The following is a 288,358-nucleotide window of genomic DNA, read 5'->3' as shown; positions in this document are numbered from 1 at the left end:
ACCTAAGGCATGAGCCTATAACAAAATCTCAGTAGTCCCTCTCCTAGATTGAATAGCAAGTGAGACTGTGGGTTGGTTTGTTTGAGGCTACAAAAGGATAACATCTCCATCCTCAAGGTAGGGAGACAGTCACAGTTCATGAGCTTAGTTAGGGACCAGGTTACTGTTTACAATCCAACATCATAAAGTTCTGGTGTGTGATTACATATTAGTTCCTATGAAAATATATCTATTTGTTCTTTCAAACCTAGTTTATTTTTTTCTTTTCTGTTTGCATGTCTTTGTATTACCCAGTACAAGTGTAGATAAATTTGATCTTTCAGTCTGTTTTCCCCTATCATATGGAGAATTTCTTTTAAAAAAGTCTCCATATGCTCAGTTTGTTGAGCGGTGAGGGTATGCAAGAAGTGTCTACAGTAACTGCCTTCAAAGTGTGCTAGCCCGTATTATATGGGGATCTAGGGAGATACCATTAATCTTGGAAAATGTAACAGCTTAAAAATAAGGGTTAAGTTGGCAGGAGTTACATTCCAATTTATTTTATCCTGCACTAAATTTCATTGTGCAGCTGGCTGATTAGCTGTGGCCAAATTGTGCCTGAAAGGCACAGTACTACACAGTGGGCCGTATTTCCATCTTTTCTGTGCTTCTGCTATCCCCCTTTGGGGTGGCTTGCACTCCAAGGAGCACTGAAAGAGGGATCAGTCTTTGTATTCTGGAGAATGTGCACTCCTTTCACTTTTGTTACAGGGGCCAGGCACCATCTGGCCCTTAGGAATCAGAGGATCTAACATGCAATGTTGCTGATAAATCCTTAGATCATCCTAATTAGTCATGTCCTAAGTGTGAGATAATCAACCCCGGGCTCTTGCCCACCTCCAGAGAGGGGGCAGGTATAGGAGATGCTTCTTTGCCACTTCATTATCACTACCGCAGTTGTTAGGAAGACTCTGTGGATGTCTCCCAGTTGCTATAGAAACACTGTTCTTGCTTATCTTCGTTTCTCTGGTAACAATCCCCTACTTTCTGACTGCAGTCATGCTCTCTGTTGCCGTAATAGTCCCTAGTGTGGCTTAAGTTGTATGTTAATCACTTATATTGGGTCATCCCATAGATTCATGCTCGTAGCTTCTTCCTTGTACTGTGGATTATGGGGCAGCTTGTTTGGTGTTATTTCAGAAGCTACTGAGACAATAATAGGAAAAGTTACCTTGCTACAGTTTACAGAGGAGTCTGGCAGTAAAGCTATTAAAAGCTAGAATTTCACAATTTCTTGTGGTACGTGGGTCTAGGATTCATTTAGGAGAGTAGCGTGACTTGGGGCCAGAGAGCCTGGAAGCCTTTAAGGGAGTATTATGCTTGAGTTCTGGTTATTTGGGATTTCATGAGGAGAACATCCAGACTTTTGTCCTGAGGTCCTGTGAGTCCTTGAGAAGAGCAGCCAAAATTGAGGCCTTAGGGCTTGGGATTCTGTGAAAGGTGTTTCAAATACACTTGCTGGATTTAATTGAATGTGAGGATAATGGGATTATTGCTGGAAATAGGGATTGTTGTACATGTTTGTAGATGGTTACATGGCTAGTTTTTCATAGCGCTTTCCATGGTGCTGGATTTTCAATTCACTGAAATGCTTCGACATGCTTCATTGTTAGAAACAATAGACCAGATTCTCAAGTGTTTGTGGTGTCTCTTCACATTAGTGCCACTAGCAGAATCTGGCTCTCCAGCTGTTCTAAGGAGCCAGATTCTGCTAGTGGCACTAAGGGGCCACAAGAGGGTTACCCTACTCAAGGGAGATACTCTGGTGGCAAAAAGTCAGTGTACAGATGCCTATCTCACCCACCTCTGAGACTGGTATAAGAGGCGTGTGTGGGGATTCCTTACATTCCCTCCCCACAGTCCTTAGCTGCCTATGGCAGATGATGTAACACTGGGGGAAAAGCCTTGCAAAAAAGCCAGGATGAATGAAAAAGTGAGCACTGTGTACTCCTTCCCCCATCCTTTGCTGTGTACACCTCAGCTGTAGGTGAGGATCTGGTGCAAGGGGTTTAAAAGGAGAAGGAAAGTGATCTTTTGATTATGATTAGAGTTAATGTGGGCCTAAACTCTTCAAGACAAACTGAAAATTGATCAGTCTATAGTATTCTCATGAGTTTTAGATAAGGAATTCATTAATGAGTTGTTATGAATAATTTGGTAGTTTAAGAGGATCTGGAGATTTTTTTGCTGTCTTTAGTTAGCAGACATTTTAGTGCCCTTACAACATCTCTTACTTGGGTTACCTTTTATGGAGCTCATAATTAGGTGACCATTGTTAATGTTTATGGGATTCATTTGTATTAATCTCAGTGTTCCATTCACTGAATTTACCATACTATCCTGAAAGTAAATACAATTTACTCTTCATGTACCTATAGAGAAAGGCATGTTTACCTTCATGTAATTCATTGAAATGTTAACCTTTGGAGAGATTAAACCACTATTTTTAATGTTTATGTGTAGTTTCTCTATTAGCCCTTTTGGAATTTATGGGTGGATAGATACTGAATATTTATATATTACTGCCTCATAGCTCAAACAGTTTATCATTTAACCCTTTTATGTGAATTAAGAGTAATATGCTTCCTCTAATATCAAATCAAACTTGGTATCCACTGTATATGTAATATAATTGTATTAAGATAAATTTGGATGAGTTTGTGAATTAATTTCTTCCATTTTCACAAACTACTTTATCTTCTCCATTATCACTGTTGTCTATGCTGCTGTATTGGGTCTGTGTCCGGTACAATTATGTAGACTGAATGGGAAAAAAGGTAAGAAATGAACTAATAGAGTAGTTAAATTTGTTGTTCAAATAGATAGATGCTTGCCACCAGTATATTCATTCGATGCTACAGGACCATTGAAAACAAGTCATGTAGGACAATTTGGCTAGACTTACAGCATTGAAGCTGGTGGCACTGTTTGGAGAAGTGAGGATTGCTTACATACGTTTTGCAGAATTGTGTTGCTTTTTGGTTTTATATATATTGGTTTAGGAGAACAGAAAATAGAAGAGATCAGCATATTTGCAGATTTGTAATACTAAATCAGATTTATTCCGTTATAAATGAAAACATTCTTCTGTCATTCTGTCAGGCATTCTCTTCTTATTTTCCATGACACACAGTACAGTATTTACCTGCTGCTGTGAACTACCTTTGAGCATATCTTTTTGTGTCATCTTTGCCTATCTACTTTCCCATGTCACCAGTCTCAAGTGACATTGATTCATTAAGTAGCAAATCCTGGGAGGATGTTCTGTCAGCATGTCGGGCCCAAAAGTATCTCAAACGATATGTTGGCACTTCAGTGGGCAAAAGCAGCAGAGATCTTGTGAAGGTCCCTGGGTGCTGCAGGTGAGATCTTCATGATGCAGGGTGGAGGTGGAGTATGGGCTGGCCAGGTGCATGTGCACTTTGCAGATCTACTGGGCCATATCCATTATTTTCCCCACTACAAGCTCATGGTAACTGCAGCCCTTCTGAATGGACTTTCTGGCTAGCTGGAGCTGAGGATTCCATTTCTCAGGCCTGAGATTCTTTTACACTGAGAAAAGCCCTTATACTGAGGTTTGTTTCCGTTATACAAGATCTGCCTTACATGCAGATGAATTTAAGTTACTCTTTAAACACGAGCAGCCAAAGATGCAATAGCTGATAATGCTGTAGTGTCATCAAGATGACATTTTACAGCCATTGTATATTTTAGAGCACACACAAATCACCCTATTCATATTGCCACAACTTCAGTCTTTAGTAAAAGCAAGATCAGAGCATAGCTACTGAATGAGACATGAGAGTCACAAAATGCCGCTCCCATGATTTGAAATAGTAGGACAATTAAATTTAGCCCTCTCCCCCAGGAATATGTTTGCCTGTCCAATCCAAGTATCTTAAACATGCCCAGGAGTATGGTTTCTGAGCACAGACCATGTAAAATGGCAATGTTTAAAAAAAGACACTTGTTTAATATTATGTATTGTAAGGGACTCTTAGAAAAAGGTGCAGTTGTCACAGTGGTTCATATGAATTTTGCAAGATTTTGGAGAAAGACGCCTAGCAGTTTATGAAATACTTTTTTTTTTAAAGTAACAGGGTCAGGATTTCACTCTGTGTCTTACTGGGAGCATCTGCAATGATTTTGCCTTATCTCCATTCTTCATCAATGTGATTTTTTTTCCTTTGACAAAATGTTTTGTTTACTTGCAGAGATCAAAAAATACATAGGCCTGATTCTTCTTAACACTAAGGCTCCTTTACACTGCTCTAGCCATGTACAGAGACCTTACAATGGGTGCAGATCTAACTTGTGACCACTTTAAAGTCCCCAGACACAGCCAGAGGGTATAATGGATCCTTAATGCAATGAGATTAAGGTTTATGTATCTTTTTCTGATCCTTATGGAGCAGGTTGTTCTAGGCTCCCTGTTGAGTGTTCTCTTCTATATAATGAACTGTAGAATACCTACCAAGATTCACTTGGCAGATATCCCAAATTTCATATTTCACAAATGTCAAATCTGTCCCTATACTTAACAAGTTTTCACTGTATCCTCTGATAGGTTCCAAGCTTACATATACCAATTGCAATCTCTATTGAAATCTCATTGGGTTTTTAGGCTTGTTTCAATTATGCTAGTGTTGTTTCTAACATACTCTCCTTGGTCCTTGCTGTCTACAGTCACAAGTCCCAGTTTACAAAGAATAATGGTTTTATCCGCTGGAAATGTTTGTGCTGAGTGCAGCAACAATTTTTCCCCCCCTTGCCCGTATAGGTTTTAAAGCCAGGTGACACAAGTCACTTCTAATCTTAGTCGTGTGATTTTTGCAGACTATCTTTCTTCAGAAGGGGCATCAAGCAGGAGTGTGCAAGCAAACTGTTGGGCATGGTACTCTGTATACAAGTCATATAAACAAATGTTATGTGTGGGATTGCCATGAAAAGTATTTACTGACCTTATGGATGGTATTTCTCACCTAATTTTTTTTTTAATGCTAGAAATTCAAAGCACTATGTAATATTGAGTTGTCACATGTACCAATCACCCACTTCCTTTTCACTGATGCTTTGGGTTGGAAAAATCCTTTTTTAATATGGATAGTCATCAGAAAAAATCAGAAAACCACAGGGCTCAACTCTCAGCCCTGCTCTGGTCCATTTGCACGACTCCTAGAGCACAAAGAGGCCAGAAAGTATTTGGATCAGGCCAGTGGGGAATTCCTAAACCAGTATGTCTGTTTACTGTTAATTTTACTGCTCTGATGGTCCACAAATCATTTATGGTAACTAACTTCACTTCTGATGATGATAGCTCACTAAATAATATTGCTCTTTTTATCTCACAAAGTCCCTTATGATGGTTTCCATTGTGTAAATTAGTGGTTCTCAACCAGGAGTACACATACCCTGGGGGTACACACAGGTCTTCCGGGGGTAAATCAATTCATCTAGATATTTGTGTGATTTTACAACAGGCAATGTAAAATGCACTAGTGACGTCAGTACAAACTAAAATTTCATACAGACGATTACTTGTTTGTACTGCTCTATATACTATACACTGAAATGTAAGTACAATATTTATATTCCAGTTGATTTATTTTATAATTATATGTTAAAAATGAGAAAGTAAGCAATTTTTCAGTAGTAGAGTACTGTGACACTTTTGTATTTTTATGTCTGATTTTGTAAGCAAGTAGTTTTTAAGTGAGGTGAAACTTTGGGGTACGTAAGACAAATCAGACTCCTGAAAGGGGTACGGTAGTCTGGAAAGGTTGAGAGCCACGGGAATAAGTCATCCAACAGAGCTGTGATTTCCCTTACAGAAGAATCCTACAGAATTTAATAGTGATTAAATCAAAAGGATTCTATAGAAATTAATTGTAAATTTGTAGAAATCACTCTAAAACTGATAGAATGGCATCCTTTCTATAAAATGTATATCAGGGTATAAATTTATAGAGAATTATACCTCTGCAATACAATCTATAGATATTAAATTCAGTAGGATTTTTCTAGAAGGGTTTACTTTCTATTGCATATTGTTTCTAATCCCTTTCATTGTCACTTGGTGTCTTCAGGGTACAGAACAGCTCACTTTGTTAATCAACACTGGGAAAAAAAGACTCCTGTGTTCCACACATTAAGGTTCAGGAGTATATGTCATCTTCTCTCATTTTAAAACCATGTTTAGGCAAGAGGCATCAAAATAATCTTTAAAGCAAGTTAAATTCCTAGACATAGAAGGCATATTTCTGTAACAAGTAGCAAACTGAAAGCATAAGTCATTACCAAGGACAGACTGTCAGTCGCTTAGGTCAACAGTACTTGTAATATATGACCAGTACTGACATTATTGCAGATTGGAGTCTGAAATTGATTTTTTTTTTTAAATCCAGGATTTCTTATGATGGAACAAGTCTATAGTGAGGCACTTGATTTATTGCAAAAATTGTACTGGATAATAAAAATGGAAGGGCTTTTTTTTTTTTTAAGAGCGATATATACTAATTGAAGTATTTCTCCAGAGAGATTTATTAACTGTCTTTTTAACTTTTTATTATTAAGATGCTGATTCTGCAACTTGATCCACATGGGTGGATGCCATGGGTGGACACCTCTTCAGGTGCAGAGCACCATATACTTCAGTGAGAATCTGTGTAGGGGATGAGGGGCTCATCTGCATGGATTGGATTGCAGGGTCAGCTGACTAATGAGGCTGAAACACATTGGAGGAAGGTGGCTTATAGAAGCCAATGGGCATCTGACAATGACATGAGTGAGATACAAATGTATTAATGATATTACCTGGAGCTTGTTTGTAATTACTTTTCAACATAGAGTTGGAGATTTTTCAAGGGCACTCAGTGTTCATCTAACTCTGCTCTCATTGAAGTTGAAGAGTTTTACCATTGACATCAGTGGCAGCAGTTAAACAAATGCTTTTTGAAAATTATGAAACTATATGTTCTGTGTAAATGCCACAACCTTTAGAAATGATCAGGAGTGTGAATCAAAAGGGGAAAACCAAAGAGAAACTTTAAATATCAACTCATCTGTTTGCTAAGCATGTATGTTAGTGCAGGTCCTTATAGGGAATTATTTTGAATTTCAGTTAAGATCTATTCATTTGGCATTTTCATTAGGTTTCTTTGATAGACAATCTGCAGAAATTCAATCTAACTTGAGACCTCCATCTGTGATTCATTTGATTTAATGTTTTGAAAGAGACTTATTATTTTGACTGGAATGATTTTAAAATCCAAATAAGAGCAATTGAATGAGTCAAGTTTGGGTCTCAATCATTTCAAACAGCCAACCATAGCATTCAAACACCTGAAGTAGCATTACTTGATGTGCTGTTTTTGGCAATTTAATTCTGATATCAGCTGAGTTTAATGCTGGTCTTTCAATACATTTTTGTCTTGCTTTTTAGAGGAAAAATATTAAACCAGGGAAATAACATTAAAAGTGAGCAAATATCCCTATATGTTTACTAAGGATGTATCTAATCTCACTAACTGTACTTCTCTAATTCCATCAAAGGTAGCCTACTGTAAAGTGTTCCTATTAAACATCACCCCAACTACAGTATATAGTCATAAAGTTTAAGGCTGGAAGGGCCACCAGATCATCTAATGTGATATCCTGTATATCACAGGCCAGCAGCACCACCCAGCACCCGGATCCCAACAACTAAAATATTACCGCCCACAAGAGACTAAACTATTATGTGCCACAAGCAGAGAGCAGGCAGGACCAACATGCAGCAGTGCCTGAAGCCTCTGAAATGGCTGGTAATTAAGTGAGATATACCCAGATAATCCTGACAAGTGACCCACATTCTGTGCTGCAGAGGAAGATGGAAAAAGTCTCAAGATCACTGCCAGTCTGACCTGGGGGAAAAGTCCTTCCCAGCCCCACATATGGCAATCAGATCCTGAGTATCTATGCAAGAGCCAGTCAGCTGAGCACATGAGAGACAGAGAGAATGCTCAGTGTAATTTTGAGCACTGGCCCAGCCCATCCAACGTCTCATGTCCAGCTGTGGCTATCTCTGATGCTTCAGAGGAAAGAGACTCAACTCCCCCCGAATACATTGGGTGGGGTTAGCTTGCAGTAACTTTACGCAGCCTGAGGATCACGTAGTGTTCCAAGTTGGGACACAAACTCTCTAAAACTCAATGAAAATAGTCATTTCCCCCCCCCCAACCCACAGTTTCCACACCCACCTTATATCAGGCCCTAGGATCCTCTGACCTACTTACGTCTTTTGGAGGGAAGTGATTGCCTGCAATCCCCTTCCCCTATGATGTATTCAGAGATCTGCTACCTCACTTCCTTCCTCCATCAGATTTATAAGAAAACAGACAACATAGGGATTGGGACATGATCTTCTAGTAGCTGCTGCTGTTCTAAAGCTTATTACCTATTTACATGTCAGGGAAACAATTGTGGGCATGGAGGATGAGACGACAGCAGTACAATTAAAATGTAGCTGTGAACGTTCTTGTCATAAATATAAAGGGAAGGGTAACCACCTTTCTGTATACAGAACTATAAAATCACTCCTGACCAGAGGCAAAACCCTTTCACCTGTAAAAGGTTAAGAAGCTAAGAAAACCTTGCTGGCACCTGACCAAAATGACCAATGAGGAGACAAGATACTTTCAAAGCTGGAAGGGGGGCGGGGACAAAGGGTCTGTCTATCTGTGAGATGCTTTTGCTGGGACCAGGTCAGGAATGCTCTTCAGAACTTCTGTTAAGTTAGTAAGTAATCTAGCTAGAAATGCGTTAGATTTCCTTTTGTTAAATGGTTGGTAAAATAGGTTGTGCTGAATGGAATGTATATTCCTGTTTTTGTGTCTTTTTGTAACTTAAGGTTTTACCTAAAGGGATTCTCTATGTTTTGAATCTGATTACCCTATAAGGTATTTACCATCCTGATTTTACAGAGGTGATTCTTTTACTCTTTCTTTAATTAAAATTCTTCTTTTAAGAACTTGGCTGCTTTTTCATTGTTCTTAAGATCCAAGGGTTTGGGACTGTGTTCACCCATGGAAATTGCTGAGGATTTTTATCAAGCCTTCCCCAGGAAAGGGGGTGTAGGACTTGGGGGGATATTTTGGGGGAAGACGTCTCCAAGTGGGCTCTTTCACTGTTCTTTGTTTAACATGCTTGGTGGTGGCAGCATAGGGTTCAAGGACAAGGCAAAGTTTGTACCTTGAGGAAGTTTTTAACCTAAGCTGGTAAGAATAAGCTTAGGGGGTCTTTCATGCAGGTCCCCACATCTGTACCCTAGAGTTCAGAGTGGGGAAGGAACCTTGACAGTTCCCATGATAGATTTTGTAATGAAAAACTTCTTTATTGTGGGAAGATAATCTGCATGCATATAGATTCATTTTATCCGAAAATAAATGACCACAGTGCTCCACAGATACATTGTGTCCCAACAGTACAAACTTCATAGTGTGCTAATTCTACCACCTTTTACCCAGTAAACTTATTTCTTCGCTGTTGGTCCGCAACATTTATTTTGTCTGCAGTATTCTCCTGTCAACTTTTTATCAGATTCTTTCCAGTCCCCATTACCTGTAGATAATATTCTCTATAGTGTATTACATGTTACAGTGATGTTTAGGTAGATTCATTTGTGGATTGTCTGCCTTTCTAAAGGATTATTGTAACCTACTTTTTTAGATAATATTTTTTTATTATAAATAGTGTTTGACAAAGTTGATAGTAGTCTCTGGTGATTCCTTGTAGTGGCAGCCATATGGAACTCTAATTTCAAAATCCCACAGATCTCATTTAGTTTTATATTGTGTCGGATTACATGTCAAAGTTGTTTTTGTGCCATCTGTAAGATTTCTTACACTCTGAATGGCATTACTATAGATTCTGTTATCTGGAGATTCATTCTTTACATCAGTTACCAAAATTAGATTTCTTGTGAAAAGATACTGTGCAGCTTAATTTATTCCCCTATCTCTAGTCCTGCAGACTGGGTTCTGGAATTTATGTGAAAATCAGAGTGACTCCAGAGATGAGTTAACAATCAAGTAAGTGAATTTGGTAAAAAGCAGCAATTTAGTCATTTTAACACCAGAACATGTGGGCGGGTGGGAAGGGAGGAAATGTCATTTTGGCGTGCTACAGTGCAGCAGTATAGTAGAAGTTCACTTCCCCTTAATGCGTAATTGCTTGGCTTTCTCCATCTGTGGCAGTTCAGTCTCAATGGGACAGAGCTAAAAATAACATCACTGTGCCCATACTGAAACAGAAGAAACGCTTTCTGGTGGAAAAAGAAGATTAATTAAATGATCTAAAAAAAACCCCAACCAATTGCTTTACACTTTGCCTTTAGGAAGTGAGTGTTTGTCAAAGCCAAGTGGGTCACAGCTAATTTTTTGTTTGTAACCTTCAGTTTTGTCTAATTAATCTATCTTTTCTCTTAGTGCTAGTGCCCACAGGGTCAGCCATTGGGATGACTCAATAGCACTTGAAGCCTGTTCCTGCAGGCTCTGCTAGGCAAAATCCCCATGGCAGTCAGTGAGATTTTTGCCCAGATAAGGACTTCAGGACTGGGCCTGGCATGTGGGAATGCCATGGTGTTTTGTAAATGTTTAGAAAGTTTTGGAGGAAGGAAAAATACCTCTGGGTGTTTAGCAAACTTTCAGGACAGTGTTTCTTTTTTACAATGGCTTGTGAAGAGTTCTGGAATGAAAGGTCCAGAGCCTGTCTTCCTCTATATGTTCTCAGAACAGGTACAGTTCAGGCAGTGGCAATACATCTGCTATAAATATCCAATTCAATGCATCTTAACTCTCCTGGGGTGAAAACATAGTTTAGCATCTGGTTCCATGCAAATTAAATCCCTGGCCTTTCTGCTGAGACACCAGAAAGGGGGCCATTTGTCACAGTAGGTTTTGTAATATGTATGCCTGTGCAGGTGTGAGACCACAAGCTCATTTAATGTGAGCCAATGAATAGCTACCAGCTGGGAAAGATTTTTTTTTTATCTCTGTCAACCCTATTTTTATGTGAAGTGCTAATCTACAAGTTACCACCTATCCCATAAACCATACACTGCACTGGAAGAGTACGAGTGTCTGATAGAAAATTACTCAGGATGCAATAAAGATCCCCCCCCCCCAAAAAAAACCCTTTAAAACTCCTTCAAGATTTCACAAAACAATTGTAGCAGGCCCATAGGCACTAACAGTTGCCAGCACATGCTCATATCATTAGGGTTAGAAACTCAGATTTTTGGCTTAATAAAATCAGGCTTGTAGTTTGCCTTATGGATAAGGAGAGGCGGGCTTGGTTACAGTGAATGCAAATGGATTACTTTATTGGACGTGCACAGTTTTTGGCTCTCCAGTTCTTCCTGTCTGTCTAACTAAACACATCCTGTATCCTTAGTATCACATAGTGTATCCCTAACAGAGGCGGTGCCAGCCCATTGGGGACCCTAAGCAGGAATATTTTTGCCCCCCCAACAATAAAAAGCAAATGGGGGCCTCTTGGAGCTGCTCAGGGCCCTGAGCAATTGCTTAGTCTGCTTATGCCTAGTGCCGGTTCTGCTCCCTGAATCCTAGCCTGGGCCATGCAGTCATGAAAGGGGCGCTTCCTTATAGTACAGGCCTCTGTTGTTGTTTTGTTTTTATTTAAGGACAATGTACTTGGAACTGAACTGGACACAAAATGAGACCGTTTCTCTCCAAGTAACTTACAATCTGAAAACTTGAGTTAGGGCTTGTCTACACTGGCACTTTACAGCACTGCAACTTTCTCGCTCAGGGGTATGAAAAAACACCCCCTGAGCGCAGCAAGTTTCAGCACTGTAAAGAGCCAGTGTAGCTAGTGCACCAGCGCTGGGGGCTATTCCCCTTGTGGAGGTGGGTTTTTTTTAGAGCGCTGGGAGAACTCTCTCCCAGCACTGTGCTGCGACTACACAAGCCAAGTTAAAGCGCTGCTGCGGCAGCACTTTAACGTTGCCAGTGAAGACGTGCCCTTAGTTAACAGAGAAACTACATTAGTTATCAGCACAGTAGAGCCCACTTCTTTTATGGGCCAGCCTCTAGAGAATGACATGAGCCAGTACATGACAATCTCTGCAGAGAGACTGTGCATTGTCATGGGAATATCCACACAGACTTTGAAGTTCCTTTGCACGATTCTGTTGGGAAAATTCGATTTTATCTGCATTAATCAGAACCTAGTTTTCATTGTCTGTGTTGTGAATAATCCATTTTTTTAAAAAGGAAGATTATAGCTTTGATGGTTGAATGAATCTTACTGGGTTAGTCTCTGATCTTGGCCTTCTGTTTTGCTAGTTGCATCTCTTCTTTTCAGTACTCAGAGGTTCATAGGAACCTTTCTGTGGTCTTGATTCATCGAAGTTGTCACCCTCTCAGTTTTGCTTTGAGTTTGGTGTTCAGACAGTTTCCAAAACTTCAAATGTGACCTGGTCTATACGGATGAACTTTTTTGACACAAACCTAATAATCAGCTTTGATTCATAAACCTGTCAGTGCACCTGTGCTGAAGTTTTTCCAGTTTGTAACAAAATCCAATACCAAAATATCTGCATATTGAACTTTGCCAGGGAGAGTTCTTTCCCTGCCCCTAACCTCAGGCTCAATGAGGCCTCTCTGTTTCTTAAGTAGTTTTATGTGGTGTCCATAGTATCCATACTCCTTACAAACTTTTATATATTTATCTGTACAATGTGCTGTGAGGTAGGGCAGTGCTATTATCTACAGTTTAGAGAGGGGGTCCAGAGGCACAGAGAGGCTAAGTGACTTGCACAAGGTTATACAGGAAATCTGTGGCACAGCAAGGACTTGGACCCAGGTACCAGGATAGTTCCCTAACCACTGGATCATCCTTCCTCTCCCCCAGCCATGTGAGCTTGGGGAAGAAAGAAACTCCTGGGAGTTGACACTCAGACAGCAAAAGCAGACACAAGCAGCTGCAGTGGGGACCTTCAGATGCTGATGCCTGTGCTGATTGGCTGTTTGCCCCAGTCTCCCTCCCACATCATCCTTGCAGACTGTTCAACTCCCTCCATACTTCCCACCTACCAATACTCAACTCCCCTGTTGCTAATTCCCCCTCCTCAAAATCTTTTCTCCCTTCCTTTGCCTTTGTTTCACTACCTCCTCTCAGCAATACCCCACGTCTCAAAAATTAAAACCAACCAGCAAGCCACTCAGACAAAAAATGATGGCACTAACATGACTGTTGCAGATCATCACACTGTTCCTTCTGCTTATATTATATCCTCTCCCTCCCACCCTGTGTCTATTTTCTCTGTTTAGATTGTGAGCACTTTGGGGCAGGGAATGTCTTACTCTATGCTTGTATGGTACTGTAATGCTGCTGGCAGTGACTCTAGAGTATGAGTACCAACCTCAGGGCAAACTGTGAGGAACCAGGGTACAAACCCCAAATTGGTTGTGAGTTCTATACTTAGGTTTCCCCAACTAATTATGAAGTGTAAACTCCTCAGGCACTATAACAGCCTTACATGAAGTCACAGAGAGTCCCCTTGGGTATGCCGATCTATCTTGCCACCCAGGTGAGCATATCTTTGTGATAGATGGTTCCTTACAACAAGAATCACAGCAATGCATCCGATGAAGTGAGCTGTAGCTCACGAAAACTTATGCTCAAATAAATTAGTTAGTCTCTAAGGTGCCACACGTACTCCTTTTCTTTTAGCAATATCCAGGTTACTCCCAGTTTTTATCCCCCTCCTGCCAAGTGCTTTTAGCTGCAAGCTCAGCTGATGGGAGGAGTCCACTTGCATGACTCATCTTCACAAGAAAGAGGGCAGAACAACAAAAGTATTTTGTCCTCTTGTTGATGGTATGAAGGGAAATTCCAGTTGCAATGTTCCCATTCCCCCCTCCCCCCCTTTTGGGAAAGGTCCAACACCTTCTGTTGAAGGTTAGCCCTTCATACTAAATAATGTCTCTCTCCTGTCTGGTGATTCTCATAGTCACAGAGGCACAACCGCGCAAATATTATCTTACAATAGGGGATACAGATATTATAAGTGAGATTAATGCATGCAGCAGCTCACAAGCATTCAATAAAATCTAAGCACATTCTTATACTTCTAATACCTATTTTAACAATACTAACACACAAGTGAGCCAGTCTGATTCCACCTATGTATTTCTCAGTGTATGTTTGAGACATGGGAACCTTGGCATGAGTGGGCACTTGATCTGCCAGCGTCACTGGTATCTAGCACTGTGGGACCCTGATCTCAGTTAAGGCCCTGAAGCGCTACCATAATACAAATGAATAATAGTATTTGGCCCATATACAATTGTTGCCTTTCTTTTTTGACTAAGATTCTGGTGCGATGATTTGAAAAACACAGCCCAAGTCATATCACAGTATTCATTGTAAAGTAAACTTCAATGGTATTTTTAGTCACATCACCCCCATGGAGACTTCTTACTCATTAAGATTTTAAATGACTTTTCACTTCTGCATATTGTGCTCCTGCCTCCATCTTTACTTGGTATTACTTCTGCTACTCTCAAATCCCAATATTCTTTTAAAATACTTGAGAGCTTTTTCATGCTTGTCTGGTACAGTTTTAAATTGTTCAAAACCATATCTATCAGATAAGCAGCAATTTATTCTATGGGCTAGCTTTTTGTTCTTCTGTGAGGTTACTCTATGCTGGCTGTTTCACAGGAGTCCATTCAGGACCTATTACTACTAAATATTTACAGTTTACGCTGGCTTTGAGACAGGCTATTCACAGGCACAACGTTTGGTTGCAATGTTGTGTACTGATATGGATGAGAAATAGATTCATTGGTCTGTAAATCAGCTAAACAAAATCATGCTGTGATTACCATAATAAGTGATCAGCTGGCTGCTACCAAAGTATGGATGACCACCAGTATAGGTTATAAACAATAAAAAGTTGGGATAGTAGAAACTTGGTCAGTGCTAGAGCCTTTGTTTTGGGTTTTGATTGATATACACGATCTCCAAAAATAACAGCCTGGAACGCTGATGCTTTGTTCTGGAATTGAAGTGTTCTTCTAGAATTGGGTGAAATATGGTCTTGTGGTTAAAAAGTAGGCCTGGAAATCAGATCAAGTGATGTTCCCAACAATAACATAGACCTCCTGTGTGACTTTGGGCATGGAACCAAGTGATTCAGTTTGACAAACTACACTGCACTCTGTGACAACTAGGGGGATATGTGTGTGTCAACTTAGGAATTCCATTCTGGTTTTGTGAATGACATGTTATACTTCACCATCCATTTTGTATGACTTTAGCATTCAGTAGTAACTTTTGGTGTGACTTGTAGCATTTATTTTGTAGCAGGAACTTGACACCCAACGGAAAGACTATATCGAGGAAGCTGTGACAGAACAATCAGGGGCCTCTGATGTTGAAATGGCTCTACCCTAACAAAACAATGGGCTTGTTACCAGCTGATTCATTGATTTTGAACAACTCTGTTCCCAGAAGCCGACATGCAGGCAGGGAGGATGTTGGAGTCTGGAAATTCGCCAGAGAAAGTTCATGGGTAGAAAAGGTGGCAGAGGAATGCTCTCTAATCAAGGAAAATGAAGGAAGCCAGGCCAAGAAGGTTAGAAGAGTTGCTTGGCCTAAAGGAGTCTGACCACATCCTGGTCTCATAGGGTTGGTGAGGGGACAGAGGGGTGAATTCATTGTTTTCTGTAGATCTGTAACTGTCTTGTCCTTTTGAGAAGTAAAGTGTATGTGTTTAAGAAATTCCTTTACTAAGTCTATGTTCTTTGCTTTTATGCCATGTTGTCCATGAAGGGTATAACTAGGGAACTAGACTTCACCAAGTCAGGCAGACTGTGGGGGGAATGGTGGCTCAGGAGGGCTGTTCCAGAGTCTAGGCAGTTAGATTGCAGGGTACCACTGCCCAAGAAGGATGTCAGATATGGGGTCAGCACCTGGGAGTGCTCTTAAGAGACCCAGAGCTAGAAATAGTGACTAGTCTCTACCCAGATCCAGGGGACTTAGAAACATGTAAGATTCAGTGGTTGGATCCAATCATAACACACTGGTGTCCATGAAGAGAGCAGGACTGGAACCAGCTGTGACGCATTCAACAGTGATTAGGTAGTTGGTGTACTGTAACCACGGCCAATTATGCTAACCATTATTGTTTCATCGTTGCCATGTGCTTTCTTCTATCTGTTATAGCCATCTGTTGTTTCATCTGTTATATGTGGCTTGTAAGTTCTTTGGGGCAGGGACTGTCTTTCTGTTCTGTGTCTACAGCACCTAGCACAATGGGGACTGGTCCATGGCCCTACCGCAACACAAATGAATAAATAACACCAAATTTGTAATTAGTAGAAGTATTATCAATCAAGCACTTCTATATTACTGTGTATCGAAAAGCATTTTACAAATGTTAATGAACTTAGTCTTAACATATCTGCTGCCAGAAATAAAATGCATTTCCATGGCTATCTCCCTTAAATGGCACATTGCCTTTGAAGTGGCAATTTCCAAGTAGAGAGCCCATTCTTAAAAGGAAGATGCTGAATGTGCCACCCAGGGTTAGTACTAACATTAGCAATGAAGAGGCTAAACCATCTCATCATGCCAGCATGGTGTTCATTTTCTGCATTGCCACAGAGGAGACTCTGGTTTGATTTTTCCAGTCTCCTGCCTTGCAGTCGGAGAGTGCTTTGGAAACCCTATTTAACTCAGGAGTGTTATCTCCTGCCAGTTAAGGAATGTCATTAAGGAACTCATTAGGATTGGGATCATGAGGCAGGGTCCAAGATGGGGAGGATATTCAGGTATGAGAGAATTTCAGTGGGATGCATGGACCCTTTGTAAGAGAAATTAGCCCTTTCCCCAGCACTTGAAAGATGTGGCTGTTCTTCAATTGTATATATTTGTTTCAGATATTTTGGAGAAGCTTATTCATGCCTTTATCTCCCCTAGATTAAATTACTGCAAATGCTCTGCTTGCTTGTATACTAAGTAGCTTGATGATTAATATTCTGCTTGTGCAAAATTCTACTGCCAGTGTAGTATTTCATGCAAGAAAGCACAGGCATATTTTTCCAGTCTCTGTGCTTGCTGCCTATAAAACAAAGGATTGATGTTAAAATCCTTTTATGAACCTCAATCTCATCACAGCCTGAGCCTTGACTTTCAATACATTGTGTATGTAATTATAAGAGAGGCCCATTCTAAGTCCCCGTGGTCTGCAGCTTCCCAATTATTTCAAATTACAGTTACTTGGCAATGAACGTAGGATGTCGGGGCTTTCTGCCATCTGCCCCACAACTGTGAAACAAGGGGTACATCTGAGGGCTGATAGCTCCATGCCTGCTCATGAATGTAATTTGAAGATATTTCTTTATTAGTATGACTGAGCCTAGTACCCTTCAGGTTGTTCAGCCCTGTTTCCACAAAGGTCCTCGCTAGCCTTGCTGCAGCACTAGTCAGGGAGGAAGACTTCATCTTGAGTTCTTAAGTGGGGGAAGGGTCTTGGTTAGAACGAGTGGGTGTCTGTTAGGGATCTGTGAACTGAATAATAAGTCTGATGAATAGCACAAACATTGGTGCTCTTCAACAAGTTCAGTATTGCCCTGATATCGAACTTCTGGCCATACTTGGTATGAGAACCTTTGTCTGAGGAGTGGGTATGCTGCTGTCCTAGAAAGCATCAGATTAAGGGTTGGTCAGTGAACATCCGGCTCAATGGATCTAGCAAAGGAGGGCAAGCACAATTCAGCTCCAGAACTGACAACCAACCTCAATGTCCCCCTCTCCATCCTGAACTTTCAGGGAGGAGAAAACCCACCTGCCTGTTATCCATCCTTGTATGGAAGGATAGTAAAGCTTCCAGCACTGTTGCTGGCCTTATCTAGAGGAGGGTAAGCAGAGCTATTATGATGGCCACCATCTTGACTGAAATACTTGGGATTGAAGAGGGGCCTTCAGAATTAAATATACTAGTGTCTACTGCTTGAGCTATACAGTCCGGGCTTTTTAGCTGGGGCTGTAATACATTCCTATCCTCTGTGGATTGATAGAGCCCAATGGGAAGTGGGGTAAAGGTCCTGTGGATCTGCGGGTGTGAATGGCACCTGAATATTGGAATCCCTTAATATGAATCTTCTCCCAACCTGACTAAAAGATGATCTGCTCATCCTACTATGTAAATGGGAGAGAGAGAACCAGAAAGACTTCCTCCTACCATTTTAAAGTAGCTTGTTAATGTTTCCTTTCTTATGGTCTTTGATTGGATAGTTATCTCTTAAATATCTCTAAACTATGGGTAAAAATACCTACATGTATGTCATCCATATGTGCACCTGGAGCTAAATGCATTATGAATTCATAGCTGTTGTCCTTGCTCACAGTCATTTGCTCCTGCGATATAGAAAGTACCTGTGCCTGTGTTGTAATGTGTGACTTGTGGGGTCCCTTACCTTTTTCATCATTATATGTGTTTGTTGTTTTGATCCTTATATAACTTCTGTATGCTCTTACAATTATATGCACAATGTCTTTAAATTCTGTTTTGTCGCCTTTTAGAGGGACACCATAAAGGTTGCTGGGTCTGAAACTTTACCTGGTGCAGGATTTTTACATTCTGTTTTCAATGTCCATATATGTCTTCACGTATTTTCCCCTTTAGACAGACACTGCCACGCTCATTGCAGAGCCATAGAACTATCATATTTTGTAACAGTTTGAAAAAGCAAACTCTTGAGTCAGTATGTTAATATCTTTCATGAGCTTGAAAGCAGATTTCACTGAGGTATTTGGAGTGACTGCAGATTCAGATTTTTTTAATGACTAAAGCCACTGAGAAATTTGGGGGAACATCAATTAAGTTTTTATTGTAATGAATAGGACTTATTTTAAAGTAGAACTTTGAAGTAGTAGGGTTTGCAAGATTATTTATGCATTGTGTATCTCTCTCTACTCTCATGCTACTTGCTGAGTGACCTCTAGACCCTGCTACTCCCTCCCACTGCTTCTCTTCTTTTCCCTTCCTCCATTTCATGTTCCAGCATGCCCCACTAGCTGTCTGTGTGCTAAAGCTGAGGAGGTAGCTGAAATGGTTGGTAGGGTAAAAGAAGGGCTGGGGAAAGTACTGTGTGTGTTTGCACCTCTCCGAAATATATGAATTTCTGCACGCAGCAACTCCCACTGTCTTGGATGGTAGCTGCTGAAACCCGAGCTCTTTTGAACATCTAACCCTATATATGGAACATTGTCTTGAATGTGGATGTGTCTGTTGTAAGAAACACTGAACTGAAAACAAAAGGCTTTTGGTGGGGGCGAGGGGAGACATTCACTTTCTGAAAGTGAGTCCTTTCTTTTGGAATATGTGAATATTTGTGAAAAACTGGCAAATGACAGAGGAAAGCCCATATTCCCCATTCTCTGCATCCAAACACACATTTAACACAAGAATTTCATAAGAAAACGAGATATAAATAAACCAAAAGTATCAGGGTCAAATGCTGCCCCCTCCCCACTCAGCAGGCATAAAAGGCACTAAATGTGGCTCAAGCAGCACTGTTTCTCCATGTATAGATCCAGGTTGTGGGAACGGTTTACCCCTGCCTTTAAGCTAAGGAGCACTACTCTGCATCAACTCTTCTGCTCCAGTATGTGTGAAGAGGGTTTAGGCCCTGGATTAACCCATACCAGATGAAGGGCATGGCCTTGGCCTGTTCATCCACCAGAATTAGCATGTACTGGCCAAAACCCTTATACACAGGGAGGATAAAGAAAGCACTGTGAATAGTCCATGGGTTAGTGTAGCAGCTGTGACGTGACTTCGGGTATGTCCTCGTTGCAAGGTGAAGGTGTGATTGTAGCATGGTAAAAATAGCAGTGTAGACATGTTGCTTGGCAGCTAACATGTGCTGAAGCCCAAGAATACATACTCAGGGTCCCTGGAGAACTGGGATACCACATCTACACCGGTATTGTTAGCTTTAATCTAGCTGGTATAGGTAACATTGGTATGCCTACCAGTGCCACAATCACACCCTTACTTTGCAGTGTTGACATACCCTAAACGGGTGCTCGGCAGCCTGAGGGGGGGACAGGTGAGTTCTAGGATAATCCTCTCTGCAGAACCTATTGGTGAGAAACAGGATTTTGCCTTTAATTTTAATGGCAGCTTCCTGACTATGAGCACTTTTTTTTTATGTATTAGCTTTCTTACCAATAAACCAGAACTGCATGTAAACAATAAAACTGCCCCACCAACTCCTTTGAAACCAGCTGTCTTCATGATTTTAAGATTTCTAGGGTCACTCTGTTATAGTAGTTCAGACACAGTCTTTGTTCTCAGCTTTTTTTTCCCTTCAAAAGAATCATCACTCTTTAGTATTCTAAGGCTGGCCCTTGTGAATCTTCCCCACAAAAAGTCTCCCTTTAAGATCCTGTAAACTATTTTCTTCTGATCCCAAACATACTGATAGTGTAAATCTCACAGTCTTTCATACAGATTGTACTTTGTGCTCAAAGACCATGTATTTGTGGATTAAGGCCATATATCCTCTTTTATCTGGAAAGAGTTGGAAGTTGGAAGGTGTACAGTAAATTAAGCAGGGAACTGCAGGAAGAGGAAGGAGGGTCTCATGGGGCAGTTGGATACTGCCCTGAAGAGCTGGATTCTATCCCTGCATCTGCCACAGAGTTCCTACATAATGCTAGGCATGTCATTTAAACCAAACTTTTCACAGGTGGCCACTAAGATGTGTTTCTCATTTTCTTGGTGTGTGACTTGAGGCCCAGGTGTCTAATTTGCAGAAGTGCTGAGTGCTCACAGCTGCAGCTGAAGTCAATGGGAACTGTGCTTTGATTATATAAAGTCTATATAATACTAAGTACTCTGATGAATCAGGTCCTAGACATCTCAGATTGGGCACTCAGAAATGGTGGATTCTTTTGACCTTAATCTCTTAATCTCTCAGTGCCTAAATTGCCCATCTGTAAAATTAGGATAATGCCACCCCCCTCACTTCATAGGGGTGTTACAAAAAATTAATTAATGTTTGTGAAGAACTTGAATACTGCTGTGAGGAACACCATAGAAAAGCACAGAAAGAAATTAATAACTATGTCCTCTGTAGCAGGATTTTGACTAGTGTGCAATGACTAAAGTGTGAGGCCATAAATGTGCAGAAAACAAAATATTAAGTAAGCACAATCCATCCTGTGCACTGAATGAGGCAGGGGTACGGTAGAAAAAATGGTATGTGATCATGTAATTAAAGATTGTATCATGATGCATATGAACAAGTGCATGGAACTGAGGTTGCACAGGGAACTTTACATCTGGCTTTTCCTGACTTTTGAGTATCTGACTTTGTAACCATAATAATATTCTTTTAATGTAGGTTTTTAGTGTAATAATTATATATGATGGGTGAAATTCACACTGGTTTGCAAGGTTTTTTACAACACTTGAGCCCCACACAGCCAGCTGAGCAGCCACACAGGCAGCTACATAGCCCTTCTTTGTCCTGCACCTGTCTCTGTTGACCTGGTGTGAAAGGTCATTTTGGGAATGGGTCACAGCGGGTTCAGGGGCAAGCAAGAAGAAGAGATGAAGATCTGCATTCATGCAGATCCATAGACCCCTGAAATATAGTCAGCCAGCATGGAGTTCGGCCACTATCCAAGCCCCACAGGCTGAGGGAGCAGCTGCAGTGAGAGCTGCAATGGCAGCCGTCCACCTGGCACTGATTTGCAAAATGACTCTCGTCTCCCCAAACTCTCCAGAGATTATAGGCATAGAGCTAGAGCATTCTGGTTTTATCCACATAGAGCGAAATTCGCTCTTACCGATATTCATAGTATAATGTTTCTCCTTCTTCTGTCATCAATCTCCCATTCTGGCACCAGTGTCAACCCTTTGCTGAGTGATAGTAGTTGTCTATGGCCTGGCAGGTCAACTTCTGAGTGGAGGAGAAATCAATGATGTGGTATCTGGATATATTCTAAATGTACCTTGTTTTATTTACACATGCATGCCAGTCCTGGGACAATGGTGGTCAAACAGCATGCAGAGCAATCTCTTCTTGAAGAAATCTCAGCCCAGTACCACCGTCCAGTTCCCATAGCCTCACTGATACCAATCAAACTCTCCTGTTACACTCACAGCTTCCCTCTCTCTAAGGACCACTAACTCTACACCGACCCTTGCATAACCAAAATAACAACGCAGCTTATTTTTTCAAGACTGAACATCTGCTTGCATGTTGAGACAAAGAATATAGAAGACTGTTAAGTGTCAACTGGTGGTGCCTGTCGTCATAGCAATATTATGGGCCGTTGTATATAATGGCCCATAATATATATGTATACACACACAAATACTAGCCATAAAACACTTGTTGAAAATATAACGTGAATGATTACAGACAGCTATGGAATATTGTTGTTTATTGGAAATCATAATGCAAGAAGTTCTGTATTGTTCAAGGCTGCAGCCTCTGGTACACAGTCCTTCACATGTCCACAGATTGAGGGGAAAATTTTCCACGTGAAGAGAAGTGGGGGGAAAGTGTCAGAACAGTCAATGTGATTGCACAGTGATTCATAGCACTAAATCATAATATAACTACATCTGTTACCCAGTGACAGGAGTCACTGCTCAGTCAGGTCAATGCATCCTTACAATATGAACACCCAATTTTCAAGTGTTAATGTGTCTCAAACTAAATGCTTCAGAGACCTGTAAATTAACATTCTTGGCTGAGGTGAATCTGATTCTACATGATTAATGCAATTAATGGCATCACTGGGCTACCCACTGGGTAATGCAGGCTTCTTATTTTATTTATTTATGTATGTATTTCTACATTTACATTAGTTGGTAACTGTTTTAAATAAAAAGGCTTTTTTACCAGGATTGTTTTGTTCCTTAGTGCTTGCTATGCCAGATAATGTTACTAATTCTATTTCTCCTGTAAAATGTAACAAAAATCAGGAATAACTTCTGATTGCCGTGTTGTCCTTTTCACCCTTAGGGAAAAATCAAGGCTTAAGAAATTCCAAAATGGAAAAAAGTTAACCCATGAATTTGTTATGAGACAAGTGCAGAAAAGGGTGGGTAATAAAATAGCTGTTATCATCTTTGCAGGTATCTGTCCCTCATTTCTACACTCCAATCGATCACACTGATATTTCATTTGAAGGCAGGACTGCCAGAATGGAAACAGTTCTGTACAACAAAAGGGAACAGAGTCACCCTTCCAAGTAAGCAATGGAGTGGTAAGGCTAGCATTCCATTGTACACAGAAAGTGGCTGGAGTTTTCAGGTTTGCAGGTCACAAAATGGTTGTTAGTACTTCTAGAGTGTAACAGTGAAGCAATCCTCTGTTGTGTGCTGTATGCATAGAAAGTGCATGAACATCACTAAAAATATTTATTCAAGAGAGACTGGAAGTGAATCAGATATGAAGTTTATTGTAAAGCACCTACCTATACCTGCCCCCTCAATTACCTGATGAACTGGCAAAAAAAAATTATTGGCTCACCATAGAGAGGCTCTTCTCTTGTATCAAGCAGAGCATGAAGTAGAGATACTGCCTATGGTCTGAGAGTCCCCTTTTGAGTCTTACCTGCTTTTATTTACATATGCTTATATAGTGTATCAAGTCAGTTCTGCACAGCATTGGTAGGAGAGTGAGGAATAATGATGTGAAAAGGATGCAGAGAAATACTATACATGCAAAAAGAACTAGGAGTATTTGTGGCACCTTAGAAACTAACTTATGTATTTGAGCATAAGCTTTTATGGGCTAAAACCCACTTCATCGGATGCATGCAGTGGAAAATGCAGTAGGAAGATTATCTCTCTCTCTCTCTATCTATATATCTCACACACACACACACACAGAACATGAAAAAATGGGTGTTACCCACTATAACGAGAGTGATCAGTTATGACAAGGTGAGCTATTAGCAGGAGGGAAAAAAAACCAAACAAAACCCAACCTTTTGTAGTGATAATCAGGATGATCCATTTCCAACAGTTGCCAAGAAGGTGTGAGTAACAGTAGGGGGAAAAATAAGCATGGGGAAATAGTTTTACTTTGTGTAATGACCCATCCATTACATTACATCATTACACAAAGTAAAACTATTTCCCCATGCTTATTTTTCCCCCTACTGTTACTCACACCTTCTTGTCAACTGTTGGAAATGGGCCATCCTGATTATCACTAGAGAAGGTTGCGGGTTTTTTTGTTTTTTTTTTCCCCTCCTGCTGATAATAGCTCACCTTAACTGATCACTCTTGTTATAGTGGGTATGGCAACACCCATTTTTTCATATTCTTTGTGTGTGTATATCTATATCTTCCTACTGTATTTTCCACTGCATGCATCCGATGAAGTGGGTTTTAGCCCACAAAAGCTTATGCTCAAATAAATTTGTTAGTCTCTAAGGTGCCACACGTACTTCTCATTCTTTTTGCTGATACCTACTAACACGGCTACCACTCTGAAAACTATACATGCAGTTACAGCATTAGATCAAAACATTAATGTTTCAGTTTTGTCATGTTACTTAGCAAATTCCACAGCCTGTAGGCAACTTTGTGGTGTTGGGGTAGAAGGTGGCACCATCTTGTCCAGTAAAGAATCAAGATGGCGGTAGCATCCAGTGTCTGCAAGATCACTTATACTGATAGTAAGGTTATTTCAAGATGCTCCTCAATTGTCCTCCACCTACTGTCCCTCTTCTGCTTGAAGTGGGTCAGAAAGTTCCAATAGGGCCACCTTCCTTCAACCAAGAAGAGATCTGAATTGCAGATTGTAACATCACCCTGAGTTGATGAAGACAGGTGAGAGAGTGTTGTACTATGGCTGCATAGGCTCTTCCAAGCCATCTGGCACACTAATAATATTATCCCCAATGATAGGAAGAAGGGTGCTGTTCTGCCACTGTTCAAAAAGGACAATAAAGCCAAATTTTATTGAGGTATTATGCTGTTGTCTGCCCCAGGGAGAGTCTTTGCTTTTGGGTTAATGTCTCAAATCAATGACTTGCTTCATAGCAAATGTTAGGATACTAAGTGCAGCTTTAGACCTGTTCATTTCACTGTCAACCAGATCTTTACCTTGAGACAGCTTTTGGAGAAGATGGCTGAATTTAATAAGCCCTGCACACAGCAATTTCTATAGACTTTTTTGTTAGGCCTTTTATACAATGCTTTGAGAAAGTTTGTGGGATCTGATAAGGCAACTCAGCAGATAGCTGTCGGTTCCATTGTGCAGCTCTTCTATCAATGACACTATTTTCTAGCTAATGGTAGATACACAGAATGGTTTCCTATTTTTACAGGAGTTAGGCAAGGCTGTGTATTGTCAAAATTATTGTTCAATAGAGACATTGATTGGTTGATGGATACACTTGAAGAGGCAGCTGTTGGTGGCATCAAGCTGAACCCCATTTTGCTGTGAGATCTCAAACACACTGATGCTGTTGCCTTATTGTCTCAGTCTGGTAAGTTGCTGCAGCAGATGGCCAATTTGGTCAGACAAGAAGCAGCATGTATTGATCTGGTTATTAATCCAGATAAAACTAAGTCCGCGGCCATTACTATCAAGAAGCCCCCTACTCTAGATTACAAACTGATTAGTATTAACCTGTCTGGATGGATATTTAGTAGGCATCAACTGTCAAATACTTGGGAAGCATCATAGACAGTGCTGGAGGATGTTTGAAATATGTGGATGCTCCTAGAGCAGCCGCCACTGCCATGTTCCCGGCCCTTCAGTAGCCTCTGTGAATACATGGTGACAGGTTTCAGAGTGGTAGCTGTGATAGTCTGTATCAGCAAAAACGACGGGGAGTCCTTGTGGCACCTTCAAGACTAACAAATTTATTTGGGCATAAGCTTTCGTGGGCTAGAACCCACTTTATCAGATGCATGGAGTGGAAAATACAGGAGCAGGTATAAATACATGAAAAGATGTGATTTATCTTACCAAGTGTGAGGTTAGTCTAACAAGGTAATTCAATTGAGAGCAGGATACCAAAGGAGGAAAATAACTTTTGAAGTGGTAATGAGAGTGGCCCATTTCACACAGTTGACAAGAAGGTGTGAGTAACAGTAGGTGGAAATTAGTATTGGGGAAATTAGGTTTAGGTTTTGTAATGACCCATCCACTCTCAGTCTTTATTCAGACCTAATCTGATGGTGTCCAGTTTGCAAATTAATTCCAGTTCTGCAGTTTCACGTTGGAGTCTGTTTTTGAAGTTTTTTTGTTGAAGAATTGCCACTTTCAGGTCTGTTATTGAGTGACCAGGGAGATTGAAGTGTTCTCTTATTGGTTTTTGAATGTTATGATTCCTGGTGTCAGATTTGTGTCCATTTATTCTTTTGCGCAGAGACTGCTCAGTTTGGCCAATGTGCATGGCAGAGGGGCATTGCTGGCACATGATGGCATATATCACATGGTAGATGTGCAGGTGAACAAGCCCCTGATGGTGTGGCTGATGTGGTTAAAGCCTATGAATAAAGACTGGGAGTGGTTGTGAAAACATTGTGACATCAAGCTTAGTGTGAAGCTGCAGCTCTGTGGGTCTACAGTTTATACCTACTCTCTCCTGTACAGCTGAAGCGCATCAGATTGACATTTTTGATTCCTCTTGTCTTTGTCAGATGCTCCATAATAAGTAGCAGGATAAGATCAGCAATAAGCATATTTGAAGCCAAACCCACCAACCTCCTCTATCAGTACTGGTTTCGTTTTGGTGACTTCCTTGGTACAGACATATTTTTGGGGACCAATAAATTGCACAATGTGTTCACCAAGGAATGCCTCGAAGTCGTCCGTGATCATATGATGATCACTGTCTGTCATTGGCAACCTTAAGAACCTAGCTAGAGATCGATTTGGATGGCGCTCAGTCTTCCAGGAGGTTACATGCCTTTTGAGATTTGCCATGATGATGTTGATGAGTCGCTACAGTTGTATGTCCCCAAATGTGTTAATGCCAGTAAGGGGGAATGTGTCTTTTGCCTGAAATCAGGGTAATTCTTTCAAGCTTGTGTTCTCTTTGTAGAGCTGGGATTTATTTTGACTGTATCCTCCTACAGAGCAGCACTCCCCCTATCGGACAAGGACAGAAATACACTGGGTTGACTGTGACTGTATGAATCCTTCCTACAATCACAGATTTGGTGCCACATCTCCTTTTTAGTTCCAATGGGAGCTGCACTGCTTGAAAGGAGAAGGGAATTTGGCCATTCATCTACTTCTTGAAGTTCAGATGACTAGTTTTCTCCCAGACTATCATTCCCTGCTTTTAAAAAAAAAAACATAGTTCCTGCCATGTCTTTCTGTGCAAAATGTTCCCTCTGGTTGAGTGTACAGACTGTAACTACCTTCTTGGATTTGCATCAAAGCAAATGAGCTGTGATGCTGCTTGCCTGTTTTAAATAAGTTAAGCGTTGTTTCTCTAATGAAATGCTAAAGAATGCTGTGCCCATGGGAAATATTCAGGCTTTTCATGGAAGGATAGCTAAAAAGAAGAATATTTTAAAATAAATATGATGTCCAAAACGTAGTGAAAGTTGGTGTAGGCACGCATGGTTTAGCTTTGGCAAAGCCTAAGTAACTGTTTTGGTTAGAGCTGACAGAGGTCACAGCTTCTCATAATCAAGTCCTAGCTGTCTCCAATGCGATACTCACAATTAAGGGACATCGCTGAAAATGTTGGCCTTAATCTCACTGCCTTAGTTCTCCCATTTGTGAAATGGGGAAAATAGCTCTAACATAACTCGCATGGGGTGTCGCTGGGTGAGGATTACTAGGTTAATGTTTGTATGGAGCTTTGAATATCAGCACAGTTTTAGTAAATATTTTTAGGGTCTATTTAAATGTCATTTTAATCAAATGAATTGAAAATTCGTTTTATTGTGTAAGCTCTGGCTGCTGACTTTTAGTTGTTTAATGCTGGTGCTAGTGTCCTGATGCTTCTATATTCTCCTCTGAACTAGAGTCTCATTTTTAGACCACTTGAGAGGTTTGCTTTATTCCTCTACATGTGTTTGGAAACTGCTCATTCTGGTTTTACATTTCTCATTCATCTTTCTACATTATTTGGAGGTCTCCTGATAATCTGCCGTAGAGTATCAGCTTGTTTTTCTGCATGAATACAGAATACGATGTAGGCCTGGTGTCTCATTAGCAGGGATGAAGCAATATTTTAGGACTGTAATTGATACAGCTGACTCCCATAATATGCAGGTGATTAGTGTGTAATGGCATCTTGGAGGTTACTCTCTGCAAAGCGATGTGGCCATATTAATTCTCATGGAATGTGTCTTTGCACTTTTGGATGTACGTCTTGTCTTATGTTTCTTCTGCTCCTGGTGATATTGCCTAGAGCAAGTGATATTCTGCCCCAATAAGGAAGAGGGATGCAAATAATTAATTCTGTGCCAGTAAGCGTTCTTAAAGTTAACTTTGTCATGGGGTGAGAAATGGCCTAGTTAAGAATATAGAAAGTGTAGGAACCTATCTATTCATTTCTGAATATTTTGACTTTGTATGTGTACTTTTCAGAGAGATCTGCAGACAGAAAGCACCAGTAATACAAATTCTCTTCTATCCACAAATTAATTAAGCCTCACACTAGTCCTTTGTGGGAGGGCCCCACTTTATATGTGGGTTAACTGAGGCACAGAAAAGTGAGGTGCCTTGCTGAATGTGGCACAACAAATTGGTGCCAGAGTTGGGAATAGAAACAAAAGGCCTTGCTCCCAAAACCCTACAGTAAGCAAAACACTACACTGCTGTAAAATATCACTTTCGAAAAAGATAAAAAGGCAGGAATGAATGATGTGGGAGGGTAGAAGCGTAACAGGATTTGGGAATCCAGCATCTTTCATGGATGAGTCAGATGAGTAACTTTGAGAAAACGTAAGAGATTATGACATCACTACATCATAGCATGACATAAGAAGTGGGAAGATACCTCAGGCAGCCCATATAAAGTCTGTGGGATTAACAAGGTAAATTTTGTGTCTAATCAGTTAAAACTTTTTTTTAATTGGTTGTAAGAGGGTTGGAGATTGAATGTAAGAGAAAGGGCTGTAACCATGCCCCCTTTGCCTCACCTGTAAAGGGGAGTGTGGCATAAGCACTGATAGACACAGACCCTAGGAACTGATGAAGTCAACAACAACAACTGGAAGAGGACACAGAGAGGCTACTGTGACCTACCCTACTTGAGCTCAAGCTCCCTGGAGAGACCCTTCCAAATAGCATTAGGCTCCCCTTTAGGTGGAAGTAAATTCGATTGAACTATGAGGAATATGATAGCAATTCTGATCAATTCCAAAAAGGAATTTTGTCTTTTACATGTGTTGTATAGTCAGGGACTGATTTGTAAAATTGTGAGTGCGCAAGTGAGCATGAAAAAAGTGCATGGGTAACTGCACACCTAATTTGCATTTCTTTTTGCCACAAGTATATGCACTCAGTGGATAACGGCATAAGTGACCATTTATGTGCAGAATTATAGAATTTTTTGCATACCCAGTTGTTAATTGTTCATGGAAAACTAGGGGTGAACTTTTGCCTGTGCATATTTAAAAATCAATCCCATGGTGCGTAATGGGCTTCTTAGAGTATATGTGCCATTGCTCCTGCAAGTCAGGGCTGAGGTACATAGGCAAAGCAATGTACAATAGGGATGGAGTAATGGAATAATAGTGAGGGTGTTGCAGGTTACACTCTTCATTTCATTAGCACCTTTCATTCAAGCACCTCAAAGCACTTTACAAACATTAATTCACACAATATCACTGTGAGGTGGAAGAGCAGTGTTATCATTTGCATTTTACAGAAGGAGAAACCAGAGAAGAGAGAGGTTAATCACATCACACAGCAAGTAAGGGACCAAGCTGTGAATAATTCAAAATTCCTGATTCCTAGTCCCATTCTGTAGTGTGATACAAGAGGGCCAGGGAGCAGTGGTAGAGTGGTCCTTTTGAGCGCCAGGACGTGGGAGAGTGCCCACTGCTAAAAGCCCCTCCCCCAGCTTAGGGAGGGGCTACTAAATCCAGAACCCAACTGAGTTTGGGGGAAAACAAATGCAATAACGGGAACAGGTGTGGGGGTCAAAGGGCCAAAACTAGGGAACCAGAAGGGGACAACGAGCAGAGAAACCCGGACAGCACCCACTGCTCCTCAAAAGCATCGAGAGAGCCGACAGACGCTGCCCAGAGGAACTCTGCCTGGATATGTGAATGGATAAAGGAACGAAAAACAGCCCCACAGTCGCAGCCACCCTCCTCTCCCCCGCCAGCCTCCTCTCCCTGGTGTTACGAATGGCCACCATGGCCAGGCGGAGGTTGACGAGGTGGTCCCGCGACTTTGTGGGGCCTCGAATCAGGTGTGCATAAATAAACAAGTGCGGGGAAAAGTGTAGCCAGAACCTCAATAAGAGGTTCTGGAGGAGCCAGTAGAGGGGCTGCAGCCTGGTGCACTGAAGATACGCATGTGCCACGGTCTCCCTCACACCACAAAAGGGACAGGCTTCAGGGACAGAGGTGAACCACACCGAGTACACGCCCATGCTCACGGCTCCATGGAAGAGCCGCCAGCTGATATCCCCGGCAGGCCGTGGGACTAAGATGGAATATAAACTGGCCCACTGGGTTTCCCCACTCTCCACTGCTGGTAAAAGGTCCCGCCACTTTGTGTCAGAGCGGGACACAAGGGTGGGGTAATGGAGCGTGTGCAGCATGGGCACGTATAGGTGGTCCCTTAGCGCAGTGTGGAAACGAACCGGCTGCATAGCATGCAGCTGGCTTGAGGTATGAGGAAGGAGAGGCTGGGAAGGCTCATGGAGCAGGGGGCCGACGGAAAGATCTGGAGGGCCTGGAGTGAGGGGCGGGCAGGGTGCACCCTCTCGCAGGAACCGCTTGAGGAAAAACCGAGCGTGGGAGGCAGGGCTGCCTCCACCTCCTGGAGTACACGCCAGTGGAGAGGGTGGAGAGCCCCAGGCGCCAATTGAGCACCTGGGGATCCACCCAACGCCCCCCAGTCGTAGTCCAGGAGGTCTCCGATCTTAGTGACTCCTGCCATTGGTAGAGTGGTAGAGGGGAAATATATAAGCCCTAGGCTAATTAAGGCATGGTTCTCTGTAGATTAGGGAGGGTTGCTACAGGTTAATTGGAGCACCTGTAGTCAATTAAGGCCCTGTCAGGAACCTAATAAAACCCCGTGCTTCAGGGAGGAGGAGGAAGGAAAGAGGACGGGAGCTTGGAGGTGTGTAGTGAGATTTGAAAGATCAGAGAACCGAAGTAAGGGAGACCCTGCCCTGCCAGGGCAGGGAGACTCCCTCCCCCAGCGTCTAAGGACCAGGCGTAACCCCACCCAAAGGGGAAGGTGGTAAGAAACCTGCAGGGGTTGAGAGGGGCTGGGACTCACAGTGAGGAGCAAACCCAGATCCCTCCTCGGCTTCCCTCCTCTATCACCTTCCCGGGCCACTAGCGGGGCCCTCGGCACCCAAGAGCAGGGGTAAGGGGTGGCGTCTTAGGCCCCTGCAGCAAGAAAAGTGCAGGACCCAGCATACAAACATTGGCCATCTTGTCACAGTAGCTACTCTCCTGAGATACATTGGTAGAGCTAATTTGTGGGGATGAGAATAGGGACTTGGGAAAGCAATGGGTCCTGTGAGAGAAAGGGTGGTGCACTGGGAAGTCTGAGAGGGTGTGTGAATTACAGGTGCTGCTGTCAGGCAGGACTGAGATGCATTGGAAGAGCTGAATTTTCCTTTTTTTTAAGAGGTGGGCATCCATAACTAGACCATTAGGGGATGCTGCAAGTCAGAGTTTGCTTTAGAGTTCTGACATATTTACAGGGTTTTACCTCTGACATTCCCTTGACAAACCTCCAGCCTTGGATGACACTTTGATATAAATAATCCAGCTGTCAGACACTAAACTGGAAAACTGAGGGAGTGGGGGAGAGGGAGGAGAGAGAGCAAAATTGTGGTCTCACATAAGGCTCCTTATAGGAATTCCCTTCTTTCCCCCAGTCTTGGGAATAAGTCAGCTCCTCTGACCATGTGCTAGAAGGTGGGGGGGAGTGGAGAGTGCAATTGGTGGGTGTCTACCTTTTTAAAAAATATGGTAATTAAAAAAATGTCCTCTGCTGGGATGAAGACTAAAATCGCTTGCTTGTAGAGTGATCAGAGATATAGATGGGACACAGTAGCAGGACACATGTAAAGGAGAGTTTTGAGATGCCTTTAAGAGGGATATAAATGGATATTACAGATAATATTGAGAGAGCAAGAGTCCACAGGTAGAATTATGGTTTGTCACAGAAATAATGAAACTCATTCAAAGTGGATAAATGAAAAAAGAAGGGATGTCCATTAAAAGAGCATTGGTTCTTGGGGAGCCTGCTAGTTGGAAGAAACTTTTCTCTCCTTCTTGATGTTACTCTCTAATAAAATAAGGAAATTAATACTAGAAGGAACCGAGCGTATGATTCTATGGTGACTTGATTGTAATATCTTTTGTTTTCTTTGTCTACTTTCATCTTCCTTGACAGTAGAAATGGTTGGGAAAGATCAAAATAGGAAGATTGGAGCAAGTCTCCTTGCCAGTGTGCTTTTCTGACATCTGGCATGGAAATAGGAGGTCACGTCTTGACAGCCACTGTGTTTGAACACTGGGAGGGAGTAAAAGGTTGATCTAAAATGACACCACTTGTTCCTGTGAATGTTACAACAGAAGTATCCCCTGTCAAAGAAAGAACTAGAATATAAAAAAATTGTTTGCTCTGATGAGCCCCTTGACACAGATCTGACTTCTGAATACTCCTAGCAGGTAAAATTATCAGAAAGGGGAGAAAATTATGCTGTTTTTTAAACTCTCATTTTCTGAGAGATCTTCTGCCTCACCCCCTAATTTGCAGAATGCCATTGTTTTCACTGGCATTAAACCAGCACAGAAGAATGCCCTTTAGCTGTGGTATTCTTGACTGTTGAGTGGGTAACTGATTTAAATTATACATTAAGATTAAGCACTTATTTCGTATTTTGCATTTAATTTCCTAGATGTTTTTAAAAGGGGAAGCAGGAAGTTCATAAGCATAAACATTCATGTGTAGACTATAATGAGAATTTTTACAAAACATTACTAGTATACAATTTTTCATAACTTTATTAAATTAAAACTTTTTTTTACTTAAACCATAAACTCATGCCACGTATCACTTTTCAGCTGGGTTGGTTTTGTTTTTTTTTTTTTGGAGGGGGAGCCATAGCCCAATCCAAAACCGGGTCGTTAGAATTTTTCTACAGTGGAAAAAAAATACTTCCCCTCCACTCTTTCATTGCGGAAAAATGGATGAAGGGACTTCGCTCACAGTTCCCCAAAATAATAACCTTTGGGAAAAGATCAAGTTTGCAGAATTTCATCCATAAAAGTAAATTATTTGGGGACATATAAATGCATGGAAAAACAAGGGATTTGTACCGAAAAGTCTTGCAACCTTAAATGTAGCAGATGCTGTTGGCACCCATCCTAATAATGCTTTTATATAGTGTGATAAAGTTCCTCCTCTGCCTTGGTGGGTCCTACGCTTACTGGCAGATTTGCTCGCCTCAGAGGTTCACGGTAGCCCTCAGTTTGGCTACATTCATGGCTCAAATCTGCTGTTCGCTCAGTTAGCCTCATCACTGGCCAGCATGGGGAAAAGGAAGAAGAACAATCTGTGCAGTCTCTGCTGATCCACCTAGTGGATTGGGGAACAGGCCAGAGACCTTCCCCTCTGGTGGAACTCACAGTCCAGGTCAACTCCTCTGGTAACAAGTAGGGAGTTGGAGGGATGGGGGGAACCCGGGCACACCCTCTACTCCGGGTTCCAGCCCAGGGCCCTGTGGATTGCAGCTGTCTACAGTGGCTCCTGTAACAGCTGTGTGACAGCTACAACTCCCTGGGCCACTTTCTCACAGCCTCCTCCCAACACCTTCTTTATTCTCACCACAGGACCTTCCTCATGATGTCTGATAATGCTTGTACTTCTCAGTCTTCCAGTAGTATGCCTTCCCACTCTCAGCTTCTTGCGCCTCTTGCTCCCAGCTCCTCGCACACACACCACAAACTGAAGTGAGCTCCTTTTTAAACACAGGTGCCCTGATTAGCCTGCCTGTCTTAATTGATTCTAGCAGCTTCTTGATTGGCTGCAGGTGTTCTAATCAGCCTGTCTGCCTAAATTGTTCCCAGAAAGTTCCTGATTGTTCTGGAACCTTCCCTGTTACCTTACCCAGGGAAAAGGGACCTACTTAACCTGGGGCTAATATATCTGCCTTCTATCACTCTCCTGTAGCGTCGCGGGAACTCCTGGTCAACCTCCTCCTGGCCCTGGTTAAAATGGCCAACTATAAAACCAGGGTGAGGAGCTTTGCTGATGGAGTCTCCTGTGACTGTGGGGCCTATTTCCGATCCTTCGTCCATTCACGTATCTGGGCAGAGTTCCTCTGGGCGGCGTCCACCGACTCCCTTGAAGCCTTCGAGGAGCGGTGGGCGCTGTCTGGGGTTCTCTGCTCGGTGACCCCGTCCGGTTCCCTCCGTCTGACCCTCTGATTGAGGGAAAGAGCGAGAGCCGCCAGTCACAGCCGTTAGTTGCTGTGAATACCATCATTACTGTCTTCTAGGAGGGGTCCTATAATACATGGGTGTACCCCCCTCCCTCCCAACCACCCACCCCGCAGCCGTGCCCATCTTGTCGGGCACTCTCAGGAGAGGGAGGGTCGGTGACCCTGGGCGCGGCACTAGGTAACTCGAGAGGGTGGAAGACCACGAGTGTCGAGGAAGCCCCCCCGCTCTAGGCCACCAGGTAACTCAGGAGGGTGGAAGACCACGAGTGTCGAGGAAGCCCCCCCGCTCTGGGCCTGGGCTAACCTGAACACCTCTCCCTCCTGAAAGCTGTTGTGTTATACCTTTTGATTGCGTTGTTTTGTCGCTAAGTTTTTTTTTTATCCTTTTGTATTCTTTGTAACTGTTACAAATAAATTTCCTTTCTGTTTCAAAAAAAACCTTCCCTGTTACCTTACCCAGGGAAAAGTGACCTACTTAACCTGGGGCTAATATATCTGCCTTCTATCACTCTCCTGTAGCGTCGCGGGAACTCCTGGTCAACCTCCTCCTGGCCCTGGTTAAAATGGCCAACTATAAAACCAGGGTGAGGAGCTTTGCTGATGGAGTCTCCTGTGACTGTGGGGCCTATTTCCGATCCTTCGTCCATTCACGTATCTGGGCAGAGTTCCTCTGGGCAGCGTCCACTGACTCCCTTGACACCTTTGAGGAGCAATGGGCGCTGTCCGGGGTTCTCTGCTCGGTGTCCCGGTCTGGTTCCCTTCATTTGACCCTTTGACCACACTCCTATCCCTGTTATTTCATTAGTTGTCCCCCCGTACTTATTTGGTTTCCAGGTCCTGTGGATCCCCCTCTTAGGCTGGGGGGGGATCCTTTAGCAGTGGATCCACTTCCCAGATCCCACTTCCCAGATCTCCTGTAGCCATCTGGCCTGACCCTGTCACAATAGAGAAAAACAGATCATGTTCCTGCAGTCACTCATATGTTGAATGTCATTTTCAGTAGGCAAGACTATTATTATTCTTTTTTGTTTTAATTTTTTTTGAAGTATTAAAGAAACTTTGGCTATAATCCAATGAGAGAGGCCAAAAGTCTGGCGTGGAAGAATTTGATGGTATTCAGAGAGATTAAGGGTAAACATGTTGTTTAACCATATCAACTACATTTTATGCTGCTACTTTGTTGTTTTGATACAGCAGATTTTGGGACATAAAGAGGAATGCTGCATAAACTATAATGGGATAAAGCAATGTGGGTTGAAGGGGGAACAGATAGGAAATGGAAACTGCTCAGTGAGAAATTGTATTCCCAAGGGTTATGAATAGCAGACTGCAATACATCCAGCAGGATCAGCAAAGGTCAACGTGAATGAACAAGGACCAGAAAAAGTAATCAAAGATAAGAAAATGGCATATGAGAGGTTAGATATAGAACATCAGGCATAAAGAAAAACGGGGAAATGTACAGAACCAAGCTAAGAGAGTGTAAAATGTGATAAGCAAGTTTAAAGTAGATAATGTAATGAAGATTGCACAAAAAGTAATAAGAATGTTGAAATACATTAAGAATAAGAGATTTGTAAAATTAAAACAATTAAACAAGTCTGTTGGGCTTCTAAGAGATAATTTTAGAAGGGCTAATTTGGTGACAAGGCAGGCATGGCAGCAAATGTAAAATAATTCTTTGTCTCTATGTTCACCAGGGAGAGTGAGAGACTGGTGCCAGAAAATGAATTAGATTTTCACAGTAGGAAAGAGAATTGGTGAAGGAATTTAGGGGTCACATCTGAACATGTGATTCAGAAACCAGACCTAGTGGAGATTAATGCATTGGGGTCAGAGAGAGGGTCTCTCAGAATTCTGAAATTGGTGCTTAAGGGTATTTTATGATCAGATATTTGAAACCTCTTAAGAAATGGGGTGACCTAAAGGATAGGAGAGAAGCTAATAGTCTTCTTTAAGGTAAGGATAAAGAGTGAGGAAATGGAACCTGTAATTCTCACTTCAGCAAAAAGCAAATGCTAGAGATCCTGCTAAGGCCTCGTCTGCACTAGGAGGGTTTTGCTGGTATAGTTATACCAGAGTGGTTTAACCAGCAAAAACTTCTAATACGGCTGCAGTTATAACCACTTTTAGATCAATACACCAGTATAGTTTATGCCAGTTCAGGGAACCAGCATAAGCAGTTATACCAATATAACTGCATCTACGCTAGGGCTTTCCCCAGCATAGCTATGTCTGTAAAAAAATCACATCCCTAACTAACACAGCTGTGCTGGTAAAACTTGTAAGTGTAGATAGACTGTGTCTTAGATAAAGGACAGAGCAGTAGAAACTTCCCTGCATTTTGCTTCAAAGCTCACTTGAAGGGAGCACTTCCAGGAAGAATTTTCTAGTGGCATTGCTAAAACCTTGTCTACACGCTGTTCTTGTACCAGTATAATTATTTCACTTAAGGGGTGTGGTGGTTTGTTTTTTTTTGGTAACCAATATATTTACAGTTGTTAGTGTGGATACAGTTACGCTGGTATGAAAGTGCCTTATACTAGCATACCTTGTTCCTCTGCCTATATGGGAATAATATTGTTATAACCATGAGGGTAGGTTGCCATTTTAACTATACCAGCATTGTCAAAGTGCTGCAATTTTTGTGTGTTGATAGGGTACTAATTGTGGTTAGAACTGAGCACCCTATTCAGTATGAATAACTTCCTTCACAAGTGTTGCCTTTTTCTCTGTTTGAAGAATTGCAAGTAGGTTGTGTTGTGTTTTTATCAAATTTATTTGGCACATTTTCTTGCAAATTTTTTCTTGTCTATGGATTGGTCGAATACAGTTGTTTGATACTCCATATAACAGCTGTGATGTCTAGCTGTGATATGTTACATAAATTGTATGTAATTCTTTCTGTTTCCTTACTGGATGAACGTAACTTTTATAACCTGGTTCTCATTTGAATATTTTGACATGCAAGCTTCAAAATTGCTTTCTGTAGCTGTTCATGTGTGAGAGCTTAAAATTCACGTTCTGTGAGTACTTGTGTGAGTAAAATCATTCAAACAAATGTGAATATACAGAAAACGCAGAAGAGTCAGAACACAGTGGAACTGAGTCTGTTTAAATTCACATGAAAATTCACAAAATATTTGTGTTTTCCCATCTTTATAGTCCTGAGGAAATTCTGTGCCACTGTGCACATGCCGAATTCATGTGCCCCGCAGATTTTTTTTCTCTGCAGAAAATACATTCCGCCAGAGAGACGCTGCTGTTACGCCTTTTTTCCAGTGGGGCTGCTGAGGCTCCAGAATAGAGGGCAGCCAGCTGTAGCAGTTGCGTTCCTCACAGTGCCCTGCCCGCAGAGCCAGGTGAGAAGGCACAGGATATGGAGAGGGACACAGACAGAGCAGGGTACTTGGGGCTACTGGTTATATAGACTGGGGTTCAGAAGGGCTAGTAGGGGGATAGACTGGGGTGGGGGATGAATTGGGGTGGGGTCGCAGGGACACATGGAAATGGGTGGGTGCAGGGACACATGGGGACAGGAGCAGATATGCCTGACTGAATGGGAGAGGCTAGGGGTCAGCCAGGGTATGCATGGGGGAGGCTCCCCAACTTCCTAACAATCCCCACCCCCCAAAAAAACTCTGTTCCATACTTCTCCCACCCACACCCGACAACCCTCCAGGTTCACTCCTGGCTCTTTCCGAGCAATTACTTCCCTATCCTTCAGCTCCTCTGTTACCCCTAACTCCTCCAAGCCTTTGCACTGCTTCTGAGGGGTATAGGAAATACATTTCTGTATTGTGGTTTAAGTGAATTATTACTCAGTTATGTATTAATATGCCTAGTAAGGAATCTGTCAAAAAAACCATTTCCTGAATCTTTTCTGTTGTTTGTATTGTTACAGACAGACTTGTTGGCCCTGCTTTTAGCAGGGGGTTTGACTAGATGACTGCCTGAGGTCTCTTCCAATCCTAATCTTCTATGATTCTATGATAGGTATTATGAAATAAATTACCAAAATAATTGAAACTGGTGTGATTATATTGTCTTATTTTGATAAATAAAACATGCTGAATTTTGCAGAATTTTTAATTTTTTGGCACAGAATTCCCCAGGAGTTATCTTTACTTGTGATGTACACACTTGCTTACTAGGAACAGGAATGACACCACCAATGTATCTCACAAAAGGCTTCAAATAACCATTGGAAGATATTTGGCTATTACTGAATGGATTTGAATTGATGACTTAGGGACTGATTCAAAGTCAGTAGGAATCTTTTCCTTGACTACAGTGGGTTTTGGATTAGACCTGAGATAAAATGTTTCATAGCTCATTACCAACCTTCTGAGCTTTCAGTTCTCCATAAATCCTTTTCATAAAGTACCTGCCTCTGTGTATTCTTGTAGCATGTATTCAGTATCTCTGCTCCTGCATCACAAGTATTCTTAAATGTTCTCTTCATCTTTGTAAGTAAATTATTTAATCTGCAGTCTTATAGTTTATGGAATGCATTAGTGTATGACATGTATTATTCTGTGATTAATAAAGCATATAGGGTGAAAAAAGGATAGAAGGAATTCCTTTGATATAGTTTTATCCAATGCTGTCAGCATGGATACACAGAAAGAAGATCAGATCTAATATAGAATTTATTCATGGAGATAATTTACCTGGGTCTTGAGCAAGTTTGTTACATTAGTATACAAAAGATGACTGTATGCAATGAGCAGTATGGTAGAAGGTCTCAGCTACATGAGTGCTGAAGGAGCCAGTTGAAGACTAAGAATTAAGGCCTTTGTGAGTGGGAAAGAGGTAATGCGGGGAGCCTTTTAAGTAAGTATTTAAGAGCAGCTTTGTTCACTGTCTATATTAAAAGATCCGGTGGAGGAAAATCTGGATCCCACACAAAGACCAAGTAGCTTGGTTGGTCAATGGTGAGATGCATGGTGACAGACGGAGAGGGGGAATCTTACCTCTAGGTCATAGGGCAGTAATGATGCTGCGTTCAGCTGCTGACAGGCCTTCCACATTAAGCTGAAGAATTTGAAGCGCCAGTCCAGTGGCTTAAAAATCGAATGATGGTGATTGGGGCCAATGCCTACAGTGTGATCGAAACCCAGTTTACTTTGGTGTGACATTGGATAGGTCAGTAACATACTGCAGTCACTTGAGGAAGACAGCAACCAAAGTCAGCACTCAGAACAACCTGCTCAGAAAATTGGCCGGTTTAACCTGGGGTGTGAGTGCCCAGACACTTAGAACATTGGCCCTTGCCCTCTGCTGTTCAACAGCAGAGTACTGTGCTCCTGTCTGATGTCTCTTGTCTCACACAAGGCTGGTCGAAGTCGAGCTTAACAAAGCTATGTGTATTGTTACTGGGACTTTACATGCAACTCTGTTGCCATGGCTGCCGATACTTCGTAATATAGCACTGCCCATACTCTACGGTGAGAAGGCCTCTGTCATGCTTCTGGCCAAGATCCTTTGTACGCAGACATCTTCAACCAACTGCCAGCTCTCCTGTCTTCTAGATGCCCTTTATGGTCATTTATGCCGCCGCAGGACAGGACAGTGGAATCTGCTTGGCGTAATAAGTGGTCAGTGACAACCATCATTAATCATCTCGTCACTGAAACTATTTGTCCACCAGGTTTTGATTGGCCAAAGTATTTGTGGTCCTCTCTGAACCTGTTTTGAACAGGACAGGGCAACTGTGCAGCCAGTCTCTTTAAATGGGGTTTTTCTAATGAACTGCAATGCAGCTGCGGTCAACTTCACACTATGTCACATACCTGTGCCCACTGACTTATTTAGATGATGGGCAACTGGCTCTTCACCTGGCTGATGATGATGCCATCAAATGGCTGAGCACATTGCACATACACTGACAACAGAGCAGTTCTGCAGCCACTCCATAAAGGCTGAATAGGAATTGCCAGACTGGATCAAACCAGTGGTCCATCTAATCCAGTATCCTGATACCAATCGTGGCAGGTACCAAATACTTCAGAGGAAGGTGCAAACAATCCTGCAATAGGCAGTTATGAGCTAAGTTAGCCCCAGAGAAAGATGCCTCTTAACTCCCAATAGTTAGTTTTTGGCTCATATTCTGAAGTAGGAGGGTTTGTATCCCTACTGACATTCTTCTTTCATTTTTATTTCATTCCAGCTGCTGAGGTACTCTACACATGGCAGTCCCACAGTCTTGCTCCCAACTGGCTCATATCCCTGCTTGTCTCCCCCAACATACTGATGCCTTAAGGAAGCTTTCATGGTGCAGTTCTCTGTGCCACGAAGGGGTGTGTGTGGCTCTTCTGCCTTCATGCAGTGGAACCCCACTGATTCTGCTATACAGGCACCCTCTGGCCACGGTGAAAGAGAGGCAGCTAAAGCAGTCTAATCTATAAATGCCACAAAACCAAGGATAGAGGCAGTTATTACAGAGTTACAGCCCTGATCCAGCAAAGCATTAAGCACATGCTTTACTTTACACACAAGTAGTTCTGTTGAAATCAATGTTCTGTGTTGTACAGCGCCATGTACAGTGAGGTCCTGGTCCATGATTGGAGCTCCTTGGTGCTAGGGTAAAACAAATAATTAATTATAAAAATAATGGTAAAACTCCATGTTAAGTCCTGATCCGGCAAAGCAGTTAGGAAAGCCACCAGATTCAAGAATGTCCAGGCAAAGTACACACTGGCATTTTTGTTGAAGAATTTTGGGAATTCAGCTCAAAGGTATAACTTTTCTAAACAGACCTTATTTTTATGTATAAATTAGTTTTACTTGATTGGTTCTCATTAAATTATAATAAGAATACTTGTATGCAGTGGTGTAGCTGCATTGATCCTAGGATATTAGAGAGAGAAGGTGAGTGAAGTAATATATTTTACTGTATTTATGATGTATTTAATTTATTTTATTGAAGTTGGTCCAATAAAAGATGTTATGTCACCCACCTTGTGTCTCTAATAAGAATACTTAGGGTTTATACCATGATTAGGGGCCTGACTCAAAGCCTATGGAAGTCAATGGGCTGGATGAGGCCCTTCGAGATGGAAGGTGGTACTGTAATAAAGGCACTGGACTAGCACAGTCTGGGTCCTCCCACAGGCTTCCTGTGTCAGCTTGAGTCCCCACTTAATCTCTCAATAGTTCAGTCACCCATCTGTAAAATGGGGTAATACCTCCATTCTCCCACCTTTTGTCTGTCTTGTCTATTTAGAATATAAGTTCATTGAGTCATGGACTGCCTCTTATTGTGTATATGTACAATGCCTAGCAAAATAGGGAGCCAGGTTTGGTTTTGGCCTCTAAACACTACTTCCACACAACTAATACTAATCCTCAAAGTACTTTCCATAGTGTGAGCTGGATTATGCAAGGTGCTGAGCACCTCCTTAGAGGTTCTGGGCAATTACAAGAACTATTCAAAAGTGTAGGGGTGAAAAAATGTATAAAGAACTAGATATTATGATAAATTTTACCTTCAGTTTTTACGGTTTCTAAAGAAAAAAATGCAGAATTCAAAAGAGAATGTTTAAAGAAAAACAAAGGAATTTTGAACTATATTTTCATAGAAAACTATTTGCCATTCCTTTTAGTTCTGGTGACTGGTAACTGCAATGTTGGAAATGAGAAGTTTAAGAATAAAAACAAGTTTTAAAAAGAACGTACTTAACCTCATGTAGGGTCACAGGAAAATTGATGGAATAAATAATTGCCACAGAATAATTGCTATAGTTAATCTAGTCAGATTAAATTTTAGAACGTTGTTTTGTTTGCCCATCAATTAATTTATTGGCAGACATAGTCACCAACAACTTTGTAACAGGCAGAGGCTAATTACCAATGGGCATTATGCTTAAAATCTGGCCAACTCAGTGATAAGAAAGAATGTTCATAGAAATAATTAGCAAGTGCGTGCATTCATGTGCACAATAACAAATCTCAATGTTTGGGCTCCTGATGCACTAACCAAATTATTACTTATCTATGGATCTGTCAACATGGAAACTTTGTGAGCAGCAAGCCAAGATGTAAAGCAACAGAGCGCTAGCTTATTGCACGCTAATTGGTTGTGTGGACCTTGCTACTGCATACTAAATGTTCTCTAGTGTGTATTGATGTACTGCTGTGTATGTCAAAGCACACTACAAAACTTCTAGTGCACGGTAGCAAGGCCCACGTGATGACTTAGAGTGCTGTACATTTGCACCCTGGCTTGCTGCGCATTAAGTCTTTGTGTAGACAAGCCCTGAGTAAGTTTTACCCTTCATTTATATAAGGAAGCACTAGTAAGTACTTTTCAAGTAGAGCTGGTCTGAAAAATTCCAAGAAAACTTTCTGTCAGAATTTGCTAATTCATCTAAATCAAAACATTTAGTGAAAAGTGATTAGGAGTGAAACAGCCTAAGGCCTTGTGTACTCGTGGGGTTATTGCTGTTTAACTCTTCCTGATTAACTCCATGTGCAGACACTCTCATTCTGGAATAAGAATGCCTCGTTCCCATTTATCTTAACCCACTGGTGGGCCATTTCCCCCCTCCCATTCTTTTCAAATGCACCCAGTGTAAACCTGTATTTTCATTTTTCAATGTACTTATTTTTATTTAAACAACTCAAGTTTTAAATGTCTCAAATAGGCCTTCTACCACATCCTTGAGAGACTAGATGGCATACATGTCTACTTTACAAGCTCTACAGCACTGGAGCTATGCCACTGTAGAGCTTGTAGCGTTGACATTTGGTAAAGAGAAGGAAGGGGTTTTTCTGTCGCTGTAGTAAATCCATCCCACTCAACCTTAGAGTGGTAGCTAAGTTCATTAAGGAATTATTCTGTTGATGTAGTGGTGTGCATAATGGGGCTTAAGTTGGCTTTACTATATTTCTCAGAAGTTTGAATTTTCACACTCGTGAGTGATGTAGCTAGGTCTTCCTAAATTTTAGGTGTAGACCAGGCCACAGTATAAAAGATAATCCTTAGTAAACTTATACTGGTATTCATTTTAAATTGCCTTTTCACTTCATCCCATTACTCCTAATTACACATCTGAAATATTTGTGATCTATTTAGTTTAACCCAGTAGGGACATAACCTAAGAGTGCCTAGTTTCTTCTGGAATAAGTGTGTCCACACAAGGATTTAGTCAGGAATAATTGTATAGACAAGCAAGAGGTGGGGTTTTCAGCAGTGCTTAGCATTGACTTATCTCTGTTCTCTCATTGAAATCAGTGGGAGTTTCATCATTGACTTCAGTAAGAGTAGAGTTAGGCCAATGCTGAGCATTTTTGAAAACTCCACCCTAAATTATTGTGGCTGCAGCAATCCTGTGGGGCTCACTGCACCAGCCAGAGATCAGATGGCCATGCTATATGCCTTCTCCTATTCTCTCCCTTTGCTCAACTCTCACCAGCGTGCAGGACTGGAGAGCTATGCAATAGGACTCTGCCACATTCTTCCAACTGGGTCCAAATGTAATTGCTAGTCTCCTATGAAGCTATAGACAGCTTCATAGGACAGCAGTTTTGCTTTCAGAATTTACACAGTGTGCCTTTTGACATTCATTTGGGGCTTATCTTTCTCCTGTTAATGTTCCTTGATCCTGAAACTCCTCGCTAATATAGAGGAGGCACTGTCAGAACACATTTTTATGCACCACATAAGAATTTCGTCTTTGCTGTCACCTTCACTTTGTTTAGTGTTTCATTAACTTCATTTTCATTTACATGGAACACACTATGCTCTCTGAATACTAAAGCAAACATACATAGATTTGTTCACCATTCATTGCATTTAGAAGTCCTAGTTATTGATAAATCAGCAGAAATTTGTGTGTCTTTTAGACCCAGGCTTTTGTTCAGAAGGGTGGCTTTAATGATGTGTTTTTAAACTTCACAGTGTATTGTGCAAAATGTTACCCCTGAAATTTACCAGTAATCCAGTCTGAAGGATATTATTCTCCAGTGAATAAGATAAAATGCAAATACTCTTGGTATTGCATAAATTTTCATTATTGGCTGCATTCAGAATATGGCAGGTGGCTGATAAAGCACTTACTGGAATTTTCCATCTTTTTGTTATTTGCGGAGTGTACAGTTTTTTCTCTTTGAACAGTATGTTTTATGTCAAAGGAATTTATGTACTGTTCAGACTTCTATTTAATCTCATCTACTCTTACATGTGAAAATGCAGCTTTTGAGTCTTTACCATTTTATGCATTCACTGGTTATACAGTAAAATGCTCTGTCCAGCTTGAGCCCATTTTCTAGAGCTATAACAGAATTTCACTCTCAAATGCCTTACTTTATGTATTTCTTCACCCAAAAAATGCAAAGTAAGGTAAGAATTTTTGTTAAAGTTCATTTAATGTCATTTTTCAGTGTCCATCTGACTGAATTAAAAATACATATGTTTAATATAAGCATCATGAATAAAATTGATAACGAAATAACAAAATGACAAATAATTTATAGCTGAAATACAGTCTTTGTTCCAAGAGCTTTTGAATTTATAACAAATTTTCTTCCACTGAAATGCACTGTGAGTCACTTCCATTAATGATGATGTGAGCTAGGATTGTAAATGGAAAAACCCCAAGAGATCAAAAATATTTTCAAAGATAATGGCCTAATTCTCAAAACTGCAGTTTTGCATATCCTTAATAGTCAAAAGTAAAAGGATTTTATTGCACATTAAAAGCCACAGTCTGCCCTCAGATATGTATATAACTTTCATTTATTTAACTGGAGTTGTGTGAACATGAGAGAGAAGGATTTATCCCTAAACATATAGTATTGAAAGAGGAAGAAGAGCTCTACAGCTTTCTATTTTGACTAGCTATACCTAAATGTACGCATGATATTTTCATTTCCCCCTCCTGAAGCAACAAAAATAATAAACCTGAAGAATGGCCTTTTGTTAAGGCACTGAGCTGAGACTCGGGACATCTGGGGCCTGATTCTCCATTGCCCTGCACTTTGTGTAATCATACAGAGAAGTGCAAAATGGATGTAAAATCCTAACAGTCAGAATAATAGCATTTCACACCCACTTTTCACTGGAGTAAATGACTTTATAGTGTGCAGAGCAATAAAGAGGCCTCTAAATCCTATTCCCTACTGTACTGCCAACTTCTTGTGTGGCCTTAGGCAAATACCTTCACCGCTCAGTGCCTCCATTTCCCCCATGTGAATGATAACACTTCCCTATCTCCTGAGGCATTGTGCCTTTTCGTCTAATGTTGGTGAGGTAATCAGGTGCTACAGTAATGCGTGCTATAGATAAATAAATTGTTGTTGGGGTTTTGGTTGGTTTGCTTTTTTTTGTTTTGTTGGGGTTTTTTTAAAGTATTTTGCCAAGGTTTATATGTTGCAGGGCCAAATTCTGCTCTTGGTTACACTGTGATTAACAGACTTGCATGCATGTAACTAAGAGCAGAATTAAGCCCTCAGGACATAGCCACAAATTGCAAACATTGGTTTTGGAGTCTTGTTTTATATCATACAGTAGCTTCATTCAAGCAGTAATCAATTGAAAAAATATGGGCCAAAGTCCTCTGCTCTCAATTACTTAAGAGTTACGTTAGTGTAAGAGAGAACAGAATTGATCTCATAGACTCCTTTACTGGGGAGTGCATAGGAATTAAGCAGTTTTGCATTACACTGAAAGTGTTGTACTTGTTATGATTCTCACACTGCTAAAATTCTGCTGGTATCAAAGTCTCTGCCTTCACATTATCTACTGTTCATGTCATTGGACATTTCTGCATGATAGATCAAGAGGCACATATGATGGATTTTCACATGCCATAGTAAGGAAAATCCATTTTGTTTCCCAAAAGATGAATTTACTGGTGCTGAGTTTCACTCACTGTAGCTTATTGCTTTATGGTGATGGAGTTTTCAAAGTGAATTCAACTAAATTGATAGAGGCGAGGAAGCAGTTCCTGGATATAATTCATATTGTATTTTATCACAGAAGGGAACTCAGATAGAAATGGAGGCTAGGATTTTAATTCCTTTTGCTCATTCATAAATGTGTTTGGTTCAAGGAAATAGTTGCAACATAAAAACATGCACGATCCATGCCAAATGATGAGGGAAATTCTGATTCAATGGAGAATGGAATATGAAAAGATTATCTCCCTAATACTGGGAAGATTGTCTCCATTGAGTGTTTATTATTGGTCAGACAAGTGTTGGTTACAAGAATTAAAGAAGAATCTAACTTTTAGAAACTATTCTGAACACAGCTGTAGGAACTCTTGTAACAGTTTTCTTGGCTTTGATTTAGTTACAAACCTGGAACTTGGAACATGTTTGCTGCAGTGTTCGCCAAGTTCTATTAACCTTTTGATGAGTCTAGGGCCCTGGGGCAAGTTTTGGTTAAACTTAAACTGAGTTTTAGGGGTGGGAAGAGATTTGTGAGTTCAGAAGGAAACTTGGGGCTGTGGAATGCCAGTTAAAGGGTGGGGTCAGTGAGGGTGTGTGTGTGAAGTCCTGCCCCCAAGGATGGGGAAGAAGACAGGAGGGGAGATTGAGGATGAGGAAATGTGAGATAAACTAAAAGTGATTGAGAGGAGAAGGTAGAGAGATCAAAAGGATATGGGGGAAGGAGGGAAAACACTAAGCAGGCAAAGTAGGAGGAAAGGAACTGAGGTAGATGGAGGGAGAGTGAAGAAAGAGAAAATAATAGACATTGAAGAACATGAAGAAATCCAAGAGAAGGAAAGGAAAAGTAGGATGAAAGAGGAGCAAGAGCAGCATTGCATGCAGTATAGCAGCTTAGCATTTCACAAAAATCATTCAATCAAAGGTGGAATGTCAAACATTTCAATAAAATAAATATAGGGGATGTCAGGCAAATTCTCCATTGTTGTCCAGCCAGAAGTTTTAGGAAAAAACAATTCAGTAAAAGTATTTCTGTATTAAGTAACATATTCCCAAATTCTGACCTTACTAGCTAGAATTCCTAAGAGAAAATTAGAAATGTCAGTTTTGTAGTATGACTGCTTTTGCAGCCAGTCAGTAATGCTTATGTCCTGTATTTTCCACAAGCATTTGCTTCAGCAACATCATCAGTTGATGGAAGAAATTTGTCTTAATTTAAGGAGGGCAGCTAATTTAATTTGATAGAAGAATGGCTGCATTAGATAGTTTAGACTTTTCCCTGAGCTGAAAGCCATATTTATCTTATTTTCAGTTAATGCACATTTCTGCAATTAAATATTATCTGATAGTACTGTATTAGTAAAATCTATAGTTAAATTAGTGCAAGAGTTAAGGCAACAATTTAGCTGCAAATCTGACAGTACAACTAAAAGGTTGTGAATTCCTCAAACAGATCTAATTTTTTATTGTAGCCATAAATCAAAATCAATATGATAATCTAGTTGTATTCTAGTGTTTTTGACATGCCAGCTGGTAAAGTGAAAATAACTGCATCCTTCCAGAAAATGTACAGTGCCATAATCAGCCAATAAACTGTTTAATTTATAAATGTAAGGATTCAAAACTTGATTGCCTTACATAGACTTCAAGATTGTATTTAGTAAGGGAGTCAGTCATTTTGTGAATGTCAGTGTATGTTTCACACTGGTGGGTCAAAGGCACAGTGACACAGATAATGCCTTTGATTAGTATGCAGGTGTGTGCTCTGAGCATTCATTGCATCCCACAGTGAATATTTATAAAACCAGCGATGAGTCTACACTGTTTTTTCTATACTTCAGTCTTTTAAAAAATAATAGACACGCACCCTACCCCCATTCACAGGTAGGGAAATGGGTACACATTTAAGTTTCAGTGGAAAAGCAATCCCATTGAATGGCCATTTTAATTGACCAAATGTATGTCTGTTATCTTTGGATTTCCCAGGATAAAACTACTTTCTTTATTTCTATCTAGCAGGTGGCAATAAAAATTATTTTGAATATTAATTTCCCTTCTCCATTCAGATTTTTTTATTGGTTATTTTTTTCAGTACAGCAACTTTTGACCATATTTGGACGGATCAGAGGGAAAATTACAACATTTAGGAGAATCATCGTAGCAAAAGCTTTTAAAAGCCTAAGTCAGTTTGCACTCAGATATCCTGGTGTTGCGTGTGTCAAGAGACGGGTTCCTCCTCTCTTTCTTCTCTCTAACAGTTGTTTAAATTTAAATTTAATTTTTTTTAAATGAATGCAGAGCTTCTGAAAAAATGCCATGTGTAACAATGTGGGAACTCCACAAAATATGCACAGCATGACCTTTGGGAGTGATGCCTTCCCAAGTGACACAATACAGTTTCCTCAACCTGGTTAGAGCAAAGGTTGGCCTTTCAGCTTACCCAGTTCAAGGGCTCAGTCCCATATGCTTTGCAGTAAAGTCAGTGGGAGTCTAGGGTAGATGTGGAATGCGGGAACAGTCCCTTAGTCTCTAAATGTAATTACTGGAATATTGATGCTTATGAGTTTTGTTGTCCACTAAGAGCTAGAAGAAAATCACCAATTCTATTCACGTACCTCAGGACACTGAACAATCAGAATTTGATTACCACTCAATCACCAGCACCAACAGGCTGTTTTGGAACCAGAGACTTAAAAGTTACACTGAGGAAGGCACCATGTCTGACTACCAATGGCTTTTCCAAAAATTTAGTGGTAAATAAAATGGTTAGTTTAATAATTTGGATCTTTCATTTGTATCGCTACCTGCTTGTTACGTTGGTAAACTGTTTTGAGATCTGCTGTCTCTTCCTAATGATGTTCTGAGCTGTGTAACCTTTTTGTTACTTTGAAAAATTATTTAGATTTGTTTGTGCCATTACCTCTTATAATTAATTAATGCATAATCTTAATGAAACAGTAATTGGCCAGGAACTGCTCTATTATGGCTCAGAATACTATTACAATTACCTATTCATATAAGATTTAAAAAAAAAGGAAAGAAAGAAAGAAAGAAAGATGTACAATTTCCTGGATCTCCATCTTGAATGTAAATTCTATCATTTTCATTAACCTTCATCATGACCCTCCTTTGCAGTGGATATTTAAAAACATCTGTTAATGATTTCATTATTTTCTTTCCTCTCGTATTTCAGAATACAGGAATGAATTGCATCTGGACCTGAGATTGTCAGACTGTAGGATCTTGTTTCTTGTTCTGTCAGGATTGTGATTTTTTCCACCTCCCTCTCTTTTTCCTCCCATGGGAAATATATCTGTTTCCAGCATATATCTACCCTTCTATGTGAACACAGAGCTAAAGAATCCATTTAATTTCAAGCAGTATGCAGGGACATAGCAAGAATTCATTGCAGTTGGGCACACAATCCAATCCGAGATTTGCTTTATAAATAAACTTGTATTCCACTTTACTCTGCACAGGTTTTCAGGAAATTCATTTAAAGAGAACCTTTGCTTTCCACCTATTAACTCTGAATATTTAAATGTGAATAATTTAATTAAAAGGAGGCATTTCCCTCTGTAAACTACAATTCCTCATAAAATCCTTCCTGTCCACACAGCTCTTCTCACCCTTTCTCTCTACATACCTTATAGTCTGTGGTTTTTTTCATGGCAATATTAGAATATGACCTCCTCAGAGCCCGGACCATTTTCTTTCTGTTCCATGTACATTCAGTGAGGATTATATTGTGACTGGCCCTTATGTGGGGTACAAGTGGGAAGGTTTTAATAAGCCCATAGCTCAAGGGCCAGTCAAAAATCATTTTCTCTCCCCTCGCTGTGGATAGCAGAGGACATTGCACCACTAGTACAGTGTCTGCATTCCCCTTTGGGTGGGTTGATTCTGCCTTACTCTGGGCCAAGTCTCCAATGTATAAACTGAGCCATAGACACTTAATTATAATTTCTGACTCAACTGCTGATAGTCATAATTTTACTGCAGTGGTCTGATTAGCGGCAGAAACAGTATTGGATCCTAGCATAGAACAGATTCTCTTCTGTCTTAACAGTCCTTTAGTGAGCAGATGAGCAATTTTATCCTTAAAAACTAAATGTTGCTTAATATTGCAGAATAACACATCCTAGTGATTGTTAAATCAAAGTCTGTTAATAGCAGACTGGATGCCATCTGATGCTAGGCCCTTTGCATTTGACAAGTGTTACTTGACTCCCTCTGTTTCTTTTGGCCCACAAACAATTGTAGTTCCCTTAGGGCTAAATTCCTTCCTTGGAGGTATGTGTATGGTACCCAGTGCAGCTTATATTCTTTCAGTGGAATATAGAAATTGAACATGGAGGCACTTAATTCTCTGCTGTGGCTCAGGAGTGCTCATGTCAAATGACGAAATGGGATGTGGCTTTAAATGTGCTTTACTGATCCCGGGACGCTTCTTTACACCAAGTTGCTGAGGGATGCTCTGACTTGTATTGAGTGTCTCGATATGTCTACAATGCAGCTACGAGCATGCTTCCCAGCCTGGATAGACAGATGCACACTAGCTCCGCTGAAGCTAACATGCCAAAAATATAAGCATGGATGTGGAAGCAAGTGCCATCAGACTACAGACCCCGAGTATTGGATGGGCTTGTACTCGGTGGCTGGCCAGTGCCACTGCCTATGTACAGTGTTCACACTTTTGTTTTTAGCACACTAGCTCAAGCAAAGCTAGCATGTCTGTCTACCCAGGCTGGGAGGCATGCTCCCAGCTGTAGCGTAGACACTCTCAGTGGTCCCAGTTGGCTGTTGTGGAAGCTAGAGTTCCCAAGGACCCGAGAATGATCCAACTGTATTCTTATGCTGACTGCTGGGGGAGCATGGGAGCTATTACAATGGCTCTTCACCAATCACAAAAACCTCTGTGCTGTGGAGGTGCATCCTTCCGTGGCTGCCCAAGTTACCCTGGAAAATTAGTTTCTCTTTGTAATGCTAGCAACAATATTGTCTCCACTGATTGTAAACTCAGAAAGGAGTTTGAGGACATATCTACAATAGAAGAGCTACATCAATGCAGCTGCACTGATGCAGCTGTGCCGCTGTAGCGCATCTGGTGAAGATGCTCTGTGCTGACGAGAGAGTGCTCTCCTATTGGCATAATTACTCCACCTCTGTGAGAGATGGAAGCTATGTCAGTGGGAGAGCATCTTTCGCTGACATGGTACCAGTGTGGACAGTGCTTAGGTTACTGTAACTTGTCACTCGGGGATGAGGGGAAAAGCGGTGGCTTTTTCACATTCCTGAGCGATATAAGTTACATCAACTCAAGCGACAGTGTAGACCTTCCCCCAGTATTTTGAACATATGTTACTGTACAACTTTCTGGCTTTCAGAGAATGTTTTTTTTCCCCCGAAGCACATGAAAATAATTTTGGCTATAAAACATTTTAAAAGAAAAGCAAATGGAAATATAAGTATTTTTCTTCCTTTAGCTCTAACAAAAGAAATTTCTTTGTCCCTCAAAGGGAAACAGAAATACCCATTCAGCAATGGTTATGTAATCTCTGTGTATGTCCATATTTGGTGGTCAAAAGGCTAATGTGTTTGAGGAAAAAATAATCAGTGCTGAAGATTCAGTTGAGAAAAATGCATTTTATAGGCAGAAAGCTTTAGGGTACTTGACAGAATTTTCACAGAGTGGAAAAATGAGTTTGACAGTATGTGTTCTAACTGAAGAAGCTTACAGCTTTTGAAAAGTCAATCATTTCTAGCTTTAGAGGAGACTGTTTCTTCATTCTTTCTGCATGTTAAACCCTAAGTGCTCTATTCTGTTTTGTTGTACTACTTATGCATACATATAGTTTTTCTCCCACAAATTTCTTAGGAAGATTTACAAGTGGGAATGCTGTTTGGTATTCTGCGTATCAGCCACTGAAAATGCACAGGCATGAAAGTGCGCAGGCAACATTTGTACATAGATAAGGCTAAGATTTTATTGTGGATATTTTAAGTAAAAGTTATGGGCAATAAAGAAAAATTCATGGAAGCCCTTGACCTGGCCCTGACTTTTACTAAAAATATCCATGATAAAATGGGAAGAGGCTGGCCAGCTGCAGGATGGCTGGGAGCTGTGAGGATCCCCCCCTCCTGTCCCAGCAGCCAGGGAGCTGTGGAGATCCCCTGCTGCCCACGGCGGCTTGGAGCTTGGTGGCCCGCTGCCTGAGGCGGTGGGCATACCTCACAGGTCCCTACCACTGTGGGAGGCAGTGGGATACTGCAGCTCCCAGCCCCTGGGGCTGAAGTCACTGAGGTCTTTGAAAGTCATGTGTTCTGTGACTTCCATGACCTGCGTGACAAAATCATAGCCTTATACATGGACAGAATGAACTGTGAATATAGTCAGAGGAATTCTTTGGATCTTAACCATGTTTAAGGGGGGGAAAGGAGATACTTGAAGGCAGGGATGCAAATTTTATGTATCATGGACTTGCTGTAGCTTTGGAATAGTCACTTAACCACTCCCTGTCTCACTTTCCTCATTTGCAATAGTTTAGCTCCTTTGGGGGTATTTCGAGGATTCATTAGAGTGAATGCTGAGGTAATATAAAGAGGAATGGGTACATAGGATCCCAGATATTAACCTTGGACTCCACTCTCCTCCCCCGTGTCCCTTCCACTAGCAATGTCCTGTTGCCACGTCACTTTTCCAAATCATAGGGAACCCTATTGTATAAATTATTCCAAACATGGGAACGTAGGAAAGTACCTAATTTGGATGTGTTTTGAGATGTTTCTCCTCCACTCAGCCTGCTCCCTTTGTCTACAACCTTGGAGTTATCCTTCACCCTGAACTCTCCATTGTCCCTCATGTGTTCTATATCTGTAAATCTTTCTATCACGGCCTCCACACATTGTTCTTGTAAACCACTGTCTTGAAAACAGGTCCCTCTGCTAAACATCATCCTTGCCTTTCATTCTTCTAACCTTGACTATGGCAATACTGTCCATTATGGCTTCTCCAAATTGCAGTTCTTCAGACTCCACACCACTCCACATGCAGGGTGCTTTCTAACTTCTTGCCTGCACCGTATTACTCTCATCCTCAGACACTGCCACTGGTTCCCCATTTGAGGATGTAGTTCAAAACAATTCTTCTTGTTTCTGGAACTCTCCATGGACTTGGTGTACCTAAGTGACAGATTCTGTCCCTGTCTCTCTCTTTCTATACTCCTTTCCACATTCCCTCTCCTCATCTATTGCCTGAATCCTCTCTGTCAATTCTTACTATCTCTCCACCTTTGTTACAAGAGCCCGCTTCTCTGCAGCTTCTGCTGTTTGGAACAGCATTTGTGTATCTCTATACTCATCAGTTTCCCATTGCTAAAGATCTAATCTGGAAAAAAGTGTTTACTTCTGGGTCTAAGGTCAGGACTGGAAGCCAGTAGTTCCTAAGCATTTAAATCTCTGTTTGGACACTGGTTCCATCTGTGGCCTTGGACAACAGCTCTGCTTCTCTGTAAAATCTGTAATAATAATTATCTAACTCAGAGGGATATGGTGAGGGTTATTGTTTATAAAGATTAAAAGCTAAAGAATGCCTAATTATTAAGGGTTGTATAAGCCACCCATATCCTTACTATGCAGGTAGTCTCACTGACAGCAATGAAACCACTCACATAGACAGGTATTACTCAACTGAGTAAGGGAGGCAGAATCAGGCTCAGAATGAAGAGCGCAATGGACAGTAGCTTGTTTGTACATGATAGAAAATGTTCTGAGGATAGATGCAAACATCAAAATGTCATTAGAACCTTTAAAGTTTAAATAAAATGTACATAAATGGTTTTATTTCTGATTATGGGTTTGCTGAATTTCACACAAAAATGTGAGTGAGCGGTATGAAATTTCTGTTACTAGTGCTGACTGATGAGAAAATTCTGGAGGAATTTGGATTTGCTTGGTGTGATTAAAAACACTATCCAACCAATTCCTTTGGCAACAGCAGTGTGGGACACATATTTTAAAACTATCCTCAGGCTCTTTCTTATTACATTTTTCAAAAGAAAAAGGGAGATTAGGAGGAGCAGCTTTCTGTAAATTGCATGTGTTTTTATGTAGATCTTCCAAAGAATCCACTGGCTACTGCCTCCAGCCAGGCATCTCCCTGAGATGTGCACTGACTTGATGGAGGTCAATATAATTTAGAAGGTTAAAAAAAATTTAAATAAATCATATGCTGCAAAGCAGATCTCAAGTTACACCAAAATCTGAGATACTCCGTGCATAAGAACTGGCCCTTCATATCAGAAGTGAACAGCATCAGGGGCTTGGCAGGAACATTTTATTTGCGTTGTCCCATCACACCATTAATTCATTTGGAATTCACTTTGCTTCACTGTGATAAGACTGTTCATAATAAATTCATTTTGTATTAATGTAGTGGGTTCATAGCTTTCCAATTCATCCCCTACAATATTGATTAAGTACTTGTAGAGATCGTATCTCCTCAACAAAAGTACAACTGTGGTTGACCATCTGAATTTATATAAATATGCTTTCACCTATGGGCCTTAAACATAGGAGATGGTTCATGTCCTTTTTATATACCTCTTGCATACTTTGCAAGATAAAAGTATAGAACACCTTCCTTCTCCTAAAACACATCTGTCTAATCTTCAATCCCTTTTCTCCTTCAGAAAATATAATTGGAAACCTCTTTTTCATGCTTCCAGGAATTATATTATTACTTATCTAGCACTGGCAAAGAAGGCAGGGAGAAAGGGCATCACATTTTGTGTATTTAAAATTAAGGCCTCAGTCCCAAGGATTTTCCAGTCTAATTTATACAACTAGCATAAGAGTAAAAGCATCAGATCAAAAGAGTTGATAATGAAGGGGATAACTAAAGTTGTGGAATTTCTGAATTTTCAAAGATTTTTTTATCTTATCAAATAATATGACTTTGCATTTCTATAGCACCTTTTATCTGAAGATCTCAAAGCATTTTACACAGTTATGTGATTCGGATTACTTCCATTTTACAAATGAATGTCCTTAGCTAAGTCACTTAATCAGTGGCAGAGATGTGAATAAATAGCAGGTGTCTTCTGTTTCTCTGTCTCCTTTTTGGGAGAAAATTGGGAAAAAATTAGGAGGGAGGGTGAAAATCTTGGATTGTAACTGACAATGGTGGGTAATTTGTAATGGGGATCCCAAGACTGTTTTTTTTTTTTAATTTGGATCTGCTTTTTGAAAGCTCTCCCCAGAATTACCCAGGAGGCTCATTTTTCATCATAAACTCACCATCAGGACCAAGCCAAAAATAAATAAATATAAAAGCTCTCGCGACTGAGCTAAATAGATAAATGGAGGTATTTTTGGCGGTCGGAGACATGGCGGGGAGGGCAATGAGGCTGTTGAGATGGATGATTTCACTCAGGATGAAATCTCTTTGTTGTGTGAATGTGCTTTTTATTGGTTTGTGCAGGGTGAGCCTGGGACTAGATGAAAGGTTCTGTCAGAGATTGTGACAAAAATATTTATGACACAGGAGGGAAAGGGAGGAAAGGTGGATTAAACTACACTTAAGCCAAATACCTGAGATGAGGTCTGGAGAGTGCACACAATGTGAGGAGCATTCTTTAAAGAGCTTTTGTTCTAGCATATGGGAGACAGAGAGATGCAATAAGGGCTGAATCTCAAAACACATGTTTTTTGTTTGTTTGTTTGTTTTTCAGTGGGACATCCAGGACAATGAGGATGTTTCGCAGTAGAACTTTTACATGCTTCTTTTTTTTTTTAAACTTGCTGTCAAATGTGGATGAGAACACAACACATCCCTTCTGAGCACTATTTTGGATAGTGAAGTATAGAAGCTTGGATAGGAAGAGCCAAGGGAGCCCCAAAACAGCACCTTTCCAAGAGCTTTCCTTCCCAAATGGTCTGCAGCCCAGCTGAGGGACTTGCCACTTCAGCATAACGAATGGGGAAAATAAAGTAATAGAGCTGTCCACAGCCATATGGCTCCTGCTCCCACAGACTCTGTAACCTCAATCAAACCTGAGTTAGAGGGACAGGTTAAATCTCTGCTGCATGTCAGACTGCTGTTCAGATGCTACTGTGTACAAGGCAGATCTAGAAGCCTGAAGCAAAACAGCAGCATAATAACATTGCTTCTGAAAAGTCATTTGCTGCCTCAGTTGCATAAAGTCCTACACCAAATATTAGGTGTATTAGATGTGTCTTGCTGCATCATTGACTGGAGAGGCCACATGTGAGTTCAGAGAAGATAAAGCTAATGGGACAATTGAAAAACAAATATGGAACGACAAATTACCTTGGCGAGGAAAAGTGTGGAGTGTGTGTGGTCTAGATCCTGCCCTGTGGTAGGGCAGGCTTGTGTTGCTCTGGTGGTACAAAGGGGTTTTAACGATGGTTTAGTCGGCCATTGGAAAATTTTCCCAGTGTTGAGTAGTACGGAGCCCCCATAATGGCCCCTGTGCGGGCTCTCCTTCCAATTGCTGCTGCAGGGGTGTGATCAGAAAAAAATGGCATGTGGCCATGGTCTCTTCATCCTTGAAACCCTTTAGCTGCAAGAACAACTCCATAGAGGCCATAGGCAGCCAGTGCAATTTATAGTGGCCTTCAGATTTGGTCTAGCTTGCCCCAGGGATTGGTACTGTGATGCTCCATGATCAGAGGAGGGGGAGGGTACAAAGATGGCTTGAAGCCAGCTTTCACACTGGCTCTCCTGGCCTGCACTGAGGGCTTCTTGGCTGTCAGTCAAGATCTGCGTCTGTGTGAATGAGTACATATGCATACATCAGTTACCCAAATGGAATTATGTGGGCTGAAGCTCTGTTCAGAAAGGAATCAAGAAGTGGTTTCCACGTCCAGTTTATATTAATCAAACTTTTCTGGGTTCCCTTAGAAATACACTGAAAAAAGCACTCACTGTATTTCACAGGAGATCTGAGTATGGTTAGTTTTGAACATGTCAAACACTTTAAAAGCTTAAAATACATAACTCATACAAAACCTGAAATGCCATAGATTTAAAACCACTCTTGTGCAGTAGAAGGCATCTTATTCCAAGGACTCTATTGTGAATTTTTTTTTTGTGCCTAAGTTTATGTTTTACTTTTGCTTTGAGGCTGTAGGCAGGTGTCCTGGATGCACCATTTTCTAACCTTAAAGCACACATTTGACGTGATCTCATCACATTATATGATCATATTCTGCTGAAAGATGAAATTCCCTGTCTATGCGTTGTTTCTCATTGCATATAGAGCATTGTTATAGGAAATGCTAGTAGGTCATCTTTTTAACAACACTTTCAACTGATGCATGAATTTTCTTTGAGGATGTTCTTCACAATGCACGAGATGAGGTGGTGTGTGAGTCCAGTCAGTAGTAGCCGCTGCAGAAGCAGCAACTGCTTTGATAAGCTGAGGGAGTTGGTGAGAGGTGGTAAAATGAGGTACACCACTCCCAGCAGACCCTGGCCCCAGAAATGTGAAGGGGACTGGCTTCACATCAGGTGACCTTGGGGAAAAACTGCTGAGGGGAGCCAGCCAGAGATGCCAGCTGGTAAGAACAGAAGAAGCCAGAGCTGAATGTTCCTTTGGACATTCAGAGGACTTTCCACTGGACTTTGACTGGACTTTTTTTCCCCTGTGCTAGCTGATTGTTTGTGCCAACTCTCTTCTCCCTCTGAGTCTTTAAACCTCAGCTTCTCTACACACCTTATCCGCTTCTCCACTTCCCTGTCTCCTTTACCCCCTTCCCTTCAGTGTCCCATCTACCTTCACTTTTATTTCCATTTGCCTTATTCCTCCTCAATAACCCTCCACTCCACCCCACAAGAAATCTTGGAATGAACATGATGTAGGTACTACTGTAATAAGCATGATTAATCATATTCACTAAAGCTGATTGAATGCTCCTGGTTACTGTTCCTACAGAGAAAAATTAAGCTGTGTTCTCATCTAATATTCCTGCTGTTGCTGCTGCTTCTACTTCTTCCTGATGGTTGGCTGGTTACAATCACTTTGACATCTGCGGATGATGAACCTGCCATGAAATCCTAAAATAAACTAGTGACATGCACAAGCTCTTCTATAGCCAAGAGGATGAAACACAATTTCACTTGTCAAGAATCTGAAAACTCCTGGTGTGGAAGATATCTGGAGCAGCAAAGAGGGATTGTGCCAAGAAGACATGGAGGACCTGGATCTTACCTGTCACACTATTCTCGTCTGTCTTTAAAGAAAGACGACAACATGGAACACAAGTTGAGGCAGTGTAATCCAGTGGATAGGGACTGGGACTCAGAAGACCTGCTTTTATCTATTCCTAGCTATGCTGTTGACCTGCCGTGTGACTTTGGACTGGTCACTTTACACCTGCATGCTGCTTTCCTCTCCCACTCTTTATCTGTCTTACCCGTTTAGACAGTAAACTCTCTGGGGGCAGCGACTGTCTTTTACTACATATATGTGCGGTCCCTAGCACAATGGGACCCCAATCAAGATCTAGGTGCTACTGTAATATGCAAAATAGTAATAAATAGAAAGATTTCCAAAAACTACTTCAGATAAAGATGAGCCTGAGCTGCCAAGTTCAGATCTGAATCCAGATTTCACAGTGTGTTTGAATTTGTGGGTTTTGTGCAGTCCATTATAGTAAACTAGTGACGTGCTGTGAAATTCTAATTTATATCTAGGTTCAGATTTCATACTGTCCAACACCAGAACCAAACTTTGGGGTAAACTTCTGGCCAATCTCTAATTACAAGGAAAATGGTAGAACACACTGCTCTAAAATCATCTGGAAGAGTCTCCCAAATGCGGAGGGGCCGGGGAAGGGGACAGAGATCTATTACATGGTCAATTTCTTGCAAATAAAACAGTTTTGGGGCTTCTTGGCTCTTCACAGCTGAGTCCCCATGCTAAACTCTCCTTGCATAGGTTTATTTTAGGGTGACCAGATGTCCTGATTTTATCGGGACAGTCCCGATTTTTGGGTCTTTTTCTTATATAGGCTCCTATTACCCCCACCCACCCACCAACTCACCGCGTCCCGATTTTTCACATTTGCTGTCTGGTCACCCTAGTTCATTTATAAAAAGTATTTATACTAATGGAGGCTTATCTGCATTTGCAACTGGGTTGATAGAAATAGTAGGTGCTTTTTCTCACAAGTGCCAGCTTCTAGGGCTTGATTTTCAAACTTACATGCACCAGTGGAAAAAAGTGTGTCTAATTGTCTGATGTATGGTTTGGCTATACAGGTTTGTGTGAGGGGCAAGCATGTGAGATTCCGCTTCAAATGAGAGAGTTTCTTCTGACGTGTCAATACTGTATATGGAAAACAGAGAGGAATTTGCTCTGGCTCCTTAGAATTGTACATTAATATTTCCCAAATAGTGTTAACCTTAGAGAGCAACCATAGGGTAACCTATTCTCTTTGGCAGGGTTCTCCTATGTTTAGATTTTTGTGCCTTTTTTAGTTAGATGCCCTGCTCCCTTTGTTTAAGCAAGAGCATGTATCCACAGATATGCACCAGATTCTCAGATCGGGGATTCAGAATTCTGTGACTGCATAAAGAAAGGGCTGGAGCCATATTACAGAACTTTCATTTAATATATGTGAAAATTGGAACTAGCGGGAGATGAGCAATAACAATAGGTCACTTACTTTAATTCTCTGTCCCACTAAGAAAACAGTGTCTTTGAAAATGTTGTTTGTTTTTCAGTCTCAATTAACATCAATTGCATGCTAATTTCTATTATTTTGTAAACTGAAAAGTTTAAACATGAGGGTATTCAACATATTTTATAGTGTGATGGAAGCTGAATAAACAAGCAAGTATTAGAGCTTAAGAGCCGAATCAGCTTCAATGACATCAGCCTTAGCCTGTCAAACAACATCTGTCACATTGCGCACTAAGCAGAGCCTGATGGAAACCACCTGCCATTCCAGAGCTGGATAAATTGTAAAGAGAGAGACCATATAGTTAAAAGGGGATGGAGGGAGGAGTAGGGAAAAAACACTGAACTACACAGTTATTTATGTCATAAAATAATCATTGATTTTATTTATTTAATAATAGCTCTGAATTTTCAGTTTTCCTCTAACCACAGCAGCACCCAGTGGCTGAAAAATTAAAAACTCCCTGAAAGCAGAGCCCTGATCTTTGGTGTGGTATGTTAGTTTCTGATCATGCATGTAATAATTCAGTAGCATTAACAGTAGGATTATTATGGATGAGTGAAGTGTCAAGGTCATTTACATACTTTAAGAGAAAATAAAGTATCTTAAATGTATGTGTTTGCAAACACTAGAGCAGTCATTTAGAACTCTCAACTCAAAGCCTGTATTGGGACAAATCCAGAGAGATGCTAAGCACCGGCTGAGCACTTTCAGTAGAAATTGCAGATGCTCAATATCCCTCAGCACTTAGTCCATTCAGTGTAAAAGTGTAAACCTGAAAGAGCTGAAGAGTGATTCAGTACTAAGTAAAAAGAAAAGGAGTACTTGTGGCACCTTAGAGACTAACCAATTTATTTGAGCATGAGCTTTCGTGAGCTACAGCTCACTTCATCACTTCATCTGATGAAGTGAGCTGTAGCTCACGAAAGCTCATGCTCAAATAAATTGGTTAGTCTCTAAGGTGCCACAAGTACTCCTTTTCTTTTTGCGAATACAGACTAACACGGCTGTTACTCTGAAACCTGTCAGTACTAAGTATTATTTAAAGGCCACATGCTGCCCAGGACCTCTGGTGAAGGCAGCTGCGTGCATATTTAGTCAGAGCAGCATTCAGCTCTAATTGTAGAATTCATTCCTTTTCAAGTTCAATTTTATTGGTGAGAGAGTCACGTTAATATTTAATTCCTTTCCTGTTTAAAATGGGGATTTTGTTTCTTTGCAATAAGAGGAAATCTTTTGCAAATGACTTGGGAGTAGTTCTGCACTCAGGTACAAGTTTGCACCTCCTACCAACTCCAGTCACGTTTGGAGCTCTTGAATCCCAGTACAGAATAGGAACCCAAGTGTCATCCTTACTGGCTTCTTCTTGTATTCACTGGGCCTGATCCTGTAAAGCTTCATTCCTTTAAGTTGCCTCTACATGCAGTTAGCCACCCTGACTCAGTGAGGCTACTCACACAAGTCAGGGCTCTGCAGAATCAGGATTGCTGTAGGTAACATTTTCCATTTGCGTTTACCTTTTGAAAATTCAAGCATTTCATCAGGGTGGAGATGTAGGGCCAGATTTTCAAAAGAGCTCAGTGCTTCATAGCGCATCTTTTGAAAGCTGGCTGTGTCGCAATAGGAGCTGCTGGCTACTTTCAAAATCTGACTTTATTTAGGTACCTAAATGAAAACTGAGCTCTTTTGAAAATCTGGCTCCAATTTTGGGTGCTAAGCACTTGAAAATCTGGGCTGAGTTTTTGTTTGTTTTAAGTGAATGATTAGAATCAGATCTGCTTCTCCTTTGTAGCTCTCATACAATGCCCTGGGTTCTATTAGAAATGAATTTGCTAATCAGATATAGTCTAACAAACTGACTATTAATGGGGGAAGACTGAGTGTGCCCATGTGTATTTTTTTCTTCAGCCTAATTTTGATTTGTTAAGGACACTGGCCTTTTGATTCCAAAGGTTTACCAAATTATCTTTCTGCACAGTGTGAAGTGGTAACCTGTTATTTAGAATTCCTTTTGAGGGAAATTTACATTTTGAGTAATGGAACTGTAACTCTTGATGCACACTTAATTGACACTGAAAATGTTCAAGTTTATTCAAATATATCTAAACACTGAGATGTATAATTGTAATGCCAATTAGTCTGCTCAAGTGAGGTTACTTAATGAAAGACTGTATTTAAGCAATGAAAGAATTTGCTGTGGAAAAAAGAAGCCCCATATCTTGCAGCCCATTAAATCATTGTAGGACATACAGTGTAATTCCCCAGATATTTATTACAAAAATGAGAAGATTCTAAACAGCAGTAAAGTGCTACAACTATAAAAGCTTGGGCAAAACATTAATAAGATAAGAAGCAAATGTTCTAAATCTTTGAATGAATGGAGGTAAGAGAGTAATCTTCATTTTCTCTTTTAGGGATGTTAGGGTTAAGGAGTGTTCTTCTGAGATACACTCCATTTTTATTCTTTTATTTATTCTCCTTTAAAAGCCAGGGTCCAGTTTGCTCTCTCTCTCCAGCTGAGGAAAGTTGTCAGATGGAACTGCCTTCAGGTTTTTTGTTTGCCTCTTCTAGGTCAAGCTGGAAGGAACTGTGTCAGAGCAAAATAAGACTCTCCCTTCCTCAAAGTTCAGCTTGGTCCTTCACAATCCTTGCAGACACATGGGAATCAGGAGATTAAGGGACCAAATACTCCTCTGAAGTACAGTCTGATGCATTGCTTGTCTTTCACTGCATTTTAGAGATGAATAATAATTGATCAGAACTGTACTGCTGGTTAAATTGTGGATGCCTGGTGCAGAGCATTAGCAAGTATAATTACCAGTTGTCCAGTGCAAAATAATCAGTCTAATCATCACCATTTTATAAGTCAGTAAACAGATCTATGTGTATGTACATCCCCAGACCCATAAATGACAAAGATTTACGCACGCACTGATTAGGATACTTTGTTTTTAGCTGGATTAATCTGTGCAAAGGGGCGGGCTGTGTGTGGGCCAGCCATATTATGTGCACACAGTAACAAATTTGCATCATTCATGTGAACCCTTTATTAGGCTACCTGGTGTAATGACACAATTTGGCCCTAAAATGTGTAGAACTCTTTTTTTCTGTGGAGTTGGAATTTTCCAGCCCAGAACCCATTGCTGTTAATGGGTCAGCAAAGTGAGTTATTTCTGGCTCCCACGAGATAATTTATTAATTACTACAAGTGGGTAATGGATTTTATAAAAATGATTAACAGTCAAAGAAATGGGATGCAATGTTGCCAAAGTAAAGGGATTATAAAAGGTGACCCTTGGGATTTTCTATACCTTCAGATGTGTTTATCTGCATTATCCATATCCTTACAGCATTCCCAATAGTGGACCTGGAAAGGGGTATAATTTATCCAAAAAGGGATGCTTTGCAAAACATTCCCCACATTCATCTTCTAGCATCTGAGAATTGCTTCAGTGAAGTCTGTTTCACACACCCAAATTATTTCAAATCTTAGATGGAGTAGCGTAAAAGAAAGTACAGGTCACTTGCTGCTATATGGAGTAGCATCCTATTGTCCCCTGCCCCATTTGTACCTAAAAGAGGAAGCCATGCCAAGTCAGGCAGCACAGGGGTAGTGGTAGCAGAACTGCAATATTAAATGCTGCAGGGGCTTTTAAATTCTTTGAGCTGGACTAAGCAGCTGCAGGTGCCCTGCTACTTAGTGGAATTCACAACCCAAGACATTGCTGAGGGGAGTTAGGTGCCTAAGGATGAGTTTCACAAAAGTGAGCAAGCTGAGTGGGCAGGTGCCTAAGCTATCCACCGGCAGGAGCCAATGAAAGGGGTATCCTGTATCTTGGATGAGTACTCCAACAACTTTATAATGGGGGGGAGTGCTACCTCCTCTGGCATCTGTGGTCTGGATTTAGGTGTGCTCTGAACATGTCCCGAAGGCAAGATAGTTGGGGGAAGGCCTATTTTGAGAATCTCTCCAAGATTTGGGGGTGAGTTTGTTGCTGAGCTGCTGAGTGTCAGGAAAGAGGTGGCTATATTCATGCCCAGCCACCAAAATGTAGACACCTCAGGGGCTTTAACAGTGGAAATTTAGGCAGCAGTTGAACAGTGGTTTTGTGGATGCAGCGGTACCTACATGTTTGACTTAGGCACCTACTGACCCTTTGGGTACCTAAGTCCCTTTGTGAATCTGGGCCAGAACCTTAAAATGGGTCTGGGCTAGTGCTGTAAGAGGATGAAACAAGGGTGAAAGAAGTCAGAACAAGAGTCCTAATAATTGCTCTGTTTATGTGGAGTTTACAGACTATTAAACTGCATTCAGGCGTTGCTGGTTTGTGTAAGTTTGGATGAACAAAATCACAGTAAATAAATTTGAAAGTCCAGAGACAGTTTTAGTTAAATCTGGCTCTCCTGTGATCTTTCTTGCTAACTGCTCTAACCTTGATCATTACTATCTGATGTGGAGCTGATAGGGAACTGGCTGGCAATGTATGTTTCTGTATGTATCTGTTGCTATAAAGGAAACAATGCAAATGTTAGCATTAAAAAGTGTTAAGTAGATTTGAAACAATCAGAGTGAAATATGGTTTGATGAAACAATTGTTGTATTTAGACAGTTTCTGACATATAATTCTGATCCTGCATGATTCATGCTGCTGAGAGGCAAACACTATACACACGTTTAAGATTAGCCCTGTAAAACTTCAAAAGTTCAGTAGTAGATAGCAGTATGAATGAACTGTGAAATATATATAAATATTAATTTGGCATCTGTGATGAAGCTTCAGACATTTGGGATGACCAAATGGAAATACAGTACAGACACGTTTATGCGCAGATGTTGGGAGTCAAGGTGTCACGACCGCATGTTAATGGACCGCGGGTTAAGAGGGCCATGCTGAAAAAAGTGTCTATGATTCACTTAGAAAAAAGTGCTGTTATTTTCTGCTCTTTCTGTCTCACATTTTTTTTCTTTCTTATGAAGTCTGTCATTCGCCGCAGATGAATGATTTCAATATTTTCCGCATTTTGCTCCTCCATAAATCTTACAACAGTTTCTACAGCACTAAGGGCTTCTCTGGGCGAAATTTTGACCTTTTCAACAACATCCTCGCCATCACTTTCGTGGTCCGACGTAGCCTCGCAGCCCATTAATATTTCAGCCTTTCCTGAGCAAACCATGTGCGCATGGCTTTGTCTATTGTGGGTTTTGCTGAATAGCACACACGTTTTTGCTTAAGCCCCGCGGCAGAATTGATATTTTGTACAAAGCCATTCAGTTTAGATTCATTTTTTAGCCATCCTCGAAGAGTAGATTTGGCAATCCCAGTATCTTTGGAAACTTTGGCCTGGGTTTCTCCACTATTTACTCGATCTATTGCAGCTAGCTTTTCTTCTACAGTGTAGGAACGCTGATGCTTGCCCTCTGCCATTATAGGCCTATGGTTAAAATTTTCTAATGTAGTATATATATTACTATATAACTACTATATATTATATATCTCTCTAACATGACAATGACTGAGCGTGCATGATACGTCTCTACCAATATCGATAAAGACGTACAACACGTTTCTGCTCCGCACTTCCTGTCGATTTCTATGTCAGTGAGTTAGTGAGCAAATTTGTAGCGCTACATAGCAAGTTCCTATACCGCGTGTTAACAAGTCTCGCGTGTTAAATAGGTAGCAGTGGGAGGCATGGCGCTACCGTGCATTATACGGATTCGCGCTGCAATACAGGAGGTCCTGGTAGAGTGGTAGAGGGGAAATATATAAGCCCTAGGCTAATTAAGGTGTGGTTCCCTATAGACTAGGGAGGGTTGCTATAGGTTAATTGGACTACCTGTAGTCAATTAAACCCTGTCAGGAACCTAATAAAACCCCCTGCTTCAGGCACTCGGGGGAGGAGGAGGAAGGAGAGAGGACTGTAAGATTTGTGTGTTGTAAGATTTTAAAAACCAGAGAACCGAAGTAAGGGAGACCCAGCCCCAGCAAGGGAGGGAGATTTCCTCCCCCAACATCTAAGGACCGAAGGTTCCCCACCCACGGGGGAAGAGGGTAAGAACCCGCAGGGGTTGAGAGGGGCTGGGGCTCAGAGTGAGGAGCAAATCCAGACCCCTCCCCGGCTTCGCTCCACTACCGCCTTCCTGTGCCACTATCGGGGACCTCAGCATCCCAAGAGCAGGGATCAGGGGTGGCGTCTTAGCCCCCTGCCAAGAAAAGCACAGGATCCACCATACTAACATCAGCCATCTTGCCACAGTGCGTAAATGGGTCTGTACTGTAGTTTTTTAAACTATTTTACAACACAATGGATAATGAGTTACAAGAAGATCAAAAGGATTTATACAAAGTATGCATGGGATTGGCAGATTTTTGTGGCAGGTGGCATGCATGTCACTCTTTGGGGCACTTGCTGTCTTTTTTTTTTTTTTACTGTGTCTGTCCAGTGCCTGGTTTAGTGGGGCCCCAACCTGGTAAAAGCAGGTAGGCACTACATATGCAAACTCTAGATTTAAGTGCTGTAGGCTGAAGTCCTTAGGGAAGGAACTCTCTGCTCTCATCTGTTGGTGAACAAGTGGAAATATGGCTACAGAGAGAGTATCTGCAATAAGTTTTCCACCTAGTACTCTTCCAGTTAGACTTTGTGTGCCTCCATAACTGTACAGAAGCTCAGAATTGGTTGGATAGTGGAACTGAACTGAGATGAGAATAGAACTCTGATCTCCCAGCAAGCAGTGCATCCTCTGTGATAAGGACTCTCCTCAAGGGTCCTGTATGCTACTGGTTCCATTCCACTGAAGATTCTGTAGTGCAATCTCTTTTATCGTGAAAGTGCAATTTACAAATGTAGGATTGTTGGGTTTTTTGTTTTTTTGGTTTTTTTACATAACTGCACTCAAAAACAAAACAATGTAAAACTTTAGAGCCTACAAGTCGAAGGATAAAAGGGCATATGAATGTATAGACTATCTGGCACATAAATATCTTGCAATGCTGGCTACAACAGTGCCATGCGAATGCCTGTTCTCACTTTCAGGTGACATTGTAAATAAGAAGTGGCGGCATTATCTCCCATAAGTGTAAATAAACTTGTTCGTCTTAGCAATTGGCTGAATAAGAAATAGGAGTGAGTGGATTTGTATGATGTGAATTGAAAAATACTATTTCTTTTGTTTATCTTTTTTACAGTGCAAATATTTTAATCAATAATAATATAGTGAGCACTGTAAACTTTGTATTTTGTGTTGTAATTGAAATCAATATTTGAAAATGTAGAAAAACATCCACAAATATTTATAATGAATTTAAATTGGTATTCTATTATTATTTAATAGTATGATTAAAACTGCAATTAATCGTCACTATTTTTTTGATCTAGTTAATTTGTTTGCATTAATCTCTTGCATTAACTGTGATTAATTGACAGCCCTAATTTTATTGTTTCCTACATAGTCTCTGTGTTGGTGAGTGTAGAAGTATTACCTACTAAGGCGCCCAACCTGGGAAAGTACTTAGTAATACCAGAAATTTGTGGGTAGGGGCTTGAACTGGTGGTGTGTTAGTCTTAAGAGGAACCTTTTGCTATTTGGACCCAGACCTTGTTAATGTGGACAGCACCTTCCAGTAGAATTACACAAATTATGTCAGTGTGGTGAAATGCATGGCTCACATACTAAGCTGTATCTTGCCATCGAGTGCTACAACCCCAAAATTATTTTGGAACCTAAATAAGAGTGGATGGAAGATCTGGCACAGAGGAACACAAGTCTTGTTGGTATTTGCACACTATTGAAATGGGTACAGAATAAGAGTCTAGGTAGAGTGGAACAGAGAGATCTGACATTGCTGTGCTATTACTTTTTGGGGATATATTTTCCTTGATGTAACCTGTTGTGGAATACTCTCTTGTATTTCTGTATCTGTATGGACAATAACCTTCTATCACCAATAAATACAAGGGGGCTTCAGCTATTTTAAGAGTAAATAAAGTTTCATTTCAGGAAAAAATCCCTCGATCGTGATTCGTAGCTCTCTCTGCCCATGAAATCCAATAATATGCTCCCTCCTCTATTCAGTCAATCCCCCAACATGCTGCTGCCTTCCCTACCTTTTAAAATCTTGTGCAGGAATCAAGTGTTTCTCTTTTGGACTGAGCACAATTAATTAAAACCTCTTTAGCTCTGACTGAAACATTGTAGTCTGGGGAGGATTTAGCTCTCATGAGAGTTACAAATTATATATATTTAGATTATATGTGTGTATTATTTGTGACTGCTATTTAAATAGGGCACTACCCTGAACTGATGACTGTTTAAAATGGAAAAGCCACTTCCTGCTTTGATTATATTAAAATAATGTGAACAATATAATTTCTACTTTAAACATACCTGAGTTAAGAACAAGTGACTTGCCAAAGATCACAGAGTGATTCACGAGCAGAGCCAAGAACAGAGCCCAGAAGTTCTCGCATTTTAACTGCCAGACTATGCTTCCTGTTCCCTTGTTTCTAGTACTGCTTGACTTAGCATTAGAAAAACTGCTGAATCACATTTAATGTGGGTCTTGCCAATTTTCTTAGATAAAATGCTCATCTACCATGGTGAAGGGCAGCTTCAAAACACCTAAATATAATAGAATAAATCCAGGATAATCAGTTAGCTTTGTGGGAGATTTTATAAACTACTTCTGTTAATCAGCTGATTGACAGTAAAAAGGGCTTCTTTTCATGAACACTGCAAATTTGTAAAAATGTCCCTGCTATTTTTATTTAAAGCTTGCCATTTCATTTAGGCTATTACTTATATTTTTATCTAGAATCGGAGGCAAAAAGTCATTTTAAAATACGATATTTTAGAGAAGACAATGGATAAGATAAAGCGGTGTTGAAGTGTGTAGAAGGCTGGTTTGACAAGATATAGTGAATTTAAAGTACAGAACAAACAGACTGTGAGAACTTTGTCAGTGACTTAGATTCTCTTATAATTTTTACTGACAAGTTTCCTTGATTTATCTTTTTTTAATGCCTTCTTCCTTTTAATATCCCCCATATACCCTTGCAAGATTAATATGGGCTAAGTCTATAGGTTCCAGAACAGCAAATCCATTTTTCTTCTTTTCATACAAAAGGCAAACACTGTTTCCAGTCACTGAGAAGTATTGTTTTCTTTTTTTGCTCAGAGTAATTAAGATGTGAAAATATGCTGCCTCTAGGTGATATTCAAACTAAGATTATGATGCAGAATGTCAGTGTAGTCTTTGGAGCTTCTGTATCATTACAACTGCGTGATTAGCTTTTGTATAAGAGCATGCCATTATATGATCAACATGAAGATCTTATAAAATTGTTTAACAATTTTATTTAATATAGTTTATTTTCCTTTGGGGTGAGCATTTGCACATTAAACCCCTTCTCTTTCAGAAAATCTCTAATATTTGGCGTCGACTTTTATAGCAGGACATAATTGGAGGCACAGTTTTGAAGACTAATGTAATTGTGGGCTTATTTTATCACAGTGATGTCTATCTACCTGACAGCATTTGCAACTCAGGTAATTGGACAACTAAGCGCTGTAAAGTAAAGCTGCAGTTATTTGCAGGCAGAAAAATGAAGGTGCAAAGTTGAGGCCAACTTTGAGGTCTCTTTGAAATTTAGAGACAAAATCTAAAATATTGCCATCAGATTTGTATGTGCATTGGTGAAAAATGCCTAAAACAGAATCTCAGGAAGCCCTGTAGCATGTGGAAACATTTTGCTTTACTCTAAGTCAAAAAATACAATAAAGCCTGATATCCATTGGTTAGGGATCTAGATTAGGGCAAGAGATTAATTCACTGTTTCATTTCTGAAGATTTGGATTCAAATGGAACATAGTAACCATCACATCAGATCAGTGGTCCATCTAATCTAGTATACCACCTTTGACAGTGGCCAATAGCAGATACTCCAGAGAAAAGTACAAGAAACCTTGTATTTGGACAGTTATGGAATCATTTACCATAGTCTTATTTCCTAACCTTGTCAAACAAAGTGAAGATTACTTAACAACTTGTAGGATCAAGCCTTTTTAAGCCATAGCACAGATTTTTCCCATACTGCAGTATGCAATTACTTCCAATAAAGTCACAAACAAGTCACCACATTTCTTGTATATTTTGTGCTGTATCATGTCTAATGAGTCATAAATTTTAATAATGAATGTGCTAGAACAGTCCCTTCCAGAGAATCCTCTAATTCAGCTGTGTTACAAAGATGTTACTGACAAGATTACGTCTCCATGAGTATGGACACTAAATTCATTATTCCTGAAAATGGTAAGCCCTTGTCACAACTTGCTGTGAATTTGCTCTCCTTCTATATTGCAATTATTGTTGCTATCACATAGCAAGGAAGGGGAAAAAATAGAGCTAAATGTTTAGCATGTGCTTGTGTGTAAACTGCCCTATTTTTCATTCTGATCAAGGACTTGGAGGGTGGACCATTAGGTATCTGCTCCAGGGACCATCACTTCCCAGTGCCCACACCGTTTAAAAAGCAAAATACACGTCGTGTTTATACTCCGTTCTTTCATTTTAATATTTTTCTTCTGTTGTCCTCATTGTCACTTATCTCCACAGACCTTTGAAATCACTGCCATATTCCTGTATTTCAGTGCTAGCCAACAGTGCAGCTTCCCTCCAATCAGCATCTCACAATTATTTTTCATACATCTCTCTCCCTGCCATTACCCTAGGTACCAGTCCATGGTTTTCTGTTTCCATTACTAGGCTGAAACTGTAAGGTTGTTTTAATTTTTTGTTTTCTTTGGGCTGCCTTATGCTGTTGTGGGATCAGGTGGGACAGAGGACCCTGGAAACTACAAAGTTCACAGAGCTTCAGATTAATCTTCTGCTAGGTGGTAAAGATGATATATACGCCTGACTCATAGTACCTGGGATCCATGGATACCAGGCCCAGATATCCAGAGACATTTGAAAGCAGGGTTGGCATGTTCCATGCTGCTTACTTTAATAAAATATTTCCTTCTGCTGTTTACCCTACTGCTCCCACTTTTCCTTAGTGCTCTTATTTATGTACAAAACATACACTGACCCAAGGAGAAAGGCCTTACAGCTCATTTTGATGACGGCCACAGAGGAACTCTGAAAAGGAAGTGTCATTGTCAAGGTTCCTCCCCCACTCTGAACTCTAGGGTACAGATGTGGGGACCTGCATGAAAACCTCCTAAGCTTACTTTTACCAGCTTAGGTTAAAACTTCCCCAAGGTGCAAATTAATTTTATCCTTTGTCCTTGGAATATCCACTGCCACCACCAAACTCTAACTGGGTTTACTGGGAAACTTAGATTGGACACGTCTTTCCCCCCAGAATCCTCCCAACCCTTGCACCTCACTTCCTGGGAAGGGTTTGGTAAAAATCCCAATTTGCATAGGTGACCACAGACCCAAACCCTTGGATCTGAGAACAATGAAAAAGCTTTCAGTTTTCTTACAAGAAGACTTTTAATAGAAATAGAAGTAAATAGAAATAAAGGAATCACCCCTGTAAAATCAGGATGGTAGATACCTTACAGGGTAATTAGATTCAAAACATAGAGTATCCCTCTAGGCAAAACCTTAAGTTACAAAAAAGACACACAGACAGAAATAGTCATTCTATTCAGCACAGTTCTTTTCTCAGCCATTTAAAGAAATCATAATCTAACACATACCTAGCTAGATTACTTACTAAAAGTTCTAAGACTCCATTCCTGTTCTATCCTCGGCAAAAGCAGCATACCGACAGACACAGACCCTTTATTCCTCTCCCTCCTCCCAGCTTTTGAAAGTATCTTGTCTCCTCATTGGTCATTTTGGTCAGGTGCCAGCGAGGTTACCTTTAGCTTCTTAACACTTTACAGGTGAGAGGATTTTTCCTCTGGCCAGGAGGGATTTTAAAGGGGTTTACCCTTCCCTTTATATTTATGACAGTCATAGACAAGATTCCTAAACCTACAAGACCGTCCCTTGACCTGATTGGAAAGGAGCCTCAGATGGAAATCAAAGACAAAGCCATCCAAACTCATTTGCATTACAGGTACTTTAGTTCTTGTCCCTCCCCTTATTTTCCTTCAAGACAAATGAGGTAAGGGACAAGTATTAAAGTACTTGAGGCCTGGATAATTAAGGGCTATATGTACCATAACCAAAATCTTATACTGAGCACATTGGTTAGTTACAACCAATGCAGATCACAAAGAGAAGGCATTAACCATACACATGCTTATATAACAAATAAAAAGGTAGCTGTGTGTGCTGTATGGCTCTTAGATTTTGGATTAATTTGAAGGGAAGGACTTGTAGGAACAATTTAGGATGATTTAAGATGGAGTTGAAGAATTATTAAGGGCTGAACCGTGACATCTTTCAGAGGGTCTGAAACCCAGTGGAATCCACCAACTTCCTACGGTGGAAAAGTAAGACCCCAATTCAGTGAGGGGTATGTAAGCATATTGTTGTTTGTATTGTGGTAGCACCTACCAGCCCTAGTCATGGACTAGGGTCCCATTGTACTAGGTGCTGTACGAACACTGAACAAAAAATACAGGCCATGCCCCAAAGACTTTATGCCTAATTTTAAACATTCATGTAGTCCCATTATGCCATTAGAATTATCAATGTTTTGGGAAATGAAAGATAAAAACATTAGATTACCCCAATATTTTCATTGTATTGTGGACTGGATTATAATGCCCTTACTCATACTGAATGGTTCCTCAATGCACAAATATCCACATTGACTTCAGTGGGACTACTTGTGGTATAAGGTACTATTTATCATAAGTTACAGCATCACAATCTCACCCCATATTTCTCCATATTATTTTGTGGTGTATCATAGGCACTGACTCATGGGTACTCTGGGGCTGGAGCACCCAGGAGGAAAAAATGGGGGGTGCTGAGTATCCACTGGCAGCCCCCCTATCATTAGCTCCTCTCCACCCCCTCAGTGGGTCTTGCCTGCCGGCAGGCACTGCAAATCACTGCCTCCCCCTCCCTTCCTGCGCTGCCCACCACAGACAGCTGTTTCACGGTATGCAGGAGGCTGTGGGGGAGGAATAGGGTGAGAAGAGGCAGAGTAGGGATGGGAAGAGGCAGAGTGGGGTGGGGCCTTGGGGGAAGGGGTGGAGTGGGGGCAAGGCCTGGAGTGGGGGCAAGGCCTGGGTCAGAGCCAGGGGTCGAGCACCCTCTGGCACTTTGGAAAGTCGGCTCCTGTGTGTTGTATGTTATTCATAAGTCCCTTAGGATACATCTCCATGAGGATAAAAGCCGCAGCTGGCCCAGGTCAGCTGATTCAGGCTCACAGAGCTAAAAATTGCTGTGTAGATGCTTGGGCTGGGGTCTGAGCTCTGGGACCCTACACCCTCATGGGATCTCAGAGCTCGGGCTCCAGCCCGAGCCTGAACATCTACTCAGCAATTTTTGAGTCTGCAAGCCTGAAAAGGCTGACTTGAGCCACCCGCAGGTTTTTATCCCTGTGTAGACATGCCTTTAGAATGGAAGTGACTTCATGGCATGGGATTTTCTTTTGTGGGGTGCATTCTGCATATTGTGAAATATCAGTCACTTTAGGCACTGCTTAAGTAGCAAGGAGAAGAAAAGCTGTCCCCAGCTGACAGCTGTAAATGGCAGTAAATGGCAGCTGCTCCAGGTTAATTAAGACACCTGGGGCCAATTAAGTTCTTTCCAGAAGGCAGGGAGGACAGCTAGGTTGATTGAACACCTGAAACCAGTCAGGGGCTGGCTGAAACTAGTTAAAAGCCCCCCAGTTAGTCAGGTGGGGGCACATGTCAGGAGTTGTAGAAGGAAGTTGCGCTGTTGGAGAGACTGAGCAGTACACGCCATATCAGGCACAAGGAAGGAGGCCCTGAGGTAAGGGTGAAGTGGATCTTGAGGAAGGGGGGGCTGCTCTGGGGAAGTAGCCCAGGGAATTGTACAATGTCCTGTTTCTAAAAAGTCAGCTACCATAGTTGATACTATTAGAGTCCCTGGGCTGGAGTCCAGAGTAGAGGGCGGGCCCAGGCTCCCCCCTTTGCCCCCTGATTAATCCCTGAGGCTGAGAGACAACAGAGACTGTGCAAGGGAGGATAGCTTCTCCTTACCTCCCTCACTGGCTTATGATGAAAATGGCTTAGTAGGCTGTGACCCTTGCCTCTAGAGAGAGAAGGGCTATGTGGAGGATCACAGTGAGCCTCTGAGGACAGTGAAATCCACCAGGAAATGCGGGACCCACAGAGACAAGGACAGAGCTTTGTTACACTTCTTTTAAAACTGTCTTTAAAAGCATAGGCACTGATTTTTAACCATATCAATTAAAAATGACATGGCACTTTGACCTATATAACATAGCCATTTTCTCAAATTTCACCCAGCAGACCCTTTATCGTGAGGAGGGGCAGCTGGGCCAAACCTGAATGATGCTACAACCCCATGCACTAGGTCAGAACACCTGGATCAGGGAGCTGGGCCCTGCCCTACATGACAGAAGCCATTGCTGCTGGGTGAGTGCAGAGTGGGCTCAGTCTCCAACACCCTTGTTCCCAGGGGCCTTCCTTCTGCGCCAGGTCGGGATTAGGGCTGTGATGCTATGGTGGAGGGTGAAGAAAGCATGATAATATGTGAAATACACAGGCATGATAACATGTGAAATTAGGAAACCAACAGGTATAACTGAAGGTATAATTATCCATTGCCCCTTCTGGTTGCAAAACTTGACTCTGCCACTGAGCAAGAGATAAAAGTATTGAAATATAAGTTTCGATGGATAAAATTTTATTTTTTCCAGTCTGGAATGATTAATAGATCACATGGAATATACAAGATAATTATCTTTACACCAAATGTGCCAACAAACCATATTTTATGCTTTGATTCAATACCTGTTCCATATTAAAGTGAAAGATATAATCAGCACTTACCCCATAAATTTCCAGTCTTTTCACTTCTAATTTTATAGTAAAGCTTTAAAAAATATTGTCTTGCATTTTCCAGTGTTTCATCATTTATCTATATTTTTATAGTCAGGTACAATATTGGACTGGTTTTAAATGATAGAATATGGTAGTGTAAAAATAGTACATTTCTGTAGTTTCCACTGGCTGGGTGCACTATGACACACACGCTTTATTTCCAGACTTCAAACCAGATGTGAAGTAAGCAATTAATTCATCTGGCATTTATTCTAGTTTAATCCTTAGTCTTTGTAGGTGATATTAAGTGACTTGTAGCGATATGTCTTTCAGCTAAAGGTCACAGTGTTAATTTCTAACCAGATCTTGTTGCTGGAAGTTAACATGGCAATCTAGTAATGTCTTTATTTCTAATTTATATCACACATCCATCTTCAATGATCACATGGCCAAAACAAAATATGTCTTCTATAATGCCACTTTGTTTGCTGCAGCCAAGAGTGATCCAAATGCAGAATGTGGTTTTTGTACAAGATCTTCGGGCTTGCCAAACTCAATTACCTGAAAGTCAGTAGGCAATAGATTGAACAAATGTCAAATAGGAAGCAAAAACACAAATGTTTTTGAGTTTCTCACTATATAAAACTTCTTTGGGTGAGGATACAACCATATATTATGGGCCTATTAAGAGTGGGTGAGGAAGGGTCTGTGGGTTATGTGCAGGAAGTCTAACTAAATTATCATGATGGTCCCTTCTGGCCTTAAAGTATATTCCATATAAAGTAATAATGGCAGTATAAATTTGCTACAGACCACCAGCACTAGAGAAGAGTGAGAGGAAAACATTTATGAACCCACTTATGATACTCTGAACCTCAGTGCCTCATACTCATGGGAAATTATGACTACCCAGAATTCTATAAGATAATAAACAGAGCCACAAATGCATCAGCAGAGACATTTCTATATTACTTAAAAGACATCTTCTTAGCTGGTGAGGGATGGGGGCATGGTCAGAGAGCTGCTAAGCTCCAGTTGATTACTGGCTGATGTAATGATTTTGTAGAGACCATTTCCAGCTAGCATAACTCTGAGACTCTTCTAAGTGGCACTGGTTCTCTGATCAAGGGGTGCAAAGGTCACAAATTCAATCTTTCCTTCCCCATCAAGATCTGTGCCAACAAGGATCAGAGTCAAAGGCATCACTTTACGGAACAGTTAGATAAAAGTCTATGCACCTCTGCTGTGACTATATCCAGAATATTGCATTCAGTTCTAGGCACCTAATTGCCAAAATGCTATTAACAAATAGGGAGTTCAGAGAAGAGCAACAAAAATGTTTAGGCGGCTGGAGGGACTGAGGACTTGTCTACACAGGAGAGTTTTTCCAGTTCTACCAATATAGTTAAACTGATATAACTCTCCACGTGGACACACTCATTCCAGAATAAGAGTGGTGTTTTTCAGCTTAGTTTAAACCCCTTCATAAGCAATATAAGCTAAAGCAAAAAAAGCCCTCTTATACCAGAATAAGTATATCAGTTTAAATTCATGTCAGTTTATACCAATGTAACTTTCCTGAGTAGAAGAGCCCTGATTTATAAGAAAAAGGATCAAAGGCTCAATCCTGCAAGGTGCTGAGTTACTCTGGCTCTGATCCAGCAAAGAATTTAAGTATGTACCAATGGGACCACATGTTCTTAACGTTAAACTTAATTTATTTGTTGGATTGGGGCAGAATGTTCAGCACATTACAGAACTGATCCCCGAAAAAGTTAAATATAGCCTGGCTGAGCAATAATGAAAGGAAATATGGGAGGACCATGGCAAAAGTCTAAATATTTGAAGGGTGTAAACACTAACGATGAAGAGAATGTGTTGGATGGTTTGGAGTCTGAAAGGGAACAATGGGAAGAAATTAAGAAGAAATTTAAGGAAAAGCTTCCATGAAATGAGATCTATTAGGCAGTAGAAAAGTTTTTCCCAAAGTAGTAGTAGTAGTGAAAGCCCCATTGTTTCAGGCATTTTAAAGTAGACCAGACATAGCACTAGTAAATGTACAATAGGGAATAAATGTACAGTGGCAGAGTGATGGATTAGATGATCTAATAGGTCTTTTCCCTTTCTAACTTCTTTGATACTGTACCTTTCCATTGTCCATAACCAGAATATGGTCACACTCGAGAACAGTGTTTATGCGATGCGCAATGGTTAAGACTGTGCAGTCCTTGAATGCTTCTCTGATTGTGCACTGAATTAGTGCATCAGTTTCAGAATCAATTGAGGCTGTAGCTTCATCAAGAAGTATGATCTGTTGAGGGGAAAAAACTTTTAAACATACAATATGTATTTTTAAAAAAAATCTTTACACCTTACAATGCTTTTATACATGAATAAACGGGAACATATATTAAAAATGGCATTTATAAAGTTAGATATTTATTTTATAATGCTTATTTTTAAGAATCAGATTAGACCAAAAAAATGAAAATCTGATTATTAAATTCTCATCACTGGGGTTTGTTTGAGAATTTGCAAGGCGGGGAGATTTTGATTTGAGCCCTAATCCTGTAAATACTTATATGCATGCTTACAACTACTCCTGTTACAACTACTCATGTGAGGAAAATTAAGCACGTTTGTGTGCGTAGGATTGGGGTGCAAATCAAATACTCCCTACACTCCAGATTCTCAGAAGAAAGCCCAGTGGTGGTGTGAATTTTCTCTTTTTTTCATGTTCTATTTGTATTGTTAAAATAAGCATTTTAAAGATTTCTCCCATACTGACTTCAGTGGGACTACTCATATGCATAAAAGTTAAGCATGTGGTCTTTGTAGGATTAGGGCCTTGATTTGTAATATGTTTCTGCTACTTGCTGGTGGTATGTACAGCAAGGAGCAGGGGGAATGTGCTGATGTTCTGGATTTAGTAATGATTTAGGTATTATTTTTAACTAATGGCAAAGCCAATTACAGCTTGGGCTAGACATTCTTTTATGTCTTTTGAAATCTAAATGAATAAATATTCATTTTAATCATTGGATGCCACAGTTACAAACTGTAATTTCCACAAAGTGGGGAAATTTTAAGCATATTGGTCATCTAAGCAATAGCACCATCTTCCTCTTCAGTCATGTATGAAAATGAAAAACACCAAAAGTTAGTGATCTCATTCTTGTATTTCAGTATTATTTAGATAGTTCATCCTCTAACACAAATAAGACTATACCCAGAAACAAAAGTAAGTACAGGGCTGTGACAGAATATACCCTGTGTTCACACCATACACACTATTGTAATAATCTTTGTACAAAGTATGCCTTGTAAGGTATCATTTGAAAACTCATAATTTGCTGTTCAGTATCGTCCTGCTCAAATGTGTTGCAAAATGGTATGTAGAATTGTAAAATTTCCCTGTATGGTGTTATTAACACGTTCCAAACCCCAGCCCTGCCCAAACAGAAGGCGGCAAACAGGTCTGTCCTAAACAAAGGAATGTATGCTTGCTGTAATTTGCATTTAAGCAGTAAACAGTCATCAAGCAAGAAGGGAAACAAAGAAAGCTCAAACAGATGTGGGCGGGGGGGGAAACAGCAGAGAACATCGTTCCACATAGACTCTTTGTGTTCTAGTGCCCAGCTGGAAATATTTTTCAAGAGGGGGACTGAAACCGTAAAGGAGGGACAAACACCCCAAGGCATCCCTCTCTCCCTGCCCATCACATTCATTGCACCTGATGTGACAAAGGAAGCATTTGTTGGACTCTAGGGAAGGGGTCCTGACATACAGTTTGGTCAGTAAGACTGCTGAAAGTATGTGGTGAGAAACTTTGCTTGAATCTGATACAGTTTGTTAAGTTAGGTATTAGTAAATGTCTTTTCTTTATTCTTCTTGTAACCATTTCTGACTTATGCCTCATTTTTTGGACTCACTTAAAACAAGTTTATTAACTACAAAGAGAGAGATTTTATCTAATCTAATGTGTTCAAGTGGAAGTGTCTGGGTAACTCCATTTGGGATGACAAGTTGTGTGCATATTATTCTCTTAAAGGAGAATAATACTGCCCAGACCTCTTCTAGACAGTACAAAATATTTTAAGTACTGTCTAGAAGAGGTCTGGGCAGTACAGGACATACATTTCTGGGGGAAATCTGGGACAGGGGGAGTGTTGGGGGTCACCCTGAAGTACAGCCAAGGCTGGTAAGAGCCGGAGTGTAATCCAAGTGTGGCTGGCAGGCTGCAATTACATACAGACACACAGGGGGTGGTTTGCATGCTGGAAGGTTGTTTGTGAGTGGCCCAAGTGGGAGCTACTTGAGCAAGGCATTGTAAGGCCTCCCCAGGTTGCAGGGCAGGGGTGACACAGTCCCTCACTGGTCTGGATTGTACCCTGGTATGTCACAGGGGCCAGTTGTGTTTGTTTGTCAGGAGAGGTTTAGGTCCTAAATCCTTCTCTCATTGAAGCCATTGGCAAAACTCTCTGGGTGACTCCAAGTGGAGGAAGATTGGGTCCTAGAAGAGCAAATTATGGTCCATATTGTATGAAGTGTTGAGGAAAATTTAAACTTGAGTTACAGGACAGAAAAGATAGGACACTTGCAAAGAGAACTCTAGGAGGCAGAAAAGAGGTGGTCTTATTAATGGAACACAGCAGAAGTTTTATATGTATCATCTAATATGTACCTGACTTTTGGGGGGGGGGGGGTTTCTGACTTAACTTTAAGAGCTCATGTATATGGATGTAATTTCTTAAATGGCAAACATGATCCTGGTATGGGTGGGTCCTGTGATCCTTACTCACATTGAATAGTACCTTACTCCATGAATAGTCCCATTTTATTTCCGTGGGGCTAGATTAAGATGGAATCTAGCTCCTATCTAGGTGCTTGAATTGCACAGTGTGTGCCTTCAAAATTACAAATGTAGGTTTAAAGAGGAGGTTGAAGCCCTTTGGAAATGGGGCCCACTACATGAAAACACAAAATCCATATTTGAGACCATCCTGATACAGTAGCAGGCTTGAAAGGGTTTGCCAGAGCTGGAAATTTATAATTTTAAAAATATTTTGAAAGTTTTACTGGGGGAGGTGAGGAGAGAAACAGTGGATCCTTGGAACTTTTTTTCTGATGGTTTAGGCGATTGTGGAGGAATGAGAAACCTATTATAAACTAACACCACATATCTTGTAGCATTAAAAATGAGTCCAGATATTTGTATAGAGCAGTGCCAAGTGACAATATATGCGTGGATTTATTAAAATGAAAGGTACTCAAGATCTTGAGGCTTATACATTAATAAGGATTTACTGATCCAACCCTCATTGATATTCATGGTCTTTCCACTGAGTAGAAACTGGATTGGGCCCTTGCTGAAAATTGGCAGGAAGCAAGTCCCCATTGTCATGTTTATGCTCAAATATGCAAGTTAAAGCCAAACAGAAGCTTTTATGGTTTTACAGACAGGTGTAGGGACTTGTTTGTTACTGCTTTATTGCCTTATAAATTATACAGTGTCAACACCTGAAGAGTAGCCTGATGTAACCAGGCTACAGGTTAGTTTCCTGAGAACACTGGGAAACCCAAACTCCCATTATGGATTAGTTCCTCTCAGGAACCAGTTTTCATGGTCTCTCTTGCAAGTTTTAAGCCTTCATTCCAAATAAGTTTGGAAGTACATATTTGAGCATTAAAAATATTTGTAGGGGTGTGCTCCTCTGGGAAGAGAGAATCCCTGCAGACATAGCCCTCTTTTGAAGTTTAAACATTTCATTTTCACTTGAAAAAGCATAGCTGAGCAATAGGCAAATCTCAAATATGCTTTGCCAAGCAAAAGACAAAAGGTTAGAGACTCAGCTGGTATAAATCAGCATAGCTTCATTGAGGTCAGTGGATTTATATCAGCTGATGATCAGGCTTCATGATTGTATAGATTCAAAAGTGACCACAGGCTTCCTGTGCTCATAGTGTTATTAACTAGTAGGACAACAGAACTTTGTGACTTCAAATTGCCAAAAGCAGCAATTAAAGTGAGCAGGAGACGGTGTTAGTATGAGATGTATATATTGTTGGAAAATGAAGAATATGGGTGTTCAACATTAACTGCAGTAGATGTTTAGTATTTAATATGACACGATATAGGTTAATTTATGGGGAATCTAAAAGGTGGAAAAGATTTGGATCAAATACAGCAAATAAGAAAGTTGAAAAATATATTTCAATTAAGTTGACTTTACTCATAAGCTAGTCACAAAACTGAGAACAAACATATGTTGGTTTCTTTGTAGGTTTCACCTTTTCCCCCTCTTTGTTAGATGGAAAAAAACTTATTGCAACTCTTATGTATTCAGGACCACTGCTGAAAGTATCAGAATCTCTCCCATTACTTACTTTTGAATTTCGAAGGAGAGCTCTTGCCATACAAAGCAGCTGTCTTTCCCCTAATGAGAAGTTTTCTCCATTTTCAACAACTTCTGCCTGTAATTTTCCTGGGAGTTTCGATATCTAGAATACAAAGAAAACGACACAATGACTATACATATTAGGCAATAATATACTCCTCTACCCCGATATAATGCGACCCGATATAACATGAATTTGGATATAACGCAGCAAAGCAGTGCTCTTGAGGGGCGGGGCTGCACGTTTCGGCAGATCAGCGTGTCTGGCTCTGACACACTGCTCTGAGTGGCGTGTTAAGGGTGCAGGGCCAGGGCCGAGGGATTGGATAAGGGGCAGAGGGTCTCGGGGGCTGGGGACGGGCAGGGCCTCCCCCCCCCCAAAAGGGTCTGGGAGGCAGGAACTGTGGGGGGGGCACTTGTGGGGGCCCCGCAGGCCCAGAGTGGCCCAGGTGATTAGCGGGGGGTTGGGAGCAGCCCGCTCCGCTTCCCTTGCCCCGCCCCAGCCATGTCACTTGGGGGCGGGGGTTTGGGGGAAGGGATTCACCCCCACACACACTCACCGGTGGTGTCCTTTCCCCAATCTCCCCGCACTCACTGGTGGCGGGAAGCGGAGCACTGTGTCTGGGAGCTGGCGGAGTGGAGCAGGCTGGGGCTCCGCTTCCTGCTGCTGCTGGTGAGTGCCTGTCAGGGGTGTGGATAGGGGTCGGAGCAGTCAAGGGACAGGGAGCGGGGGGGTGGGTAGGGGGTGGGGTGGGGTCCTGGGGGTGATTAGGGATGGGGGGGTCTCTGGAGGGGGTCATCAGGGGACAAGGAGCAGGGGGGGCTAAAGCAAGTTCGATATAACATCGTTTCACCTATAACACGGTAAGAATTTTTGACTCCCGAGGACCGCGTTATATTAGGGTAGAGATGTATATTGATTGTGCATGGTCATACATTTATCAGGATGTTATATTTTCTATGATTGTTAAAAAGAGTGTTGTACATTTCAAATAACATTCTGCCATTATAACATCAAAAAGGGAAGCAATGCGGTAAGTAGACATTATTCACAACTGATGAGATTATATATTAATGCCTCACTATTATTAATGCCATAACAATCTAACATGATAAATTATATGTAGTACCAAACAGTAAATGACTTTCCATTTATTATCTTTATCAGAAAATGAATTATGATCAAACCCCCAAAAACGTACAGTCTCTTTCATAAATGTTCTTTCCAGAGCTTTCCAGATCCGATCATCTGTATAGTTACCAAAAGGATCTAGGTTGTACCTGACAGGCAAAAATTAAAATTATTTTTTTTTAAATAAAACACAATATAGTACAACAATACTTTGTAAATTACTATTACAAGTCACTTTAAACATGAAATATTTTGGCTGAACGGCCAAAGAACTTATCTCTGTACTTTAATTTTTATAATGCATGTTTTCAATAATTTTTCATGCATTGTTTTCCTGTATTCTGAGCTCTTAGCTGGTTTGAGGGAAAAATCAGTTTGTCCTGTTGATAGTGATACTTCTGGATTCATGATTATTCCATAGAACATGTTGATATTATAATAAAAATATAGTAGCTATATTCAGGGTTTCAGTGATACTGCTAATATGATCTAATGCCTTCTCTTCTCACCCAAGTGAGGCTTTTATTAAGGAATGTTGGTGAACAAGCTTAGGCAGCATATTCCAACACCAAAGAGAAGCATGAAAGATTGCACGGAAGATATTGTAAAAGAAGATGAAGGCGTTATGAAGGCTGAGTGGAGACAAGGGTGCAAGGGTAGTGTAGACCTGGTTGAAGATGTAGGCAAGCACGGTCTGACAAAGGGCTATGAAGGCAAGTACAAGAAGGTGAGCATGAAGAACAGCACAATGGGAAGCCAGGAAAATAATGCAAAGAAGGGGATGATGTGATTGAAGTGACAGACAGAGAGATGACTTTGACAGCAACATTTTGGATAAATTGGATAGGGACAAGGGAGAGTGGTGGCATCAAGTTTAATGAGTAATGGAGGTAGTGGAGAGGGTCTAGAATGAAGAATAATGAGCTCAGCTTTGCCCACATTAAGTTTGAGATGATGGTGAGCCATTCAAGCTGACGTATCTGAGACATAATGAATTCTGCTCCTATGAAGATGAGAGATTTTTAGAGGTTAGTTCCCTCCCATTCACAAACCATTTTCAATATTGATAAACTGAGAAATTTCAGATGTTCTGTGTATATTTTATGAAACTATTATCAAAAATTTGATTCTGTGAGAATTTCTGGACTTGAACACAGGTGATCTGGGTTCAATTCCCAGGGCTGTCACAGACTTCTTGTGAACCTTGGCAAGTCACTTAGGATATGTCTACACAGCAGCTGAGAGGTGCAGTTACCTCCATGGTAGACACACATGCACTAGTTCTGCTTGAGAGGGCACCTAAGAATACAGTGTGGTCCCAGCAGCTTGGACTAGCTGCCAGAGTACAGTCTCCCCCAACCTCCTGGGTAAGGACGTGCGTGGTTAGGCTGAGTCATCACCCATGCTGCTGTGGCTTTACTGCTGTTTTTAGATGCTAGCTAGAGCAGAGCTACTGCCTCTATATCTACTTGTGCTGGGAATCGCACTCTCAACTGCTGTGTAGACATACCCTTAGCCTACCTGCATCCCAGTTCCTCATCTGTAAAAAGGGAATAATAATACTTAATTTATCCCACCTTTGTCTGTTTATACTGTAAGCTTTTCTTACTATGTGCATGTATAGCATAAGGGGTTTGGATCTCAAGGCTTCTCAGTGCTACTGTAATGAAAATTAATAATAATTACTAATAATCAGTTGTAACACAAACCAAAATGCCTCACTTTATGATTTAATGAGATTTCACTTCACAACAAACGTTAATTTACAATTGTAGGAACAACTACCTTACTGTACCTACAAACAGAACAGGATCTTGAGGAATAACAGAAAGCTTTGTTCTTAGATTTTCCAAACTAATAGTACAGATATCAACATCGTCAATTAGGATAGTACCAGCAGTTGGTTCTACTAGTCGAAAGAGTGCAACTCCTAATGATGATTTTCCTGTAGGGGATAAAAAAAAATATTATTCAGATAAACTTTGACTTTTATAAACAATGATGTAAAGTGCATTTTAGTCTCCCTGGAAAGTTCCAGGTTTGATATATGTGTGATCTGAACTCTGTTTTACTCACAGATAAGTTATAGTACAGTTCTCAGCCATGCAAGTTGCAAAAATGTAGTTTTCTGTACCGCTTCAATGTGTCTCAACACTTATACAAAGTGATCACTTTGAAGGTGAGAGGTAAGTTCATTCTCCATTCTTATTCATTTTTGGGCTCTCTGCTGAATGTGTTAACAAGTTTGCCAACAATGTTAATTATAAATGAAGGATACTTACTTGTAACCAGAGTTCTTCCAGAAGACCCTGTATATACCCATTTATGGGTAGTGTGCCACCTGGTGATGCCTAATGACAGAACCTTCTCCAAATAGTGTCCCTAGCGTACACATGTGCCGCCATCTCAGCATCCTCAAATGTTTTAAGGGTAATCTATACGAGGTGGTGGTGTGCCCCCTTCCACCTTGGTTCCTTCCACCACTAACCCGGAGAACCAAGGTAAGATCTGAGAAAGAGGGGAAGGTTACTTACTTGTACCCAAGTTGTGGTATGAATATGCAGAGTTGTCTTGAAGAGTTGTCTTCAATTACAAGTAGCCAACCTTCACTTCTTCTTTGAGTGACTTTGCATATTCATACTTATGAGTAATTTGGCACGCAGTGCAGAAATTTCAGGAAGAGGGAACAGAGGCCTAATCAAATAATGATTGAAGCATGGCTCTACTAAGTCTGGTATCTGCTCTTGAAGCAAAATCCAAAGCATAATTTTTGCTAAAAGTACAATAGACTGACCTCGAAGTAGCAGCTTAGTAGATTTCTCCAATAGGAACATGTTTAAGGCATGTTAAGAGATGTTACCATTGCTCTAGTAGAATGATACTTCCCAATAGCAGGCACAGGAACTGCCACTAATGTATAACATTCAGTTATATATTGTTTAACTGTTCCGGATATAGTCTGAATAGATACACTATTACCCGTATGATTCTTAGCGTAAGAGACAAATAACCTAGATGACTTTCTAAAACTCTTTGTTCTATTTAAATAATGTGCCGGAATCCTTCTAGCATCTAAGGTATGTAACTCCAATTCCCTTTCATTAGCATGTGGTTTAAAGGGGAAAAATTAATAGTTTGATGGGTAATTCAGATGCTATTTTTGTAGAAACTTAGGGTCAGTTCTAAGAACCACCTTGTCCGTATGAAAAATAGTAAATGATGCAACTGCCATCAGAGCAGACTTTTTGATGCCCTAGATCTGTCAGTAGGGAGATTGTGGAGTTGATATGAAGTAGCAGGCCCTCACATGAAGAAGACTTCAGCAGCCAGTTGTCCAAATATAGGTAAACAAACATACCCTGCTTTCTTTAATGCACTGCTACTACAGAGAGCCACTTTGTAAAGACTCTTGGTGCTGTAGAAAGGCCAAACAGCAGGACCTTGTACTGGAAATGTTGCTGGGCCATAACAAAACAAAGGCTCAGCTGGATTGAAACATTAAAAACCAGAACTTCCAAATGTACTTGTTCAGTTTTCTGAGATCTAAAATTGAAGAGAATCCCACATCTTTTCTTGTACCAGGAAGTATCTTGAATAAAACCCGGACACCAAAGATGTTTGGGTATCTCTTTGACAACACCTAGTAGAAGCAGTTTTTGAACCTGTGATAGAAGAATAGCCTCATGAGACAGTTCTCTGTAAAGGGAAGAGTAGGGAGAATTGAAAGAGGGTAGTTTTTTTTATTTATATGGCATACCTCTCCTCAGTGATTTCTAGAACCCACTTGTCTGATGTAATAAGCCTCCAGTTGTTGATGAAAATGACTAGCCTGTCTCCAAATGAAGGGAGGGAGGGATTGTCACTTATTGGTTCCTGACTCTTGCTCCTCACATCAAATCTCAGGCCTGGTGTTCAAGGAAGATAAAGAGGAGGGAGCAGATTGTTTTGTCTCTGGTGTGTATCTAAAATACTTCTTGTGCTTGCTCTGAGATGAAAACAAAGCTTACTGATGTGGACATCTGTGATTTGAGGAAAAATAAGCAAATAACTGAGGTAAAATTGTCTCTGATAATGGAAACAAGGAGTGTATGGTTTCTTTCTGAACCAGGGATAGTGACCCAGTGAACAAGCAGTGGATTTGCTATCTGTTAATTTTTCCAAAAATTCATCAGTCTTATTGCCTCTCAAAAGGAAGAGGGGTATTTAATTTGGTATCCACAGCCAATGAAGAGGCACAAAGCCAAAAAGGTCTCCTTAAGGTGCCAGTGCTCTAGTGGAAAAGTGAGAAGCATCAGCTGAAGCCCTGAGAGCATGCTTCACATTTTGTCCCTTCATCAAAATAACATTTGCCAGCCTTCTCTTATTGTCTGGCAATGCCTGAACAAACACAGATGCCATGACCACCTGGTAATTAGACATCCTAATACCAAGAGAAGAGGGGGGGAAAAACTTTCTTCCCCTCTCTGTAAAGAGTCTAATGGGCCTAATTGGACATAAACTTATTACTAGCAGAGCCACCACAGTAAATTAGGCAGAGGGTGAGTGTGACAGTAAGAAAACCCCAAGTCCTGGGGTATCTCATACAATTATCTGCTTTTTCAGAAATACATTGACTGGAAGCAGGGGTTGCCCAAACAGTCCTAGTCGGCTGCAAGAGAGCATCCACTATCGGCAACCACATCCTATTCCAGAAGGCAGTCTCAAGAATGTCCAATACTGGGTGGAAGGTTTTCTCCATAGCCACAGAAGGTAAGTTCAATGTGGATGCCATGTGGTCCATGAGGTCATGAAACTGCAAAGCATCCTCAGAAGAGACAATGCAGAAGCAATGCTCATCAGGTGACAAGTGACATCAAAGTCTGTATCCATCTGCTCTTGTTCTAAAAGAGGAGCTATCTCTGTCTTCCTCTTTAGAAAACGTGTCAGGCACAACTATCAGAGCTGAAGATAGATCTAGTGGAACCAGATCCAAGGGTTGCTCAGCTACTGGATCCTTTTCTGCTGAAACATCACCTCTCCATCCATAAAGAGGATGACTCAAAACGTTCTGTGGTGGAACCCAACCAGGATTGCCAGTACCTCCAGTAGCTGGGATGTGGAAAGATGCCCATAGGAGGCAGAACAACATTGGAGTGGGGAATCAGGTTTCTTAATTCTTCATCTGCCTCCTCCACCTGATGATCTAACCTCAGATCTGCCATGGACCTCACAGAAGACAGCAACAGAACTGGAGGGTGAAGAGCAATAGAAGGTGAGAAAGTTCTGCTTTGGGACCCTGTTGAAGTCCTCGGAGGAAAAGGCACAAATGGATCCAGAGAAAGACTAACAATCTCCTCTGCTCTTCTCCTTTTTCAGATGAAGAGGAAGCAGAACACTGAACCGAACAAGTCATCTGCCTCTCACTTAGATACGAGGAATGCTCAGATGCAGGATTGTTCACTTCAGCCACCACAGTGAGACCTCTTTGGATTAAAGGATGATTCCAGAACAGCAGCGAGGAAATAGCTGGTCTCACAGACCTACAGAGTACCAGATCCAGCAAAATACTCAGTTCCACACCTCTGGTCTTTGAAGTTGAAAGTGGAACCAACTTGGGCTTCAGAGATGGAACTGCAGAGGCCATGTCAGAATCAGATGGATCCATCAGCTAGAGCCCTGAAATTGACCAGAAAGCCAGTTCCCCACCTGGGCTTCTGCCAGGTCTTCACTCCAAACTTTCTGCCACCCAGACTCCTGGCTTCAGCTGCTCCCTGGGTCTCAGCTCCCCGCAAGGAGCACAGCAGCCGCCTGGACTCCAGGCAGGATCTTCCTGCTGGAGGCGAGAAGCCCCAGGGGGCAGCTAGGCTCCCAGTGGGGAGTGGTGGGGAACTGAGCGCCCTGGCCTTCAGCCCTCCACAGTGCACCTTTTTAGTCGGTGGAAGTGCTCATCGTAAGGATGTGCACCACTGACCAAAGGAGGGTAGTGTGGACATCAGACACCATTGTAAGTTGACTTAACGTAGGTTGACTTAAGATTGAAGTGTAGACATGCCCTTAATGGCAGAACTGAGTCCTTTTAATGTAATGTCACAATTTACAGATGAACTGACTATAGAAAACCATGAACTATCAAAAATATGTAATTAATTAGCATGGAGGGCCAGAGAGAAATCGGGGGGGGGGGATGGTATCTCACCAGAGCCTGTTCTTCCAACAATACCAATTGTTTCTCCACCGTGAATGCTCATATTTAAGCCATTGAGAACCATAGGACTGTTGTTTCTATATTTCATCTGGTAATCTTTAAATGTGATGTCCCCTCGATCCGGCCAGCCATTGGGAGAGTTCACTATATCTGCACACTGGGAGGCTTCAGGAACACACTTCTACGAGAAGGGGAAAAAAAGGAGAACATTTAATTGATCCACAAAGTCAACAGCTAAAGATTTCAGCAATATTTATACATACAGTGGTCTTAAATGCTCCATTTAGATGTATTTCTTACCAAGATATATTCTTGTATCTGTTCAACAGAAGTAAATTTAGCTTCTGTCTCAGTCCCTGTCCTTACACATACTTGAAGAAGTCCACTCAACTATTAAAAAGAAAAAAAACTTTAATGAAACTATTCATATGCATAAAGTTGAGCATGTGTCATAAATCTTTGCAAGAAAAGGGCCTAAAACAATAACAAACTCATTAATATTTATATCAGCTTATGGAACTCTTCTGACCATTGTCCAGAGCTTCACAGGAAATTTCTTTCTGTCTAATAAATTATACATATGAGAGTGGTCATTTAGGGTGTGACTTTCAAAGGCACAAAGGAAAGTTAGCCACCCAACTCCCATTGATTTTCAGTTTGATTTCAGTGCCTAATTGTCCTTTGTAGCTTTGAAAATTAATCCCTTACAGTCTGACCTTCAAAAGATAGGTGCGCAAATGTGTATCTAATATGTTTGTTTATTCAGCCAATACTCCATGCGGGGGTCTTGCTGTGGTGTAGTCCTTCCATGCCCACTCCAATGCAAGGCTATTAGGTACAATCTAGCTCAGAGCTGTACCAATTCTCCATTCCTTTTGAGAAATGTAAAATCTTCACACACACAACTGTATGCTGGGAGTTTCTCCCTCTCTTATTGGCCTTGTATGTAACAGGCATTTGAAAAAGTGTGTACGAACCACATAACAGCATACAGCCTTTGGAATTTAGCTCAGTGCATTGTGGGAAGTCACCTTTTATTCACTTCTATCTACAGTAGCTCTAGTCGTGAATGAAGAGTGCATAATTAATGTAAAAGAGTGTTTTGGAGAATGAAATTGCACACAAGCTAATCATCAGCACAGCTCAATAATAGATCCTGAGGTGATTTCAAAGCTATTACAACTGCCTACGGAGTTTGCCAAGCTGAAGCAACTGGAAAAATATCTTTCACAGTTTGACATGAGGGTCCTGTGTTTTTCTGGCCTTTCTGCTCACTGTTAGGAGATATTTGGTAGTCAGCTCAATGTGTTATAAATATATTTGTATTTTCCATGACATCTGAACTACCTCACATTTAGGAATAAATAATATTTTTTTAAAATCTATATTTTTCATATTTTTAACATTTAAAATATTTTGGCAACACATCATTAATCCAGCAGTAAAATATGGGCATATGTATTCAGTCTAAGCACACTAACTTTTAATAGAAGTATGAGGTTTAAATGTTACGAGCAAAAGTAGTTGTCGAAGGTGACGACAGTTTAAGGTAAAAATGCAGAAACTACTTGTTGCTTCTGAGAGGTTCATTATGACTGGAAATATTTATATTACTTTATTGAAAGTAGAAAGGTTATGAAAGTAAAAACAACACTACCCTAAGTGTCTAAGAATGGGGATGGTTTATTGTGATTATTAAAGAAGAAAATAAAATTTATTTTCATTTGCCATTTTAAAAAAATAAACAACTCCCATTCCTTTTTGTGCTTTGCAATAAGTTAGTTATCATTTTCTGTGGCAAATTCTATATAAAACTAAGGGATATTTAACATTCATATACTAAACACAAATGGTTTGGAATTATCTACTGTGACAAAGTTCCTCCTCTACCTTGGTGAGTCCTGCGCTTATTGGTGGATTTTGCTTGCCTCAGAGATTCACAGTAGCCCTCAGTTTGGCCACTTTCGTGACTCAAATCTGCTGTTCATTCAGATAACCTCGTCACTGGCCAGCATGGGGAAAAAGAGTAAGAACAATCTCCGCAGTTTCTGCTGATCCACCATGTGGGTCAGGGAACAGCTCAGAGACCTTCCCCTCTGGTGGAACCTCTTGTGTTGGGTCTGGAGTTGGGAGGTTTGGGGGGAACCTGGGCCCGCCCTCTACCCCAGATTCCAGCCCGGGACCCTGTGGACTGCAGCTGTCTAGAGTGCCTTTTGGAACAGCTGCGCAACAGCTACAATTCCCTGGGCTACTTCCCCATGGCCTCCTCCCAACACCTTCTTTGTCCTCACCACAGGACTTTCTTCCTGATGTCTGTCAATGCTTGTACTCCTCAGTCCTCCAGCAGCACATCCTCTCACTCCCAGCTCCTTACATGCACACCTCACTAACTGGAGTGACAGCCTTTTTAAACCAGGTGTCCTGATTAGCCTTAATTAATTCTAGCAGCTTCCCAATTGGCTACAGATATCCTAATTAGCCTGCCTCCCTTAATTAGTTCTAGAAAGTTCCTGAGTGTTCTGGAATAGTCCCTGTTATCTTACCCAGGGTAATGGGACCTGCTTAACGTGGGGCTAATATTATCTGTCTTCTATGACTCTCCTATAGCCATCCAGCCTGACCCTGTCACACTACTTATATACTGTGCAGTAGTACATGAAGGCCCTAGTCAGAATCAGATACACACTCTGGTAGGTGCTGTAACAATGCATAGGAAGACACAGTCCCTGCCTTGAAATATTAGCAATCTAACTTAAAATAAGACATTACAAATGAGTTATTAAATAATCAAAGGTAAGGTGCAATGAAATGAGGCTGAGGTAAAGCAGTTATATAAAGTAGCTACATTTCTGTAGAATGTGTACAACTTGAATCTCAGCTCTTTCCAAAATGTGAACTATTTTTTTCTCCCTGTGTTCTCAATTCTGCCATTCTTTTTCACGCTGGGTAATATCTTGATCCATTGATTTCAATATCCAATGTGCTATTTGCAGAGTAAAGTATTGCCCAGTGTGAGTAAGGGTTGTAAAACCTGGCTTCAAGTGAATGTAATACTCACATTGCATTTTAGGATAAAGAATGGGTAGAATAGGAAATGTATATGCACTAACATAATTAACAGAGGTTAACCCAAGACACCAAACATTTATTTTTACCTGGATAATATAGGACAAAGCCAAGCCTTTTGCTGCAGTACTAATAAAAGGAGGGCTCAAAGCAACAAATAATGCAACAATGAAGGTTACCAAGGTCATGAGAATATCCGTTCTAACCGCAAACCAGCGTAGTGCATAATTAAACAACAGAAAATGGCTGCAGTTTTCATCATTTAGCATTTTAAACCTGAAATGAAAATAGATGAACGTTTTTGATAATCTAAAAGAGGTTTTAACATGTAAACACAAGTTCCATGCTTCCTAGTGAGTTGTTGATGTAGGTATTTTTATGATAGCCTTCATGCATGTTTTATTCTACTTACTTAAAATATTATGCAAACAGTTGAATAAAACAGGAGATAGCACAGCTTAGTATGAATTTGTCAGGAATTGATTTATATTGCAACATTTTTCTAAAGGGAAGCTTCCATAAATCCCATACTCAGAAGCAGAAATGATCATCTGTATCTGGACAAGACCCACAAATACTGTTAGGACCAGACTGTGTACAGATTTAGGAGCTCTGGGAGTCTAAAGGGGCCTTAAAGTGTGCGTAAGTGTAATTTATGCAGTGTAAAGATCCATCAGTATTAATGAGAATCAGACCTTTAATGCAGATGAGAAGTGTCATGGTTAACCTCAAAGTCCACATGACTTGATGTAAAACACAACAGTGCTACATTGCGTTAAAATTGCATTAGTTAACCTGTGTTCTAATAAGATACATTTAGACACATAGGGAAAGTGGGAGCTTCCCTTTGGAATTTCAGTGGCTATGAGTAGGGGCCTACCAATTCACAGCCATGAAAAATGCATCACGGATCATGAAATCTGATCTCCCTCGGGGAAATCTGGTCTTTTTGTGTGTTTTTACCGTATGCTGTACAGATTTCAAGGGGGAGACTAGTGTTTCTCAAATTGAGGGTCCTGACTCAAAAGGGAGTTTCAGGGGGGCCACAGGGTTATTTTAGGGGGTTGTGATATTGCCACCCTTACTTCTGCACTTACAACAGCAGTACCACAACCCTCCCTGCAATAACCTTGTGACCTCCCCACAACGCCTTTTTGAGTCAGGGACCCTCCAATTACAACACTGTGAAATTTCAGATTTAAATAGCAGAAATCATGACATTTACCATTTTAAAAATCCTTTGACTGTGAAATTGACCAAAATGGACCATGAATTTGGTGGGGCCCTAGCTATGGGATCTGAACCTTTAAGCAAACTAAGCAGGGTTCATAGTCAGTTCTGGAGAATAGATCTGACATGGTCCAATTCATGAGACATCACAAATCAAACCCTAAAGGTCTGTATGTGTGGGTCTAGATCACTTTGAGAACCCACCAGTGAGAACTCATTGCCCTTTGGCTTTTAATTCAGATCCTAGAAATTGCTTAAAACTCAGAAAGTAAAAATATTACAAAATGCTCAAAAATGAACACAGAGATAGGACATATAGTGCTGTTTGTGAGACTTCTGACAGTCCATGGTACAAACTAGGAGCTTTTCAAAAATGAAAAGCTGCAGGATTATTGCTGTTCTGCATTGTAGTAACAGAATAGTTTCATCAGTGTCACTTAGAGTGACCAGATAGAAAGTGTGAAAAATCAGGACAGGAGGTCAGGAGTAAAAGGTGCATATATAAGAAAAAGCCCCGAATATCGGGACTGTCCCTACAAAATTGGGGCATGTGGTCATCCTAATGTCACTGCATATACAACGCCACAGTATCCACAATCAAGTAAAGAATAACAATGCAGTGTTATCTTTCCATATCAGAATGACAAACAAAACAAATAGGATATAATTGTAATGTATGCAGCTTACTGTTTGAAATAGTCTTCTTTTTTATTATAAGCATGAATTACACTGAGGCCTTGCACAGAAGAAGTAATGTGTGAAAACCATGGAGATCTGCTAATGTTTTCCACTCTTTTTAGTTCTCTGATGGTTCTCTGAAAAATTCTGCAACAAAATGAAAGCAAAATGATATTGTACGTATTTATGTCAGTATGCCAATGGTATACATCACTATCTCGTGGCTAAAGCCAGTAGTGTGAACTGGAATCTCAAATGGCCTACACTGGGGGAAAAGAGAGCAGCACCGCCCTGTAGGGAGGAATTGCATTTCACAGCCTTACCTGGATCTCCTAAGTATGCAGAAGGAGTGCACATACTATACTATGCTCCATTCTGTGCCCAGTCATCTTAGCTTAGCTGGTCAGTGCCATGGCTGTACTTACTCCCTCTCACCTCCTTTGGAGTACCTTGTGTCCCCTGAAGGCTAAGAGGGAGCAGTCCCTAAACCCAGGGACAGCAGCTGGGTCTGGCCCTGGCACTGAAGTACAAATGGAGGAAAGCTCCTTGTCTAAACTTAAAGCGAGTAGAAATTGTGGGTGCCTCCTGCCTCCATTTTTGAGTGCCCAATTTCAGATACTTTAAAAGGACTGGATAATCAAAAGGGACTGGGTGCCCAATTTGAGATACCTTAAAGGGACTGGATGCTTAGTACTTTATGAAAATCGGGTCCTTTCTATGTGTTTCAAATTGGGCATTCAAAGTCACTAATCACTTTTTAAAGTCTTGGCTACATGTATCCTGTCTGCTTCCCAGTGAGAGACCAGGCATAATCTAGCCCTTCATATATATCATAATGTATTATAAGTACTGAAGTGTGACAGTAGATTTTGAAAACTAAAAGAGTAATATCATCCCCTCTACTTCCAGGTACAGAGGGGATGAGAGGCACATAAGAAAAATACATGCAACATGTGGCCAGAAAACATGTATGGGGAGAGAAGCCTAAGCAGCAGCATCCCACTGAACATCCATCCTCCATATGAACAACAGGACTGTAGCTTGGTGCTTCCACTGTGAGGCTGTGGCTTTAAGCTGCAGTCAGGTCTCCATAGCTTCTCCACTGCTGGAGATTACATAGCATGGGCTGAATCAACGCATTCCAGGATACCTTGGCTATGACTTCCCCTGCCAGCCTGGCAGGGCCCAGATAATCTTCATCCAAGAATATTAAAGGAACTGGCACCCGAAATTGCAAGCCCATTAGCAAAAAATTTTAATAAATTTGTAAACTCAGGGGTTGTACTGTATGACTGGAGAATTGCTAACATACTTCCTATTTTTAAGAAAAGAAAAAAAATGTGATCCGGGTAACTACAGGCCTGTTAGTTTGATATCTGTAGCATGCAAGGTCTTGGAAAAAATTTTGAAGGAGAAAGTAGTTAAGGACATTGAGGTCAATAGTAATTGCGACAAAATACAACATGGTTTTACAAAAGGTAGATCGTGTCAAACGAACCTGATCTTCTTTGAGAACGTAACAGATTTTTTTAGACAAAGGAAATGCTGTGAATCTAATTTACCTCTATTTCAGTAAGGCATTTGATACGGTTCCACATGGGGAATTATTAGCTAAATTGGAAAAGATGGGGATCAATATGAAAATTGAAAGGTGGATAAGGAACTGGTTAAAGGCACTGTTCCCTCTAAGCTGAGCGTGTGTGCGTGCGCACACAGATCCTAAACCCCGCGCACACGGCGAAAAACCATGTGCACAAAAATTTGCACAGAAGAAATTTTTTGCACACCTGGCCTGTCAAAAATTAGTGGGAACATTGGTTAAAGGGGAGACTACAGTGTCAGGCTGGAAGGAGGTTACTAGTGGAGTTCCCTAGGGATCGGTTTTGGGACCAATCTTATTACTGACCTTGGCACAAAAAGCGGGAATGTGCTAATAAAGTTTGCGGATGACATAAAGCTGGGAGGTGTTGCCAATACTGAGAAGGACCGGAATATCATACAGGAAGATCTGGATGACCTTGAAAACTGGAGTAATAGTAATAGGATGAAATTTAATTGTGAAAAGTGCAAGGTCATGCATTTAGGGATTAATAACCAGAATTTTTGTTATAAACTGGGGACGCATCACTTGGAAGTAACAGAGGAGGAGAAGGACCTCGGAGTATTGGTTGATCACAGGATGACTATGAGCGGCCAATGTGATATAGCTGTGAAAAAAAGCTAATGCGGTCTTGGGATGCATCAGGCAAGGTATTTCCAGTAGAGATAAGGAGGTGTTAGTACCGTTATACAAGGCACTGGTGAGACCTCATCTGTAATATTGTGTGCAGTTCTGGTCTCCCATGTTTAAGAAAGATGAATTCAAACTGGAACTGGTACAGAGAAGGGCTACTAGGATGATCTGAAGAATTGAAAACCTGTCTTATGAAAGGAGACTCAAAGAGCTGGGCTTGTTTAGCCTAACTAAAAGAAGGCTGAGAGGAGATATGATTGCTCTCTATAAATATATCAGAGGGATAAATACCACAGAGAGAGAAGAATTATTTAAGCTCAGTACCAATGTGGACACGAGAACAAATGGATATAAACTGGCCATCAGGAAGTTTAGACTTGAAATTAGATGAAGGTTTCTAACCATCAGAGGAATGAAGTTCTGGAAGAGCCTTCCAAAGGAAGCAGTGGGGGCAAAAGACATATCTGGCTTCAAGACTAAGTTTGATAAGTTTATGGAAGGGATGATATGATGGGATAGCCTAATTCTGGCAATTAATTGATCTTCAACTATTAGCGGTAGATATGCCCAATGGCCTGTGATGGGACATTAGATGGGGTGGGATCTGAGTTACTACAGAGAATTCTTTCCTGGGTGTCTGGCTGAGTCTTGCCTACATGCTCAGGGTTTAGCTGATCACCATATTTGGGGTCGGGAAGGAATATTCCTCCAGGGCAGATTGGCAGAAGCCCTGGGGGTTTTTCGCCTTCCTCTGCAGCGTGGGGCACGGGTCAATTGTTGGAGGATTCTCTGTACCTCATAGTCTTTAAACCATGATTTGAGGACTTCAATAGCTCAGACATAGATTAGGGGGTTGTTACAGGAGTGGATGGGTGAGATTCTGTGGCCTGCGTTGTTCAGGAGATCAGACTAGACAATCATAATGGTCCCTTCTGACCTTAAAGTCTATGATTCTATATTGTAGACCTGTAGGTTAAGGGAAGGTTATGAATGACTTGTGCCTCTGAAATGTCATTTTGGGCAGACTAGGGCCCTAGACTATATTGGCAGAAGACAGTGCAAGCAAAAGACTGAATTTAGCCCTTAGTATAGAAGGCAGTAAACATTTGATAGATTCCCAGTTTCCACTGGCTGTGCCTGCTCTATGAGATACTGGTTCTGGTAGTTCTCACCTTCCAGTAAACCTTTACAAAAAATGTATAGTATTTTGCAACTTAAGCTCAACAATAGGAGATGTAAATAAGAATGACAATTGCTATTGGCTAGACCGCAAAGGTAGTAAAAATTCTTAAAATAGTTCTTAAAGAAAAAGCACATCAACTTACTGAAAAAGAATAACAAAAATAGTAGCTAGGACAACAACTGCAATTAGGAGGAATGGAAACACAATGGCTATTATGATTAGAATAGAGATCACCATAAAAAACTGCTGCAAAAAATTTTCTGCATGAAATGGAAGTCTCACATCCAATTCATCCACATCCTTAGAAAAACGGTTCATTAGCCTGCCAGTGGGAGTTGTATCAAAGAAACTCATTGGACTCAGTAAGATCTGTGGATAAAGGGAAACAGCAGAATCAAATGACAGTCTTTGTTTTTTACAGTATTCAGAGTTTTTTTGATAAAATAGATACTAGTATAATCTTGGCTAAAATGTAAATAAGAGGAACAGCAAACAAATGTATTATAGCTTTTACAACATCAGATAGTATTTGTGAAGCAGCCTTTGAAAATAGAATAAATATTTCTTAAAGGCTTATCTCCTGTTGTTATGATCATAAAATAAATGCACATGAGAATCAGAATGTTGAGGATTTACAGTACACTTAAAAAGGAATCATTACAGTAAGCTATACTGTAACAGGCCCTGATTCATCAACGTGTCTAAACAGGTGTCTGACTCAAAGCAGGTGTTTGCAGTGTTGTGGTAGCCATGTTGGTCCCTGTAGATTAGAGAGAGAAGGTGGGTGAGGTAATATATTTTACTGGACTAACTAGTGTTGGTGAGAGAGATAAACTTCCAAGCCACACAGAGCTCTTTTTCAGGTCAGAAGTGCTCTGTGTAAGCTCGAAAGCTTGTCTCTCTCTCAAACAGAAGATGGTCCCATAAAATATTATATCACTCACCTTGCCTCTCAAAGCAGGTGAGTAGTTCCATTGAATTTGATAGGACTACTCATATGCTTAGAGTTGGGCACTTACATACTTTGCTGAATCAAGGCCTCACAAAATATAGGAGCATAGGACAGGTCACACCACATTAGATTAATGAGGTAAAATTTTCAAAAGCACCTGAGTGGCTTGGAGTCAATAAGCTTTACAAAAGCACCAAAATAGGTTAGGTGCCTAGATCACAGGCTCTGACTTTCTGATTTCCCTGGGAGTGCCAGACCCCTGCTCTGCCCCTACTCCACCGCTTCTGCCAAGACCCCATCCCCCGTGCTTCCTCTTCCTGCCCCTCCTCCTCTCCCAGCTCTTCCCACCCCATTCCTCCACTAAGCGTACCCTGCCCTCACTCCACCTCTTCCTGCCCCCACTCTTCCCCCCTCAGCACCTCCTGCCCGCTGCTGAACAGTTGATCAGCAGCAGGCGGGAGGCACTGGGGGGGGGGAGGAGCTGATTGGCAGGGCCTGCCAGTAGGTGCTGAGCCCCACTATTTTTTTTCTGTGTGCGCTCCAGCCCTGGAGCACCCACAAAGTTGGTGCCTATAGCCTAGATGCTTAAGCACCTTTCTAAAGCCCACTAGGCAACTCTCTGCATCTTTAGGCACCTAAATACCTTTGTAAAGCTGGCCCTAACTGACTACATCACTTCTGAAAATTGGATTCAGGTGCTTCTGAAAATTTTACTCTTCAGCCCTTAGACGCCAGTGCCTGGAATGATTTTCAGTTGGATTTGAACTCCTGTCTTTTAGGCACTTTTGAACATTTTACCCATTGCCTTTTTTGTCCAGTAAAATGCCTTCAGCAGAGACCAATACCTGATGCTTCAGAGGAAGGTGAAAATCTGTATGGTGTTCCTATCCAATTGCACAGTGCTGTCACCTGGTGATGTTGCAGTTTCCCTCACCAGCAATCATTTTAGGTCCAGGTTACAAGAAGTAATAGTTTGTATTTACATAGACTCTTTCATCTGAGAAGCTCTAAGCATTTTGTGAACATTAATTTAAAGTTTACAGCAACTGTGTTCAGGAGGCAGACATTATAATTTAATAGAGAAACAGACACAAAATGTTCATATGCACTGTTCAAGGTCACACAATAAGGCAGCAACTGAACTGGGAACAGAACCAATGACCCTAGGCATCAACAGTATCTACTAAAACATACTCCATCCTTTTATAAGCTTATTATGGTAAATATCCCCTAATAATGATTAAAGCAATGTATTTTCCATACCTTATAAAATACATCATCATGTAACACTGAAGAAGCTTTTAATGTCGTCTTTGTGAAAACAAACCCTTTGATGATACTTAGGACAATCATGGTCACCATGCTCATTCCATAGACTAACTGGTAAAAGTGCAGTCTGGGGTTATCGGAGATGCTTCCCATGTCACAAATGGGATATTCTGTTTCATTACTCAGGAGGCTGCAGTTAGTCTTTAAAGCAAATGTGTAAAATACAGTGATTTAAATTTGAAAGCTTTTACTGATAAAATGATAAATGGATAGGGATAAAGGAAGTTCAGACAGCTAAAGTGTAGGGATACCCTCATCTACACCACTTTCCCTATGCCTGAGTCAGAGATGGGGTGGCATAGAACTGTTACGTCACCTCCACACCACACTTGAATCTCCCCTCCCCCCCCGCCCCCTTACATAGGGAAATCCTCACAATACTGTATATCCACTGATTTCATGCAGCCATAATGACTCAATCTCACCCAACATTACTACTTTTTACAAAGAAAAAGATTTTCCCATTTGAAATCCTACAGATTTTTGTAAGAACAGTGCTTTGGCTATGTTACACACATCCCTTCACTAGCTTCCTCTTTTTTATTTTATTTTTTTAAGTTTTATAAAATTCATTTTCATTAGACTGTTCCAGTTTTGCCTACATCTCATCTCTCATTTCTTTTAACAACTTATCTCCCATTCTAATTTGAATAGAAATTTATTTTCATCCCTATTAAATTCTTTAGGACTTTTCTAGTCAGCATGTATGTGTGTCTCACTTCCCTCCACTAAATGGAATCAGAACTGCTCAACTGTATTTCATTAGTCTCTAAGGTGCCACAAGTACTCCTTTTCTTTTTGTTAAAGGAGAGTCTCCTTTTGTGCATGTGGTGAGGTCTTTTGCTTTTGGAGAAGTAACTGCATTCTATGTTGCTATCATTAAATTTTAAATTACTATGGTGTGGAGCTTAATGACACCTGTGATGTTTCTAGGTTCCACAGCCTTGTTACTCTAGTAATATGATTTATTAAGTACCATGTGTACTTATGGTGCTATATAAAATGTAATAATTTTGCCTCCTGAAAGCTGTAGTTGGGTTTTAAAACCTATACTTGTATATTTCAGCAGGCAGCCAGCCACTGCAATCTAGAAGTCAGAGTTCTTACTTTCACTCTTCAAAATAAGGTAATGACATGTTGTTAAGAGCCAATAGTTTATAACCCTGACTTTATTTTTTCCGGTTCAGTGTACACATCTATGGAAATAGAAGTAGTATTGAGAAAGCAGCTCCCAGAAAAACAATGATTCTTACTTTTCTGTGGAAATATATATCAGATAAGGAAAAGTAAACTCAAGATTTTAAAACACCACTGTACCTTTAAAAAATCACCTTTACCTTATTTTGTCAGCCTAACCCCTGTTTATAAAAAATAACTGCAGATATCAAGAGTCTTTTAGCTCCTTGCCTTTGAAGTATCTTAAATATTGTAAATTTAAGAGGGGAAAAATTAGTATCTATTTATATTTTTAGGGACACTGTCAGAGACATCCCTTTTTAAAAAAAGCAAATTTTAACCTGATAATGATAACACCTTAAATTATTAAGAACCAATTTTACTTTTCTCCATTAATTATATTCATATTTTGCATTTCCTTTAGCTTGAAGAATGAAAACAAATTGATCATTTTTGCTGGAAATTATGCTTCATGGTTCTGATGCATGAACACAAAGTCACTAATGATGCTTACTTCCTTTATAGAGTATTTTGAAATCTATTGATGAAACACACTATATAAAAGCTAGGTATTATTATTATTATTATTATTGTATTATAGTTTTGGGGTTGTAAACGCAGCATACTGGAACCTTGCACAAAAGCTGTTTTCTTTTACATTATTGTTAGGTTTTCTATCATTAAAAAACCCAAACACCTAAAGTTGAGTCACTGTTAGCGAGTTAATCCCCTTTTATTTAGTGGTAGGGAACATGTTCATCTAGAAAGCAGTTTTGCATTGCTACATAGGGACAAGTTTTTACACTTGCCTAAGCCTTACAGAGTGCAAAGACAAGTAGAAGGAAGAAATTTCTCCCCAACAATCTTTTGCAACTGGGCTGGTGTCATAAATATAAAGGGAAGGGTAAACACCTTTAAAATCCCTCCTGGCCAGAGGAAAAACCCTTTCACCTGTAAAGGGTTAAGAAACTAGGATAACCTCACTGGCACCTGACCACAATGACCAATGAGGAGACAAGATACTTTCAAAGCTGGAGGGGGGAAGAAACAAAGGTGATTCTTTTTACTTTTTCTTCTATTAAAATTCTTCTTTTAAGAAGCTGAATGCTTTTTCATTGTTCTTAAGATTCAAGAGTTTGGGTCTGTGGTCACCTATGCACATTGGTGAGGATTTTTATCAAACCTTCCCCACAAAAGGGGGGTGCAAGGTTTTGGTGAGGACTTTGGGGGGAAAGACATTTCCAAATTGGCTCTTTCCTAATAAAATAAAACCGGTTAGACGTTTGGTGGTGGCAGTGAAAGTCCAAAGGCAAAAGATAAAATAGTTTGTACCTTGGGGAAGTTTTAACCTAAGCTGGTAAAAGTAAGCTTAGGGGGTTTTCATGCAGGTCCCCACATCTTTACCCTAGAGTTCAGAGTGGGGAAGGAACCTTGACAGCTGGTGAAGTGGTGAGTCCATGCCCTGGCATGCTCTGGTAGCTGCCTGGCAAAGGGGGCAAGATGCTGGACCCCAGAAAGGGATGTTGCAAATTACTTCTCCCCAATCCTATGCAACTGGGTTGCCAGGGAGGCATTGTACCTCTACGATCCAGGGCCTCTAGTGCCTTTGAGCTGGTGAGAAGGCACAGTTTAGCTCTAAATTATTTTTATCTAATGATAATGGGAAATTTAGGTCTGATTTTGTTCCAGGAAAACATGTACATCAATAGAGCACTCAAACTAATACAGATCAGTACATGATTCATGTCCACTTATTTATAATATTGTGAAAAAATGTGCAGCAGTAAATCAGTCATATACACAGCTTTGAATTCCCAGCTAGTATGTCCTCAATGCGTATATAATACAATACAATCAATTTGATTTTTATATGGCATCCTTAATATGCATTATCTCAGAGTTCTATACAGAGAGTTCATTCTATGCCAGAGAGGAAGGAAAAGTTTTTGAAGTGAAATTGAGGGTGTATATGTGAGTCAGTGGGTTGGAGAGAGATGGTAGAGAATCCTAGATATAGGACATGCAGCAGCATAAGTGAAACATTAACTTCTGGAGGAGCCCAAAATTGTAGAGGTGGAATGAGTGGGATAGGAGGGGATTAGATAAATGTAAGGCTAAAGGGACAGAGTGGATTGAGTCCAGAGACAGTGTTGCAAACCAGGAGGGTAGTGTTGCATTGGAATGGGCAGGAGGCTGCTGAAAGTGGCAGGGGTGATATGGTCAATTTATTTAGACAAATAAGAATTTCATCTGAAGCAGGGTTTGAAGGAAGCCATACAGCAACTGTCTTAATGCTATAGATACTGGAGTTGAGCTTTATTATTCATATTAAAAACTTCAAATATATGTGCAACTCTGATTTTAAGGAGCAGAAATTTACAATTAAATTGTTACACTTACCCCTGAGCCCTGTTCTAGCCAGAAACTTAACCACCAATTGCTGAAGGCTGAGCAGCCAATCATCAAAATAAAGAGAAGTACAACAAAGGAAGACAGTATGAAACCTGCAAATGGACCAAAAGACCAGACAAATAACTGACGGTGTAAGAATGGTTAAACATACTATACTCATGTACTCTGTTGTGTATCTTCTCAACAAAGACTTTATGGTTTAATCCGTATTTATTCTTCTCTTCCTATAAGTGCAGAACTGCCATTACAAGAATGTGGGAACAAGGAGTTAAATCCTGAAGTCAAGGTCAAGGTAAAAACTGAATAAGGGCTTCTGAATTTAACCCATTAGCCCAGAGAGGGGGAACTGATATTAATTGTTTTTGGTATTTTCCAGAATGGTGGTTAAGGGCCAGATTCTGCAATCCTTGCTCAGATTAAGTATCTCTTATTCAAGTGAGCAGTCTCACTGTACAAAATGTTAATGATTGTGAGTGTGGGTTTCAGAATCTGTTAGTAAATTAATGCTTGGGAAAACGTACTTGATGTACAAATTAAAATGTATGCATACTCACTGCACACACACACACATCCCACATGATTCTTACTAAATGAACCAGCATTGAAATAGTGGGCAGTGCTCCTTGGCTATGAACCCAAAAGGGGTTATAAGGATTAATAATTCATATTTAAAATCTGGTAAGTGGGTGTCTCATTTACGTATGTTACTATGCGATTTGTGAACATAAATGCTTGTTTGCATATGCATATATGGGATTTGTGGTCAAACAGTTGTGTGTGCACTTTTACAGGCACAGTAATTGTGCCCATGGCTAACCATAGGCCCAGACAGTATAGGGGCCCATGGTTAGCCATGGGCTATAGTTTTATATCAGCGGGGTAAAATCTTAAGGCTAAAAATGTGCATATGTATTTACATAAACACAATTTTCCCATATAATTGTAGGATTAGAAGTTGTCTTAAAGCAAAATCTTACAAACACCCTGGAAATCTGGGGGTGTGTAAATCTGAACCCGATCCAGACCTGAATTTCACTGCTGACTTCTCTATCTAATGAGCTGGACCAAAACCCAGATGTGAACTATTCCAAACTTTGATCTTGAAATCCCAATCTAGATCCAAATTTTGGTTTTCAGGTATTCTGACTAGAATATTTCACATTTTCTTTCTAATAAATGTCTTAAATTATTACTCTGTTACTAACAGATTTCTCTATAAAATCCAGTGATCGGCAATTCTAGGTTATAAATATATCAGGAGATTACAATGCTTTGTTTCCTGGGAAATACAACCATTTTACTGTGTTTGTCTAATTTCAATAATCTGAAACTGAAATATCAGAGTTTAGATTTAGGGAAAAACATTGGAAAGGAATCCTACCTTTAAAAATGGAAATATCAAAGAAAAAAATGCAAATTCAGTATAAAGACATTTTTGCAGAATGTACCTCCAGATGCCTTAATGTAGGCATGATAGGTTTTCCATGTCACTGAGCCTTCTTGTTTTTCCTCTTTTCTAACAAGTTGGTGTACAGGAGCTACCACACAAACAAAAAGCATACATTCATGTAACAAAATTTTGACCCAATATCAAGGAATCCTGGGCATGTTAAACCAAAATAAAAAACTCTATATGCTAAAATACATATTTGTAGCTTCATAAGAAACTCAGTGAAATGTATTCCTCCTTTTAAAGAATCCCCGCTGCCTCTGGACGCTGCCATATGGTAAATGCTCCCTCCAGTTTTATAATGGTTTTTGAATGACTAGAAAATTGTGATGAGAATTAAAATGTAAATGATATGGATTTGCTAAAAATGATCGATAGCACACAGGTTTCAATGCAAAACTCTATTGACATTCCTGTTCTTCTTCCTCATCCTTGACAGAGCAATATGCATGCTAAAGCAGAATAAAAAACCAACATTTTCTGCTCCACCCAAGACAGTTATAAAACTATGTATATCACTACACTGCTAATGTATAGAATTCGATGTGAAAGGAGAGATTTTATAGCTAAAAAGCAATTTACTGTCTATATTAGTCCTTTACAACATCCCTGTAACTTTGATTTAGCTTTGAAAGTGTCTTTGTTTGTCCTAACCCCATTATGTTTCCTTGAAATGATTTTAAGAGCAGAAATACAACAGTTATTAAAATAACAGTTCCAGCCACTTTGGGCATATTGTGGGCTGGCTGCCCTATTCCTATACTAGATGGGGCTCCAGCAGTCCAGAGAGGCTGTGTGGGTGGGTGGCCAATCAGAGAAGGCCTGCTAGGGAGCCAATCAGAGGCTGAGTAAGAGGTAGCCAGTCAGGGTCAGGCTCAGGCTCAGCCCTATATAAAGGCTGCCCAGGAAGGGAGCAGTCAGTCTCTCCCAGGCCTTCAGAGGGTGAAGGTCTGCCTCCTGTGTGAGGGGACTAGCACAGGGGAGGGCAGGCGAGGGGAGCAGAAGGGATCTCCAGCCCGGTATTTGCCAGGCTGCAGGCCCAGGGGGAAGGGCCGGGCCGGGCCAGGCCGGGCCGGTGCAAAGGGGCCGAAGGGGAAGCGTCCCAGGGAGAGAGGCAGACAAGGGGAGAGAAGGAAGGCTGCTGCCAAAGGGTCCCTGGGTCAGGACCCAGAATAGAGGGCGGGCCTGGGTCCCCCCCTTCTCCCTTGCACATACACCCAAACATCGGATGTGGTGATAGCGGACTGCACCAGAACCCTGGCACAAGGGGTTAGGCTTTGGGGTGTGGTTGGCCTCTGTGGCTGGGCGAAGTGAAAGACTGCTGATAACCCCACCCCTGGAAGGGGGTGAACGAGGACTAAGGGGCACTGCCGGAGGGCAGTGTCTTGAAGAGGATGTCACAAGAAGGGAGCAACATGGGTGCAGGTGCCAAGAGAGGGCGAGAGACAGATGGGACACCACCAGTGGAGGGCCCTCCACAATGCACTGAGCTAATTCCCTGATGAGTCAGCAAGAGGCGCTGCGGTGGTGAGTCCCAGCCCCGTCACAGGGCGAAGATGAGAAACTTCTGTTCAGCATTAATAGTGTGACCTTTGTATCTACTGAAGGCTCTGGCTGGCAGTTTAGCCAAGGTAATTTTAAATTCATATTTGTGAGAGATGTGCTTATAAGTGACAGTGTCAGCTATGCAAATGAAGGAACAGTGTCAGTGCTTACAAGTTAACAAAATGGGCTGTGTCTTATCTTCTCTGTCTCCTCCCTGCACCTTTTTGGCCACAACCCCACTCTTCCACGAGTTACATTTTATAAATTTCAAAGTTGCTTCTATTCCTCCAAACAAGTTGAAAACATCTCTCGGGTTGCTTCACCCCACCAACATGGAAGGTGGAGGTAGGACTCCCTTGCTGGGAGTCTCATTAGGAAACCCCCCGCCCGCCACTGAGACATCCTACCTGTCCAGCACTTCCTCAGTTGCTCTACAATAGAGTGGAGGCACAGTGGCAGAGCAAATGTGGGGATGCTTGCACTGCAACTGTCTGTGTTATGCTTGTTCCAAAGGGAAGACAGCAGCATACAATATTCTCAGTGTGGCATTTTTCACAAATATTAAATTAATCTAAAACGCTTCCGAGAAGTGAAGCGGCAGTGATGACTGATCTGCCTCTCTGCTCATCAACTCAGGAAAGGCAATTTTATTATTATTTTAGAATAATTATTTGTTTTGAAGTAATGTCTAGGAGCCCTATTTGTGCACCAACATCCCATTGTGCTGTACAAACAGAGCAAAAAGACAATCCATCCCTAAAAGAGAAAACTACTCAGTGCAGGCAAGAGGATCTGAGGAACAGAAACTAGTTGATGGACACAGCACATTTTGAATGCAACAATCTCTTTCAAATCAGAAATCTATATTAATTTACAATTAAATTCATTTTTCAAAAAAGCAACAATTTGGAAAGATGCACAAGTGAGTCTTTGTAGCATACCTGTGTTGTTTCCCCTTTGTGGGTCTCTCTCGGGTTCCTTTATGATGATTTCCTCATCAGACATAACAAAAGCTATGTGTATGAAAGAACAGTTAGTCTTTTTTAAACAACAGAGTATAGGCAATTCTGATTATTGTCCTAAATTACATTACCAGGATTTTCAACTCCTCTGTAAGAGCTTCCTGAGGAATCACTCTTGTCCTGAGTTTCGCTTGTTGGTTCTGTCATTGTTCCAGTCAAAATAATTTCTGGGTCCTTTAAAATAAGAAAAATTTACTTCTGAGATCTGAAACCCTATTTTCAATATTCTAAAGCATGTAAAAGCAGAATATGTTTAAGAGGAAGGGCTAAATGTTACCTTTGCTTGCTCCATATAGAGGTTTTGAATTAGCTGAGCATAGCGTCCTTTTTCTTTCATTAAATCTTCATGAGTTCCCCTTTCATATATTTCTCCATCTTCTAATAAAATGACTTCATCACAGAATTCTAAATACTACAGATTTTTAAGAATGGACCATTAATTCCATAAATATTGCAACTGCATTGGAAATGCATGCACGTAGTGTCTTCAAACTGAATGATGGTAATTAACAGGTTTCATTTCACAGTTGGGAAAACTTCAGCAATTCTATGTTCATTTACTACATTCATGCAGTTGTCTATGCCTCTGTCTGTACTCCACAATTAAATGTGTAAAGGAATTATTTTAAAATGGCTTTCCAATACAATCAATTTTGTTTCAAAAATTCAGCCTAAATTACCAAAATAGCTTGCTTGGCCTCCACTGAACTTGATGCTCTTCCCTTTAATAGCCAACATAATGGATTCATTCCTTAGCTGTGCATATAAATGGTGAGGGCCATCGAGAGGAAGAACTGTGAAAAAAGAACTTGCAGCTCTAGAACCCTGGGGCTGGTTCTGTGCTGGACCCTGTGTAGCTTAGTGGAGCCTAAGAGCTAGCTATGATTCCAAGGATCTGATATATCAATTGGACATTGTCAGAGCACAGTGGCACTCTGGTCACACACCCTTCTTGGCATGACCGCAACATGTCCCCTCTGTAAATTCCTGAAGAGAGGTAGCATAACAACTGGCTATGGTGGCTCTGCACCACCCAAGAATTTCTCCTTGGCAGAGGGTTTCAAGCTGACTGCTTATGTTTTCTTTCCAACCTCTTTAGGCCAACTGAATGGCAATGCAGAGCAGGGGCCAGGGTAGGTCTGATGCGCTTACTAATTGAATTTCTATTTATTCTGTGTCTGTCAAATCTGAACCAAATCTCCCCAAGTTATTAGTCTCACCGTTCTACACATAAAGGGCAAATCCTGCCTTCACTGGTACAAGTGCAGAGGGGTCCCCAGGTAGCAAGACTGGTGTGGCTGCTGCACTAGAGGTTTGTGGGGGATGCTCAAACTGCAGAGGGATGCACCATGCCTCTGCAAGTTTTCTTCACCCTGTTGGATTCATAGAGTGGTTCTGACTCCACTGTAATTTCATTGCCTTGATGAGAGTATTCTTATTCCCCTCCTGGACCATTCTGTAGACCAGCCAAGATACTTGGCTTGGGTGCTGGGGATTGATTTTTGCCCCATGAGTCTCTTAGAAAATTAACTTCAAGAATCGCCTTTCCTCAGCTTTTTCTATCAAACTGTAGTTCTTGCCACTTGGCAGGCCCCTTACTTTCTCCCCAAAATACATGTCAATATGTGATCATTACATTACACATTCAATTCAGATTTGGGCTCTTGGGTTTTGTGCCCCAGAATGTACTGGGGCCTAAAGAACCTGAGAAATTTGAAGTAGGTGACTATTACTCCTGGGAGAATTCTTCACCACTGTGCACGTGCAGAATTGTTGTCCAGCACAGAATTTTTTTTCCTGCAGAAAATACATTCTGCCTGAGAAGTGTTGCAGTTCTGCCTTTCACCCAACAGAGGTCACTGTGGCACCAGAACAGCCATGCAGAATTTTTTATTTTTTGGCATAGAATCTGCCCCCCTCCCCAATTTGGGGTCATTCCAGATTGTATAAGCAAGTCCTTGGCCCAGGCACCCCAAGTTGATTTCAAGGAGGCAAAAGTTTTTCTCAGCTCCAAATAAGTACCATGTATGAATGCAGTTCTTGAAGCGCACTCATACCACTGTCTCCTGGAAGCATGTACTGATGCATTTTCACCATCACCACATAGGTTTTTTTTCTTTAGGAAATAATTTAGGACGATAAAAACATGGGCCTCGTTCTAATGGGGGACTTCAATCACCCTGATATCTGCTGGGAGAGCAATACAGCAGTGCACAGACAATCCAGGAAGTTTTTGGAGAGTGAGGACAACTTCCTGGTGCAACTATTGGAGGAACCAACCAGGGGCTGTTATCCTCTTGACCTGCTGCTTACAAACAGGGAAGAATTGGTAGGGGAAGTAGAAGTGGGTGGCAACCTGGGCAGCAGTGACCATGAGAGGTTGAGTTCAGGATCCTCACAAAAGGAAGAAAGGAGAGTAGCAAAATACGGACCCTGGACTTCAGAAAAGCAGACTTTGACTCCCTTAGGGAACTGATGGGCAGGGCCGGTGCAACCACTATGCGAACTAGGGCACCAAGTGGTTGGGGGCGCCAAAAAGCAGTGCCCTGGCTCGGCAGGGAGGAGCCGCCTTCTGGAGGCACCGGAGAGCCAGAGCATCGGCTTGTAGGGGCGGCGAGCACCAGCCATGGAAGAGCCGGTGTGGTGTGGGGGCTCCTGCAGGCCGCAGCAGAGGCATGCGGGCGGCAGCCCCCGTGCACCCCCCTGGCTCCACCTCACCACACTTGGGTTCTGCTGCTCCCAGGCATGTGAGCCGCTGCCACCACCGCCCCTCCCACTGCCTCAGCACTCTGCGGGGGAGGGGCTGTACGCACGGCAGCCTGGCGGCATGTTTTGCCTCCACGTGGAGCCAGCATCTGACCAGCAGGGGCATGGTAAGGGGAGTCTCAGCCGGGGGGCACTCAGGGACCAGGGGGAGGGTTGGATGGGTTGGGAGTTAAGGGGGCGGGGGGCGGCTGTTGGGGTGGGGCAGTGGAGAGGGTTCGGAGCAGTCAGGGGACAGGGAGCGAGGGGGTTAGATGGGTCGGGAGTTCTGGGGGTCCTGGCAGGAGGCGGGAGTGGTTGGATGGGGCGTGGGAGTCCCAGGGGTCTGTCTGGGGGTGGGGGTGCAGATAAAGGTTGGGGCAGTCAGAGGACAGGTAGGGGGTAGGATCCTAGGGGGAAGTTAGGGTGGAGGGGTCTCAGGAGGGGGCAGTCAGGGGAAAAGGAGCAGGGGGGCAGGGTTGGGAGTTAGGGGGTGGGAAGTGGGAAGGAGTGGATGAGGGCAGGGCCCTTCCCCCCCATCCTCTTTTTTGGGCAACGGGGGAGTTGGGGGGCGCATGGGGGCTGGTGCCCATATGCATCCACTGCAGCCTGCAGAAGCCCCCCGGGGGGGACTGCTAAGGCCGCAGCCTGGGCAGGAGAGGAGGGGGACATGGCTGCTTCCCGCTAGCAGCGCCGCCGCCTTTGCAGGGCTGCTGTCCCCCTGTGCCACGCCGGCTCCTCCATGGCTGGGGCTTGCCACCGCCGCAAGCAGGATGCTCTGGCTCTCCGGTGCCTCCAGAAGGCGGCTCCTCCCTGTCGAGCTGCTGCAGCGGCCGAAGCTCAGCAAAGCCAATGAGTGGACTCAGGGCAAGAGCCGCCGGGGTGAGGTGGGGTGGGGAGGAGAGAGCTCATGGGGGGAGGAGGGGCTGTGCACTCTCCAGGGGAGTTTAGGGGGCGGGGAGGGGGGAACCTGGTCTGGGGAGCAGGCCCTGGGCATGGCTGGCCCCTGGGCAGGCTGGCCCCTGGGGTCTATAAAGGCTCGTTGGGATTTGCCCCTCAATGAACCAATGTGGGCGGGGGGGGGGCAAGGCGCAAGGTGGAAGTTTCACCTAGGGCGCAAAATATCCTTGCACTGGCCCTGCTGATGGGCAGGATTCCCTGGGAGGCTAATATGAGGGGGAAAGGAGTCAAGGAAAGCTGACTGTATTTTAAAGAAGCCTTATTGAGGGCACAGGAACAACCCATCCCAATGTCCAGAAAGAATAGCAAATATGGCAGGCGACCAGCTTGGCTTAACAGTGAAATCTTCGGTGAGCTTAAACACAAAAGGAATCTTACGAGAAGTGGAAACTCGGACAGATGACTAGGAAGGAGTATAAAAATATTGCTCAAGCATGCAGGGGTGTCATCAGGAAGGCCAAAACACAATTGGAGTTGCAGCTAGCAAGGGATGTGAAGGGTAACAAGAAGGGTTTCTACAGGTATGTTAGCAACAAGAAAAAGATCAGGGAAAGTATGGGACCCTTAATGAATGGGGGAGGCAACCTAGTGACAGGTGATGTGCAAAAAGCTGAAGTATTCAATGCTATTTTTGCCTAGGTCTTCACAGACGAGGTCAGCTCCCACACTGCTGTCCTAGGCAACACGGTATGGGGAGGAGGTGAGCAGCCCACAGTGGTGAAAGAACAAGTTAAGGACTATTTAGAAAAGCTGGACATGCACAAGATCTAATGCATCCGAGGGTGCTGAGGGAATTGGCTGATGTGATTGCAGAGCCATTGGCCATTTGAAAACTCTTGGCAATCGGGGGAGGTCCTGGACGATTGGAAAAAAGCACATATAATGCCCACCTTTAAAAAAGGGAAGAAGGACAACCCAGGGAACTACAGACCGGTCAGCCTCACCTCAGTCCCTGGAAAAATCATGGAGCAGGTCCTCAAGGAAACCATTTTGAAACACTTGGAGGAGAGGAAGGTGATCAGGAACAGTCAACATGGATTCACCAAGGGCAAGTCATGCCTGACGAACCTAATTGCTTTCTATGATGAGATAACTCACTCTGTGGATATGGGGAAAGCAGTGGAGTTGATATATCTTGACTTTAGCGAAGCTTTTGATACGGTCTCCCACAGTATTCTCGCCAGCAAGTTAAAAAAGTATGGATTGGATGAATGGACTATAAGGTGGATAGAAAGCTGGCTAGATTGTCGGGCTCAACAGGTAGTGATCAATGGCTCAATGTCTAGTTGGCAGCTGGTATCAAGCAGAGTGCCCCAGGGGTCAGTCCTGGGGCCAGTTTTTTTTCAACATCTTTATTAATGATCTGGATGACAGGATGGATTGCACCCTCAGCAAATTTGCAAATGACACTAAACTGGAGGGAGAGGTAGATACGCTGGAGGGTAGGAGTAGGGTCCAGAGTGCCCGAGACAAATTGGAGGATCGGGCCAAAAGAAATCTGATGAGGTTCAACAAGGACAAGTGCAGAGTCCTGCACTTGGAATGGAAGAATCCCATGCACCGCTAGAGGCTGGGGACCAACTGACTAAGCAGCCGTTCTTCAGAAAAGGACCTGGGGATTACAGTGGGTGAGAAGCTGGATATGAGTCAACAGTGTGCCCTTGTTGCCAAGAAGGCCAATGGCATATTGGGCTGCATTAGTAGGAGCATTGCCAGCAGATCGAGGGAAGTGATTATTCCGCTCTATTTGGCACTGGTGAGGCTCCATCTGAAGTTTTGCATCCAGTTTTGGGCCCCCCACTACAGAAAGGATGTGGCAAATTGGAGAGAGTCCAGCGGAGGGCAGTGAAAATGATCAGGGGGTTGGGGCGCATGACTTACGAGGAGAGGCTGAGGGAACTTGGCTTGTTTAGTCTGCGGAAGAGAAGAGTGAGGAGGATTTGATAGCAGCCTTCCCCTACCTGAAGGGGGGGCTCTAAAGAGGATGGAGCTTGGCTGTTCTCAGTGGTGGCAGATGACAGAACAAGGAGAAATGGTCTCAAGTTGCAGTGGGGGAGGTCTAGGTTGGATATTAGGAAAAACTATTTCACTAGGAGGGTGGTGAAGCACTGGAATGGGTTACCTAGGGAGGTGATGGAATCTCCATCCTTAGAGGTTTTTAAGGCCTGGCTTGACAAAGCCCTGGCTGGGATGATTTAGTTGGTGTTGGTCCTGCTTTCAGCAGGGGGTTGAACTAGATGACCTCCTGAGGTCTCTTCCAACCCTAGTGGTCTGAGTCTATAAATGAGACCAGCTATATTACTGTATTATTAAGGATCCCTGCTAAAATAAAAAGTATAAAAAAAATAACCAAGCAAAGCAAAGGCTTCTACAGCAATGTCAAATCGGCTTAGGTATACATATGTAGGTTTTTTCTCTTGTTGTTTTTCTACATTTCTATATATGTTGTTAAATGTTAAACACAAATATACAGGATGGGCAGAGTGGGCAAGTTAACATTGCTGTAGGAACCTTACGTTTTGCATTTCCTGACTTTTTCTTTTATCTGACCAACCTTAATGTTGCATTAATTTAGATTTTGGCATTTATACATGGTACGCTAATGTCTTCCATTAGTGTAGGACATTCTCCTCCAGCTTGTGCTTCAAGGCAGTTTAAAATGTTGCTTCTGTGCCACCTGCTGGTACATTGCTTTTATATTACTAGCCAAAAAAAAAAAAAGTGAAAAATGAAATGGGTGTATTAGATCAAACAAAACAGCTGCTGAGACATATTTGCCATTAGGAAGCTATGAGAAATGCATTTCAGTGTAAAGGCTCTAATGCTGAACAAGGACATCTGTGCTTTAATTAAGATTTATTGAAAATTATGACTTTCAAAAGGGAGACATTTCCCTACTTTCTTATTGGAAGAGGGAAGGGCTTGAAGCACAGTACTTTAGACTGCAGAGAGATGTCTGCTCAAACACAAGCCTTTGTGCTGTATGTCTGGTAAGCCTGGAGGTAGAGCTGGGAGGGAAAAGTTTTCCTGCCCTGCAAAAAAACAACAGGCTTAAAAAAGGGGATTGCCCCAGCCAAAACAGGATGTATGGTCACCTTAGCCCTGTTCAGTCAGCTCATCTGTGGTTTAATTAATTAGCTGCTTCCCAGCCTGAGGGAGTTAGATTAATTGGGGTCCAGTGATAGTCCTTTTAAGAGGCCCAGCTGTGTCATGCTAAGAAAGCTCAGTTGCTGGGGTAATCACAAGGAGCAAGTTGGGTTCCTGTGGAAGCCTTTGAAGCAGGATCTGAAAGGACACCAGGGAAGCAGCCTGGGTGGTAGAGTTCTGTCCCAGAGCCAGAATGACTGAAGCTGTGAAAGGAATTAGCCTTGCAGTCAGCACTCTCCCCCAGGGAGCAGAGACTTTGGCCTGGTTTACACTACAAACGTTGGTCAACATAAGCCACATTATGTGGATCTAATAATGTGTACTTGTGGCATCTTAGAGACTAACCAATTTATTTGAGCATAAGCTTTCATGAGCTACAGCTCACTTCTTCGGATGCAATAATGTGTGTCTACACTACAGAGTCCCTTCCACTGACCTAAGTGGCCTGTAAAGTCAACTTCTGTGCACCACCTCCGCAAGAGCGCTTGATTCGACATCCATGAGTTGACATGAGGATTGTGTAGACACTACATTGTGTAATTCGAATGAATTGGCCTCCAGGAGCAGGGTGGATAAAAATCAATGATTTTTTTTTTGCTTCTGTATAGATTATTTAGGTTAATCTTTCTATCTACCCAATGGGGCTCAGTGCTCAGTCTAGAAGATACCATCAGAGATGCTTAGTTTTGCAGTTCTCAAACTGTGGATTTGTGTCTCCAGAAATAACATGCTTGTTAACAGCAAAAATATTTTTAAATAAATAATATATAGAGGTGAGAAATAACAGACCTCAACCCTATTGTCCCTCTGCAAATTTGCACACAGAGTCAAGCCCTTACCTCTCTCTAAAAGTGCAAAGTTTCAAAAAGTTCAGTGAATAGAAGATTGTTGGGGGCGGAATAGATCTGGACAAGGAGAAGAAGTCTGGAGATAAATGTGAGAAGGGAGGGACGGGCAGTAGAAACAAAAATGAAACTGTTTTGAGTAGCATATTCCAGAAGTCTTGAGGTCTTTCTGAGTGGAGCCTTCATTGATTTGAGATCTACCATACCATTCTCTCACTAGAGGGAAAACCTATAACGGCAGCAGGCCGTAAAAGAGACCCAGTTTGGGAATATTTAATGAAGTTCTTCTACCTGTGGGTAAGACAGACATACGTGCAAAATGCAAACAGTGCAACAAAGAAAAGCAGGGCCTGGCTGTCCAAATGAAACAACATCATGAGAAGTGTTCCTTCTCAAGAGGAAGCTGCATTGAAGATGATGAAAAGAACATGTCTGAACATGTGGGATCTTCAGGTTGGTAAACTTTTTAATTTCATACTTCTTTCTTAAGGACTGCCTGTCTTCCTTCTGGACTATCCTTGAATTCTCATGTTTGAGCAAAAAATATCATTGTTACTCTATGGTACTATCATTTTAGCTGTAGTTGTGATAAAAAATAAAGAGCTGAAATAGGCAGATCTTCGTTTTACAATTTCACCTTTGAAGTAGTACTGAGTGTCCATGAATGCAATGAGTAATACTAAGTGAGCAGTATGGTGGTAATAATTAAATAACTGCATTGATTTATTTTGTTTGGGAGAACCCAGGATACAGTCCACCCAACAGAGCAGATGTTGCAGGCAAATTCCTGGATCACGTGTTTTGAAAGAAAAATTGAGCAGTGTGCAAAAGGTCTAGAGGGTGAAATTGTTAACCTGAGTCTTGATGGGTGGCAATGATCCTGTTGTATGTGCTTGTGTGACAACAGAAGAACGGAATGTCTTCCTTACAGAAACAATTGATACATCAGGAAATGCACACGCAGCAGAATACTTACAAGAAGTAGCAATAAAAGCTATAACAAACAAAAAAAAAATGCAAATATCTAGTATGCAGCTTGGTCACAGACAATGCTGCAAATGTATCCAAGATGAGAAGAAATTTAGAAGAGAGTGAAGAGAGTCCCAAGCTAATAACATACAGTTGCAGTGCTCATTTGATGCACCTCCTAGCCAAAGACTTCAGTGTTCCAGAAATAAAGGCTAATGTTGTTGAAATTGCAAAATACTTCCATAACCACTTTGCAGCAATTGCTCTGAAGAAAGTGGGAGGAACCAAGCTAACTCTCCCACAAGACATGTGATGGTCATCAGTGGTGAACTGTTTTGAGCACTATATCAAGTACTGGCCTAATCTGATGACAGTTTGTGAACAAAATTGTGAAAAAATAGATGGCACTGTGTCACAGAGTCCACACAGGTTTCCTCCTTCTCTCCCCTGTGCTTAAGTTGGCAAAATAAGAGTCCTCATGCCTTCTTCCGGTGTTTCACACTTCCGGTGCTTTTATTTACAGCGCTACAGTGTAGTCCCTTTTATCCCCCAACAATCATCCCCTTTCTACCCATTCCCGGATCTCCTGGCCCATGAGGCTCCCTTCCTGTGGTGAGGAGACAGAGCTGTAGCCTCCTGTCCCCTCCCAGGCTAGCCTCCTCATTGAACTTTCTCTAGGGCTTTTATAGCCCTTCCCTTCCTTAGCCCAGCTGCTGCTACTTAGCTCAAGTCCTTGTTGTGAACCAGCCCTCGTTAGGGCCTGCAGCTGGGCTCTTTGCTGGCTGACTGGGCCCCTGCACCTGGCTTCCTTACCAGAAAGCAGGGCTTAATCAGCATTTTGGCAGGGCATTCAAGGGGTTTTACCCCTGCCCTGCCACACACTGTCTCAGCCAAAGTTCTCAACATTGGGCTTAAGAGAAATGTTGAACACATGCTGAGGACCCTGAAGCCTATTTCTGTAGCCTTGAACAAAATGCAGGGAAATAGCTGTTTTATTGCTGACGCTGTTGAAATTTGGAAGGAACTGAGTGAGATCTTAAAAAGAGAAATATTCAATGACCGAGTTAAATTACAAGCATTTAAAAAATGAATGGGACAAGCACTGTCTCCAGCTCATTTTCTTGCAAATATTCTCAGTACTCAGTACCAGGGTCAAACCTTAACTGCTGAAGAAGACGAGTTAGCTATGACATGGACATCCAGCACTCATCCCTCCATAATGCCAACTATAATAAACTTCAGAGCTAAGGGTGAACCATACAAGAAATATATGTTTGATGAAGTTTTAAAGAAAGTCACACCAGTGAACTGGTGGAACTCAGTTAAGCACTTGGATTCAGACTGTTTGAAGTGATAATCTCACTTTTAACTGCAGTAGCTTCTTCTGCTGGTGTAGAAAGAACATTTTCTTCCTTTGGACTAATTCGTTCCAAATTGAGAAATCGTTTGGGACCTGAAAAAGCAGGAAAGCTTGTTTTTCTTTTCCAGATTATGAACAAACAGGAAAATGAAGGGGAAGACGACTGAGTTAGCTGCAGAAGCCAATGTTTTAAGTTTCTCATGTGGACCTGGCTGACATAGTCTATTTTGATTTTTTTTTTTAATATTTCATTTCTCTTTTAGTTAAAAACAATTTTAACAAAAACAAACCTGATTTTAAAAAAACTTGAATGTTTAACTAAATTCAAACATTCATATGCTTGGTTTGTTAAAATATTATATGTTTGCTGTTGAAGAAAAAAATCCATATGTTTAATCTGGACAATAAAGTAGGTGTAGTGGGTATTGGTGGTCACTCCTTCTACGCTGAGGGTGCTCTCCAAAAAATCATAGAATATCAGAGTTGGAAGGGACCTCAGGAGGTCATCTAGTCCAACCCCCTGCTCAAAGCAGGACCAATCCCCAATTAAGTCATCCCAGCCAGGGCTTTGTCAAGCCTGACCTTAAAAACTTCTAAGGAAGGAGATTCTAAAAAAAGAATGTTTATGTGTACAGGAATGGCCCGGGAATCCTCCATGGAGATCTTTAGGAAGCTTTCATGGAGGTACTCTGCAGTCCTCCATGGGAAAAATAAAAAAGCTATTTGGGGGGCTTTACACTGGTGCCTGTCCTCAAGCACCGTCCAGGTTGCTGGGAGAAAGAGGGCTTGTCTCGAGTTACAACCTGTGATCCAAAGGATGTCTTCACAAGAGCAGCAGCACAAGACCTCTTGCCCATGCCTTTTGGCCTTACCATGGCTGGAGCAGCAAACCGACTCTTGCAATAGCTGGTGGTTGTGATTACATTGTGGCTTGCAGTGAAGTGTATTGAGGGGTGGGCAAGAAAAAATTTTTATAAAAAAAATAAACCTTGCACCAGAAACAATGTATGCACAGTCAATGCTACCCTTGTGTTTTGCATTCCTTGCAACTGAAACTTTGTCTGCCGGCACATCCTCCACACTGGGACAGAGACTTTCCCAGATTAGAAGGTGGAAAAAGAAGATTCGGGAGGACATGTTCAATGAGTTAATGCATGCCTCTGAGAGTGACCAGATGTAGCTTAGAGCATGGAGGATTACACTGTCTGAGAACCTGGATATGGACAGGGAGGACAGGAGAGCATGCAGGGAACAAGAGCGTTCCATGGAGGAAGAGATGCTGTGGAATATGAAGGAGCAGTCAGACATGTTGAGGCGTCTCTTTGCAGTTCATGAAAGGCAGCTGGATGCTAGAGTCCCTCTGCAGCCTACGCTGAACCTGTTGCCATTATCGCCCAGTTCTACATCCTCCTCCCCCAAAATGTCCTATGTGGAGGGGGTGAAGTTCGGTATCGCTTGCACTCAACACCAGGGCAGGATACAAGGACCAGAAGGCACGCATTCCCACACCTTTGACTGTTATTGTAATGCATCTGTAAGCAAGCTTTTCTTGTTTCTCCCCGCACTGTTTTATCAGCTCTTTTGCCCCAGGTTATCTTACTTTTCTTTGCTGTCTCTGTGTGCTTGTGTACATAATAAAACTTAATGGACTGAGGCAAAAAGGCTCTTTATTCATTCAGCACACCATGGCTGGTGGGGGTGGAGTCTGCTGGAAAGGAAATGCGATGGAGGAAACAGTTTTTGGTAAGAAACAACACAGATAAGTTTCACATTACTCTGGCTCGTTGCTGGCTTTCAAAGGCTCCTGGAGATGCAGAGCCCTTCAATGTGCTCTTCTTTTTGGCCTGGTGTCTGGATGCTCAAAATTGGCTGCCAAGAGATCTGCTTCAACCCTCCATCCCAGCAGAAACTTTTCTCCGTTTGTTTCACAGATATTATGGAGCACACAGCAGGCAGCAATAACAATATTGCTTTAATTGAGATCTAATCTAGTAAGCAAACAATGCCAGTGACCTTTTAAAACGTCCAAAGGCACATTCCACCACCATTCTCCACTTGCTCAGCCTATGGTTTAACCAGTCCTTACTGCTGTCTAGGCTGCTTGTGTATTGCTTCATGGGCCATGGGAGCAAGAGGTAGGCAGGGTCTCCCAGGATCACGATTGGCCTTTCAACATCACAGATGGTTATTTTGCAATCTGGAAAGAAAGTCCCTGCTTGCAGCTTTCTGAACAGACTGGAGTTCCTAAACATGCGCATGTTATGCACCTTTCCCAACCATCCCATGTTAATGTTGGTGAAATGGCCCCTGTGATCCTCCAGTGCTTGCAACACCATTGAGAAGTACCCCTTTCAGTTTATTTACTCTTTTTGGCAAGGTGGTCTGTTGCCAAAATAGGGATATGCGTTCCATCTATCACCTCACTGCAGTTAGGGAACCCCTACATGGCAAAACCATCCACTATGTCCTGCACATTTCCCAGAGTCACTACCCTTCTTAGCAGAAGTCTGTTGATGTCCCTGAAAACTTGGATCACAACAGATCCCCCGGAAGATTTACCCACTCCAAATTGATGCCCCACTGACCGGTAGCAGTCTGGCGTTTGCAAGCTTCCACAGAGCTATCGCCACTCGCTTCTCTACTGTCAGAGCAACTCTCATTTTAGTATTGCTGCACTTCAGGGCTAGGGAAAGCTCTTCACACAGTTCCTGGAAAGTGGCCTTATGTCTTCGAAAGTTCTGCAACCATTGCTCATTATCCCATAGCTGCACAACGATGCAGTCCCACCAGTCAGTGCTTGTTTCCTGGGCCCAGAAACGGCACTCAACCATGTCAAGGATGCGTGACTGTCGCCAGCAACTGTGAGTTGCTCCACTCTGTGTCTTCCAGCAGGGCTGCTTGCATGGCATCACATTGTTCTGTACGGCAACTCCTGTATCAGCTGTGTAAATACTGCAGGATAAGGCGCAAGGTGTTTGTAATGCTCACAACAACAGTGTACAGCTGAGGGGAGTCCATGCTTATCGTGCTACGGCGTCCACGCAGGTAACCCAGGGTTATGGAAAAAAGTGTGAAAAAGGCTTTGTTGTTTGCTGTTGATTTCAAAGAGGGAGGGCAGGAGGTAAGTGCATCATGGGAGGCTAAAACCATGTTCCCATAACCACCCACGCCAATGTTTTGGTCCCATAAGGAATTGCTAACCCAACCCAAAATTCCACTCTGCTACATGCACTGTGGGATAGCTACCCACAGTGAAGTGCTCCATGTGTTGAAGCCTTGCTAGTGAGGATGCACTCCGCTGACACAATGAGCATAGTGTGGAAGTGCAAGATTGACTTGCTTAAATCGGAGGCTCGATGTCAACTTACATGAAGTCAAATTAACTCTAGTGTAGACATGGCCTTTGGCTATGTCTGTGCAGCCTGCAGAAGCTAACCTCCCAGCCTGAGCTGAACAGACTTGGGCTTATGCTACTGTGCTAAAAATAACTGTAGATTGTTGCAGTTTGGGCTCTGAAGACTCCAGAGTGCGGAGTAAGTAGGCTTCGGAGCCTGAGCTCCAGCCTGAGCTGCAATTTCAAAGTGCTGTCTACATAACTAGTGACAGTGTTAGCATAAGCCCCACAATGCCAAGTCTGTCAACTTGGAATGGGAGGCATGCTGCCATATGCTGTATAGACAAACCCTTAAAGGGAGCCTAGAAAACAAGTGGAGGAGGACACCAAGTGGAGGGGAAAGAACATTTTGTTTTTTGGGGACTTTTAGAAGTTTGGACTTTTGTAAGCTGGTTTGTGACTTGTCTGTAGACCTAAGCCACATTTCCAGCATTGATCTTTGTGTGGAGGGCTGAGGAGCCCTACCCTGGGGAAAGAACTGAGGTGGAGAGAGTCTGCAGCAGCACCGTACTTGGCCCACAATAGCTTCTCTGGGTTGACCACACTCTGTTACAGTGTGTCGCTATTGTTGTGACCAGAAATTCAATCCTGGACCTGAGAAATCTTCTCACTGAAACGATTGGTTCTGATGACTCAACATGTTCTGTCAAAAAAATCAGTCAAATTCCTCAACAGCTGTAGAGGTTGAGATTAAATGTAGGGAACAAAGGAAATAGCGAGCTAGACCTGGTTGAGGGAGCACAGGGGCTCAAAGGAAGAGAATATAAGCAAAGGAAACTATTTTAATGTGTCTGAGCAATGGAAGGGACCCACCCAGGAAAGGGGACTGGTGAGCATTCTCTTTGCTTTTAGGACCTGGTTTTTCTGAGCACCCAGTGCTCCATTTGAAGTGAGTATACTGTACATATACTGCTTCTGAAAATCAAGATGCTAGTGTCTTGGACCCTATTGCTATATGCACTGGTACGAGTATTCTGACACTTGGGGAAAAATCAAAAGTCAATGGAAAGACTCCTGGTGGCTTCCATGCACTTTGGATCAAGTCCATGGAAACTGCTGCACAGTTATGTTTCAACTTTGTTTTTTAGCTTCTGGCTCATTCATGCTGATTTACAGCTTAACTTTCTCCTGCAGTTCTTGTACATGGGCACTATATATACCACGAAAGTGTAAGTTCCAAATATAGAATATTGGGGTTAGTTTTCAATGGCTATTAACTTAATGCAACAAACAGTCAACTGAAAGGCAGAGGTTATTTAATGCTTTTTCCATTGTTATAAGTTACTCATGCTAGTTTCCCACTGGAGATTAGCATGAGCGCCCAATAAACTAACTACCAATATCCTATATTTTATTATGATGATTTTTCCCATAAGGTAGCTCAAACTGTATAAAGTGATTTAAAGATGGCTCCCTATGTCCAATGCTAACAAGTGTGAAATGAAGAACTGGAGGCAGTTGATTAAATTGTCCTCGCTCCTAGAATGTTCTCCAGAAATGGAAATTGAGGTGGAGTCTAAAAAAGAAACATCTCTATAACTGCTCCCATCATCATAGTACTTGAGTGTCTAGCACGTATTTAAAAATTAAAATAATAGTTTTAACCTGAAGAGAGAAGGCCAAAACTATAAACATACAGCAATTTCGTCTTGATAGCAATAGTTGAATTATTTAACCTTCAGAAAAAGAAACTAATTGTGAGAGACTACTTAATTACCTATGAAAGCTTCTGTATCCCCAGATTTTAGAGACATTTAAACACCAGTTAATTGTTTCCTACAGTCAGTGTCCTACGTATTCCGCCATTCCACGGCTGCAGAATTCACCATGGAATGCACTCCCTGCTTCAGAATCTAAGCTTTAATTTAAAAAAAAAAAATCCAATCCTTTTGATTACAAAGAAAACCTTGAAATTATGTAAAGAATGTAAACCCGTGCAGAGCTGTCTTCATGAGTCCAGACAACCTGAAATAATAACTCTAAGCTGTATTCATCTCATTAAGATATTAACCATGAAACCTAAAGATGACATTTAAAATGACTTAACTATTTCACTGATGATCTTTATAGCAGACCTGACTAACTTCATTCAAGAAGTCTGTGTTAGAGCCTGAACTTAGCACCCAGACCTAAACTTTAATTATCAGGCTGTCCCACGTTCTCCTTTTATGTTCTATTCCCGCAACAGAACACTTACCATACAATCTCCAACATACTAAAAATAGAAATAAATTGTTTTCTCTATTAAGTACAGTTTTGCTTACATTGTTTTTTTTGTGGTATTAATATTATTTTACGTGTATAATTATACATACATATGCTTCAAATATAGTTCACATTTATAATTATTGCATTAATAATATTAATAGTTTTAATTACCTGTAGTTGATGAGTTACAAGAACTACTGTTTTTTCTTTAAGGGCCTCTTTTATGCATTTCTCAAAAATGTATTTTCCAACATGTGCATCGACTGCTGATAGGGGGTCGTCCAACAAGTAAATGTCTCTATTGGCATAAACAGCACGAGCTAAGCTGATTCTTTGCTTCTGGCCTCCAGAGAGGTTGAGACCTCTTTCACCTATCTTTAAATGGGAAAAGATCACTGCATGAGTTTATTGGTAATAATTATTTGATTTTTTATATATACATATAATAATAAGTGCTCTGTCTATGGTAAAGGTTGCACAAAACTTTGCATTATAAGACTCTCTGTTTTCAGTTGCTTATAACTTTGCCAAGTCAGGTGAGCTAAGAGCAGGAAAGAAGGCAGGATCTGTGGAGGAGGGGCTATAGAACTAGATGGGAACAGGGAGAGGCTGGCAGGGACAGGGTCAGAAGGATCTCTAATGGTTAGAGATCAATCTCCTACAGAAACTGGAATTGAACCCATTATTCCTGAGTCTCAAAATTCCCTTGCTGTCTAGTAAATAGCTGTAAAATCACTGGCAAAGTGTGTCTAGCCCTCCTAGTGGCAGGTCCACCTAGAAGATAACAGCTTTCTGCTGCTATCAGTTACTTTATTAACTCAAGTCATAGAGGACTGTTCTGCGGATCTCAAGATCCAAACAATACTGAACCACAGGAATGGGCACAGGCTCAATATGGTTCCATATGATTAACTATTTACTGTTTCTTTAAAAACTTAAACACTGAAACTTAGGAAACTAAATCTAAAAACGCAATTAAAAGAATGTGAAAGTTGCAAAGTCAACCCCTCAAAAGGTAGGGAATGCCAGAATTCAGGTTGCTTGTGCAATCTTTGTTCATCCTCCTTGTGCACATGCTTCATGATCGTCTTTAACTACATGATCACATCGTATTTCTTTCACAGGACCTCTGCCTAACTTCTTGATTTCCCCCTGCCGCTGCTGTCTGTAGGATTCCTGCTTCATTTGTTGCAGTTCTCGGAAGGAGTGTAATTAATGAGAAAGGATTGTCTTGTGGTTAAAGCAGCTAAATACCATCCTGGAAAATTTTATTCTGTCCCTGCCTCTGCCACAGATTTCCTATGTGATGAAAGGCAGGTCATGTAAATGAAAATTTTAACAGGTGATCACTGTATTCCTATATTCTCAGTACCCAATGTGAGACTTCTGTTATCTGATTTGCAAAAGTGCTGAATGCTCACCACTACAACTAACATCAATGGGAGCTCTGCTCTGAACATATAAAGTACCATTAAATTCTAAGCATTCTGAAAAATCAGACCCTAAGTTTTTCAAATTGAGGACCCAAAATCAGTTGACACCCGGTCTTCTAAGACCTTTGCATGCAGAAATTCTATAGACCTCAAAAGTAGTTCTGTACACAGATGGCATGTAAGATCAGATCCATAAGTAGCAGCTGACTTATTCTTTAGTTTTGAAAAAGGGATCAGACTCTTCCAACAAGTTTTTGGTTAATATTATTCAAATTGCTGTGCTAGTTATTGTTACAGCAGAGCTAATTAAAAATCTAACCTCACTGCAACAAAATATCAATATGCTATAAAAAGAGCAAATAGCCTTTAAAGGGGGTAATTGTGGGTTCACTCCCCCTAAAGCCCAGTGCCTCTGAACTTCCTGCTGTATCAAACAGCTTGAAGCCAACCAGAAAGTGAGTCATTGATTGAAAGACACAACTGAGCCTTAAGTTGGAATATGCTTTATGTTCCTAGTTAAGTTTTCAATAAAAAATTAAACTAACAAGCTGGCCAAGCCATGAGGAAAGCATTGTTGAATCAAATGATCGCAGCACCCTTAACATTAGGTTGCATTATTTAATGTCTGCTCAGAGAGGCATGTAGTATGACTGAGTGTAAAACAGATAATAAAAAGGGCAGCTTTAAATGAGTTTAGCATAGCATCCACTTCATTCTCACCAGCTTGTTGCGATAAAAGAGTTGAGGGAAAGATGAAAGACATAGGCCTGGTCTACACTATGGGGTTAGGTCGAATTTAGCTGTGTTAGGTCGATTTTAAAATGAATGCGTCCACACAACCAACCCCGTTCTCTTGACTTAAAAGGCTCTTAAAATCGACTTCTGTATTCCTCCCCGTCGAGGGTAGTAGTGCTAAAATCGACCTTGCTGGGTCAAATTTGGGGTAGTGCAGATGCAAATCGATGGTATTGGCCTCCGGAAGCTATCCCAGAATGTTCCATTGTGACTGCTCTGGACAGCACTTTGAACTCTGATGCACTAGCCAGGTACACAGGAAAAGTTCCGGGAACTTTTGAATTTCATTTCCTGTTTGGTCAGCGTGGCGAACTCGGCAGCACAGGTGACGATGCGGTCCCCCCAAAATTGCAAACAAACTCCAGCATGGACTGAAAGGGAGACACTGGATCCGATTGCTGTATCGGGAGAAGCATCTCTGCAGGCAGAACTCCGATCAAAAAGAAGAAATGCAAATATATTTGCCAAAATCTCACAGGGCATGTTGGAGAGAGGATACAACAGGGACACACAGCAGTGCCGCATGAAAGTTAAGGAGCTGAGGCAAGCCTACCAAAAGACAAAGGAGGCAAATGGTCACTCCGGGTCAGAGCCCCATACATGCCGCTTCTATGATCAGCTGCTGGCATTCTAGGAGGGGACCCTACCACTACCCCACCACTGTCCATGGACACCTGCAAGGGGGGAGTCTCATGCAACAGGGAGGAGGATTTTGTGGATGAGGAAGAGGGGGAGGAGGAGAATGCGCAGCAGGCAAGCGGTGAATCCGTTCTCCCCAGCAGCCAAGACCTTTTCATCACCCTGGAGCCAATATCCTCCAAAGGCGGGATCCCTGACCCTGAAGCTGGAGAAGGCACCTCTGGTGAGTGCACATTCATAACTATAATACAGGGTTTAAAAGCAATAGTGTTTAATGTTTGATTTGCCTTGAAGAATTGGGATGCGTTCGCGGCCAGTACAGCTACTAGGAAAGTCTGTTCACGTGTCCGGGGGTGGAGCGGGAATCCTCCAGGGACATCTCCATGAAGCTTTCCTGGAGGTACACTGAAAGTATTCTGGAATCATTGCAGCACAAAGCATGGCAGCGAATGGTCCTGGGTTTTGGTCACATTCAAGCAACATTCGGTCTATATCTTTCTGTGTTAGCCTGAGGAGAGTGATATCATTCATGGTCATCTAGTTGAAATAGGGGGATTTTTGTAAGGGAACGGTAAAAAGCCCTTGTTCATGCTGGGCTGTTTGCGCTTGGCTAAAAGGGATCATCCTGGAGAATAGCCATGCGGTGGGGTGAAGTGTGTGCTGCACATCCACCCGAAAATCGCAGCCCCTCCTTTTAAATGTGAAATCCAACCCATTGCTTGCTATGAGAAAGGATGGTGCTGCAGTTTGAAACCATTCCCACATGTTATGCGTAAGAAGCCAACCCCGCATACCCTTTGCCTTACCATGACTGACTGCCTGGAAACTGAATTCTGTTGTCCAGCTGTGTGTGACGTGTCACCATACCAGCAGGCTCAATATAAAAGACAGAGTGCAACCTTATACCTAAAGCACATGTGCTGCCTGCTGTGAATTGCTTGATTTCACTGTGAAAGAGTCTCTCCCTTTTGTTCTCAGAAATGTATCATCTTAAATTTTACTCTCCCTTTTTATCTCCCGCCAGGTGCAAATGTTTCTAGGTTCCCTCATCATCTCCGTCCCTGAGGTTATTGTAGATTAGAAGGCAAAAAAATGCACTCACAATGGCACTGATAGGGTACAGCTGAATGCATGGAGGCATTCAGTGTTAGAGGCTAGGAAAGCATTAAGTGAGCGCGAACAGCAGAGGCAGGATCGTGAAGAGCGGAGGCAAGAGGCGATGCTAAGGCTAATGGGGGAGCAAACGGACATGATGAAGCATCTGGTGCAGCTGCAGGAAAGCCAACAAGAGCATAGACCCCTGCTGCATCCATTGTACAACTGCCTGACCTCCTCCCCAAGTTCCATGTCCTCCTCACCCGGATGCCCGAGACCGCAGGTGGGCGGGGGGCTCCAGGCATCCAGCCACTCCACTCCAGAGGATGGCCCAAGCAACAGAAAGCTGTCATTCAAATAGTATGATTTGTAATGTGGCTATAATAAGCAATGTGGCCTTGTCCTTCCCTCCTCTCTGCCCCCCCCCCCGGCTACCTTGTCAGTTATCTCCCTTTTTTTTTTTTAATTAATAAAGAAAGAATGCGTGGTTTCAAAACAATAGTTACTTTATTTCAAAGGGGGGAGGGTAGTTGGCTTACGGGGAATTAAAATCAACAAAGGGGCGGTTTTTCACCAAGGAGAAATATACACAACTGTCACACCGAAGCCTGGCCAATCATGAAACTGGTTTTCAAAGCCTCTCTGATGCGCAGCGTGCCTTGCTGAGCTCTTCTAATCATGCTGGTGTCTGGCTGCTCATTTGTCTCAACCTCCCACCCCGTCATAAACGTCTTCTCCCTTACTCTCACAGATATTATGGAGCACACAGCATGCAGCAATAACAATAGGAATGTTGGTTGCGCTGCGGTCTGACCTAGTCAGCAAACAGCGCCAGCAGGCTTTTAAACATCCAAAGGCACATTCTGCCACTATTCTGCACTTGCTCAGCCTATAGTTGAACTGCTCCTTACTACTGTCCAGGCTGCCTTTGTACGGCTTCATGAGCCATGGGAGCAAGGGGTAGTCTGGGTCCCCAAGGATAACTATTAGCATTTCAACATCCCCAGTGGTAATTTTCTGGTCTGGGAAATAAGTCCCTTCTTGCAGCTGCTCAAACAGCCCGGAGTTCCTAAAGATGTGAGCGTCATGCACCTTTCCCGGCCATCCTATGTTGATGTTGGTGAAATGTCCCTTGTGATCCACCATTGCTTGCAGCACCATTGAGAAGTACCCCTTGCGGTTTACGTACTGGTTGGCAAGGTGGTCCAGTGCCAAGATAGGGATATGCATTCCGTCTATCGCCCCACCACAGTTAGGGAACCCCATTGCAGCAAAGCCATCCACTAGGACCTGCACATTTCCCAGAGTCACTACCGTTGCTAGCAGAAGGTGACTGATTGCATTGGCTACTTGGATCACAGCAGCCCCCATGGTAGATTTGCCCACTCTAAATTGATTCCCAACTGACCGGTAGCAGTCATGTGTTGCAAGCTTTCACAGAACTATCGCCACTCACTTCTCAACTGTGAGGGTTGCTCTCATCTTGCTATTCCTGTGCTTCAGGGCAGGGCAAAGCAACTCACAGAGTTCCAGGAAAGTAGCCTTTCACATGCGAAAGTTTTGCAGCCACTGTGAATCATCCCATACCTGCAACGCTATGCGGTCCCACCAGTCTGTGCTTGTTTGCCAGGCCCAGAATCAGTGTTCCACTGTATCAGTCAGCCCCGCTGCCACCATGATGTCCCAATTGCCACAGCATGTGCTTTCAGGAACCTCTGTGTCCATGTCCTCATCAAAATCATCCTCGTGCTGGCATCTCTTAGCCCGGTTCTGCATATACTGCAGGATAATGCGCGAGGTGTTTACAATGCTCACAACAGCTGAGCAGGCTCCATGCTTGCCATGGTATGCCATCTGCAGGAGAGCAGAGTTGCAGCGGAAGCGGTGGATGATGACGGATGTCACGAGAATAGATATTTATACAGAACGACGAGAGGACCTGTGAGGTGGATTCATGGCACCAGGAGAGCAGAGTTGCAGCAGAAGCGGTGGATGACAACAACATGGATGACAACAACATGGAGAAATTTGCTATTGAGACTGAGTTGATTTACAAGAGCAGGAGAGTAGAGTTGCAGCGGAAGCGGTGGATGATGACGGTTAGCAGTCGTACTGCACTATCTGCTGACAGCAGCACCCAGGACACAATAGCAGCGGTGATGGTGAGCTGAGCTGAGTAGGCTCCACGCTTGCCATGGTATGGCATCTGCATGGAAAAAAGGCGCAAAACGATTGTCTGCCGTTGCTTTCACAGAGGGAGGGGTGACTGACAACATGTACCCAAAACCACCCGCGACAATGTTTTTGCCCCATCAGGCATTGGGAGCTTAATCCAGAATTCCAGTGGGTGGCAGAGACTGCGGGAACTGTGGGATAGCTACCCACAGTGCACTGCTCCGTAAGTCGATGCTATCCATGGTAGTGAGGACGCACTCTGCCAACTTAATGCGCTTAGTGTGGACACACGCAATTGACTGTATAAATCGACTTCTATAGAATCTACCTAATTTTGTAGTGTAGACATACCCATAGAAAGGGTAAGAAGAGGACTAGTAGCCCTAAAAAGGGAAGACCAAACATCAAAGATTTACAACCTATCCTGAAAAATGATCCCTCACTCACACAGATCTTGGGAGACAGACCAGTCCTCGCTTACAGACAGGCCCCCAGCCTGAAGCAAATACCACAACCACATAACAAAAACACTAACCCAGGAACCTATCCTTGCAACAAAGCCCGATGCCAACTCTGTCCACATATTTATTCAAGTGACACCATCATAGGACCTAATCATATTAGCCACGCCATCAGGGGCTCGTTCACCTGCACATCTACCAATGTGATATATGCCATCATGTGCCAGCAATGCCCCTCTGCCATGTACATTAGCCAAACTGGACAGTCTCTATGCAAAAGAATAAATGGACACAAATCTGACATCAGGAATCATAACATTCAAAAACTGGTAGGAGAACACTTCAACCTCTCTGGCCACTCAGTAAAAGATTTAATGGTGGCAATTTTGCAACAGAAAAGCTTCAAAAACAGACTCCAACGAGAAACTGCTGAGCTTGAATTAATATGCAAACTAGATACCATTAACTTGGGTTTGAATAGAGACTGGGAGTGTCTGGGTCATTACACATATTGAATCTCCACGCCGGATTTTAGCATTGAGAGGGAAGAAAACAAAGTAAGAAAGGATACAGAAGAATGTACTTAAGGAGGAAGGGCAGTGTGGATACCAGTCTAATAGGTTATACTGGCTGTAGAATGACCGTGCCTAATAGGATGCAGAATGTGAGTGAGGCCAAACAGCAAAAATTAAGATGTTTGTACACCAATGCGAGGAGCCTAGGTAACAAAATGGAGGAACTAGAGCTACTGGTGCAGGAAGTAAAACCAGATATTATAGGGATAACAGAAACATGGTGGAATAGTAGTCATGACTGGATTACAGGTATTGAAGGGTATGTGCTGTTTAGGAAAGATCGAAATAAAGGTAAAGATGGTGGAGTAGCATTGTCTATCAATGATGAGGTAGAATGTAAAGAAATAAGAAGAGATGGTATGGCTAAGACAGAGTCCATCTGGGCAAAAATTGCATTGGTGAAGAAAACTATTAGAGCCTCCCCTGGGATAGTGCTTGGGGTGTGCTATAGACCGCCGGGATCTAATTTGGATATGGATAGAGACCTTTTTAATGTTTTCAATAAAGTAAATACTAATGGAAACTGTGTGATCATGGGAGACTTTAACTTCCCAGATATAGACTGGAGGACGAGTGCTAGTAATAATAATAGGGCTCAGATTTTCCGAGATGCGATAGCTGATGGATTCCTTCATCAAGTAGTTGCTGAACCGACTAGAGGGGATGCCATTTGAGATTTGGTTTTGGTGAGTAGCGAGGACCTCATAGAAGAAATGGTTGTAGGGGATAGTCTTGGCTCAAGTGATCATGAGCTAATTCAGTTCAAACTGAACGGAAGGATTAACAAAAATAAATCTGCAACTAGGGTTTTTGATTTCAAAAGGGCTGACTTTCAAAAATGAAGGAAATTAGTCAGGGAAGTGGATTGGACTGAAGAACTTATGGATCTAAAGGTAGAGGAGGCCTGGGATTACTTTAAATCAAAGCTGCAGAAGCTATCAGAAGCTTGCATCCCAAGAAAGGGGAAAACGTTCATAGGCAGGAGTTGTAGACCAAGATGGATGAGCAAGCATCTCAGAGAGGTGATTAAGAAAAAGCAGAAAGCATACAGGGAGTGGAAGATGGGAGGGATCAGCAAGGAAAGTTACCTTATTGAGGTCAGAACATGTAGGGATAAAGTGAGACAGGCTAAAAGTCAAGTAGAGTTGGACCTTGCAAAGGGAATTAAAACCAATAGTAAAAGGTTCTATAGCCATATAAATAAGAAGAAAACAAAGAAAGAAGAAGTGGGACCGCTAAACACTGAGGATGGAGTGGAGGTCAAGGATAATCTAGGCATGGCCCAATATCTAAACAAATACTTTGCCTCAGTCTTTAATAAGGCTAAAGAGGAGCTTCAGGATAATGGTAGCATGACAAATGGGAATGAGGATATGGAGGTAGATATTACCATATCTGAGGTAGAAGCGAAACTCAAACAGCTTCATGGGACTAAATTGGGGGGCCCAGATAATCTTCATCCAAGAATATTAAAGGAATTGGCACATGAAATTGAAAGCCGATTAGCAAGAATTTTTAATGAATCTGTAAACTCAGGGATTGTACCGTATGATTGAAGAATTGCTAACATAGTTCCTATTTTTAAGAAAGGGGAAAAAAGTGATCCGGGTAACTACAGGCCTGTTAGTTTGACATCTGTAGTGTGCAAGGTCTTGGAAAAAATTTTGAAGGAGAAAGTAGTTAAGGACATTGAAGTTAATGGTAAATGAGACAAAATACAACGTGGTTTTACAAAAGGTAGATCATGCCAAACCAACCTGATCTCCTTCTTTGAGAAAGTAACAGATTTTTTAGACAAAGGAAACGCAGTGGATCTAATTTACCTAGATTTCAGTAAGGCGTTTGATACCATGCCACATGGGGAATTATTAGTTAAATTGGAAAAGATGAGGATCAATATGAAGACTGAAAGGTGGATAAGGAATTGGTTAAAGGGGAGAGTATTGGTTAAAGGGTCCTACTGAAAGGTGAACTGTCAGGCTGGAGGGAGGTTACCAGTGGAGTTCCTCAAGGATCAGTTTTGGGACCAATCTTATTTAATCTTTTTATTACTGACCTCGGCACAAAAAGTGGGAGTGTGCTAATAAAGTTTGCAGATGATACAAAGCTGGGAGGTATTGCCAATTTAGAGAAGGACCGGGATATCATACAGGAGGATCTGGATGACCTTGTAAACTGGAGTAATAGTAATAGGATGAAATTTAATAGTGAGACGTGTAAGGTTATGCATTTGGGGATTAATAACAAGAATTTTAGTTATAAGCTGGGGACGCATCAATTAGAAGTAACGGAGGAGGAGAAGGACCTTTGGAGTATTGGTTGATCGTAGGATGACTATGAGCCGCCAATGTGATATGGCTGTGAAAAAAGCTAATGCGGTCTTGTGATGCATCAGGAGAGGTATTTCCAGTAGGGATAAGGAGGTTTTAGTACTGTTATACAAGGCACTGGTGAGACCTCACCTGGAATACTGTGTGCAGTTCTGGTCTCCCATGTTTAAGAAGGATGAATTCAAACTGGAACAGGTACAGAGAAGGGCTACTAGAATGATCCGAGGAATGGAAAACTTGTCTTATGAAAGGAGACTCAAGGAGCTTGGCTTGTTCAGCCTAACTAAAAGAAGGTTGAGGGGAGATATGATTGCTCTCTATAAATATATCAGAGGGATAAATACTGGAGAGGGAGAGGAATTATTTAAGCTCAGTACCAATGTGGGCACAAGAACAAATGGATATAAACTGGTCATTTGGAAGTTTAGACTTGAAATTAGATGAAGTTTTGGAATAGCCTTCCAAAGGAAGCAGTGGGGGCAAAAGATCTATCTGGCTTTAAGATTAAACTCGATAAGTTTTTGGAGGAGATGGTATGATGGGATAACATGATTTTGGTAATTAATTGATCTTTAAATATTCATGGTAAATAGGCTTAATGGCCTGTGATGGGATGTTAGATTGGGTGGGATCTGAGATACTACAGAAAATTCTTTCATGGGTATCTGGCAGGTGAATCTTGCCCATATGTTCAGGGTTTAGCTGATCGCTATATTTGGGGTTGGGAAGGAATTTTCCTCCAGGGCAGATTGGAAGAGTCCCTGGAGGTTTTTCACCTTCCTCTGTAGGATGGGGCACAGGTCACTTGCTGGAGGATTCTCTGCTCCTTGAAGTCTTTTTAAACCACGATTTGAGGACTTCAATAGCTCAGACATAGATGAGAGGTTTTTCACAGGAGTGGGTGGGTGAAATTCTGTGGTCTGCATTGTGCAGGAGGTCAGACTAGATGATCATAATGGTCCCTTCTGACCTTAGTATCTATGAATCTATTTCCTTAGGTTAAGTATCCTTACACCTTCTTGTCAACTGTCTAAATGGGCCATCTTGATTATCACTACAAAAGTTTTTTTTTCTCCTGCTGATAATAGCTCATCTTAACTAATTAGCCTCTCACTTCCAACTTATCTGTATCTTACTATATGTTCCATTCTATGCATCCGATGAAGTGGGCTGTAGCCCACGAAAGCTGATGCTCTAATAAATTTGTTAGACTCTAAGGTGCCACAAGTACTCCTGTTCTTTTTGCAGATACAGACTAACATGGCTGCTCCTCTGAAACCAGTAAAATTGTAATTACAGTTAAGATAATTTTCTAGTAGAGATGGGCATTACCTGGACTCAAGTGACCCTGAACCTTGTGAATTTCCCCATCGAAGCCAGATCTAAACTTTGTGGATTTGTACCCATTTCTACTTTCTAGTAACTTTAGTTCTCTGATCCTTCACCCTGTTAGGTCCAGGAATCGATTAAATGAAAATTCCTAGAAGGGTGGGTCATTCCTCTAGTGGAATGAATTCTGACAGGAAGGAGCATTAAACTGATGAACCTCTCTGTGTAGTAGTCCAAAGGTACTACAGGACCACTTTATATGGAAAAGAATAACAGGAGGTTCTGATAAGAAATTGCAGCATAGTGTCTTAATTTTAAATAGTACCTTTCAAATACAAGGTATATCAAAGCACTTTACAGTAATGGATCGGATACTGATAGTGCAGTGATTAGGCAAGTATGACAACTATTGTACACTTAATAATACCTCATACACAGTTTGAATCTGTTTCACTGACAGTTAGTTGGATCAGTAGAGTTACCTTTTACTTTTTAAAAGGTGCCATGGATTCTATAACTTCCACAGGGACAGCCACCAAATATGGAAAAAGGAATATGATTTAACACAATCTCAAGGTCCCCACCTTTAACAATACTCTAGCCTCAACACCACATGAACGTTAGTGTTTACCCAAATCTTGATGTTTAATTTGAACCTATGCCTTTCTTAACCCTGAAATACAAGTGCAAGGTGCAGTCATGTGAGTCCCACTAAGACATACATTTAAGACATATATATAAAGAAACTTTCTACAGCAGCTTATAAAAGAGATTTTTAAGGTGTCAAGAGGTTCAGAGCCTAAGAAGGAGGAGAAGGTGATTGAGGTCAGGTGGTACTGTTTCTGTTCCCTGATTGGATCACTTCAGTAACTAATCAGAACAGTGTAAACAGTGACTACTAAACTTATACAACTTGAAATTCATGCTGTTTGGCTAGTTGGTAAGTTGAGTTAGCTATATCTGTTGAACACACAATTCACAATTTGTGCATTTTTTGTAATATTTGCAGTTTGTATTTTGAATCTGCAGATAATACTGCAAACTGTAATTTGCAGACCAAGACAATTCTGACTAATTTCAAATAATGAATACATTTGAAAATTTCATGATCTGTTCCCAGATAGCAAGCAAACAGTAAAAAATGCAAAATCCATCAGTTAAACTATTACAATTTTTTTATCATCAGTACTATCAGTATTAGTTTTATGGACCAAAACCAGAACAATTCAGAAAAGTGACTGACGAAAAAGAGATAAGGGGTGAAGCTTTCATTGCAAAAAGGAAATCTGTGTTATCTAAACCTTATTTCTCAACTTCTCCAGGTTGGCAACCCCTTATTTGAAGTCAAGATTTTCATGAGCCCCTTACATTTTTGATAAAAGTAAGTTTTATTTTTAAATATCAGCTATAAACTTGTATAATTTATTTGTGTATGTATTTCAGGAGGTTGAAAGAGAATACTTGACCTTGAAGTGTAAAGGTGTATAGCAAGTAGGGATGAGAGATTTTCTTTGTTTTAGATTGTAATAAAATTTTCAATGCCTTGTGACCCTCCTAATTGCTTTCCATGACCCTCCTGGGTATTGCAATTCACCAGTTGAGAAATATTGATCTAAAAATTCAGGGTCAGAGACTCAGTTGCTGTAACTTGATATAGCTCCATTGACTTCATTTTACACCGTTGAGTCAGGAATCAGTTATAAATGACTGGCAAACAGTAATTACGGAGATTCACAGGAACATTGTCTCTGCAGTGAAACAGCTCAAGGAATACTACCATTCTCCCAAATCTGTTTCCAGAAGATAATGGCTTCTTTGTATATTTAAAGACCTGGAGCGAACTCTTCTATGTTCGTTCAGCTAGTATGTCTTTGTTTCCATGTCTGTGAGGACATGAACCCATTTTCCTTACAGGACTTGAGAGCTAGGTGCACAGTTATTTATGTACAACTTCATCTCCAGAGGATACTGTACAAGAGATATGTTACAAAAGGCTCTGAGTAGTAAATTCTCACCCATTTGGGGAATAATCTGTCACAAATGTGACCTGCAATTGATGAAGACAACATAAAAAGAAAGTCAAATTGGACTCTAAGGCCCACTAACAAATAATGATTGACAGGATAGCTGACAAACAGTAATAGGTGAATTGTAATATTTTTGGGGCTGTGGTGCCCTGAGAATGTGCTACAAAGAAGATATTTTTTAGCCTTGGTAACAGATCCAGTACAGGAAGTCTAGAAACCACCCAGACAAACTATTGAAAGTATTTGAAGAGGTAGGTGCTATTGCATTGAATTATAGAACTACTACAGTAGAAATTTGTAAAATAAATATATACAGTGAATTATCAGTCATCCTTTTTTCTGCTGGAGGATGCTTTTCAGGGTTATGTCAGCTGTGTTAAGAATGTTTATGTAAAACAGATATTACTCCTATAACACAACTTTGATTTTTTTCATTTAATAAAAAATAGATGTCACTTGGGTTTTTTTTTTCTTTTCTTTTCTTTAAGCAGCAGCATAACGTTATTTTATGTCCATTAAGGCTTTCTTGAGGATTAGGGCCAGATTCAAATCCTGATGATCTGACGGTGAGTTTTTCAATTGACTTCAGCAGGCTTTAGTTTAGGCCACAAGAGCAACACTTAGATAGCATGGTTGATAGGTGAGAGTGCTCCTGACCCAGGTAGAAGGAATATGTGTGCACATACTGGTAGCAGATAGACTATCACTGCTGCCTATCACCCTGTATACTCTGTGACAAACTGGATCTCTGGATTATGCAGAAGCACTCTGTTGTCACAGACTCAAAATTCTATGGCAGCTTCATTTAAACATTAAAAATACAGGCAAATATGAGTAATACAAAGAATACAGTGGTCCCTGTATTTATTTTCATATTAAATTAATTTATTTTATACTGGTCTGGATGAAAGAAGGTGGGAGATAAATCCATAATCTTTCCCTGTCCCCTTTGCTCTTTGTCTGTTTTCATATGGGCCATAAAATTTATGTGCTAGGAATATATGGGAATATGAGTATTGGGGGGTATTTTCTCTTTTGTTGTGTATAATACTTTTGTACTTATATGTTTTATATGTTGGCACCTAGAACTTGTTTGGTTTGTTATAAAAAAAAATTGAAAAAGTTTAATAAAGAATAAAAATACTTTATGCTGCCCCCACATTTTCAGTATGTTGCAGATTTTTGACTTGACAACACAGAACTACTTTGTAGAAGCTGTTGGGAAGCTGGATAGGGGCTTGGCAGTTGGAGAAGGCTCAATTAGAATTTTTTTTTACTCCTAGGAGAGTGGAGCCATAAGCTTTGGGTTGTGGGATAATCACACTACCAGGATGTATTCAGCTTGTCTGCAATCTTAGAAAGATCACAGTGCATGGTTTACATTCAGTTCATATTTGTAAAATTTATTTTGTTCAACCATAGAACTAGAAATATGAGGGGAGGGATGGATAGCTCAGTGGTTTGAGCATTGGCCTGCTAAACCCAGGGTTGCTAGTTCAATCCTTGAGGGGGCCATTTAGGGATCTGGGGCAAAAATTGGGGATTGGTCCTGCTTTGAGCAGAGGGTTGGACTAGATGACCTCCTGAGGTCGCTTCCAACCCTGATATTCTATGATTTTAAAAAATATTTTGAAATCCCCTTTCTCTAAAACTTAAAAAAAAAAATCAGAAAAAAAAATCTAGCCTGGGATTTAGTGTGGAATGTAAAAAAAAAAAAAATTGGAGGGGGATATAAACTGGAGTGAAAGTGAGTTGAAAATTGGACAATATGGGACTCTATTGTCAGCTTTTTACTATGGAGAGTTTAACAGCTCTCCATAATATGTGCCAATATTTTACTAGATTGCATAATGAGACTTACTTCAGTCAAATCTCCATAAGGAAGAGATTCCATATCTGACTTCAGACTGCACACATTGATTGCATAATTGTACCTAAAGAATGAATGTTCAACATTGTTTAATTCCTAAAAATTTTCTTCGGCACAAAATCTCATGTATTTTGAATTACCATAGTATCTTTGTTGCAAATATATCGATTTGAACCATAATAATTCAGTGACCATGATATAATAATTCAGATTCAGCCCTTTCCCCCCTATTTTCTGTGTGTAGAAGTTACAGTTATATCATACTGTGACACAGTTGCCTTTGAAATTCTTATACAATATCATCATATGAGCAGATATACAATGTTGCACTCTACAACCTCTAACTGAGACCAACCGCATCAAATCTGCAATTCCAGCCTCACGTACAAATCCAAAAATGTAGGAATTTGAGATTAGACTTTAATTTGGATTTCTCAGCACTGAATCACAGTTGCTTGCTATATGTTGAGCCTTTTGACCAACCAAATACTGAATCTGATTCTCATTTACATTAGAGATTTTTTACACCACTTTGTCAGTGTACAGAGGCCTTACTTCAGAGGTGGGCAAACTATGGCCCGCGGGCCACATCCGGCCTGCGGGACCATCCTGCCTGGCCCTTGAGCTCCCGGCCGGGGAGGCAAGCCCCCGGCCCTTCCCCTCCTGTCCCCCCTCCTCCGCAGTTACGCTGCCACAAGGGCAGCAGCTGGCTCCAGTCAGGCGGCGTGGCTTCCAGTCCTGCTGCTCTGAACGGCATGGTAAGGGAGCGGGGAGGTTGGATAAGGGGCAGGGGGCCCTGGGAAGCAGTCAAGGGACAAGGAGCAGGGGGGATTGGATGGATGGGGGGTTCTGAGGGGGGCAGTCAGGGAGCAGGAAGTGGGATTGGGTGGATAGGGGACAGGGGGGAAGGCTGTTTGGAGAGGTACAGCCTTCCCTACCCAGCCCTCCATACAGTTTCACGACCCCGATGTGGCCCTCAGGCCAAAAAGTTTGCCCGCGCCTGCCTTACTTTATTAGTAGTATTATAATGTATGTGAATTGTGGTGGCACCCAGAGGTTCAATCCCATTGTGCCTAGCTATGTACAAACATAATAAGGACATGGTCCCTGTCCTGAAGAGTTTACAATCTAAAAGGGCATAAGTTTGCATTGATGGCCACTTTAGGGCACCTTTACACTGCAGTGTAAAGTGGCCTTAGTGTAATGAAAGTCAGGTTCTGAATGTTCAAAACTTTGTACCGAAAAACAAGAAGGATAAAGTGCAATCTTATATACAACCTACACATGCAAAATTTGTTCTTCTTTCTGGAGAGGATGGGCTAGGTGTCTACCTACCAGAATTGGTCTCAGATATTAAAAGGAATTGGTTTTTTTACTACTGAAAGATTTATATTGCAAATATTAATCTTAGGCTCTATTTTTATTCCATATTTTGCAAAGAATGACTAAAATTTCATTTATCAGCCCTGTTTCGGTGAGCAGTATTCCATATCAGTTGCACCAAATGCCTTATAAAACATTCTATAGTTCCTACAAAATTTATGTAATGGCCATATGTTCTGAATCTTCTGGTTCTCCTGGAAGAAAATACTACTGCATTAAGGTCTTGCAGTTGTTGCATTCCAATGTTGTTTTACAAGGCCTATACCTCACTGTCTCACCTTTTTTCAGAACCCTTTATTGTAAACATGCCATGGGGAATTTGAACCAAATTTCAGCTACTAATAATATGTTTGTGAAATTATCTCCAATTTGTATTTTGTGTTTGTATGCTGGTTTCTTAGAAAATTTGGGGAAACAACCACTAGAAGTCCTGTTTTTCTTCCCCACATAGCACGCATTTGCTGCACCCTGCTGGTGCCTGAGCAGTAACATTGTGACATGAGAGGTAATCAGCCATTCATCACTCACTCCCTCCAGTTCAGTTGCATACTTGGGGAGAGCCACTAGTGCCTTGGTTGTCATGGCAACTGCTGCCTGTGATAACTGATTTACCTCAGACAACCAGGACATTACTACAGTGAAGGATCCCAGGAGGAACTGGAATGAAAGCTGACTGCTCTTTGGACTTGTCCTGTGGCAAGTTACACTGTGTCTTTTCAAAGGGTAAGTGTTACTTTTCTCAGATACAAAATTACTTTTCATATATGTTGTTTACATGCTTCTTTCAAATTGGAGATTGAGACTTTATGAATACTTCCAGCTTTTTTAAATACATGGGAAATTATAGGTCCAAATCCCTACTCAGTTTTCACTGTCAGACAATTAAAAGAAGTAATTTAGAAGTTGTAGTAAAACTGAAGTTTAATTACCAAAAAACATGTTCTGACTACAATATAATTTAATTCCTTTCTATATATTGGTCAACATGGTATTCGAAAGATAAGAATGGCAACCAGATATATATTGAAGAAAGCTAATATGCAAGTGCTTTAGTTAAATAGTACAAGCGGACGAATTAAAGGTTGCATGGGCAACAATCGATCTGGCATTTCCAAACTTGGGAGTACTTGACTTCATAATCTTTTAATCCTTTTTTAGTCTTTAACTTTGTACTTTTTAATGATTTTATGGTTTAGTTTATTGATGAGTTACTTTAACTAATAGTAAAAGAAGTTTTTTTTGTTTAATTTGTGTATATTCTTAGAATACTTATTGCCTTTTAACTACATGTAACTCTTCATAATCTAAAACCAGTATTCTTTGGAGCCATTTTCAGGAATTGGTAAATGGAAGTTAAGAAGAACCAGAGAATTTGATATGCTGCTTCAAAAATTGCTGTAATATATGAATATCATAGGACATGGCTATTAAATGTCTTTTTCTGATATTCTTATGTCTATATGTTTTGATAAAATAGTTGCTAAACTATTTAAGGAAAGTAACTTCTTGAATTTTTAAATACAAACCATGTGTCTGGGATGTCTAATGGAAACATTTATCTGAAATTTATAGACAGGCAAATTCATTCCATTTCCCACATGGCTCAACTACACGAATTTGCTGGTTGAAGGCAATAGCAGGTATTGAAGAAAATGAACATCTGACAAGCATGGCTGCCCACCAGCATCTAGCCAGATTTGGCAGGTGAGACACTGAAACAAGTCTTTTTTTTTTTTTTAAAAAATAAGCACAGGGATTCTCTATCTATTATCCATATAAGTATGACTGAACAAGGTTGGAACTACAGTTATTAGCAATACAGAGGTAGCTTTTGTTAGTACTTAGGGATAGGAACTTGCTGGCTTTATGCAATGCTGCACTGATAAGTAGCAGGAATGCAGAGGAAAGTTTATGGATATTTACAGGAGTTCTTTATTTTCTACATTTTTCCATATTTCTTTGGTTTGAAGTCTCCTAATTTAGTTAATTTGTTCCCCTTTTGGATTTAAAAAGCCTCCTCTCACATATTAGAGTGTCCTGTTGTGTGATATGTGTGGCCCATGAGAATATAAAGGAGAGAGGCATATGCATCAGGTGTGTAACAGGTTGTCTTGCCCTTTAAGGGCCAGAGGCCTGGGGCAGCCAGCCATGTTAACTATTCAAATGCAGCTGCGAAGGAAACAGGTGTTCCCTATTAAAGAGCTGCAAGAAAAATGGGACAGCTGAGAGAATCTGCAGGAAGGGATAGCCTACCTCAGTAGTCCCAGAGGAAGGGATACTCCCAGGGGGAAGCCCTGCTAGTTGTGGTTGGGTAGAAAGCCCCAGCTGGAAGTTTTGTTTTCCTTTTGTGACTTGTTTGGACAAAAAAATGGAACCAGGAGGGAAGGGCTAAAAGCTGATTTGGGCATGGCTGATGATTCCCCAGGCTGGTGAGTAAAACTGCAAGGGCACAGAAGGGTTTATGCAGCCTGCATGACCAGAAAGGGAAGGACATGTGCAGCCCATGTGGCTGTTAAAAGAGGGGGGTGTGCACCTTGACAGGCATATTCAATGTGTTCTAAGTCTATGTACAAAGCACAACATATATGGCAATGTCACACTACATGAACTAAAATAAAACCCATTTCCCTGCAGTCTCAGTCCAAAGCCAGAGGAACATCGGGACTGCTTCCTCCCTAGGGAGTAGAAAAAGAGGTGAAAACTCGGCCTTGCCCATAGCATGAGCTCATAGTGTAGGACCAGTGGGTACTGAGGAATATGCTGCATGCACAGAAGGGTGTATTCCTCTTGCAGATCAGAAGTGCTAGAAGGCATTCTAATTCACTAAGGCAGAATGTTTCCTAGTGCTTCCCCTGGAATGATGCACCTCCCCCTCATGTCGGGAAGAGCTGTGCCTTTAAGGCACAAATGAGTTCTGAGGCCCAGATTTTTAAAGGTATTTAGGTATTGCTCTGCTCACCATTGTCAGGTCTAAGTCCCATTTTCAAAAGTTTCTAGGCCAGGCATGATTTCAATGGAAGTTAGGCAGTTTGGTGCTTTTGAAAATCTTATTTGGCATCTATCTGCATCTTTAGGCACCTAAATACCTTAACAAATCTGGCCATTAGGCACTTTGGAGACTAAGTCCAATTGACTTTGTGAATGGAACTTAGCCATCTAAATCATGTAGGGCCTTGCAAGGTGGAGTGGAGCAGTGCCGAAATATCTTTTAAAATCTGGGGCTAAGTAACTAGATGAGCTTTACACCATGTCCTGAAGATAAACAGAATAATGCTGACAGACCAATTGGTTGCTATCACCTTAAATAGTTGGGGGGCCTCTAGTGGGCCTGCCTGTCTTCTACTGCAGTAGACCCCTAACACATCAGCAGCATATATATGTACTAGGCCTTGCATGTTTGATTATAGGTAGTAAATATGATTATTTGAACCCCAACTCTGCCCATGTGGTTTCCTCTTAGTCTTAACCTTGCGCAGAGAGCAAAGACTCAACATCAATGGAGAAAGTGAATGCGATACATTTCCTAGTTGTTTATAACTAATTTTAAAAAAAAAAATTTAAATAGTCTCACAAAACTAAATGCAATATACACTGACTGCACTGCATCAGTTAGTAATATGAGAACTCATGAACTGCTGCTTTTGATTTCTGGGGATATTTCTGTTATTTAGCTTATGGCTAATTTAACACATTTATTTTCTTCTTAGTTTTAGTCACATGCTATGGCAGCTGAAATTTGAACACATGGTACATGACAACAGGAGTAAGGTGATGATTTAATCATCATTATAATGTGTAAATACCAGTCCTGAAAAATGAAAATATCCAGTAGTCTAGGTCAGTCACAAAGAAAGTAATGACCATTTATAGCCTAACTTTTTAAATAGTCCATTTGCCTTTTGAGATATACAAAATTAAAATAACTGACCAGCCTGATCCTTCAGTTGACAATATCTGAAGTCCATATATATGAGAGACCTGGAAGTTTTAGTTCTAAAGCTAACAGGCTGGGAGCATCAAAGAGGTGATACTATATATCTTGTGACTGAGAATGTTGCATACATCTCGTCTCAGCAGTCACTGATGACTAGTTGTAGATTTAATGTCTTGGAAGATAATATTTGGCATTGATGGTTCCAGCAGGAGTACAAAGTTTCATTGGGTGTGGATAGGAACATTGGAACTCAGAGGTGCGATCTCCCATGGAGTACATATGTGTGGGGCCATGATTAATTATAGGTGTTCTATGGAAATGAACCAGAATAAAGGCAATGGTGAAAGTCAAATAATGCCCTCTCCTCCCCATTAGTCATGGGATCAAGTAGAGTGAGGGAAACCTCATGTTCAGAGGCTTTGGGCCCTAGCCACAAAAGAAGACAAGTGAGTGTGTGTACACATATGTAAGTTCAGCTATCAAATATGGAAGCTTATCATTAGAGTAAATAAGTATTGGTAAGATTTAAGTATTCCAATAATTACCTTTCTTCATTGTATTCTTCTCCAAATAATATATTCCGCCTAACAGTTTCATGAAATATCCATGCTTGTTGTGACACATAAGCTAATGTTCCATCAACACCTACTGTCCCATCATACAAGTACATCTGAAACAAGTAGATTGTACAATTAAAAAAAATTTATAGAGGTCTTCTAATCGTCGTTTTAACCTGACTCAAAATACAATCAGCAAGGATGGTCATTTTGCTAATGTGTTATGAGTGTAATTCTTCATTGTATAAACAGCAGGTATCTAAGAAGGACATGACTTAAGAAGGACCTACGGTTCTTCTGGCCATTCACCCAAAGGCTCTTGTAATCATTCCTCTATGGTGCTCTTTTTACCTCCCTGGTCCTTTTCAGAAATAGCTGAGAAGTGGAGGGCTAAGTGAGTGACAGAGGAACGTAAGTATCCATGATACTGCAAGTGGCCATAGTTATCATTGTGTGAATTGTTCTTGAACTTCGAGGAGTTTCTCTCCTGTGTAGGGCAGGTTAGAATAAATGAGTAGATCTGGTCAGAAATTTTCCAACAGAACCCTTTTCCTGTGGAAAATGCTAATTTGTCAAAACCAGAATATTCCACAGTAACATGATTCCAATGAAATTTTGATGGAAACCAGGCAGTGGAAACTTACCTGATTTCCTATCTCCCTGCCCAATTCCCACTCTCCTCAGGGCCCCAGCTGGTGGGCTGCTGGGGAATCCAGATTCCACAGTTAACCCTGGTTCCTCAGCAGCCTGCCAGGGCTTCCAGTGCCTTGGCTGACTGCCAGGTGAGCAGCTGTGGAGCCTGGGAGCCCAGGGAACTTATTTTGTTTCAGGAATGTTTTGGTGCTTCTGAAACTAAATATTGCAGATTCCCTGATCTGTGAACAATTTGAAGGTTTTGGATTTTCATACCAATCTGGGATGAAAATTTTTCCAAAACCTTGAAATTCTTTATGGAACTGAATATCCGTTTTCTGGCTAGCTGTATTGGTGAGAATTAGTGAGCACTTGCCACTTTTGAAAATGAGCCCATTTATTTGGGTGTCTTACGTTAGCTTCCTATATTTGCAAATCTTAGCCATAGCATTCGTTTCTTATTCTCATGTTGAGACCCCCACATCAGTCTTTCATCTTTTGAGGGTGCTTATTAATTTGCTCAGTTTCTCTTTCTTGGCCCTAAAGATCAAAATAAAACTATGATCCCAACCCACATTCCTTAATGTCACATACCTAAAGGACAGGCAGTAGTTACGTTCAGATACATAAGTGAATACTTCATCCAAGAGCGGCTTAAGAGAAACTTATCCAACATAGTTTCAGAACCTAAGCATCAGTGCCAGCCTTTTACAAAATAGCTAACAAAAACCAGTGTACTAGATAGGGCTGTCAAGCGACTAAAAAAATCAATTGCAATCAATAGCGTGATCAAAAAAATCAATTGTGCGATTAATCGCACTGTTAAACAATAATAGATTACCATTTATTTAAATATTTGTGGATGTTTTCTACATTTTCAAATAGATTGATTTCAATTACAACACAGAATACAAAGTGTACAATGATCACTTTATGTTTATTTTTGATTACAAGTAATTGCACTGTAAAAAATAATAGAAATAGTATTTTTCAATTCACCTAATACATGTACTGTAGTGCAATCTCTTTAACATGAAGGTTGAACTTACAAATGTAGAATTATGTTAAAAAAAAACTGCATTCAAAAATAAAACAATGCAATATTTTAGAGCCTGCAAGTCCACTCAGTCCTACTTCTTGTTCAGCCAATTACTCAGACAAACAAGTTTGTTTACATTTGCAGGAGATAATGCTGCCTGTTTCTTGCTTACAGTGTCGCCTGAAAGTGAGAACAGGAGTTTGCATGGCACTGTTGTAGCTGGCACCACAAGATATTTACATGCCAAATGCACTAAAGATTAATATGTCCCTTCATGCTTCAACCAGCATTCCATGGGACATGCATCCATGCTGATGATGGGTTCTGCTCAATAACAATGAAACGCAGTGTGAACCGATGCATGTTCATTTTCAATATCTGAGTCAAATAAGACCGACAGACGGTCGATTTTCTTTTTTGGTGGGTCGGGTTCTGTAGTTTCTGCATTGGAGTGTTGCTCTTTTAAGACCTCTGAAAGCATGCTCCACACCTCATCCCTCTCAGATTTTGGAAGGCACTTTCGATTCTTAAACCTTGGGTCGAGTGCTGTAGCTATCTTTAGAAATCTCACATTGGTACCTTCTTTGTGTTTTGTAAAATCTGCAGTGAAAGTGTTCTTAAAATGAACAACATGTGCTGGATCATCATTCAAGTCTGCTATAATGGGAAATCTATGGCAGAATGCAGGTAAAACAGAGCAGGGGACATACAATTCTCCCCCAAGGAGTTCAGTCACAAATTTAATTAGCGCATTATTTTTTTAATGCACGTCATCAGGATGGAAGCATGTCCTCTGGAATGGTGGCCGAAGCATGAAAGGGTATACAAATGTTTAGCATATCTGGCATGTAAATACCTTGCAATGCCAGCAACAAAAAGTGCCATGAAAATGCCTGTTCTGACTTTCTGGTTACTTTGTAAATAAGAAGAGGGCCGCATTATCTCCTGTAAATGTAAATAAACTTGTTTTTCTTAGCGATTGGCTGAACAAGAAGTAGGACTGAGTAGACTTGTAAGCTCTGAAATTTTACATTGTTTTGTTTTTGAGTGCAGTTATGTAACAAAAAAAATTCTACATTTGTAAGTTGCACTTTCATGAGAAAGAGATTGCACTACAGTACTTATATGAGATGAATTGCAAAATACTATTTTTTATCATTTTTACAGTGGAAATATTTGTAATAAAAAATTATATACACTTCGATTTCAATTACAACACAGAAAACAATATATATGAAAATGTATACAAAACATGCAAAATATTGTATACATTTCAATTGGTATTCTATTGTTTAACAGTGCAATTAAAACTGCGATTAATTGTGATTAATTTTTTTAATCACAAATAATTTTTTTCAGTTAATCGCATGAGTTAACTGCGATTAAATGAGAACCCTAGTACTAGAACAAACAGTACCAAAACATTCAGTTAAATATATATTTCTCATGCAAAAGGAAAATAAAAATAATTATGGAAGTTATTCTACAGTGATAAGCATACCTGTCCTAGAATAGCTGATATGACTGAGCTCTTTCCGCTTCCAACATTTCCACAAATTCCCAAAACCTTTCCCTACAAAGAGACATATTTTGCAGATAGTTGATCTATATTTGTAAAGTAATAAATTTCTCATATCATGTTGCCTACTGTTCTGCGATCATGCAACAAATATTTCATGTCCTGTCACACCTGCCAATTCAGGAAAGCATCCTTATTCAGGAAGACCTCTTAACCATTTAATTTTAAGCATGTAGATAAAGTTCTTTCTTGGATCAGTGCCGTAATGCATATTTTACTCCCAAGAAGACAAAGTTAAAGGTGTTGTATTTGGATTTATAGAAGCCTATAGAATTGGTATTTTAAATAATGCAGTGATGTACATTTTTTTTTTAATTTCTTTTTACTGTGTAGAGTGCTGTAGCCTTTTCATTAATGTAAGGAATTTACAAAAAAATTCTCTATTCTGGTGACTGGTGCATAAATGAAGTCTTGGATATGGAATTTATTTATAAAAATCAGTCATTGTTTGGTATTGAGATATGCACTTTATAAACCATGTTCTGTGTTTGTACCTAGCACAATAGAATACTGATCCATGACTGACTCCTAGGTACTACTGCAGTACAAATAATAATTTATTAGTGGTCTAATGGGTGCTTTAGAAAGCCTATGCTGGGCAAAGAGAGGTGCGTGTCTGGGGGAAGAAGGCGAATTGAAACCTTTGTTTCTTAGCTCAGCAGTGCAAGGCAGAGATAGCAAGGGCCCCAGGGCACCCAAATCCTTGCAGGCAGATTGTTATCTTACAAACTTACTTTCTTCACAGTAAAGCTTAAATTGTATAAAGCAATGGCTGCACTATCCTCCTCTCCGATTGATGTCTCAGAGTGAGGAAGGACAGGCCCTGGTTTTGGTTGGTATTGAAAAGCAGTCTTCCCATTCATGTTTTCATTATTGTTCTTTCTGCTGTGTTCATTCATACATTCCCAAGACAGTGTAGCATTTTCCATTACCACAGCATTTTCTGAATTTTTCAGTTGCTTTACATAAACAGGAGGAATTTCAGTTAGGAGAATTTTCTAAAATAAGAGAATAAAAATAAAAATGCCATTTATTTATCAAAGTATGAAAAGTGAAAAAATATTATTCTTTTGATTAATCCAGCATAGAGCTGACTGCTGATAATATGTTGGTGAAATGTGGTGAGATTCTAGCAAACTATTTAGTATAGAAGCAGAATCAGTGCAGATATTTCTTTAGAAATACTGCAAAAAATATTCTTAAGAGATTTTCACTTTTAGGGATTCAAGAATTTGGATAAACTTTTGATCTTTTGTGCTCTGATCCTCTGAACCATTTGTGGTTCACCAGGAACAATTAATTTGTTTAGTTACAGTAGAAGTCCACTGACTAGTTCTAATACAAAGAGAAGCAGCATGTAAATCCTTTGGCATATGAAAGGCCCAATTGTTTTTAGGATCAGGGTCTTAGACACCTATTTGCAACATAACACTATTTGATATTTGTTATATATATTATTTTTTTAGAAATATCTGCTGCTGTTTCAATTTCTCCATTCAGTGAATGGGGTTGATTTCTCTTTCAGTGAGGCCAGGCGTTTCTACAATAGCCACATTATGTGGAACAAAGTAGAACTAATCAAATCAATTGTCCCATAAGAACATAAGAAGGCACTGGAAATCAGAAAATTTCAGAGCTTGTATAATATTACAAGTATATTATATGTATAATATATATACTATATTATACTAAATATAGTATATTATCTGTAAAAAATAAGGGCTGTTTTAATCACACTGTTAAACAATAGAATACCAATTGAAATTTATTAAATATTTTTGATGTTTTTCTACACTTTCATATATCGTATTCTATGTTGTCACTGAAATCAGTGTATATTTTTATTACAAATATTTGCACTGTAAACATGATAAACAAAAGAAATAATATTTTTCAATTCACCTCATACAAGTGCTGTAGTGCAATCTCTTTGTCATGAAAGTGAAACTTAGAAATGTAGATTTTTTTGTTTCATAACTGCACTCAAAAACAAAACAATGTGAAACTTCAGAGCCAATAAGTCCACTCAGTCCTACTTTTTGTTCAGCCAATCAGTCAAACAAGTTTGTTTACATTTATAGGAGATAATGCTGCCCTCTTCTTATTTACAAAGTAACCAGAAAGTCAGAACAGGCATTTTCATGGCACTTTTTGTTGCTGGCATTGCAAGGTATTTACATGCCAGATATGCTAAACATTTGTATACCCTTTCATGCTTCGGCCACCATTCCAGAGTACATGCTTCATCCTGATGACGCTCATTAAAAAAATAATCTCTAATTAAATTTGTGACTGAACTCCTTGGGGGAGAATTGTATGTCTCCTGCTTTGTTTTACCCGCATTCTGCCATAGATTTCCCATTATAGCAGACTTGAATGATGATCCAGCACACGTTGTTCATTTTAAGAACATTTTCACTGCAGATTTTACAAAACACAAAGAAGGTACCAATGTGAGATTTCTAAAGATAGCTACAGCACTCGACCCAAGGTTTAAGAATCTAAAGTGCCTTCCAAAATCTGAGAGGAACGAGGTGTGGAGCATGCTTTCAGAAGTCTTAAAAGAGCAACACTCCAATGCAGAAACTACAGAACCCGACCCACCAAAAAAGAAAATCGACCGTCTGTCAATCTTATTTGACTCAGATACTGAAAATGAATGTGCATCGGTCTGCACTGCATTTCATTGTTATTGAGCAGAACCTATCATCAGCATGGACACATGTCCCAGGGAATGCTGGTTGAAGGATGAAGGGACATATGAATCTTTAGCTCATCTGGCATGTAAATATCTTGTGACACCGGCTACACCAGTGCCATGAGAATGCCTGTTCTCACTTTCAGGTGATATTGTAAACAAGAAGTGGGCAGCAATGTTTCCTGTAAACAAACGTGTTTGTCTGAGTGATTGGTTGAACAAGAAGTAGGAATGAGTGGATTTGCAGGCTCTAAAATTTTACATTGTTTTATTTTTGAATGCATTTTTTTACATAATTCTACATTTTTAAGTTCAACTTGCATGATAAAGAGATTGCACTACTATACTTGTATTATGTGAATTGAAAAATACAATTTCTATTTTTTTTTACATTGCAAATACTTGTAATCAAAAATAAACAATGTGAGCACTGTACACTTTGTATTCTGTTGTAATTGAAATCAGTATATTTGAAAATGTAGAAAACATCCACAAATATTTAAATAAATGGTATTCTATTCTTAACAATGCAATTAATCACAATTAATTTTTTAATTGCTTGACAGCCCATTTTTATATCAATATATATAAAATGGTCTGTCAAGCGATTTAAAAAATTATAAATAAAAAATAAACACATTGATTCACTTAAGTTGCTTCAACAATAACTTTTAGATTAGCTCCCATTTTTAAAAATAATTTAAAAACTCACTATTTCCAGTGCACTGTAACAGTAAACAGATTCTTTTAATCTTTCTTCTTTTCTCTTGCTTCGTTACATTTTTGTTTGTACAGCACCTAGCAAAATAGTGCCCTGGTCCTGGTTGCCGCAATACTACTACTGCTAACAATAATAATAGAGGAAGAAGGCAGTAGTGGCTTGTTATTTGATGTATAACTATTCTGTTTTTAATTTTACTTTTGAAATACACATTTTTAGTTTTCTCTTTAGAATTAGGTATGTAGTTTAGTGTAGTTTTCTTTTATTTACTAACTAAAGCCTGTTATAATGCCTGAAGTCATTGAAGTCAATGGGAGTCTTTCCATTGCTCTGAACAAGAAGTAAAATTACAATCTACATTAAGCGATTGTCTGCACTGAGAAATTAATTCAGATTAAGGGAGGGTGTGAATTTAAAACAGAAGAGCTATTTCTGATTAACTTCTTGTGTGGATGCTCTTATTTAAGAAGATTCTTATTCTGGTTCAATTTTAACCGCTTTGGAAGTAGATTACCCTAATTTGGAATATGGTATGTACATATAGGGAGTTAATCAGGAATAATTATTCCAGAATAACTCCCTGTATAGGTAAACCCTTGTTTGCACTTATCTAGAAAATTCCCTGAATATTTTAAAACCATGTTTTACCTTCAATCTTGTTAGGGAAACTTTAGCTTCTGCTGCTGCTTTCACTGAGAAAGGCAAGATAGCAATTGAAAACTTCATTACATTAAACATGGCAATCACACTAAATGCCTGCAAAAGAAAAAGGAAAAAGGCTTTTACTATTTTAGTGCTGACCATTCTTTTGCATAAAAATTCTAAATATATTTTTGTATTATATTTTACAGGGTAGGAACAAATATATGCTTTTAATTTGTGTGATTTTCATTTTCGTAATTGCAATGTGAGTGGCTAAAACACAATGCAACGCCTTCCATTTTTCAAGTCATTATGAATATGCAAAATGGCGTTGGTCCCATTACTGAGCTTTCTGGAACATCAGTTTGAGGAGTCTTCCTAGGTCTTCTACCACTGATTTCAGTGAAGTTAGGTGAGGGAGGAATTTGACCTGTTAAGTGTAAGTCTCTGAACCCTTCCTGCAAACCAACTTCCAATCCGTCTTGCTATGTTAGCAATGAAGCTTACACTTTTTTATCTTGTCTAGAAGCTTCCTGTGTGATACCTTGTCAAGGGCTTCACTGAAATCCAAGTAACTCACATACACTGCCCTGCCTTCCTACATATGCTTTGTCACTTCTTTAAAGAAATCAGTCAGGCATATTCTTAGCAAACATATGTTGGCAAGTGCCTAACTCCTGTTTACTTATAAGTGAAACATTTCATTTTGTCCCTAATAAATGAACCCAGTATTTTCATAAGACATAAATGAGATTATTGATGTGTAATTAAGAGGCCTCTAGCTTACTATGCATTTTTAAAATTGGTATTATGTCCACTTTTTTCGGTCTTTGTGCATTTTCTGTTTATGCAGTTATGTACAAAATAAAAAGATGGTAATATTTTTGCTTGTTCCTTGCTTAATTCCAAGAATTGCCTAAGGATCTGGGCAAGCCCGGGAAACAACTGCCTGGGGAGTCTGGGAACTGGGAGTGTCTGTACTGGCACGAAACTAGGCAGGCAGACTTTGACGGAATCAACATGTTCCTACATAATGTTTCAGTTCTCTTGAATCAGCATTTTCTAATAGAATATTGTTCTGTTGGAAAATTTTCAACCAATTTGAGTGAACAGTGGAAGGAACTAGTCACAGCTGCAGCCTCTGCACAAATTTATAGGTACCCCAGGCTTCCCAGAGAAGCTGATACAGATGCTCTCTCACATGGTGATACAGTTCACAAGACTCATCTCAGGAGATTTCAACATCCACAAGGGCAAGGATTCTGATATAATAGCACACAACTTCCTATCCAAACTCTTCATCTTTGTTTTCTCATAGGAAATCTTTGGACTCCCACATATAAAGCATAAAATATGAAAGTACTATTCACAAATATACAAGAAACATACCTGGAAGAAACAACCGTTACAAAACGCATCAGCAGATCTGCTTAGCAAAATAGGTTGCTGTGAAATACATCCCCTTTGTGCAATACTCTGCACCAGCTCCCCAGTTTAACGGTTCTAACCTGAAATTCAAAGCCTTCCATGGAACTGGCCCTGTCTACTTGAGAGATCACCTCCATGGCCATGACAACTATGTCTCACTGAAGCAATGAAACCATCAAACAACATGGGAGGCCGAACTTTACAAGAGCTAGACCAAGACAATGGAACTTGCTACCAGAAGTCAGAATGACAACTAATCTCACCATCTTTATAATGAAATCCAATGTTTATCCCTTCTGCTTAGCTTTACCACCGTTTGCTCAGTAAACACATAAACCATATCAACTATTCAGGTTATATCCCCTACAGGCTGGGGAGGAAGAGAGAGACCACACTATTATTTCTGTTTTCCAATATTTGGGAGGAGGTGTTCAGATACTGGTATGCTGGGGGACATATAAGCATATAGATTAATTGGATGAAATCCTGGCTTCATTGAAGTCAATGGCAAAACTCTGATAGTATATCAGAAGCTATATTCTCTTTTATCAGCATTACATGGAATCTTTTTCCCTGCTTTTTGCTGTTTCTTTGACTTTCCTTTTGTACATCCTCACTCATTTTGTAGTCAAGTGTTTTTGCCAATAAACCCCCTACATGTCAGGCTGGGATTTTTTTAAACAAAATTTCCTCCTTTGCTTGTATGTTTACCCTTCCTGCCCTCCATCTTTTCCCTAGCGACTGCTTTCTAAAGGGGAATGCATCTTGCTGTTCACCAGACTGAATTTTGCATTAATCTGCATTGAGTCCTGTGTGGAAGGAGTGGGTGGTGAATGATCCCAAATGTCTAGTTAGTTTCTTACTATTTAAGAAAATACTTTAAAGCATTTAAAAGACCATATATCTTCTTTTAGAAGCTTCCCTAATTAATAATCAATTTAATTTATTAACTTTATCTTTACCATGCAGTGTTTAATAGAAGCTACCCTGGTTTATTAGCCAAATACAGGTGCAGCAAGTTGTATGGGCCCATGCTGCCGGGGTTCCAGGAATATTCAGGGTCTGGAGGCCCGGTTCCACCAATGTTTGGGGCTGAGTCTCTCCCCAGCCCTGCTTGTGGTCCCCACACGCCTGCCCGGGAGTGTCTACTGGCCCCACCTGCCACCCCCATGCGATTTAAAAGGGCCTATGGGCTCCTGGCCGCCGCCTCCACCACCAGCAGTACTGTGGGGCTAAGGTGGCTCCCTGCCTGCCCTCGCTCTGTGCCACTCCCAGAAGTGGCCAGCATGTCCGCGTGACCGGGGGGAGGCATCTCCACGTGCTGCCCCCACCATGCGCGTGGACTCCGCAGCTCCCATTGGCCAGGAACTGCAGCTATTGGAAGCTGCGAGGGTGGTGCCTGCGGGCAGCGGCGTGCAGAGACACACCCCCCGGCCCTCCTGCCTAGCAGCCGCTGCCAGAGGGGTGTTTGGGTCGCTTTCGGGACCCGCCCGAGATAAACACCAACTCTTCACCCTCTCCCGCACCCCAACCTCCCACCCTCATCCAGAGCCCGCACCCCTCCCACACCCAAACTCCCTCCCACAGCCTTAGGCAGGTGTGTGAGGCGGGGCAAACTTGAACCCATTCTGGGCACCACCAAAAATTACACAAAGCTGCTGCCCCTGGCCCTGTACAGTCTGTACAGGAAAGCTATGTTAATTTTGGAGCTGCCATTCATTAAAAATCCTAGGGGAAAGTAAGTAAATTTAAGAGGATCCAGATCTACTCTACAAAGATATACTGTACTATAAGGGAACAGGGACTTTGGGGGAAGATATATATATAAATATATATATAAAAAAGTCGTACAACTGATGCAGTTAGTTCTTGCTTTAAAAGGGTGTGTAAAACAAACGTCATGACGATAGCCAGTGTTGATACAATAGGTGTCAGAGCAGAGTTTACACTTTGTACATATCCCGCTTTTTCCAATATTTTCCTTTCAACATTTCTTATACCTGTGAAATATAAGAAATTTAAAATATTGTAATGTAAAAAAATGTAAAGCAGAGCTAATATTTTCAAGAGAAGACCATTCTATACAGCAAAGGCCTTCCTTATACTAAGTCTGGATTTGGGAGACGTTGATATCAATTGAATTGCATGCACCAAAGGCAAATTTATAGCCCTACATTTGATAGCATTAAGATGGTAACACAAAAGCTATTTAAACATTGTTACTGGATCTATTTTTCCCTTTAAACAAACAAACAAAAATCTTATGATTAAGCAAAAGCCTAAGTGACTGCTTTACATATATACTTTTATATTTGGCAGAAATTGATTTTGATTTTTGTTTAATAACTTCAATCGATAATACCATTTTTTAAAAAAAATTCTATTGATTTAAATTTTCACCATTGTGTAAAATTATGTGTTTAAGCATTTTTTTATTTTAAATCAAGTTTAAATTTTCACTGTTGCAGAAAACTGGGAGGGATGTCAAACAATAATTAATGACTGATGTTGAGCTTCAAAAAGTTAAAGCTTTATAACCATTAATACTCAACCAGTCAACATCACACCTCAAAATATAAAAAGTAAATATCCCTAAATCAAGCAGCATTTTCCTTACTTTGCCTATCTATAAATTTAAGTTACTAGTGATGGAAATATTTTTGTTGGTTTGTGGATATATGGTAAAATTAACATTTCCCGATAAAAGACTATATATTTTTGGCCCTTAAAGCATTAAATGATGGATAATCAGTAAATAGACTCAACTGTTTGCACTTAGGTTCAGTTAAACATTGATTTTAGACAGCTCTCTTTTCATTACCATGTTTACCTTCCTAAACCTGTATTTTTGTATAAATATTTTATTTCCATATTTACTCCAGAATTCTGGAGGAAGTCTTTACAAGGGCTACATTTAAGATAACATGGGGTTGTGATGAACAGGACAATGGGCTTGTTTTGTACTGGTTCAGAACCCCAGTTTTGCTTTGAGTTTTGGGTTTGTGTGAAAATGCAACCTCAAAGCCGAAAAGGGAAGGGAAAACCAAAAATGTCTCTCAGTGAGTTGCACTGAAATTGATCAAATCACCTCCACTTCAGTAACCCTTTCACCCCAATAAGCCTGGCTCTCTCTTCAGTGGCCTGGAATCCATCCACTGCCTTCCAAAGGTATCCCGTTAGTTACCTTTTGTAGCCTTGAGGGAGAGCCACTTTACCTACTTCCTCTTATGTGAAGCCTTTAGAAGGCTGCTTCTCTCCCATCCAGAGTAAGGATTTTCGTGGACAGTGGGAAGCCTGTTTCCTTTATCCCCTTCTCCGTATCACACTTGGTCCCAATGTTCTATTTTTGTGTCCCACTTTATCTCTCAAAAAGAAAAGGAGTACTTGTGGTACCTTAGAGACTAACCAATTTATTTGAGCATAAGCTTTCGTGAGCTACAGCTCACTTCATCGGATGCATCCTGTGGAAAGTTTAGAAGATCTTATTATATACACACAAAGCATGAAACAATATCTCCTCCCACTCCACTCTCCTGCTGGTAATAGCTTATCTAAAGTGACCACTCTCCTTACAATGTGTATGATAATCAAGGTGGGCCATTTCCAACACAAATCCAGGTTTTCTCCCCCTCTTGCCCCCCTCCCCAAACTCACTCTCCTGCTGATAATAGCTTATCCAAAGTGACCACTCTCCTTACATTGTGTATGATAATCAAGGTGGGCCATTTCCAGCACAAATCCAGGGTTTAACAAGAACGTCTGGGGGGGGTAGGAAAAAACAAGGGGAAATAGGCTACCTTGCATAATGACTAAGCCACTTCCAGTCTCTATTCAAGCCTAAGTTAATTGTATCCAATTCGCAAATGAATTCCAATTCAGCAGTTTCTCACTGGAGTCTGGATTTGAAGTTTTTTTGTTGTAAAATAGCGACTTTCACATCAACCAATGTGATATATGCCATCATGTGCCAGCAATGCCCCTCTGCCATGTACATTGGTCAAACTGGACAGTCTCTACGTAAAAGAATAAATGGACACAAATCAGATGTCAAGAATTATAACATTCATAAACCAGTCGGAGAACACTTCAATCTCTCTGGTCACGCGATTACAGACATGAAAGTCGCTATTTTACAACAAAAAAACTTCAAATCCAGACTCCAGCGAGAAACTGCTGAATTGGAATTCATTTGCAAATTGGATACAATTAACTTAGGCCCCCCCGCAGACGTTCTTGTTAAACCCTGGATTTGTGCTGGAAATGGCCCAACTTGATTATCATACACATTGTAAGGAGAGTGATCACTTTAGATAAGCTATTACCAGCAGGAGAGTGGGGTGGGAGGAGATATTTTTTCATGCTTTGTGTGTATATAATAAGATCTTCTAAACTTTCCACAGTATGCATCCGATGAAGTGAGCTGTAGCTCACGAAAGCTTATGCTCAAATAAATTGGTAAGTCTCTAAGGTGCCACAAGTACTCCTTTTCTTTTTGCGAATACAGACTAACACGGCTGTTACTCTGAAACCTGTCACTTTATCTCTGTGTACCACCCGTTCAAAGATTAGGAGCCATAAGAGCAGCACCTCAGTTTACTGCTGACTTCCTAAGATTATTTCTGGAGGACTGACCGACTTAATGTTCCTCTCTTGACCACCCACAGGAGTGTAACTCATTGGTGGTATACCCTGCAGCTGTCCCACCTGGTCTAGGATTTCTCCCTGTTCAGTCTATCCTGGCTGCTTCTGACCATTTCCCCCCATAGGCTTCCATTTGGTCTCACCCATATGTGGAGACTCATCACATATCTTTCTCTTATCCTCCTTTGACCATATGTACAGCTCTTCTGGCCTCCAGTGCTCTGATTTCCCTGTCTGATTCCCTGGCCAGGATCATGGAAATTCAGGCTTTAGGCTCTGTGGTAAGGGATTTGTGAGGTTGGGCTGCCTGGAGAAAGGGAAATATTGCAATACAGGATGCAACATTCCAGGTACATTACCACCAGAGCAGGCAAAGACAAACTATCTCCTGTGGAGAGATGCCACCCCATTTGCACTCTGTATTTGTTACCCTTTTTATTGCCAAATCACAATGTTTCTTATTTGCTGCCCTTTATCCCTATAGCTCTCCTGACATTAGTGCTTTCCAGCTTTTGGTCTCCCATTGAATAGCTCAGTTTGGGGCCATTTTTACCTGTATATATTAGCTGAATTTCTTCTTATTATTTTCTGCCATATTGCTAACTTCTCTAGATTACCTCTGTATTATTACTGTGTTCAGACCACCTCCTGATTTAGTGTCAGCCAGTTTGATCAATGTGTTGTTTATCTCCACTTCCAGATCATGAATGAAGAGATTAAATAGGAGAAATGTTAACATCCCCCCTCCGAACTTAATGCTGTTTTATCATTCCACTTTGTTTATGGCACCTCAATTTCCAATCTAGGTAAGTGTTCGCATCTAAGCCAGTACAAATTAATCTTGCGATCAACATTTCATGAGTCACCCTATTAAATCCTATATTGCATTTGCTAGCTTCCTTTATTAGGGGCCCAATCCTGAGAGGTACTAACTGCTCTTCAACTTCCACTTATGATGGGAGTTGGGGGCACACAGCAACCTCTTGGGATTGAGCCCTTACTCTATAACAGCCAAAAGAAGTAATCAGATTTGTTTGGCAAGTTTTGCTGCTTGTTGTAGACAAATTGGAGTGAGTTCAGAGAAGAGCAACTGTCATAAAAATAAAGGGAAGGGTAACCACCTTTCTGTATACAGTGCTATAAAATCCATCCTGGCCAGAGGCAAAATCCTTTCACCTGTAAAGGGTTAAGAAGCTAAGGTAACCTCGCTGGCATCTGACCTAAAATGACCAATGAGGGGACAAGATACTTCCAAATCTGGAGGCGGGGAAAAGGGCTTTGATTTGTCTGTGTGATACCTTTGCCGGGAACAGATCAAGGATGCAAGCTCTCCAAGTCCTGTAAAGTTAGTAAGTAATCTAGCTAGAAAATGTATTAGGTTTTCTTTGTTTTGGCTTGTAAATTCCTGGGCTGGAGGGAATGTGTGTTCCTGTTTTTGTGTCTTTGTAACATAAGGTTTTGCCTGGAGGGATTCTCTATGTTTTGAATCTGACTGCCTGTGAAATTATCTTCCATTCTAATCTTACAGAGTATTTCTTTTATCTTTGTTTTGTTCTTCTAATAAATTTCTGTTTTTTAAGAATTGGATTGGGTTTTTAGGGCCTTAAAAATCCAAGGCTGGTTTGTTCTCATCTTGTTTATTCTCAAGCCTCCCCAGGAAAGGAGGTGTAAGGGCTTGGGGGGATAGTTGTGGGGAAGATGTCTCCAAGTGGTCTCTTCCCAGATTCTTTGTTAAATCGCTTGGTGGTGGCAGCATACCAGGTTTTAACCTAAGCTGGTTCCCAAGGCAAGAAAGAAATCTGTGCCTTGGGGAAGTTTTAACCTAAGCTGGTAAGAATAAGCTTAGGGGATCTTTCATGCAGGTCCCCATATCTGTACCCTAGATTTCAGAGTGGGGAAGGAACCTTGACAGCAACAAATGTTATTAGGAAGCTAGAGGGAATAATTTATGAGAAAAGAGAGCCAAATATGCATGGCTTGACTAAGCAATAAAGGTGATATAAGATTTTACAAGTATTTAAAGAGTATAAACACCAAGGAGAGAATGAGTGGAATGGCGGGTATAAGTAGGAGTAATGGGATGAAATTAAAAGAAAAGGGTAGGCTCAAAATCAGGGTTGGGAATCTTGTTAGCCCCATTGCTTGGAATAGTTGAAACTAGCCTGGATCAGGAAGTAATAGGTAATATACCATAGGGAGCTGCACTGGCAGGGTCATGGAGTAAATAGCATGATACTTCAGGGGTAACATTTTCAAAAGTTCCTAACTGACTGAGGAGCCTAAGTTCTGCTGACTTTCAGTGGAGAAAACAGAACAGGGGTTCATAAACATCCTTCTTAGAGACAAGTGGTTTTAAAAACATAGAGCAGTTTAAGTTTCTATAAGTCACTGATATTGTAGAGAAAGCACAGTTACCATTTTATATACTACTATAAAATAGCTGCTTTTTATACCTTTGATTGCCTTTGCAAAAGATTTTTCCCAAGCATACATTTTGATCAATTTAATGCATGTTAAAATCTCATTCATTGTTCGCACGCGAGTATCTGTCACTGACATAGCAGCTCGTCGGAATACGGATGTGAGCTTAGCCATGAGCATCTGCAATCAAGATGTAAAAATGCTATTAAAACACATCCTTAAAACGGAGACGTCTAACAAAAATGTGAATTTAAGCAAACATGTTTGAGAGTGTGTTTGTGTGGATGGTAAATGCCTACAACTGGCAATATTGCAGGAGCCAATTGCCACATCCTTTTAAAGTGACAGCATTATATTGCTACCTCACTAGCTAATCTTTATACATTTGAATGTTTTTCCTCCATATGCTTCCAAACTCTTTTTTGAATATTCATGTTTCCAGTGTCTATTGATACTCATTGTAGTATTCCAATGAACACATTAAAGGCCTCATTCAGGACTCCATTTTTGTATCCAACAACATATATTGTATAGATTTCTTGTTCCTTTTCTAATTTGACTCTTCTGCTAAGATGTGTGTCACCTAGACTAGAGCTTGCTTCCATGTTCCATGTCAGAGGCCATTAACATATCATGTAAAAAACAGGAACAGATTAGTATATTCCTATGCAACTTACTATTTAGAAATGACGAGGGAACAATAGGAAACAGCTGTGATTTCCTATGCACCTTAATATGTAGATTCGACAATGTTATATATATTTTTATCCTTACAGATGCTAATATCAAATTAGAAAAAGAACGAGAAAGCTATACAATGTATATTACTAGATACAAAAAGGAAGGCCTGAATGAGTCCTTTAATGTGTTCAGTGAAATACTGTAATGAACAGCAATAGACACTGGAAACGTGAATATTCAAAAAAGAGTTTGGAAATATATGGAGGAAAAACATTCAAACGTATAAAGACTAGCTAGTGAGATAGCAATATAATGCTGTTACTTTAAAGGGTGTGGCAACTGGCTCCTGCAATATTGCCAGTTGTAGCCATTGACCATCCACACAACCACACACTCAGAAAAAACCTGCTGCCACCATATTGAAAACACTTTGAGGCAGTGGTTTGTGGTTCTGTGTGTTTAGCTCCTGTAGGTGTGACAGCATTATAGGAGATTATCAAATGTACTTTAGAAACTGTTAAGATGTGTCTGGAAAAGTTTAATCAATTGAAAACACAGTTCATTAACTAAACAGCTCTATGTCTCCATCTTAAATAGAAATAAAATACATATAGCTTCATGTAAAAGTAACAATGGATTATTCCAGTGTTACTTCTTGAAAGGAAAGCTCCTTTAACTATTCTGAATGTAGTTTATTCTTTATATGAAAAATGTAATCACCAGTGAATACTAAATTAATACATTAATTAACACACTCGAAGTATCTTAAGACCATATTTTCATAATAGTCTCTATGCTTGCACAAGTTATTGATTGTACAACAGGTACAAAATTGCAGTTACATATGTTAGACGTATCTGTAACTATCGTACCTGATTGTTTTTGAAAATTTGGCCCCTGTGTTGTCTTTTAGAAAAACTAAAATGAATGTGATTTAAACTGCTTATGTGGCAACACTAAGGTGAAAAGATACTTGTGAGTAGGTATTGCAGTGTTGTGTATCACAATGAGATCAGAGGCCTATGTAACAGAAAATTCAGATATTGGGACAAATTCTCCTTTTAGTTATTGCAGAGCAACTGTGAGAATGGAGTTACTTTGGATTTACTGAGAGAAGAACACGGTCCTTTATTGAGTTATTTAATAAAATATTATTAAAGGTAAGGATTTTCAAAGGAGCCTAAGGAGTTAAGTACCCAACTCCACATTAAACTTTATGCCTTATACCCTTCGGTCCATTGAAAATCTCAGCCTTTACATTTAATATTGATCAATGTACATATAAAATTATTGGGAAAATCAGTCACTTTACCTGTAGAGGTATAAATATAATATAAACAAATGTTCCTGTGAGTGCAGTGGGACCAAGAATAAGACAAGAATATATGGTGCAAACGATCATTAGTGCAGGCACAGTAATTGGCAGAGGACAAAATAAGGCAGCTTCAAACATTCGATAGCCATCATTAGCTAATACATTAATGACCTGCAAACATATAAAAAGAGAGAGATGAATAGTTCTCCCTTTTATCAATATTTCTGTGACCAAGAGTTTTTAAACCAATCATGTTTTTATAATCCCAGGAGTAAGACTTTCAGGATGCACTATCCATATACTGTTTATTAGTGCATCAAGACTTAAGTGACTATACCATTTCAATTGACTTATTTTAGTATTTTACAAAAACAGCTCAGACATTAAAGGCCACCTGGAGGTTAAGAAGTAGAATATGATTATGAAAATTTACCTCACCAACAGAGATGTGCGTCAAAGACTTAAATGCTAATAGATATTCAAAAGCTACTGTAGATACAGCAACTTTTAGTCTTATAGCTGTACGGTAGTTGATGGCCCATGCCAATGCCCAGAATATTACTTTGGAAAGTTCAGCAAGAAAAAGTGCTATGCAGAGTCCAATTCCCCGAATGATGTCTTTGGAGACGCTTTCACTGTGCTGTAGAATTTTATGAATGATCACAGTCTGCAAAGAAATTTCAGAATTATTTTTTAAAATTGCATCATGAAAAATTTCACATCTGTTAACCTTTGGGAAGTTCAACACCGCAACGTCAGGAACTGTGCTGCTTCCACAGACACCTCTACAATGCACACTCCTTTCAGTGGCATGTAGAGTTCATAAACTACATGCCCCCCAGCAGCAGTATACCTAGCAGTGTAGATGGTGAGGCACTGCTTAGGTGAGTAGAGTGACGAAACGGCTGAACAATGCAGGCATGTCCCCTATGTTACTCTGCAGTACCTTCCCATCTATGCAGCTATTTTTAGTAGCGTAAATGCTACCTCCTCATTGCTGGAATCTTTCACCACTGCAGGGAAAGTCTCCAGCAGCAGTGAGCCAGCAGGGAAAGGTTCTGGCAAGTCCCCCCACCCTCAAGAGCCTTTCCCCACTGGCTTCCCCCACACACGAGCCTTTCCCCACTGTCTACCTTCCCTCCCCTCAGAGCCTTTCCCCACTGTCCACTTTAGAGCCTTTCACAGACATGTGTACACATTTCAGTGTGAACTCAACTGGCTTTTCACTGCAGGGTGTAGCTACACGTACCCTACACACCACTGCAAGTGGTGTTCACACTGTAGGCATACCCAGCATGGTACCATATGGGATTTACACATATAAATAATAGAGGTTTTGGGAAGGAAATTACATTTTATATTCATGAGGTACTAAAGGATAGGCACTCAGATACTATGGTGATGAGTGCAGAAAAATGCCTGGCTAGATTTTAATAGATGGTTACCAGTTACCTATCTATCTGTCTGTATACCAGTATCTGTCACATTTGAGAACCACTTGGTTTCACTGCGGGAAGATTCTGAAATTAGTTACTTGAATTATTGGCCCAATAAAAATATTTATCCACTCTTGATATCCTAGTATAAACCACTGAAATCAGCTCAGGTAGCTAGTTAACAAAAGTTGCTGTTACTCTGTGAGGGAGGTATGAACAAATACATTAATTGATAAAACTGAAATAATGGGGATTTCAACTAAGTGTGCTTAAACTGGTCAATTGTCACATCAGAACAAGGTTTAACAATTGCTTTTTGCAATAAATAGTTCCAAAGACAGAGCTTGTTCTGGACTTGTTTCTTATTACCGCACAGAATAAGTTGGTTCAAGGACTGTAATAGAGCCACAAGATAATATTGACTGCAATATAATTAAGTTCAACATCCTTGGAGGAGGAAACACACCAAAAGCTAGTATGCAGAGACTAAAATTGAGAAAGTGGGATTTTTTTAAATATAAGGAGAGGATGATTGGCAGAACTGAAGGACAACAAATTTAAAGTTGCTAAAAGAAAAGACTAACACAAAATTTAATGAACCATTGGAACTCATTCCCATGAGATATCATTGAGATCAGGAGCTTATTAGGTTTCAATAAAAGGATTAGACATTTCTATGGCCAATGAGAATATCCACAGTTACATGGGACAGGAATAAAAAATTAATGCTATAGTAGTACATGTAATAAAAAGAAACCTCTGACAGGAATCAGGGCCTTCAGCAGAGCCAGTCTAGCAGCATGGCCTGCAGCAGACACTCTCTGGACAATCTAATGAGCACAACCGGCCTGTGGCTGCTTGATTGGCTACACAGCCTATTTGACTGGAAGAGTCATCAGACTGGCTCTTAAGCCCAACAGCAACAGCAGTTCAGGGGCTGCTCAAAGCATTTGCCTACGGCAGCAATAGCTCCTGAGTTTCTTGTTAGCTTGTTTCTAGGTCTGCTTCTGCCTTACCTCACTCCAGGTAACCTAGTTCTTACAGGGAAAGTCGCTAGAGCCGAGGCTCCAGCCCAAACCCGGACGTCAACACTCCAATCTTATAGCACCGCAGCCTGAGCTCAGCGGGCCAGCCACAGGTGTTTGATTGCAGTGCAGACGTACCCTCAGGCTCGCCGTTCCTCTCTTTCCACAAACAGTTTTTTTTTTTAAAATAATAATTTGATTTGTCAATTTGTTTCTGAAATCCTTCTGACTTATCTGGGTTTCTCAAACAGATACTATCTCTCTCAAGCCCACAGAAATATCTTTGAAAATCATCAAAGAATGGTGAAGCAAAGTTTCCCCCCAAAAGTCTGCCATTTCTACTTTAAGAAGCTGTAAAATGTAAGCAATAAATAGGGATAGGTGAATGACAAGAACTGTGGATCTATCAAACTTTGAAGATGGCCCTGTAGCCCACCCCTTTCTTGTGTGGACTCTGCCCCATCCCTACAACGAGTTATGGCTCCTCTACTTGATGCCATTGCCTTTAGAGGCCTTTGCTGCCTTGATTTTCTGTAGCAGGAACCATTTTGTGTGTCTCTTCCTTTTAAAAAGTTGATAAAACCCCCATTCCTTTCTTTCCCCTTACTATGGAGATTCTCCAAAAACAATCTTTTGCTTTGTGATTGTGAAGTAGATGATACAACTGAGATTTTTGAGATGGTCAGAAGTTAATGTGATGATATTATGGGGTATTTTTACCGTGCAAGAGTTTTTTTGGATTTTTTTAGTACTCATGTACATCTTCCAGATAAAGCATATTTGCCAGGCAAGCTCATGGGCTTGCCTGCTTATAGAGGTAATCACATTTAAATGGAATTGGTACTGTACAAATGTTTAACTCCTGACTTCACAACAGAAATGGCACTAGTAAACAGAATAATAATGCAGGATACTCTTAAAATCTGTAAATGAAATAACATACTGCATGTAGTAATGATACTGTGATACCATGACTAGGTACTCAGACTACAGTGATGGGTAGAAGGACTCAGAACATGTTTCTGACTAATGGAACATTGCTGGTAGGGTCTCTGTGAAGAATTCAATACTTTAATAATACAAATTACTTTAGATTTCTATTGATTTGTCATATATAGAATATGGGGATTCTATATGTATGAACAGCTAGCTGATCTTGAACTCTTCCTGAACTCTTATAAGTTGAAGCTCATGTTATATGTCACCAGAAATCTTTTTTAAATTTGCAATAAAACATCTGATTTGACCCAGACCTTCCATGACATCATACTTTAGATGAGACATTATGCTTTAATATTTGTTTTTTATAAAGCAGACTCATTTGGCCTTGAGACATCCATGGAATCCTCTCATTACAGGTGATTGGTGAGGTTAATGTCCTTTAATGCCTGTTAATTCTTTAAAATTGCATCAATAACTGAGCAACAAAAAATTGTCTCCATTTCCCATACTTAGTTCACAAGAGAGAGATTAATTGCAGTACACTAAAATTAACTGTTAAAGGGTAAATCCTGCCCGACCTCTCTACAGCCACGGAGGCTTTCCTGGCAGTGGAACTGGTGAGGTGCAAATTAGAGTGAGAGTTCTGGGGCTCTGCAAAGCTTAGTATAATTTGGAGCTCATCTCAGTGGACAGTCCCCAGCATGCCAGCCACAAGGATCAAATGGGCTTTGGGACAGGGCCAAAGGATCTGCTACTACATAGATCCTCCTGTCTTCTCTCCACTGCAGAGGGGAGTGATGGAACTACAGAGGCGATGCAGATACAGAGCAGTTCCATTACTGTTTTTTTACCTTTAATTACAGAATTAGGCTAAACCAATATAAGCCAGTTGCCATCTGATTTAAATGTGTCCATACAGGGGCTTGCACCAGTTTATCTCACTGGATTTTAAACACTATTTTAGTTAAACTAGTGCAACTTTGGTTGTGTGATATGCCTTCCCTATGGAGCATGGCTTATGTATGTATATTCTTCATAGAATCTGAACATATGATGTCTTTTCAATATTATGCTACTCTTTGCACACACACAAGTATGGGGTGTGAGGTGGGTGAGAGAGAGCTCTGCAGAGAAAATAAACCAAGGAGAAACTCAGTTTTGTAATCCTGCTACTTGTTCAGATTGTGAGAACATGGAAATGGAAAAAATTGACTGTGCTTCCTATCTTTCTGCAATATTTACTTAAGTCATCGTTTCCTCTAATATTCCTATTAATAAATTTCTTTGCAAGAACATCTGTGGAAAAGAAACACAAAGGTGTGTGAACCCTTTTTAAAAGATGAACAGATATTTTTAGAAGGTTTTTGGCAACATTTAGCCAACTGTAGCCCAGCTCTTTCCTATTTGTCTTCTGTGTCCCTTGTCATTTTGTTTTATTAACATAGCACAAATAGACCTTGGTCACTATAGCTCAAAATATGTTACTGTACATGAAAAAAGTAATTAGCTTGAATAGAAGGCAAACTACACTCAGCCTAATATTCATTTCTAGACCATTTAATTAACATCCATCAAAGCCGAACACAGAGAATAAAATAATAACCATAAAGAATGTAAAAATATTTGACAGTAATGCTGTAAATTGATTGTAAAATTGTTAATCAGTATGGAACTACTTACTGGTCCTAAAGCAGCCAAGATAATACAAATGAAATTTGCTATCACATCCACCAAAATTCTTGTTCTCTGAAATTTAAGAACTACTCTGCCCAAAGAAGCTTTTTCAGGCCCAACTCTTGCAAGCTCTGCTTCCCAAAGGAGTCGAAATCTGGAGAAAAAAATATCCCCACATATTAAAAGAGTAGAAGGTTAAATAGAATAGTAAAGCATTTCTTCTAATCACAACAGTTAATAAGAAACATATATGAAACTGCTACTATGGTAAAATTAAACTTCAGTTCCTCATCCTATCAATCAATAGTTATAGAAATCTAAAAATTATACAAATAACATTTTTATAGATCAACAATTCATGAAGGGAATTCATTATTCAATGTAATTCCTCTAAGGAAATTATCACATTGAAACATTAACATTTGCAATCTGAGGACATATATTCTTAACTGTTCAGCTAAGTGTATGTATACCAAAATGGACTAGGTTGAAATATTTTGCAGAGTAACAGCCGTGTTAGTCTGTATTTGCACAAAGAAAAGGAGTACTTGTGGCACCTTAGAGACTAACCAATTTATTTGAGCATAAGCTTTCGTGAGCTACAGCTCACTTCATCGGAGGCATACTGTGGAAACTGCAGAAGACATTATATACACAGAGACCATGAAACAATACCTCCTCCCACCCCACTCTCCTGCTGGTAATAGCTTATCTAAAGTGATCACTCTCCTTACAATGTATATGATAATCAAGGTGGGTCATTTCCAGCACAAATCCAGGTTTTCTCACCCCCCCCCCTTTTTTTTTTCCAAAAACCACACACACAAATCTCCTGCTGGTAATAGCTTATCCAAAGTGACCACTCTCCTTACAATGTGTATGAAAATCAAGGTGGGCCATTTCCAGCACAAATCCAGGTTTTCTCACCCTCCCCCCCCAAAACACACACACACAAACTCACTCTCCTGCTGGTAATAGCTTATCCAAAGTGACCACTTTCCCTACAATGTGCATGATAATCAAGGTGGGCCATTTCCAGCACAAATCCAGGTTTTCTCACCTCCCCACCCCCATACACACACAAACTCACTCTCCTGCTGGTAATAGCTCATCCAAAGTGACCACTCTCTCTACAATGTGCATGATAATCAAGATGGGCCATTTCCAGCACAAATCCAGGTTTTCTCACCCCCCCCCCACCCCAAACTCACTCTCATGCTGGTAATAGCTCATCCAAACTGACCACTCTCCTTACAATGTGTATGATAATCAAGGTGGGCCATTTCCAGCATAAATCCAAGTTTAACCAGAACGTCTGTGGTGGGGGGTGTTAGGAAAAAACAAGGGGAAATAGGCTACCTTGCATAATGACTTAGCCACTCCCAATCTCTATTTAAGCCTAAATTAATAGTATCCAATTTGCAAATGAATTCCAATTCAGCAGTTTCTCGCTGGAGTCTGGATTTGAAGTTTTTTTGTTGTAAGATAGCAACCTTCATGTCTGTAATTGCGTGACCAGAGAGATTGAAGTGTTCTCCGACTGGTTTATGAATGTTATAATTCTTGACATCTGATTTGTGTCCATTTATTCTTTTACGTAGAGACTGTCCAGTTTGACCAATGTACATGGCAGAGGGGCATTGCTGGCACATGATGGCATATATCACATTGGTGGATGTGCAGGTGAACGAGTCTCTGATAGTGTGGCTGATGTTATTAAGCCCTGTGATGGTGTCCCCTGAATAGATATGTGGGCACAGTTGGCAACGGGCTTTGTTGCAAGGATAGGTTCCTGGGTTAGGCCCTTTGATGGTGTCCCCTGAATAGATATGTGGGCACAGTTGGCAACGGGCTTTGTTGCAAGGATAGGTTCCTGGTTCTGTTGTGTGGTATGTGGTTGTTGGTGAGTATTTGCTTCAGGTTGGGGGGCTGTCTGTAGGCAAGGACTGGCCTGTCTCCCAAGATTTGTGAGAGTGTTGGGTCATCCTTCAGGATAGGTTGTAGATCCTTACTAATGCATTGGAGGGGTTTTAGCTGAAGGTGACGGCTAGTGGCGTTCTGTTATTTTCTTTGTTAGGCCTGTCCTGTAGGAGGTGACTTCTGGGAACTCTTCTGGCTCTATCAGTCTGTTTCTTCACTTCCACAGGTGGGTATTGTAGTTGTAAGAATGCTTGATAGAGATCTTGTAGGTGTTTGTCTCTGTCTGAGGGGTTGGAGCAAATGCGGTTGTATCGCAGAGCTTGGCTGTAGACGATGGATCGTGTGGTGTGGTCATGGTGAAAGCTGGAGGCATGTAGGTAGGAATAGCGGTCAGTAGATTTCCGGTATAGGGTGGTGTTTATGTGACCATTGTTTATTAGCACTGCAGTGTCCAGGAAGTGGATCTCTTGTGTGGACTGGACCAGGCTGAGGTTGATGGTGGGATGGAAATTGTTGAAATCATGGTGGAATTCCTCAAGGGCTTCTTTTCCATGGGTCCAGATGATGAAGATGTCATCAATATAGCGCAAGTAGAGTAGGGGCTTTAGGGGACGAGAGCTGAGGAAGCGTTGTTCTAAATCAGCCATAAAAATGTTGGCATACTGTGGGGCCATGCAGGTACCCATAGCAGTGCCGCTGATCTGAAGGTATACATTGTCCCCAAATGTAAAATAGTTATGGGTAAGGACAAAGTCACGAATTTCAGCCACTAGGTTAGCCATGACATTATCAGGGATAGTGTTCTTGACGGCTTGTAGTCCATCTTTGTGTGGAATGTTGGTGTAGAGGGCTTCTACATCCATAGTGGCCAGGATGGTGTTATCAGGAAGATCACCGATGGATTGTAGTTTCCTCAGGAAGTCAGTGGTGTCTCAAAGGTAGCTGGGAGTGCTGGTAGCGTAGGGCCTGAGGAGAGAGTCTACACAGCCAAACAATCCTGCTGTCAGGGTGCCAATGCCTGAGATGATGGGGCGCCCAGGATTTCCAGGTTTATGGATTTTGGGTAGCAGATAGAATATCCCAGGTAGGGGTTCCAGGGGTGTGTCTGTGCGGATTTGATCTTGTGCTTTTTCAGGAAGTTTCTTGAGCAAATGCTGTAGTTGCTTTTGGTAACTCTCAGTGGGATCAGAGGGTAATGGCTTGTAGAAAGTGGTGTTGGAGAGCTGCCGAGCAGCCTCTTGTTCATATTCCGAGCTATTCATGATGACAACAGCACCTCCTTTGTCAGCCTTTTTGATTATGATGTCAGAGTTGTTTCTGAGGCTGTGGATGGCATTGTGTTCTGCACGGCTGAGGTTATGGGGCAAGTGATGCTGCTTTTCCACAATTTCAGCCCGTGCACGTCAGCGGAAGCACTCTATGTAGAAGACCAGTCTGCTGTTTCGACCTTCAGGAGGAGTCCACCTAGAATGCTTCTTTTTGTAATGTTGGTAGGGAGGCCTCTGTGGATTAGTATGTTGTTCAGAGGTATTTTGGAAATATTCCTTGAGTCGGAGAGGTTGAAATAGTTTTCAAAATCTCAGGAATTAATTGGTGGCAGATAGTACCTGGGGCTGAACTAATGAACCACTAAATCAAAGTTACATAGGGTCTTTAATATGCTTTTCCCAATCCATTATGTGCAAAATTTACTAGTCCTTTCCAAGAGCTTTGCAATATATTTAGGCTCAATACTGTATGATGCTGACATTCTGGTCTTGATCCAGCAACACATTTAAACATGTGTTTAAAGTTAATGTACTTATGTGCATTGCTAGATTTGGGCCAGAATGTTCAGCACCTGTCAGGATTGAGCCCTTCAGGTCTGTTTCAAATCCCATTAATGGAAAGACTCCCATGGACTACAGTGGGCGTTGGACCAGGACCTGTAGTGCCATAGCTGAAGAAGTCTTGTTGGCCATACAGAAGGCTAACATTTTGGAGGGAGTTCTTGATTTCAACACACCTGGGTCTTCCTTGTGGGGAGTTGCCCCCTACCTCAGCTTCTTGCAATGTAGAATCCTTGTATAAGATATGGGGAGAAAGAATAAATGGAAAAGCAATAAAGGAGAGAAGACTCAAGAAGTTTTGTTTCTTTCTCCCTTCTTCTGTATCTTTTTTTCAAAAACCAATCCTAACAACTTGTTTTCTTCTTTTCCTTTCTCTTCCTCCTCTTTTTTTTATTGTTTTATTGTTTTTTGCTTAAGGATCCTGTACTGAGTCAAACAGTAGGAAACATGCAAAACATTTTGCAGCTAAAAACTGCTATTGTATCTTATATCTAATGCCCCCACTCCGCCCCGAAGTCTCAAATCATGACTCTCAATAAAGAACACCACATAAGGAGGAATCTTACAATAATTATATTGAAATTGAAATAGTCCTACCTTTTTGCATTTGGCTCTGAACTATCATGATATGATAATGGAGGTAAGGTGTCCACATTAATATTGTGTCTGTATCCTTTGATCATTAAAGATGAAAGCCAAGAATATGTAGCAAATGAGAACAGTCCTGCATTATCCATTGGGTTAACAGCAGATCTAGGGGAAAAATACAAGCTACTAATACTGTATTCAAGTTAATTTCACAGTTGTCTCACTGACCTTACAAATGTTAACTGTAGAAAATTATGTTTTCTGAGCCATATAAAGACCTTTTTATAGTGTTAGGCAGAGATCATCATGCATCCCTTAGTGGAGTGATAGATAGTATGAATACACCACTTATTAATTAATGATAAGGTAAGGTCACTGATGGGGTGAGAATCTAGTCTGTAGCTTCCAAAGCGCTCTGTGTGCTCAGCTTCTGAGCTAAAAACCAGCTTCATTACTTGAAGTCAACTGGCATTTGCTGCATTTAATCAGTATCCTCCTCAGATAATGCTCCAGGGCATACACAGAGCATCATAAGTAGTTACTCATGCTAGCTTTCAACAATGCTGAAATGTCAGATTCTGTCAGTTTAGCTCAGCTCAGATTATACCTCAAAATTTTTTTGGCAATGTATTAACTCAATTAACCAATTAAATATGAGTGAGACACCGTTAGTAGTTCATTAAAACATAGTTAATGTGAATTTCAACCACTAAAATACATTTGAAGTAGATTCTAGCTTAATAGTTGGGGAGGTGGGGGTAACCAAGATTTCCTGAAAAATAAATTTTAACCTTCATTAGCCATCAGAAAATGATTTTCTTTCTGTAGATTTTCTTTCTATATATTATATTTCAATTATAAATAAATGTGACTTGCTTTGCTTTGGGGCGGACAGGAATCATTGTTTTTAAACTAGGTTCATATTTGTGGTGAAAGGTCCTTTCATCATCTCGTATATCTAGATGAGGTAGCAGATACGGTGCTGAAGTAACCATTGTGCTGGTTTGCAGGTACCAAGGTTGCTTGTGCTCAGTCAGATTTCTCTTTGAAGTAAAATTTTAAAAATAGAACATATTAGCATTAATTACTTTTAAATAACATTTTAAAATGTGTGGTAAAGCCCATAACCATTTTCAAACCACAATAATATCTTATTAGCCAAAGGCTGGAAAGGATCTCCATAGTTATCTATTTCATTCCCTTGCACACATGTAGAAATACACATACACTCTCTCCCCATTTATAATGCTCCCATCACCACGGTAACTCAGTAACCAAAACTATAAAAACCTACAAGCTTCTCCAAAGCCTTTTGCCTTTGCCTTCTGATGTACTGAGAAACCCCATTAAACCACAATACACTTAACACTTGCAGCTCAGCATCTCTCAAAATCAGGTCATTTATTTTTGGTACCTAATGTGGATATAGGTCCTCAAATTTTAGGTACCAATACCTTGAAAATGTCAGCTTATGAGTTTAATCAAGTTTATGGTTAACATCTCTAACACTGTTGCCTCAGTGACCTGCCTTGGCAATTTAGGGTCTTACCCAAACCCCACTGAAGTCAAAAGGAGTTTTTTTCCTACGTTCAGGATGCTAGGATTGAGCCCTTAGTCTGTCTTTGTATGTTATACTGCCTAATCCTTTCATCATTTTTGTAGCCTTTCTATGGAGTTTCTCTTCAGTCTTTTTCTAGTGAAGCATTTCAAACTGTAAAAAGTCTGAGTCTGAATGTACTAAAGCTATATTAAGAGATGAAGTGTGTATATACCCCAGAATAGCTTTGGTTCCCGCCCCCCCAGTGTAGCATCTGTAAATTCATGTTGGATTTTTGTGCCTTTACCCATCTCTGTATTTAAGATGTCTTAACCAACAATCTCCATTTTGCACTTCTGTATGCTATTATTTCTATCCTTCACACCATGCTCACATAATTCATTTTTCAAAGTAAACTCATTCCCACTTATTTCTGTCCAGTTCTCTAGTTCTCTGTGGATCATTCTGTAATTCTTTCTAAGGGCACATTTGCAGATTCTTCTCCAGAAATTTTGTGATATCTGCATATTTGATCAATTTACAATTCATTTATTCCGAATTGTTTATAAAATATTAGACAAACATAGACCCAATATTGATGCTATTAGGACCATACACCCATTTGCTATCTTGCTTCCATGTAATGAAAATAAACCGTTTGATAGTACATTGATGGAGACTGTAAATACCCTGAGCAGAGAGATTTATCCGAGCAGGAGCCAGATTCTGATTTCCCTCACTCCATGTTACACCGGTCTTACCCTGTTTTCTTCACTGGAGTTAGTCTTGATTTATATCTGTGAAACTGCATCAGCCATCTCTAGAACGTGTATAAATGCTGGGAGATGGAAACAGGCATCTTGCTCGTTTCCATTGTTTCTTCCATTATTTTTTAAAACTTGTTTGTGCCATTTAATTTGTTTGCATGGTCCCTATGGTCCTGCATACAATGGGCATGGACACTTTTAATGGAGTATTTTCACCCAAAAAATGTTTACGCACAGTTCACTAGAAAGGTAGTAAGTGTTAGCACAGTTCTGGCCGTTATAGACAGAATCTCTTTTATAAACATGTCCTGACTTCCTTTTCTTTCTAGTTTAAGGAAATAAAGTGCATCTGAAACACCATAACCATTATATTTCCCAGAAAGCAGATTAGACCTTGTACGAATATATGAACAAAGTGTTTGACACAATATGCTGAGCACTGAACACAGAACCAAGAAAAATGAACTCTTTGGTGAATGAGGACTGAGATTTGCAAATAGGACATTTTCTAGCAACCTTCTTCTAAAATGCTGAAGAAGGCATATCTTAATGAAAAAAGACTGATTACCATCTGTATCACTCAGAGATTCAAGCCCTATAACCTTTTATTTCTTGTTACATTTTTGCTCCTGTAAATGCTCAGAGGGATACTGGGCAAAATAACTCCCATTATTTGACATTTTTTTTCATAAACTTACTGCAATCATGTCAACTGAAGATAATAATCTCCCCAATACAACTGTTCTGATTTAAAATACTCAACTGATTTAACAATAAAATTGAAGCTGCTGAGAAATCAAGTTGCCATACTTTTAATGAATTTTTAAAATGGTGCTCTTTGCAATTCAACTGCAAAAACCATGTCTCATGTCAATTTCCTTTGGTCAAATCTCTAAAGGTTTCATTTTACCATTTCTTTCCCTGTTTTTTTTTTAATGAAGATATAGAAAGTACTATATAGTGAGTCTTCTAAAAAGATGTAAAGATATATTTTTGAAGAACAGTTTTTATATAAACTGCTAATGGACAGCTACAGGACTCTATCAGCAATATAGATCATAATATACTTATGTGATAAACAAATATCTGTTCATAACGATGTTGGAGATTTTAGTCTGACAATGAAATTGTATTATACTTGATTATGTAAAATATGAGTTTTCACTAATGTAGTACACATGATGCCATTAAAACAGGAAATGCTAATTTTGTAACATTATACTTGTGATAAATTGTGGGGGAAAGCTGTCCTTTTGCAGCAGCAGAAAAAATAATCTTTATTCAAATGCATGTGAAGTAAATGCTAGATTATTATTTGGGAAGGTGGGGGTAGCCAAGACCTCCTGAAAAATAAATTTTAATCTTCATTAGCCATTGGAAAATGATTCAGGGCATGTGCCCTACAAAAGTTCTCTTGTGTGTGTTTATATAAATATATACACAATGAATATGTGTATAAGTCACACATATATGTATTGTGTAAATATTCATCCCAGGACTGGTGATATGGGGACGGGGAATTCTTGTTTTTAATGTTAGGATTAGAGACAGCCTCCTCTCTCTGCTGGAGGATCCTGCCATTTTTGGAAGACTTTAATATTGATGTCACATAAGGCTGTAAGGTAAGCTACACCTCTCCCTTCTGTCAATTTTAGGAACAGAGGTACTGATTCTTAGAGCCTATGATATTCCTGAAATTTCTCATGTACAACTAAAGTAAAACTTATTGAAAGTTTGAAAGGTCATCTGTGTATATAAACTTCAATTCAGGAAGCTATCCTTATTCAGGACAACCCTTAATACATACTTAACTTTGACTTCAGTGAGATTTAAGCACAAGCTTAAATGCTGTGCAGAACAGGGATGGAGTAAGTAAGTGTTAAGTGCTTTACTAAATCAGAGCCTAATAAAAAGGTGTATATGGTAAAAGCAACTTTTTATTTTGTTTTTAAGATCACCTTTAATTAACAATGATAAATGAAACCCAAAAGATGTGCATAACAATTTAATGCACCTAGATTTAATTAAATAGAATAAGGGTCAAATTCTGCTCTATTACACTAGGGCAACCCCACTGAAATTTATGGACGTGTACCAGTGTAATTGAGAGCATAGTTGGCCCTACATTTCTAATAATAGTACAAATAAACAATCTTCAGTCTCTGGCAGCTGTGGGGCTGGGATTAAAAGGTTGTTTGAACAGGGCACGAGGTGCGCTAAAACTTCCAGCTCTGGGCTAAAGCATATAGCAAGTTAAATCTGCTTTTCCTCTCATTATTTTATAGTTCACTTCAGAACTGCTTGCACATGATATTCTCCATTTGTCTTCCTGCACGAGCCTGAAATATGTGTTTACCCTGTATATATTCAATAATGTTGATGAAATAACTTGCCATATTGGATGTCCTTTGAGGAGAAACTAGTTTAACACAAGTTATTTCACTCAGATCTCCAATTTTGGTGAAATGTGCCCCTTCCCTTCTCTGTGATATATAGGAGGTCCTCCTCAATTATCTGGTGGTCCCTTCTGGCCTTAAACTATGACATCACAACCATGAATTTCAACCTGTATAGCACATTCTTAGTTGAGAATTCACACATTGTAATGTACATAATTGGGTCAGTTTTATGTAAATTACAACAAATTTCCCAGGTTTGTACTGCACACTTAATAATATCTAATATATCAGGTGGTCTTTGGGGCTTTCTGTTGTTTGTTAAGCCTGATTAATTGCAATTTTTAAATAACACTCCTAGGAACTTTTCTAAACAGCCACAAGGAACTTTTGTATAAGATACTAAAGAACTATGTCTGCATTCAGAAGTACACTGCTTTTCACAAGGCAATTTGCCCTATTAATAAAAAGACAGCAGCTGCAGAGTTGTTTTAACAGAGATACAATGTGCAAAAATAAGTGTCTATATCTGCCATTTTTTTTTATGTACAATACTTTAATATTCTAACCAAATTTCTATGGGATAATACAACATAAGGAGGAGAGGCAATGTAAGACAATGCAAATATATAACTTGAGCTTAAAAAGTTACTGAAGTAGACAGAAATTAATAGATTTGGTTCAGTAAAGACAAATGCTAAGGTGAAAATCCTGAGATGTGCCGAGCACGTGCTAACTATCTGCAAGTACTGTGGACCACAGTGGGAATTGCAGGTGTTTAGCAAGGGAGCAACACCTCTTGGGATTTGGCCACTTTTTTACCTAAGAATAAAATGCCTGTGCAATAATTAATATGGAAGAATGCTAGTTAGACAGCAATACTTCAGACAAAGATTTGGGCAAAATAATAGCCAGTAAATTGAATGTTACTCTACAGTGAAATACAGTTCCAGAGAAAGCACAGGCTGTATCAGAGGAGGTATTTTATATGAGATGTTGGCAGATACAGCACTAATGAAGCTGCATCTGAATTACCACAGAGATATTAATAAAATGGAGCGTATCCAAAGAAAAGTAACAAATATACTGAAGGATTTTGAAAACATGGTTAGGTATGGGTTAAAAACATTAGTTAAATGTGGATTCACTAAGGGAATATATAAAGCCAGATCCAATCCTACACGGACGCTACTGTATGCTGTGCCACTGATGTGACACTGCTCTGAGCCAGCTACTGGAGGACTCTTCCTGCATAGGGGGTGTCCTAGGGTGTCACCTAGTCATTGTAGTAGCTCCCACCTCCCTGTGGCCAGAGGAGAGGTGTAACCAGGAGAAAAGGGGCATGACCACAGCAATCCCTGGCTGTTGGAATAGCTCCTTGGGGTCATAAGCAATCATGATAATTTAATGGAGCATAATAAAATTATTATAATTATTATTATTACCGTTACACAGGTTGTCTCCTCTTTGCTCCACCTCTTATTTCATAATATATTTTACAGGGAGCCTTATACTTGGGGCACAAAGGACATCCTTTGGGAACCTGGTGTCAAGACTACTCATCCCTATCCAGGCTCTCCTTCCTGCCTTGTCTTTAGTCTCTTTACTGTTGGAATCTATGAATCAGAGTAGGTGGAAACTAGTGGCTTCTTTTTATTCCCTCTTTATTCTGTAGCCCCAGTCTTTTTCGTAGCCTGCTCTCAGGTCACATGTAAACGAGCAAAAGCAGAAGTCTCCTCTGTAAGGGAAAACATTTTTTAAATGGGAGTTGTTAAATGGGAAAATTTTAAAGTAAAACTAACAAAAGACTTGTGTGTGTCCCATGCGACAAGCTCCCCATTCCCTCCAGATAGCTACCCCCAGCCTTGTAACATTTTCCTTTATAGGCTATCACTACAGTTATTGGGGAGTTCTTGTTCCCTTTAGCCACCAGAGGCCTCAAGTGCTGAGCACCCTCAACTCCAGCTGATGTCAGTGGGAAATGTAAGTGCTCAGAAAATTAGGGCCAAGCTGGACATCCCTAGCAGGTGCAACACAAGGCACTTATCTGTTTTCTTGGGGTCTTTCTTGTTCCTTTCCCTTCAAATTTTGTGTTTTTAATCTCTTCTTTATATTTTCTCTGGTACTCCCTTTCTCCTTCAGCTCATTTTCATCATCATCTGTTTCTCTCCACATTGAGGGAAGTCCTGCCTGTCATTACTATTACACAGACCTCTCGCTCTCCAACTGCTCAGTCCAACTGCCGCTTGCAACCTGCAGGGAACCTTCTGGCACCAACATTCCTTCCCCAATTCTGTTAAGGAAACATCACCCCAAACATTCCTCCTGAAGCAAAAGCTAGAAGGTGTCCATCGAGAATGCTTAACCTTTTTATGCATAAAGAGCAAATTAACTCCACTACAGACCCTCTTTGTAGCCCAGCAACCGGGCTCCCCTCCAGTGCAGGATCCTATTGGTGACTGTAGTGCTGGAGTTAGTCACACCTATATTGAATCCTCTTTCAGAGACGACACATAGAAAAAGCAAAAAGGTATTTCTTTTTTAGCCCCTGTGAGATTTGACAGCGTGGGGATTCAGTCCTTATCTGCGGTGGGGGCAGGGAACACATCCTGCCCCTTTGGTGTCTTTTAGTAGCCAGTCATGAAGAAAAGAAGCAGTCAGTAAGCTGGAGGATCAGCTGTGCAAATGCTGTTTCTTGGTACAATATTAAGCACTTTTTAAATGGGCCCATCCTGTATTTCTTACCAAGACAATCAGGAGCTTTGCCTGAGTGTGGGATGCAAGATTAGGCGCTAAGATTGTCTTCCTCCCCAAACTGTGACCTTTCTTAAAAGTCATAAACTGGAACTATTTCAGACAATTAATATACCATATTTACTTTGCAGACAAGAAAAACTTCATATGATCTACATAGAAGAGAAATGCTCCTGCCAGTGTAAAGTGGCACTGAAAGCTCCTTTTGAAGTACCTTCAGACTGGATGAGTGAAAAATAGAATTTGGGCCACTATACATGGCTGTAATGTAGTTTAACTCAATAAATTGTTACTTACGTAAGTGAGGCCGATCACTCCATTACCTTCTACATTTTTCTCTTTGGCTGAATTATTTTTGGGGCCAGAAAAACATTTACTCTTCTTACTTGGCATTTTCTGTTAGTACCACAACTCTTTCTTTTCTAAAATAGAAAAGAAAAGAAAAACAAATATTACAAAAACACAGCAAAGGTAAGTGAGCCTGAAGCCTTTTCCATTACCACAGCTTTTTCATTCAGTTAAACTGTGCTTAAGAAACACTTATATCCCATCAACAGTTTGCTAAAAAGCTGATCTGGTAGGATACAGAACACCAACTTTTAGGGCCAGATCCTCAGTTGGGTGTTAAGGAATGGAGCTATGCTGATTTTCCATGGGCATTTCCTGTGTCCTCCAAAGAAGTTAGTTTGCGTCAGATTTTTGTGATGTATTTCTAGTGTTCAAATTTTCACATAAAAATCAAATTCAAGATTGGGTGTGCAGTACACCCTTGATGTTCCTCCTCTTGGGTTGCTAGTTCTGAACTTCTTCCTCCATCCACTTCCAGGCCAAAGCTGGGGCATGCGCAGGAATAAAAATTGTATGGCTTTTGGAGGGGCACGTTCTATGGCCCCAGGGCCGGAGGTGCCCCCCCCCCCCCGGTGCATTCCCATTGGACCCAGTTTCATATCTGGTCAGACTAAAGTTTTTCTTGTTGGGCTGCTAATTCTTACTCTCCCCTTTTCACCATGACCCCTCTTTCATATTTGAATGGAGATATTGAAATCTGAGATTCACTAGCAAATATTCCTAGAATATTGCGCAATGCAATTACTGTGAAAGAATCACACACACACAACTGGAAATCTCTATAAGGTCTTAAACTCATTCTTTTTGTCAGGAATGGACTACCAGCAATTCTTGGCATGTGTTCCACGTACTGAGCTTGCACAGCCAACTGGCAGTATTTCAGTCAAGCTGGATATAGAAAAAAAACAGATCCTTTGGGTGAGGACAGAGGAATGATTGCAGGTATTTAATACAGACAACATGTGAAAAATAACTTTTTACGTTTCCAATGCAACCATCTAGTGTTAGAGACATTCAGACAGATGAATTTTAGAATTCAGTGCAGTTATTTTATGATGCATGCATTGAATAACTTGACATTCAAAATCTCCTGTTTGATGATATTCTTATGATTTGTGGGGCCTTGATGATATATGTCAAGATGCTCAGAAATATGTGAAACTTTTGCCACATTTGGAAAATGTGAAGTCTCTCTGTATTGAGACAAATAATCTGATGATCAGACTATTCAGCTTTGTTCCTTTACATAGAGAGTAGACAGTGCATCCATGTGATCAGTCATCTAGAATGACCTGCATAACTTTACATGGCTTCATCGCTTGTGCATAACGAGGTTGTTCCAAATTCATGACAATAAATGCTTTATACCAGATCCTACCTCACCTTCCTTTAGGCATTCTCTGTGGGCCAGATAATCATCTGATTACAGTGATGATTAAAGCTCACATCCCTACGGCTGAGTATATGTTTAAGGGCCTAAGTATTAGCACTCAGCCTGAACTTAGGAGGGAGGCCTCTTAGCTGATATCCTGGGTAAGCAGAGAACATAAGAATGGCCACACTGGGTCAGACCAATGGTCTACTTAGCCCAGTATCCTGTCTTCCAACAGTGGCCAATGCCAGGTGCTTCAGAGGGAATGAACAGAACAGGTAGTCATCAAGTGATCCATCCTCTGTCGCCCATTCCCAGCTTCTGGCACACAGAGGCTAGGGACACTTCAGAGCATGGTTTTGCATCCCTTTCCTTCCTGGCTAATAGCCATTGATGGACCTATCCTCCATGAACTTACCTAGTTCTTTTTTGAACCCTGTTATAGTCTTGGCCTTCACAATATCCTCTGGCAAAGACTTCCACAGTTTGACTGTGCACTGTGTGAAAAAATATTTCCTTTTGTTTGTTTTAAACCTGCTGCCTATTAATTCATTTGGTGACCCCTCATTCTTCTGTTCTGAGGAGGAGTAAATAACACTTCCTTATTTACTTTCTCCACACCAGTAATGATTTTCTAGACCTCTATCATATACCCCGTTTGTTGTCTCTTTTCCAAGCTGAAAAGTCCCAGTCTTATTAATCTCTCCTCATATGAAAGCTAATCATTTTTGTTGCCCTTTCTGTACCTTTCCCAATTCCAATTATCTTTTTTGAAATGGGGGCGACCAGATCTGCATGCAGTATTCAAGATGTGGGCATACCATGGATTTATATAGAGGCAATATGATATTTTCTATCTTATTATCTATCCCTTTCCTAACGATTCACAACATTCTGTTACCTTTTTTGACTGTTGCTGCACATTGAGTGGATGTTTTCAGAGAACTATCCACAATGATGCCAAAATCTCTTTCTTGAGTGGTAACAGCTAATTTAGACCCCATCATTTTATATGTATAGTTGGGGTTATGTTTTCCAATGTGCATTACTTTTGTATTTATCAACATTGAATTTCATCTGCCATTTTGTTGCCCAGTCACCCAGTTTTATGAGATCCCTTTGTAAATCTTAACAGTCTGCCTGGGACTTAAATATGTTGAGTAGTTTTGTATCATCTGCAAATTTTGCAAAATCTAATCTCACTGTTGATCCCATTTTCCAGATGATTTATGAATATGTGGAACAGTACTGGTCCCAGTACAGACTCTTGAGGGACACCACTATTTACCTCTCTCAATTTCTGAAAACTGACTGCTGACTCCACTGTCATGCAAATGTGCAGGACTATTAATCGCTTCCTGCTACATAGGACTGTGACCTCTCAGCAATGTGCAGGACATAGTGGATGGATTTGCAGCAATGGGGTTCCCAAACTATGGTGGAGAGATAGATGGCACGCATATACCTATTTTGGCACCAGATCACTTTGCCTCAGAGTAAATCAACAGAAAGTGCCACATTTCTATGCTTACGCGAGTGCTGGTGGATCTCCAGGGATGCTTCACTCACCTCCGTGTCGGCTGCTCAGGAAAGGTGCATGATGCTTGCACTTTTAGAATACAATACAGGACTGTTCAGAAAGCTGCAGGCAGGGACTTTCTTTCCCAATCAGCAGATTACCATTGGCAAAGTTGAAATGCCAGTAGTGATCCTGGGTGACCCAGCCTACCCCTTGCTCGTGACGCTGTACACTGGTTACCTCGACAGCACTGAGAAAAGATTCAACTACCAGGTGCACAATGACAGTTGAATGTGCCTTTGGTTGTTTGAAGGGTCACTGGCATTGGACCTCAGTGAGAAAAATATCCAAATGGTTATAGCTGCCTGCTGTGTCCTGCATAATATCTGTGCAGCAAAAGGGGGAAAGCTTCTGCTGAGGTGGAGCAGTTCTCTGCTGAATTTGAACAGCCAGATATAAGGGGTATTAGAAGAGCACAACACAGAGCTATGCAGCTCAGGGAGGCTTTGAAAGACCATTTTCATAGTGAGCCAGAGTAGCATGTGGTGTTGTTGTAGTGTGCTCTACCTGGCCATGGTATGTGAAGCTGTTATTGTCTTTAATGCTCCTGTAGTGGGGTGGTCACCCCACTCCAGCCCTGAAGGGGTTAAAACAGCCCTGGAAGAGCCAATAGTAAAAGAAAACCTGGAGAGGGCTGTGGCTGGGAACAGCTTGGCTGACTGGGGGAAGCAGCCACAGCTGGGGCCATGCCCCAATCAGGCCACAGCTGGCCCTATAAGAGGGCTGAGGGCCAGGAGCTGTAGGAGTCTCACTCTAGCCCTGGAGTGGGAAGAGCTAGTTGTTTGGGTGCGAGGTACCTAAAGTGGAGCTAGTGCTGGGGAAGAGCAAATGGAGCTGGGGAGCTCCAGCCTGGTAAACCCCCAGGCTGCAGGCCTTGTTTAAGGCCAAAAGGTACTGGGGCTGCAGAGGGGCAGCCTGAGGACAGGCAAAGGCAGCCGGTCCTAACCCCTTGCCAGTGATGAGTGGCCATTATACTGCAGTCTGCCACAGTGAGCGGGGGCTTGATGATGACTGGCAGTAGCCACTGAGACAAGGTGGGTTTAGAGGGTTGGGGGTTCCCCTGGGAGGGGAGACCCAGAGTGTGGGGGCACTGCCAGGGGGCAGAACCTTGAGGAAAAGAGCACCGGGGTTCGGGAGGGACACGGGGCCAGTGGTAGGTGAGACACCAGCCTGCAGAAGGCGCACCGAAGGCTGGAAAGAGCTAATTCCTAAGACGACCAGCAGGAGGCGCCACACTGGTGAGTCTCACCCTGCTACGGTTACCTGAAAGTTTTAAGCACTGCATTCTCACATCTGCTTGGTATAGCTTGTGCCTGGCATCAGTTACAGCACCAGCCAACGTGAGCATGGACCTCCAGGGGCTGGGGAAACGAGGCGGGAATTGCTCAATTGCATGATTATAGTAGTATAGGGCAATGGCACTGAATACTTGGCACCATTTTCCACAAGCGGTGGTGATTTTACCTGATATCTCACACCTGAGGGTAACAAAGGCAGAGAGCTGCGGCTGGGATCCGAAAGCCACCCAGGTCCGTATGTGGCTAGACTGTGTACTGCAATGGTCCTGCTGAAGTTATCACTGAGTGACAGAAATAAGGCAACCCTCCCTAGAAACCCTTCAGCAGAGGATTGTGGAATACCTCTATGAAAGTTTCATTGAGATCTCTTGAGGATTCACAGGACATCCCTGTGCACGTACACAAACTGCTCTGCATGCTCTTTCCCCCTCTTCCCCCCCCCCCCCCCACCAGCCTAACTCTGGAGGGGAATGAAAAGGAAAGAACTCTACCTCTCTTGGTTGTACCACTACCTCTTGTAGCATGAGTAAATCAATACATAAAAAGATGTGCTACTTTGAGGAGGGGGGCATCCTTGTTGTTATTTAACATTAAACCACTGACGTACTCGAGGTGCTTTCCCTTGGGTCGGGCTTGCCTGTGCTCAACTGACTGGACTGCGGTGGAGTCAAAAATAGGTGCTGGCTTGCTGTGCACCTGGATCCCCCGATCGCCTGTCCCTCATACTCTTCCTCGCTGTTGACAGCAGGAGCCTGTGACTTATGCTCCTCTGAGGTATCCACGGGTGCTGCTGGGGGCGGTGATGGGATCTCCACCAAGTATGGCAAGCTGCTCATCACCAGATTGATTGTTAGCCTCCCTGGCCGCCTGATATGCCTGCCACAGCTCCTTGGCTTTGACACAGCGCTGCTGGTGGTTCCTGTCCTACTCCTTCTCTGGTTTCCCCTGAGCAATCTTCTTGTCCATGTCCACATTTCTGCAGCTGGTTTGGTGCTGTGCTTTTACAGCCTCTTCTCCCCACGGGCCCAAGGGATCCGATGCCTCCTGTCTACTCCGAAGCGGAGCACGTCTGGAGCAGGTCGCTGGCATGGTCAGCGGGGCAGTTGCACTGAACAATGGAGAGTTGCTAGGTGTGCTTGCCAAGCCAAGCAATTGGGAAAAGGAATTTCAAAAATTCACAGGTCTTAAAGGGGGGAGGGCGGCTTCTGATCTCGGTAACCCCTGGGCAGTAGCGTTCACAATGGTAACCAGAGCTGTCAGTGTGGGGTATTGAGGGACAGGTGCTGGAGGACAGCAATGATCGACATATGTAATGCAGCATCTACACTCACACTGCATTGACGTAGATACATCGACCTTGGCTCTGTGCTGCTTAGGGAGGTGGTGTTTCTAAAATAGGCATAAGGGGACACTTATATTGGCAGGAGCTACATTTCAGTGAAGACACATGCACAACGAGTTTGACCACAAGCTGCCTTGCATCGGCCTAACTTCATAGTGTAGTCCAGGCTTCAATAATGTGTGCAAAGATCAGTAGGATGCAGACTAGTAACACAGTTTTAAAAAAAAAAAAAAAAAAAGTTCACTGACAGATTGGGGTTTTGCCTGGGGAAAAGAAACTGGGAGTGTTTGGGTGTGTTAGTAAGGGGACACCTAATGAAAGCAAGGTGAGGATCATGTCCATCAAGAGGAGCCTGACTGGGTAAATGGAAGAGCGGAAAAGCACCTTAGCATCTAACGCAGGAGAGGAGAATTGAGAGTTACAGTGAGATAGGTATTAGGAAGATCAGGATGTATGATTGTGTAGGGTGGGGGTTGGGAAACTCTCATTAGTAGAGGAAGAAAGACAGTTTTGTTTTGGAATAAAGTGTCTTTATATGCATATTATAATACGGTGGAGTTTATAAAGCTGTGATATCATAGGTTGCTGGGACTAGCCTGTACGGGCTGGAGCTTTGGTGGCTGTTGTGGAATGGCTCTGCACCCACTAAGGAAGAAATGCACCTGTAGAATAAAGATAGCACCTGCAGAAAGGTTCTGGGGCTGGATAGGGAGCTCATATTGCAATAACTTTAATAAAAAATAGTATCATATGTGACGGTCTACAGTGAGCCCCAGGGAACAGCTAACTTCATCCAGCATGAAACTGTTTCATTGTGTGCACTTTTCTCAAAAGATTTTTCAACAATATAAAGTCTTGCATCCTAAAGTAAAATGTACACTTAGTTTTATTTTACTTTATTTTATATATATATATATATATATATATATATATATGTAAAATAAAACTATCAGCTGTAATTATCATTTCAAAAGACATACTCAGTTAAATCTACCACAGTCCAGTAATAAGGTGTCCCTATTTGATAGTATACATTACTGCATATAAAAAATTTGACTTGTTGTCCTTTCTATTAATGAGAGGAATTAATTACTCAGAGTAGCAATGGGTACAAAATAGTTAAAGGTTGCACTTCAAAAGAAATAAGGTGGAAGCATTGCACAGTGTATGATCTGTTTTCATTTACATTGTTACTTATAATATAGCTTTTCATGAAATAGAGTATTTTCATAACTGACAAAGTTATGTCATTTTTCTTCCTAATCTATGTCTGCATAGTAAAACTCAATGGAACATGAATCTGGAAAAAAGTTTGATACCATTATACTATCATATATAATATGCAGTTTATTGCAGAATAATCTCACAATCATTCAAACTTTATATTTATAGTGCACACATAAAAAAGTGAAGCTTACCCTATCATGTGAGTTAGAAGAGTTTGGCTTGTCCTGTTGAAGGAACTTCTATGCAAAGGACAAAGTTCTTGTGGCAAATGTTTTTATGTATGGCAGTATTGCAGCAATTTCTGAGTGTAATTAGTCTAAAGGTTAGAGTAGACAGTCCTGTGTAATTCTAGATAAAGCACTTATATAACTAAATGTGTCTCTTATAAAAGTCAATGTAAAGCTTGTGAAGATTTCTATAGAGCCACAGAAAATGTACATCCTATTCACCTTACCCATGCAAGTATTTACATTCAAGTCTAGGCGGATTTATGAATCTGGTACAATCAAGAATGCTATATGTAGTATTAGGGGTACTATGTAAGGGAAATAGAGGAGGTAGGAATCAGAGCAGAGAACTAAGAACTAGGATTTCTGGGTCCTCTTCTTGGCTCTGACCCTCTGTGTGACTTGAGCAAGTCTTAGGTCCAAATTTTCAGAAGTATTCATTATATCTTAATTTTGAGTGGCCAATATGAGACATCAAACCCTGGTTTTCAGAGGGGCTGAGCATGCACTTTGAAGTAAAGTGGACAGCATAGTGGAGTAAAGAAGTTAATTTTTAAAAGGAATAAAATAAATAGATATCTAAGCTGGCTAGTTTCTTGTAGGCTTCACAGTGGAAGTGGGTGTCAAGGGGAGGCCAGCTCAACAGCATTTTGTGCCTTATCCAACAGTGCAATTAAGCGCATGAAGTATGACTACTCACATGGTTAAGATTAAGTATGTGGTTTTAATACCTTGCTGAACTGGTTCCTAAATCTGGCCAGAGCAATTTTCGTTTATATGGGGCCAGCCAGTGCAAGCTTCTTCTGGGAGCCTCTGCATTGGTAGGGTTGCCAGCTCCTCCAGAGGTTTAAGTGACATGGTAGCAAATTGGGGGGCGGTAAAAGTAGTGATATTCTTCCAAGCTCTGCCCACAGAATAAGCCTCACCCATCTGAGTCAACCAAAATGAGGTACTATTCATGGTAGATTGTGCAGAGATTCAAAATATGATTGTTCTATTCTCTGGGCTCCTCAAACTTGGTCCCCTTCAGCATGCTTTGAATGTGTCAATAGACTGTCCTGGGCTCCTCAAGCATGGCTTCCCCTTTGTGGTACTTAGATCCCCAGATATTCTCCTTGGGCTTGGCTCTTCCTTGGTGGGACTCAGATCCCTGCTTGGCCCCTTTAACTTGGGGGGGGGGAAAGAATAAGTGGACGTAGCTCCCAGACACCACCCACAGATAGTGCCAAAATTAAGTATCACTTTGAGGATATTGTAAGGATGTGATCTTTCCTCTCCTTGCTTGCATGCTTTCATGAGCAGGTAGCTAACAATGTTGACAATATCATTACTGGGCACCTGAGTTAATACCTCACTGAGATAAAGGGGCAGCGCACACCTCTCAGAGCTATTGTTTCAGACCCATTGCATCAGCTGATCTGAAAAATGTGATCTCAATGTTTCTTTGCTACCGTAACATTTAGGGCTAGTCTACACTGGCAACACTAAAATGCTGCCACGGCAGTGCTTTAACGTGCCGTGTGTGGTCACGGCGCAGTGCTGGAGCACTGTTTATACTGGCGCTTTACAGCGCTGCAGCTTGCTGCACTCAGGGGTGTGTTTTTTCACACCCCTGAGCAAGAAAGTTGCAGCGCTGTTAATTGCCAGTGTAGACAAGCCCTTAGAGACTTTTTAAAAAAAAAAAATTAGGAGCTGAATTTTTGAAGCACATCATGGCAGTGTGAGAGGGCTACCAGTACACTGTACCATGGCATATTGGCTCAGTCTTAGCCCTGCTTGATAGTAACAACATCAGAAGGTGTCATAACATTGTCAACATTAGAACTCCCACTGGTGCAGATGAACTGGTGATCAGCTGGTATATTTTGCTAAGTTTCCCTAGAAAGCAGGTTACCTGAAAAGCAAAGGCTCTGGTTGCCAAGCCCAATTGTCCTGGCAATCCAGCTTTAGGGAATAGAGTCAGATGAATCCATGGAGCCTATGATAATGGTAGATAATCAGCTGAACATGGGCTGCCAGTGCAATGCTGTAACTAAGAGTGAATACAGTCCGTGGAGATAAAAGGATATATCAAGTAAGAGTAAGGAGGTGGTATTACCACTGTATATGACATAAATGAGACCATTACTGGAGTACTAGGTCCAGTTCTGATGTCCATATTTCAAAGAAGATGTCAAACAGTTGGAAGGGATTCAGCAAAGGGATATAAGAATGTAAGGTCTGTTTTCCAGACCCCAAATCAAAGAGAGACTTAAAAAGCTAAAGCTATTTCATTTATCCAAGAGAGAGTTAAGTGGTGACTTCGTCACACTCCACTAGTACCTCCATGGGGAAGAGAGTCAAATAGTAGATCTTTAATCTAGTAGAAAGAGCTAATGAGATCTAATTGCTGCAAGCTGAAGCTAGTCAAATTCAGACTAGAAATAACACGCTCATTTTAACAGATATCCTTATCTAGGGCTATGGTAGCGTCTCCATCACTTGGAGTCTTTAAATCAAGACTGGATATCTTTAAAAGATATGCTATCGCTCAAACAGATGTTACAGGCTTGATGCTCATATTGCTGTTTTGGCCTGTGTTAGATCATCATAATGGTTCCTTCGGGTCCTAAGTTTTATGAAACTATGGAGCTAATTGAGGAATCCCTTTGACATCTTATTGTGAGGGGCTAGTTCTTCACTTACTGAGTGATGTACTGCCAGCCACTAAAGAAGTTTAGGGAGGCAGAAACTCAAAGATTATTTGAGCGTGCTTAAGCGGACATCTCTTATTATTTATTGTTTTATGAGAGCATCTAGAGGTTCTGCATGTGGTTCCACTTACTGCGATAGCATGGCACTGCAGGGCTTTTCATTGCTACCCCGCCCCCTACTTTAGCCCTTCATGGTTTATCTATACCTTCTGTGGCCTAGCCTTCTGGTCAGGTCGCCTTCTAGTTCAGCCCCTCTACCAGGGTAACAAGTCTAGCAAAAAGAAAAGGAGTACTTGTGGCACCTTAGAGACTAACCAATTTATCTGAGCATAAGCTTCCGTGAGCTACAGCTCAGCTCACGAAAGCTCATGCTCAAATAAATTGGTTAGTCTCTAAGGTGCCACAAGTACTCCTTTTCTTTTTGCGAATACAGACTAACACGGCTGTTACTCTGAAGTCTAGCAAATTCCATATAAACATCCAAACAAATGGGTCTTCTGCCCCTCTTGGACTACATGAATGTTCCCGTCTCTTCACCCCTAGTCCCAGGCCTGGCAGAGTTCTATTTTCCTTAAGCCAAGGACTGCATTTCAGGGCTTTCCTTGGAGACCCTCTTTTCCAGCAGGTTTCCCGTCTTCCCTCTCCAGGACCTCCAACAGCTTCTTGTAGGGATGTCTCCACTTCTTATAGGTCCTACTTCAGAACTTCCTACAGAAGCTCAACATACTCCTCATGGGCAGCGGGTATCATAAGCAGGGGTAGGCTGTGCCTTCCCAAACAGCCCAGCGTGGCCCTGCCCATGCTCCGCCCTTAGGCCAGGCCCCCTCCTGCAGTTCCCAGCGCTCTGCCTTGGGCATGGCAGTTCTTGCTGGGGCCACGCTGCCCGGAGCTAGCCGGGTTGCCCGACTGCTGGGAGTGCTGCCGCCTAGCGCGCTGGGGCTGGCCACACCATCCTGTCATCTGGAGCACCAGGCTATCCGCGCCACCCAGAGCACCTGGGCTGGGGTCCTGGCTACTTGGTGGGGGTGCTCTGGGTTCCTGTGGGAGAGGGAGGGGGCAGATGGAGAGGGGCAGTGCCTTGGGCACAAGGGGAGGGGCCGGGGCTAGCCTCCCCCAACAGCTGGGTCACCGGCCACCCATGATGCTCCTTGTAGTCCCTTTTCAGGCTATTTTCATCAGACCTTTACCCAAGAGAGGAAATTTTCTCATCTAGGACTTCCTGCTTAAGTGAGTTCTCCTCTTTTCCCTGTGTAGTTCTCTTTGACCCTTTCACAGCTGAGATCTAGTTATAATTAAGTCACCAGAGCAGGATCAGCTGGAGGGCAACTTCTACATCACAGGCAAGGCTGAGCCAAACTTCCTGGTAAAGGGCCAGCACCCTGTGACAGATCCCAATCATGACTCAGGCCCCATTGTGCTTGTGACACACTATACCTTGGGTGAGTGTCTTGTAACCTCCATATTCCTTATCTGTATATAATTGTGATATCATATAAAGCATGCCTTATAAGATATCAGGGGAAAAGTTATGATCTGCTGAAAGTCATTTCTCTATCCATATATGTATATCATTAATGCATATGAAGTTATGAGAATTGTGTTGTATGGTTGTCACTTGCTGTAAATTGGGGAATCAGAAAGATATTAGGTCCACAGAGGCAACAGCAAGGAAAGTAACCAACACCTGGGCGGGGTGTCAAACAACCCAACAACAGCCATTGTCCAGGGAGGGAGCTACAATTCAGTGACTCACTTGCATGAGGCCACACCAAGGGAATTGCTCAACCTTGCCTGGAGACTTAGCAATGCCCCCAGACATGCCTGGAGTTGTGTTCTCCAAGCAAATGGGACTGAGGGTATAAAAACAGAACACAGGGGCCTCATGCTTGGCCTTTCTCCTGCCCACACCTATGCTGTAAGCAACTAAGACACTCAGAAGAAGACTAAAGACTCCAACAGAGGAGGCTCGCCCATGTTTAAGGGACAAACCTATATATTAAGGACTGCAATATCCAGTGGGGTGAGAAAAACTGCTTAATCTAGATGTGGCCCAGTCTAATAGGGTTGAGAGTTTAGACTGCGGTGTTTATATTTTCTTTTCTTTTAGTAACTAACTCTGACTTTTTGCTTATCTTTTGTAGTCAGTAAATTTAACTGTTTATCTTTACCAGTGACTTTGCCTGAAGTGTGTGGTAAATCTGCTCAGGTTACAAAGGCTGGTGTATATCCACTTTCCATTGATGAAGTAGTGAATCAATTAATAAATTTGCACTGCTCGTCTTGAGCAGGGCAAGATGGTATATTCCTGAGGTACAGTGATAGGATCTGGGGGGATTTGGCTATGGTGCCTTTCCTTGTGTGATTCATGAGTGGCTCTGGGAGCATTCATGCAATCAAGCTGGGTGTGGGGTCTCCCCATGCGGTTGTGCTGAGTGATAACAGCACCTGTAGGGCGTTGCTGCTGGTCACTAGCAAGGCACTGTGAGAGACAACCCAGGCTGGAGAGAGTTCAGGGGGCACAGTGATCCCACAGTCCCAAGCTGCACCCCAGCGATCCCCATCACAGTTCTAACCCTTGTACAAACATGTAGTTAGAGACAGCCCCAGCCCTGAAGAGCTGTTCAAGACAGATCAGCAAAGCAGTCTTTTATATCAATAATTGGAGTTTATTTCTCCTTGAAAGAATTGATAGAGCCCAAAAATTGAGTGAGGAGCTCTATCTCACTGACCTTAGGAACTAACCATCTGTCAGGAAGAGAAAAAAATGGATTGAGGGGAGGGATAGGAATAACTATAGATAGATGTGGTTCCTTTAATGCGGTAATGATGGCTCAGAAACCCTTTAAATGAATATGCACTAGCAAATGTTTAACCTTTAGGTTTAGTTTGTGTTTATGTTCCAAACAAACATAATTAGGGAAGCTTAAATATTTATGTGAACCCAATCGTTCCCCCTCTGAATGTTAAGCATATGTTTACATGCTTATTATGTCTAATACCAGAAAGTTCAACGTTTCTCATGTTTATGTGTAATTTGCACTTTGGCATTCATGTTTTTTAAATACCACATTGAACAGTATATTTAAATAGGCAAACAACATCTACCAACGCTTCTTTCCTGCAGAAGATGCTTAATGGGCTAACTAGCAGGTTTGAAAACCTCCCTCCTTGTCCCTTACAAAACCGCACAGCCAGAGCTTGCCCTAGACCAAATGGTGCCCCAGGCAAGGAGTGTCTTTTGCGCACACACCCCTTCCATTTATTAAACTTTTGAATACCTTATTTTTTCTACACCACCCCAAGCCCAGCGTCCCTTCAAGCCCAGCACCCCAGGAGGTCACCTGGGTCGCCTGCCCCTAAATCCAGCCCTGCCCACAGCCCAGCTTAAATGTTTGAGGTGGGGGTTGGAGAAGAGATGTATCCTTATGAGCAATAACATCTTACTTGGCCACAGGAATCTCTTGTATGTATTTAAATATGTCCTGTTAGTTTGGCATTTTCAGGTTGAATGCAAGATTGCTACGAAGAGGTTAATAAACTGTGGCTAAACAAGTTAGTTTGCACTGTGGCTATTGCAGCAAATTTGTAGGACATCAGTTAGTATAAACATTTCTGTTACCACTGAGATTTTACCTCTGTACAGAAAAGCGGTAGTTCAAAGTACACTATCAAAGTCAGTTATTAACAAGGAGTCAGGTAACAGGCATTTTGACATTGCATTTTTTTTACATCAGCAAAGAACGTGCTGAATGAGGCATTTCAAGGGCCCAATCCAACAATCTTATCTGGGAGCTTGGACCACTCATTTTAATGGAACTTTGCGGGATTGGGGCCAAAGCTTGTCATATACCAACATTCCATCAGTAGGCCTTGAGAGGCCGATGCAATACTGATGAAAACCAAGCCACATCGGCCTTATTGCACTTTCTCTTTTCTTTACATTTATTTTTAGGGATTTGTTTCTAGTGAAAGAAAATAGTAGCTGGAAATATGGAACAAGAGTAGCGATAACTGAGGGAGGAGAGTGACGCAGTTATTTCCTGAAAGATCTGGAGTTCCTTAAATCAAAATGTTGTACAATAAGGCCCTGATCCTAGCACTTGTTAAGACACAGAATCCAGTCTCAGCATGTAGTGGGCTCTGTGGAAAACCTCAAAGGATTTTTTTATTGTGTATAACTAAATCATGGACTAGTTGGCACAGGAAAGGGGAACACAGATTCATTTTTCCTCTGGAAAAAACCTACTATTGGCTAGGTCAGGATTCCATGGGGATGGCTGAAGGGATGTACTTGTGTAGTACTGCACTTTGTGGCTTCTTTCAGCAGTTGCAGTGTTCCTCCAACTAGTGCTGTCTAGACTCGCCTGCTAGGAAGCTGGATAACTTGTTTAACCCATGGGCCCTCACTTTGCACAAGAGGTGGTGCATAGGTCATCAGTACATTTCAGGGTTGTCTTAAGCACTTCAGAGAATTCCTGTCCTGCTACTTGCATAAGAAAAGAGGCTCCTTGTGCCCTTTCCACACCTGAACAGCATAGGGCAGGATTTAGTCCAAAATAAGAAAAAGGAGTACTTGTGGCACCTTAGAGACTAACAAATTTATCTGAGCATAAGCTTTCGTGAGCTCACGAAAGCTTATGCTCAGATAAATTTGTTAGTCTCTAAGGTGCCACAAGTACTCCTTTTTCTTTTTGCGGATACAGACTAACACAGCTGCTACTCTGAAATCCATAGTAAGAGTGAGCAAGAGACCATGAAACAGAGGAGTCACTTCTGTTAAGTGTGACAGTTCATAAGACAATATCTTGTTTGTATAAACTTCCATCCCCATGTTAGACCATTTATTTATAGTACATTTTGTCTCCCTTTAACAAAAACAATATAAATTAATTGTAGGTGCTGGCCTGACATCTGGTGGCCGAGACAGCTGTAGCAACACTCAGAAAGCTTCAAGACTAGAAGCTACTTGCAAGTTTGGCAGATGTGAGGTATGGCATTAAGTGATGTGACCTACAATTATAAAATAGAAAAAGCAGCACTTTACTTTGAAACCCGGGTCTTTCCACATGTCTGCTGCACCATTTAAATACCTACACATAATTTCCTTTTGCTAACCATGGTGCATTTTTTTTATTCTGCTTTTACTACTAGTGCAATGTGAGTGCTAAAAGGGTAGGCAACCCTCTCAAAAGCCTGTCCAAAAAGAGCATGACTTCAGGGCGCTATGGGCACAGAGTCTGTCCATGCAGAGAGCAGCTTGCTGGGTCGGGGCCTAAAACATAGCATCTGAAACCCTCTGTATCTAAGGGACAGCCAAAGTGTAAGAAGGCAAACAGACAGAGAGAAGGTAAGTGATTTATAAGTCACACAGCAGGTCAGTTGTAGAGCCAGGAATAGAACCTATATCCCCATAGTCAGGGCTGACCTTAGGGATGAGCGGGCTGGCCCCCCACAGGGCGTGGTACTCAAAAGAGCACCATGCTGGTGCCTCCCACCCACTTGACCTGCCCACAGCTAGTAGGGCTTAGAGGTAGTCAGGCAGGTGCAAGCAGTGTCTGGAGAGGAGGGATGGACCAAGCTGCAGGGGGCAGATGGACCAGCCAGGTAACTCCTCTGAAGTGGGGGTGCCCCTCCACCCCTACTGCCCTGCTCCATTGCCATCTACAGCCACTGCTGGTCCTGTCCCACTCCACCCAACCATGGAGCAGCCCCAGCCAATCTCAGACCTGGAGCCTGCCTTCTGTGCACTGTGCAGGGCGGGGGCGCTGATGTCAGGGCGTCCCCTTCCTTCCACCTGCATACCTGGTCTCCGGTGGGTGTCGGGGGGAGCATATCTGTCCTGGTGCCTCTGGGTGCAGAGTGGAAGCTACCGACCCTGCTGTTCAGGCTTCTGAATGCTCTTCTTAAAGAGACTGCATGCTGACACACTCAGGCACACACACCCCAACACATACACTCCCCCACTCTCATTCTCTCGCACACAGCACAACACACACACACACTCCGTCCAATGCTCAGAGCTGGGTGCCTGGTCAGCACTGGCTGCCCAGCCGGTGCTCAATTTGTATTGAAAGAGAGCCCTGGAACAAATTAAGCAGTGGGGCCTGGAGATGATGGGAGGTGGGGGAGAGTTGTGGAGGTCAGGGGGAATGGGGTGCCAAACTAAAAGTTTGTCCAGGCTGCCATTTTACCTAAGGCTGGCCCTGCCCACAGTGCCAACCCTCTGATCTGTCCACTAAGCTATACTGCCTCTATTAGTCAGTAGACAGCCTGTGTAATTGATTTCCTGGCTCAGGGTCTGTGATCATGCTGCCTGGATAGGCCATGCTTAGAATGCCAACTCAGGGCAGGCTGCAAGAAATAGGGCAGACAATCCCGAAAACTGGTGGTTTATTCTATAATTAGATTCACCAAGCCAGTAGCAAAACAGCTTCTGTAATACCACACTGGTTAACCAGAAGTCAAATACTGTCCCCTTTAGGCAATCCAGCCCTCTGCTCCTATCTAGACAGCCAAGTCTAATATAGTGAGGGGTTACTGAAAACCTTATTTGCCATACTTAAAGTTCTGCCAGTTCCCAAAGGCACAGACACATTGCCCATCTCAATGAATATTTCAGATCTCGCCCAAATACACGCTTACAGCCAATCCTAAATCTAAGTTTTATTAATAAAAGAAAGTTATATATGGTTAAGAGATCAATATACTTACAAATGTGTGTAAAGCCCTTGGTCAGTTTCATAGCAAAGATGATGAGGCTGCTGATTTGTAAAAGTCTTTCTGGAATCAATTTAAAAGGCTATACTCCAATAGGCAGTCTAGGTGTAGAATTTGTTCAAATTCTTCCATAGAATTCCAGGATAAATACAAAGTAAACCTGGATTGTGGCTTAGTCTTGTTGCTAAGTAAGCCATCCTGTGGCTTAGTCTTTCCCTGTCAAAGTTTAAGTAGATCTGAGATAAAAAGGATCAGGCTAGAAGATTCTTTTATAGTTGAAGCAAACTGGACACTCACAGGTAACTCCACCATGTGGGCTTTGATGAAAGCAAGCTGACAGTTTGATCTCTACCTAATGGGTCCTTTCTCAGACAATACAGTTAGCAGTAGCCATTCAAACTATCGAAACAGTTGACAGGTAGTTTACGGTGTGAAATCACAAGTTTCAAAGAGAAATGAGGACATATTATTACTCCACAAGCTCCATCTAGATGTTAATAGATCTTTTTGATCTCTGAGTCTATAGAATTGAGTAATAAAGAATCATAAGACAGGAACAGGATTTAGTGTTTGCAAGCTAACTAGATCACATTGTTAAACTTCCAACAAAAGATACAGGTAAACACGTAAAACTACATGTAGCAACTATTCTTTGATTCTTAACAATACAAAGTAATGGGTTGGAGATTATTAGCCTGATTAACATTTCTTTGATATCCACACACAAGTAAATTGTGTGGTTTCAACTGTAAGGTAATGTAAATTGTTATCCATCATACACAGGTTGGCTGTTCTGTCAGCGTCATAGAGTCTTAGTGAAAACCCTGACATTTTCAAATTAGGATTTTCAGACATTTGTTCAGAGGAGGATTGTTTTTTCCTTAATCAAAACATGTAAAATGAATTTTTTTGTTTTCTTGGAAAACTGGCCATTCTGAAGAAAGTAAAAATGTCCAGCCTGCGATTTGGGGGTGGGTGGGAAAGGAGGCAAAGTTTTCAATTTTTGGTTAAAACTGTGTGAACATTTGTTTTTTAGCACTTTGGCTCATTTCATATTGAAATCTCCCCAGGACTTTGACACATCACCACCCTACATATTACCTAATTAATAGTGATTTTAACATGGTATTGCCATTCGTTGTATTAATTATACAGTGTACACTTGGTATAACGTATTGTGTGCGTTATTTTACTTACTACTGCGCATTTAATTTTAACATGATTCACTTTATGCATTATTTTAATACTAATGTCATTCCCTGAATGTGTGTTTCTTATGCGTGTCCTGCTTGTCTCTGCATTGATGGTCATGACCAGGGCCGGCTCCAGCTGTTGGGGCGGCGGCAATTCGGCGGCGGCTGCTTGGGGCGGCAAAATTGCTAGAGCCGCCCCTGGTCGTGACCCCTCGGCTATGGGGGCTCCCGGGGAGCTGGGCGGGTGGCTCAGTCTGTGCATTGGCTGCAGCAGCCGCAGCGCCCAGCAGGTGGCAGCATGAAGCGCCCAGGGGCTGCTGATTGTCCCTGCCCGCAGCCCGTAGCGTGGCGAGTGGGCGCTGTGGACTGTGCCCTGCCCGGCTGCGGCCCTGCTCCCCCGGCGGCGCCCGGCCATGGCCTCCGGCAGCGCCATCCAGATCCCCAGCCGCCTGCCGCTGCTGCTCACCCACGAGGGGGTCCTGCTGCCTGGCTCCACCATGCGCAGCAGCGTGGACTCGCCGCGGAACATGCAGCTGGTGCGGAGCCGGCTGCTGAAGGGCACCTCGCTGAAGAGCACCATCATCGGGGTGATCCCCAACACCAGCGACCCCGCCTCCGACTGCGACGAGCTGCCTTCCCTGCACCGGTGAGGGCCCCGGCCGGGACCCCCAGATCCCCCCTCTACCCGGCCGGGCCCCCCAGGTCCCCCCCCGCCTCTTCCCCTGCCCGCCCGGTCCCCCTCTACCTCATACACCCTGCCCGGCGGGGCTCCAACATCCTCTCCCTGCCTTTCTTCTCCTGCCATGCACCCCCTGCCCAGCCGGGCATCCCCTGCCCTGCTGCCGCGGCCGCACACTTCCTGCCCGGCCTGTACCAGGCTCTCTCCTTCCCTGCCCTCGCCGCCGCCACCCCCCACCACCACCTGGGTACCCTATTTCCTGCCTTCTCCCCACCACACTCACTCCTTCCAGGCTACCACCATCCTCAACCCCTGCCTCCTTCACCCACGCACCCTCTGTCCGGGCCTCCTTGCCCCAGGCCTGGTCCCCCACCTGGTGCCCCTTACACTACTACTGGTTGGAAAGAGAATGGCAAAATATTAGAGGAGGGATAGAAGAACATAAAATCATTATTTTTTTTCAACTGAAACTTGCAAAAAATTAATCCTGGGTCATTGAAAGAATATGGTGTTTATTTGTGACTTATTCTTATTCAAATGAGTAATGTGATTGGAATGGATCCTGCAAACACTTACACACCTGAATACTTTAGTTACATGAGTTGTCTCATGAGCAAAATAGGTTGCATCCATTGGGACGACTTGTACATAAGTGTAAGGTGTATATAGCCCATTGATATCAATGGGCCTACTCCCACTTTTTTGTTGCAGGAGCCAACGTTTTGTTTTAATCTGTTCCGTAAATGTAACTTTACAGACAATTTTAAGTTACTTAAGTCACTTATACCAGTGTAATTACATTGACCTGAAATGGAGTAGCACCTGACTTACAATAGTGTGTGATTGTACTAAGGCCCAGACTCCCTCTCAAAGAACTTAAATATTAAAATGCAACACCTCAGTCTTCCAAAGTCTTACTCACACAAGTAAATTTAAAGCACATGAGTTCCCACTGAGTTCAGTTGGACTCGTTCATAAAGTTATACGTGTATGCAGGTTTGGGCCCTAAATTATGTTTATTGTGGTTAGCTTTGTTTCTTGAGGTTTCGGTTTGATTTCTTTTTAATGCAGTATGAATTTTTGATATATAAATGTTGGAAGTAAATTAGTTTGATTGTTGGGGTAAAATGCTCAGCTGAATGCTTGCAAATAACATGAATTTTTGGAATGTTTTCAGGATTGGCACTGCTGCACTGGCAGTTCAGGTGGTTGGCAGCAACTGGCCTAAACCACATTACACCTTGCTAATTACTGGCCTCTGCAGATTTCAAATCTTGCAATTGCTCAAAGAAAAACCATATCCCATTGCTGAGGTCGAACAGTTGGACCGACTCGAACGATTTACCAACCAGACTAAATCTGAGGAGGAATTGGGAGAGCTGTCAGAAGAGTTCTACAAATATGCAGTACAGGTTAGTTGCTTTAATATTTTAGAACAGCGGTTCTCCAACTGTGGGTTGGGACCCCATTTTAATGGGGTTGCCAGTGCTGACTGAGGTTACAGGCCTCCTGCCTGGAGCTGAAGCCCTTTGGCTTTGCCCCCGGCCCCCTGGCCTGGGGAGATGGAGCTTTGGCTCCCCCTCCATCCCCCCCAGGATGGTGGGACTTGGGTGGGCTCAAGCTTCGGTCCCCCCTCATGGGGTTGTGCAGTAATTTTTGTTGTCAGAAGGGGGTTGCGGTGCAATGAAGTTTGAAGACCCCTGTTCTAGAACTGTTTTTGTTTATATTTAGTAAGTTTGTATTTTGAGTACTGCCTTGTCCTTAAATCGGGGTCTCAAACTCCCAGCCCACGGGCCATCTGCGGCCTGAGAACCTCTCCAGTGTGGCCCTCCGGGCTCCAGCAATTTTGGGGCCGGGTCTCTCCCTTGGCCCTGCTGCTGACCCTGGGTGCTCCCCATACCCGCCCGGGGCCCCGCCCACCACCAGCAGCATAGTACTGCGGAGCTGAGCAACTTCCTGTGCACTCGCTCCAGTGGCTGTCGGCCCCTCCCTAAGCCTTAGGCAGGTGGCGGGCGGAGTTTGGGGGGGCGGGTTCTGGGCAACATGAGTGACGTTGGCCCTCTGGGAGGATTTGAGGACTGGCATTGGCCCTAAGGTACATTGAATTTGAGACCCCTGCCTTAAACCCTCTTGCTATTTGGTTTGAAAGATCCTATATGCTAAGATCCTGATCCTATTTTGAGTTCCATGTGGGAACATCCTGTGCTATGCACAGTTTGTTACAAGATTTGGGACTAGGTCATTTACTAGGAAATAGCAACGCCTGTGTTATCTCATGACAAAATCACAGACTTTCTTGAACATTAAGTAGGCCTAGCCCTTATTCACTACTTGGGCCCAGATTCACAAAGGAACTTAGGTGTGGCGATACATCACCATGCCTAACTAAAAGGTGCTTAGAAAATCACTGGGGCTCTCTAAGCCTGAGTTTAAATGCTCAGGCTTCCTATACAACGAATGGAAGGAGATGGTTCTCTTATTTTAAGGCACCAAATACAGCTACAACAACACTTCATACTCAGAATAAATAGGATTAACAAGGGCCAGCATGCTAGGTGGCTCCCTGGCTGAGCTAGCTGATGTAAGATGCCAAAGAGAGGGCATCTCTCTGTCTCTCTCAGAGAGGTCATTGCCTAAATCCAGGCTGCAGGGAGGCATCTGCCTCTGCTTGAGCTTCTTAGCTAAAAACCCTCTCTTGATGTGGGAGAGCCCTGTTCAAGTCCCCTGTCCACCTGTGGGGGAGAAGAGATTTGAACAGTGGTCTCTCATTTCTCAGTTGAGTGGCCTAGCCAGTCCACTGTGGAATATTCTGATGTGGGGCTCCCTTAGTCTCTACTGTGACTAAATAATGAAAGAATCATTGGGCCAGAGAGAGATGGAGAAAGAGAAAAAGCATGAGAATGAGTTTGCAGCCTGGTGGTTAGAGCACTCACTGGCAGGTGGGAGACCCAGGGTCCGGTTTTCCTGTTCCAGTGACTCTTAAACTATTTATCCACAATGGACCGGCTTCAATAGGAAAGACTGAGGAAGCCCCACATCACAAAATCCTACAGCCCAGTGGTTAGGGCACTCAACTGAGAGGTGGCAGATCCCTGTTCAGATCCATGCTCCCCGCAGGTAGAGCGGGACTTGAGCCAGGGGTCTTCCTTGACCCAGGTGAGTACCCTGACAACTGGTCTAAAAGTTATGAGGGAGGTCCTCCTTCTTCCCCCACCAGCTGTTGCGTGTTAGCTCTGCTGCGGGATCCGGCCTGGGTCTCACAGGCAATTGAGGCAGAGGAACACCATCTTTCCCTGATTCATGCATTGCTGTGGGGCGTAGGTGTTTGGATACCTGGATGGGAGCTGCACTGCACATATGCACAGGCAGAAACATAGACACCGGGAGAACTTTTGCTGCAAAAATGTAGGTGCCTACAGGGTTTGGCGGCAGCTAAGTGTGGGTTTTATGAATCCCAGTGGGGTTTGATTCTGGGAGTGAAGAGATAAAGTCCTTTGGTGAATCTAGGCCTTGGATCAGACATAGCTAAGGAAAACTTGGACACTGCAAAAAAAGATGTTGGCTAGATTAGTGTTCAGAGGCACTAGGTTGCTGGAGGTGCTGTCTTTGGAATGGAATGTGATAACAGAGGTTCACAGCTGGTGGTATTAAAGTGTGGTTCTTTCCTGGAAAGTAATGAAAAATGGCATTGTGGGGTTCCATATTCATTGTTTTACACAGATTTCCATATCTGATTTCCTCTGAGAGTCAAGCAGGGTTCTTTCCATCTCCTGCATCATTCAAGTAATAAAAGAACTCTAAGCCAAATTGCAACTGAATAGTCATGTTGTCTTCAGATTAGGCCTTGGTGAAGGGCTGATTTCCACAGGTGGCATTGACAGTATAAAATGGGTGGTTATTTTTTAATTATTGTTTTTACGTTTGTGGGCACCATGGGAGAAGTGTTTGGTAGAAGAATTTGAATGAAGTGAGTGGTGGTGTCTTAGCAGACTCCATTTACAGAAGGGGAAAAAGTATGTTGAGTGGGTTTGTTGAAAGAAAAATAAATAAATTGGAAAAACTAAATAGAAGAAAAAGACTTAGCTTAACTTCTCCCCCAGCTTGCAACAACTTCCTATAGGTTGCACTAGGAGCACTGGGATCTAAAGTGTTTTTTGCTTATCCCAAAAATGGGAGAATTGGTTTTGTTTTCTTGTCCATGATCATTCTAGATTTTGACATCAAGTCTAGCAAACAGATACTGTCGACATTTAAAAATGTTTTATATCTGTGTGCTACAGCATGTCTTTTTGAGCCTTTCTATGAGCTCTGCTAAAAGAAAAGGATATGTTTGAGCAGGCATATTGAGCCCTGGGCATACTGAAGTCAGCAGTGACTCACATTGCTCTATGGCAACCCCTCCAACCCCATCCTCTACAGTCTTGACTGGCTGCCAGGGAAGTCTTCTCTTGACTAGTTCTGCTGGACTTCAGCAGCTGAAGCTTACTCCCACCAACCTACCTTTAGATGCTCCAGATTCATAGAACTATTGAAAATATTTTAAGATTGACTTGTTTTTTTTCCCTTGGTTTATTCCCTCATGATGTAATCCTCCTCCTCATTTGAAAATCTAGGATGGAAACATGGATAGAAATGACTGGAAGGTAGAGAAGGAAAGTATTGTTTTAAAAGAGGCGGGGTGTGGATCTTGGACACATGGCTAGAAGAAGCAGACGAGCAGAACTAAACATGTAGTCTTTCACCTCCCAAAATTATGCAATAACAAGACACATGATATACTTCACTTGCTTGTATGTTTATCCCTTTCCTCTGTTTAATTTTTTACTGAATTTAGATTGTAAACTCTCTGAGGCGGGGACTGTGTCTTCTTTGTATTCTGTGAAGGAGCCTACTACACTTCCAGACACTGGATAAATAATAAATCTTTGATAGTAAAGCTGTAGAATCAATTTCTGTTCTTATGCCAACCCTGTTGGTAGCATATGCATAATGTCTTGCAAAAGGTGTGGTGGTGATGGTGGTGGTGGTGTTGATGATGCTGGTCATCTTGATTTCAAGGACGACATTGACAATCCTAGTTTGTACTAATGGGTCTTTGGGTGATTCCATAGATCGATTCAAGAAGAACAGAATTTACCACACTGGCCACAGTCATTTGCCTAGTTGTAGTGCGTGAGTTGCACACTGTTTTTATGCCTGGCTCTGTATTTCCAGCTGCTCAACAGAATTCTTCTCAAAGTCATGGACATGCATCCTTGTTGCATGGTACCATGCAATACGATCAATCACCAGTTGCTCAAAGGTCGAGTCAGAAATTTTTGTTCGCACAGATTTTATTTCAGGGTGTCTTTGAAGCATTTCATTGGCCCTTCATGCTTACGATTGCCAGAGCTTAATTTGGTATACAAGAATTGTTTTGATAAATGGGTCTCAGGCATACGAACTGTGTGGCCAGTCTGTCTCAAGTGGGTGCAGATCAAATGAGCCTTGATGCTGACAAAATCGGACTTCTCCAGGACTTCCATGTTGGAAACCCAGACCTGCCATTCGATGCCCAGCAGAAAGTGTAATGGAACTCTTAGTGACCACAAATAATCAGAAATTTTATTTTATATCTCATTCAAAAGATGTCACTTACCAGGAATATAGTACTCAATATTGCCAAACTGGAGTGCTGGTTCAGTTCACTCAAGAGTGCCAGTAACCAAATTGCTGAGAGTACTGCTTGCAGCACTTTTGCGTTCTTTTGTCTTCTACCAAAGTGCTGACCACACCTGATGCTGCTTAACTTGTGAAATTTAACAAGATCACAGCCTAGGTGCTGCAGTTAAATAATCCCAGGCATTTTAGTAGTGCTGTGCATCGGAGCTATGTAAATCTTAAATGCACCTTAATATAATAGTTCTGACGGAACAAACTTGACTATTGTCATGTGTCGGGGTAAGCTTTAAGTTGTTCTATTTGTAACGAGAATATTATTAAAAGTCTGGTTAAGGTACTGCCCCTTAACCATAAAAAACAAAAATAAAAATCAAACAAAAAAACTACATAAATATTATTTTGTCTGAGGGATGCACAAATCTGAGATGTCAGAGAAAGTATCATAACTGTTCTAATCACATTTTATGGGATCAAGAAGATCTGGTACAATGTGAATGGGAGAGTTTTTGTGCTTTCTTCCTTTCTAACACTGAATAAAAGAGGTTGAGGAAAGCACTAAGAACTATAATAATATTTAGGGTCAATAGTCAAGTTTGTTCCGTCAGAACCTATTATATTAAGGTGCATTTAAGATTTACATAGCTCCGATGCACAGCACTACTAAAATGCCTGGGATTATTTAACTGCAGCACCTAGGCTGTGATCTTGTTAAATTTCACAAGTTAAGCAGCATCAGGCCTAGTCTGTCTCTGTCATAAGTATAAAGGGAAGGGTAAACACCTTTAAAATCCCTCCTGGCCAGAGGAAAAACCCTTTCACCTGTAAAGGATTAAGAAGCTAGGATAACCTCGCTGGCACCTGACCAAAATGACCAATGAGGAGACAAGATACTTTCAAAGCTGGAGCGGGGGAGAAACAAAGGTTCTCTCTGTCTGTGTGTTGTTTTTGCCAGGAACAGAAAAGGAATGGAGTCTTAGAACTTAGTAAGTAATCTAGCTAGATATGCGTTAGATTCTGTTTTGTTTAAATGGCTGATAAAAGAAGCTGTGCTGAATGGAAGGTATGTTCCTGTTTTTGTGTCTTTTTGTAACTTAAGGTTTTGCGTAGAGGGATTCTCTATGTTTTGAATCTGATTACCCTGTAAGGTATTTACCATCCTGATTTTACAGAGGTGATTCTTTTACTTTTTCTTCAATTAAAAGTCTTCGTTTAAGAACCTGATTGCTTTTTCATTGTTCTTAAGATCCAAGGGTTTGGGTCTGTGTTCACCTATGCAAATTGGTGAGGACTTTTATCAAGCCTTCCCCAGGAAAGGGGGTGTAGGGTTTGGGAGGATTTTTGGGGGAAAGACATTTCCAAGCGGGCTCTTTCCCTGTTAGACGCTCAGTGGTGGCAGCAATAAAGTCCAAGGGCAAAAGGTAAAATAGTTTGTACCTTGGGGAAGTTTTAACCTAAGCTGGTAAAAATAAGCTTAGGGGGTTTTTCATGCAGGTCCCCACATCTGCACCCTAGAGTTCAGAGTGAGGAAGGAACCTTGACAGTCTCAAACAAGCAAGCAAAGAAACTGAAGTTTTGACAGTCCTGGTAGATGGGGTTAATTTAATGCCTTTTAGTTCTTTTTGCTGAGTGTTTAAAAGTGCTGTTTTGATTATGCAAATAGAAATCTCTTCCTTTCAAAGATGCAATTATTTCTCAGTTTGTGGATGTTCACCTTAATAATAAAATCTGGACAACTGTTTTTTTTTTTTTTTTTTTTTTCACATAAAGAAACACCAGGGAATACTGAAAATTATTCTCACTTTCTTGTTTCCTCCTTACAGCTGGTTGAAATGTTGGATATGTCTGTCCCTGCAGTTGCTAAGCTGAGACATCTTTTAGACAATCTGCCTAGAGAAGCTTTACCAGATGTACTGACTTCAATCATCCGCACAACCAACCAAGAAAAGCTGCAGGTACTGTATACTTCTGCCTTAAACTTCCAGGGGAACCAAGGGTTTAGTACTTACAGTTCAATCCACTACTAGGTAACTTCATAATCACTCAAACAAATGTGTTCTGTTTACTGAAGGGCTGAGTAACAAGGTTTTGCTTGTACTGCCATGGGCTGGCTGGTGTATTTCACGTGACAGTCATGATGATAAATCAACACCATGTTGGCCTCGGGCCTAGTTTAGCTGGGTTACTGATTGTGCTGTTCCTCCTCCTATGTGAGACAGGGCCAGACTTTCTCTGCTCTCATGGCAGGCCAAATAGGAGTCCAGTTACTGATCTGAAGTTGAAGGACAGAGTGCAGCTGGTTCTTGTGCAAAGGAAAGATAGGGCAGTCCTTAGCTCTGCTCCCTACAGTTGTCATTGCAAGTAGAGTCGATGGAGGGAGCCAACAGCTGTCTTTTACTTGCTTCCTGGCCATCTGAATGCAGTGGGAAGCATAGAGTAGGAGACAGCACCAAAAAGATTGTAGAAAAGGTGGCTTTTCAGAAATCCACCTGCCTGTTTCAGACTAGCAGTCATGTTACTTGTACTTCTTTGGCTTTAGTATGCCTGTAGGAGCAGTGAGAGCTTGGCCCCACCTTTCCTAGTGACACAGCTCCAGCAGGAAGGGGAGGAGGATATTAAATGTATTTCAGGGCATTGCTGAGTGTGGGGATAGGAACTCCTAATTGGCCCATGGTTGTCTTCATTGCCACCCCCCTAGCTGTTTAGTAATCTGTGCAGATTAGTAAATCTCTGCATTTTTAATCCTGCCAACGTTGCAAGTCCTGTCTTGGGGTGGCAGCAAGCCATTATAAGCTTTGATTGCCTAATAAGAGATGTGGTGCCCAAACATGCACATGATCAGTGTGAACAGACTTGGAATTCAAAATGAAAATGAAGTAATAAATGCGATTGGAAAAGAAACCAGAGGAGAGAAGGAGGGGTTTCTGAGACTGCTGGAGAAGGAAGGGATCATCTATCTCGTGGTTTTTCTCAGAAGGCTAAGTCCTTCCTCCAGGTTTAATAATTGAGAAATGACTGCTGATACTGGTTTGCTGCAGGATATGCACCTCATTAATGAGGCACATTAAAAAGAGAGGCAGGATAAGAGCAGTTTTCCTTTTCTTCCAGTTCCATAGCCATGCCAGAGTAATTAGTAGAAGTCTTTTGATGCTAGCCTTAGAATTATAGTGCCCTTTGAACCTTTTCAGTTGTGTGTTTAAAACTTGGTAACATAGAATTGTGCCAGAAATTTCGCTGCCTTTTCTCTGGGAATTTCCTTAAAGCAGGTACCTGTCAGCAAAAGAAAATAAGGTATTAAATACACAGTTATTTCAACTAGCAACACTGCCCTTGTCTCTCTTTTTTTGAAGGTTTCCTCTACTTTCATTGTTTATGTCTACACAGTAGCTGGGATGATGCTTTCCATCTTAGGCAGACAGACATGCATAGCTCTACTCAAGATAAAGTGCTAAAAATAGCTGAGTGGCCTCAGTAGCTTGTGGGGTGGCTTAGGCTAGTTACCCGAGTATGTACGCAGGGGGTTGGGCAGGATTGTTTTTGGATGGGTAACTCAAGCAGCCACCTCTGCTGTCCCTGCTGCTCTATTTTTTTGCATGCTAGTTTGAGCAGAGCTATGCATGTCTGTCTGCTTGTGCTGGGAAACATCTTCCCAGCTGCTGTGTAAACATACACATTATGTATTGTCTACTTTCCTTGTTCACCTCTTACACTGTGTGCTTCCAGTTGCTTTTGTGGCCTTCTTAACAACAAACACAAAGCACAACCCAAACTCTGAAGTCATTTCACACATCTGAGATAGGAGCCTTATATTCCACTCTGCTGTTACTAAAAACTGCTTTCATATTTTTTTTGCAAACTGTCTACTTCAGAACTCTGATAACAATGCATCATTAACCGAGAGAAAATCTGTGTGCTATCATTACTTATAGACTATCCTCTAAATGGTACAGAGAAATACTGTTAACTGTTTTCACTCTCATTTTCTGCTGTCAGATTTTAGATGCTGTTAGCCTGGAGGAGCGATTCAAGATGACTATACCATTGCTTGTTAGACAGATTGAAGGCCTGAAGCTGCTTCAGAAAACCAGAAAACGCAAACAGGATGATGATAAAAGGGTATGGACTTTTAAATACGGCTTCTCAAGTACACTCCATGGTTTGGCAGAGATGAATAATTTAATTAAATATAGGGTCTCATTTTCAAAAATGACATCTAAATTTGAACCCACAATCATTCACATTTAATTTCTGTGACCATAATTTTTCATATCCAGGTAATAACCTGTATAAAACATCCAAATCCCATATTCTGTACAAGATGGCTATTTATTTAGATTTTTTCTAATCTATATTAAAGCACCTAAGCAAAGGCTTTAAGCACATTTGACATCCATTTAAAAAAAACAAATTGGCTTAAACAACAGAATCATATCATGACCCAATTTGCGTGTGCAAATTCTGTTTCCACTATCTAAAACTTTAAAAGTGAAAAATTGAGTACAGTTTTAAAACTCATGTTGAGGCCTCTTTCAGAATGTGACCTTAATTATCCAAAAGTATGAGAATAAAATTGTTACTTCTGAAATGGGTGTTTTATACATGAGTGAAACAAGCATTGAGACCTGTAGTTTTCCAAAACATGGTAGTCTGATCACATCTCGGCTCTATGAGCTATGATCATGTGTAGTATATATACAACCATGTTTAATGATGAACAATTACTTTTATGGGAATTGAGGGGTAAAAAGTAAGAGCCCTATTTACTCACTGTGAAGATTAGTCTTATTCAATTATTACTGTGTGCTATAATGCAAAGCTTTTAAAACTATAATTAATAACACCTTCAAATTTCTTTCTTGTTTTCTAGTATCCAATAGGTATGGCTGGTTAATTAGTGTATTTTTGTAAACAGGTACCGTAAGAGAAATATGTTTCTTTACTTTAATAATCATGAGATCATATTTAGAACAGGTTAATAAAGTCAAAGATTTTTAATACTAGAAGAGACCATTATAGCTATCTATCTAGTCTGACTTTCAGTGTAAGATAAGCCAAACAACGTCACCCAATAAATTATGCATCAAGCCGTTGACTTCAGTTTAAGCCACAGCTTATTTTCCAAAAGATATTTGTGCGCCATTCTGTGCTTCTGTTTTCCGCTTCTTAGGTTGTAGCTATTCGTCCTATTCGGAGGATCGGTCACATTCCAGGGACTGCAGAAGATGAAGAGGAGGATGAAGATCATGATGACATTGTCATGCTAGAAAAGAAAATTAGAACATCCAGTATGCCAGAGCAAGCTCTTAAAGTTTGTGTAAAAGAAATAAAAAGGTAGGTGATAAAATCTCTGTAATATATTGAGGTTTTCAAATGTTTATTAATTGACTTTAAATCTCCTATAATTGTAAGTGTTGAGGCAGGCCTTAATAATAGCTGATGCCACAAGCCTGTCCTATAATACTCACATATAATACTTTTCATCAGGAGATCTCACTACTTTACTTTACAATGAAGGCAAGTCTCATTATCCTCCTTTTATAGTGGAGAAAAGGAGGCAAGGAGAGGTGAAGTGACTTACCCAAAGTCACCTAGCAGGCCAGTGGACAATCTGGGATTGGAATCTAGGTCTCCTGAGTCCCAGTCAAGTACTCTATCTAGTCGGGCAGTGGTTTTCAAACTTTTTTTCTGGGGAACCAGTTGAAGAAAATTGTTGATGCCCGTGATCCAGTGGAGCTGGGGATGAGGGGTTTGGGGTGTGGGAGGGACTCTGGGGTTGGGGGGGGCTCAGGGCTGGAGCAGGGGGTTGGGGTGCTGGAGGGGGTCAGGGCTCTGGGTTGGTGGTGCAAGCTCTGGGGTAGGGCTGGGGATGAGGGATTTGGGGATCAGGAAGGGGTTCCAGGTTTGGGGAGGTCTCAGGGCTGGGGCAGGGGATTGGGGTGTGGACTTAGCTCCAGCAGCTCCTGGTCAGCGGTGCAGCCGGGGGCAGAGGCAGACTTCCTGCCTGTACTGGCACCACGGACCATGCTGCACCCCAGAAGAAGCTAGCAGGAGGTCCAGCTCCTAGGAGGAGGCGCGCAAGCGGCTCCGTGCAGCTTTCACCCACAGGCACTGCCCCCCTCAGCAAGTGCGGAGCCGGTGCTCGGGGCGGGGGCAGCACGTGGAGCCCCGTGGCCCCCCATTGGCTGCTTCTGGGGCGCAACACGGTGTTGGCACAGGTAGGCCCTACCCTGCCTTAGCTGGGCAGCACCACCGACGGGACTTTTAATGTCCTAGTCAGTGGTGCTGACCAGAGCTGCTAGGATCCCTGGTTGCTGAGCAAGGCGACCCAGTGCCTTACATGCCACAGCTCAGTACTGGGTCGTGACCTGAACTTTGAAAGACACTGTACTGTGGAACACTTTTGGCTTCTAGGCATCTATTTCTCTTTATTAAAATAGGAAATTACAATCATAGAATCACAGAATATCAGGGTTGGAAGGGACCTCAGGAGGTCATCTAGTCCAACCCCATGCTCAAAGCAGGACCAATCCCCAACAAAATAATCCCAGCCAGGGCTTTGTCAAGCCTGACCTTCAAAATCTCAAAGGAAGGAGATTCCACCACCTCCCTAGGTAACGCATTCCAGTGCTTCACCACCCTCCTAGTGAAAAAGTTGTTCCTAATATCCAACCTAAACCTCCTGCACTGCAACTTGAGACCATTTCTCCTTGTTCTGTCATCTGCTACCACTGAGAACAGTCTAGATCCTCTTTGGAACCCCCTTTCAGGTAGCTGAAAGCAGCTATCAAATCCCCCCTCATTCTTCTCTTCTGGAGACTAAACAATCCCGGTTCCCTCAGCCTCTCCTCATAAGTCATGTGTTCCAGTCCCCTAATCATTTTTGTTGCCCTCCGCTGGATGCTTTCCAATTTTTCCACATCCTTCTTATAGTGTGGGGCCCAAAACTGGACACAGTATTCCAGATGAGGCCTCACCAATGTTGAATAGAGGGGAACGATCATGTCCCTCGATCTGCTGGCAATACCCCTATATATACATCCCAAAATGCCGTTAGCCTTCTTGGCAACAAGGGCACACTGTTGACGCATATCCAGCTTCTCGTCCACTGTAACCCCTAGGTCCTTTTCTGCAGAACTGCTGCCAAGCCATTCGGTCTCTAGTCTGTAACGGTGCATGGGATTCTTCTATCCTAAGTGCAGGACTCTGCACTTGTCCTCGTTGAACTTCATCAGATTTCTTTTGACCCAATCCTCCCATTTGTCTCGGGCACTCTGTATCCTATCCCTACCCTCCAGCGTACCTACCGCTCCTCCCAGTCGAGTGTCCTCAGCAAACTTGCTGAGGGTACAGTCCACGCCATCCTCCAGATCATTTATGAAGATACTGAACAAAACTGGCCCCAGGACCGACCCTTGGGGCACTCCGCTCGATACTGGCTGCCAACTAGACATGGAGCCACTGATCGCTACCCATTGTGCCCACTGATCTAGCCAGCTTTCTATCCACCTTGTAGTCCATCATCCAGCCCATACTTCTTTAAGTTGCTGGCAAGAATACTGTGGGAGACCGTATCAAAAGCTTTGCTAAAGTCAAGGAATAACGCATCCACTGCTTTCCCCTCATCCACAGAACCAGTTATCTCGTCATAGAAGGCAATTAGATCAGTCAGGCATGACTTGCCCTTGGTGAATCCATGCTGACTGTTCCTGATCACTTTCCTCTAAGTGCTTCGGAATTGATTCCTTGAGGACTTGCTCCGAAGATTTTTCCAGGGACTGAGGTGAGGCTGACTGGCCTGTAGCTCCCTCGATCTTCCTCTTTCCCTTTTTTTAAAGATGGGCACTACATTAGCCTTTTTCCAGTCATCTGGGACCTCCCCCGATCGCCAAGAGTTTTCAAAGATAATGGCCAATGGCTCTGCAATCACATCCACCAACTCCTTTAGCACTCTCAGATGCAGCGCATCCGACCCCATCGAATTGTGCTCGTCCAGCTTTTCTAAATAGTCCAGAACCACTTCTTTCTCCACAGAGGGCTGGTCACCTCCTCCCCATGCTGTGCTGCCCAGTGCAGTAGTCTGGGAGCTGACCTTGTTCGTGAAGACAGAGGCAAAAAAAGCTTTGAGTACATTAGCTTTTTCCACATATTCTGTCACTAGGTTGCCTCCCTCATTCAGTAAGGGGCCCACACTTTCCTTGACTTTCTTCTTGTTGCTAACATACCTGAAGAAACCCTTCTTGTTACTCTTAACATCTCTTGTTAGCTGCAGCTCCAGGTGTGATTTGGCCTTCCTGATTTCACTCCTGCATGCCTGAGCAATATTTTTATACTCCTCCCTGGTCACTTGTCCAATCTTCCACTTCTTGTAAGCTTCTTTTTTGTGTTTAAGATCAGCAAGGATTTCATTGTTAAACCAAGCTGGTCACCTGCCATATTTACTATTCTTTCTACACATCGGGATGGTTTGTTCCTGTAACCTCAATAAGGATTCTTTAAAATACAGCCAGCTCTCCTGGACTCCTTTCCCCCTCATGTTATTCTCCCAGGGGATCCTGCCCATCAGTTCTTTTCTGCAGTCCAGGGATCGTATTCTGCTGCTCTCCTTTCTTCCTTGTGTCAGGATCCTGAACTCGACCATCTCATGGTCACTGCCTCCCAGGTTCCCATCCACTTTAGCTTCCCCTACTAATTCTTCCCGGTTTGTGAGCAGCGGGTCAAGAGGATAACAGCCCCTGGTTGGTTCCTCCAGTAGTTGCACCAGGAAATTGTTCCCTACATTTTCCAAAAACTTCTTGGATTGTCTGTGCACCACTATATTGCTCTCCCAGCAGATATCAGGGTGATTGAAGTCTCTCATGAGAACCAGGGCCTGCGATCTAGTAACTTCCGTTAGTTGCCCGAAGAAAGCCTCATCCACCTCATCCTCCTGGTCTGGTGATCTATAGCAGACTCCCACCACAGCATCACCCTTGTTGCTCACACTTCTAAACTTAATCCAGAGACTCTCAGGTTTTTCTGCAGTTTCATACCGGAGCTCTGAGCAGTCATACTTGAGGTTTCTAAATTAATTAGTAGATAAAGAAAATGCAGTGGTTAACAGCTTGCTATCATTTCAGTAAGGTTATAGATAAAAATGATACATAAATAAAAATCCATTAAGGTAGAAATAAGGACGGAAACTTTTCAGGGTACATTTCTAAAGGGCTGATGTTCTGCCTCTTTTTTTTTTTTTTTTGCACCTGCATTTTTGCACACTCCAGAAAGAATTGTGGGTAAAATACCTCAGTTGGTGACATGTCTGACAACCCGATTTTTTGCTCACAGTCCGTTACTTAGAGGTACAGCTACTAAGTTGCATCTGCATTCCATTTGGACCTGCATACAGCTAATAATAGAAGATTTTGAACTAGATTCAGGTGAATTATTATTTTTTTTTTCAAAGATGTGCAGTAGAATAGGTGCCAAGAAAGATGATCAAGGCTCCATCGCTGCAGCTATTCAAGAACAGATTCAGGATGGGTATATGTTAGTGAGGTCTTGAAAAACAGAGACAAATGAATATCTAGTGATAGTACTACTGCCCAGTCTTGGCTCAGGGAGGTACCTGACTATTGGGCACAGATGGTGCATAAACACGAGAGACTTTTTTGACACCTTCAGCAATATGGCACGTCTGGTTAATATTTTTTTTTCTGAGATTTCTCATCAATGTAATGTAATGTAAATATGAGAGAGAGCCTCTGCTTGGGTTTGTGCTAGTTACACAAAGATGCTGTTTTCATGCATGACTCACAATAAGTCTGGGTGAATTATTTTGGTAAATATTAAATTTGTTAGAAAATACATTTCCGGGGGCATCATAACTATTTGCAAATTCAGGTGGAATTTGACAAATAGCTTTCGCTTTAAAAAAATATATAAAAAAAAATAAAGTCGAAATAAATAACTGTAACCATTTTGAAACAATGTTTCATTTAGAAATTTAGCTATATTCATTTAAAAACAAAAAAGGTGGTTGGTTTTTTTTTTTTTTTTTTTTAAAGCTGAAGACTAAACAAAAATGTTGGGTTGTTTTGTTTTGGTTTACTTTCTGCGAAAGTGTGTGATATTTCAGTTTTGGTTAGAATCGAACTGAAACGTTGTTCAGGTTTTTCCAGTTCAGTCCCAAATCAGAAACCCCTCCCACAATCTTATAATTCATGCAACAGTACTCTGCTTCATTTCTTAGCATTAAGAGTTTCAGTGTAGTAAATAGGAATGCTGTGGACCTCCATGTACCAGATACAGATTTTGTGGCAGGAGGAAAAACTCTCAGCTCAAACTTACTATCTCTTTGATACACACATCTACTAAATAGATGTACTTTCAGATTAAAGAAAATGCCTCCATCAATGCCAGAATATGCCTTGACCAGAAATTATTTGGAACTAATGGTGGAACTTCCATGGAACAAAAGTACAAAAGGTAAATGCATGTTAGACCTTCTTTGGTGCTGATTGTCTGTCATAGAGAAATTCCAGGAAAAGTATCTGACAATTAAATACTGTGGTACCTAACTGGGTCTGTCTTGTAAATTCTTGTTGCATGGTCTGATAGCAGAAATAACATTAATGTGCTAATTTGGTTTTTAAAATAAATTATTCTTAACCCGGTAAAACGAATCAAGTGGCTATGAAATATAAATGTAATTCACATGTACATCAGGAAAATGATGATTAGAGGATCACGGAGCGAAAGGATTTGATCTGATCGCTGCCTAATTTTTTTTTTTTTTATTGATGTCATGTATTTTGTTTTTCCTTAGATTTTTCACATTGTAAAGTCATTAAAGCATGTAGGTTAATTTTTTTAAGTGATTATTGTTGATATTCTCTTAGAAATTTACAGCATATTCTGTTCTGCCTGTTTAATGAATTTACATTTGGCACTCACTCATTTTCCTTAAACAACCCCTCCCACCCCAAAACAGCAAAACTTTAGACCAGATGACTTCTTTATGAAGAACTGAAGCCAACGTGGTTTTGCCTTGTGTGTCTCCTTGTTGCTTTAAGCACCACTGAAGATATGCAAACAGCTGAGGAAATAGGTCTATTATTTAAATCAGTGGTTCTCAACCAGGGATGCGTAGGGGTCTTCAAGCAGGTACATCAACTCATCTAGATATTTGCCTAGTTTTACAACAGGCTACAAAAAAAAGCACTAGCAAAGTGAGTACAAACTAAAATTTCATACAGACAATGATTTGTTTATACTACTCTATATATTATACAGTGAAATGTAAGTACAATATTTATATTCAAACTGATTTATTTTATAATTCTATGGTAAAAATGAGAAAGTAAGTAATTTTTCAGTAATAGTGTGCTGGGACCCTTTTTTTTTTTTGTTTTGTTTCTGATTTTGTAAGAAAGTAGTTTTTAAATGAGGTGAAACTTGGGGGTATGCAGGACAAATCTGACTCTTGAAAGGGGTACAGTAGTCTGGAAAGGTTGAGAGCCACTGATTTAAATGAAGCCTGACAAGGTAGTTTCTACTGTTTTGTAACGTAATTGTGTTTCAACATTTTTGTAGGAACCTCTCAGAAGTTTGACAAAGAAATCTGTTTCCTTTCTGAATTTTTATTTAAATATTTGGTTACTGAGAGAGCTCCATGTGATGTATATCTTGTTTTCATCAGGGTTCCAATAGGAGAACAGTTGACAGTCTTACTCCAGAACATGTTCTGTGTGGTATAAACAGCAGAATGTGGGTCACTCATGGCTTAGGTGAACCGTGTTACAATACATGCTAATTTACATGCTGTTAAACATGGTAGCATTATTGTAGGCAGAAACTGTTGCATTAGCTGTTCATAGTTAAAACATCAGAAAATCATTCAGCTTTTTTGGTGTTGACAGTGTTACTCAAGAGATCAAAAGTTTCTAAAACCTAGACATTGCTGATGCCTGTTAAAGTGAAACAGTTAGTTTATTCCAGTAGTTTGAGACTGCAATGCAAAGGCCACGTCTACACTGTGAGCTAGGGATATGAGTTCCCCTGCTCGTGTACAGATAGTTGCATTAGCATGAGTATAGTTTAGCCGTGGTGCCACTGGCAGCAGCAGTGGAGGCATGTGCTGAGTGCAGACCTGCCTGAAACTGGTGGGTAAGTAGTTGGTATGGGTAAGCCATGCCTCTGCTGCCGCTATCCATACTACCGTTGCCATACTGCTGTTTATAACTGCACTAGCTCGATGAGAGAGAGTCTGAGCATGTGTACGTGAGAATGGGAATCGCACCTCTAACTCATAGTGTGGACATAGCCTTAAAAGTCAGCCTCTCAGAGTCTGTTTTGGATCGAGGCACTTTAAAATTAATTGTCTGTGTTGAGCAAATGTTATATTTTCAGTCTACATTGGGAAAAAGGGAGTGTACAGTAAATACTCTGTAAAGGTGCACAGGGGATGGATCACTCAATAAATTGTTCATTCCCTCTGAAACATCTGGCACTGACTACTGTTGGAAGACAGAATATTAGGTTAGATGGGCCATTGGTCTGACCCAGTATGGCCTTTCTTATGTTCTGATCTTCTGAAGTCCTGAGAGTTTGCTTTGAATTGCTCAGCTGAATATAGAGTATTTCTACTAATAAATGTTTTAGTAGGTTAGAGTTCTGTGCTCCATTTGCTGATTCTACAGCAGCTTTCAGCTAATGCATTCACAAAGTTGGGCTGATGACACTGATGGGGCTAGTGCCCAGAGTGGATATTTTAGTATGAGTGATATATATGTTGTTCTTTGTAGTGATTTCATCTAGTTTTTAAATACAGAGTGACTGAAAGTTAGTCAACTGAAAACTAGAAAAGAACAATTTCAGTTGCAATATAAATTTATCTTTCTAAATAAAAACTTGTGGTTCTAAAACTAAATTGAAAAAAATACTAAGCCCTGGTCTACATGGGGGGGGATCGATCTAAGTTACGCAACTTCAGGTACATGAATAATGTAGCTGAAGTCGACATATTTAGATCGACTTACCATGGTGTTTCCACCATGGTGAGTTGACTGCTGCCGCTTCCACATTGACTCTGCCTACACCTCTCGCGGCGCTGGAGTATAGGAGTCGATGGGAGAGCGCTTAGGGGTTGATTTATCGCGTCTAGGCTAGACACGCTAAATCGATCCCCGCTGGATCGAGCGCTGCCTGTCGATCTGGCAGGTAGTGAAGACATACCCTTAGCAAGGTTCTTTCAGCTACCACGATCAACTTGCATTTACTTTGACACTATACAACCCTACATCTCACTACATTATTGATGTTACTATACAGTACTCTGATTTTTTCATATTTAATAGTTGCCTGGGAATATAAATGTTTTCAAAGCATGCTGTGTTGTTTGAAGTTTATTTACAATCTGAGCCACAGGAGTCTCTCAATTCTGCTGATGAAATGCTTAACTACATCTGTTACTTCTCTACTTTTCAAAATGACACCATGCTGGAGATGGCTTGGACAAATGTGCTGGCTTTGCAATCCAGGCATGCAGTGTACTGTATGTACACATACATCCTGTGCCTATATGCACTGTAACACATTCACAGGAGTGTATTAGAAACCTGAGAAATACAATTATACTAGTATTTTTGCCTCTTTAATGGCTCAATACCGTGGTGGCTTTTTAAGAAAATGTCACGTGGTTCTTAAAGAGAATGTATATGCATTTTAAATGTAAAATATTTTTCATCATAAGGGAATATGTGGTGTATATATAGTATCTCAGAACTGACACATTTATTTGCCCATGGTCAAAACACTTTCTGTGGCAAAGCTGCACTTTGTCAGAAGATATTCTCTCTGGCTTTTTCTCCAGTTGTTGCCTCTTTGCTTTTCATGCCAATAATAATACTTATATGTCAGCTTTTGTCCAAGGAACTCAGTGGTTTATAAATGTTAACACATTACTGTGAAATAGGCATGGGATATGTAAGGAATCTCTTCATGCACCATTCAAATGGAGCTGTCTGGAATTTGGCCAGGAAACTGGAGTAAAATCTCAACTCTTACATAAAGTGGAATTTAATGATGATAACTGGTCAGGCTCTCCAATTTATCTCTCTTAAAAGGTGGCAGCTGCAATACACCATTTTCAGCCTTTAACAATGTAGGCCATTAGCTCAGAACTGGGGTGGGCAGAGTACTGATTGTTGAATCGCTAATGCATCCTAAAACAAGTTGGTAATAATTGGAGGCATTCTGTCCAACCTGCTGAATCTTGTTCTGCTCAAGAGAGTTTAACAGCTTATAGCCCAAGGTCACTGGAGGTAGATAGTAGAGGTGGGCTCCATGCAAAATCCTGGATTTGGTCCAAATCTCTTCACATGGGGAAGTTAGATATGGATAAGGATGTCCTAGATCAGGCCTATGTCTAGTAGAAAGCAAGTGCTGTAAAATCTTTGACATTTATTTGTCACTTCTGGAATGGTCCCTCCTGCTTTTTCCATCTTCGTTTGTTTCTGAGTGTCATAGTTTCAGGATAACTGTACTTGCATCTTCCACCTCTCCATCCTCCCCCAAATTCTTGGTCCACTCCAGTAGTTCCCATTCAGGTCTAAGGTCTCCTGTCATCACGTGTTTCTGTTTAGGGACACTTGTCCCACTGCTGTCCCTTCTGACCTGAAGGTTTAAGGCTGCACAGCTCCCTGCCTTACACTGTGACATCACCAGCAAGTCATTCTGTCTGAAGGCCAGATCCATGCTTTGCTTTCTCTCCGAGGGCTATGAACAGTGTATTGCCAGCAGTTACAAGTTACCACACAGCACTTTCTAAGTAAGCACGTTTATTCTTAAGGTAAAAGCATTACAGGAAAAAAACATCCTACACACACCCTAAAAGCTTTCCAGAGGACTCTTCCTTCTGCCATCTTTGGTTTTATACTGCTGTTATTTCATTGACTTAATTGAAATTACTCTTAGTTTGTGTTGGCGTAAGTAAAAGCACAGTCAGGGCCTTATTTATTCAGGGCCTGGTTTATTCCTTTTATTGAAAATTATTCTGGAGGTAAAACTGCCTGAATCTCATGTGGCTGAGTACAACTTGGGTGTAGATGTAAGATTATGTATATGATACTTAATTTAAAAATCAGTCATTGCCTTGGCTATCTGTTTTGATTGAGGGATTCTGTCATTGACTCCACTTAGAGCAAGATCAGGATGTGCCTTTGTTCATTTTAGAGTTTCAATGCATTTTCAAATGTTGCTGGAATTGAGTGAACGTATAAACCATCATTTGCATCTGCAGTTGCCTGTATTTGTGCATTCCGAGGGATATAACAGTTTATATGTGCGTAGTTTAGATTCACACACTTGAGTCAGATTTACTATTGAGGGTAGTGTATTTGCCAATGCATATGTCATGCCCCTGAATAACAATTTGGCACTTTAGGTAAAATAAGGCTTCTATTCCAAAGCTTAAACTCCATGTCTAATGTTATAGAGTTTTGGCTGGAGGTATTTTCAAAAGATTTGTGCGTTGACGTCCGAGTCTAGATAGTTATGTGCTGAAAGAAATCTCATATATGTTTCTTTCTTTCCCTGGGTTGTGAACCTTTTGAGACCACCCAGAATAATCTGTTTGGGAGACGCTGCCCAGGACCTTTCTGCTGAGATTGCCAACAAGACCGTAATAAAGATTTTTTTTTTTTTGATGTGTGATAACCAAGTCCCTACAGTTGGACAGAGACCAACTCATTTTATATGGGTCACCAAACTGGTCTCATATAACTGTTGCTACCAAGCTGGGTCAGATTTCGAACCCATGACCTAGAGGTGAAAGCTCCATATTGCAGTACCAGGATCTATCTAGCTTCCTTTTTAGCACATTTCTTTACAAAAGGAAAGGGGGAGATTGTATTGATTTTTAACACTGTCATGGTGTAAATTGGCTAGTCTCTAAGGTGCCACAAGTACTCCTTTTCTTTATGGCGTTTTTGGTGAATCTTAATTCTTCAAGGCAGGAAAAACTGTAATTTTGCTGCTCTCAGAAAAGAGTCTGAAATGTGGCCATAGTAAACAAATTTTATCCTTTGTATTTCAGAAACAATGCTTTAATCTTTAAACGGAAATTATGCTGATCTTATTTTGGTGCTTGACACTTGACAGATCGTCTGGATATTCGTGCAGCTAGAATTCTTCTGGACAATGATCATTATGCCATGGAGAAGTTGAAGAAGAGAGTTTTGGAGTATTTAGCTGTCAGACAACTTAAAAACAACCTAAAGGGACCCATCCTTTGTTTTGTGGGTCCCCCTGGAGTCGGTAAAACTAGCGTGGGAAGATCTGTTGCGAAAACCCTGGGCCGAGAGTTCCATAGGATTGCCTTAGGAGGAGTATGTGATCAGTCTGACATTCGAGGTCACAGGTAATTTTATCTTTGTTTCATACTGGTAATCCCCCCCTCCCTCCCCTGTTTTCTCACTGATGTTCTTTTTATTAAGAGGGGGTTTAACATGGTTGTGGCACCCACTCAACAGGATGGAAATTAAACAATAATTGAGGACATTCAGTGTTAAGACTGACTGGGCTTGTCATCTATACCTGCTCCTGTTGTCCTTTGTTATTAGAGCTCATATAGTATGTAACATCATGGATAGATCTGGAACTCTTTCAAAATTTAAGAATAGTGGATAGAGTTTGTGGTTGTCTGGGATCAACATATGTCAGAAACAGTACTGGAAAAAAAGACAGTTCTGATATAATGATCTCAAGGGTGTAGTGGCTTCGGAGCATTCCTAAGGAGTGAAAATACAAAATTAGCGGTAAATCAAATTATCAACAAAGGTTATTCCTTAATCTGTCAGAGAGTTACACTGCTATACCAGAATGCGTTCTCATAATGGTGGCAGTTTATGGGGGCGGTCGTCCAGATTGTAATAAGAGGGAATTAAAAAGGAAAAGAGGGCGGGAGACATAATACTGTTTCATTGTTCAGTTCAACCCTCTCTTATCTCCCATCTCTGTGCATGCTGGAACTGAATTGCAGTAGACTAACTCCTGCACAGGCATAACAATTCTTACCGGGTGGCTCCAATTTGCCCTACTAAAAGGACCACAAAGATTGTATTAAACAAAATGCCAAATGAATACCATGTGATTTACTTCATAAACATTTTTATTCTTTGGGTAGATGCAGATGTGTACTCCACTTAGGTGTGTGAATGCCCAGTATGCCAGAGACTTTTGCCTAGAAGTATCTGTAGAGGGGTGGCACTTGTGCCTCATAACTGTGTCCCCTCCCCAGGCTATGTGAAGCGGCACTGCCCAACCTCCCCTCAGTTCGTTCTCACCACCCATGACTGGAGTTGGAGCTGTGTGGTTGTAGTCTCACCACCTCACATTTCGTCTTAGCCTAGCTTATTGTATGTATTTAGTGTTAGTAGTTAGAATAGTGTAAGTTGATACTTAATGTTCCCCGGTGATGCTCTCATCAGGGTTTAAACACTGTCCTTCATGTGGAGGGGTGATCCCCGACAGTGACCCCCCTCACGCATGCTTGCTTAGTCTTGGCAAAGCCCACAGTTTACAGAGCGCTATTCAATTTGTAAATCGTTTAAGCGGCAGACTCAGGAGCTTGGGAGGAGAGTGTTCTCTGGGTCGTCTTCGCAATGTGGAGCCTAAGTTCCCTCTAAGCTGCGGAGCCGTACAGCAGCCTAGTAAGCACTGCACAGGCGCTCAGGGCTGCAGTGGGGAGAGATGCCTTTCCTCCAGCTCCGGACCTGCTGCAGCCGGGGGGAGAGGTGCCCCTCCCTCGGCCCAGCCCCAGCCGGGACCTGCTGCGGCTGGGGGAGAGGCGTCTCTCTCGTGGCCCCAAACCAACCCAGGCCCTGCCCGGACCTGCTGCGGCAGAGGTGCCCCTCCCTCAGCCCCAACCCATCCCGGACCTGCTGCAACCGGGGGAGAGGTGCCTATACCGCAGCCTCAGCCCCAGACCTGCCGGGGGTAGAGGTCCCTCTGCCGCAGCCCCAGCCCTGCTGCAGGAGGGGAAAGGCACATTTGCCCCCTCAGCCCAGGTGCTGCTGCGGGGAGAGAGAGCTAGGGGCAGTCCTCTCTCCGCCATAGCCCCTGGGCACCCGAAACCCCTGACCCCACCACAGAGCCTCACCCCCAGCCTGAGCCCTTAGCCCCACCCCCACCACATGAAAGTTGTTATGTGCATCAATATGGAGGTGATGTGTCACACATCCTCTCCATATTGGTTCACATAACAAAATTCATTCTGTACATGCATTGGAAAAATTAGAGGGAACACTGGGCATCCCTGCGATTGACCTGTTTGCAACGAGAGAAAACAGAAAGTGTCGCCTATTGTGCTACTGGGGGTGGGGCCCTCAGTCTGGTCTCCCTCTCCAACGCTTTCCATTGCAGATGTCCCCTGGGTTTTCTGTACACTTCCCTCCATTCTGATCATTCTGCAGGTCATCCTCAAGCTCAAGGCGGATTGGGTCAAGATCATCCTCATTGCTCCAGTATGGGCAAGTCAGGGCTGGTTCTTGAACTTCCTTGCTCTGTCAGCTCAGCCTCCCATACCGCTTCCTTTCCACCCTGACCTGCTCACACAGGACCACAGCCGCGCTCTCCATCCTGCAGTCAGCTCCTTGCACTTCACGGCATGGCTGCTGATTGGCTACGTGAAGAGGAAGAGCACTGCTCAGAGTCCATCCAATAAGTCCATCTCAATAGTCGGAGGTCCTTCACTAGGATGGCCTGCTTAGTGAAATGGAAGAGATTCTCTGTGTGGTCCTTGGCCAACAGACCAATCGACTGAGGCTTCCATCCAGGACATCTTGGAGTACCTGTTGCATCTTCAGAAGTTGGGCCTTATGCTCAGTACTCTGAGAGTGCATTTGGCAACAATATCAGCATTGCATCCCCCGATTCAAGGGAAGTCCTTTTTTTTTTTTTCCAGTGCCGTGGTGATGAGATTTCTGAAGGGGCTCCTCCACTTATATCCTCTGGTCCGAGAACTGGTTCCCCTGTGGAACCCAAACATAGTTTTGGCAGTTCTGATGGGCCCGCCAGCTGAGCCCCCTGCATCCTGTCCACTGCTCCTTCTGTCTTAGAAAATTACATTCCTGATAGCCATCACTTTGGAAGAAGAGTGTGTGAGTTGCAGGCCGTAATGGCTGAGTTGCCTTACCTTCAGTTTTCCAAGGATAAGGAAATGCTGTGACCACACCCAAAATTTTTATCCAAGGTGGTCTCTTGGTTTCATCTAAATCAGGTGGTATATTTACGTATTTTTTTCCCCTAAGCCACACTCCTCTCTGGAAGAACAGCACCTTCATAGTCTGGATGTCAAGTGATATCTAGCCTTTTATCTAGACAGGACTAAACGGTTTTGTGCTTCGCCTTGCCTGTTCATGTCATATGTGGACCCCATGAAGGGACAAGCAGGCTGTGCATAGACTGCTTCTAGATGAATAATGAGAGCTTCGGCTATGCCTCCTCAGCGGGTACGGGCACACTCCATGAGAGCACAAGCGACGTCAATAGTGTTCCTCAGTGAAATTTCTATACTTATTTTCAGGACAGTCACGTAGTTGTCCATACATATATTTATGGACCACTTTGCTATTACTGCAGACACAGGCCCTGGAAGGGGGTCCTGTAATCCTTATTTCAGTAGACTGTGAGCCCCGCCTCTGGATTGGAGTACTGCTCATGAGTCATGTACGTGGAATATATGTCTGCATCTGCTCGAAGAAGAAGAAATGGTTACTTATTGTAACTGTTGTTCTTTGAGATGTGATGCAGACGTGTATTCCACAACGTACCCTCCATCCCCTCTGTATCGGAGTCTCCTCTCATGGGCTTTTGGAACTAAAGGCACTGCCTCTTATAGTCAGGGGAGGGGCCACAGCCATGAGGTGTGAACACCACCTGTACTGCTAGGCAAAAGTCTTCAGCTTTGGCGCGTTGGGTGCGCACACATCCAAATGGATTATATGTCTGAATCACATCTTGAAGAACCACAGTTACAGTAAGGAACTGTTTCTTACACAAACATAAAAAGGCACACACATTGTCCAATGAAGTTGATGCTGAAGACCTGATGGAAGGACTGGAATTGGGTTACTGCAGCTATGTTGCAAGGATGGTGAGGGCATTGAAAATACCTTGTTGGCAGTATCCTCATACTCATGAGTGTTCTACTCTTCCTTTTCAAAAGACAACATTTTATTCAGGGATGTATTTGAGCTTAACATATCCAAAAACTTTTTTCACACTTTTTTGGGAGGAGCCAGAATCCTTTCGATCTTCTTAACAACTTTTGACTATTAATTTTTTCTTTGGTTTAGAAGCATAGCCTGTCTTCATTATTTTAATCATTTCGCTTGTTTCTGATGAAACGTGAAAAAACATCCTGGAATGGTATTTCCTGGTGAAAATGTACACAGTGTCTAGAAATTCAGAAGAGAATATATTTAACGGGCAGTGTTGTGTATGTTTTAATCTGTGGACAGCTTTCTGTTGGAGATAACTAATAAGTGCGGCTGTTTTCCCTGCTGTTTGTGCAATAATTGCTGGGAAGCAAACTGAGTTCTATTTCTTTTTAGAAAGCATGTCAGTAAAATGGTCTGACACTTACGCTGTTTGCCAACATCATTTGCATGACCTTTAAAGATGAACACAACTACTCTGTCCATTATATACATCATTGGAGCAGAGCATTAAATAGGAAATATACAAGTCTCCATAGGAGTTAATTGGCAAGTAACAATTATGTACGTTTCCAAGAGTGTGTATTTGAGTTTCTGACTTTAAAGGGGCTCTTTTAAACCTCTTGGAGAAGGAGCCACAATTGGATCCAGCAGTCAGTGAAAAGAGGGAGCTGTGGATGTTTCATACACACAGATGCAGTTTTTTAGGTTGCAACAGACGAGTGTTTTCTGTGACAGTTCGGTAAAATCTGACCTTTGTAGCATCTGTCTATATTGCAAAATCTCTCGGGCATTAATGGAAGATGGAGAGAACTTGTCCCCTTACATCAATACAAAGCTCTGCAATAGTTTGCATTTAATAATTCAAGTATTTCTAGTGATGTGAACATTAAAACATTACCCATTAACATACACAATTTAAATTGTGTCATGTGTTGCTATTCAAACTGGAATCACTAGAGGGTGTCAAACATTTCTTAAAGAAGCATGCATCTATGCTAATGAACGTGCTTTTCAACAGAGAATAGGTGGTAGGACTTCTATCTGCCTGCTAGGTTTCCAGATGAGTGCTCTGCTTACATAATTATCTAAAATGAAGACATTAGTAACTTCCTTTAGTTACCAGTAGTTCTTCATAGTTTTACCAGTTTTATTTTAGACTTCCCATCTCATCCATTTTAAAACATGAATACTAGTGTTGTACATTAATGGCATGTAACACAAGTTTAAGCTAAAATGTTTGGGTCATCAGCATTTTTATAAAGGCTTTGTTAAAATACTATCCTTGGAAATGCATGTTTTGAAATATTTATATCTGCACAGAAAATTGCCTAACTAGAAATATTTTTTTAAATTGATTGAAAACTCTTTGGCTACCAGTGTATTGCATCAGAAAAAAAGAGCAAGTTATCTTTGAGATATTAGCAAAAGATTCAGATAATTCTTCAGTGAACAAGGAAATACAGAACTTAAGGACCAAATATATTCTGTTATGCCAGTTAAACTCAATGTAAGTTGCGCTCACTTAGTCAGTAGCCAGATTTATCCCTCCCTTCTTAACTCTTCTGACTACTCTTGCAGTATTGTGTAATGTTAGGATCAGGATGTGCTGGGATGCTTGTACACAACAGGATGAATTAAGACTGAAATGTTTGTAATTTTGCCTTTGAATTTTCATGGCTTTTATTGAGTCTTACTATAGTTGTTCTGTGTTTCAGTGAAGGGTTTGCATCTATTAGAGATTTGTTTTTCTGCATCCACAGATTGTTTCTACAAAGTTCTTTATGTAAGTAAGCCCTGGTTCCACAATAGAAGCTTCACAAGTGAATTCATGCATCTGTGTGACGCCTTCAGTGGGCCTGTGCGCCAGTAAAGGGCTGAGTCCGTAAGGATCCAGTTTAAAGAACTGGGGACTGTCAACGTTCCTTCCTCACTCTGAACTCTAGGGTACAGATGTGGGGACCTGCATGAAAACCTCCTAAGCTTACTTTTACCAGCTTAGGTTAAAACTTCCCCAAGCTACAAATTATTTTACCCTTTGCCCTTGGACTTCCACTGCCACCACCAAATGTTTATCTGGGTTTATTTTTATTAGGAAAGCGTTGTTCGGGAACGTCTTTCCCCCCAAAATCCTCCCAACCCTTGCACCCCACTTCCGGGAGAAGGTTTGGTAAAAAATCTCACCAATTTGCATAGGTGAACACAGACCCAAACCCTTAGATCTTAAGAACAATGAAAAAGCATTCAGTTTCTGAAAAGAAGGATTTTAATAGAAGTAAAAAGAATCACCTCTGTAAAATCAGGATGGTAAATACCTTACAGGGTAATTAGATTCAAAACATAGAGAATCCCTCTAGGCAAAACCTTAAGTTACAAAAAGACACACAGACAGGAATATTCATTCTATTCAGCACAGCTTAATTTCTCAGCCATTTAAAGAAATCCTAATCTAACGCATATCTAGCTAGATTACTTACTAAGTTCTAAGACTCCATTCCTGTTCTGTCTCCGGCAAAAGCATCATACAGACAGACACCAGACCCTTTGTTTTTCTCCCTCTTCCCAGCTTTTGAAAGTATTTTGTCTCCTCATTGGTCATTTTGGTCAGGTGCCAGCGAGGTTTGGTCAGGTGCCTAGCTTCTTAACCCTTTACAGGTGAGAGGATTTTTCCTCTGGCCAGGAGGGATTTTAAAGGTGTTTACCCTTCCCTTTATATTTACGACAGGGACACACAATACAATTGTATGATATAACTTTTTCCTGCAAACTGTCTCAAAGATTCTTTAATTATCATAAACATAATTACAGATTTATGTAATGAATACTATCAGACAGAAATATGGAGGTAAAAGAAGAGGGGAGAAAAGAGGTGAAGGGGTGGTAGGAGAGAGGGAGATGCTTTTCTTTGAAATAGACAGTACATGGGATAATGTCGGTGCAAAAAGAGACAAGGTTCTCTGAGAGCAAGCCCGAGTCATTCATGATGAATCGGGCCTTGATGCCATCTAATGGCTCCTTTCTACACCATTAAAGAGAACTTTTCATTAACGTAGCAGTATGTAGGTGTACTGTTAGTGCTTGTTACCTCTCCTACTCCTAGTGAATAAAAGCTTGTAAATAGATTTGATTTAATATCATTTTTGTTTTGTTTGCAAACAAGGGCTACCAAAAATAGCAATCAATATATTTTGCCACTCATCTTCTAGGTGGGAGGAAGGTGTATACTGAATGATCTATTCAACAGGAAAAGCACTGTGTCATGGGTGGTGTTTCGATGGGCGTGCAGTTCCATGTGATGTACAAATGCGGTAATCTGGAAACGCCCAGCTTTTACAATTTAATCACTGATTACATGCTTGCAGCTGGAGTTCATGTGAATCCTTTTTTTCATTAGGCTATGAGTAGCCACTACTGTTCTGCATTCTCAAAATGAAGTCAACATTTCAGTACAAAAACAGAACTGCTTTATCAGACATCCTCCATCTGTCCTTGGCTTTTACCACTCATCTACTCCATATGTAAAAGTTTGTTGCTTACTTTTGATGCAAGCTTCCTTATTAAAAAGAGAACTGAAGACATAGTAGAAACATTTTTTTTTTAAATTATCAGGTTTTTTAAAATGTTTAGCACCATATAGTACTATAGTTCAACCAGCGTAATTTCTATGCCCATTCATGAGGGAATCTGTTATAATCCCTCTAGCAATAGCTATGTTTAAATAAGTTTATTGCTAGTGAAATTCTGATACTAGTGTGGACAGGACCTAAACCAAGTTGAAAGTCTGTTTTAAAGTGTGTTAGCCTAACCTAACAAGAGCCATATGAGGGAGCATGTGGTTTTTCTACAGTAGAGGTCTTTAGAAGAAGCTGTTGTCAGCTGACTTTCTAGGCTTGTGGTGAGGACACTTGGTCCCTGTTTTTGTTCTTTCGAAGACTCCCGTTTTTTTATTCTATTTTCTGTATCAACCTCTAGAGTTTGGGCAATGTTTATAAAGCTGCTGCTTTTCTTAAATTTTAATTTGCATGGACTGCTTTGTTACTGATGGGGGGGGGGAAAACAACACCACAAAAAGGCGTCTTAATGAAGCTTCAGTTATGCTTTTGCACAGCAAAGGAAATCATACTTCTATTGTGTGGCAGAAATAAGTAGTTCAAAACATCTTAAATGTTCAAGGTTTTGTTATTAACAGTTAATTGTGCCAGTCACTAATTTTTGAATATTGAAACTTGGAAGCAATTTAGATTCTTAAGTGATCGGGAATTTCAGTATAAGACATTCAGACACATGGTTATCATATTATTAAGCTGTTGTTCCTCCTGCCACGTTGTATTTAGTGTCTCTAATGCTCTCATACAGATCTGCCTTTGTATGGTATTTATTAACCTCTTGCAAAACTAGCATTACTTGTCAGTATTGTGGGTCTTGAGTCTGTCAGGTTAATTCAATAATAAAATTGGGTAGTGCCCACCTATACAATGGCACTTTGTAGCACAGGGCTATGGACAATCTAATTTTCTCCAAGGAAAGCTGTTACAGATGTAAAGGGAAAATTGATATCCATGTACCTGTTAAATTCAGGCTGTAAATTTAATCTGTCTTTCATGTTAGCGTATCAAATTATGTAAATAAATGCATGCACATTTTAAGTTAGAATTTAATCCACTGATTAAACAGCTGTGTTGAATTTAATTAACTCGATTTGCTGTATTTAAAATTTGTTACAGTACAAGGGATGAGGGAGAGAAGAGCGGGAAAGGAAGGGTGATAGCTGTGAAAAAGTTATGATACTGTTTGGAACTGTAATTTCTTCCTACTTACCCATGCTCTTGTCCAACTCTAACGATTAAGCTCCAATTCCATGGGACTTAAGCATATGTTTAAATTCTTTGCTGAATCGAGACCTGTGCCTAACAAAGTTGCTTCTACATTTGAACCTTGAAAATCTCATGATGCCTACATTGCCCATTTCACCCTTCTTGTATCTTGAGTACCCCATTTTAGTAGGAACCAAGGCAATTCCCCATCTCCATCTATGGTAGCTTTATTTCTACACACTGATTACCTGATGCAACTTTTTGAAGGGCTACAACTTAAAAATTTTCCAACAATAGTTTTTTTCTTTAGATGTAAGAATTTTTTGGCTTGTTTTTTCTGATTTCTCCTTGGAAGGATGTTGGGTTATCAAGACAGCCACTGAAACTGCACCTTGCAAGATGCTGATATTGCTGGACTTGCCATAAGTTGTTTTACAGATGCTTCCACCTTCATCTTTTCTCACCACAGCTCTTGATAGTTAGGTTTGTCTCAGTTTACCTAGTTTGCTATTTTTCCTAAGGTTAAGGAGGCTGAATGTATTCAGTAGTTGTTGAGCCCTAGAGCATAACAGCAAATTTGTCATAACTTTATAAAGTTAAATGTAAATATCACTTAAACAATTATAGAATCATGCCCTCTCCTTCAACAGACAAATTTAATATAAAACCATATCATTATTACAGGGTGTGGTGATATTTACTGTGGGATTCAATGATTTAAAGTCCGCTTTAGTAGTTTTAAAACCCTTCCCATGGTTTTTAGGATTCATCTTTCCAAAGCTCTTCCTGTTTTGTTCTGGCTAGTTTAATACAGATTATATGGGCCAAGCATTTAGACCTGTCCTGCAAATCTGCTTTGTGAGGGTCATGAGATAGCTCCTGTAGTGTAGCACATCATGTATCGGTTTCTTCTGAGCCATCAGTATTTTGTTTGTTTTATGGCACAAGCAGAAAGACTGTGATAAACTTAGGATATGATGATTGCTTATGTGTAAAATATATATAGTTCCCCCCACACACTGTAAAACAAACAAATTTCCTAAACAAATTTGGATAGGTACTTTTTCATTCCATGCATGCTTTGCTAAGTTAATTTTTTCTGTTTTGTTCAAATATGACAAAATCAACTATAAGGTGTTTTTAAAAAAGTTATTCAATGAAAAATCTCTGTTTGTGGGTTCCAATTAGGACACATGGCTACCTAACATAGGCTTCATGGAATCCAACATTCATAGAATTATGCCCAAATTTATTAATACTGTATGTCACAGTTAGGATACTAGTACCACTGCTGTTAAAAGTATAAAAATGATGCAGAGTTCAAAAATCTATGTTTCTAGTTGGCCAAAGGGTTTTAAAAAATCCCAAACCTTGCTTGCAACCATTTATTGTGATCATGCACTATGTGGATTTTAGGTGTGCTTTACTCTGCCTGGAACAAATATTTCAGTAAGGAATTGGGGTTAGAATATCATTCTTTAATCAGTTACATTAATTAAGTTGTATATTCAACAATGGAAGCATGAGAGAGACTGGTTTTTACACAAGTATTATGATAAGGCTGCTTTTTTCCAGATTTGTTTCTTTGGGTTTTAGGTTTGTTGTTTTCATGCCTGATGTCTTCTGCTTCTGATTTTTTTTTTTTTTTTTCTGCTTGTTTCACACAGGCGCACCTATGTTGGCAGTATGCCTGGTCGAATAATCAATGGTTTGAAGACTGTTGGGGTTAACAATCCAGTGTTTCTATTAGATGAGGTTGACAAACTGGGAAAGAGCCTGCAAGGAGATCCTGCAGCTGCTTTGCTTGAGGTAAGATATGGGATCATCTTATTCTCACTGTCACATACTGTACATTCCAAAGATTGATTAATTTCAGATTAGCAGAATTTCTCAGGAAGAAAGTGTTAGTTTGGTGAAGGCATAGTGGGGCTTGTACTGAGTAAAAGACAGGCTGAGTTGATGGTTTTGTGTACTGCTAGTCAGTGAAGTTGATGATAATCGGATCTTTTGCAGTGTCTCATACATAGTGCAAACTCTACTGGCTGCATGTCTTCTAAAATACTTATAAGGACAGTGATCTTTGTTTAAACTTTTAGTCCTCTTGCAGACTTCACAATGGCCTTTTTACGCATGCTCAACATAGTGTTTTAAACTTTAATAAAAAGTCAGACATTTTAATTGTACCAAAATAGATTCTGTTAAGGATACTCGTACACTAGATGACATAAGTCTTTAACCACACAGATCTTTTTTTAATTGATTTAAGATTATTAGCAGATGTGGTGAACCCCTGCAGACCAACCAGCATATGTGTTGGTAGTTAAATCTAGATATAACTGGATTTTTTTTTTTAAGGTTTTCCCTGGGATTTAGTCTTTTTTTTAATTTTATTTTATTTTTAAGCTTTCACTGGTACAAGCTAATACTACAGCAAAGTACATGACCTAGTACAGGGAGCGTCACATAAGTACTTACACTATCATTGTTACATTTTAAATCAGTATTTTTGTAGTGAACGTCTGATTAGATACAAACACTTTGCACTTTTTTGTTAATCCAATGATCTCTGTGCTTCACTAACAGTAATGGATTAAGCCTCATCAATAGGGAGTAAACAGGAAGAAATTAGTATTAGTCCATGAGCTAAACGTTTACTTAATGGCATCACAGAGACTTAGTGGGATAAGTTTCATGACTGGAAAGTTGGTATAGAGGGGTATAGCTTGTTTAGGACAAAGGCTAAAAAGGGAGGAGGTGTTGCATTATACATCTAGAATATGTACACCTGTTCTGAAGTCCAGAAGGCAGTGAGAGGCAGACCGTTTGAAAGTTTCTGAGTAAAAGGGGTAAAAATAGGGGTGACATCATGGTAGGGGTCTACTACAGTCCACTAAATCAGGAAAGGGAGGTGGATGAGGCATTTCTAGAACAAGCAACAGAAATATCCAAAACACAAGACCTGGGAGTAATGGGGACTTCAATTACCCAGACATCTGTTGTAAAGGTAATACAGCAAAACATAACATTTCCAGTAAGTTCTTGGAATGTATTGGGGACACCGTTTTGTTTCACAAGTGGAGGAAGTAATTAGGGAGGCAGCCATTTTAGACATGATTCTGACCAACAGGGAGGAATTGGAGCCAAGCTGAAGGTGGAAGGCAGTTTGGGTGAAAGTGATCATGAAATGATAGGTTTCAGAGTGGTAGCCGAGTTAGTCTGTATCAGCAAAAAGAATGAGGAGTACTTGTGGCACCTTAGAGACTAACAAAATTATTTGAGCGTAAGCTTTCGTGAGCTAAAACCCACTTCATCAGATGCGTGCAGTGGAAAATACAGTAGGAAGATATATATATATATATATACCGAGAACATGAAAAAATGGGGGTTGCCATACCAACTCTAACGAGGCTTATCGATTTAAGGTGGGCTATTATCAGCAGAAGCAAAAAAAAGTTTGTAGTGATAATCAGGATGGCCCATTTCAAACAGTTGACAAGAAGGTGTGAGTAACAGTAGGGGGAGAATTAGCAAGGGGAAATAGTTTTACTTTGTGTAATGACTCATCCACTCCCAGTCTTTATTCAAGCCTAATTTAATGGTGTCCAGTTTGAAAATTAATTCCAGTTCTGCAGTTTCTCATTGGAGTCTGTTTTTGAAGGTTTTTTTGTTGAAGAATTTCCACTTTTAGGTCTATAGTTGAGTGTCCAGGGAGTTTGAAGTGTTCTCCGACTGGTTTTTGAATGTTATAATTCTTGACGTCTGATTTGTGTCCATTTATTCTTTTGCATAGAGACTGTCCGGTTTGGACATTGTACATGGCAGAGGGGCATTGCTGGCTCATGATGGCATATATCACATTGGTAGATGTGCAGGTGAACAAGCCTCTGATAGTGTGGCTGATGTGATTAGGTCCTATGATGGTGTCCCTTGAATAGATATGTGGACAGAGTTGGCAACGGGCTTTATTGCAAGGATCGGTTCCTGGGTTAGTGTTTTTGTTGTGTGTTTGCTTCAGGTTGGGGGGCTGTCTGTAAGCGAGGACTGGCCTGTCTCCCAAGATCTGTGAGAGTGAGGGATAGTCCTTCAGGATGGTTGTAGATCCTTGATGATTCACTGGAGAGGTTGTAGTTGGGGGCTGAAGGTGAAATGATGAATTTCTAAGGAAAGTGAGCGTTAGAATAAGAACAATAGACTTAAAAAACAGACTTAAACAAGCGCAGAGAACTGGGGGTAAGGTCCCATGGGAAGAAACTCTAAAGGAAAAAGTACTTCAGGAGGAGGGAGCTGGCAGCTTCTCAAGGAGACAATATTAAAGGAGGAACTGCAAACCATCCTGATGCAAAGAAAAGACCGGGAGAATAGTAAGAGGCCAATATGGCTCTATCAGGAGCTCTTTAGTGACCTGAATATCAAAAAGGAGTCCTACAAAACTGGAAACTTTGCAGGATCTGATTAAAGTCATCCTAGGGTACTTAAGGAACTAGCTGAAGCAATCTCAGAACCATTAGCAATTATTGAGGTTAAGATTTTGTCACAGATATTTTTAGTAAAACTCACGGACGTGTCACAGGCAATAAGCAAAAAATCACGGAAGCCTGCAACCTGACTTTTACTAAAAAATTAATGCAGGAGAGGGGTGTGCTGACTGCTGGGGGTACTGAAGTCTGAACTCCAGGGGGGCAGAGTGACTGACAGCCTGAGCCCTGCCTCCTGGGGTGGGGGTGTGGAGGAACTCCAGCTCCTGCCATTGGGGGCTGATGCAAAAGTCACAGAGGTTCATTAAAGTCACAGAATCCATGATCTCCATGACTAAATTTTGTTCTTAGCAGTTATGGAACTCCTGGAGGATGACTGAGGTCCCAGAGGACTGAAGAAGAGTAAGCATATTTTCTGTCTTTAAAAAGAAGAACAAAGAGGACCCAGGGAATTATAGTTCAGTCAGCCTAACTTTTGAAACCTGGAAAGATACTGGAATAAATTATTAAACAATTATTTTTTAAACACCAAGAGATTAATAGGAATATAAGAAATAGCCAGCATGGATGTGTAAAGAACAAATCATGCCAAATCAACCTAATTTCCTTCTCTGGTTACTGGCCTCATGGATAGGGCTATGTTTTAGTCACAGGTATTTTTAGTAAAAGTCATGGGCAGTAAACAAAAAATTATGGCCCGTGACCTGTCCATGACTTGTACTATATACCCCTGACTAAATTTTTTTTTTTTGTTTTTGTTTTTGGGCGGGGGGGCACTGCGAGTGCTCGGTGAGTGGCGGCAGTGCATCAATTTTCATTTCATCAACATGGCCCTGCAGCATGGTGGAGGCGGAGGCATGGTCAGACGGCTCTGTGTGCCAACTCTACCCTGAGCGCTGTCTCCGCAGGTCCCATTGGCTGGGAGCAAATGGGAGCTGCGGGGGCAGTGCCTTCGGGTGGAAGCAGTGCACAGAACTGCCTAGCCATGCCCCTGCATAGGAGGTGAGGGATGTTGCCGGTGGGGGCCCCAAGGTAAGCACCACCCAGAGCCCTCACCCCCTCCTGCATGCCAACCCTCCCAGCCCTGAGTCCCCTCCCACACCCAAACTCCTGCTGTGGGAGGAGGGTGTGGCTGGCCCAGGGGCTGGCTGCAGAAGTCCTTGAGGTCCTGGAAAGTCACGGAATCCATGACTTCCGTGACAAACTCAGTCTTATTCATGGAGAGGGGAAAGCAAAAGATATATCTTGATTTTTAGTAAGGCTTTTGAGACAGTCCCACATTACATTCTTATAAGCAAACTACATAAGTATGGTATAGGTGGATTTACTGTAAGGTGAGTGCACAACTAGTTGAAAGACCATACTCCGAGTAGTTATTAGTGCTTTGCTATCAAACTGGGAGGGCATATCTGGTGGTTTCCCACAGGGATCAGTCCTGGGTCTGGTACTATTGAATATTTTCATTACTGATTTGGATAATGGAGTGGAGAGTGCGTTTGTAAAATTTGTGGATGAGACCAAGCTAGTAGGAACTTTAAGCACTTTGGAGGACAGGATTAGAATTCAAAATGACCTTGACAACGTGGAGATTTGGTCTGAAATCAGCAAGGTGAAATTCAGAAAAGACAAGTGCAAAATACTTCAGTTGGGAAGGAAAAAATCAAATGCACAACTACAAAATGGGAAATAACTGGCTAGGTGGCAGTACTGCCGAAAAGGATTCGGGGTAATAGAGGATCACAAATTGAATGTCAGTCAACAATGTGATGCAGTTGTGAAAAAAGGCTAATATCATTCTGGGGTGTATTTAACAGGAGTCTTGTGTTTAAGACATGGGAGGCAATTGTCCCGCTCTACGGGGCGGTAGTGAGGCCTCAATTGGAGTACACAACCTTATCCTAGTATACTAATCAACATCCTTTCTCATCAAGATTGTACTTACTATGGCTTTGTGTGCACTATTATTAAGTGCGCAATCATTGTTCCATTTGCCTACAGAGTCGCTGCAATCATTTTTTTTAACTCATTGCTTAGCACTAGGGGATACTTTAAGCATGAAAGATACTATTTAAACCAAGTGTTATTCTATGGCAGTTGTCCCTTTAGTGCATGGCTTTCTACAAATTAAATTTGATTTTGTTTTTCCCCATTATACATGATAAAGGATACAATTTAATCATGGAGGTCGTGGATTCCATTACTTCAACAAACCTCTGTGACTTTTTCAGCTTCAGCCCCCACGGCTGCAGAAGGGGCTGGGGCTGTCAGTTCCCCCGCATAATTTTAGTAAAAGTCAGATTGCGGGCTTCTGTGAATTTTTGTTTATTGCCTGCAACCTGGCCATGACATTTTTATTAAAAATAACCATGGTGAAATCTTAACCTTATACATGATAAAAATGACTCCTTTTTTGAGACTGTCAACCAGTCCCTTGAGATTCAGAATGAGTGCAAGCCAGTGTTTTAGTCCTCTTTTGTGGTGTTACGTTTAGTTCAAATTAATTTGCAATCTGTGTGCCTAAAATAATTTCATATTCTCTTATTAAATAATTTTGAAAGAAGTCCAAACAATGCACGATCATTTAATTAAATAGTTCTTTAGCTATCAAGTACCCATTCCTGAAATGCATAGAAAGCCTCCAAGTATGATGAAACTACTGGCCTTACATGGCAATGAGCTTTAAAAAGTAAGAGGAGGAAATCTGTTTAAAACCTACAAATGGAAGCTACTTAGCACATTGGTAATAATCAAAACGAGCATCTGCCTTTTCGAATACTTCTGCAATCATATCTTCAGACTTTAGGCCCAGCCCAGCTTAGTCCGGTCAATGTAAGGATGAGAGATGTCCTAGGAAAATCTAAGTATTGCAATAAGGGGTGGAAGTGGAAAATGTGCCACTTAGTAAATCCTCTTTAGTCAATACTGAAGCAGTGGCTCAGCATCTGTAATCTGGAAGTACCATCTTCTGGATGAAATATAAAAAGTATGATGATTTTCTCAAGAGTATGGGTGCTATCTCCAAAGTTGTACCTGAATTTTAATTTGGTTAATTTTATTCTACCTGTAACTTCCCCTTGCAGTCTCAGTTAGAGTATTCTTCATTTCCTATCTTAGATTACTGGGTAGTGTTTTTATACACTATTAAGCATTTTGCATATTTTACCTCTGTAATGTTGGGCAGTCCAGTCGGGCTTGAAGGAATTTGTACTTTGAGCTTACTGAGCCAGATCTTCTCATGGTGTAAATTGCCTTAGTGCCATTGGTTTGAATGATGCTGCAATACTTTACACTAGCCGAGGATCTATCCCATAGTTTGTAAAGTTTTTGGGTCTCCTATATTGAAAGATCCGAATATATCCTGAGTAAATTTGTTTTAGTTCAGTGTTTAATCAGCCTTTTAGACACTGAATATAATATCAAATCTAACTGATTGTTCCACCTTGACATCCAGGTAAAATGAATAGTTTAATGAGTCTGTATTTCTTGATACAAACCCATTACAAGGTCTTAGCTATCTTTTCTTCAGCTCATTTCCCAGCTGTCTTGCTTCTCGTCACTACTTTTGCTGCCTTCTAAGGTGATTTGAACCATAACAGCATCTTTCTTTAAATGACATCAGTATTGTTACTAAGGTTACCAAAACCTGCTTGCCTCATTATTCCAAAACCTAGTTGGTACCGCTGCCTAAACATCTTGAAGCTGGTCCTCCACTTCCCCTACTGGGGAGCTCGGACCTCAAGATACGAAAAAATTTTAATCTGCTTTGGTGGTTGTACTTGTTGGCATTTCCATTTGCATTGAACAAATGTGGCTATTTTGTAGGAAAATAATGACCGCAAGTCATTAGCTGAGTGGCACATCTGTTATTCAAACCACACCTTTATGCTGACTAGCTTCCATTATTAATCTTAAATGGCATGGGAAAAAGGTCTTAATGTGTTTAGGTGTATTTTAATGGTGATAATCCTGAATGGTACCAGTACAGTTGCTAAACTCAAGAATAAATGTGTCCCACCCCACAAGTTTGGAGGCAAAGTTGGATATATTTTTGTCCTGGTGCTTCTGTGGAGTTATTGCTTAAGCGAAACAGAATGTCTTCTTACTTCCAGTTACTGTTCGTCAACAAGGGAACATTTATTCTAAATTTAGATGACCTCTGTTGAAAGCTGGGGAAAATAGAAATGGATCCAAGTGCTTGTTAGTATGCGTTTGTAGGGAAGTGAAATAAGACCAAGCATTATAGGCAGGCAATTAAACATCCATGGGACTTACCTCTGGATTTCATGGTAATAAAATATTTTGTACAGAGAAAGCTTTGTATGCATGTGAATGCTCTGTGGAAATTACCAAGATATTTTTGCTCCTCAAGTGTTGTTTTTCATAAAATGATATATTCAACCTAATTTTTTGAAAAATTCTAACCTTCCTATGTTAGATAAAGGCAAATTGTTGAAGTGCACCTTTGTTTACTTTGGAAAGTGGTTGGAATAGTGTCCAAATAAGAGTATTTTCCACCTTAGAAATATCTAGGATGGCAAAGAAAAGAGTTACGAGTCTAGGGAGAGATGTTTGCTCTTATGAAAAACTAAAATTCTATCAGATCATTCAGAATTTCATACATGTAACAGATTCTTTTTTCTGTTACAATTTCAGTTAAATGTATCCAATCATATTGTCTGGACATATTTAAAAATATGTTATTACCATTTCACATATATCAATAAATAACATATTAGCCAGCAACATAGCCCTAAAAAATGGGTTCCATAGGAGATGTGGTTAGACAAGGGATGTGAAGAAAAAGGGAAGAAGGATTGATGTGTACAATTGAATGAATTTTAAAATCCAGTAAATAAAACTTGCGGAGTGTTCCCAGAGCTTTTAACTTGCTGCATATGCCAGTAAGAATATTGTGCTTTCAAAATCCAATGGGTTTAACATTTTCAGAAATGTATGATGTATGCTTCAAAGATGTGGCCAGTTTGTGTGCACAGTTCTAAATTGTATGCAAATGCTGCTTGCATGCATAAATGAGCGTGTTGAAAGTTAGGGGATGGATTTGAGGCCCTTTTGAAAAGTTTATAGTTAAACTTTAATAAAAACTGCCAGAAAAGATCAGCTCTATTTTGTCTCAGTTAGTGAAACAAAATGATTTTGTCTGTGTGCTGTCAGTGGAAGTGTTGACAGAACAGTTTTACTAAAAAGGAACAAGACTAGGCTTTCAGCAAAAGATTAATTCTGTTTGTGGTATCTCTTGATACTTGTTTTCTTTGGAGAAAATCTGCCGAAGCTTTGTTCACATTATTTTGTATGATTATATATGTCTCCATGCTTTAAAATATGAATGTGATAATAGGTATTCATATGTAACCAGGATGATTGAATTAATGCTCAGTGCAGTTGGCTAGCTATGATTCTTGAAGGCCTCTGTCTCAATGAGTAAAGGAGAGGATAAATGATGACAACAGGTCTCTGCTGAGGAGAGCACTTAAGTAGGAAGCGTCTGAATGATCTAATGATATAGTGGTGAACAATATCTATTGAGAGGAAATGTTCGGTGAGTCACAGCCTTGCCTTTAGGACTCAAGTATATTTTTCAAGTATACTTTTAATAATCAGACATCACCTTTTAAAAGGAATATATTAATTGCATTTTATTACATCGTCATTGTAAATTTTCAGATACTTATCCAGACCCTGTGTAGGATTTGAAATCTGGAGTTCCTTACTAATCAAACGACATCAACTGAAATAGCTCCATTTTACATCTGCTCTTAGCTGTTTTGCTTTTACAGTGAGATAAAAATGCACCTTGACTGATTCTTTGTGATCGAAAGCTTTTGATCACAAAAATTTTTTTTTTCAAAAAGTGCAAAGGATTTATTATAATGAAAGTTAATTCTGCATGTTTGTTTTTATTCAGTCAGTTTCCTGACAAGTGTACAGATTGTAATTTTTTTAAATATTACAAAACACTGTTCATAGCTATAATTCAAATGGCTAGGACAAGGGATGTATTCATGCCATAATGCGAAGGATAAATTATCTTGACAGCAGTACGCAATTGCTCAGGAATTGCATAGGTTCCATTATGTGTAATGTGAGAACTTTTCATGTCAACATACCATTGGTAATTTATCATGTGGCAAGAAAAAGCACAGTAATTTAAGAGAGAAGGATGGAATGAAGGTGGTAGACAGGTGTGGGGTAGGAAGCAGATGTGGATTATTGCCATATGTATGGACTTTTAATTTCAGAGACAATTCAAAAACGGAGGACAGCATATTCATAGTGCTGTGATCCTTGTAAATACTGTATTTGTTTAATAAATTACTCAAATGAGAGCTAAAATACTTGCAAGAATTTCAACTAACATTCTTAAGTACAAATACTAGCAACAGGAAGCCAACACTTCATTATTTAAACCTTTTGGTTTTTCTTTCACAACAGCAGTAAATTATTGTGGTTTTCCTTGTCAGAGTTACTCACTACATGGCAATGACTTATCTATACTGTATCTAATTTAAATACCGTGAGACACATTTTCACAGGAATATGTGTGCCTATTTTAAAGCGTACAGATTGGGTAGTTGAACATCTAGTTACCTGAATTGGGTAAATGAACATCACGTTACCTGAATTTGGTGTGCAAATGCCTACTCATACGTAAAAGTTGTGGGGGTTCACATGTATTTTTGCAGTCACAATATTCAGAAGAGGCTGATTTCAGGTCATCTGAATATATAAGCTCAGTATACATGATGTAGTCAAATCAATGAGCTTGCTGGCTTAGTTGTTTTTCGATCAAACCAAAATCATACATAGGATAGTAAATGAGCCTTTGGTAAGACCAAACACATGCAACTTTAGGGGTACTAAACACATTTGTAACAGAACCACATACACTACGTAAACCTTTAGTACATATGGTATTGGTTAAATGGAGCCATTTTCCAGACTTTTCATGTTCATTTTGTAAACACTGGCCTTGCTCTTTCATTCTTTAAATTTTAGGAGTATTTTTGCCTGACTAAACAGCCACTGACTTAAAAATCAAACTTCTGTCTTCAAAACTATTTACCTGCTATTGTGATGAGTAACCTCCAAAGTAACTGTAACTGAAAGAGATCAGAGAAAATAGTTTATTTGTGTATTTGAAACAGTTTCATGGTTTTTCCTATAGGAGGGATGCCTACTGTTTGTGTGGATCTTTCTCACAGCAACAAGGGAAAGAAAAGCACTTTGAATAATAAAAATGTGATTATACAACAGTGTTCCCCAAACTTTTTCTATCATGTCTCCCCCTTACCTGGTCCATGCCCCCCAGAAGCCAAGGTGGGGAGGTGAGTAGGGTGGGGGGTGAGTGGGGGAGCCATGCTCCAGGGCTGGGGGAGGTGAGTGGGGCAGGATGGGGGAGGGCAAGCTGTGCTCTGTGGGTTGGGGGTGAGTGGGGCAGGACAGGGGAGGGGGAGCTGTGCTTGGGGCAGGATGGGAGAACCGGCAGTACCTCTCTTGCTGGAGCCATCCCTGAGTGGTTCTCCAGACGCTGTTGCTCTTCCTGCCCCCAAGCAGCAGAGGCCAGTTACTGTGAGTAACCGGACTTTTAGTGTCCGGTCAGCAGTGTTGACTGGACATTGCCAGGCCTCTTTCTGACCTGAATTTCAGATTGAAAACTGGGCATCTGCAATGCTAAGCTGGCACCAGGGGCTGAGGCTGGGAGGGGAGCTGCAGTTGGGGCTGGGGCCAGGGCTGGAGCAGAACTGGGAGCAGAGCGTGGCTGTCCTGGGCATGCCATGCGCCGCGCGCACCCCTTCTCCCCCCCCCCCCCCCGGGGTTATTTTTTAAATTCCTTTGATTTCCAGTTGAGAATGCCCTTTTAATTGTAATTAGGCCGAAATAAGGAGTGCAGCTCGTGCTTATTGTATCTTAATACTGTGCATGTTGAGAACATTGAATGTACAATAAAATATTTTCTGTAGGTACTGGTAGTCTAGAATTTCTGGACATACCAATATTAGCATGTAGAAATGAGAGCCTTAAACCAGCAAGAAGTTAATTGTCTTTTGCTCTCAAATAGTTCTCCAATTGCCCACTTGAACATAAGTGACATTCTGTTATTGCTTACTGCGCTGGTGCTAATTTTGATTAGCTGAGAATTGGTGTGGAACTTCCATTTTAATTTAGCAGTGTTGTTGTAGTAGTGTTGGTCCCAGGATATGAGACACAAGGTGGGTGAGGTGATATCTTTTATTGGATCAGCTTCTGTTAACCTGGGTTGTGGCTGTTCTGTGACCCCTCTGATGGAGGATCACACAATGCAGAGAGGAAGTTAATGCCGTTTTGAGCAGCATTAACTGATATCCATTTTCTTTTGAATCTGGGCTACCTTGCAATAGAAACATTGCTGGTAGGGCTTCTTTAACCTGCCTCTACTCCATGCTATCCTTGAGCCTTTTTTTCAAGTAACCCATGAGCTACACAGAGTTTGTGAAGAGTACTTTGGTGACAAGTATTTGGAGAAGTAAAGTATAGTAGAGTACTTTTCTTCATTATTTGCCCCTACCATTCATGTAGATCCCTTGCACTGCTTCCACAGGACTTATGTGGTTTTTGCTTCCTTCCATGCTACCAACAGAGGGGACATACAAGGTTTAGTCATTAGAATTCATGGTCATCCATCAGTATTTTCCATTTTACAAAAAAGGCCAATCCTATGGGACTCTAGTAATGGGGATATACAAGACAAGTTAGTGAATTTCTGTTAAATTAACTTCCATTGTCTATAAAATGTAATATGTTTGAAATTTCTGTGTGGAAGAATATGTAATACAAAAGCTTTATAAAGACTCTCTGAAGCAGGCATAAAATTTCTACTCTGGAGTGTTAAATTAGAAATTTTGAGGGCCTTGATATGTAAATAGGTAGCTAGCTATTACCAGCCATTTCCATGTATGCTATAAAATCTGAATTGGGGAAACATGTATTTATGGGTGCGGGGAGCCTCTCCCTTATGGAACGCCACAGGAGGGGAGAGGGCATGATCTGTGCTCTGCCACAGCCCCTGGTTAGTTTGCAAGGATCATCACAGTCTCCGAATGGCTTGAAAACAGTACAGGAAGTCTGTGCAGAGAGTAATTCTGAAATATTTTTTAAAAGAAATTCCCTGGGGAAAAACCACTATTAACCTAAAGTTAAGGTTGAAAGAATCTGTCCCTTACATCATCCAAACAACTTTGTAAGAAAAGTAAGAATTCTACTTTACAGCCCCCCAAATTTATTCAAAAAGTACAAATGTATTGTTGAGTTTATCCAAACACCCTTAACTTTACATCAGAGCACCAACTTGAGCATGATCACAAACTGAGACAATCTTACCTGGTCATCAACAAGTTCATGTCTTCAGTGACTGTAAAATATAGAAAGCCAAATTATTTTCTAGTGCAAATGGGCAAAATTCCACTGATGTCAGCATTGTTTCCCATTTATACCATCAGAGAATTTGGTCCCAATGCCTTATTCGTAAATCATCCAGCGCTGGTGCCAGACAGTGATCTTTTTTTATGGTCCATCTGATTTTAAAAATTCCTGAACAGACAAGTAGCATATTGAAAGCAGTTTTACTTAGTTATTAAACAAAATTCCACACAACTCTTTCTAAGCGAGCATATTTATTCTTAAGGTAAAAGCATTACAGAGAAAACACCTCCACTAGGGCTTTGGTTGGTGTCAGTCCTTCCAGTCTTTCCCTGTGGATTGGGGCCCTGCCCTTTGACAGAAGGTCCTGTCTGTTTGCTAGATCAGAGCAAAGGCTCTTGGTAATTTAAACCCAGGTTATTTATCCAAAAGTGCTTTTGTTGTCTGCTGGTCTCTAGGGTATCCAGTTCGAACCACTATATGCAAGTCTCTCCAAATGGTGGTGCCCCTTCAGAGGTTTTACAGCCTGAATGAATTTGTCTAATTATACGTCCCCCCGCAAACTCCCCCCCCCCCCCCGGCCGCCCATGGAATTACATACAATCCCTGGTCCACAGTGATACATTCACTTAATCCAGTAAGATATAACTTAATTCAATAAGGCTTATCCAGGATATTGCAAGAAATTGCCATATCTGTCACAGGGAAGATTTATGAAACCAGTTACAAAACCAATGATTTGTGCTTTTTTTGGTAGCCCAGGGGCAAAAAAATGCAGAAAACTGGGAGGCTAATGGCAGTATGGTTACTGTATCAGGGGGGTTGCAAAATTTATGATGTCCTGGCCATAACCTGAGCACATCTTGAAACTGGTTTAAAGAGGGGGGAAAAAGTCTAAACTAAAAATTGATTGATCAGAAAATAAATTGACAAAAGTGTTATAAAAGGAAGAAGAGAAGATGGAAGGCTGACCACGTAACGAGTTGAGTTAATATTCTTTGGATGATTTTAACTTCGCATTTGTACACTTTTGAATGTGTGGAATTTTCATTTATTTAAATGTGATGTGGGAGATTAAATTTGAATTTCCAAGTTTTTTAATATTGGCATATTAGGAAAAAAACTAGAGCAGTCTCAAGCTTTTTGCCATAAGCAAATGGTATGTTCTTTAAAGCTTAATTCTAGGTTAAGACTTTTGAAATAGAGAGGATCCCACTTAACTTTCATACTATAAACTGACTGACTATTTTTGAATTAATTTTAAGTGCAAATGACAATTCCTGATACAGTGAACTTTAACTTGATAGTGAATTTCTGTAGGAAAAAAGGACTTAACTGCTGGAGTGTTCCTCTATATTTAGGCTGAGTGATAGATGTGGAGAAATCAAGACGTCTTCATTTCTTTAAAAACAATGAAAAAAGAGTCTATATTTTGTTACATTTCTTGAGGGGAGGCTTCTCTACAAGCAGAGATTTTAAGAGGAGTCTTTGTTCTGCCGGTATAAATATTTCAGACATTATAAATACTCTGAATAACAGTATGTGGAACCCTTCACTTCTTCAGAGTATAACTTGAAAGGTAATCCCTTGGCTGTGGTATTAGGTGGATTACAGTGATTTGCATAATATGTGCAGTCTCATGAGAGGAATACTAACCTGAAGACTGAAGGCAGTTCTTAATTTCTGGTGTCAGTGGCCTCACCAGAGCCTTGTTCACTGGAATGCTTGATGCTGTTGCTGGCATTGTGTAATATGAAGCCTGCAGGCAGAATCAGCATGAACTTTAAGAAAATGGTTGAGGATTATATAACCGTTTAAAAAAGGCAGGGTTGACCATACAGGAATATGAAGAGTAATGCATATAAAAGCTCTAATATAAGAGATTTTAAATAAGTTAATTTTGAAATGTTTCTAGCAACTCCAGTGGAACTGAGCTGAAGTAAATTGGATGAGTTTAGAAGGCTTTGGCAATCATAATACACAGTCTGTACTGTACAGAGTTCACCTTTCAGTAGTTTGTGGTGTTTGTCTGCTGTCAATACTCTAAATTAAACACAAGTTTTATTAAGGGATTTCTGTTGCAGTTTTTTCCCATGCAGTATAGAATCTCGTAGTAAATAACAGATGAGCAGGATGTCAGAGATCAGGAATTACATTTAGGGCCTGGTACTGCATGCCTTACTCAGGCAAATCTGACACACATACAATGGGAAAGCATGCTTTCAGTATGAATAGCACATAGGAGATAGATAGATAAATAAAAGCATATATGTGGTAGTGTTTTGTTTTTTGAAATGAAGCAACCGCATTATTTTTGTGTTCACTCTTTAAGGTCTTGGATCCAGAACAAAATCATAGCTTCACCGATCACTACTTAAATGTAGCCTTTGACCTGTCCCAAGTCCTTTTTATAGCCACAGCCAACACTACTGCTACCATCCCACCAGCTCTGTTGGACAGAATGGAGGTCATTCAGGTTCCAGGTAACACTTAAGTGCTTTGACTAAAATGATTGCTTTTTCCCTTCAAAAAAATGTACTCTTGTAAGACTAGCACCACAGAAAATTAGAATCCGTTGCCAAGACTTTCTACAGCAACTAATTAATTTGATTGCCTCCATTTTTGGGTGTCCATCTTGAGACTCTGTCAGAGGTCCTGATTTTCAGTGTGGGGGATGTTCAAGGTTTCACTTTTGAAAATCTAGGCCTAAGTAGGTGACATAGTTTGTGACAGATGCAGTACTGTACAGTCTGTGAAGAACTTTAATGAATGGATTGATGTGTATCTGTCCTATCCTGCTGTCAGCTAATAGTTTCTTCACAAGAGAGAGTTTTTGCTTTGCAGCAGGAAGATTGGAGTTCTATCCATGTTGAATGGCCACTGCAGAAATCATAGTGACATCCATTAAATTCTAGCTGGCCACAGATCTGTGGATGTGTACAGCTAGATACTACATTGAAATGTGCACTGATCTACACAGAAAAAGCTCCTCCTGAGTGCCCGCTAATTCTTGTGGGGAAAGGAATCTCTTGGTGGTTTTATTTTTGTTACGTTTTACATTCTGATACTTTTTACGTGACAATACAGAGCCAATTTTCAAGAGAGTCTCAGTTTACTCTCTAAGACCTCAATCCAGCAAATTCATATGTGCATAACTTTACTCATATAAATCCCAGTAGAATTGTTTGGGTGAGTAAACTCTCACACGTGCATGTTTGCAGGATTGGGATCTGATTTTGCATCTGAAATCTTGTAGGTTTGAATGAAGATAATTCTGGTATCCAGCTGCCAAACTTGAATGTTGTAAGAGCTACTTGTAACCAAAAATCAGATATCTGATTCAGTTATGTTTGTTGTATATAACATAACATATTCCATAAACATACTGTGTAAACATAGTTACACCTGTAATTGACTGTGCCTGTGAAATTAGAGGCTTTTTTCAAAATTATGCCCTGGATGATCATAGTAAATAAATAAATGATTGTTCTCGTATTATCAGCAGAGTAACTATAGAGTATACGGACAGATGTGAAGTTTCCCCATAATATACTTCAGAAGCATTTTCTGCTTTCATTGATTGTTCATTCCATCTGGCATGGCAGAAACCAAACCTTTGGAGTCTCTCAATCCAAGGCCTGATCTAAGCAAAAATCAGCAATTTTTACAGAGTATGCTTTGGAAATTTAAAACAACTGTCTAGCTGGACAAACAATTCACCTTGACTCCTGGGATTATTTGAGTTTGAGAGTGATTTTGAATATAATTCAGTAAACTAGCTCCTTACTTTGTTAAATTTTCTCAGTTTTTCATTTAATTTAGTAAGAAGTTTGACGTCCTGGTACAGTATAGGTAAGAAGATGAATGAAATGCTTTCTTTTGAAGGATATACACAAGAAGAGAAGATAGAAATTGCACATAGACACTTAATCCCTAAACAGCTAGAACAGCATGGGTTGACTCCTCAGCAGATTCAGATTCCACAAGTAACTACTCTGGACATCATCACCAGGTAAATGTGCTGTTCGCTACTTTTAGGCTCTAGATTACTTTTCTTGTGGTACATTAATAGAAATTTTTTAATGTGACACCATAAAGCATTTCCACAAGATTCGTGAGGAAGGGATTACTTTGTAAACTGAATAGTTAATGGTATAGAATATTCCAGTTGTTTTGCTGTCATAGTGTCTCGATATGCACGATTGTTTGTTTATAAACTTGCTTCTAGCAGGTCACCTGCTGCTTTTTGTTTTAGCGGAAGATTTGTTTATGCCTAGGTTGGAAAATCCTTGTCAGTGTCACTAGTGTAAAGAACCACTATCTTAATCTACTACCTGTTGCATGTTTGTAGAAATGTGGTTTACAAAAAAAAATAAAAGTTTAAATATTAGAAAGTCATGTACATAATTTTCCACCACTTTTTAATACCACTGATGCAAAATGCTCCAGATATATATTAAGGTTATAAAATTAATACAGAATAGAACATATATCCATAAGGGGATTAAGTTAGGGGGTTGCTGTGGGCTACATAACTTTGAATTTCTTGACTTGTTTTGGATATTAAAATTGCACCTGCACTAGGACCAGCAACACAGATGGGATAGGATGGTACAAGGAACCTACCTCCCACCTCAGCTTTGCGCATGCCACTCAAGGATGAGGGATGATCACAGTCCCTATGTTTAGAGGTGCGCAAAAACTACACACATACTTCTGTAGATGAAAATTTTGCACGAGGGTGGAGCGATACAGAAGATCACTCCACATTGGCCTGCATAAATGGTAGAGAAGGTAGCAGGCTACACTATCCACTTTACACTGCAGAAAGAGGAGAAAGGCCATGACAGGGACTGGAGAGGATGATCTGGGGTGTGTGAGAAGACCTGGTCTCCTCTCTCCTTCCTCTGAGTGGCAGATCAAAAGAATGCCAGGTAGGAAGTGCAAAGGAAGTCTTGCAGAGGGCAGCAGCCTGGAGCACTGTAGACCATCGTCAATAACATACATAGTGAGCTCCCTTGCACCTCCCCCCCTCCCCCCCCCATCTCCACCACTTTCTTTGAAAGGTAAGTTTGATCTTCTGCCCGAAGTTCCTGTTCGAGGGACATCACAAGTGCTCTTCCCATTTCTTCCCCAGCAGCGTATTCCTTACTTGGGAGAAAATGTTTTCTCCCTGCCTTCCCTGAAACTGCTCCTGGTCTCTTGCATCAAGAGTTGGTCACAGGTCTGCTGTGTTTTCCTCTGCTGTCTTCCTCAGTACGGTGCAGATTTTCTGAGTAGGTGTCAGACACAGGTGCTCCTTTCTCCCTTTCCCTGCTCAGATTAGGGAAGTTCCAGCATCTTCTTTTAAACTAGAAACAAAGAAAAAGCTACCATTGAAAATGTATCTATAGAGCAATAGGATTGGGGGGGGGGGAGTTGATGTGTTTAAGTGAAACAATCATTGATGATACTCTGCTTTATAGACTTTAATCTAGAGTAAAATATTTTCCTTGTGGTAGATACACTAGAGAGGCAGGAGTCCGCTCTTTGGATCGGAAATTTGGAGCTATTTGCAGAGCAGTGGCTGTGAAAGTGGCAGAAGGACACCACAAGGAGACAAAGCCAGATCGCTCTGAAGTGACTGAAGAAGGTTTGTGTTCCTTTTCCATACTTCATCAGAAAGTAGATTCATGGTGGTATGTTTGAGAAGTGCCTCCAGTACTAGGGGCCTGATTCACCACTGTCTTACTCTATAGAGTTTTTTGTCTCTGTAACTGCATTGTTTTAAAATGCTTTTCAATGGAATAACACTTTTGAAAACTGGAGTGACTCGTGGTGAATCAGGTCCTGGAACATGTGTTGTAGGGCGCAATCCCACTCTGCTAGGAAGATTAACTGGGTAACGAAATAGGCCTTTTTCATCTCCAATATCTGTGATTAAATTTGTATATGGATTTCAGTCACTCAAATCAGGTTGTTAATGTAAACAAACTTTCACGCATCCCTTTTTGCTCTTCATGGAATGTAAACTTTTCAACCAAAGATTGAACTATGGCCTGGTTCTAATTTTTGTGAAGTTTTTTATTTATTGTTCCATCTCTATACCCAGAACACTCTGTTAGTTCATAACTGTCTCACAGTAGTGCTGTTATCTGGCCGCTACTGACATGTGAGTGTACGCTTGTAGACGCTGAGATGTTCCGGGTTTTTGTATGCTTCTTTAAGGAGACAATACATCTGTCACAGAAGAGGGCTCTTGGTGAGGCTGATAGGTTGAAACAGTGTCCTTCTAACCCTAGGAAGTGACACTTCAGTGATCAAGAGTTTGTATTTGACATTTTATTACGTTAGATGTCTGGAGGAAGCCAAGGATTTTTTCCCCCTCAGAGACAAAGTCTTTTTAGTGTGGAAATGAAATTGTTCTGCATTTTGTAAGTACTGGGATTCTTTTTATTTGATCCAGGCATATAGTAGTACTCTATATTGGTCTCTCAGAACTTTAGTAACTTCTTTCAGCTTTATCAAGTCTATAGTTATTTTCCATTTATACAGAAGATAGTGATTTATTGTTCCCTGCAACCCACACAACTGTTAACCTGTTAACAATCAGTTGTAATGTTTCTTTGTGAAAAGTTATTGCTGTACTAAAATACACAGAAGTTTAGGGTAGTTAACATCATACTGCTGCAGTAGTATCTTGTTACTGTGCTGGAATAGTAAACAAACTTTTAACACAGATTGGTTCTCCTCACTCCTCTGTTTCGTTGGCATAGCAGAAGTTCACCAAATTCAATTAAACACTGGTAATTAAATTTGTTTTATTGGTATGAAATGTTCTGAGTGTTAGGCAGGTGCAGTAGGTTAATGAGCTAGACCAGGGGTTGGCAACCTATGGCACGCGTGCCAAAGACAGCACGGGAGCCGATTTTTAATGACACACTGCTGCCTCCCAGGTCCCAGTTGCCGGCCCCGCTCAGCCCGCTGTCGAGCCCAGGCCGGCAGCGGGCTGAGCAGGGCCAGCGGCCAGGACCCCGGCAGGCAGCAGCATGCCATTAAAAATCCTGCCCGCCCCTGCCTGCTTTTCTCCACCCTCCGCCCCCCCCCACCCGCGAGGGCAGGGTGAAGAAGCTTGGTCCTGCCGGCTGCTGCTGCATGGCAGGCAAGCTCCCCACTTCCCTGCCTCTTCCCCCAGTGTGCTGGGTTCCTGCCCCTCCGCCTCTCCCTCCCTGCCCTCGATCAGCTGATGGCCCTTGCGAGGGAGGGGGAGAAGCGGAGCTGCAGTGCGCTCCCTGCTCCGGGGAGGAGGCGGAGAAGAGGTGGGGATGGGGCCTCGGGGAAGGCAGGTGGAATCAGGGCATATCTCCTCCAGCCCCCTGCCGTGAGCCACTCTGGGCAGGGGGCTGGGAGCACCCTCTGCCCTGATCTCCTGCATCCCCCCCATGACCCCAGCTCTGACTTCGGCACCCTCCTCACATACCCCCAGCCCCCTACCCTGACCCTTGCACCCCCCATACATACACAGCCCCCCACACCCAATGCCCTGACTCTTGCACCCCCCACATTCCCACCCCCGCCCTGAGCACCAAACGGGAGCTCCTGCACCCCCCCACCACACACACATTCCCACCTGGACCCTCGCACCAAATGGGAGCTTCCCAGCTAGGCACTCCACACCCAAACCTCCTGCCCCAACCCTGCGCCCTCTTCCTCATTCTAGCTCCTGGCCAGACCTTGCACCCCAGCCTGCTCCTTCACCCCAAGCCCTGTGCTCAGTGCACTCCCACCCTCAGCTCAGTGCAGAGAGAGAGAGAGGAAGGGAATGGGCTAGAACCATGGAGAAGGTAGGTACCCATTCTATGTGGGCAGACTGCCAGCGGGCTGAGCGGGGCCGGCAGCCGGGACCCTGGCTGGCAGGAGCTGGTGGACGGAACCCCAGACTGGCAGTGGGCTGAGTGGCAGTCTGAGTATTTCCTAAATAAGAACAACAGGATTTGGCTTAGAAATGTGGTAGTTTTCCAGGTGTGCTATAACAGGGGTTTTGCATCTCAAGAATAACGTCCATATATATATATATATATATAAAAAATATTTTTCTGGTAACCAGGTCCATTATTCATGCCTGGTAGAACCCTTTTTATTTTAAAAAAAAAAGTGTGAATTGGTCTGTCGTGGAAAAATAGCATGAAGAATATGAAAATCAGATTTGAGTCAGTAAACTTGGCTTTCCAAGTGGTGTATACAGTCATTGTCTCAGCATTCTTTTCTGTAGTAAACCCTGATAATTTTAGAGATGACTATACAAATACTTGATAAGAGAATTGGTGAGAGCTTGAAAACGATTTCTTGTCTATAAATTTGCTCTCACTTCACTATTATGCTAGCATTTTTCTCAGGCTTTGGAAATTAATAATAGCTTGCCGTTAGTCATGTGCTTATCCACGACCTGACATCTTGCTAAGAGTCCGTTTTTCTCCAAACGTCTTTCTTAGCCAACTTTTTGTTTGTCATTTATTATAGCAGATAGACTAATTAGGACCAAAAGCAATAACCACAGATGGAAGTTATACAAGGTACAAGTTGTAGCTGTGGAATAGCTGGAAACCTAAAACAGTCTGTGATTATCCTGTCTTATTTGAGAAAGGTAAAAAGATCAGTTTTTTAAAGCATTTCAGTGTTCATATTAGCAGTACTATCAATATTTTTTTCGCTATTTTAAAAAACTTCAATACCTGCCCATCTGCTTTGTTACTGAAAAGAGAGTTTATCTAGACTAGAGTATATTGAGGCTGAACAATGGAAGAGGGAGAGAGCAACCTTTATTTTTGGCAAGCCATTTACTCAGATAAGAGCAGATTACAAGCCTGTCAAGTATTATCAGCAGGGTATGTTGTTTTAATTTCTTTTGGTTCTTAAAACTTCTTTGCTTTTTGGATTCCAGCCATAAGCGTTTAGTCAAATCAAGGTGGTGGAAGTTGTCAGAGTAAATTGCACTGGAGAAACCATTCTGCAGTGAATGCAGGCTCGGGGCAGGATGGTAGAGAATACTACTCTTACAGTAGTTGAAACATATGATTAACTCAAACTGCTTGAACTTTTATCTAATTTCCAGGCTTTTTTTTACTACTTAGTTTTCCATTGGCACTAGTGATGTTGATGCAGCTATTGCTAGCCGCTGGCATTGTGACAATTTTTCCTCTCAAACTGGACTAGAGGGTGACGCCAACCCCTGTAAAGTCTTTAATATTTTGTTCTGACTGTGTCCTCTCTTTTTGTTTTGTTTAAAATTGTTTTATGTTCTTTACTTCAACATCCCTTTGTAAGAGGAAGTACAAATAAAGTTTGGTTGTATCTTTGCCGTGGGACAGGATGATGAAGCTTTGAGAGCAGGCATTTTGTGTCTGTGTTGAATGTCATCTTTCCAATAGGGATATGGTAGAAAAATGTTGTAAAAAGTAGACCTTCAGTGGGCTTTACTACATGCCTCGTGGCTTTATCTCTTTGCCACTTTTCTGTTCTCTGGAGCAAAAATTTTTGCTTTCTTCCTAGATTGCTAAGTAGCATAATAGCTTATACCACTCACAATAATACCTTGCTCCTGTATAACAGTTTTCATCAGTAGATCTCAATGCTATTTACAAAGAAGGTAAGTACCATTATCCTCATTTTACAAATGGAAATGGAGGCACAGAAAAGTGAAATGACTTGTCCAAGGTCAGCTAGCCGGCCAATGGCAGAGCTGGGAATAGAACTCAGGTATCTTGATTCCCACCCAACTGCTTTATTCACTAAACCATACTGCCCCTCTAATAAAAATACATCCTCCTTAAAATATCTCTATCCAGTAGTAAATGTTAAAATCAGCTGCTCATTCATAGGGTTTTTAAGAGTTTTTTCATGTCTTCTCACCATTTATTTTTGCTTCTGAAATAATATCCCTTGGATAAGAAATACCAGTAATAACCACACAAGTGACCTGTGCCCCACGCTGCAGAGGAAGGCGGAAAACTCCCAGAGCCTCTGTAATTTCTGGATTCATGAAAAATGTTTCATTATTTTTCAAGGCTTCTGTGATGTTTTGGGATCCACCCAGATCAATAAGGGATTCTGTCATCAGTTGCCCTGTAACTTTGGGTGCCTTTGTGCTGTGCAGCTATGATTCAGTAACCTGACACCAAAAGCCTTCCCACAAGCAAAAGGTCTAACCCTGGCTCTCACTAGCCTAGTTACTCTTTTCAGGGTGACACCAACATCCCGTCCAGTACCAGGTCTCACCAAATATGTTCTTCCTGAGTTTTTAAGTACAAGATACTCAGACCGTTCCCCTCTGGTTCATCACCCCGCAAGGCGTGAAACCGGCCACCCAATTATCAGTTCTCTTTGGCATTCACACTCCACACAGTTTGTGCACTAGAAACCTGCTTGGGATAAAAATAGTAAAGTTTATTTAATAGAAAAACCACAGATTCAAAGATGAAATAGTAGGGGGAGAGCAAACATATATAAGTTATGTAGAAAATAAACATAACCTCAGGCTTTACAGTTTTTGCAAAGTTGCACCACAGTTACAATTTTCTATATATGCGCACACACCTTCACAACCATAACATGTATAGATATCTCATAATGACTAGTAAGTTCATTGCATTACAGGCGTTCATAAAAGATTTTACTCAATATATTCTTACAGTTAAATAACACAGTATGCTATCAGTTGGTTTAACTGCTTATTTCTGGGGGGATTAAATCTTCTGTTCTCCCTTGTGGTGTCTGGACCCTGATTATCACAACTTCTAATGAAACAGTTAAAAACTAGCTTAATAACATCATATATTATAAATTATTTACTGTTAGTTTGCAGAACAAAAAAGGAGTTGTATTAGAAAGTTGAAGTAATCCAGTAAGGGAGTTATTTACAGTGTAAAATTAGTGCTGGACTTGCAGCTCCTGCCAGCTAGAAAAGTAATTGCAAGCTATACGCTTCAAAACAGGGTGAAACACTAGTATTTTTGGTTGACACACTATTTGGAGCAGACCCAAAATCACTGAGCTGTGAACGGTTGTCTTTGTGGGGTCTAAAGTGGCAGCAGGCAAACACAGAATAATGAAAAGGAGTCTAGAAGGCAAGTGGGATTTAAAGTTAATCTTTGCTAATCTAGAATCAAAATGGTGCACTCATCTTTAAAATATGGGGTTTATTTTGTACTATTAATGTATTTATACCCAGCTGTATTTTCTGAAGCATGTCATCAATTTTAAAAATATATGTTATCTGTATTTTTGTTTTGATTTTTTTTTTATTCAGTCTGTCAGGTGAACATACATTTCCTTAACATCAGTTAAACAAAATAATATAATTCTCTTCTCAAAAGAGCTTGTATCTGAACATTAGTAGGAACATTGGTAATTGTATAATAAAGTTCTTATTATATTATGTTCGAACTTTTGCTCCTAGCCTGAGTTTGGATTTTTTGCTATGGTAACTATCTAATCTGATTTTACTTAACTAATGATACTTTTAATGAGTACGCAATGCACCATCCTTACTATTGTCACCTAGCAAATTATTTTAAACTACTAATTGAATTTTATGTGTTTAATAAAAACACTCTGTTGCCAAACTCTCTTGTAAAATACATCTGTAAAGTGCTACATTTCTGAGGTGATAAGTAACGCATTCAGTGTTAAGAGATGAGAATTCAAGAAAGGGCTAAAATCTTAATCTGTTGGTTAAATGTTTGGGTCACAAACATGGTGGTTTTTGTAGTGTGTATGGGAACTTAGAACACTTGGGCTAACATCCCTTTTCTTGCAAAAGTGGTGAGGGCTTCTGTTTTATATCCTGTCCCAAAAAAACAGCACTGCAAGCAGCAAAGGGCCTCCTTAAACACTGTGCTGGGGAGCTGGCTCATTCAGTCTGAGAGTAAATCCCAAGGTGGTATAGCTGCAGGCACTTGTAAGTTTTGAATAAAGTTGCACTGTGGTTAATATACTTTAAGGAATCTTAGAAAAATGTAATGCTTGGTTTGCTTCCCAAATCTCTTGGTTTTGTTTGTTGAGGTTTTTTTCTTATATAGGCCAGAGTAGCCCAGATGCTGTCAAAAAAGTTGGTTGTGTGAACAAACTATTTGTCGTTTAGTGTTTCATTTTGTCAATACTTTCTTGCATGACATCAACATCAAAAATGTATTGGGGTGTTGTATAAAGCATGATACCAAGACCAGAATATCCTTAAACGAATAATTGTAAAACAAATTGAAGTATTTTATTGATTCTGAGCCACTTTCTGGTATCAGATGTTCATGTCCAACTTTTAAAAATACTGTGCAAACCTGAGGGCTGATCCTGCAACCAGCCCTTACTCATATGAACATACTCCCATTGAAGTTAATTGAACCCTAACCTTTTGAGAAATGTCTAAGGCCCTGATCCTGCAAGAGTTTACACATGTGCTTAACTTTAAGACAGCAGAGCTACTCAAATGCTTAAAATGTGCATGTGCGTGTTTGCAAGATGGAGTAGTATTTGTGTGAGTTTGAGGATTGGGCCTTTGAAAGAAAAAAAGCACATTTGTGGAATGACGTCTGAATATGTAGTTAAGCTTTAGAGTAAAATGCTGGACACAAGAAAATGATGCATTAGATAACTTAGGCTGTCTGTTGGGTCCAGATGTCCCAACTTCTTCCCACTAGAAGAAGATTGCTTTAGAAGGAATAGTTTATGATCCAAATTCTGTTCTGTTCTGTTCTGTTACTCCAGTGGAAATCTGAAGTTGTAGCACCACTGATATCACAGGAGTTACTCTGGGTCTGTACTGGTGTAACTGAGAGAAGAATTTAGGCCTTCATCCTTGCAACAGAGAGGCTTAAGAAAAAGTACTTCTCTGGGGTATTCTTGAAAACCCCAGCAGACTGAAAAGAGCTGGAGAAAAAAGCAATGAATGACATTATGGGGGCTCAGAGTCTGCACTTGTAAAGAAGAGGAAATGGTGTTTACATATTTGGTTGGTTTGAAGCTTGTTTTTACAGAGTAAGCATTGATTGATGAAGAGAATTTGTTTTTAGAATAATTATATTTTTTATTTTATTTATTTGTACTACAAACTAATGCCTAGAGGCCTCAACTGAAATTGAGGCTCCATGGTGCTAGGCACTGTACATGCATGTATTATGAGTCAGACCCTGCCCTAAAGATCTTAAGTTTTTAAATGGACAAGATAGGCAAAAAGTAAGAGACGAGGATCCTTAGTTGACCAAGGTCACACAGGATGTCTGTGACGCTCTCAGGAATTTAACCCAGATCTCCTGAATCTGAGTCAAGTGCTGCAACCCTTTCAGTCATGTAATACCTGCATGATAATTTTACATCAACAGAGAACTTCATTCCACAGGATCATTAATCCAGCACCCTTCATGAGTGCTTAAATTCACCCTATTAATTCGAGATGTAGGGGGGAGTGTGGAAATAACAGCTCTGCTAGCTATAGCCAAAAATGCTTTTGTGTGTGTGAATTGGTCAGTACAAAAACATAAGCAAACACATATTTAATGAGTTAAGGACCACGTGTGGAAAATTGTGGAGCAGTTCACTTTCCTGAACCTAATTTTCTCTTGAGTTTTTCTAATACCTCCTCATCAAGTTCATGAGGATAATTGAATATTTTGAGTAAAGACTAAACTTGTATAATAACTGCATGGCAATCCAATGATAGCAGTGTTTGTTAAATTAATCTCATGTGCCTTATCTGTGTACAGTAAAATACTGTCTGTGGAATGGCATTATGAAACACACTGGTGCTAAACAGCTTTCCCACAAAATTCTCCTTAGGTTGAGGAAGAGAGAACCACCACCGTCTTCTAATTCACCCTAACTGCCACCTGTAAAGCAGTTCTGTGGATTTCCTTCTTAATTTGGAGGCATGTAGGGAATACCAGGTCTATGGTCTCTCATACTGTGGGGCTCTTGCAGGTAAATACTGTAAATTAGTTAAGGAGAAGAGAATGTTGCCATTTTCTACTCCTTGCATTTAAGGACAAAAACCCTCTGATTTTATGCTGATTTTTTTGAAAAAAATTCTTGTCCTCCTTTTGTAGCCATGCACCAAATCAGTGCATGGTACATTAAATATTGTTTAAATTTTATTTTCAAGTTTTCTTCGGTTTCCATCTCACTTCTAGTCAACAGGCATAACGAGAAATCTCTGTGAAACATCAGGTTAGCTGATGTTAACCAGATTTGTTGTGTGGAAACTGGTATTGGGTGGATGGTTTATCAGAAGACAGAAATTATTGGTACAGCATGAGCAAACTGCACAGAACTTCCGCTTATTCACTTTCATTGTGTTCCTAAAAAAAAAAAACAAACAAACCTGCAGTCTTGAAAACTGAACTCCCTGTCAGTCCTTTTATTCTTATGGGACTGTTTAATAATAAACTTTAAGTATATACTGTCATCTGTATGCAACAATTTTAAATAAGTTTCTGCACATTAAAATTCTTAATTGGCTGCGTCTAGCACTATATTCCTTAGTTAAGGAGGTATTGTAAAAGGAACTATTTATAATTTGGGGTCAGATATTAAACTTGAGCCATTCAGAATCCGAAACAAAATCTCTTCCTTTCTTGGCTGGCTTTGGAAGAGCAACTCTAGTTTCATTTGTGAGTATGTCTGAATCTAAAACAGGCTACCTCTTCTGGTTGAGCTTGTTTAAGATACTTAAACATTACAATTCTTATTTCTGAAGTAATGTCATAATAATAGAACAGAAAATGTAGTTCCCAGCACAAAGTATGAAGTTCCTGTCGTGGCTTTGGCACTTCTGTCACATAAACTGAAAGGATGTATGTATGTATTTATTTTTATTCCATTAACTTCAGGCTAAATTTGAACAAACTAGATTCTATCCCTCCCTCTCCTTTTCCCCACCTAATTATTTTGAAGATTTGAGTTTATCCTTTCCCATTGAATCTAATAATGTTAAATAATTCTTGAATACAGTAACTTCTTGTTTAACATTGTAGTTATTTTCCTGAAAAATGTGACTTTAAGCGACATGATGTTAAGCGAATCCAATTTCCCCAAAAGAATTAATGTAAATGGCAGTGTGGGGGTTAGGTTCCAGGGAAAATTTTTTCACCAGACAAAAGCCTATATATATATATATATATATATATATATATATATATATATTACACACACACACACAGAAATATTATACACACAGAAATAGTCTAAGTTAAGAGCTTTGAAGCTATTTGTCAAAGTTACCAAGACTGAGGCCACGTCTACACTACCTGCTGGATCGGCGGGTAGTGATCTATCTATCGGGGATCGATTTATCGCGTCTAGTGTAGACGCAATAAATCGATCCCTAATCGCTCTGTCATCGACTCTGGAACTCCACCACGGTGAGAGGCGGAAGCGGAGTTGGCAGGGGAGCGACCACTGTCGATCCCGCGCAGTGAGGATACAAAGTAAGTGATTCTAAGTCGATCTAAGATACGTCGACTGCAGCTACGCTATTCTCGTAGCTGAAGTTGCGTATCTTAGATTGATTCCCTCCCCTCCCCCAGTGTAGACCAGGCCTGAGAATCACCTTCTAACCCTCTTGCCTTCAGCAGAGGGAGACATGCTTACCTGGGTGTCAGCTGCCTGATGCCACCAGTCTGCTAGCCACCGAAGCAAGCACTCCCCTCTGGGCAGTGCCAGCCCTGGTATTACCTTGCAGGTTAAGAATAGATGTACTGACCCCTTCGAAGCGTTGCCGTACATTGTCCAGCCCCTTGTTCACAGAATGCTTACAGAAATACCAGGGCTGCTGTTGCACCAGCATGCAGTGATTCAGCTCAGGATCAGCAACTTGTTACCATAGTACTGAGGTGGGGTGTGTGTGTGTGTAAGTTTTAAACAAAGAATTTAATACTGGTACACAGCGATGATGATTGTGAAGCTTGGTTGAGGTGGTGAATTCAGAGGGTGGGATATTTCCCAGGGGATGCCTTACAGCTAAATGATGAACTAGCAATTGGCTGAGCCCTCAAGGGTTAACACGTTGTTAATGTAGCCTCACACTCTACAAGGCAGCACAGATGGAGGGAGGGGAGACAGCATAGCAGACAGAGAGATGCACATTGCTCCTTTAAATAGCTGACCCCACTCTAAGTACACTGCCTTTTTAAGTTGATCAGCAAGCTGAGACAGCAGCTGCTGCCAGGAAGCTCCCTCCCTCCTGAGCCCTGTTTTGTTTCTGCCGCCGCCCTCCCCGCCCCGTTCTATGGAAGATGGGGTAAGCGGGGTGCAGGAGCAGTGGGGAAGGGGACACCTTGACATTAGCTCCCTCTTCTGCCCCCGCACAGCAAGTAGAAGGTGCTGGGGAGCAGCTCCAAGGCAGAGGGCAGGAGCAACATAAGGCAGTGCGGGGAGGGACAGCTGAACTGCCGGCAATTGATAGCCTGCTGGACTTGATAGCCTGCTGGACAGCTGCCGCACAGGGAACTTAGGAGAATGAGGAGCTGATGGGGGGACTGTCGGTCCACCCTGGTTCCAAGCTCCCACCAGCTAGCTGCAATGGACTGCTCTTTCTGCAAGCAGTGGACAAAGCAGGCGGCTGCCAAAAGACATTGTAAGGGAGCATTGCACAACTTTAAATGAGCATGTTCTCTAATTGATCAGCAATGTAATAACGAAACGTTAACTGGGACGACTTTAAGTGAGGAGTTACTGTAATTGTTTCTAGGCAGGTAGATCAGTGAGAGAAGATCAACTACCCAGACCTGAAGAAGAGCTCTGTGGAGCTTAAAGGCTTGTTTCTTTCACCGGCAGAAGTTGGTCTAATAAAAGATATTACCTCACATGCCTTGTCTCCTTTCATATCCTGGGACCAACATGTCTACAAAAACAGTGCAAACAATAGTTAGGTAGAGTGTCATGTAACCTACGTTATGATTTATGGCTGCGCCTTTATGTGCACATGCATATGTTTATAATGAACGCAAATCTGATTATTTGGTACTTTGTGGATTCCTCATATTCAGCACACACTTATTTGTTAAGCCATTGAAGTGAGAAAGTGTGATCTTTGGAGTTAAAAAAAAAAATGGTGTGGGTTATAATTAGGCTTTGGAACATTTAACATAAATTTAATAATACATAAGAAAAGGTCAGAGTTGAAGTTAATTGTGTAGAAGATGGGGAAGTCTTCAGTGCCTTATGTTGTTGTTACAGTATATAGAAGAGGGCTTACTCAACTGGGTTATTTAAGCACAAAGAAAACAGAAGCTTATTTTTTAATAAGGCAGATGGCCTTAGCAATTTACTACTGATTTGTTTACAAGAAGCCTCTGTGTATGCCTCAGCTGTATACAGAGAACTAGGTAGAGTAAAAGCAGGCGGAAATACTCAGGTGGCAATCATATATTTGCTTGGGGGGGGGGGGAATCTTTGACTAAAATATCTTGACTTAGGACAAAAACAAGCTGTGCTTATGCTCCCTGAATATTTAGTCTCTTAAAAAAAAAAAAAAAAAGACCAAATTATACATCTACTAAAAATAATTAACAGCTTGTTCATGTCTTGAAGGCACAGAGTTGATAGCACTAATCTTCCACTGTCATTTCCAGCCAGTGGTTGCTGACAGGCATAGTCCAAGTACTGTTGCTTTATTTTATAGAACTTATTCTGAGTGTTGCCAATTAAATATTCAAGTCCTTGGCCCCTTTCAAAAAGAGTGCAATACTATGCAATGTTGACCATATTTACAAAATACTAGCAAAAGACATAACTATAAGCATGTTATTTCCACATGCAGAGCATCTGTTTCTAGATAATGGTATACTAACTATGATCAGACCTTACAAAGACCATGCATGCATGTATCTGAGGGAGAATGTAAATCCCAAAGCAAACTTTGTTCATTTTGTTCTGTGGATGCAATAACTAAATGGCTTACTATTTTAAACAACCTAGTTTTAAGAAATAATTTGTAGGTCAACATTACTCCTTATCTCCCATCCTCATCTCTGAGTTAACATTATCCCTTCTAAGCTACTAAAATAACTCTGATTGTTTAAGCATAATAGTAAAATTGGAGCACACATAATCTTGTCTTGAATATTTTTTTATCTAACAAGTGCATATTTTTGAAAGACTTAAATGTTTTAGGTTTGTTTATAAACTTCTTTTAATTATCCTGATCTTTTGAGTGTGTTTTCTTCTGTGGTAATAAAGAATTGCATCTGTGTGTTAAGAAATACTATTACAAACCCTAAGTGAGCTTTTCTTTTCTTAGATTGCAGAGAGCATGTCTCAGAAGATGCAAAAACTGAATCAATCAGTGACACACCCGATCTGGCTCTGCCACCTGAAATGCCGATATTAATTGATTTCCATGCCTTAAAAGATATCCTGGGGCCACCTATATATGAAATGGAGGTAACAGTCTTTCATTTTTCTTTGTCTGGCAGCTTCTTACTTTTCACTTAAAATATTTTTGTCCATAGTGATTCCATCGCTAGTGACTGATTTTGTGTAGGGTGTGTTTTTTTTTTTTCCTGATGTATTTTGTATATTTTTGTATCAAAATGTATTTTTGATAGAACTGTGTTTCCTCCTTTCATGATCCTTGTACCTAAGCACCTTTTCATCTGGACTGCATGCAACAAGATTGAATTTCTTTAGGTGAAAAAATAAATGAGTATACTTGTTAGGTAGTGTATAATAGTCCTATGAGGTGACTACATGTTCTTCTTCGAGTGATTGCTCATGTGTATTCCACAGTAGGTGTGCGTGTTTGCCACGTACACCGATGCCGGAAGTTTTTCCCCTAGCAGTACCAGTAGGAGGGAGAGCCCCCCACAAACCCCTGGAGTGGTGCCTGCCTGGTGCAGTACAAGGGAACTGCGCAGTCCCCCCACCCTCAGTTCCTTCTTGCCGCCAGTGAAGGTGTGTCAGAACTGCTCTGCTCCAGCTTTGCTGTAGCTCGTCCCCAGAACTATTTGTTTGTTCAGCATTAGTACCTGTAGTTAGTTAGCAGTTGAGTTAGTTGGTGAGCCCGGGCCAGGGTTTAAGTCGTGTGGCTCCTGTAGGCGTTCTATGCCAAGAAGTGACCTGCACGCAGACTGTTTGCGCTGCTTGGGAGAAACCCGTATTGCAAGTCGTTTAAGACCAAAAGAGAAAGGGACACTAGGCTTCGATCCATCCTGATGGAGTCGGCGCTGACCCCGACACACTGCTCCGAACTGGTACCTGGCACCGTGGCGTCGGTACCCGGCGACCCTCCGGTGCCATCGACAAGTTGGCACCGCTCCCCATCCACGGGGCATGCCAAGAGGGCCAGGAAGACTCCCTCTTCACAGTGGCTCCGAGGGAAGTCTGGGACAGAGGCTAGGCCCATGTCGGGCAGTCCTCGATCACCACCGGGCCCCAGGCCTCCGACTCATGTTGAGCGGAGTAACCCGGCCTCTCTGGATGTCCAGCTGCCATCCACGCCTGAAGCCCTCCAGATGGCCGGGGTGTTATGTCCATGCTGGTGCTTGGAGTACCGCCGATGTCGGCCTCGTGCTCCAGAGGCAAGCTGCTGCTGGGATCTCTGCAGTCGCCTCCAGCCCGGTACCAGTCTCGGTTGAGGGAACATTCCCAATGCTGATCACCGCCCAGCGATCACTTGGGGCAGAGTCCAGGTGGATTGCCGTCAACGCTGACCAGAATGTCTGTCTGGGTTCCATCCGGCCGGGACTTGCAGCACCACTTGTCCTCAAGGAGCGAATATTGGCGGGACCGCGTCAGGCGTCACCATCAGTCCTCATCTCGGAGAGGTTACCACAGTCAATCACGGCACGATCATTGACACCATTCCTGCTTGGAGTTCTGCTCCAAGTCTCTGCCAAGACCTCGCAGCCCCAGGCGTCGATCGCCGGTGTTTTGCCGTCGCAGGTCCACCCATCGAGGCTGTTCGCGGAGCAGCTGTTACCGCCGGTACCGGTCCTCCACAGCGAGATCGCGGTCCTGTGGCAGTTGTAGATCCCGGCACCGCTGCTCCTCCCGGTCCAGAGCCAGCAGCAGATCTTACGCCAGCCTGGTCTCCATTTATAGCCGTCCTTCGATGGTCCAGGCCAGCCAACCCAAACAGCCGGCCCCGCCAGTGCCACAGCAGGTGCAGTGGCACCGAGTGTCGTGGCTGGCCCAATGGTACCATTGGGCACCATGGCCTCCGGTGCAGCCCCCGGAGCTTCAGAAGCACCGTTGGCCTCCCTCTCCAGACCCCCGAGAAAGGAGGTGATGGGACGTGCGTCCTTGGCACCGTGCCCGGAGTCTGACCAGGTGGAGGACCCTCCAGTGCTGGTAGACACCCAGAGCACTGCACCGGCCTCTTCGCCCTGCCTGGAGGAGGCGATTGTGGCCCCGCACCCCTCCGTCCCACAGGAGGACTTCAGGGCCCATCAAGAACTCTTAAAGAGGGTGGCAGCAAGCCTCCACCTCCAGGCGGAGGAGATGGGGGAGCCCTCCGACTCCCTGTTTAACGTGTTGTCCTCATTGGCACCGGGGAGGGTGGCCTTGCCTCTCCTTGAAGGGGTGGCTAAGATTTCAAATGCCCTGTGGCAAACAACGGCCTTGTTGGCCCCCATCTCTAAAAAGGCGGAACGCAAGTACTTTGTACCTGCTGAGGGGCATGAGTACTTGTATACCCACCCAGCACCCAACTCCCTGGTGGTCAAGTTGGTCAATCACAGGGAACAGCAGGGTCAGCCAGCCCAGACCCCAAAGAACAAAGACTCTCGGAGACTGGACTCTTTCAGAAGGAAAGTTTATCCATCTTCGAGCTTCCAGTTATGAGTGGCAAACTATCAGGCTCTCCTGGGCTGGTACGAATTCAATCTGTGGGGTTCCCTGCCCAAGTTTGAGGACTCCCTCCAGGAGCATGATAGGAAGGAGTTCCAGGAGCTAGTGGAGGAAGGGGCAGCGGCCGCTAGGGTGTCCCTGCAGGCAGCCTCGGATGCTGCAGATACGGCCGCATGATCAGTGGCCTCCGCGGTGTCCATGAGATGAGCATCATGGCTCTTACTCTCTGGGCTGTCCAGTGAGGCGCAGTCTTCCTTGGAGGATCTCCCGTTTTACGGGAAAGATCTGTTTGCGGAGGAAACAGATACAAGGCTGCACGGCATGAAAGACTCCCGCGCGACCCTCCAGACTCTGGGCCTCTATGTCCCGGCTCTGGCAAAACCTACGTTCAAGCCGCAGCAAACTCCCGCCCAGGCCGCCCTCCCAAAGTACGAGGCCGCCCATAAGAAGCAGCAGGACTATAAGCAACTCCCTCAGAGACAGTCTCAGCCTCCCCCCAGCCTGGGTCCTCCAAGGGCAAGCAGGCAGGGAAAAGGCATTTTTGACGGGACGCTTGGGGGCACCCCGCCAGTCTTCTTCAGGGATCCACCCACAATAAAGCTTCCCTTCTTCAACCGGTTGTTTGCTTTCCTCCCAGAATGGTCGCGGCTAACCTCGGACTGATGGGTCCTCACCATCATCTCTCGGGGTTACACCCTCAAGTTTACTTCCTCCCCGCCCAACCACCCCTCGTCCCCCTTGGGGGACCCCTTGCACGAAGCTCTGCTTGAGCAGGAAATGGGCATGCTCCTAGGTCTAGGTGCAATAGAGGCAGTGACCAAGGAGTTCATGGGCAAGGGATATTACTCCCATTATTTCCATATCCCGAAGGCCAAAGGGGGGGGCTCAGGCCCATCCTGGACCACCGAGGTCTGAACCAGTACATGGTGAAGCTCAAGTTCCCTATGATCTCCCTGGCCTCCCTCATCCCCTCCCTGGATCCCGGGGACTGGTACGCTGCCCTCGATCTACCGGATGCATACTTCCACATCCACATATTCGAGGGGCACAGGAACTTCCTCTGTTTCGTGGTGGGACCGGTTCATGGTCCTCCTGTTTTGGTCTGTCCACTGCCCCCAGGGTGTTTACAAAACTGATGTCGGTGGTAGCAGCTTACCTCAGACAGCCAGGGCAGGGAGGGTAGGTCCAGATATTTCCCTATCTGCACGATTGGCTTGTTGAGGGCACCTCCCGGTTGCAGGTGAGGGATCACGTGGCACTCCTGTACAAGTGCACCGCCTTGGGCCTGTTGGTAAACAACACCAAGTCCACGTTAGTCCCGGTCGAACACATAGAGTTCATCGGGGCACTCCTGGACGCAGTGTCAGCCAAGGCCTCTCTCCTGCCAGACAGATTCGAGACCCTGAAGGGTCTCACTGACTCAGTCACAAGTTTCCCGGTGACAACAGCCAGGGTTTGCCTACAACTCTTGGGTCACATGTCGGCCTGCACGTACGTGGTCCATTACGCCAGACTCAGCATGAGGCACCTCCAGCTTTGGTTGGCCTCGAAGTTCTCCCAGGCCACGGACAGGATGGACAAGGTCCTCACCGTGCCGGACTCTGTGATCACCTCCCTAGGGTGGTGGTCCTCCCCAAACAATATGCTCCAAGGGGTCCTATTCAGGGACAGGGCCCCGCTGTTGGAGCTGGTGTCCAATGCGTCGGACCTGGGTTTGGGGGGCCCATGTGAGGAACTTTCAGACCTAAGGCTGGTGGTTCAAGACCTGACCTTACATATAAACATCAAGGAGCTCAGGGTGGTGCGGCTGGCGTGTATGGCCTTCCGCTCGCACCTGGAGGGCAAGGTAATCGGGTCCTCGTGGACAACACGGCCTCAATGTTCTATATCAACAGGCAAGACGGGGCCCGATCCTCTGCCGTGAAGCCCTCAGGCTGTGGGATTTCTGTGTAGCCCACGACATCCACCTGAAGGCCTTCCACCTACCGGGCACCCAGAATGAGAGGGTGGATCGCTTGAGCAGGGACTTTTCCTCGCAACATGGGTGGTCCCTCCACCCAGAAGTGGCCCACCGGCTCTTCTGAAGGTGGGGAACTCCCCAGGTGGACCTGTTCGTGACTCGGCAGAACTGGCGATGCCCCCGGTTCTGCTCCAGTGGGGGCCTGGGGAGGGGCGCTATCTCCAATGCCTTTCTCCTGTCCTGGTCAGGCCGGCTTCTCTACGCCTTTCCCCCATTCCCTCTAATCAGTAGGGTCCTGGAGAAGATAGAGATGGACAAGGCCCAGGTCCTCCTGATTGCCCCGGCATGGCCCAGGCAGCATTGGTACGGGACCCTCACAGGGCTGGTGGTAGCACTGCCGTGGCCGCTGCCGCTCCGCCTGGACCTGCTCTCTCAGGACCAGGGCCGGCTCCTCCACCCCAACCTGGCGGGTCTTCACCTCGCGGCGTGGCTGCTCAGTTGTTACGTGGAGAGGAAAGAGCGTGCTCAGAACAGGTTCAGTGCGTCCTCCTCAAAAGTAGACGGCCCTCCACTCACTGCGCTTCTTTGGTGAGGTGGTCTCGGTTTTCTAGGTGGGCGATGGACCAGGGTGTCTCCCCGGTGACCGCCCCGATCCAGCTTATCCTTGATTACCTCCTCCACTTGAGGGCCCAGGGCCTGGTGCCCTCATCAGTCAAGGTGCACCTGGCAGCCATATCGGCCTTCCATCTGCCGGTGCAAGGGCACACAGTATTTTCCCATGCTATGACTGGCCAGTTTCTTTAGGGTTTGGACCATCTTTTTCTGTATTCTAGACCCCCGGTCCTGCAGTGGGACCTAAACCTGGTGTTGACTCATCTCACAGGGCCCCTGTTTGAACCACTGGCCACGTGTTCCTGGTCTCTTCTCTCGTGGAAGGTGGTGTTCCTGGTTGCAATCACGTCGGCCAGGCAAGTCTCAGAGCTTAGGGCTCTGACCTCCAAGCTGCCGTACACAGTCTTTCATAAAGACAAGGTCCAGCGTTCCTCCGGAAGATGGTCTCCCCCTACCACATGGGTCAGGACATTTTTCTAGTGGTCCTCTGCCCCAAGACTCTCATGTCGAGCGAGGAGCGCTGTCTCCACACGCTCGATGTGCAGCGGGCTCTGGCTTTCTACCTCGAGCGGACCAAGCCGTTCAGAAAGTCCTCTCAACTGTTCGTCACCTCAGCTGAGCGCACGAGGGGCCAGCCGATTTACACTCAGCGGCTTTCCAATCGGATCACTTTGTGCATCTGTTCCTGTTCTGAGCTGGCAGGTTCTGAGCCACCCATTGTGAAGGCACACTTGGCTTGGGTGCAGGCTTCGTCTGCTGCCTTTGTGGCCCACATCCCCATCCAGTACATTTGTAGGGCAGCCACGTGGTCTTCGGTTCACACGTTCCCCTCTTAATATGCAGTCATCCCCCAAACCAGGGATGACGCCGGGTTCGGCAGGGCTGTCCTCTGTCCTGGAAACTTGTGAACTTCTACGCACCTCCAACAGATATAGCTTGGAATCACCTATTGTGGAATACACATGAGCAATCACTCGAAGAAGAAAAGACAGTTACCTTTTCCGTAACTGGTGTTCTTCAAGATGTGTTGCTCATGTCTATTCAACATCCCATCCTCCTTCCTCTCTGTCAGAGTTGTCTGGCAAGAAGGAACTGAGAGTGCGGGGAGTGCGCAGCTCCTTTTATACCATGCCAGGCAGACGCCACTCCAGGGGTCGCGGGGGGGGGCACCCCGCCCCCCCCGGTACTGCTAGGGGGAAAACTTCTGGCACCGGTGCACATAGCAAGCACACACACCTATTGTGGAATAGACATGAGCAACACATCTTGAACACCTGTTACGGAAAAGGTAACTGTCTTTTACTGATCAGCAAATGGTGGCTGTAGTACTCCATAAATCAGCATCTAGTACCACAGGAGAGTAAAACAGTTGCTGATGCAGAGAGCCATGTTTGTTTCCTTAATTCTGGAGTAGGGTGCAATGAACCAATAAGGAATAAAAGTCAACGGGAGACTAATGGGATGTGAAATGCTTGCTTCTAGTAGCTTGTCCCTGAAGTTTCCTCTCTCTGCGATGGGAGGGCCAGACTGTGAAGGGATTTGGAAGAGAAAGAGGCAGCTGGGGATGCATGGACTGGGGAGGAAAATGAGTTAATTGTTTGGGATCGAGCTGTGGGAGTGCAGAGTGTAAACCTGTCAGGGATGAAGAGATTGGTAGTAATGGAGAGAAAGGAAATGAGGAGACTGGTAAAGAGGAGGAAACAATGGGATTGAATGTGTCAGAAAGGATGATGAAAAAGTGATTAATGGTAGCAGGGAAAGCTGAGAGAATTTGGGGGAAGGGAGGAGGACTCAAAGCGAAATGCTGGGTAATAATGTAAATTTATATCTGTCTTTGGTGGGATAAGCTCATATTAGGAATTTTGACCTCTGCACTTGCACATTGGGAAGTAGGAAGTAGAGGAACTTGCTTGTTAAATCAAAATCATTTGCCTTTCAGCAGTCTCTATCCTTTCATTTCAGTCCCACAGCAATCTCCATGCCAACCCCAGCTATAGAATTTGGGCAGATGACAATTTGAGAGTGTTTGATTTAAGATGGTGCCTTTCAAATTTCTCACCTAGTGTTGATATGACTGTGTTTAATTGTAAGTGGCCATCAAATTATTTGTAATGTTGTCTACAGCTTTTACAGGAATTGCTTGTGCTGTCTTTCCTTGGATCCTGTTGCTTTTTGAAACAAGAAATGAGTGAAATATAAGAAGGGTCTTTCAAGTAAAGAACATTTTATATCATCTTCTTAATTATACAGATGTATTTTGACCACTGAAAATTTGGTCTTAAGGGTAGAATCTGAAGGGATCACCTGAGTATTACTTGAATTTTAATGCTCTAAGTGCAGATATTTCTAAAGCTATTACAGTGACCCATGGATTTAAATATTCAAGGGATTCAAAGCCTAGGCAAAGCTCTGATCTATACAAATGGTGATCACTGACTGGACAAGTCTGCTCTGTTGCTAGTGAAGATTTCATAGTTATAAAAATTTGGGGATAAAACTAAACGATGGCTTTAAATACTGCAGTGTCAACAAGGACACTCTCTCTGTGTATCCCAACAAAAGTTCATTACACATACACACATAGCTACACACCAGTTTCCCATCAAGAAGAGTGGCTCTTCAATCCTTTCAAAATGGTTGCATTTCTTTGTATTCTTTATTCAGGTTACAGACCAAAAAAAAAAAGAGATCCCAGCATTTTGATTTATGACTTTCATCAGTTCTCTCAGTTATCTCAATTTGGAAATAGTTCTAGAAGAGGTTGTTCAACTGGGAAAAGGAATACACCTGTTTGCATACTGTTTTTGCTAATTTGTCACATTTTCCCAAATATTTTAATTGTTCTTCAGGGATAAATATTACATGTCAAAGTTTTAAACCTTGTTTCTAATTCTCCATGTACAAATATGCAAGTGCCACTATTTGCATGTAAACATTTTTGACATACTTGGCAGTCAGGGATCCAAAGCAAATGGCATATATAGCAATAGAGATGAAGCCAGGCAAAGCCTTAAGCTTCTAAGCACTCGGAGACCCCCCCCCCCCCTCTCTCTCTCATGTATTACTAGTGAATTTATCCCTGAGCAATACGTCAGTTACTGTTTCTATAACTAGCTGTTGGTAGGCATAACCTAAGGGTGATCCGCTTCCAGGATAACAAATTGTGTTGGCTGGTAATTGTATAAGTATCTTGTGGTACATAAATATTAATGGGTTCCAGAATATTTCAAAACACTTTTGGTCATGTGAATTTTGTGTGTGTTTAATTCCAAAGATGATCTTGTGTCTCTCTTCTAATGAATTTCCTCACATTCTCTTTTTAATGAACTTCCTCAAATGGCCAAGTGATTCTCTTTCTAATGAAAAGCGTAGCCCTCATCCCAAAGAAGGCTGGGTTCCATTTGTTTTTCTTTTTTGCAGCCCGCACAGAGTGTCATTTCTCTCTATATCAACCTCTTGAGAGCTTCACCTCTGACCTGCATTCCGCCATATATAATTAGCTAAAATCAAGACACAATGAAGATGATTGTCATGTCAGTACTTAGTTGTAGTGGATCAAGCAAGGAGGAATTGAACACTTAAGGTGATTGGACTAATCTGCCTTCCCCAAGGGTAAATACCTTGGATTGAGACCTTTTTAATAAATTAATCCTATAATTTTATGCTGAGCTCTCCCAATAGAAAGGGACAGAAGGCTAAATCTTCAAACTTAGTGTTGGATGTAGGTGCTCAAGGTGCCACTGAGAGCCTCAGCTGCTGCTTAACTCTGTAGGCACCTGAAGTTCCTAGGCACCTGATTTCAACCATTAAAGTCCCTTAGGTACCTAGGGTTATGCCAGTGAGCAGGTGCACAGCTGCTTCAGTCTGGGCATCCAGGCACTTATCTCATGCCTAAGCCCCCACAGCATCCTCCAACAGCATTGCCACACTTCTCACCTCTGGGGCTCAATTTGGTAGGCATTTTCAGAGGCTGCCTAAACTCCCACAAAACAGCCCAGTGGATGTTTGGGGGTGAGGGGAAGGGTGAGGAGGAGATCTCCCTTATAATCTTGAGATGTGGGAGATCTGGATTCAATTCCCCCCTCTATCTGATTTAGAGAGGGCGTTTGAACGTGGTGATTGCCCTACCCACTGGACTATATTCATTCCACACACACACACACACACCCCGCCATGTGTTGTATAGGGAGTCTACGTGCCTAACTTTGGGCTGTGGATTCCATAGCCCTCTGTTCATAATCATAAGGTTAATTCACAACACACAATTATCTTTGCGGGTTATTTTAAAGAACAAAACCTACATTTCCTAGGGTGTCAAAATTGCCTAATTACAGATTTGAAACAAATCGTGTAATGAGGCTTTGGAAGAATCATAACAGTGAAACAGTAGCAAGTGAAACATTATCAATACCGCATTAAAAACTCGCTAGTCTTTTCTGTGAACATAACATGAGTGAGGATAGAGTGGTACAATGCTCTTCAGCCCAGAAGCAGGTAGAGCAATTGTGCTTGGAAGTGGAACGCCGTGGTGCCGTGAAAGTATAGAGTCCCACTTCATTAGTGGTACACAAATCTAAAAATTAATGTATTTGATGGCAGATAAAAAAAAACCAAAAAAAAACGATGGTCTTTTCCTGTATCTGGGCACTTTTAAGGGAGATATTTTCTAACAAATGCATCATAGACTCTCTGATCTTAAGATCAGAAGGGACCGTCATGATCATCTGGTCTGACCTCCTGCACAGTTATTGCTGTGATGGTTTTTGCAGGAGAAGGGAATCTCACCCAGTTAGAGGAAAACTCCTTCTATGACTGTCCATTGGTAAATGAGGGAATAAATCACAGAAATGCCTACCAGGAAGGAATAGGAAAAGATGTAGAGGTGAGGAATGTATGGATTTAGTGCTGATGAAAGATGATGGCTTGAAGACATTCACCAGGCTGTCAAGGCAAGCTTCCCTCACACACTGCCCTGTCAGCATGTCTCTACCCAAATCTGGGTGAGGGGATTCTCCAGAGGATAGCAGGGGTAGTTCAGCCTTTAAGGCTTGAACAGTTCTTGACCTCTGCTGAGTCTGTCAATTAGTGCAAAGGATGGTAAGGATAAATGTCTGACACTTGGAGTCTGTCCTATTAGAGACCTTGGTTCTGTTCCTGGATATTCCTTAAGTAACCTTGCACAACCTCTTGTTACCTTATTTGTGAAATTGGGAAATGATACCGTTGCCTTAGAGAACAGGCAAGTATGAGGCCTTGATCAGGAATGAAGGTTATGAAATACACAAATATTAACATGATTCAGTAGAACAATTGAGACTCGTGATGTTCTGGCCCCCTGCCCAGTGCACCATTCTGTAGGCCAAAGCATAGTCTATGGGGTGGACTTGCTCATTATACAGGAGTCTACCTGAGATGCATAAAGGCCTGACAGGTTCCCAAATGCATGAGTGTCAGGCAGCTGGTCTCCAAAGCAAGAGCAATAAAATATTGGAACATTGTTAGGCACTTATCCCTGAGCAATACCAGACAGAACTCAAATAATCCTTGGTTTTGTTTATTACTGGACTTTCCTTACTACTCTGGGTGAACAGATGTTTGTTTAATACTCTAATATGTGATGAGAAAAACGCATACTGTAGCTAAAGCAAATTCCAGGGATTGGTCATTGTGGCTTCTATTAGGCAATAAGTCTTTTAGAGTTTTTAGTAGATTAAATGATCCTAGAGACTTTTAAGAATGCCATATAAGCAAAATCAAGTCTCTTATGTACAAACAACATTCTTTTTTTTTTTTAAAAAAAGTTCTAACTAAATCACTTGATCTGTGAATAAATGCAAACAGCTTAATGTCTTGCCCAAGTCCAAAAGCACTGTGCCCTCTGATCTTCCATCCTGCCACTTTGCATAGCAAGCAGGATATAATTCAGGAGCCAGTCTCGAGTATCGCAGTTACAGCTTTCACATCTGAGCCATCAAACTGAAAAATAAAGTAAACATTAAGAAAATCTATGGCTATGGGTCAAATGTAGTGTGGTACTAAGTGTCTTGCAGCACAGACAAAGCATAGAACACAAAATCAGAAATCTCAAAGTACTGAAAAGGAGTATGTTGAGTTTAAGTTCCCTTTTGTGAGGGGATAATAGCTTCAAATACATTTTGTTACCTTACACCAACTTTAATTCTTACACATGTGATAAGTGTTTGCCTGCACATGACTAAGCCGGCTGGGCCTGCAAGCAGAACAGTCCCTCTGAGAGACAGTGTGAGAATCAGCTGTTGGGCTTGTCTTCACTACCGGGATAAGTTGACCTAAGTTATGCTACTCCAGCTACGTGAACAATGTCACAGGAGTCGATGTCATGTAGGTCGACTTACCCCGGTGTCTTCACTGCGCTGCGTTGATGGGAGACACACTCCGGTCGACTTATCTTACTCTTCTCGGAGAGCTGAAGTCGATCGGTGAGCACTCTGCCATCAATTTAGCAGGTCTTCACTAGACCCACTAAATCGACACCCGCTGCATCAATTGCAGCAGTGTCGATCTGTGTTTCTTTCATGCACATCCTTTTGGCCAGTAATCACTGGCACTAGCTGTAGAATGAACAGTTCACTCATTTTAACTGCAGAAAGGAAATTGTTTTGTACTTGTTAGACAGGAAAGGGAACTTATGAAAGCCAAACATTAAGAAACCTTTGCATTCTCAGTTTTTATTATACTTCGGTGATGGGATGGATTACTGCCTGAATATTGCATTGTTAATTGTGTTTGGATGTCCATTTAGTAGGAGGAGCCTTGATCAATAAAATAAACAGGAGTACAACACACCCTTCCTTATGCTTATCTCAAACTGATCAAAATCATGTTGCCCAGATAGGGCTGGAGGAAGGTAGGCCTGTGTTTGAGCTGTGAGATACCTGAGAATTTTGGTAGCCTTGGAAGCTGTTTCTAGGGAAGCATCTGAGGAAGGCTAGAATACTTAGGCTATGCCCACGCTAGGTGTGCTTTAGTGGTATGGGTATACCGGCATAGCTGCACTTTGTACCAAAATAGTAAAACCACCCCGCATAAATGAAACAAGCTATCCCAGTAAAAGTGCAGTTTTGCCAGTATGGCTGCATCTAAATCACAGACTTCTGCCAGCAGAGCTGTTGGTCATGGATCACACCTCTGCTTGCTCATGACCAACAGGTAATACTAGCAGAAGTTTGTAAATATAGCTTTAGTGTCACAACCTAGCCCAGTCCAGTAGACCCAACTGCTGAATCTCATATGCTCACTGTTCCTAGACCTGGGTATATAAAGCACACTCTCCAGGCCAGTCTTCTGGCACGTGGTGGTGGATGATCCCCTTTCACAGGGAACATTCCCCCTTAAATAAAACCATAGATCCTTTTGGCCATGTGCCAAAGCTGAGGTACTCCAGCCCCTCCCCCCAGCCAGACTTCCTTGTAGACAGTTCATTGGTCTTGTGGATGGATCAATAGTTGAGAGACAGTTGATGGGCCTTGATGGCTGTCTCCTTGAAAGTCATCTTCAAGGTGTGTTTCACCTTTTCCGGGCAGGACCAGTATCTAGAATAGACTGGCCTCATTAAGGCCAGGCTGCTTTTACAACACAGACGACAAACTGGCAGGGTAGGGAAGGATCTTGGGAAGGGTCTCCTGAGAGAGACTTTTTAACTGTTTGTTGTTCTTTGATTTCCAAGTTCCTCGTCTGGGAAAATTAGGGTTTACAATTTTGCTGGAGACATGAAATAGGATCTTCAAAATCAATAGCTTCCCCCCGCCCGTTTGTGTGCGTCAGAATGTTCTAGTCACTGACCAGGTCGCATATAGGGTTTATAAAATTCTTACCTAGCTGCATTCTTAGATTATTATATGACAGCTCAATATCTACCACATTAAACATTTAAAAACATTATTCTCAAATCTCCTTCATTTCAGTCCCATATTTCCCTACAAATTTCTACACAAGTTTAATGTCCATTCTATTTATTGTTGAAAGTTATTTACATCAGAAATGCAGAAACCTAAAACAAAGGTTACAGTAAGAATTGTTTACATTAAAGGGATGAATTTCACAGCATTTTAAGCTGCTTTATGAATAATTTTTGGTGTTCTTTAGTTAGGGTATTTCTCCACATTGCATATCATATTTGAGCCTGGCAGGTTGTGAACTATGGTCATAAATTTAGAGGCAGGATTTTCCAATCATTAGGATGCTAGCCCGAGACTTGAAAAACATGGGTTCAGTTCCCTGCCCCAGACTTCTTGTGCAGCTGTGGGCAAGTCACTGTCTTTTCGTGCCTCAGTTTGCCATCTGTAAAATGTATTGCTTTACGACCCATAAGAGGGTGCTGTTAGAAGCAATATATTAAAAATTGTGAGGCACTGAGATATCCCATATATGTACCTCAAATAAATAGATTAAATTTAAACATACAAGTCAGGAACAGAAAAAAATTAAAGTTGTGACAGACACTGGATACTGATTGCTGCCATATGACCTGTTATAAGCCTCACCAATGTCATGTGACTCAAGCCAGGCACTAAAAAGCAGTCTTTTACCAGCACTTTTGTTTAGCACATGCTTATTGCAGTAGTGGGCTAGCTTGGTAATCAACCGAGGAGCAACATTAATTCAGACTGTGTAAGCAATTGTTTGCTTTCTCACCACTGCCAAATATTTTGGATGCTGTTCAAGAGAGTACAAATTATTTACAAGCTTTACGTTTTTCGTTTGGGGGTGGTGGTTTTTTTTAATGGAGTACAGTATTGGAGTACAGTATTAATGGGCATTTTCATATAACAACCTAGTATTTTAATCAGACTCAGAAATGCTAATCACTATCATGTTTGTAACAAGTCCTCAACTTTCTGTAAAGTTCAATATTCAGTAAGATAAACAAGAGAATGCCAGGCCATGCTGAAAGGGTGACTTCGAGTTTTACTTTTTAGCAGCATTTTATATTGTGTTAATCTTAAATGATTAAAGAACATGATGGAAGGTTTTGTGTGAGGCCAGTGAAGGTGTTGAGCTGTACCCACTGCTTTATTAAACCAGCAGAGAGCCTTAATGCTATCAGGAATGGAAATCAGTTGAGGAGGTGGGGAGATGCTCTCTTCATAACTCCTTGAAACAGGCACGGTCATGTTAAGAAGTCCTGGAGGTAGAGTTGGGACAGTGACTATTGTTTTAAGCTAAGAATTTTTGAAAGAAGCCAATCCATTACTAAATTTACAGAATTAGACCATTCTTAATGTGGTATGTTGGAGGTTAACACCTGGCTCAGCACTGATCGTATTAGCAAGACAAAGACTGTAGTGAATTTTTAAAAAATGTAGATTGCAATTTATGGCTATATTGTCACAAAACAAAACGGACACAAAACAAAATGGATTTGACAGTTTGGTACAGACATATTCTCTCACACTTACCATGTGCAGTGCTTTACATTTTCACTGTGTTTACAGTGTAGTTTATCTTTGGTAGTGGTAACACTTGGAGGATAGCAGACCTAAGAAAACTGTTAGGTTAACAATAATCTGTGCTTTGTAGATAGTTGACATTCAAAATAAACTCATTCCACCACTCTGCAGCTGAGAAAATACGTTTGCCTTAAGTATTTGATGGCATAATTGGGATTTTTTTGCAGAGGAAGGCAGGAGGAAGAGGCTAGCTAGTGTGCAAACTTTTACAAAGAATGGTTTGCTTTAAAAACCTTGATTTTTAGAATAGCGCATTTGTGACCCATACAGTGGATGCCCTTCCTCGCATTGTATTTATGTTTGAAGAGGAGGATGTAACTGGAGTGTGCTGTGAAATCAGGACCAGTAGAAATGTTACATCCATGCTATCACTGAGGAAATTTTCACTCCATTTGTCTGCAGGTTGTAAAAGCACTTTTCCACTCCCTGCCACAAAAAGTCCAGTTGAGGTACTTCTCTTCTGCCTCTGTGAATGAAACTGTTCTCTAATCTAAAGCATTTAGTTAATAATCTGCCTTTTCAGAGCCATGACTCAAATGATTTTCAATCTCTGCCATTCTATAGGGGGGGAAAATGTTAAAATGGGAAGGAAACTCATATGCTGCCTTCATTTATCTGTATTTCTTTAGGCTATTTCAGCACTTCAGCCTATGTTGGAATAACTTACGTCTCTCAGGGGTGTGAATAAACCACTCTGCTGAGGGACATACAGTACACGGATGTAGGTGCCCATGTGCGCAGCGCTATGTCAGTGGGAGAGCTTCTCCTGCTGACCTAGCTTCTGCCGCTCACGAAGGTGGACTCATTATGCTGATGGGAGAGCTCTCTCCCGTCAGCATAGAGCATCTTCACCAGATGCGACGCAGCCGTGCAGCTGTATCGGTGCAGCTGTGCCTCTGCAGCACTGTACGTGTAGACGTGGCCTTAGATTTATACGCTCATTCTATATAAAGGAGCACTTGCAAATGTTCCTTTTGAAAACATTGTTTGAAATAAACTTTGGGGCAATATTCAAGATTGAAATTTGGTTTTCACAACTGTTCATGTGGGTAAGGCTCTCATGGTGGTAGAATCATAAAAAGCAGACACGAGGGGTGAAAACGGTCAAAGTGAACTTGTTTAAAAATTGGACCAAGTATTTGCAGAGTGGGCCTGATCCAAAGTCTAATAAGTCAAAGGAAAAACTCCCGTTGATTTAAGCGGACTCTGGATCACCAGCTGCATGCCATAGATGAGAGCTAGCGCATCCATTGACATACCCTAATGCTGTAACTTATTTTCACACTTGGGGAGAATTATTGCAGGGTGGAATTTAAATATGAGGTTGGAGATTTGCCTTTAGCCTTTCTGTCTAAAATTTAGGAGTTGCTTTGAAGGCATCAGTAAAACTCTGCCACAGAAAATTAGGTTATTCTAAGAGTTTTCACTTTTAAGTTGTGAATGTTAAGAGTTTCGAAAATATTTCCAAAGCCTTGCTGAATTGTTCTTTCTTGAAAATCATGTTATACTCTGAGTTGTTTTCTCTTAGGTATCTGAACGTTTGAATCAGCCAGGAGTAGCCATAGGCTTGGCTTGGACTCCTTTAGGAGGTGAGATCATGTTTGTAGAAGCCAGCCAAATGGATGGTGAAGGTCAGCTTACTCTAACTGGACAGCTGGGGGATGTCATGAAGGAGTCAGCACATCTTGCAATTAGCTGGCTGCGTAGCAATGCAAAGAAATACCAGCTAACTAATGGTATGTGAAAAACACAAAACAAGAATGTTGGTATGAGCCTAATGCAACATAGAGGTGAATACCTGTTGTAACCTCTCACCAAAGAGATGCATATAAACAATTGTTTTAATTCCTATGCAAAGCTTATGATATTTCTGTGATGACCCAAAAATATACCATTATATTTTTCAATAATGAATTATAATAACAAAAAGGTTGCTGATTTACATGAAAAGTTGTCTTATTTAATTGATTATCTAAGACCCATTAGGACAATTATATTTACCTTAAAGGAGAAATAGGCTCCTCTCTACACTATGCTGAAAACGAGACCAGCAAAAAAACACCAGCCACAAATCGTTCTTTTGTGGTTTCTCCTCTACCTGCTGATGGTTAGCCAGGTCTGGCTACAGCTGAGGATTCAGCTCAGTGTTGTATTTTGTTAAGTTATTTAAGGAATTTAATGAAACTTAATTTATTTAAGGAAACTTTAGATGTTTAAAATTCTATCCATTTTAAATTTCTAATTTGCTTTTCATCATTAAACTATTTGCTTGCTTTCTGGTTCTAAGTCAGCAAACCCAGTGCTATGGTGTTTGAGAGTTAAATGTCTCCGGGCAGTGTTTATTTTTCAGAAATAACACTTTTTGTTCTATAAAATAAAGAAACCATTTCTATAAAAAGTAGGGTTTTTTTTTTAAAAAACTTTTGTTTAATAAGCCTTGTAGGCATAGACATTTTCACTGGCTTTTTGGGCTGTACTAGAACTATTAAACTGTGAAGCACAAGCATCTTTTATCCATCAATAGCCTGAAAAAAGACTTTAGTATGAAAATGAGTTTTAAATCTTGTATGATTTAATCAAAAAAATCAAAAGTTCTAGAAGACTGCAGCATGGTTTGGTGATCTGTTGTTCTGGGGAGCTGAGTAGCCAAATAGTAAAAACCAACATAATAAACAGGACTAACAGACCTCCTGTTGGTAGTTTCAGCAGAGCATCCAAGGACCAAATGAACAATTTCTAGCTTGGCTACAACACACAATCTTTAGAGGGTATATCAGGTAGAGTGGTAAATAGAAGCAGAGCTCTATTGATAATAAGAGATGGTGTTCTGTGTCCTATACCAGAAGGGCAAGGGGAAAATGTAGACTTCATTCAGATCTTCATAAAGGGTGAGATTAGTTTACAGGTACACAAGCCATTTTCTCTGGAGTTGTGAAGTCTCTGGTCCATAGTTGAAAGATGGTTGGGGTACAGATTACAGTCAAGGTTTATTTTGAACCTATAACTATTTCCAGAAATTATTAGTCCTTTACTGATTCCATGTTCTAGTTTCCTGACTTTTAAATGTTTGAGTTTTAACCAATGCTCTGAATTTCCTGACTTCTAACATTTAAAAATTTTTGTAAGTAGAACTATTTACAATCTTAATTCATTCTTGACTATATTTTTTGTCTAGGAATTTAGTATCAGGATGGATTGATTTATATGAAGGCAATTTTAAATTAAGTGAAATGTCTCGATTTAAATGATTTTTTCCATTTGTTCAGTTATTTTCTAAAACAAGGTGCTTTTTCTCATTAGTTGTTATAACCATTCAAACATGTTGATTTACAGCTAAGTAGACTTGAACTACACTTTACAGCCTTTACACTAGATTTGGTTCATTTTTTTGCTAGCTAAGAGGATATGCTATAACTATATACATTTATTTAAGCACTTTTATAGCTTAATATTTTCAGATTCTTATTAATTGTACAATTTTAGTATATTAGAAAAAGTGAATGATATATTATTGCTTATATATTAGATAATTAACTTTTTGTTCATGGTTTGTGTTGCGCTGAATTAGAATGGTAACTGGAATTTAATTAAACACAGAACAGGACAGAATTTATTTTTATTAAACAAAACAACCTTAACTGTTTTGGACACCTAAATTTCTCTTCTCAAAAGGTGGTACACATCTACAGCTAAATGATTTGTTATCAAACAGAGGTATTACTTTAGTCAGTGAATTAAACTGATTGTTTCAAGTCAGCCTGGGAAAATTTTCAAATATGCCTAAATGAAAGTGACTGGAGCTGGAGTTCCTACTTGCCTATGTTTCTTGAAAATGAAACAGTCTTCTAAGTTATTTAGGCTGTCCTTCAAACTTTTAAAACTAGCAGATGTCATGCCCTCCCTCATTTTTATTGATTGGAAGTGAAAAAGAAGTGATTTTCCTACTTTTTCAACTTCCAGTTGATTTTTCAACTTTGAATAAATGAAGAAAATATTCTTTTTGTGCCTGCAGAAGAGGCTATTGCTGTCAAAAGCTGGTTTTGCGCTTCAACAAACTCTGGTTCCAGGTGCTTTGCTAGTGACTTTCTTTTATATTGTAAAATAAGCCAATCAGAGCTCAGGTAGGGAGAAGCTATGAAATAGAAGGTTTAGACCACCCACGTAGGCTCAGTGGATGATCCTGATGAGATACATGAAAGTGTCGCTCGGAGTCAGAGGCCAGGTCCCACTGCCGGTGATGACTTTGCCAGTCTCCTGAACCCAGTGGCACAGTCGTTGGGTACCCCACAGGATCAAGCCCTTACTATGATATATGGCTATTATGCAATTTATAATGCTTGACCTCAAAAGTTAGATATTTTACTCCTGATTAATTCTTTATATAGAAAATCAGCCTTTAACTCAAAATTTTTGATGAAAGCTCATGGATTCAGTATATTTATTTCTACTTAAGTGTTTTAAGAGATTGTAATAAGTTTAGGCCTTAAAAATATCTAGGTTTTTTTTTCCAGAAAATCCTAGATTTTTATCCTGTTTAATATAGATAGCAAGCCACCTTTGGCCTAGGAAAGTTTAGATTTTCGTGGGGCAAGGTAGTGTTTTCACGGGCGGGGGAGGGTGTTTTCAGGGTGCTCCACCCTCCCCCCCCCCATTTTTAAGTATACTGTTTTCATATAATGCATTTGCTAATAATTCTAGTTCTCCCGTGCCTTTTTAGAACAAAGACCAGGAACAACACAGGTTTGAACTTTCCACATTCAAAACCATTCTTTTTTTTCTTTAAGCTTCTGGAAGTTTTGATCTCCTTGACAACACTGACATCCATCTGCACTTCCCAGCTGGAGCCGTCACAAAAGATGGACCATCTGCTGGAGTTACCATAGTAACCTGTCTTGCCTCACTTTTCAGTGGGAGGCTGGTGCGTTCAGATGTAGCAATGACTGGAGAAATTACACTAAGAGGCCTTGTTCTTCCAGTAAGTCTCATTTGGAAAAGTTAACCTATATTAAGATAGCACTGTGGGTTTTTTCCTCTTTATGCCCCCTCTGTAAGATGAAGTAGTAATTTTCTTCATAGTTACTTACCCAGGTATAAACCTTGTTATCTTGCTACAGTTCATTCCTGGATATTGTCTTTCAGTATAATTAGCACAGATGCATAGAAAAGTCCTAGTTCACATCCAGATATACACTATGAAAGTTACCTGATTTTATGCAATTTGCATGAAAAATTTGTTAGTATATGGGTGATATTTTCAGTGGAACAGATAACTTTGATTTATTATTTTTACAAGTACACATTTCCTTTTCTAATACTTCCTAAAATTCATAATATCCATTTACATTTCCTACATGTGTGTTGCAAATTAAAAAGCTTTAGTTCCTGGGGGAAAAAAAATCAAATTATTGCTATTGACAGGGTATTTTTATTATTGTAGTCCATGAGCGAGGATTAGACTCCGGTGATAATAGCATAGTTTATTTGTACAATTAGCATAAAATATGCAGATGTGCTATGGGTATGGGCAGAAGTTCAACCTAAACCACAAACGCTTTTCTTCCCCCATAGTGTTGAGTACAGTGTAGGTAAAATCTGGCTTTAGTCAAGCCCTAAGCTCTTTATGAACATAATTATAGCAACTATGTGTAAAGAATGAAGTTAAGTTGGCTGTAATTTAGTTATAGATCTGTACTGCTCAATGTGAGAACAGTATTTTTCACAATTTAAAAACTACCTTAAAACATGCAATTAGGAGGGCAGGGCAAAAACATCTATTATGTGTTGAGTTTTTTTGTATTATCATAGTACTTTGGAGCTCTAGTCCCCACTGTACAAACAGAACAAAAAGACATTTGCTGCTCCGAAGATCTTAAGATCTAACCATAAGACAAAACACCAACAGGTGGCTACAGACAGACAGACGGATGGGAATTCAAGGAAATAATGAGGCAATATTGGTCAGCATGAGAGGTTAGGCTCAGCACACAAGCAGCCTAATCATGGTTAAGTTTTGTAGGCATCAGAGAGCTAGAGGGATTTGAATTAGAATAATGAGTGGAATATGTTTGTGGCTATTTAGGGAGAGCACCTCCAAGCATGAGCGGCAGCATCAAAAAAGCCACAAAACAAGTAGGCAATGGAGGCTGGCATCGTGGGCTGATCAGAGCTAGGAGTTGACCTCTCAGAAGAGGTAATAGGGTGGGGGACATGTTGTGAAGGGCTTTGAAAGTGAAGACAAGCCACTTATGTATGTTGGACATGTGACAGGCTAAGAGAATGATCTTTATAGCAGCATTCTGAGTGGAAATGACCAGGGCAACACTGCATTTGTCAAGGCTCGCACTCGAGAAGAGGGTGTTGCAGTAATTCAGGTATGTCATCGTAGGCTTAATTCAGATTACTAAATTGAATAGGGTTGTTGCACCTTAAATAACATGAGACATCTGGCACAGTATAACTGTTTTTTTGGCCAGGTCATTAAGTGCAGACCACAAACACATGCCCATATTAACTGTTTTTGAGAAATAACTATCCTTTCTGAAAACTGGCTCTTGAGGGTCCACAATACTGCTGACACTCACATGAGCATCCCGTTGGATTCAAAAGGACTTCACATAGTAGGACGCCTTATGGCAGATTGTGAGAGTTAGCAAGACAGGACCCTGTTTTTATTGTGTGAAAAGCAGGATTGTGTTTGGCTTTATTTTGGTATTAAAAATACAGAATACTAATTTTACGCTCTCCTAACTCTGCTTCATCATAGCAAAAGGAAGCTCTCTCCTGTCTCCTTCTCAAGGACTTGGATTAGTTTAGGATTTATAAGACTGCCAACCTAAGTCCATTCTTTGTTTTCACTTTCCCATCTGGAATACTTTATTTTTTAACTTTTTCCTAAGCAAAGAATGGCCTGTTAAAAAACCTGTTGATTTGTATCCAAGGAATACTCTTTAATGCCTTATCCTTAACTGCTATAAGTTAAAGAAGCTCATTGACATCAACAGAACCACATCAATTTACAGCAGCTGGGGATCTGGCTTCTTAATTCCAGTAACAACTTCAACTAACACATTTTGAACATTTCAGAAAAGCTACTCGTCAAGTCCTTATGTTTGCCGTTATGGAAGGAAAGACAGATAATTGCATACATTACTTGTATATACAAATTCTTAAGATTACATGCACATGAACGTGTTTGACATCAGACCTATGACTTGCACACAAAACAATTTAAATACTTATGCTGTGGTGTGTTTAGAATGGTAATCCATGTATTCCACTGTTTTTTATGTCATCTTCCTTGCTAACTGTGGTGATTGTCAGAGATATTTGACTATAATGGCAAAGTTACATTTTCAATAGAAACTTCAGTTAATTTCAGTTTTGGTTAATAATGGCTAATCTTTACTTCAGAATGGTAGTTTGAACTGTACCTTATCTTGGTACTATCTATTATAGTATTTATGGTGCTTCTTTGTACTGAGCTAGTAACTTTCTAGATATTAGACTTTGTCATTTACAGAGAAAAAAAGTAGCTAATGTTTCTTCTCGCCAAATAGTATGAGTAGCATGGTGGTAGAATTTGAGAGAGAACACTTACAAATAAACTTCCGTTGCTCTATAAGGGCATCACTGTAATCTATGAAAACGTCTCCCAGATGTTACAAGATACTAGATCACATATCACTAGAGTTGGTCTAAAATTAAAATTTCTGTCACGCAGGAAATTGATATTTTGACGCTTTTTTCTTTCAGGACAAAGTCAAAATACCCAAACTTTTCACAGAATAGAAAATTATGAAAAATTCTGCTTTGGTTTGTCAAAATATTGACAATTCTGATAGCAGTTTGTAGTGTCAGTGTAGCTGTCTTGGTCCCAGGTATTAGAAAGACAAGGTGGGCAAGGTAATATCTTTTATTGGACCAACTTCTGATGGAGAAAGATGAGCTTACATAGAGCTCTTCTTCCTTTCCCATACCTGAAGAGCTGTGTGTAAGCTCAAAAATCTTGTCTCTTTTGGCTAATGGAAGTTGGTCCAATAAAAGATATTAGCTCTCCTAGTTTTGATAGTTGACATTTTCCTTTGTTTGTTGAACCAGCTCTATATTTTCTTTTGGATTGGTTTTACTTTAATTTGTGTCTCCCTGAGCAGTCAGTCTCCTCTTCACATGGTGTGCTACAGCTGTTCAACCAGAGGGGAGATGACAGAGTCTTTCCTTGGGACAGGGAAAGGCTCCAGATGCTCTCTGTGGTGAGGAAAGGCCCCTGCAGTGGGACACAATACTACCTAAAATAGCAGTGTAGACAGGGGAGGCATAGCAGAAGGTTCTGATATGTCTACTTGACTAAGCAGTACGATGCTGCCATTTATACCTGTGCTAGGGGTGTATATACGTATTCAAAAGGAGAATGCACCATAGACGTACCTTATAGATCAGTGGTGGGCAACCGCGGCTCGTACCACTTCCCGCTGGTAGCCCACCAGCAGATTACCCTGATGGGCTACGTGCGGGCCACAGGTTGCCCACCAGTTATAGATCAACATTCTTGGAAGATGAACAGGGATTGTGGAAGTTCAGTTTTTAGAATGGTGCTTTACGGATGAAGCTTGGAACTTTTTTTATCTTCTGATTTGTTTTTTAGTGGATTTGTCAATTTTAGCTTCTGGGACTTTTTGGTTGGTTACTTTTCTATAAAATACAGGATGTAAAATCATATCAAAGCATCTTGATTTGGATGTTTAATATATATATATATATATATATATATATATATATATATATATATATTTTTAGATTGCTTTAAACATTAACCTAGTTGCCATGAATAGGTTGGAGGGGTGGGCTGAGGGAGAGAACTATGAAATACTTGTAATCAAAAGAAAACCGAACTCATAATTCACATCTTTTGCATTTCACTACATTTTTTGTAGCATTTTTTTGGTAGGTTTTTTTGCTTTTGTACAAGGATAACTTTTAAAATAAAGGCTTGTCTACATGGACACACTAACTTTTGTCATGTAGACAAGCCCTGAGTAAGCTGTAGAGAGAGACAGATACACCTGAAACAAACAGTGGCCTTTCTTTCCATTGTTAATGTTACTAAGATACAGTGCTTTACCATGCATAGAAAAGAACAGCCAGAGATTGGAGGGTCCAGCAGGGCACAGCCAAGCCTTGTGTTACCTTAAAATGGGAATCATAAGAGAGACCAATGCCTTTTTAGAAGTGTTTTTTCCTATGTTGATGGGGGCAAGGATATATGTGAGGGTAAGAGATTAATGAGATCTCATGTTTGAGATTCTTGCAGCTATGCAGCTGGAATCTTTGTGGGCCCGATGAGGTTTTTTCCTCTTACACTAATCATATTTCCCATTTTAGCAGTTTAAGACTAATAAATGCCTGTTGGCAATCTTTTTAGCTCATATGGGTAAGGCAAACACTTCCAAATTTACCTTCTCCTAAAAAGTGATTTAGGAGAAAAACATTCCATTAAAAGTATGTCCATGCAGTTTAAGCTCTCAGTATGATGAATTATGGATGCACATCTGGAATCCTGTTTTGTTCACTTAATATTTAATTCAAAATGCCACTTGTGATTGCTTTGCAGAAAGCATCATAACTAAATAACTTTTTTAAATGGTGTGGTTTTTAATAGGTTGGGGGAATTAAGGACAAAGTCCTAGCAGCCCATAGAGCTGGACTGAAGAGAATTATCATTCCTCAAAGAAATGAAAAAGACCTTGAAGAGATTGCAATGAACGTGCGGCAGGATTTGAATTTTGTTATGGCAAGCTGCCTGGATGAAGTTCTGAATGCAGCTTTCGATGGGGGATTTTCAATCAAGACTGGACTTGAGCGCTTGAATAGTAAACTTTAAGCGGATTGGGTGAGATATCCTGTACATCAACATTAAACTCTCATTCAACTGTCAGATGGTAAAAACGTGACCTGCAGTGATACAAAACATGAGGGCAAGTATTGAGGCCTCACTGTGATGTGCTGTGCCACCCATTAAAAGTTAAGGCTTGACTTTCAGTGGGGCCTCAATGCCAGTTCTACTTGACTATTACTAATAGAAAGTGTACCTGCAACTTTATATGCGCCAATTTATCAAACACATTTTATATATACCAGTTCTATCAGCAGCATGTACAGGTATTAATGGAGGAGAGTACACATACCTGCTTGCACACCCAAGCAGAGACCAAGAGTGTGAAGATTAGGGATATATTTTTCGAAAGCACCTAACCCCGTTAAACACTTTTGCTCTAGATACTTCATGTCTCCGATGCTCTAGTTTTGTTACTACTGTATACAGATGGGTTTAATGATAGCTCTAGTGATCAGGCAACAGATGTGTTACATGAAGTTTAATATGGATAACTTATATAATTAAAATAAATGCACTGAGCTGCATCTGAAAAACTATCAGTGAATACTGCTTACTTTCCCAGCAAAAAAGTTGAAGTGCATTAGTGTTTTGTCTAAAAACCTTGCAAATATGCATTTGTTAAAATATTACAAAACAAGAATTTCAGAGTTTCATTTAAAAAATGTAAAGCATGAGTCCCCATAACCACCTTCATTATGCTCAGACAGCATTGCTCGTGTCCTATATTCCCTATTTTGTTCATTTTTGGCTCAAGGCCTTATTTTAAAGTGCCTAATCTTAATGGTCAGTGGTGTATTTTTAACACATCCAGCTGATATTTAAACTAACTTGCAAAAAGCTAGGAAATATTTGATATGATGCATTTGTGGACCTCATGCTAAAACTTTCCAATAGGTAAAATTTCAGGTCTCTTACATTAGGTATGGGAGAAGAGTGGTTAAAATTTGACTTAAGACCCATCTCTTCCTTAACTAGAGAGAAATTAGTTTCTCACCTTAAATCAGCACAAATATTTAATACACATATCTGTGATAAATGAAATGGAGTTGTGTTGGGGGAAGGTGCTCATAGATGTGGAATAAAATACAAGATTTCACAAACCAGAGTTGCAGTCAAAATGCACAAATATTCACCCAGTGAATGCCACCAAAACTACTCCTTCACAACAGGAAAAAAGATAGGAGACTAAATCTAAAAGCAGGTCAGGAAAAGACTTGTGGGAGAGCATATTGGAAAACACATACAAATATTGATTAATCACTTCTGTGAAGCATGTCTTATCCCCCTTTTAATGGATAAATGATATCTGCCTGAGAAGTGGTGTCCAGCACATTATGCATAAGGTTCTAAGCCTGGCTTTGCCACTGAATGGCAGGACAGTTAAGCAGATTAAACATCTGAACCTATTTTCCCCTTGTGAAAAAGAGTTATGATTATTATCTCTCACAGGAATGTCATGAGGTATAAAATGTTTGAGAGTTACCTTTAAGAATAAAATAAGGATCAAGTCATTAAAGCCACCCAGTGCAGCAGAGCCAGGAGTGGAATTTGACTTCCTGATTTGCATCACTGATTTTTTCCACTAGACTGTTCTCTCCTCTTTATGGTCTTATTCTGATGAGGACATTGATCAGGCCATGCAGAGCAATTTTAGCTTCAAAGTACTAATAATCACTAACACCAACATACAGGCTGTTTTTTAAGCCTTCACTAGATACCATACATGAATGGAGGCTCTCACACTAATACTGGGGTGGGCAAACTACAGCCCACATCAGACCATTTAATCCAGCCCTCAGCACCTGCTGGGGAGCAGGGTCAGGGGTTTACCCTGCTCTGGCTGGGGGCCAGGGGCTTGCCCCACTCCCTGCAGCTCTGTGTGCTACTGTGGTTCCTGGCCAAAGGGAGCTGCAGGGATGGCACCTGAGGACAGGGCACAAGAGCTGCCTGGAGGGGGGACATGCTTCTGGGAGCTGCTTTGCTCAACAGCCTGATTCCCCCTCCCTCACTCTGAACGCCTCATTTCTGGCCCCACCCCTACCCCCAGTTTCATGAGCATTCATGGCTCACCATACAATTTCCATACCCAGATGAGGCCCCCAAGCCAGAAAGTTTGCCCACCCCTGCACTAATACCTATTCACACATTCAAAATTGTGTACATGCTAGTGGAGAGAAGGGTGAGTCCCCACTGGAAATTATGGCCTCTTAATTAATGCAGAGTTTTGGAAGAGGATGTTAGAGGATTCTTAAAATATGCAAAGATTCTTAATTTTTTTCTCCCAACAGTTTAGTATTTGACTTCATTCTCTCCTGGAATTTCTAAAACCATACTCTTCTGGCAGAGCAGCAGTCATGAGAAATTTGACAAATCAGATGAGTTTTTAAAAAGGTATATTTTTTGCATGGGGAGGGACAAAAGTCAGGCTTATACAAAGAAAGACTCCTTAAATCTCCCTTGTGGAAAAACCGGATGCTCAAATGAAAAGGGAACATTTTGATTTGGTGTTTTAAAAGCTCCAAAATTCAATTAGTAGTTGTTGGTATATAAACACTTCAGAACAAGAGTATAGAAAAAGTATACCCTTAATTGTCAAATTCTAGTTTCCTTTACCACTCTACCCTTTGTAAAGAATCATATTAGTCTCTTAACCTCATGTATTTTTCCACCCTCTTATATGAGGGCTGTAATTTAAGCTACCAACTTCAGTCTACACATGTGTTTTAAATTATGGGGAAGATGATTATATTCTGTGACTAGGAGTCTCTTAATGTTATTTTCCTTATGTTAGGTCATGAAGAAAGATTAAAGTCTTGTAGTAATGCTGATCTTTGTAACTTAATTTTTCAGTTTGGTATTCGATTAATAAAGGTTTGACCACTTCTTGAAAGCTAGTTCTACTAATGAATGACTGGTTTTGAAATATACCACCACTGCTCATAAAATTGTAACAAGGTGAGAGACTTCAAGACAAATGGGGGTCCGCTAAAACAAATTTGTGAAGGGATGGTGGTTAACTATACCACAATAGGAAATCACAATGAAGCATACACTATAAAATATTTTGCTTCAACTGGTTTCTGTATATGTATAAAGAGATCTGTTAAACCTTCTGTGGGTCATAGTAGGACTAATCCTACATTTGTTCAGTGGCATTCTTAGAACTGATCCATTAATTATATTAAAAGGTATAAAATCCCTTTCTTCAGAAGGCTTCATCTTCCCTTGTCATGTAAAGGGCCCACAATACAAGCTTTCAAATACAGCCTTAAAAAACCAAGGCTAAAGAGTGTTTATTGCATCTTTACATTAAGACAAATATGACAGTTTCTCCTTACCTGTGAACTTCCAGAACAGGAAGGTCCATCATTCCAGTTATTTCCTGGGTGTGAGTGAGCCCTCAGAAGTGCACTGGAATGCTCTGCAAAGCAGGGAAGTGCCAAAAATTGCTAGAAGATTCTTCCAGTGAGAGTTGAGGTATGTGAAGTGCTAAGTATTATAAACATGTAAATAGCTAACATCACCACATCAATAATGGACACCAATAAACAAAAACAAAAAACTCTGCCACCTTTACCATTTTTTAGTGCTAAGTAGTCCTGCAGCTTGTAGCCTTCTACTCTACACAGGACAGGCAGGAAACTGAAAGCTTCCTACTCTCAGCTGCTCCTTTTTCACATGGAGGGACAAGGCAGTAGCCCTTACCTGGTAGTGAGAGGAGCAGCAGGAAGTCAGAAGACAGAGGAGCTTTCTATTTAAACAAGCATGGTTTTTTTCCGTGAGAAGGTGGGTACATAGCTTCTACACGGGATGGATATATTTTTTGTGACTGGTTGATTTATATAGAAAGTGTTTATTTCTAATAAGGGACTACAGAGTTCTATCAGCTTCCATATCAACAGGCCACTGAGGTATTGTCCACATAGAGCCGAGTGATCCAACCCCCTGCGTACTGTACTTGTTTCACAGATGCACCCAATTTGTAAAACTACATTTAGAATTGCCCAGCAGAAATTCTGTACACAGATTACATTTGTATAGTTTATGCTGAACTGCAAGTGCATTCATTTTCATTGAACTTGGTAGAAGTATGTACTGCATTTTTCAGAAATAAGCAGGGAGGGACTGGGACCTAGAAAGCTACTGGTGGTTGAACACAAGTTCCTTTTTTTTTGGTGCTTTAAAGATGTAAGTCCTTTATACTAATACTGAAGATTTTAA

The 288,358-nt window shown here is 41.3% G+C and overlaps 2 protein-coding genes and 1 long non-coding RNA gene across 3 annotated transcripts; 2 read left to right on the top strand and 1 right to left on the bottom strand.

The window, feature by feature from the left end:
- Positions 1–75,351: 75,351 nt before the first annotated feature.
- On the bottom strand, positions 75,352–185,543 carry LOC311529146 (ATP-binding cassette sub-family C member 12-like). The gene is made up of 31 exons (XM_084644891.1): positions 185,498–185,543; positions 178,438–178,562; positions 171,563–171,729; positions 170,696–170,851; positions 166,356–166,503; positions 161,706–161,939; positions 161,270–161,443; positions 159,309–159,456; positions 154,066–154,214; positions 150,793–150,900; positions 147,460–147,723; positions 146,648–146,719; positions 143,463–143,587; positions 137,592–137,664; positions 123,043–123,246; positions 107,524–107,658; positions 107,318–107,420; positions 107,166–107,237; positions 104,678–104,767; positions 103,218–103,321; positions 99,576–99,782; positions 97,503–97,729; positions 93,954–94,091; positions 92,126–92,312; positions 89,271–89,360; positions 88,962–89,151; positions 84,572–84,731; positions 82,857–82,935; positions 81,644–81,757; positions 77,403–77,567; positions 75,352–75,817 (listed from the first exon to the last, which is right to left on the bottom strand). The coding sequence occupies exons 2-31, from the start codon at positions 178,531–178,533 to the stop codon at positions 75,725–75,727; spliced, it is 4,272 nt and encodes a 1,423-aa protein (XP_084501017.1). The 5' UTR covers positions 178,534–178,562; positions 185,498–185,543; the 3' UTR covers positions 75,352–75,724.
- Positions 139,568–178,441, top strand: LOC311529149. Its single transcript, XR_014713778.1, has 6 exons — positions 139,568–139,706; positions 140,556–140,687; positions 157,556–157,661; positions 174,530–174,612; positions 176,889–177,014; positions 178,272–178,441. It is a non-coding gene; the product is annotated as an uncharacterized lncRNA (long non-coding RNA).
- A 10,926-nt stretch (positions 185,544–196,469) lies between the features above and the next one.
- LONP2 (lon peptidase 2, peroxisomal) lies at positions 196,470–287,380 on the top strand. The gene is made up of 15 exons (XM_084644892.1): positions 196,470–196,782; positions 197,993–198,227; positions 204,297–204,428; positions 206,467–206,589; positions 207,641–207,804; positions 212,843–212,937; positions 218,611–218,869; positions 229,150–229,291; positions 243,704–243,854; positions 245,257–245,383; positions 246,873–247,003; positions 259,637–259,779; positions 275,774–275,981; positions 279,030–279,220; positions 283,901–287,380. The coding sequence occupies exons 1-15, from the start codon at positions 196,550–196,552 to the stop codon at positions 284,120–284,122; spliced, it is 2,556 nt and encodes an 851-aa protein (XP_084501018.1). The 5' UTR covers positions 196,470–196,549; the 3' UTR covers positions 284,123–287,380.
- Positions 287,381–288,358: the final 978 nt, after the last annotated feature.

This window comes from Lepidochelys olivacea, assembly GCF_965140295.1.
Source record: "Lepidochelys olivacea isolate rLepOli2 genome assembly, chromosome: 12".
Classification (NCBI taxonomy): Eukaryota; Metazoa; Chordata; order Testudines; family Cheloniidae; genus Lepidochelys; species Lepidochelys olivacea.
The sequence above is the reverse complement of the archived record's forward strand: the minus strand, read 5'-3'. Positions and strand labels throughout refer to the sequence as shown.

Bases quoted from the DNA above. Each gene is read 5' to 3' on its own strand.
- LONP2 (XM_084644892.1), top strand. From the start codon at position 196,550: ATGGCCTCCGGCAGCGCCATCCAGATCCCCAGCCGCCTGCCGCTGCTG. The intron at 206,590-207,640 runs GTATGGACTTTT...TCCGCTTCTTAG, and splicing joins AACAGGATGATGATAAAAGG to GTTGTAGCTATTCGTCCTAT. The intron at 218,870-229,149 runs GTAATTTTATCT...TGTTTCACACAG, and splicing joins TCTGACATTCGAGGTCACAG to GCGCACCTATGTTGGCAGTA.
- LOC311529146 (XM_084644891.1), bottom strand. From the start codon at position 178,533: ATGCCAAGTAAGAAGAGTAAATGTTTTTCTGGCCCCAAAAATAATTCA. The intron at 170,852-171,562 runs GCAAGTCACATT...TTTTTCCCCTAG, and splicing joins CCTGTCCGCCCCAAAGCAAA to ATCTGCTGTTAACCCAATGG. The intron at 150,901-154,065 runs GTACGACTTTTT...TTTCTTTTGCAG, and splicing joins AAGAACTAACTGCATCAGTT to GCATTTAGTGTGATTGCCAT.